The sequence below is a fragment of the Apteryx mantelli genome, chromosome 6, assembly GCF_036417845.1.
Source record: "Apteryx mantelli isolate bAptMan1 chromosome 6, bAptMan1.hap1, whole genome shotgun sequence".
Classification (NCBI taxonomy): Eukaryota; Metazoa; Chordata; class Aves; order Apterygiformes; family Apterygidae; genus Apteryx; species Apteryx mantelli.
The window spans coordinates 15448234-15716206 of record NC_089983.1 but is presented as its reverse complement, the minus strand read 5'-3'; the positions used below and the strand labels follow the sequence as shown (position 1 = coordinate 15716206).

The 267973-nt window shown below is 44.5% G+C and overlaps 1 protein-coding gene across 1 annotated transcript; it reads right to left on the bottom strand.

Moving 5' to 3' along the window:
* Window positions 1-71892: 71892 nt before the first annotated feature.
* On the bottom strand, window positions 71893-209126 carry SATB2 (SATB homeobox 2). The gene is made up of 11 exons (XM_067298507.1): window positions 209109-209126; window positions 208500-208718; window positions 188529-188705; window positions 149783-149909; window positions 147527-147650; window positions 142611-142713; window positions 128888-129360; window positions 112086-112298; window positions 107071-107226; window positions 95763-95960; window positions 71893-72362 (listed from the first exon to the last, which is right to left on the bottom strand). The coding sequence occupies exons 2-11, from the start codon at window positions 208666-208668 to the stop codon at window positions 71907-71909; spliced, it is 2196 nt and encodes a 731-aa protein (XP_067154608.1). The 5' UTR covers window positions 208669-208718; window positions 209109-209126; the 3' UTR covers window positions 71893-71906.
* Window positions 209127-267973: the final 58847 nt, after the last annotated feature.

Genomic DNA, 267973 nt, shown 5'->3' with positions numbered 1-267973 from the left:
GATTTGCATACATCATCTTAGACACATTCACTCTAGTGCTGGAGAGAGCAGCATTACTACCAGGTAAAGACCTGCACTGGTTACTTTTAATGCTGTAGCCCACTACGCAACCTCCCTGGGTCCTCTTTCAGTATTAAAATATTGCCAATATCTTCCTTCATCTGAACAGCTGCCCTGAAACGTTTCAGCTTTCATTTGTTCAACCTGGCAATTTTTGGTCCTCTTGTTCTACGTATCTGCTATTCCTGCTATGTCCCCTTTTGCCATCTGCAGAAGGCTGACTCACACACACAGAGCTTTCTCCCCCTCCAGGTGCTAGCGCAAGCCATAGGATGACTTCAGATTAATTTCCTGACTGAGAGCATTTTGGGGCTTCTCTTCTGCAATCAAAAGCCATTCTCCTGGCAGAAGAGAGAGCTTGAATTAGACAGAGGAGAAAATATCTCTGTTTAAAAAGCCTTGGTTTAATCTCATCTTGCTACAGCCTTCATCATCTGTACACCTCTCAGGCTTCTCAAAACACAGCTCTGGGACATCTTGAGTCCAGAAATCAGGCCACCCTCATTTTCACACAGCTGTAACAAGCCCACAGCATCCACCTGCTAACGACAGCCAGCAAACAGGAATACCCAGGAGCCCTACACACCCGCTGGCAGAGAGCAGCAAGCCAGCTCTGTCTCTCCACTGGAGCTTCCCATGCTTAGAAATACTCCAGTCCAGTTGAGGAAGCACATGGCAAGCAGAGAGGATACTAAACACTGGCTTGTCTAAAGCATAAAGAAATTTTAAGGTTAAAACATCTAGCTTTTGTTAATTTGTTTCTTGGTTTTGAGAGAAAGGGGCTAAAAAAATAGCCTCATCTACACTAGTTTGTTGAGGAATCTAAATTAGATCTGGGCATTAGCCAAGATCAGCCATTAGAGAGCACTACACTTCCTTGTCCTTGTCTGCATGTGTTGGGGAGAGGAAGGCCCAAACAGGCCTGGCATTGTGTAGAAACTCCCTGTGCCCATGTTCTCCTTGTGAGCCTCGAGGGTTCCCATCCGAGCAGAGCATCTGTCCCAGGTAAGGCAGCACTGGGCAGCTTAAAATTAAGTAGAATATAGTGGCACCTGCTCTACCCCTCAACACACAGGAGCTTTTTTTCAGCCTCGTTTGCCTGGAACACCCAGACTGAAGAAGCAGCCCTGACACTAGCAGAGTGGGGACCAGATGCCTCACACCTAGCTCCTGTTTCTTACATGGTTTCTTTGCATTTTCAGGCTTAGATAAGAAAGGCTCTGGAAAGGCAGCACAAAAAAAACTGTTTGCAACTGCTATATGCAGGGAGGGAAGAGGCCAGGAGACTCAAGCCTCTACTACATCTGATGAACCACTCCTGTGTCCAAATCACTGCCTCTATTTTTTTCTAAGAGGACTCCTTTCTTATGCCTCCCCTTATAGAAAGCTATTAGCATGTAGTTCCTCCTCTAACTCAGAGAAGCTTTCCAGGTTCTCCAACCTCATTCAGAGCACAAGAAAAACAGGGCTTCTCCTCCTTTCCCAAAGGAGCACAACTGAAACCACAGCAGACAAGAGAGACAAAAATAAATAAATAACAACCAACCTCTTCCAGATCTTCCAGACTAAGGCAAGAATTCTTACCTCATGAAGAGTAGATGCCACTTCTCTGTACTATGCTCCAAACAGACTGCTTCTCTCCTACCTAATTTCTAGGAGGCTACAGCCAGCCTCTTTGCAGTCAATTTAAAAGTTCACAGGTGCTAAAAAAAATAAGTAGCAAAGCATTTTGGGTATCTTGGTGTGGCAAAGCCCTGAAGTAGAGGGGAGGATTAACTTCAGGCAGAAGCTCAGAGGAGGTGAGATGCTTTAATTAGCTGAAGCTTAACAAAAACCCCAAAATAGCAGCTCAAAAATGTTTTTTAAAATCTCAAATATAAGGAAAATAAACCACATTCACCCTTGCTTCAAGTTGAAACCTACTTTCTGTTATGATTCCAGATGCTGATAGCAAATTCTAGAATAATGTAGAAATTTTCAGTTTGAAACAAAAAGCTAATAAAAATGTTCATTTCTGTCTTAATTAAACTTGTTTAGACAAAGCTGAATGGTCAACAAAATGATGGATTTTGCTCAAAAAGCTATTCTGCCTGCTAGGAATTTGTGGTGAAAAGATGTGAAGAGACTATGCATTCTGAAAGGAAGAATATTCCATTTTACATAATAATGAGGGAAATACACTGCTGGGTTACAAACATAGGTGTTTTAAATAACTGAGGTTAATAAAGCCTTTCTGGGGACTTCTTCCATTGCCTTGTTCTGACTCCACAGGGCAGGACAGGTGAAGAAATAACAGAGTTGTGCACAAAAGGCTTTCGGTCTTTAACCTTCCCCTGAGAGATTTTGAATTGAGCTAGCAAAGGCTTCAGGCTAAGCTGTATCCCAGGGCTTTTCTGCAGGATAGCCAGGGAAAACTATTTATTCAGTGAGTCCAATTTTAGAAGATGTGGCTTGCATTGTCATTTCTAGGCAAATTGCTCACATCTCTGAGCTCAGATTCATGCTACAAATGTATTTAGAGACCTGAGATGATATATCTAGCAGCATTTTTACTGGCACTACCTACCTTACAGAGTGGATGGGCAGGGCAATGGCCCTCATTACATCCTCCTCAGCATCCTGTGAGCAGCTTAGATGGGAAGGACACCTAACCCATGGAGATTCATCCAGCAGCAGCCAGATCATTGTGTCATCTCCCTAACCCATCTACCCATAACAAAAACTACCGCTTAGGAGCTGTATCTGAAGCTCAGACCAAAATGTTTTAGTTCCCTCATATGTAAGTGGAATAAGAATACCTTCAGGCCATGCTTTTGCACTCACACAAGCATTTTTCACCAGAAGTTCTTAAAATCGGTAGGGTTCCTTAAATGTATTCTGTAGAAACAGTCCTGCTCTTATTATCACAGACACTGTATGCATGTTTCTCATGCAGTACAGAATAGTTTCAGCTATGCACAGTTCACAGTCTAAATACACAAATCAGACAAATCAAGACATGCAACCAGGAGAGAAAGGTGAAATGTCTTGACCAAAATTAGTGATGGAATAAAAACATTTCCACTCTCAGTCTCCAGCACCCTTTGCTGGATCACGCTACTGCAGCTTTAATTACTCCAGACAGTTTTAATAAAGCTACATTGATTGGAAGATGATGATTCTTTTGGGCCCCTCACATTAATCTTAGCAGGACTTATGGCCTTTTGAAAGAGTTCTGTTCCCTCCTTTGGGTTAAAAACAGAGGAAATGGTTCTTCAAAGGTGGAAGCCATAACTGACAAGGAGGATTGCTCCCTAGATATCTCTAGTTCTCTACCTCCTTTATTTAGATCTTAGTGTCAGCAGACTTAGGGTGTAGTCAAATACTGAAATTGAGGAAAACAGTTTCCCAGTGTGCTGCTTTAGTTCAGATAAATAACATAATCCCATGCCACTTAAGGTAAAAAAGCCAGAGCCTCCTTATCCATAGCATGGTGTTTAGCCACACAATACTCATGAGAGCCAAATTGAATTACATGAGGCTGTGTTGATCTTCATCTGATAGCAGTGTGGCATCCCTACTGATGTGGGGTGCTTAATATTTGAAATTATACCAATGAGAAAAACAGGAGAAAAATGTCCCAAATCTTGAAAAGTAGAATGGGAAATGCTTCTCATAACCTATGTGCTGAAAAAAATAAATTGTTTTAAGAGGACTAAAAGTATTTGAGAATTTAGTCAAGCTGAGCAACTTTGTCAAAAAAGGAGAAAAGTATTGTGAACGTCAAAAGTTTTCAGCTTTTAGTTTTGAAACACCATTTTCCTTTAAAGACAGACCTTTGAAAGAGATTAACTAAAAAGGGGCAAATAGCCAAAATGCAACAAAATCCTAGAACAGTGGGCATGAAAAACTTTTTGGACTGAATTATCTGAGCTCTAATTGAACCACAGGGGTCCCAAAAGGAAAAAGTCCACCATGGGCCATCTAGGGTAGTTAGCAGGCCACTCCGTACTACAGACTTGCGGAGTCAGGCTCACCTCCAGGTGAATGGCTCCCACTGCACACTGAGGAGGACTGTCCCTCTCCATGGGCTTCCCCAGCTTCCCGCAGCCGTGCCAGCAGCACAAAGCAGACACAGCGTTGGCCTGGAAGTAGAACAGCACAGTGTGAGTCGGGAGAGCCCATCTCGGGTGCAATCAGCTCCTGCTGTGAGAAGAAACGTACCTTTTTTCTTGGGTAGATTGTCCCCTCCCTGAAATGGTTTGGGACCTGTTTATTTGCCTTTATGGCAAAAGGGCACAACTTGAAGAGGCGTCAGATTCCTCAGTGCACTCACTCACCACGTCCTTTGGGCCTTGCTCTCAAACCTATTCAAGCTAGGTGGCCCCCCATGGGTGCCCGCAGGTTATGGGCCAGGCTGAGGCCAGATGCAGCAACCTCCGCAGTATGCTGCTAAGCTTGTCTTTCTGTCCAGGCACTGGAGCAGCAAGAGATAAATATGAATTTCCTCTGGTAAAAGATTATAAAAAACTCATCTAAATCAGGATCAGAACTGCTGAAAGATTTTTTTCACCAGGGGAGGGGAAATATGAAAAAAAAAACAGAAAATGTTTAAATTTAAGAGATCCCAAATGTATTTTTCAACTTGTTACGTAACCTGTCAGTGAGTCTGGGGTGGTGGTGTCCCCACGCAAACTAAAATGACTGCCAGGGGCCATGGACAGAGGCGGGGGAAAGAGCCACTTGCAAACCTCATTCCTCAGCACCTAGCCAAAAAGTGCAGGGGTCTCAAGAGGAGGGCAGTCATGCAAGCTGTTGGGAACAGATCTGTCTACCAGTGTAACTGGTTCCTAGCAAAACCTGGCAGAACTGTTGAAGTCCCACAAACTGTTTCAGATCTGTTGAATCAGCCTTTACCAATGAAATAAGATGTTGTGCTGGGTAATCTTTCACCAGCTCTAGCCTCATGATACAGCTAATCAGATGGTGGGGTGGTTGTTATTACCACAGGCAATTACATCTGCTATATTACACAGGGAATACAGTACAAACTAGTAGGATGAGCTCTGCAGACTTTGTCCTGTATGTTGTTATACACCTGGAGTGCTAACACATCTAACGCACGAGTACTTCAGTAGCGGGATAACACCAATTCCTGCAGAGAGATTGCGGGCAGAGATCCCACAAGTTTTGCCTTAAGAAGAACTGATTAGGGATGCCAAGTTTTGTCCTTGTGTAAATTTACAGTTGGTGGCATTTCCACTGTAAGTGCCATTGTCAAGATTTTAGGATTGGATTGCAAAAAAAAAATTCATTTGACTGAAACTTGCCATTCAACTTCTCATCATCAGAGTAAAATACCATACTGTACCAAGAATGAAAAGAGAGAGAGAGAGAGAGAGAAAACAACAACATTTAGCAGGTTTTAAAATTATGCAGATATTTTTAATGGCTTTGGAGTATTCAGACACTCACTCATATGTCAGAAAACAGATTTGATTTATAGGAATGACATTTGGCAGAGCAATTAATCCATACTATGTTCTAATCATGTTTGGTACTAGGAGAGGAAAAAAAAGTCAAACTTAGGTTTAAAGCTGACTGTGCCAGGAATTATTTTCAAAGAAGGCTCAGAAGGGTTTTTAGTAAGCTCAAGGACAAAATCTGGTCTTTTATTCCTTTCCCACTCCACCACCCAGCACGTGAACGAAGACTGCATCCCATTTTCTAATTGAAACTCAAAAATTAAATTCCCTGCTGACGGTGAAATGGAAATCTGGACCTCTTTGGTTACAAAGCAGACAAATCCTCCTTCCCAAACTGTTCCTCAGCCCTAATGAGACTGTCTCAAAGAAATCTTGGGAAGGAAACTAAAGATGGTTCCTCAAAAAAATACTAGGTCTCATCAAACAGACCAGGGATTTGCCTGTGTGAGTGCCCTTTGGTCTGATTTGGGGTAGATCCCTTGTTCTTCCTGAAATGAGTCTTTCAGTTGTCTCCATTTTGTTCCAATGTATGCAGCCTCAGCGTTTCCTGAGATGGCAATGCTCAGCTTCCACCTGGCCCTGCTTAGGTCTCTGACTCCCCGCCACTGGAGCATTTGCACTTCGCCACGGGGCCTCTCGTGCCACAGAGTGCACTGCCGCTGCTCCAGCTGCCGTGGGGCTCTTCCGCTCCAGCAGAGGGAGGCCCAAGCCCTAGGCCTCATCTTCCTCCCTGATGCAGAGCCGGGACTGGTGCAGAGCAGGACCTTGTTGTCTCAGGCCCTTGGGACCTGGAGTCCCCCGAAGGGTGTTCTGCTGAGACTTGACAAGCTCACCTGAAAGGCACAGCCGGACGGTTCACTTAGTCAGCAGCTCTTCTGCCTGTCCCGGCTCCTCCAGGTACGCCTTTGGCTGCTGACACCTTTCTTATACTGCCTGGAGTGACGGCTGGGGTGATTTCGTATAAACGTGAGCCTTGTTTCTTTTATTCCCATTTGAATCTCTGACACTGAATTCTGCAGGGAGGAAAAACAACCCCATAGTTATATTCTGGTTTGACAGATAGGACCATTAAGAAAAGCTTCTCTGACAACCTCATTATGGAGTACAAGCGCAAACACTACGTGGTAGCATTTCATTTACAGTCTTTACAGAAACTGTGAGTTAGCTCATAGCCCATGCCTTACATAGCACTAGTCCTAGTTTGCTGGGAGAAATCTCTCTTAAAGCCTATTTTGTCTCAGATCTCTCCGAATTTAAGCTGACAGCTGTTCCCCAACACACCAATGTTAGATCTGTGCTTGGGTTCATACAGCAGACTGCTCTCTACTAGTGGTTGGGCATTCATCAGCAAATCATAAAAATTTAACACTTCATTTGATTTTTCTGGGTTTTTTTAATTATCATTTTAAAGCCAGACCTTCCTGCACCAGACTCTGTTACCTCTCCTTCACATCCCATCTCCAGAAACTCCTGCTTAATTTGTTCACAGCTGAAAACATATTCCTCTACCCTCCTTCCAGAATAGCTCTAAAAGAGTCAAGGTTACACTTTTAATATAAATAAGTAATTATTTTAGCAGCTTGGTTTTAACACCTGCTATGAAGATTGCAAAACCACTTGCACTTTACCTATAACTTAATTTTCTCACACTCATAACTCTCAGAAAATATTTGCCTCCAGGCTTAACAACTTCCATATTCTTTTCTGTCTGAAGATGTATCATTAAATATTATTACTACTGGAGGTATGTTTAGGCAATGTCTTTCAGCCGTACTTGAATTAAAGGGAGAAAGAAGAAAAATTCTGACCAGATGCACTATTTTTGGATGACAGCTACAAAAAAACAGCTGGCCTGAGCTAGCCTCTGCTGAAAATTATACCTTGAGGAAACAGTAAGGTAAGAGAGAAAAGTTCAAAGACATTGAGAAGTCACTTTGGGTCTGGTGTAGGAGCCACTGGCTCCTTCTCTAGCTGTGTAACAAGGTTGCACCCTTCCATAAGTTTGTGCCAGCTTCCTGCACCATTTGTACCAACCCAGCAAGTCGGAGATAGTGCTTGGGGCAGTCCGCACAGTGGGGACAGTAGCTCTTTCAATGAAAGTGATGTACTCCAGCATCCATCAAAAATCAAAGCAAAGCAAAGCAAAAACAAAAACAGTGGGAACTGGAGGAAAAGAATCACAGGTACAACCATCGATCCTGTGACTTACAGTCCTCTCCACAAACATGGCAGCTCCCTGCAATGATTTTTCCTCATTTCCCTAAGCACATACTATCTCTGCAACGAATGTGTTCTGTTGCAGCGCGGCAGATGGGCAGGGGGGAAGCTGAATGGAGCGGTTAGAGGGGAACCTCTCCACCCTCAACACCTTTGAACTCAGCACAGCCTTTTCCTCGAAGGAGCTCTACGTGGACAAAACCTCTGATTTACAGGGACTCCCAGAGGAGTTAATGGGGAGTTGCCCTCCAAAGCACACATATGAGCTTCATCACTGGCATATCTGAGCACTTCATCCATTTTACTTTGATTAATTTATCCTCAAAACTCTCCTGAGATGTCTTATCCCCTCTGGGCTGGGAAGAGGCTGTTGCAGGTTGAAGCTGGGGCCCAGCTCCTCCGGCCAACTGAGGGTCAGGAGGGCCCATGCGCGCCCCATGGCTGTGCTCTCTGGCATGGGGACCACAGTCTCCTCCCTGCAGAGAGCTGATGGTTTGTTTCTGATCAGAATGAAACAGAACGTAAAATTCCTGAATTGCCCCACAATTCCCGCATTGGTCTTTCTATTGGAAAAAATTCTGCCAGTTCAAATTTTGTAGCCCGAGTGTCCAGGGCAGTCCTGTGCTGTGCTTTACCCCAGTTCCAGCATCCGGACTTTATTTAAGCAGTGACTTTGATCTCAGTGCAGAGCTGCAACTTGCTCTGCTTTCACTACGTGAAGCCTGCTGGTGGATGGGTTACCCAAGACATTAATTCACAGATGACTTTTCATGCAAATTGTCTGACCAAAAAAAGACACAAAATAAAATTAGGGAATGATAACCAAATGTGGAATTTCAAGTTCCCTGCATTTTCCAGGAGAGCATGTCGGGCTCTTACACTCCCACACAGCTTTTCAGATAAAATTGGAGCAGATAAAGATCCCAAATCAAGCACTCTTGCATGTGCAAATATTTTGAGGCCTGATTCAGTGTACAGCTTAATTTAAACATTATTAGGCCATAGCAAGTATGCTTTTACCTGAACTTGGAGTCTGATTTAAGCATTTTCACATATAACATGATATTTTGCTATGAAAGCTTTCAGTTATAGCTGTATGAAGCTTTATTTTAGATTTAATAATAATTGGTGCTTTTCCCCTCCACTGACAGAAAGAGTCCGTATCTGAGGAGTCATTATTTCTCATAGAGGTACATGAAACTGAAAGCATTTCAAGTTTGACGCCACAACTACTCACTGTCACCTTGGTATCTGCCGCTGCCAGTTATTCCCTGCACAAAGTCTTTGTCGGAGCACTTACACTTTTGCTGGAAGGCTTTCAAGTTCTCTTTGCGAGTTGAAATCCACATCACACACTCGCATACATGCGTGCACACATACTGCTTTAAATATCATAAACAAATGATACCACAAGCCCTTTCAAAGTGTCTTAAAGAGCTGTTCTCTTTCATAGGATAGTTTATGTGGATTTTTCTGAGGAAGCCTTACGAATTTTTTTTTTTTTTTTTCTTTTGTAATATTAGCAGATAGGTATTTCCTCAGTGTCTGAATTTTCAAATCTGGAGTGTGGATTCTTCAATAGATGTGGCATCATGTGGATATTCTCTCCTGTTTTTAGAACTCAAGTTGCTATAACAACACACCGCATCTGTTCAACAAGTACCTAAGTGTCTTTTTTTTTCCTTTTGGGTCTCCTATTCTTCTGAAGTCAAGTGCTTTGCTTTGGTTTCTATTTAAGAAGCTAGCTCATTCTCCAGTGTCTATATGCAGCACAAAATCTGTGCTGAAAAGATCACAACCCATGGAGAGTATTCAGCAGACTGGAACGTGTTCAGGGCTGGGCCCAGCTCCTGCTGAAGTGAAAAGTCACCAGTTCCCAGTATGGGTCTGAAATTCAGTGCCATGGAGCAGTGCACATGGAAACAGGGGCTTTCTCTGTCAAATGCAGATGATGGACACTATCAGCCACTCATTAGCAGAACATGAATCAACAGATGGAAAATCTGGCCTTGCTTATAACTGGGTCTGTATAATTATTTTGTTTCTTCCTTATTGCCCACTTTCCCCTCCTCTAGAAAAAAAATTGATCTTTGATGAAATGGATTTTCTCCACGAGGAAAAAAAAGAGAGAGAGACAGAGAATTTTTCATTCATACCAGAGCAGCACTGCCACATGGGACCTGTGGTTTGGATATCCCATCCCCCTCCATGGGTTAGCTGCCTCGATTTCATCCTTCATGATTCAGCGCACCTTGTGAAAAGAAGAGCTACGTCATCACTGGAGTCCCTGGCTGTGGTGAATCTTGGAAGGTGTAGCCCAACGACCGAGTCCTACACACAGAGGAGTATGGGAACTTAGTTATGGTTCCCATGAAGTACACAGGATGCTGAATGGCAATATTTCTGTTTTCAAAACAGTTTTCAAAAATGCTTAGGATTTTCTATGCATATAAGTTGTTTCCACAAAAAAAAAAAAAAAAAAAAAGCTTTTCACAAACATTTTCACTTTCATATCAGCCCAGCTCCAAAATATGGCCACTGTCAGTCAGCTGATAACAGTGCTGGGCATACTCAGGTTTGTCCAACCCCCATAGTAATGACTTGTCAGTAACCAGGGAGATGACATTTCTTGGAGGCTTCAGGCCATGGATGCTGAGTCTCTCAAAAGCAAAGGAGTATCACTCACAGCAATATGCAAAGTGACCCACTTCCATATGTAATGCTGTGCACTGAAGTACAAGCTGCCCTCTTCTCTACACCTCAGCATCCTCCACCCTGATCCAAGCACATCCCTGAATTTACTTCTCTAAACCAAGGCACTGCTGAGGGATGAGCTCAGAGCTGGGGACAAGGAGATGAGGCTTGCTGTGGGTAGGATTTGCAGGCTTTCTGCTGCGTGCCACATGAACTCTGCAGGAAGGTGGCACTGGGAAGCCAAGCTCCTTATTATGAGTGATGTATCAGGTCTGCTCAGCCTTGACCACCTTCCAGTGCCTGCACACTGAATATTCAAGGTAAGAGTCCACAGGGACTAACACAGACAGTAGTGAGCAGGGCTGAAACACGCTGGTGGGAGACAGTGGCTCTCGGACCAGAAGAAGCAGTCCTGGAGACTGGAGATGGCTCAGAGCCATCCCAGGAAATGTGAGCGTGGAAAGCCTCCAGAGAGGTCTGTCCTCCCACAGTCTCTCCTTTCTCCTGTGCCACCTCTAGACCTAACATTTATCCTCACTTGCACCTAGATACAGAGCAACATCCAGATCTGCTAAGGAGAGGCCCATGTAGGCAAGGTGTCCTTCACCTTGCATAAGGACTTTCAGGGCCAACCCTAAGTAAAAGCCCTTATGAGGGGTAGGCAACCTGGTTTCCCATTTGTCTCAGGAAGCACAAGGTAATTTTCTCTGAAATCACACCTTTCTACTTCAAAGCTTCTGTGTATATTTGGTAACTTTTACATATGTCATTTCTGTACAACAGCCACAGCTCCCACCTGGAGTTTTGCAACATTGTCCACATGTTACCTTTCCTGCAGGATATAAATGTGTTACTGATACTATTTTTGCACCACAGAGAGAAAGCGAGAGGAAGAGAAAGCAGAAGGAATGAAGTTGCATGCCAACTGCCAAACTGTGGCTCACCTTGCACTGCAGAGAAAGAGAATGCAGAAGATTCACCTTTTCCCTTTACCTTGCAAACACACAGAGACAGGCTTTCTCACTGGGCCCAGGAGCCAACACCGGCCTGAGCTGCTGGCAGTCCTTTGCCAGTCAGGTTCCTGAGGGGACGTCTGAACTGCCCTCATCCTACCCCAAAGCAGGTAAAGCTGGCCTCTGACACTCGGCAGTGTCACATGGAGCATGCTGAGGGCTGTGACAGATCTCAGAGTGGGGCAGGAGAAACCCCAGGACAAGGCCACCTTGCAGTCAGTCAGAGGACCAGTTGCAGCCTCTTTTCACCACTCATCCTCCTGTGGTCCTCCTGAACTCATCTGCTTTCTGCCACAAGAAGCTTACAGGACAGCAGCTATCCAGCACACAGGACTCTCTTCCCAAGCCTCCAGCAGTCCTATTCTAACTGCACATGTTGCTGGGCAACACCGGTGCCTCTCAGCGCATGCAGGTTTTGCCCAGTGTGCAAACTCTGTGACTGTTTCCCCTTCCTCCCTCTCTCCTAGCAGAGCCTTGCAACAGTTGTGGTGCCCGCTTCAAACTGCCATGGTCCTGCTATGGCTTGAGAACACAGGTTGGGACCCAAAAGCAAAAGTGGTGTTGACTACAGAAGCAGAATACATGCCTTCATGTAATCTGCTGCTGTTCACACTTTTCCCTGACCTACTCCTCTTCCCTGCCTTCCCTGCCTCTCCCACTTCCCTGCCTCTCCCTCCCCTGCTCTTCACAAAGGCCATCTGCTGCCAGATGGCCTTCCCCAGTCTGAGCCCCAGAGTGCTCTACTTACTGTCTTGGCCACAGTCCCTTGTCTTCTCCAGGCATGAAGTAGGATCCAGAGTGACTTGCTGGGCTGCTACATCTGGGAAGGCGTATGCAGTAACTTCTTCTAGCCTATCCCCCGGACAGTTTATAATCTCACCTCATAAAGCAAGTATTGGAAACTGAGAGATTAGCAGCATGACATGCTATGGACAGGGCTGTTCCAGTCTCTTTCATGGCTCCCAAAACTTTGTGCCCTACTTGTACAACTGGGTACAGAGCAGCTTGGGGTGGGAGGCAGAAGCAAACTTCTATAATTCTTGTATTCTCCTGGAATTCCAGCCAGCTCCAGGCCAACCTGAGCAGCCTGTGGTGACTACAGGTCCCCAATGGGCCACTGCATCACCCCAGTCCTGAATCTACCTGGGGGCACCACAATACATGGCTGGCATAGCTTTGGCTGCCAAAGTGGACTGCTAAACCAAGAAGAGGTTCTCAGTGCATCTACCACCTAGACCACGTTATAGGCAGACACCCAAGGGACATGCCATTAGAAGTGGTAGCTTCTCATACAACAAGGACACGCCATTTCCCTACCATCTTCTTCCTCTTTTCTGCACTTCTCTTCCCCAGCAGTCTAACCTTCAGGCTGCAGGACTATGGGTATCTAGGTACAGCAGCCATGAAATACAGTCTAGTGGAAAATGCAGCCATAAACAAATACATTTTTCCTGCACACTTACTTGACTTGCAGTCTGGAAAATGCCAGTGTGATCAAAAGATAACATCTGAATATTTTAAATGGACAAATTTATTTCTATTCTGCTTTATCCAGGAGCTTTTCTTTCTTGTCTGTGGCAGGAAAGAGGCTATGTAGGCACCTGTTCATCCAGCAACTTTCTTTAAATCCCAGGATTAATTGAGTTCTATTCTGAACTCTGAGCAGCAGATAATCTAGCCATATTCAGATTTTATTGTAACTTAACACATGATCTGACCTATAGCCTTCATTCCTGAATTTAAGACATAAACAAATGAAATATTAGGTTTTCATTCATTGTAGACATGGCGGTTTTGATCATAAATGACTACTAAAGAACATGAAAAGTCCAGTAAATGTTGTTTTGAAATCTACCTTTCTAAATTTTAAACCAAACTTTAGTACTACATATTCGTCTCCATCCTGCCATAGTTTGAATCCAGACAAGCCTACCAATCTCGTGGTCATTTCTCTGCACTGACACTCAGAAATCCCAGATCTAAAATTACACTTGTCTTTTTTGGGGGTGAACTAAAATCCTGGTGAGAAACATCCTGGTCAGTCTGGCTGTCCTCTAATCTAGAATCCAAAACTGGGACTCCAGCCTATCCGTGGGGGCTTGCAGAGAGGTCACAGCAGATGCAGAGGAAGGTGCTCCACCCCCACCATCAGGCAAGATTACAAATTCCCACAAACACTGGATACCATTTTTAGCTCTTTGCAGTAGGGTTCTGTGGCATTACAACCTGGACTCTTCCATATGTGTAATCAGCATTGACAACTTGTTAAGGAATTCTTCTGCAGCCCAGCAAGGGGAACACAAGAAATTGCCTGCATTCCTTGGGAAGGTTGGGACCAAAGGCAGACCAAGAGATGCTTAAAAGTATTTTCATTAGGCAGCATTTCCAGCAGTACCACTAACATTGTTCAAAATGGAAAGCAATCCTCTTCCTGGCACCATTTCAGAAGATTTAAAATGCATCATTCTAATTACTGCCTGACAAATAATCCTGGAATGCTAGCTGGGAAGTGTGCAGTGCAGACAACAGATATATTATCATCACACTGGTATATTGAACTTTTTATGATGTCTAATATCTCTAGGTTATAAATGAGTGAAAGCATCCTTTGCCATTGACAGAGATACAGCCCTCTAGCACACAGACTGAAGGTTCAAACAATAGAGTGACATTTCACAAAGCCATAGACCCAAGGTCATTTTGTGGTGAAACAATCTCGAACAGCTGCCAAATCTGTCTTCTGACTACTCTTGATCATTTTGGATGGTGATTTCATTCGGTCTTTCCAGAAATTCATAGAATTACTCCACATTAAATTAACTCTTTCCAGGTCTCTTTTTGTTACAGATCAATTGCCTAGATCTCAGAAAGATCCGAGTTTCCTTTACAAAGCCCACACACAGATCCATCTCCGTTTCTAGCAGCTGAACTTAACTCAAATATTTTCAGAGATGTGAATAATTCATTATATTTTTCCCTCCCCAGGTTCCTGGCAACAACTGGAATCTCCATGTTCCAAAATACCAACAGGAACTTTGTCCTCCTAATATATACAACCCAGCTTTGGCAGTTCAGGAGATGCAGTGACTTCAATGGGCTTTGGATGTGAATACTTTGGCTGTTGTTTGAGGAAGCTCCCATGCCAACTTTTCTGAGCACTGCTTGTCACTAGCATGAGGTGCACTCAACATGCAGAGTTGACTTAAAGCCAAATCCTAAGAGAGTCCAAGTGAATGAGTGTGATTTGTATGTCAAGGGATCAAAAGAGAAGTTTCAAGTGGAAAGAGAACCATTAGGAGAGGTAAGAAAGTGAAGAGACAGATTTTAAACACCCCCCCCCCCAAATGTAGAGACATGCCTAATGAGATCATGAACTGAACTGAGTAATGTAACTGAAAATTTTGCTAGCTGCCATCTGTAAACACCTCTGGCAGTAACTGCTTATCAGCAAGGCTAGCAATGTGGACTGATTTCATGGTATTCGATTAACTTAAGCCCCCCCTCCTTTTTCTTCCCAAAGAAATAGCTTTTTGACATAAACATCTTTGTTTGGCATATCACAAGAAGATCTGCTGCTAATTATAATGCTGAACCCAGATGCTGGTGGAGGAAATTAATCTACGTCCTGTGTAGTTTGTTGGGCTTGTTTTAGTAGGTTTGCCAAATATTTAGTGAAACCTTCATATGACTTTTATTATCTGGAGATGGATATTAAAGGGCCAAATACTGTTCTCATTTGCACTGGTGTAAATCTAGACAACTCCATGAAGGAAAATAAATATAGTTACACCATCATGGATTTACATGAAGTTAGTCTAGATTTACAGTACTGTAAATCCACAGCAGTGGGATTGTGAAGCTAAATCACATATATTCCATCATCTAAACCTAGGCACTTCAATTAATAGCTGAAAAACAGTTTCTGTCATGTGCAAAATGCCAGTATTATACGTTTATTTTGCTACATTGGAATATAGAAATCATCTTTATTTTGCAAGTTGGCCTATAGAAAATACTTGTGGAATAAATGGCATTGAAATGGCTCCATTCAAAAATGTGAAAATGTTTCATTATAAAACAGTTCAGGCTATAAGCTGCCCCAGGAGCCAAAGAATCTCATCTCATTTTCTGACTTGTTTCATCTGAGTTTCCCACAACACAGCATACACATCACCAGCGGAGGAAGGTCACTGGTGGCAGAAGCAGTGTGTGCAGGCAGGATAACCCCAGCGAAGGACACAGGCCTTGGACACACGTGACATGGTGACCTGAAGTCCCAGACGCACCAGAGAAAAGGTCATGTTCTCTCAAAGCAAAATGTTTCAGTTCTGCTAGGAAAAATGGTCCAGCCAAACCAATAAGAAAATACATGGTTCATCTCATTCTGCAGAAAAATTGACTTCTTCTGTGTAGAAAACTTTGGGATTTACTTATCTCCCTCTTTCACCCAATTTTACAACATAATGTTTTCCTGTTGCAAAACTGGGAGGGGTTCCCACAGAGAAAATAAATGTATCCTGTGTCAATGTTTTCAGCTCTAAGCATTAAACTAAAAAGAAAAATGTTCTTTAAACCAAAAATCCCTGAAGTCAGTATTCCTCATGCAGAAGCAAATCTATGTTGTGAAAAGCACATTTTCCATGAGAAACAAAACTGACAGAAAATTTCCCACCCTGTGCTCAGAGAAAACTGAGTAAGCCAAAAGAGCATCCCTGTATACCAGTTGACATTTAAGGCAGTAGTATCATTTAAGCAATACAGGCCTAGAGACAGGAAATTTCCTAGGGAAAAAAAAAATCCTGCTGAGAGATGATAACCTCTGGTACAAAGAATGGCTGTTAACCCCAGCTGGTCATCATTTGCAGGAAATGCCATAGCCATCAACTGGGATAGTGATTTTAGAAAGAAAACAGATATTTATAAAGTAATAACATAAATTTTTAATTTAAATAGCTGATGTGGTTTCATCTATGGCATTTACAGTGCATCATTAATTCTTTTTACCCTGTTGGAAAGCTGCTTTTCAGAAAAGTACCAGGTCCTATGATTACGAGCCTCAAAACAGCCTTCTTGCTGTAAGAAGGGGTAGAGGAAAGGGAACTTTGCTGCGAGATCCCTGCCAGTAAGACACGATTTCCCGTTTCATGGAGCAGGCTAAACAGCCTAACTCGCAAGTTAAGAGATCCTCAGGGATCCTTGTAGATCCAAGCAATTTACAGGAGCCTGAGGCTAACTGTACAAACTGAACAAAGTCCAGTTCTCAGCCTGACAGTAATTCAGTGGGACAGATTTTAGCAAAACAAGTTCCCTTTTTCCTGCTGTGAAGCATGTGGAAGGCCTCCATGGTTTGTTCCTATTCCAGATAGAATAAGAAGCAGAAGAGAGAGTTCTCTTTTGAGGGGATCCTCTTTTATTGCAGATTTTAAGGCACTGCCACCAAATAAATTACTCTAGAACGTTTATTGTCTCTCTTACATCTTTGTGCTGTGCTATTCTCTGTGGAGCTGTTTTCCATCTGAATGTGCTCTGCCTTTTGCCCAGACTACGCAGGTTTACTTTCCAAGTGTCTTTTCCAAGCCAGGAGGGGCTGAAGTAATTTGCTACATTAGCAAGCAGGTTAAGTATCTTTCCATACAGCAGCAAATGCTTATCCTTTTTGACAGATTCGTCTGGAGCAACAGAGGGTACATTCACCTTTTATGTGGGTTTGGACAGCTCCAGCGCTTGTGTGCTCTTTTGGGCTAAAGCAAATACAACATAATTTGCCTTGCTGCAGCACAGTTCCAACTCAAGACAGAGTTTGGCAAAGCAAAGCAATGTTAATAAAGTAAGTGTGAAGAAAATCCAAATATCCATGATTTGCTCGGCAGCATCTTCCATACTCCCTTGGATATTACAGCAAAAATGGGAAGGAGTTCACCTTAAACTTCTACTCGCGCTATTCCACTAAAAGCCCAGCTACACATCACAGTTCCCCAGTGAGCACTGCCCAGAAACCAGAGTTCAACCTCACCTTCCAGAGTAAGAGCCTTCAAAGTAGCACCTCATGCTGCAGCAGTGTGAAGCTGCACGTTCCTCCCCACGCAGGGCTCCTAGGGACAGAGCTTTTGAGCAGCACACATCTGAGGAGAATGGTAAGAGCACAACCCAAAGTCTTCGGGTTCAAAGAGGAAGGAGTATGCTATTAAGTAAAGCAAACTGTACATCTGAAGCTGCCCCAAGGACTTCTGCATGTTAACGAAGAAGGTGAGCGCTGGCCCCTCTCGCTGTGGAAGAGAGGGGGCACCGCAGGCCAGGCCAGCGCTGGAGAGCAGCCCTCTACCTGTGCGGCTGCCTTGGAGCGAAAGAAGGCCGGGACAAACCTTGCCCAGCTCCCCCTGAAGGGACACGACCTGCAGTGCTGAAACGGGACGGGCAGCAGGCGCCGATGAGCCCAGACCGGCAGAATCTCCACGCTGGGCACCTTTCTGCTGCCCTGCAGCGCAGGAGTGCTCTGCCTTTGCTCCCCAAGAGAAACTGCAGGACCACACTAGCACAGTGCAAGACAAGCTTGCAATCCCTGTGGAGAAACTAGTTTTATTAGCTCAAGCTTGATGCCATGCTAATGCAGTCCTGAGGCTTTTTTCCTTTTTGGCTCATGTCTGCCTGCAATATACCATGTAAACACACCTGATATCAAAAATATACAGAGAGAACAAGCAAGAGAATTGGAAAGCCACCAGAAATAGTGCTGTCTTAACACTTGATCTGTCAGGAACTGGGATGCAATGTTGGACATACTCATGGAACAAAGACAACTGAAAAAGCTGGAGTCATACATACCAACATATTTCACCTCAATCATTTTACTGAAAGGAGACATTCCACATTCCCCAAAGCTATCCTTCATTTCCTGCCTTTCTGGCCCTCCTTTGCTGGTGCCTTAGCTGCTACAAGAGGTAGAGGCTGGGTGTCCACAGCCTCTGTCCCCTGTATGGGCTAACTTGCTAAACTAGACTACACCCCTCCTGACCCCACTGCTTTGTGGGTTCCCATGACGTGGCAGGACAGCTCAGCTGCAGGGCTCACAGCTGGAGAACTGTGTCATGGGAGGCACGGTCTGGCCAGAAAGCCATGCCATTAAAATACGCAGAGGAAGGGTATGAAGCACCTGACTGACAACTACTCCATCTGCTCAGTCAGCCAGATTAAGGATGAACCAAGCCAAAAACAACAGTTTCAGTTTTGTTCAACAAACTAAGACATACAAATTATGGTCATACTGATCTGAAACATTTAGATATTTCTAATGATAACCTTATAGAACTTATGTGAAGTCAACACTTTTTTCATTTGGCAGAAACTGCAACTTACCATTGTAAAAAACTTGTGAATGGAAAATTTCCAGCAGACGCTTTCTACCAAATAGTCCTACTTACCAAAGACTATTTTAAATTAAATGACTGATTTTCCAAGCTGTGTTAGAGACATTTTTAAATTTTTGCCTATCTGACTCACAACTACCTTTAATAACTAGGCATGAAAGATTTCCTAGATACTGAAAGTACCACGTATGACAAATGATGTAATTTACAGGAAGAGAAACAAAACTGAGTCCTACTGAAATTCTTGAAAAATTGTAGTGAACACCAGAACTGGGCCTTGGTTGTGGACAACATCCCCATTCAAGAGAATATGAAGCATCTGCATATGTCTCACTGTAAAGCAATGGGAAATAAGCACATGTTCAAAGTACCAGATCTGAAACTGATCTGAAGAGCTTCAGTAAAAAACAAAAAGAAATGGATTGCTCCCAAGTTTTGTCCGAGAAAGGTTTGCTATATCTGAGAGAGAAAAGGCAGATTCCCAAGTGCATTAGAGCATCTAAGGGTACAGAAAACCATCTTTGTGCTTTCCCTGTCCTTCAGTGAAGGAAGCCCCAGGCACAGAAGCCCTAGGCTAGTCTAATATACTCAAGAAAGGAGGCACTTTACAAACCAGTCCAGTTACTGGTCTGAAGAGAAAGAAATAGCTGGAGACCAGCACAACCTCTCCTTCTAAATTGCAACAGGATTTCCAGAGCCACAGAAATCGCAGCAGAAATGTGGTTGCCCTACATTTAAGAAATCGACTTCAGGTGGGCAACCTGTTCTGACAGATTTTGCATTAACGCGCCAAACTCTACTTGCTAACACTTCACATCAAAAAGCAGGTGCATGCATACATGTGCAAGTGGCAAATCAGGATTCCAAGCCCTGATCCAGTTGGAGCTAGATCCAGGGAAGCATGGGACACTGCCAGTGTTGGAACATGAGGCTTGGCTTCAGGAAGGATGGGAACCACTAGACTACACACTTCTTTGGCACAGGTGGAGCCCAATTCCAGAGATCTGGAAGACAACCAAGTACAGACAAGCCACTACAGCCGGCATTCAACAGAGCTTCATACGAGCATCCTCCCTTAACCTTTTTGCTTTACAATCATTTGCACAATGAAATGGCAGCAGCAAATTGTAACATACTGAGAAGTAATATTTTCAGAAATCAGCGTGATATACATTTCTGTAAAATTATTCTTCATAAATATATACCTCATGCAATTATTCCTGTGGTATACTTTTGACTGTCATTCAATCCACAGCGAATGCTGTCAGTGTAGTAAGCTAATAGAACTGAAATATTAACTAGGATTATTGATAGTGACCTGCATTTAGTCCATTATAATCTCTGCCTAGAGATTGTGGAGTTCATAATAGCTAGCAATAAAATATTTTGGTCCATAAAAAAGAAAGATAATCACTGCACGTAAACTTTGCCCAAAAACACTCAATGGCTTAAAATTTCTAACTCTACAATACTCTGCCCAACTAATGTGGTATTATTGTTTCATAAAGAGTTCCTTGCACTGTCCTTTTAGTTACAAATTATATTTTTTCAAGGACAACTTAATACAGAGTCATTTAAATTGCTAGCATTTATATCTCTAATAAACTGCAACCTGATAATCAGGGACTATAAAGGATTAATTTTTCTCTTACATTATCAAGAGCAGCCGTAAAAGTACAAAATCCACAGAACTGTATGTACGCTGTCCTAATGACAAACACTGGGCCCCATCCTCTTGGCCTGAGTAAAACTGAAAGACTGGAGCCCCTGAAAGAAAACACTAAATGGTAGTTCCCCTCAAATATTTACTCATACTTCCTCCTTTCTCAAATTAGATGCTAGGCTCCTGCTGCCTCTTTGTTTTCATGTGTATTGGGATTTCTTGCTTTAACTCTACTGCTGTTCCATATCAGTGGCAAAGACAGGCGCAGATATCACCCGCTGTCACATTTACACCAGGAAGGGACTGGGAGAAGAGCTGCTGCTTCTGTTTTACGAGAGCACTTTGGGCGTTGGCATGTACATACACAAATTGCCTGTTTTACTTCCTCCTCAAGAAATATTTTACTGACCTATTTATTATGTCTTCGTCTTCCTTAGGGTAACAGAAACACCCTGTTTGAATTCAGTTTTATACACAAATTCAGCAATAGCACAGGGAGTATGAGAACACAAGCATGGGCTCTCTGACTTTACCCTGTGCCCCAACTAGACCAGGGACCCTCTCCAAACACCGAGTGCTATGAACACAGCACTGGGTGGTTGGATGAAAACCTACCTGTGCAATTTGCTTTGTGCACCCCATTTCCACTTCCCATGGGGCTACCCTTGCACACCGTCAACCCCATCTTCCACACCTCTGTAAGTTTCTCCTTTCTCCTCCCTTTCTCAGGTGCCCTTTTCCCCTTCCCTTTCCCTTGGCTAAATTCAAGCCTTGAGATGAATTTATGAGAACAGGGAAATATCAGGAGGAAAAAATACCTTGGGGCAAAACGGAGCCAGAACAATTTTGTCTGCAAGCAAGGCATGTCCTCACCTTGGGCCAGGCATGCGCTCCTATTAATATGGAGCAAACACACTCACTGGCAGGGCATCTGTGGGGAGTGTGGGGCAGGCCACGGTGCTCCGTTCCGTGGGGATGGAGACAGCCTAACTCTGCTAGCAGACTCTCCTGGCCTTTCCCTTTTTTAAAGGACAGGCAAAAGAGGCCAATTTACAAGCAAATAAATGAATCCAAACAGAAACATAATTAGACTGTCCTTGCAACAATACAAAGAACAGCACAAACACAAGTCTTCAGTAATAAATGTCATTTTTGGTCTTGAACAGATTATAAGTGCTATGGAATTGAAAGTCAACATTTTCCTTCCATTCACTAGTTCATATTTTTGTTACAATGGAGCCCCTTTATATAGCTAATCACAGTCACCACATTCAACAGAGGGGACAAGCAAACTGGCTTGCGAGTCCTCAGCTCTGTGAGGTGGCGAGCTGAGCAAAGGATTTCAGGGAGGGGTTGGACCCGGTCAAGGCACATCAGGGACAGCAGCCATGGCTGTGATCCTGGGTACCTTCATTAATAAAACAGCTTGCAGAATCAAGAGCTCTGGGATCCACAGCCCTCTATGAAGCCAATATCTACAGACTCTTTCATTACAGTTCTTATTACCAATGGTGCTATCGTTCATCCACAGCAAAGCTGAGAGGCAATCTGTTTTTTCTTTGAATCATTTGACACCAATGTATCTCAACTCAGTCCTGATTTTCTCTGGCATCCAGAAAGTTACGGCAAGCTCAGCTCCATGTGGTACGTGCAGTTAAAGCAGATGGAAATCACTTCAGGATCGAAAGGACGGTGTTTGCTACCTGCTTACTCCAGCATGAGCAGCTACCCTCCTTCAGCCAGATACAGTGAAACAGTGATTCCAGCTAAAGGTCTTTAAAGGCCACTGGTCTGATCCATCCTGTTCCCTTGCCAATAAGGCCATCTATAAAATTTTCAGCAAGGGGCATTTACTGAAACCGATGAAATCAAAGATTCACTAAGGGCCCTATCAGATGTAAAAGACATTCTGCATGGTCCTGTAAAGGAGATTTCTGCAATAAGGTTAAAATAAGTGGCTGCCAAATATTTCAGAGGAATAATGTTTACAGATTGAGACTGATTCCCTACTCTCTGTTTGAGCTACAGCCAGAGTCAGTGCAAACCAAAGCAGAAACAGGTTCTGGGTTATTTTAAAATACTGCGTTGTTGAACCACTAATTAGGTGTGGTAAGTGGGTGGAAAAGCTGTTAGTAGCAAACAAATAATTTTGGCTACAGGGGAGTTAGGAACTCGGATCAGATAGACGAAAATGGAGAAAGGACATCAAGCACAACCAATCACATTAACTGGGTCAGAGTTTAGGAATGCACAGCCTTGTCATATCCTTTTAATTATAAGTGTAAGTTTAAGAATAAAAGATACAATTACAGCTGAAAAAACACACCTCACTTAAAGACCAAGTGAATATTTCTGTGTCTCTGCATCCTTCCAAGAGAAACATTTCTGAGGTGGAATATATACATAAAATACCATCAGAAACTCAATAGTCACGGTTTTTAAACTTTTGACCCATAGAGCATTCTCTTCCTAAGAATGTACTCTAGGTGTGAAGTGTCACTTTGTAAGCAAGCTATGATTTTACAAAGGTTGCACATCAAAGCAGAAGTATTCTCCAGTCAAACAAGTTTGCAGAGCTCCCCAGCTACAGTGAACCTGTCCACAAGTACAGCATCTCTCCGTGTGCCTTCAGAGATGGAACAAGCAACACAGCACAACATACACCCTCCGCCAAAAAGATCAGGTTCATGTCCAAGTCCTGGATCTCATTTCTGCTTTGCTTGCACTGGTATCAATAGGCACTAGTGAAAACTCCCCTTAACCCACAACTCGATTCCCTCTTTCCTGGGCGACCCAGGCAGATGTAACCTACAGGTTACCCGGCTCAAGTGGCATGGAGGAGTTTTCACAAGCCCTTCTGCTAGGAACCACAGCTTTGGGTCTTTAGCGCTATTTTGAACAGTTTCTTTTGATCCTCACAGTTTTGTAATTTTAAAGTCTGGCCTCAAGGGGGAGATGCCAGAGTTAAGGATCTTCATTGATCAGCATGTGCACATTCTAAAAGTGTTAAAATTCCAGTAATCCCAAGTTGTGTAGCCAAGAAAATCCTTCTCCTACAGTTTCCCTTAGCCTTTGAGCCTTGCATTCAGCGGCAACTCATAGTGACCTTCTGCCAGATGGAACTTGACCGTTGCCCCTGAAAGCTTTTACACCCTCATAAATCCAGATCAGTGAGCTTGTCCCAGTGAAACCCACAAGCCAAATCTGAAACCCATCCTTGTCAACAGGAGCCCAGTAGTTGACTGGATCAGATCTACACATCAAGCTCACACTTATCATGGGAATACAAAATAGTTTACAGGAACACGTCCTTCGTTTCTATCAATTTGCAGAGCATCTTTCCAGATGCAGCTAAAGAAATAATCTTCAGCTTGATTTTCCACTGTTTGAGTAAAAATATAGCTATCCAGTATCTCCTGTTTTCAGGAGCGCGGACGTCAGCCCAAACCTGTGTTAGCGGAATCAGTCCAAACTCCCCACTTCTTCCTGCAGCTGGTCCCCCATGGCACATTTGGCTTTCTCATCAGGATAAGCTTTGTGCCCTGCACTTTATGCCATATTCTGCAGGGCAACATATTTACAGTACAGTATTTACAAAACAGAAAGTATTTGCAGCATTCACTTCATCAGAGTGCTCACGTACTCCATATCGCTAACGACAGCTCATGCACCGCCAGGCTGATTTGAGGACTTTGAAATAATACAGAAGAGAGCCTTGGCTCAAGCTAAGATCAAAAGCCTAGAAACAGTGTTCAGACAAATTCACCAAAGCAGGGCTCATTAGGTCAGCAGTGCCTTGAGAGCATTACTGCATATAATTCTGGTACTGAACGTTAGAAGGAGCACAGACACGTGTGGTTGCTGGGTGTACGAGAAGGCGTCTGCCAGGCAACGAACCAGGGCCGACCAGTGGGTAGCAAGCAAAGCCACACACATCCTCAGGAGCTCTGGGTCCAAGCACAAGGTCGTTCCCCTGGGAGAATACATTCAAGACACAGTGTGGAGACCCAGCAAGTCAGCAGCCTAACTCAGGTGTCACAGCACTCGGGTGGGGTTTGGGGACAGAAAATTATCAGAGTAGAGACAGAGTTTGGTTCAAGTCTGACCTTATCCTTTTTCACAAGCTAGACTTTATCCTGTCCCTATTTACTATGGCAAAGACTCACTCCTTCCCTTCGAACTATGGCCACATTGAAAGCCCAGCTGTCAAATGCCCTTTACGAGTAAATTGGGGGGGGGGGGTTTCAAGCATCTTAAAGTTATGGGCATGTTATTTCTTCCTATACTTTTGCCTAGAGTCTCTTCTCCTTCACTGTAAGTCTATGTTCTGTGTCTTGTATTCTTACACACCTTTTCTCAGCTTTCCTATATACAAACCCTTCAAGTATTTGCTTATTTGTACTTTGAACCCTACCTGGCTTGCCTGGCTGGGAACATCGTATAAAAGCCTGATCATTATATCTAGCTCTGGCCTAACACACAATCTGGTGGGGAGGAGACTGGCAGGTAAATCAGGGGGTTGATATTCTGGTGCTCTTCCAGCAGCCCCCTGCAGAACTGACAGGCTCTCTCAGAACAAAACCAAAAGGCAAGGAGTCTGGGAGGGCAGCGGCACCGAGCATCGCTGGAGGGGCCCTCCTGCCCGCCCTTTGGCAGGGACGCTGGGAGTGGCGCCAAGCAGGGGAGGAAGGCTGGCCTGCTGGGAAGATCCCGTGCTCATCTCCCACTGGCCTGTCTGTACAGGTATGCTCGCAGCACCTCTGGCATGCTCCTGTGGTTCTGTCTCTTGGTGTCTAAATTCACATGGCGATGGCTGGGAAAGCAGCCGTGGAAAGGGAAATCTCAGTCTGGGATTGTTTGTCCATTCAAACTTTCCATAGATATTAATGGGACAGACGGAATAAGTGATTGGGCTCTTTATGGGTCTGATTCAGCTTCAACTGACTCAAACAGGAGCTTGAAAGTAATATATATAAGCAGTAAACTCTCTAACAGTAAAGAAGATTTCTAAAGCCACAGACAATTTGGTTGAACAAAGCCAAGCTACCAGACATTTGCAAAACCCTAAGCTCACCTAAAGACAGAGAGAACTCAAGAAAGTATCAAAAAGTTATACAGGGAAAGAGAGAAAATAAAATAAATTCCCCTAATGTACCACAGATATCAACCACCACACACTACCTACAAACCATATGTTTTTCCCATCTGTTCTGTTATCTTTGACTAAATTTATAGTATTTGGGCTATCAGAAGAATTGTCAAGCCTTAGCTGGGCAGGATTATAAAACCTAGGTGTTATTACACTTTAAAAGACATTTTCCCCTCCCCCTACCATGCTAGGCACAAGTTTATACGTTTCTCTTGCTGCCTCTTGGCGCTGGTACTACAGAGGATGCTCTACTTGTTCCCAGCTACAGAAAGCAGTAGGGCATCACCAGCCCCCTAATAAAAGAACAGTTCTTCTGTTTTTTCTCTCACCCTTTCCCCATTCCCCTCTGTATATAGGTCAGAGAGAGAGGCACGGGGGTGGAGGCTGCAAGGCCGTATCCTGCATCGCTGTGAATCAGCAAAGCTCCAAGTAAGTCAGCAGGGAGCTCCTCGTTCTCAGCAGCCGAGGACGGGCGGCCCAGGCGCAGGGTGCGAGGAGCTCCAGTTGAACTCTCCAGCTCCCGGGCCAGAATTTCAAATGTGAACCAGCAGGGGTTACAGATCAGTGAGCTCTCTGCTCACGCAAGTGGTAGCGTAGGAAAAGTGCCAGGACAGGAGTGCAATGGGGTGCTTCAAACCACAGGGGAAGTAGAAGTCTCCTTGGGAAGGAAATGATGAGGCCCCCATAAATGGCCGCATTATGAAATGCTAAAAGCACCCTTCCTCCCCCACCACCCAGCTGCATCTTAAGCCAAAGAGCACAGGGGGCTGGTATTACCCCCACATGAAGCCTTCTTCCTCAGAGGCATGCAACCTCCACTGAGAGATCAGAGAACTTTTAGGTGATCTAAGAAAAAGCATTTTAAACACAGGCTGGATGACTTACAGTCTACCCCTTCACTGGCAATCTACATCCAGCCTTTTGGGAGGAGCTCAGCATGCTGGATATTTAAATTCCTTGAAAACATAACCGTAGTACTCCAGGCCAAATTTCTAAGAGGTGGTCTCCGTTGTGTGCTCCCATCCATGGCACATTAGCTCTCTCCTGCATGTGCAGTGACAGTGCTTTTAAAACTGTGCACACACAGAGGGGAAACCACTTGGAAAAACCCAACTCTGACTGTCAAGTCAAATAACAGCCCTGTAAAATGAACCCTACCCCCTTCATGTGCGCAACTCTCCTGTTCACGTATTGCTTGCAGTAGCTGTCTACCTCTCAGCACCTCTGTCCTGAAAGTAGCATGACCTGCACAGCTCCAAAAGCCCCAGAGGAAGCCTGAAAATCAGTACAGCGGGGAAGATTCCAGTTTGTTTTTTCACTTGCAAAGGATTACAGTAAATGTAACGATTTTCTGCACAGAAGGTCTTTAAGGAGTGTGCAGAATTCCAATAGGTGTCTCATTAATGCCAAGTCACGGAGCAAATGGTGCCGCACTCCTGCTGTCTGGTCCACCTGCCTGATGCCAAGTGGTTTTCTCCAGCGTTGCTTCAACCTGCCGACTGCCAGGTGATGGTCTCCTGCTGCCCAGTCCCCTGCTGCGTAGCTGGGGTTGCCTCCAGGATGGGCTCTCATTTGCTTAAAGAGCTGATTTTTGAAATGTGCTAAAGCTCTGTGTTGATCCTTGGGAGAGTCCAGCTCCCATTTTACCCTTAAACAGCGCGTGCGGAAGACATGCTGGCAGAGCACCATCGCCCTTCTGGTTCCCTGGGCGGACGGCAGATTGCAATGCAATTTGCCTCTGAGTCCCTCTGCATTCATGGCTTTCACCTGTCGTAAGCAGCAGGCACTTCCAAGCCTGCCAGTGTCACGAAAGAGGCAGAGTTTTTCAGAAAGGAGCTAAAAGTGCTGCTTCACTCTGACAAATGTTGCTGCATAAAACAGAACTGTGGGTATCAATTCAAATTGTGTTGTGCAAAAAAAAATTATTTAAAAAAAGATTATTTTCAGTAAAGGCAAGGATTTGAATCAGGGGCTCCCATATACAGAAAAGTGGAAGCAGCCTACAGAGTCAGTCTCCTTCCTTTCCTTCTCCTAATATTCAAGCAAGTCTAGGGAAGGTATGACATATCAGCAAAATAAGGAGAGCCAAACACCCCGGAGTACCCTGGAGTGTGGTAATTAGGGTTTTCCCCCGGCAAGCAGGCAATGTGGGTGCAAATCCCACTTCTAGGCAGCAATTTCCTTGGCTTTTCTTACAAGCAGAGCTGTGTAAACAATGGAGTTTTTTGGTTCAGTGACTGAGCAGAAATAGTAAAAAATTCAATTTTACAATAAACCGGAGTAGATATTCTTGGAGTCCTCTTGATGAAAAAATGTTTATGGTTGTTTAACCCTTTCAAAAAATCATCTCAGCTTAAAAAAGTTAAGGAAACTTCTCTTTCAAAACATTGTCCATCCTTTTTTTCCAGATAGAATTGAAAAAATTATGTCAATTCATAAATTTGAGCTTGTAAATTTGAAGCATCGCTGAAGAAAAAGTGCCCAGCTATACGTTATAAATGCCCCAAAATGAAACACTTTAGAAAGTGCAAAGTAGCTTATTTTGATATAGGTATAGCTACATAGATATAATGTGAAATGTTACAACCCTTTTAGCCAAAACCATTTATCAAATTTTAGCCAAATTAAGTTAGCTTTGACTGCTCCAAAACTGCACTTTGGGGCAAATGAAATTGGTAAGGTAAAAATAATTCACACAGTTCTTCGGTCAGGTCATTTGTCTTTCAATGGCTCTCTATTCAAAATACTCAGTGAGTAACAAACATACTAAGTTTACAAATACTATTCTGTTCTTCAGGTCTTCCAAAAATCTAAACAACAGGTTTGGTCCCTTTTCTCCTACATATATCACCTGCAACAGCTGACCATTAGACCAAACCCCATCCTTCATAATGTCCGTGTAGGCCTGTCAAAGGGCCATCACATAGCGACAGAGCAATCTCCCAAGACAGGGAGAACTCTGCTCATCTTTGTCATCCCAAAGGAGGGTACAGAGGGTTAGAAAATACATCTTCACCATCGTGAAGTGAACAAATCAGACATGAAACTGGCAAACATGGATCCAGGAACCCTAAAATCCCATTTTGAAAGAGTCACTTTCAGAATGGAGCAGGCCAGTGAAGCTGCCCATGCTTGGAGGAAATCAAAGCTTTTATTTCCCAGTTAATCCAGGATTTCAGAAGTTCTTTTGTACATTAGACATGAAAGAGATCATTGTACAGGATAAGGAAAGCTCTAATCTCGCACAACTGCAAAAAGGCAGCCTGCAAAGCAGGATTTAGAAGCAGGCTCGACACTGCATTCAGTCATCTGCATTTTCAGGGGTGCACATACACATGTGCGCAGTGCACCCATGCGGACGCTCTCTCCCTCATTCACTCTCTCCGCTGGAAATCTGTTCCATCTTGTGATTACTGCCCTTATGTAAAGCAACGTGCTGCTGATGTTGCAAGGCAGGACAGTTGGTCTGTGATCAGCCAGTCAGCCAGAAAGAACATCTCCACCGGGGATGCACAGTTTTGCCTTTTCCCACATTGAATGGGGCATTAACTTCAAAGTCTATGATCCCTTAAATCTTTAACAATAATTAATAGGAGAAAGATGACTAATATTTGTGCTTGCCCTTAAACCTGCTTTTGGGGGGAGAGAATAAAAGCTCAAAGAAAGTGACACTTTGTGCAAGCAAAGTCAACAATATTAGTTATTCCTGAAATTGTTTGTCTTAATTCCAGTGTTAATGCTTTACTTGGCCTTGTGCTCCCAAGTGGATTGAATTTAGCACTTCGGTTCCTAGAGCATGAAATATTTCACTGCATAGGTTTCCTTGTGCTAACTAGAGCAACCCAAGAGCCACAGCAGTACCTGCCAGTTGCCACTGGCTATTGCAACCATGAGAAGCTGCTAAGGCCCAAGGAAGATTGGCTGACACCCTCCAGCCCCACACCACAGGTCTTGGGCTTGCTGCTTCCAGGGTGTCCCCCAGTGCTGGGGTAAGGGACTCTGCAGGGAACCAGCACACCAGATGGCCTGACACTTTCCTAGCCCAAGAGGGGGGAGTCGCATGTACTATTTCTAGGAGTTAACTTCACCATCGACCTCAGTGGGTCAATATTTCACTTCAGAAGATTTGTTTTCTTCAGACATAAGAAATGAGAAGGTATTTTTTCAGTCAAGATCAATGTATCCTTCTACTCTCCCCCATGAATTTGCAGTATGATTTTAGAGGACTCCACATTCATCTCATCTCCAAGGTGCCACCTCAGGAAAACTTGTTTAAAATTAGAAAGCTGTTCTTTCTATAGGCACATCAAGCAAAGGTCTGACAGGCAAAGCCAGATTTCTTCCATCCTGTGTGTAACAGCCCTACAAAGAGAGACTATACAGGTAGAAATGCCTCCAGTTTGGCAAATAATCACATTAAGTGTCAGGAAGAGACACACTCCCCACTATACAGCCAATGGAAAGAAAAGTGGTAAAAACTGACCATTTTCCTCAAATTCCACAACTTTCATTGCAAATGCACACAAGGCCGTGTTAAGATACCTCTGAGCTCACTAGATCCTGGAGTTGCTTTGTACATGCCAATACTCTAAGGCAGGTCAGCAAACCCCAAGCACTTCTAACTCTTGAGCCAGATTTGGTGGGCAGGGGGAATTTGCCGAAGTCCCCCACAGAGATCATGGGGAAATAGGCTGATAAAGGAATAACTATGGCCATGCAATGCCTCTCAAGAATGTGCAATGGTAAGGAGATGTCCCCATATACAGCTCTTCTGAGTGCTATGCACCAACAGCACAATCTAAAGCCACCCCAAAACAAGGGGTCTGGGCCAGAAAGTGCAGATCTGGCAATTACATTCCTCATCCCCTCTGTCCCCCATCCAGGCAAACTTGCTACAATATGCTTGAGAACAGGATGAATCAAATGGGATGAGCCTCAGGACCCTGAAAATGGCTAAGTAAGTAAGTCAACCCTGGAGTCTGGCCCAAATTTCAAGGACCTCAATTTCCTTTGGCATGTCAAAGCCCACAACATTCTCTGTTAATCTCGCTTTGTTTTAAACAGTGTTATGTCAGGCTGCCATTAAAAACTATTGAAATAACAGAGGGAAAGAAAATTCTCAGCAGACTTTGCCTGACCACTTCAGATTCCTACCAATCAATAAGGGAACAAAATTGACATGAAAAATTCATGTCCCTTATCTTGGGAGGGTTTGCTGTGAGGGCCTGATCCAAAGGCCACTAAAGTAAATGGGGGTCCTTGGATTCTTAACAAGTTTCAGATGCTCAGTCATTTCCATCAGTCATTTGCAGAAATGGGAATGAACTTCAAAGGGTTTGATGGAGAACTGAACTTCCAGGACTTTGGATCTGAACATCCTGGGACTTGCAGGTATGTTTTTAATCATCTGCAGATGCAGCCTGCGACGAAAGGAAACAGATCCCTAAATGTTCTGTATTTTGCAGACAGAAAGGTCAAAAAAAGTGTTTTGTTTGCAGGAGATGGTCAGCTCATTCTCCCACTGATTCTTATCAAACCCTCCCACAAGCCAGCTGCGAACCACAAAGACAGGAGCCAAACTACTGGAATTTAATGGGTCATTCTCCAAAATGTATTGGCTCATAAACATACACTGTGTTCTCATTCAGTGCTAATTTACTTTAACAATAAACTTATTGTGACTTGCATTCCCACTTCAAAGAGAGTTTTTATTTGGCAAAAGGGAGGGGCATAAGTGGGTGAGTTTTCCTCTGGTGAATAAAACAAAGATACAGTAAGGTGAAGAAAAAAATCTCAGTAATTATCCTCCATAGAATGTAAGGCTATAAAATAGCACTGCCTCAAATTATTTGCAGACATGTCCCCATTTGAGAGAAATAAAATCTTTCAGAGGATAACACACCTGTGCCATGGGTAATTGCCCTCACTTGCAAATTAGAACTGGCCCAACAGATGTTTATTCCACCACACACAGACAGCAAAAGCACTAGGAAAGGCTTTGCCTCTGCACAGAGTGGAAAACGATTAAACCCACCATGAACTGGTACAAATCAGCTTTGCCTTTACCTTTTCCTACAGCGGCTGCTTCAGAGCAGAGAGCTGACTGTCCGTTGACAGCCTGAGCTTACAGCACTCTGGTATTTTCGGTTCAGTACCAGGGGTTTTCACGCCAGATTTACAACCTCACAGAGCCCTGGCCCCCCAGCACGCCTGGCTGGGCCAGCCCAGCACGTCAGCACAGCCCCTGTGACTGCAACGCACTGAGGGACTGATCCCTAAAGGCACCTGAGGCCCATTGATTTCACTGGAGAGACAAACACATGAACGCTTGTGAGGAGCTGCCTCTAGAGTCATCTCTGTGTTGTTCAACTGTCCATAGCAAAAGCATCAGTTTTGCTTTCCTTTCTCTTCCTTAGTGGCCCAAAACTCCTCCTGCAGCACTATCGGATTCAATCCAGCCACTCCTGGAGTGCAACGTCTCCCCAGTGTTATCAAAGAGCCTACTCCAGAGGAGCAACCCAACAGAAGAGCTGTTTGCTGGATGTTGGAAGGGCCAAGGTCAGCCTAACTGCCACCCTGTTTGGCACAGCTGTCTGGAAAAATGCTGACTAAAACAGTTCTTCATGAAAAAAAAATCAATGTCATTTTGTCCAAACCAAAATGTTTGGGGAAGCATGTCAATTATGATAAAACTGCAATGGAGAAAAAAGTCTAAACATTCCTTTGCAATAATATCAAAACAGTTAATGTTATAGTAAATGTTTACATTAACTCTTTATAGCCATGCAGTTCACATTTAATATAACTATTATACTTAACGTTAAGTATAACAGAACAATTTCTAGGGAAATAATCAACATTTCCCTGAATTTGTTTCACATAAGATGTTGAGATTTTCATTTCTCATTTCAATAGCAAGTGAATTTTAATTTTTAAACATTTTGATATCCTGTTCATTAGAGACTCTGACCCCTCACCACCACCACTTCAAGTTCAGGGGAGTTCACTGGAAGCACTGGTTGCACCAGTCACTCGCACAGGAACATCCCACCAAACAGGTTATCACAGAGCGAAGCTGGCCAGTATCAGCACAGAGCAGTCATGCTTTTATGTCAGAGGGCTCAGCACATCACAGGTGAAGCGAAGAGCTGACAGTAACGGACCTACCACTGCCAGCCAACGCCTGCTCCTGGCACACCTCTCAGTGCTCAGGGTCTTCACAGGGGTACAGAGAAAGGTTTCCATGCAGTATCAGCAAACTGCTGCTCTGCCTTGGCCTGTTTTTCTGCCAAGCTCTGAGCTGCCTCAGCTGGAAAGCTAGCGTGCTCCTCCAGCTCCAAGAAGCCCTCCCAGGGTGCCACAGGGAACAGACACTGCAGGTGCCTCTGCCTCATCTCCCACAGTCTGGTCTTCTTGTTTCATGTCCATATCTTGCACTCCGGAAAATTTATTCCTAAAATTCATTGCCTCACTGAAATTACCCACAAGTCCGCTAAATGGCCTCTCATCATGTCTAGGCAGATGGGAGACTTGGGCTTGAGCACAATAATTCTTTTTCTATTAAGTCCCAGTGGTCAGACTGTCCCCAAAGATATTATTGGTCCATTCCACCTGCTGAACAGCCTCTGCAAATCTGCCTGTGATCTCCATCTTATATGTGGCACATACATTTACCTATGATATGTAAAGCAACCCCATTATAGCCAAGCACACTAGGAGACAGATCATTCAAAGCACCATTTTAAGTCACAGCCTCAGCAGCACGGCCCAAGGACCAGGAGTGTGGTGGCAGCTAGAAATATGCCACCTCAGAGGTTTGTTAGACCTAACATGCACGACATACACTTAATCTGCAGTTCATTTGCTGTGCTTGCTCTGCAGCTGAAGTGCCTATTTGCAAGCCTGAGCTCCTGAGGTAGAAATCTTCTTGCTGTGCACCAGTTATACAAATGCGTCATTAAAGAAGTCTGCCTGAAGAAAAGGTTTCAAAATTTTTACACAGCTGCTGTCTCCTACCTTTCTTTAGCATGACATTCATTTGAATATACATATATATGCATATATTCTTTGTCATCATTTAGCCGAGGGAGATACTTCTGGGGTTCTGTATCTGTTTCCAACCTTAATGGCAGACACACGTATAAGGATGCTTAATCAGAAGCACTAAAAGCATACTCAGAGTAAACACTTGAGAACTGGTCAGTGAAGCCAGCCACATTCTCTTTCCTAAGAGCCCATCATACTTTCCTCTTCTGCCTTGTCTTCTAGTCAAGTTCAAGCAATTCATTTTCTGAAATGCCAAGTGCATTTTCCTCTGCCACTCAAACCCACACCCACTCCCTGGTGTAACCAGCCTCATTTGCCAGTCAGAAATACTGTACTGGCTGGGTAGAAAAAGAGAAACTTGGTCACTTAACAGAGATATTGAGACACTGGGAACTGGAGCTCCAGCCAGGCTACTTGCTGCCTGGAGGCCATGGGAAAATGGCCAGCACACATACATGTGGCAGCAGCCCTAGGTACAAGGCACCTGGATGTGCAGCGCTCATTGTACAGGCATACCTTGGAGATATTGCGGGTTCAGATCCAGACCACCGCCATAAAGCCAATATCGCAATAAAGCGAGTCACATGAATTTTTTGGTTTCCCAGTGCACATAAAAGTTATGTTTACACTATCCTGTAGTCTATCAAGTGTGCAATAGCATTATGTCTAAAAAAACAATGTACATACCTCAATTAAAAAATACTTTATTGCTAAAAAATGCTAACCATCATCTGAGCCTTCAGCGAGCTGTAATCTTTTTGCTGATGGAGGGTCTTGCCTCGATGTTGATGGCTGCTGACTGATCAGGGTGGTGGTTGCCGAAGGGTGGGGTGGCTGTGGCAATTTCTCAAAATAAGATGGCAATGAAGTTTGCCGCATCGACTGATTCTTCCTTTCACGAAGGATTTCTCTGTAGCACGTGATGCTGTTTCACAGCATTTTACCCACAATAGAACTTCTTTCAAAATTGGAGTCAATCCTCTCAAACCCTGCCGCTGCTTTATCAACTAAGTTTATGTCATATTCTAAATCTTTTGTTGTCATTTCAACAACGTTCACGGCATCTTCACCAGGAGTAGATTCCGTCTCAAGAAACCACTTTCTTTGCTCATCCCTAAGAAGCAACTCCTCATCCGTTAAAGTTTTCTCATGAGATTGCAGCAATTCAGTCACATCTCCAGGTTCCATGTCTAATTCTAGTTCTCTTGCTATTTCCACCACATCTGCAGTTACTTCCTCCACTGAAGTCTTGAACCCCTCAAAGTCATCCGTGAGGGCTGGAATCAACTGCTTCCAAACTCCTGTTAATGCTGGTATTTTGACCTCCTCCCATGAATCACAAATGTTCTTAATGGCATCTAGAATGGTGAATCCTTTCCAGAAGGTTTTCAATTTACTCTGCCCAGATCCATCAGAGGAATCCCTATCTATGGCAGCTATAGCCTTACCAAATGTATTTCTTAAATAATAAGACTTGAAAGTCAAAACTACTCCTTGACACATGGGCTGCAGAATGGATGTTGTGTTAGCAGGCATGAAAACAACATTAATCTCATTGTACATCTCCATCAGAGCTCTTGGGTGACCAGGTGCATTGTCAACGAGCAGTAATATTTTGAAAGGAATCTTTTTTTCTGAGCAGTAGGTCTCAACAGTGGGCTTAAAACATTCAGTAAACCATGTTGTAAACAGAGGTGCTGTCATCCCGGCTTGGTTGTTCCATTTATAGAGCACAGGCAGAGGAGATTTAGCATAATTCTTAAGGGCCCTAGGATTTTCGAAATGGTAAATGAGCATTGGCTTCAACCAGCTGCAATAGCCCCGAACAAGAGAGTCAGCCTGTCCTTTGAAGCCAGGCATTGACTTCTCCTTTCTAGCAATGAAAGTCCTAGATGGTATCCTCTTCCGATAGAACGCTGTTTCGTCTACATTGAAAATCTGTTGTTTAGTGTAGCCACCTTCATCAATTATCTTAGCTACATCTTCTGGATAACTTGCTGCAGCTTCTACCTCAGCACTTGCTGCTTCGCCTTGCACTTTTATGTTATGGAGACTGCTTCTTTCCTTAAACCTCACGAACCAACCTCTGCTAGCTTCAAACTTTTCTTCTGCAGCTTCCTCACCTCTCTCAGCCTTCATAGAATTGAAGAGAGTCTGGGCCTTGCTCTGAATTAGGCTTTGGCTTAAGGAAATCTTGTGGCTGGTTTGATCTTCTATCCAGACCACTAAAACTTTCTCCATATCAGCAAGAAGGCTGTTTCACTTTCTTATTATTCATGTGTTCGTTGGAGTAGCACTTTGAATTTCCTTCAAGAACTCTTCCTTTGCATTCACAACTTGGCTAACTGCTTGGCGCAAGAGGCCGAGCTTTTGGCCTGTCTCGGCTTTCAACGTGCCTTCCTCGCTAAGCTTAATCGTTTCTAGCTTTCGATTTCAAGTGAGAGATGTGCAACTCTTCCTTCCACTGGAACATTTGGAGGCCATTGCAGTGTTATTAATTGGCCTAATTTCAATATTGTTGTGTCTCAGGGAACAGGGAGGCCAGAGGAGAGGGAGAGAGACAGGGGAATGGCCAGTCAGTGGAGTAGTCAGAACACACACAACATTTATTGATTAAGTTTGCCATCTTATATGGGCATGGCTTGTGGCGCCCCAAAACAATTACAATAGTAACATCAAAGATCACTGCTCACAGATCACCATAACAGATATAATAATAATGGAAAAGTTTGAAATATTGCGAGAACTACCAAAACGTGGCACAGGGACACAAAGTAAGCACATGCTGTTGGAAAAATGGCGCTGATAGACTTGCTCGATGCAGGGTTGCCACAAACCTTCAATTTGTAAGAAACGCAGTATCTGCGAAGCACAATAAAGCAAAGCGCAATAAAACGAGATATGCCTGTATGTGTACTGCAGAGCCTGTCTGCACATGCACAGCGTCTGACTCGGCCAGGGCCTGCTGGGGCTGTGCCCTGTGCATCACCTGCACTCACGCTTCCCTGCCAGCACATCCCAGTACAGATGATACAGAACTGGGAGGAGCGGTTAATAGACCAGATGGTTGTGCTGCCATTCAGAGGGACCTCAACAGGCTGGAGAGATGGGCCGACAGGAACCTAATGCAGTTCAACAAAGGGAAGTGCCAAGTCCTGCCCCTGGGGAGGAATAAACCCACACACCAAGACAGGCTGGGGCTGACTGGCTGGAGGGCAGCTTTGCTGCAAAGGCCCTGGGGGCCTGGTGGACACCAAGTTAAACATGTGGCAGCGGTGTGCCTTCATGGCAAAAAAAGCCAACAGCCTCCTGGGCTGCATTAGGCAGAGTGTTGCCAGCAGGGTGATGGAGGTGATCCTTTCCCTCTGTTCAGCACTGGTGAGGCCACATCTGGAGTGCTGTGTCCTGCTCTGTGCTCCCCAGAGGGACATGGACCTGCAGGAGCAAGTCCAGCAAAGGCCCACAAAGACGATTAAGGGACTAAAGCATCTCTCATATGAGGAAAGGCTGAGCAAGGTGGGACTGTTCAGCCTGGAAAAGAAAAGGTTCAGTGGGGATCTTATCAACGTGTATAAATAGCTGATGGGGGAGTAAAGAAGACAGAGCTAGACTCTTCTCAGTGGTGCCCAGTGACAGGACAAAAGTCAACGGGCACAAATTGAAACACAGGAAATTCTGTTTAAACATAAAAAAAAGCTTTTTTTACTCCAAGGGTGATCAAACACTGGAACAGGTGGCCAAGAGAGGTTGTGCAGTCTCTATCCTTGGAGATACTTAAAACTGTGGCCCCGAGCAACCAGCTCTAGCTGACCCCACTTTGAGCAGGGTGGTTGGATTAGGCGACCCCCAGAGGTCCCTTCCAACCTCTGCCATCGTGCAATTCTATGATGCTATAACCTAACAATTTTCTGCATCACAACAAAAATCAGCACAGGAGAAAAAGCTGAACAATCCAATAACTACATCCAAAGGAAGAAACTCTCTTCTTCCTATTTCATTCATACCCTGCTACTGCACCCTTTTGCAGAATACCCACCCATACTTAATACAATCAAAATCTGATGCATATCTATAAGCTGGACACAACTGGGAGTTTTGTCAAAATATTTTGGAGACTTGCAATATTTGTCAAGCATCGTATAGCATGAGCCGTAAGGTGAATGTGGGAGAATTTTAACTTGCATTTCTTTAAACCACACAGTTGTAAGTTGTCCCAGATGGAGGGGAAAAAATGCTGAAAAGAAGTCCAATGCACCCTGAAGAGCCAAAAATTAGAAGGGCAAACAGTCTAAACCAAGAGTGTTTTACTCTGAAATCTCATAATCTTTAAGACTCTCAATTTTGGTGGGCCTGAATTGTAGTTTTCCAAGAGCTAGATTTGAAATTTTTGGTATTATTACGTTATATATTATATGGAGAAGAGTTATCAACAATATAATGTAAAATAAGTAGTTTTCCCTTGTAACTATATATTTTTTTGTATTGTATAAAGTATACATTTTGTAAGATTCCAATTGGATTAGGAAATCTAGGACTTGAAGTAGGCTGAAAAAGATGTAGTTAACAGCCTAGTAGTTGCAGGATAATTTGAGCAGCTTCTTTTCTCCTCTCCACATCACAAAAGGACTGTGACTATATCGAAACCCCACAAATCTAATATCCTTAGAGGGGATTTCTGAGCAAACTGCATATATACAATGCTTTGGGGGATCCCAGTTCTGCTTTGGGCAAGCTGACTGAAGACTGACAACTACCTTTCCAAACCCTAATTTCCTTCCTTTTGTCTCTAGTGGAATTTTATTCAGGAGAGGAAAAAAATGTGTGCCTTTTGTTTTACCTGCCCTACTGCACAAACTTCTCTGTGCTACCCAAGACTCATTGGAGCATGACAACAAGAAGTCACACATAAGCAGTGGGGATGCAGAGGTATTTTAAGCAGTCAGGATGTCAATTTAGCACAAGAATTTGTCTGCCACAATCTACACTGACCATGAAATGACATAGCACGTGATTATTTTCCTTTCTAACTGCACCTCTTATTAATCATGACAAGCTACAAGGAAGTATGCCTTAATACATTAGATGTTATTATCCCAATTTTTATGTTTGCTTAGGAAGTTAGAAACAAACAAATTGAGATAAAGTTGGAAAAAATGTAGCATTTGAACTAATTCTCCAGCCTTGAAAAATCACATGTATGGTCCAATTGCTTCATTAGCAATGATGAGAAAACTGAGTTAACTTGGAATCACCATTCCCAGTTTTGCAGTTGGCAAAATAGATGCTACTGCATATTTAATGTGGTGGACTTGTGTAGCCCATGGATTACCTCCTAGCATCATGTCCCAGGCTCATCACAGGAACTGGGGCTGGCACTAGAAGCAGGAAGGGGGACCAGCTCCTAGATGAAATAGCTCCCTTCTCAAACAAGGTGCTCCAACAGGGAGTGAACAGTGTGGTCCCTTGGAACAGCTATACAACTGAGGTGTGTACCCCCAATCTTTGCCAGCTTCCCCACACAAACACCCCATGTCCTTTGTCTTCCTCCACTCACCACGCCCAGATTGCAGGAGCCGACATCATGTCACACTACACAGAAGTTTCTCCTGCACCACTGCGTGGTTATTTTGAGAAGTTCTTCAAGCAGATGGGCCTGCGCCCCATCTCCTTCCCCCATGAATATGCAGACTGCGTGGCTGCTCTCCTTCCCATCCAGAGAAAGAGACAGCTCTCTCACTAGGGAAAGGGGTTGCTCTTCATATTCTTGCGGGGGAAATGCTCACCAGCCCTGTTTCCTCAGTCAGTCTACAGCTCTGGAAGGGCCCTGACACTTCCTCAGTCCCTGCCTTCCTCTCTGCTGTCCCCTTTTTCATACTGGGCTTTTTCAGCTTTTGTGTAAAAGTGACAAATATTCCTCTTGGATGAAGTTCCCTAACCTGGCAAATGAAAAAGAGAAGGGGTAAAGCAGATGCTAGCGATACTTCTGCCAACACCCCAGACTGAAGACAACTGAGCATGAAATCAAGGGTCTTTACTAGGTAAGCAACAGCTTACTCCCTAACAGCTCCAATCCAGCTGACATGGACTTCTCCTTAGGAAGGAGGAAGAGAAGGCTATAGTCAGGTTACTCTGCTGCTATCTGTGCTGCCATGTTTTACTGCTGGTGTTAATTATGCTAAGCAGCCATAGTTGATAAGGGCACGTATACCCACGCTGCCATCTTTCCTTCAGCTGCAGCATAGAAAAGCCCAAGACACTCCATGCCTCAATTTCTCTGTAAATATAGCCTACCTGCAATAGCTCTCCCCTACGCCGTACTCATGACTGGAAGATGCAGAGATACTAGGTGGTGAGTGGTGCAGGATTACAGCAGTAACAAAGTCTACAGCTGACCCAAGAACTTCAGGGTAAAGGTATAAACCAAGAGCAGTCTTCACCACAGACAGACAGAATTAACTCACATGTTCAAAACTAATGATTATGTCTATGAAAAAATAGTTGTATTTGCAGAACTTTCCATTTTCTAACACCTATATTTTCTGATTTTCCCAAACTTTATCTAGTATTAACATCAGCACTATAACAAACGAGTGTTCTTTCTAGGGCAGATCCAGTAGCAAAGCCAAACTGTGGCTTTGCCATTTAAAGACAGGCTGTCTATAGGAAGAGTGGGGAGAGAGAAGAGATTATTATTGCACCATTCGGTGAACGTTCATTTGCTGCATCTGTAAACTGTGGCACACTATGTCAGAAGACATCCCCTGACAGCCTACCTGGTTCTTTCATGTCAAGTACGCAGCCTCCTAGTTAATGAGTTACTTAATAGCTCATAAAGCATCCCCTAAGCTCCCTGAAACTATAACTAGTCTCATGCAGCAAACTCAGCATTGATCGCACTTACAGGTGTTTTCTGTATCAAATGTAAAAAAGTAGAAGAGAGGCTGTTCCAAGGACAACAACCCTCCCCCCCCCCCAAAAAAATTCTTGTTACTGTTTGTTTTGTGACTAAAGAGGCATCCTGCCTCCATGTTATGGGACAAGCCTGTCCAAGCTACTCTTTTTTAGTCGCTAAAATAAGGAGAGAAGATAGAACTGTCTCATCAACCCGGAAAGTTTCAGCCCAAGCTTCATGACAGGCTACTTCCACCACACTGAACCAAGACACAGTTTCCCTTTCCCTGGCATTGGGCATAGCTCCTGTCAGAGAGCTCATCAGGTCCCACAGACCATGGCAGGAGGTGAGGACAGCAGAAGCTAAGCTTGGATTCCTCCGGATCAAAGGGCACAATCCATTGGCACCATAACCCCAGCTAAAGTGTCTGGATGGACTTTGAAATATGCCAGAAAATGTGAAAGTTTGCAAATTAACTTTTATGTTACATCCCACTCAGCTGGTGTAGAGTGCATTAAATGCTAGCATGGAGTGTGTCATAAAGTGTACTCTACGGAGGACATGCAGCATTAACATCTGTACTTACAGGGTCACTGGCAATAGCAAGTGGTTATCTAAGTGACTGATGACCTAGCACAAAGGTCGCTATTTCTTTTGTATTTTTGGCTATATCCTACTACTTATACATGAATTTCTTTTCTCATACACATATCCTCACAGAGAAATCTATTCAGCAGCAGAGTATCTGATCAATAGTAGAACATAGTGCAGCAATAAACTGTAAAAGAAATGAACAAATAAGAGGTTGAAACTATGCAGCATATACTCTTATGTAGTTATCATTCTATCCTAAAAGGTTTTATTCCAGAAAAGAGCAGATCTGATCTAAATGAATGTTTTGTGTGCAGTGACTTATGGATATGTAATGTATTTCTAAGCTAATATACCAAATAATGAATGAAATATAATGTACTTGTTGGGAAAAGGCTTTCCAAGCAGCTGTGATTTCAACAGTTACATTTATATTTATAAAATACTTCAAGAGTCTTGTAAAAACATTTCTTCCTGTTGCATCCTTGCTACATTTCATAGTTTCAGCTCTGCATGCAAAGCATGCATTACAAATGATATGTGCTTATAAGCAGGTAAATGGTATGTGAACATACGTTCACAGAACACGTGTGCTGTATTTATACATGCAGGTACACAGTTCTCAAAATTCAATGCTCTTTAACTTTCTGAAGATCAATGGGAAGTTTTAACATGGGAACTAGTGCCCCTTTCACCAATCATCTCTCTCCTCCCAGCTTTCTGGATGATTTGTTATCATTGGTTTTTATTATTTTTGCTGTCAAGCCATCGCATTCACACAGTTACGGTGGTATTAAGGTGGCTTCCACCCTTTTCCTTGTCTCCTTAGAGGACAAGCTACATTGACCCAAGAACCTTCAAAGCAGTATCACTTCACCCATGTTAATGGACATGGATGTGCTGCTCAAACTGCAGAGAAGGCCTCCAAGGCTAAACATTTCAGTACAATGCCAACGATGACATCATCACCCAGTGATCCTTTGCAACAACCTTATAAGCTTGGATTGGGCTGAGCAGATCTGGATGAATGCCAGCATGTGAGCAAGCACAGCTTTCCAAGAGCAAGCAGAGCACTGCTCTGCTGCAGGCTTGTGGGAGAGCAGCAGCCTGTGTCTCTGCAGACGTGGCCCAGGAGACTGAGTGCACCTGCTTGGAGAAGCACAGGCCCCTGGCACAGCTCCCAGGAGCCGCTTTTTGCTTCTTTTGGCTTCTACACAAGACCTTTTTACCACACAAACTTTTATGTTCATTTTGCCCCTGTGGAGACAAAGACAGTCTAGAGAAGAACTGGTTACTACCCTCCCACTCCACACCTATAGGTGCACGCCCTTAATAACCGCGTGAACCCAGGCCAAGCTGTGGCCATGTGCCAGGCCCACAGAGGCCACACTCCCCATCCTACTTGGTTGCAGAGTGGAAGGGGTAACTGAGCAGGACAAGGTCTGCAGAACCTCACAGTGCAGGATGATATTTGCCAAGGAAAGAAAGGCAGGTTGACTTTAAAAGCAACCGGATGCATTTACCAAGTTGACAAAACAGGAAGAAAGAACATGAAAATAAACTCATTTCTTTAAATCAAATTGCATTTGATCTGGAAATTATTAATATTTGAGACAACAAAGACAGACCCCCTGAATACCACTTGCTTAGAATCCCTCCTCAGAGCCAAACCACACTTTAAAGGACTTCATCTCGAAAGAACATTGCCGAATTGAAACAGAGCTACTACCATGAGTGGAGGGTTGTGGTGCCAAAAGATGTTAGACTGAACACGAACAGTATTTTCATTCTTTTGTATAGTCTATAAATATTAACAACTTGACACCCCATAATGAAAGCAAAATGCACTTAAGCACGGGCAGAAAAAACAAACTAGCCAACCATTCTTCTTGCAGGATTACAACTGGAAATGAGTTGTCGAGGTCAGAGTTTTCCAGCATCACTGTAGGTTGAGATTAACTCCATGGACATTGCAAGCGCACAACATGATACAAGAGGAGAATCTGACCTTGCTTGGTGGAAGAGGATTGCAAACACCCTGAAATGGCCACCCCATCCTTCCAGCCCTTCATTAGGTGGAACCAGCCAGCAAATCCTTTAATTTGCCCACTGGCTTTGGCCACTTTGCAAGGTCAAGAAGCAGAGGAGAGAGGTGCAGCACAGGACTGCGCTGTCTAGCAGATCTGCTGTGGACCCCATCCTGAAGCAACCCAGCACTCGCTGCAACCAAGAGGCACAGCATCACCCTCTCACATCCATCAGATGCACTGACAGAGCCTGGGGGTCCCACAACAAAGAAGAAACTTCGGTGGTGGGGCAAGGAAGTGGAGAGGAGAGCCCACTGGCCCGTTTGCTGTGGTACATTGCTTTTGTTCATACCAGTTCAGAATTTGGCTGCCGATTCTCACTTTGCTCATTTATCTAAAAGGAGGATTGATGTGATTTTATGAAAAAGCAAGCAATTGCACCCAATCTTATCATTTAGGCCAGAAAAGGGTTTTGTATTGTTCCCCTTGCCCAATACAAAAATAGGACATTATATTTAGGCAAGGACTTCCACCTACCCAGGACATTTAACTAAGAAGGAACACTAGCTGGGGGGGTAAGCAAAGGTAGACTCCAGCTGCTCTGCTTGGGTTTGACTTGAAACAACCACAAAGCTCAGGATGTTCTGAATTCTGGATTTTATTCCAAGCATCTCTCAACAAAACCCTTCTATATATCCTTGGAGAGAGCTGAGGAGGGTGGAAAATTGCCTCTCTGTGTGTGGAAAGTAGTGGGGAATAAAAATAGGGAAATACTTGTTTTAATTATTTCCCTCCCCACCCCCCCAGCCCAGCAAAGGCTTTTGCACACACTATCAGGAAAGAAACATTTATAAATATTTGGGTTATTGCCTAACAGCGTGTAAATCAGTTCTAGCACTGAGGAGAAGGGCACGAGTCACTAAAATACAGCTCCACTGTGTCTTGCTGCTCCTCTTTAATTAAAAAAAAAAAAAAAAAAAAAAAGCAGAGTATTGCTACAGTCACATTTACCAGCACCTTCACATATTTTCTTCCACCAATGTTAGAGCCAACTTCAGGAACTGAAGGGAGAATTAAAGGGGCAATGGTGCATCGGGCAATAAAAGTATTCCCCAGCCAATCACAGATATTTCAACTTTTGACTCCTTCAGTCTTTGCGAGTCCCCAAAGAGCCTTTTGAATGCCTGCCCTTTGCTTACCCCAGAGTTTCACTTACTGCCTCTAAGGCAGGAGTGAGCAAACCCCACTGAAGGGTCTGTGCACTGCGATGAATAATAGCTTGGCTCAAGGAAAGCACTTATTTAATGGTGAAGATATGCATGGGTGCTTTGCCTGCAAGCTCCTGCTGGTGGGTCCCGGCCTGAGCTGGGAGTTGTTACACTTCCACATCCTTCTTCAATGCAGGAGGAAGGCATTGTGGAGTTTGTTACTTAAACGGCTTCTTTGTGGTTTAATATATGAATAGGGAAGTCTTAGGTGCATTTCTCAACCTCATACTATGTGTTACAGAAACACCATGGAGACACAGTCCCAACCTCAAAGAAACACAGAAGAAAATATCCTGTTGTTTCTAACACTTGACAAAGTCTAACTGCTCAGGGAACCCTGCAAGCAGGTCTGTGGGGAAACATTCCAGCAAAAAGTCCCTAGAAATTATTTGGGGAACCAGTTACTGCTATCTTCTTGACTCTTTCTTCAGCATAACTTTGGAAACACTGACATTATCCATACTGTCAAATACAGCCCACAGGAGTGTCTTTTGTACAAGTCGCAGATCCTCCTAAAGGGAACCCAGCACTGCCTGAGAAGTCCCACAGTCTCCTGCTGAGACAAGTTGTATTTTAGTGCTCTGGTAAGTAAAAACTGTGGGTGTACCTCCCTCAAGGAAGAGTTACAGAGCTCTGCAATGCTCCTAATCTCTAAATTGTTTGAGTAATTTCATTTGACTTTGCTGATAAATCAGGAATGTCTTTTGCCGAATCATTTACTGATTGCCCATTTCATTACTTTTGAAGTATTCCCAGAAAGGTGAGGAAAGGACAGGGACATTTTGTTCTACACTGTCTCGCCCCATCTGCAACCCTTAAGACATTTGGTTTAAGGTCTTTTTCAATTTCCCTCTCCCAGGGAGAGAGGGCAATTGCTCTCTGCCTCTTGCTACCCACCAGTTTTCTACTCCCCCTGGAAATTGCTTTTGGAGGGCATGCTGGAGCTGCTGCCATAACAGTGCACAGAGGAGCAATAACCTTTGATAGAGGCAACTCACAACAGTGCATTCAGAAGAGGCACATAAACCACCCCTTGCACCATCTCCCTTTCAAAACACCTGCCACAACAAGGCTCTAAGCTCACCCAGGTGCCTGTACAAAATACTTTCAGCATTTAGCCAATTGTGGAACGTGCTTCAGCAGACCAATCTATATTAAAACGAAAGAGAAAGAAAGAGCTGTATAGCATTTTGCCAAGGTCATGGTTGTACGTTACTGCCCAGCCAGCGCATGTTGGGGTTCAGAGCTTCGCCTTAAACCCAGTCATGTGACACACTCATATACATTATATATAGAGATATGAGAGAGATGAAGGTGCAGGTTTAAGTTAGATCATTCCACAAATATAGGTTACTGAACAGCACCATCTGCCCACTGAGAAGGCAACAACCTTCAGGTGTGCAAGTAGGCAAGGGGAAGGCTGGAGCAGAGACGCAGGAACAAGCAGTTGTGTGCAAGTGAGGGGGAGGAAAGAGGACAGCCCTCTTAACCTGGCTCAGCAGCAGATGGGACTGACTTGTGTAACTGTTGCTAAAGCTTCGGTGAAGCAGAAGGGCAATTCCAGTGCTGTGGGTAGGATTAATGCCCCTGCAATCCCACCGCTGCCACCACCGAGCTTCACTCCTCAGGGACTTTCTGCAAGCTGTTGGGCCTAGACAAGCCTGGCATTTGCCCAAAAGTCTCTGGCAGCCCCATGAGCTGCCTGCTCTGTGACTGCTATAACATTTTACTGGGAACAAACGGAGGCCTGAAAGAGCGGAAAAGGAGGAAACAGTCCCTTATGCTTAGGAGAAAAAAACAAACAAACAAACAAAATCTCAGTCCAATTCATTGCCATCTGCTGACATACAAGTGGCCTGTCAGAAGGGCAAGCATTTAGAGGTCTCCTGGGACTGGCCACCCCCCAAACTTTGTCCCCCAGCCAGTGCTGCCCGACAGGAGTCCCCAGCACCACTTCATGAGCTTAAATCAAACATCTCGTTTGAGTTTGAAAGAGGCTCTTTGAAACATGCTAAAGCACAAGCTGAAAGTTTAAAGCTCCCAAGGCAACCACCTTGACTCTGACCAGGAAACTAAGATGGCAGCTGCTAAGGGAACACAGGCCCATGCTGGAGCAGGCAATCCCCTCTCTTGAACAGGGAAGCTGTGTCACGAGGGAGTCTATAAACACTCAGTGCATGGGCTTTGGTCTAGAGCAAAAGCCACGAGGGGATCTCCTTGGCTGTGCATGCAATGCTCTGCAGTACCAAGAGAGCACAGAAGAGTCGAAAGGTAACTGAAACTGGCACCAGTATGTTTTCCCGGTACTGGGGGATAAACAAAAGCTCTGTGATACTTGCTGCTCTCTATATGTCCATAGGCAATGCTGGAAAAAGCATTCCTAGCTAGCAGTTCCTAGATGACTGCCAGAAGACCTGACAGCAGCCTTTAGTTACCCGAAAGGAGCAGAAAGCAGCCCTGCTTTTCTGCAGACAGGGAGCTGATCATACCTTTTACTCCTTCTCTTCCCAGGATCTTTATGCTCTCACCCTTGGTGCAGCACTGGGAGCAGGCACACAGGCACACACGCAGTCTGGCCCGTATCGTGAGTAAATCAATGACATTGTCACATCCTTCAACCTACGTATTTTTGCTGATCCTTGTGTCATTAAACCTGGGTCATCTCTGCTGTCTGCTTAGTTGCAGATCTTGGCTGAGCACTCCCTTGGAAAACTAAGGATGACACATACCCAAATATTTGAAATTCAATGGACATTGGTCACTTAAGTCCCACAGGGCCCAGCTCAGGAGAACATTCCTAATTTCTATGCATGTTTGCCTTTATGCATGTGCTTAAGACTGTTGAATATCAGTAGGCTGTATTATCAGTGTCACTGAAAAGGATGCGTTAAACATGTTTCCCCTAAACAGACCTTAGACAACCTCAGGTTTTTTTTTGTTTTTTTTTTTAAGCCAAAGGTAAATCAAGCTTTTCAAAAAATTACAAAACCTTTTATATAGACATAGATTCAAATTATTCTGTTGAACCTTTTGATAAGTGCTAAAAGCAACACATTTTTAAAATGACAGTTTTGCTAGTTTAATTTAAAACAGTCATGAAAACAAAGGATTTAGCTGCACTGTAGTTAATGTTTCCAATAAAATTTTAAAAAAAGCCCTAGCTGTTTACATGTTTGATTCTCAGACTTTTCCTGGCCCCTTTTAGCAGTCCATACAATACATTGTTAAGTTAACACTTAATAACACCAGATTAATATATAACAGAGAGTTGGTGTATTGCAGCCTCATTTGCTCCATTTAGCAAGTTTTATTAAACTGTGCTTTTCTTCCTTAGAAGATTGTAAACATGCCAATGTTCACCTTTAAGAATGAAAGTCTAAAGTGCAAGTTAATATGGGCAAATTGCTTGGGAAGTATTTTGTGACCCTCAATTTGAAATCACATTAAAAGGACCTATTTTGCCAGTTGGGGGTCTGAGGCCAACTGGTGCATGAAGTAGAGGAGCACATTAGCTGGCCCCGCCAGGAGCCTGTGGAGCTCACCAAGAGCAGGACGGGTCCCACACCAACACAGCTGTCCACAAACAGAAATCAAAACATGTAATTGAAGAAATGGTAGCTGCAAACCTTGACTTTGTGAGGACCGTAGCTGTGCAAACCAGCAGTTCAGGGAACATGTCTCTAGTCAGCTTGTGACGTCTGGTGGACTTCATGAAATTCCTGTACCATGGAGCGCTCAGACCTTGGTGAAAACACCATGGACTGCCAAGGGCTATTACACACACCTGGCAGGCAATAGGCAAGTCTAAAATATAGATTAACATAATAACAACCTCTCCCTTCTCTGCATGGAAAGTGGGCAGGAGAAAACTCCAAAATAGGATTTGATGCAGGGACTTTGGAAAAGATCCCTGAAGGAGACCATGGCTCAGGCTTCTGGGGATGCACAAGAACATAGGAGGGAGGGACTTCCTTTTGTAACAGAAATGTCTTTGTTCAGCAGCAGCCCAAGGAGCTGTCCTGTGCCAGGAGCTAGGCACCCCACAGAACGACTTACTGCAGTGACCCAGGAGTATCTGTGCTGGAAGGTGGGCAGCAGCGCATCAGCCATCTGCACACAGGGCTGCTGTTCCCATGGCAGATAGGGCTAGACCTTATCAGCAAGTCAGACCTAGGGTTGTAGATGGGGTCTCAAACTCTCCATGGTTTGTTACTACCCTACTTAACCATCTCAGTCTGTGCGCTTTCCCCCATCCTCTCTCCAGACCAAAAAGGCGAATACTGCCACACCTGCAGCTCTCTGCCAAAGGTCTGAGCTGCACCGATGGCTACTGTGCTCCAGACCTGTCCCCCAGCTGGTGGGCTCACCCTCGAATCATGCCACAGCCAGCTACGACCACCTTGTTCCGAGTAAGCAAAGCTGTTCCCCCAGCTCAGTGGAAACTTTTTGCCAAACTAAACTGGGAAGGTTCCCAGAACTGCGGGTTCCCAGCTTTACATGGGTGCACAGGGGTAAAAGTAGTTTACACGTCAACACAATCTACACAGGAGTTTTCTCCTGGTAACTTGCCCATGTGCTCAGTCCCTAAGATTTAAAGCCTATGTTACAGGGACAGGAAAATGAACCCCCCAAACAAATGTAAGGAGAAAATACATTCTGACTAGTATATCGGCAGGAATATGTTTCTCTGCTAATACCTGGTGAAATATTTCCAAATATAATATATGAAAGAGCTATGAACAAAGTTACAGATATGCAGTAATGAAAAGGCAGAAATCTTGCCAGTGTGCTGCTGATGGTGCTGACAAACTCAGTGTACAGAGGGGGCTCTCAATTCCATTGGTTGGGTCCAAACTCTTTCAAAGGAGGTTTTTATTACAAAGTATTTCATGCCAAAGGTAGACCTTGAATTCGTATCTAATCTCCCACAGAATATAGGCATCCTCAGACATGAAGTTTAGTTCAGGTCCAGCTCTAATATGTATACATTTTTACCAGTTGTTCAAGGTATAATGTAATAAATTATAGCAATTCAGCAGCAATTGAGCATGCATTTTTACACAATTTTCTAATAAACACAAATGAGGAGATAATTTCTAGACACATCTTTTCTTTCTAAATCAGTAACATATTCGTGATACATTCTAAATGAGGTGAATTGATACAGCTGCAACGCTTCCAGAGCTCTGCTGCCTCGTCCTGAGGTTGAGTGGGAAGAACCCCAAACTTCCCTGTGTTAGGAATAAGAGCATGGAAAGCTGCTGTGCATTTTACTTCCAGGAGGCTGTATTATAATGCCGTGTGCAAGTGAGCATCCACCAGCATACAGGTACCCAAGTCACAGGAACATAGTACCTTTTAGGCCTGATGCTCCACCACCTAGTTATGCTTTGCAAGGATGGGTATGGGGGACATCAGCACCAGGCAGCTCAGTTCAGGGCAGATATCCAGGACCACTGGGGACCTGAAGCAGCACTGCCGCACTGGCAGGACTCCCTACGCAGGATAGTTAGTTCAGTTGAACGTGTTGGTCTACAAATGGCCTGGAGCTGATGCTACGGTGAGGGGCTGAGGCAGAGAGCAGTGCAGAAAGGAAGATGAGTATGAATATCATTAAAAGGGCACTTATAAAAGATCACAGTAATATCTCCAGAGTAAGTAGGCTTTTTTAAACTTATCATTAATTTCCTTAAATAAGATTATATACTTCAGGCAGTTAGGGACAAATCTGATGGAGAAAACCTCTCCATTTAACCAAGAATTTGTGCAAGCAAGTTAAACAATCTCAATTAGGCTGTGGAAATCTTTGCCACAGAATGCTGCAAAAACCAATAGTCTATATGGAGATCAGGAAGGGATCAAACAAACTTATGAAAGCTAATTCCATTTATAGGTACTAAACATAATGCTCTAGATACAACCTTCCTTTCAGAAAGTCCAGGGACTTCAGAAAGTCCAGCTATACCAAAGAAAGGATTGCCAGGAGAGCAGACTAGTTAGAGTCAGAGCTTACACACCCTGTTCTCCTCTCTGCCCAGTTTTGCTCCAATGTCATCACTACAGACAGTCTCATTTTTGGCTCTGGCTTCTCCTCCTATGAATTTAATAGAATTTGATTTCTTTCAAATTCTTCAAAATACTGCTTTTTGACAAACTTTAAAACTTAATCTTTTGCAACAGGCAAAAAAATGGGGGGAAGGGGACAGAGGAAAATGGTAATTCCAAAAGAAACAATTTTGAAAGTTTTTTAAATTAATGTTTTAGAAAACATGAAACCCCATTTTCTTTTAAGAAAGAAAGAAAATTCCCAAACACTTTTTATAGAAAAATTTTATATCCAAAGAATCTTTTATAAAATAAGATTTTCTTTTCAAATAAGAAAACAGCTTTTTGTCAACCATAAGTTATAAAATCTTGCGTGTAATGCAAGCCTTACAAGCACGTGAGAGGCAGTATCTGGCTAGGGGAACACACTTACCTAGTCTAACACAGACTGTGTCTTCCAGAACATGTTTCCAGACCCATAATAGCCCTGGTTACTAATCCCTCCTGAATACAAGCCTGCTGTAAATGAGCAGTCCAAACTAGAGCACCTCAAAGGATTTGTCAGGCTGAGATTCCCCTGGTGCACCCAGGTAAAGTTTAAGCCTTCTGCCCCTTTGCAGGAGGTACCAGTAAAAGTCACCTCTACTTCCCTATACATGCAGCATTTAGATTAAGATTTAGCCCTCTAGGAACCATTACGCACAGAGCATAACAATTTAACAGGGGTGCTGTAGATCCAATAAGACACTAGCCATATACAGTTTCAGAAAACATCTAAGTATAATATTGATATGGGGTGGCTCATAGAGCTGCAAAGTTGCAGAGACATTCTATAATCAATTGGCATTTAACATTACAGCTTGCTGGGCTAGAGGATCTCTATCAAATGCATAATTAGGAGCCTTAATTAAAGGGCTACCCAAGCTTCATAAAGAAATAAAGACAAAGGGCCTGCATCAACTGAAGAGAGATGAGGTTCATCACATTCTTATTACCCTCTGATACACGACCAGCAGTGGTCACATGCTAATTATAGGTCTCTTGCAACAGCACACTGGGCACTTTTCCAAACTGCTATCTCCACTGCAATCAGAGCCAAACCACAGCTTATCAGACTCTGCCTCTTAACCTCATCCCTGCTGGAGATGTTTCCACACCTTGTCCTCAGGTCTCAGAAGCTATATTTTAAACTTCAGGCACCTCATAAATCCTATAATAAGGTAGACCAATGAAGTTCTTGTTCTTCCTAGGTCCATGTGTTAAGGAACCACACACAAGGCAAATCTCCCCTTGTCTAGGCAAAATGTGCTAGGGTGACCTACCTCGGTAGTGCTCATATACTACACATCATCACGTTGTCCACAGCAACATCTGCATTTGGGGTGAGGGAAGCTGAAACCCAGATGGGTCACTTCCTAGGTCATGCCCCCAAAATATCTGTGCACTTGCTGTCACTCAGCTAGAAAACTATAGGGGCACCTGCACAACTTGAGGCTACAACATTCTGACAATTGCATGGAAAAGATTTGTGGGGAAGGGACAAAAAGGCAGGAGAAGCTGGAACAGCTGCAGGGGTCAGTGACAGGAGTGCTCCCTGACTAGAGGGGAAGGGGTAGGGAGACATAAGATTGACTTCCTTTAGTTTGAGCTCTGGTCCCTTCCTGGCTGATGCTCTCATGAAAAAGCTCCTTTTCAACCATACTATTAGCTGCTTGAGATATACTCCTTATGTTCCTTATTTCTCCCAACCCGTTTGTCCCTCTACAGCAAGACTATTCTCAATTCCATCATCCAGGTACCCAGTAAGGTCATATAAAAGAACAAAGGTAGAAATTTATCCTTCAGAGATTAACTCCAGATTTTTCACCATCTCTGTTCCGACTCTTGTCCTCATAGTTCTCCAAGGCTGGAAACTTAGAACCCTGCAAGCACCATATCCCTTTGCGCAAATGCTGTTCAGTCAGCTCTTCCCTGCAACGTTGCCAACTAAATAGCAGTTGCAGTACAGGGACAGAGGAGGAGTGTCTTACAGCTGACCAGGGGAAGACATGGGCTGTAGCACACCACTTGCTGGTAAGAAAAGCATAAAATAGCTGATAGAGGTGGAAGAGCATTGGAGAAGGCTGACCCTGTAGAGCAGTCTTTATGAGCTGAGCCCTGCTTGGAGAAAACCAGAGCACTGCTTGTTATGGCATCTTCAGGAAGGTGGCAAGACGTGGCAGTACCAGACTAGCAGCTAGCTGCAGTGGCCCTGCATGGCATTTCCCTTTCTCGTTTCTAAAACGACAACATTGCAGGCATAGGGCACAAGCAGTCTTTTTGTGCAGCCAAAAGGCTTGCTGTGTTTCATGAGTTAGAAGGGACTTTTGCACATTCCCTTGTATGAAATCAAACTAATTGCTGCTGAGCCTCCAGAGCAAACACAAAGTAATGGCTTTGAAGCTGTTTGTTGCTCTCTCCCACTCCCAAACCATAACAGTGTTTTTTGCTAACAGTGACAACTTAGCATGTTTTGAGGGGTATTTGCAGATATTGGATTGTTATCTCATATGAGCTCCAGGTGCTATCTGCTAGGAACTCTGAAGGTGCCTCTGAAAGCATTTTTGTTCAGTTTCCTTTCCAAACAGCAGAAATCCTAAATTCTCCATATTTGCGATTGCAGAGCATGTCAGAGAGAAAAAGCCTGAAGCCTGATGTAGAAGACAAATTTAATGATTCTTCATTTATTTACCTGTGTCAATACACAAATATAACCATCCAAGGTTTCTCTTTCTCTATTCATAATTTTCACCTCTGGTCCTTACAGCCCTAGGTACCTGTGAGCTGCTACTGAAAGGATCCATGAAAAATCCTCTTAGAAAAGCAAAAGATGTGAAATTTCAATAGGGACCCACAGCTTTACAGAAAAAGAAGACTAAAAGCCACTGCTCCATATTAATAATGGAGGGAGTAGAGCTTGGGTAACCAGGGGTCATATCACACATTGTTATGTACCCTAAACTTACTGTTTATGTTATAGATGCACTGAGGGCCTGTTCTGGGCACTGCACATTTGGAGGCCTATGGGCTTAAGTTTTAAGCAGTTGTTGAACAGAGTTAATCTTACTCTGGAGCTAAGAAAATGAATATAAGCAAGACTTTCAAATCAGAAATCCTTCACATGTTTATTATTACACGAGTCCTCCAGAATATTTTCTAGCAGAAGTATTTGGCACAGTGAAAAATTTCTAGTGTATTTGTTCAGTTTAAAAAAAAAAAAAAAAAGCTAAGATCGAAAGGCTAGTAATGCAGTCATATCCCAGAATATATCCCAAGACTCAGACAAACCAGTAGTGGGAGGACCGTTTATACTTAGCGACTAGGTTGTCAGCGTGAAAACCTCAAGTGGGTTGTAAATGCAGGGTTGACTGTCTTTGGTTTTTTTATATTTGCTGATTCAGCTCTGACGATCAAGGGATGTTGTTGTTCAATTTGACTAAGCAGACTAAATCAACTGATTTCATACTTATTCTTCAGTTCGATTTGCCTTATCTCAATTCATCTGGTTGATAAGTAGGCCTGGCAAGAAGCATTGGCACTTTCTTTATTAGCCGTCTTATCTAAAGACAATCGCTTTGGTCTTCAACACCCTTGAAACCAGACAGACTCAGGCGCATGCACACGCGCACCCTAAACTATGTCCATTAAAAACAGCAGGTCCCCTGTATGCCTTGCAAAGCCAGCAGTAAAGGCACTTGGTCCACAGGAAGGACTCATATGCTAGTATCAATTGCCCAATGCATTGCCAAGCAGATCAATCGCTACCTTTTTTGAAGTGTCTGTTAAGTGACAAAGCTTCACACCATGTTTTCCTTCCAATCCTGCTGTAGGCTGCATGTTGACCTTGCCCACAGTTCTTGGTGACTACTAATCAGAAGCAGCTCCTTTTCTTATTCCTTTCTCCACTTCCTTCAGGAAACTCTTAGGTGTTCCTGGTGCCATTTTCAGCAAGCCAGTTTATGGAATAGAGGGCTGAACATTTTTTTCCTCCCCCTTTTAAGTCTTTTGCTACTTTGAAAGTAAAAAAGATGTCATTTATGATTGCTTTTGAAGTATCTATTCCTAACTATAAGTGGTGGTACTTTCAAAGCACATTCAGCACTGGCCTTTTTTGTTTTCCCCACTCAATCAATGGCAAGACTTCCATTGACTCTAATGGAATTGAATTTGGTGAGCACTGTGATAGTCTCACTCAAAGTAGAGCAGTTAAGCAGTTGGATAAAGCCAGAAGTCTCCTGGACTTCAGAATTAAAAGCAACACAGAACTCTTCATTTTGCTCCTTTCCCTAGTTATTATCAGCATTGCCTGGATTTCCAAGATAGCATCTGCCTCTCCACAGCAAACAGACCTAGTCGGGGCTACAGAACTCAGACTCCTTGCCTGAGCCCTCCTGCTCTCTGCAGGCTCTCACCTTCCCATGCAGTATGAAAAAAAAAAAAAAAAAAATAGGGGCCTGTTTTGATAGGGACAAAATAGTTGTTCAAATAGCTCTGCTAATTTCACAAAGATGCGTGATAATGTTTCACATATGGTTCTGTGCCTTTTAATAACAGAAATTGAACGCACATTTCAAGACACAAGTTTTGTTGATATGCTGCTGATAGTCCAGGATAACTGTTTGCCTTTTGGTTTTAATTATTCTAAAGACAGCCCAGGGATCATTTACCCAGAGCTAATGGGTTCATGGGCTCTTTAAGAAGCAAGATAAGCCCACAGATGTGACAGTGAACAGCATGGGGGTCAGAGCTACCGCAGGGGCCTAGACTCTGGAGAATGGGGAGCTGGTAGGGAAGGGTTTATGCGGTGGCCTCAGGCCTTACAGTTATCACACAGCCATTAGGAGAGTTGTATTCAGTTTAAACATCCATATTGTCTCTGGAGGGGACTCTGATCTCGAGAGCGCAGGCTGTGGCCTCAAGAGCACACTCCTGGCTTCACAGCGGCACACAAGAGGATGAGGGGCTGCAGCCTGAACGGGGCTGGGCCTCTCGCACCAGAGCGCAAGCCCCAAGGGTCAGACTTGCTGCTCCTGTGTGGAGGGGCACTCGGAGGAGTCTGTTGCTTGTCCACAGCGGACATCCCCACCTATGCTGGCCACATGGAGACATGGCCAAAATACAAAAGGACGGCACTGCTGTTTTGCTGTTCCCATGCAGCTGCCTACCCTGCCAAAACCTCAAGCAAGCCCTGGGCTCATTTGAACGGAGATGGAAGCAGGGCAGCTGGAACAGGATAAGGGAACTGTGGCTATAACTGGTTACACCAGTTAAAAGTTGTAACACTTCAGCTGCTGAACCAGATTTTGGTTCCTATAACATCCTGTGCCAGGAACTAGACCAAGATGGTGACAATGCTGTGCCTTTGCCTGGATATTAAGTTTGGAAGGTTTTAAATTACATTAGGATATTTTAGGCTCAGCTGTCATTTTATAGTGATCTAACACAAAGTCAACACATAAAAAAGTTATTCCCAGATCATACAACTAAAAAGTGGGCAAGCATCTGGTTGCATTCTGTACAGGCTGTGTGAAATGATGTCAAACATTATTTCTTCTAGAGCACCTAAAGAGCTCTGCTTGTTAATCATTCTAACCTGTGGCTCATACTTCAAGGGTTAAACATAACTGATTCATTGTATAAGCTCTGGAAACATCCTGAAAGCAGAAGACTGCCTTCACTGATGTTCTGGATAAAATAGAGAATGCCAGAAGCCCTAGGAGGTAGGGGCCAACAGTATTTCAGGTTTTGGAGGCAGAAGCCAACAGTATTTCAGGTTTCAGAGTTAGCTACAGATTTAAAGTCTCTGAAGATGCCATGGGTTGATTTCCTTCACACAGAGAAAGTAGGAGACCAGTAACCTCACAGATGCAAACAGGACCACCCCTGTCAGGGGCAGAAGGAGAATCAGGCCTCCCAGCTGCAAAGGATCCTTTGCAGTTCACATGGACCTTCAGAAAGAGGGAGTCAGGTCCACCACATTAGAAGTTTCTCCTTCTTTACAAGAAACCCTACCAATTTTGCAGAGGTTTTCAGCCCATTATCACATTACAGGTAGACACTTGTCATAAAGCATTACATCTAAGCAAGGCTGACAGCATAACTGCGGGCTAGCTCCAGGCTTGGCAGTCTGTGCAGCACCTGCAGGCACAGGACCAGAGCGCACTCCATCAAGAGACAGGCTGGCGGAATCTGCTGTGAATCACTTTGAATTGCTGCCCTTAATTGACAGGGCACTCAAGACCTGGTCTGCTCTATAGACCAAAAACCCCAACACACAGAGTCTCTTGCCAGGAAGAGTCATCTTTTACTACCTACTCCTGCCTTAAGTCATCTCCTAAACAAACCCTTGCCTCTATGTCCCAAGCCAAGCTGCAAACTGCGCACCTCCTTTGGCTTCACGACTTTACAATTCTGACATCAGTCAGAACAACAAAGGACTTTCAGGCCCAAATTCTTACTTGTACTGTTTGGAAGCACCAAGGAACCCAAAGAGCCCAAGTGCCGAGCCTCTGCCCCCCAGTGCTGCCACTGGAGGATGTCAAGGGGCCAGAAAACAAAGGAGATTCCAGCCTTAGAGGCCCCTTAGCACTCTCAGGTTTTTAATTAAAGTTCCAGAAAAGTTTGCAGAAAAGATTAGGGAGCAACACTGAGAGCATGCTGGGGGGAGGCCAAGTCTCTTCTCTGCCACAGATGCAGTTCTGTTTGCTTCCTGATGAGAAGCCAGCCGAAATAAAAGCCATAAAGAGATCACATGGCTGAAGGAGTGGTTTCCATGACCAGACAAACCCTTTTTATTCCGTTAAGGTCTGCAGGGCCCAGTTCAAACACACAGCCCCCAACTGCAATAGCTGACTAGACTGACAGTAGCTTGCTCAGAGCAACATACCACACCCTGAGCCAGCTCTGCCTCCTTCACAGCATCCCCCAGGACTGGCCCCAACCTCTCTGGTGATCATCTGCCCTGCACGTTCATTTCAAGGGCCGATTTGTAAGAGGGACCACCAGCAACAAATGTCAAATCTGGTTTAGGACTTGGTTCGAAGGCATTTAGATAGAAGAATAATTGTGCAGGGATGTGGTTTACTCTGGAGAAATAAAGGCTGTGTTTAAATGTCTGGAATTCCTGGTGACTCTAATAATTGCAACCTCTGCCTCAATAAAATGCACAAATAATGTTATTGAAACATTTCCAATCAAAAGGTATTATTTTTGGTTTAAAACAGATGCAGCAGTTAGTATTTAAAAGGAAGACGTCTGGGCGGGCTTACCTCTATTTCAAGGGAATACAAAACTACTGGAACATTGGTTTAGTCCCTCTTTCTCTGTTTTTATAGCCTTCTTATTACAGCATTATGACCTTCATACAGTTCCTCCATTGCTTTTTCTAGCCAGCTGGAAAGCAGCTCTGTGACTGTGCACTGAAGAGGTTTCATTGTGTTCAGGTGTGTTTAAGAGCCTGACCTGGTAAGCCACCACATCCCGAGGGAAGCACCAACTCTGCAGAAGCTGAGCATCCTCAGCACCACACAGGCATAGGCTTTGCTCCAAGCACAGGTTATTTTATCATCCTGGCAAGTACCAGGAATGATTTAGGAACCTAAAAGCCCCCTAGCAATTGTGGCTTAGAGGGTCACAGGGCTAACATCGCATGACAGTGAGACGTAGGTTCTCCAAGACCATATTTTCAGTGGCATTTTGACACTTAGAGATGCAGACAGACACCTGCTAGTACCCGTTCAAAGGCATAAGCTGATGAAGTGCCCACCAGCAGCTTTAAGTGCTTAAATGCCAAGTGCCTTTATCACTTCCGAAAATGGAGCTCGGCATCCCCAGCACAGAGTTTTGCCTTGAGCTCTCTGCTGACCTGCACTGCTCACATGCCCCTCACAGGAGCTGCCAGAAATTCGGCCAGTGTTTCATGATTCATGTGCCTATAGAGTTAGCTATAATTAGCGTCTTCAGGTAAAACAATAACTGTATCATATTATTGCACTCCATTGGATGCAGTATCAGCACATATGGAAGACATTTATTACTATAAATATTCGGGCACTTGATAGTTATCCAAAAATATAAAATCAGGTTAATCATTCTATCCTACAATCCCTGGCAAGAGATTTAAACTCAGGTTTTTCTGGCTCAGCTTAAGGTTTTACATATATGATCACTTCTGCCAGCTGGCAGCACTAAGTTCTTAGGCTGAAGTAGTTCTTCAGCAGCCAAATCTATCTGCACAGTAATGTTACAGAACTTAGCTTTTTGCAAGCCATATATTACCTAAAGATATCTTGCTGTTGCACAGAGCTATGAAAGTTTATGTAGTACAGGTAGAAGAATTGCTTTTCTTTTCAGAGTTAATCATTAACATCTCTCAGGGAAATAAACAACTGAGACTATTGTCTTATTTCCAAAGGTTGCCCTAGGGCAAATGAAATACTAATTTCATTAGGCAGCATATATAATACAAGGACAGCTATACTGTCCTTGTATGTATAAAATTGTTTCCAAAAATAAATTGAAAGAGGAAGTCTTTAAAGAATGCACAGCTACCCATCAGAGTAAAGGCACAGGAGAACAAACTAACAAACCTCCCTTTTAAACACCACCCAGCAACATCAGCCCCAGTGGCTGTTTAATGTTCAGTAACACAGCACAGGTCCACCTTCCTTGGACTCATTAAGTCTCTCATAAACCAATAAAATGAGAGTGTCTGGCCATTTTACAGTCTTCTATTAGGTGCCACAAAAACAAAAGGGTCTAAACTTTCAGTCGCATTTCTTGTCATCACAAGGTCTGTGCATTTCTCCCTGGCCCTGCTCTTCCAGGGGAAGCTACTGGGGCTTCAGCGTATGCAAGACCAAAACTTGTGAAGCTACAGCAAACACAGGCCCACTGTCAGCTCCTGCAGTGGCCTCAGCCCACCATCATTGTTATGCATGAGATGAGGACACCTCTCAGATGCCGAATACTCAGCTCCCCAGCCAGATCAGCCATCATTTGAGCCTAGTCCCAGGACTGCATAACACACATGTTGCTGCTTGGTCAGCTCTGGGGACAGAGCAACTACTTTTGCAGGACAGAGCCAGAGCCAAAGAAGTACTGACAGATCAGCACCAGCTCAGCGCAGAGGCACCCCATGGGAGCTTCTGGAGTTGGGAAGCTGGCTCAGAGCCAGCCCAGGCTCTGCAGGACCCCCGCACAGCTAACACCTCCAGCAGGAGCCAAACTGCCTCCTTGCAGAGGCCCTGCGATGCATCTGTGCCCCAGTCTTCAGTACATCCCAGAGTGGATGTATTGCCCAGGTTATTGCATCACCCATTAGCTTATGGCAAACTGACTGAAACCAGAAAAGCTAACAGGATCTTGTTACAAAAGGGAATAAGAAAAGAGGACAGCAACTAGTAGCTAAACACAAAGCACAGCAATGCTAGTGTTTCTGGGATGGGAATTCCCCCAGCCACAAATTGCTGCTCAAGCTTTTGGCTTTAAAGAAAAATGAAATTATTTTTCCAAGAGGTGCTGACATCTCCAGGGAGTTAAACCTCACTGTACCACCACAGTACAGGCATCAAGGAGATAAAATGCACAATCCCTCAGCCATGTGCAAGAAGGCTCAGGCAGGTAGAGCAAGTACAAGGTTTCTGCAACATCTAACACAGGGACTTACGTTCCCACCCCTCACAGGCAAACCTCAGTAACTCAGATAACACATTCAAGGCAGTTCAAGTTCACCTCCCAGCCTTCCTCTACTCCACCCCTTACAGACTCCCCACCACCTCCTCACTTCATCTGTCAGGAAGCAGCCAGGCTCTTCATTCCTTGCCATAGCTGCTTCCAGGATGAACTCACTAGCCTTCTCCTTCACAAAGCCATCAGGATGGGTTAAGTAGCCCACCCTCCCCTGCAGGGAAGCTTGGTACCCTGGGTCAGCCAACACCCACAAGCTGCAGAGCTCCTTACCCAGGGGACCCCTGTAAAGCCAGCTCTTCCTCTCAGCAGGACACATACACCTCTCCTTCAGAGTCCTTCATCACCTGCCAGTACAGACAGCCCTCTTTACCCCTAGCACACCAGCAACAAGGCAGTCTCTAATAGACTCAGGCCCAGGGTCAGAGCCTGCCCATACACCCCCTCATGCACACCTTGAGGCTTTTAAGCAAATGCCCCCCCCCCCCCACTCCCAGCTGGGCCAGGCCCTAATGCTGAGCAAGCCCCTCTCAGAGCTGGTAGCTGCTACCACAGCTAGGGGCTGCTCCCCTGAAACAGCACCTTGCAGTTGAAGAAACTTGCCTCTCCCTGTGCAGCTTACCACTGTATTTTGGGCAACAGGGACAAAATAACCATGGCAGAACAAGGCAAGTTTCTTGGCTCAGTCAGGAAGGCTGGATCACCAGCTTGATGCTGCAGTGGTTGATATGTTCATTTACATGAACATATTGAGTACATACTATATTTCACCCATATACATATTTACAAGACAATATACTTTATTTATCCATAGAACCTTAACAAACATTGCATCAGAAAAAAAAACAATTTGAAGAGGGTGAGTGCCTGTTAATCATAAGCTAAAGGGGAAAGGAAAAATTTTAAGTGAGATATAAAGAGAGGAAGTGACTCAGTGGGTGGGAGGGAGGGGACAAGCGTTCCAGACAGATGGGACATGAATAACTTTTCCATCTCTCTCTCCCTCTCTCTCTCCCTTCTCTCCCAAGTCTTGCAGGAACTGCTGTGTTGAAATAGTCAGTCATTAACTATTTGATGAGGTTTTAAAATCTGAACTGAATTCTCTGAATGTAACCAACTATTATTACAGGGTCTGCATCATAGCAATGCAAGTGTTGGAGCCCTTTGGCAAGCCATAGCAGTGAAGGCAGGACTGAGCATTTACCATTCTCTGTAGGAAAAGCCACTAAATGGCGTCAGCTGTTTAGCTCTGCAGAGCCCTGGTAATGCTGAAGGAATCAGAGCAGTAGTGATTAGTGAGTTGGCAGACCAACCGTGACCAAGCAACAGGCCGTCCATAGGTGCAGCAAGGAAAACGTCTCACAGTTCAGGCTCTCCAGGTGTTGCTCAGCCCACAGGAGACCCAGGCCTTGGTACGTGCAGATCTATGGTCGTGCTGCAGGAAACGACTGCGATCCTCCAAAAAACCTCTCGTTTCGGCTCTCTCCCTGCAATCCAATTCCCAGGGCAGATCCTTCCACTACCTTTTCAGAAGGCCAGGGCACAGACAAAAATTGCCCTTTGGTGCCAGTCCAAGGGCAGGATTCAGGCCGTGAGCACTAATAAGTTCACACACTGCCTATGGGGGAACCTCTCTCACTCAGTCCACCTTATGCTGCAGAAACATGCTCTGGCTCTGAGAACATCTGAATGAAGCATTTCCCCTCCTGGATGCCAAAGGCTAATTGACCAGCACGAGACCTGCTGAACTTGGTGGAACTAGGGTAGATATAATCACTCAAGAGAGCCAATAACCAATTAACTGAATGGCTTTAGTAGTTTCGAGGTCTGCCTCTTTATTCAAGAGCAAAACAAAGATCAATTTCTTAATATGCTTTGTAATATCTGCTGTTCCTTCCCTCTCATTATTATTATTAGCATTGCAGCAATGTTCTGTGCATGTAATGAAAGAGTAAGACAAGGGCTGGAGCTGCCTGGGTGGTAGAGAATGAGTGGCAAAGTCTCCGGTCAAAGAAAGATCTAGGGATATATATATACACACACACATATATATATATATATATACATACATACACATATATATAAAACAGCAAGGCTGGACAAATCCTCCACAGCACAGGTCCATCAGGTCTTGAAGGGACTCTTACCACAAAGAGTCTACCACAGCTGGTCACTTTTTGCCTGTTCATCAGTATTTTCAGGACTGTTTGCACAAAGAAAAGCCAAAATTCCTCATTACATTCACCTGGTGTGGGAGTGTCAAGGCTTAGTCTGGCCTGCCTAGCTCCACCGTGATGGAGGGGGCTCACTCTGACCAGTGAGCTCTGCCAGTTGCTGATGGCAGGCAGAAGGTGATGGGAGCCTGCATGGATGGCAGCCCAGAGCCCAGCACCTTCACCGGCCCTGACATGGTGACAACACATGGCAGGGACAGTGCTAGCATTCACTCCCTTCCACCAGAGAGGACACCAACCCCTGGCAGAGGGCTGGGGCAGGTAGTGCCTTCATCTGCATGGCCACATCCAGCAGAGCCCTGAGAGATGTGCTCCTGAAATCCCAGCATTGCATTGCCCTGCAGTTCCCCTATGTGTTTTGCTTTTGAAATTGCAGCTTCCTACTCTCTCTGTAGCTGCGTCACCAACCAAAATTGTTTGCTCTTTCAGAAAGCCTCCAGCACTCTTTGCAGTCTTCTTTCTAGCAATAAAGCAAGAAATAACAGCGCATTGTACAAATCCCCTACACACACCCTCCAATTCCTCCTTTTCTCCTCCCCAAAAATCAGGGCCACTGGGAGATAATGATCTTGCCCATGAAGAAACAAACAGCATCATCTACATTTTCCACCATCTCCCACGTATACCCTGTCATGTTATCAGGCAGCCTTCTGGTGAAAGCGCAGGTTTCCCTTGTGACTGCATGACTCCACATGGCCCTCAAAAAGCCCCCTCCACAACAGCAGCAGTAAGGCTGCCTCCATTTCTCTCACGTGGGTTTTAACTGAGTGTTTTACCAGACTGCAAAACAAGCAAAACATAGCAAAAGAGGCCTCTGAAAGAGAAACAGGGAACTCTGAGGAAGAGGGTGACACTGGAAGCCCTTTTTTTGAAGGAGCCGTAGCTGGATAATTGTCCAAGACAGACTGGCTTGTTGACTTTCTTACAGCAAAAGGCAGAGGGCTGTTTAATTGATTTTAGCCTGTAACTAAACATATACTTCTTTCAATATAATGAACAGCAATGCTAGAATACTGCTCTCCTAATGTAAATTGATCCATTACAGATGAGTGTTTAGATCAATGCGTGATGTCCTGATTGGAAATAAAACTGTTTGCTCAAGATTGCTATAAAGACAAGAGGCACTGATAGATGATATTTATGTGACAAGGAACGGCGCTTAAAAAGGATATTGTCAAGACCATGTCCATCAATTATGGAGGCAACATTCACCAAAGAGTCACACACACATTTTTAAAGGCAACAAGAAAGAGGAAAGGATCCCAAGGCCTTGAGATAAAACACAAGGAGCTAAAATTGCAGAAGGGCCCATCAAAGGCTGAGAGCGCTTCGTAACCATATGCAGTGACAGCAGGATCCAGCCAGAGAAACAAAAACACCCACCACAATTTCATGTGCCAAATCCTCTGTGAGGCCTGAAGAAGCCCCCAAACCCTTGCAAAACTGTACCAGCAGACGCCTTTCATATCGCTCATTTCCAATGCTCCCTCGAGGCAACGCCAAGCGGCCAAGCTGTGGATGGTGGGTAAGGGTCTGTAAAACGTAAACACTTTAATGCACGAGGCCTACTTACAGCCGCTTCTCCCCACAGATGCGTCACCTCTCTGGTCTTTACTCTCCATTACAGTCGCGGCTCCACGGGGACTCGCTCCAGCCTGCGAAAAGCTGAGCTCTCGGCCAGTTGGAGCGACTGGATTTATTTCACTCTCAGCCCCTCTGTCCTGCTGGTTTCCCAGCATGGTGAAGGAAACCTACTGCCAGCCCCAAACAAGCTGGCACAAACAGGGCCGCCCGGCTGGGGAGGCCGGCGCCGCGGCTGAGTCACCTGACGGATGCTGCTTGTGTGTGTACTCTCAAACCCACGTTTTGTCACCTCCATGCATTCAGAGAAAAGTTACTGACTCCAGCTGCCTTCCAAGTTAGTCGTTATTAGCGCGTGTGTTTCTGTGACTCGTAGCTGTTTGCTGGGGTTGTTCATTACCTCACCGGCGCAGGGCGTTTCGTTTTCTCCCTGTGCGCCGGGGAAGTTTTCTCAGAGCCAGTGTATGGGATTGCCTTCGCCTGGGTTGCATTCACTCCTGGGCGGCTGCGAGCGCTTCCCTTCCTCTAGGCGCAGGGAAGGGCTTTGTCCATGGAGCGCTGCCAGGGGACCCGGCAGGGAAGTGGGGCAGAGCAGGCACCAGGTGCTCCCTCTGCAGGGGGACATGGCCGCTGCGGGTCACTGACATGGCTGCTGCAGGTCACTGACATGGCTTCCGTGGGACACTGACATGGCTGCCTCAGGACACTAACATGGCCGCCGCGGGTCACTGACATGGCCGCTGTGGGACACTGACATGGCTGCCTCAGGACACTAACATGGCCGCCGCAGGTCACTGACATGGCCGCCGCGGGAACACACCACAGTGCCTCAGCAGAGGGCCCGCCTCCCATGCCAACTCTCTCCCCGTCCCATTGGTTAGGGCACCAGGAGCCCAGCTCCCGATTGGCTGGGCCTGCATTCCGTCTCCCAGAGCGGCGGCTGAGGGGGGCAGTGCGGCAGCATGGCGGAGGGCCTGGCCGGCGGGTGCAGGTGCTGCAGGGCTGGCTCAGCACAGGCAGACCGTGGGCCTGAAGGCACTGCTGAGGGTCTGGCCTCTGCAGGGCCTGATGTTGTCCTTAAACGACCTCTGGAAATTCAGGAGCTAGGAGGCGCCACGCAGCAAAAGCTAGTGCAGAAGGCGGCGCGCGCGTGCGGCTGCTCGCACGCCTGGCGAAGCAGGGTGCTGGCGCAGGACGCGGCGAGGAGGACGAGGCCCGAGCTGGCGATGCCTCGCTTGCTGGCAGAGGGTGCAGCTGCTGTCTATGAATACGCTGGGCGACGGGTGGCTGGGGGTCAGGAGGGGATGCTGGGTGGGGAAAACGAGATGAAAGGACAATGTTGACACAGAACAAATGATGCTAAGTAGCTTGTGAAACCAGAACCATTCAGGCAATGAGATTCTGGAATACCCTTTAAATACAAATAGAGGAGAAAAATGGCTTTTAAATACAGACAGAGGCGTTTGTGAAGCCCATGGCTGGAGCCTGCGGCCGAGGACTGCAGTTTTGGGTCTCGTCGTATTCCACGTCCCTTGCAAGTCTCCCCTTCCCTTCAACGAGACCAATCTGCCGCTTCATGTCCTTCCTCGAGGGGCAGCACATGCCAACGCGTGGCTCGTGGCTCAGTGATGGGTGTCTGCGACACTACCTCTAGCGCTGTCTCATGCTGTCTCGCCAGGTCTGCGGTGCACAAAGCAGCACGGTCTGCGGAGAAGATTAAACAAAATGAAATAGAAAACAGCTCTTTGCAGAGCGGTTGCAGGCCTGTTTGGCCCTTTGGGGGTAATGCCACAGACCCACACACCCCTGCTCCTGCACAGGGCACACTCGTTCCTGGGGTTGCTCAGCAAGCCCAGATCTGGCTCGTTCTCCCAGCTTTCATCACAGCAGCTCTTAGCAGCAAAGAGCTGACCTTGGGCGCAGCTGGCTAAACCCTTTCACTCAGCCAGCTAAACTCCTAGAACGGGACCTGCTCCCAGCCCTGGCAATTCCAGCAGCATGAAGCACTTTTCACACATTGCCCCAGAACTGAAAAGGTTCTTGTTAGCAGAGAATTCATTAAAAAAAACATCTCCTGTCACTATCTTGATGTACTCTCAAAAGGAGCAAAAGGGGAAACTCTGCCATTAACGAAAGTAGAATTTTCCTTCCAATAGCCACAACCAGCACCAGTTGAGCACTAAAGCCCCAGGCAGGAAAATTCATCTTATCAGAACAGCCAGTTCAGAGGAGGAAAAGCGTCCTTCAGTACCTGGGGACTTTCACCCACGAGAGAAGAGTCTAATACTTACAAGGACTGGGAGTGAAAGCCAGACAAATTCCCATTAGAATATGTTACAAATTTAACAGGGAGGGAAACTGCTATTCAGACAAACTACTGAGGGCAATAGTAGGTTTTCCAGCTCTTGATGTCTTCAAATCAAGACCAGACCCTTCCGAAAGATAAGTTATGCCACTCATCTTCAGAGGAACTGGATGTAGCTCCTGAGCCATTACCCTGGGACAGACTGGCTGCCTCTTGCCATCAGCATGTGCTGCCTTGCATAGGGAGTGTGGGAGCCACTTTGCACCTCCCGGCAGCCACGGGACTGGTAGCGCAGCAAGCGCACGGCACGCACAGGACACCAGCGGAGACAGCAACACGTCCTCTGGCATAGCCAACCCAGCCGGAGGAGCAGCAGCTGCACCTCAGCTCACAGTCTCAGTACTCACCTCCCACCACTTTTACACCCCCAGCTTCAGTTAACCACTCCCACCAGCTGAACACGACCAGCATTTGGCCATCAGCAATCAAAAATCTGAGAAGAGGGAAAAGTCTGTAGGAATCGGTGCTTGAACTACTGCTGTCTCTCCCTCATCCGTGTCATCGTTTTGACGGAGGTAGGGCTGACTCACCCGCAGCACATGCCCGGGCTGCCAAGCTCCCCGCCATCTGCATCGCAGCCAGGGAGTGAGCGCGCGGGTTTCTTGCCACCGGAACGAGATGGAGCCTTCGCACTCCTGAATGGAGCAAAGGGAAAGGGGTCTTGGCAGGGGAGCCTGAGCTCCCATGCCCATAATACATCTCCTTATTCCTCCTCTTTCCACCGTTACTTCCACAAACTTATCCAGAGGTTTCGAGGGTGGCCCGCATTTGCCTCTACCTGTTGGCTTTGTCACATTTCCTATTCTCTGATACTCAGGCTGCCAGCATCTCTCCCCTGGCTGACTTGGCTTGTGTTATTTTGTGTTAAAACTGGTATGGTTTTTTAATGGCTATAAATAAGTTAAAGCTGCATCTTTAATTAATCACTGCACTTTATATTGTAAGTGGAGATTTTTTGTAATGACTCGTTTATGATTTTAGGATGCCATTTGCTCACTGTCAGACATATCTAGCTTTTATCCCTGCATGTTTAACAGGTTCAGGATAGAAAGAGAAATTCATCAATGAAGGATTTTAATCCATTTAGTCTAGAGCAAATAATTGGTTACTAAGTAAGTGGGAAGAGATTGAACAGATACTTTTATCTAAGCAACAATGAACTGCAAGCAATAGACAGTATGTTCATAATCTTAAAACGTTTTAAACTAATCTTAAATGTTTATTTTTCAGTCACACAGGTTTGAAATTGGAAATACATATGTCTGGAAGACTAAAACATGAGCAACAACATACAGCAGCAGCAGCACGTAAAGTATAGAGAAGTAGAAGCATTAATAGAAATATTTCTGCTGTAGCAGCTATTAAATGATTTTTTTTTTAAGGTTTGGAAGAAAAACCCATATGTTTATAGGATTTTTCCCCCCAATTAAAATGTGCGCACGAGTGTGTCTTTCTCTGTATTTAGAGACACATACATACACAGAGTGCATGTATAAACTTGTCTATCAGCAAAGTGAGGGCTGCTACTCCTTTTGTTTCCTGCCCCACCGGCAAGCAGAAAAGGGCACCCAACCCAGCACCGTTAGCATCTTCACCGCATCCCCGCCCGCGGGAGCAGCTCCGAAGGCCCCTTCCTGCCCTCTGCCGCCCCCCAAGCCCGCTCGGAGCGGTGGAACCCAAACCTGCCCTCCTGCCTTGTGCATCGGGACACGGCCAACAGTTCAGAACAGAAGTAGCTCTCTAACGCCAGGCTACGGATTTCCTGCATTACCTCTCTTGTGTCGTGCAAGGAGGCTGTATCTCTGAAGGTTGGTTAGATTGGTCTGTACCTGCTTATTATTCCCATGGCAGGGGGAAAGGGAACGCAGGACCCGCTCGGAGGTAAGTGCGAATAAAGCAACCATGCATTCCAGCCCAACCAAATGCTGTTCTGCACAGCCTCCAAGTGCTGCTACATTCGCTGAACAGACAGACGGACACTTGTTTTTATTTGGTCTCAGATTAAATTCAAGTGACAAGCAGGTAGCTGGATATCAAAAGATGTGGTTATTTTTCCCCCTTCCCTTATTTTCTCAAGGGAGTGCATGAATGTTTCATATAGGATGTAAAAGAGCAATGAAAAGAAGAGCTATTGTGTTGAAACTATAGAAAAATAATAAATAATTTTTAAAATTGCTCTATTTCAGTTCCTAGACAATTCAAGTCTGATGTGCAGTACATGATCTGTCTGTGAGGACTGAATCCAGGCACTCACCACTTCGTTAGCTTAAGAATTTTGAGCAATTTTTTCCATTTATCTGTATTCTCCCCAAAATCATTTCACACATTTCTCAGATACATCAATCCTTCTGGCATTCCTCTAGACACTCAGTAGGATGCCCTGCTATAAATATTGTAAAGCTTTTTATTATGTCCATTAACCATGGGCATGTGTGCTCCAAAAGTTTCCTGACACGCAGTCATTTGTGGCTTTTTAATTATAAACAGAAAAAATCTACCAGCAAAAGAAGACAGCAGACTGGAAGTGGATCTTTATGTGTGTGTTTTGAGCGTGTACCCCAACTGGCTGCACGGCACCCTCACCCTTGTCCCGATCCCCAAAGAGGCTCTGTGCGTGTGTATGCACATGTACATAAAAAGCCAGGAACACAATACATGAGTCTTGGGTGACAGAAGTTTGCCAATGGGCTTATGCAGATTTTTCAAACCCCAATAACACCATTCTGATCAACTCTTTTTCAATATGTAAACCTGACCTCCCCACTCCATTTTGTAGGCCTTGCTCCACTTGAACTCATCAGGAAAAAAAAGAAGGCCCAGTAAATTACTTGACAAATTAAGTCATATTTATTGAATGCGTTTTATTTCAACAACCAAAAAATTCTAACAGCCTAACAATGCACATAAGTTAAAAATTAATTATCACTTAGTGATAACAAAGATAAAGTTGATTTACATGGAAAAAAGAACATTTACAATATGTTAATCCGTATTCACATTGTTGATACCGCGATAAAACACAATTTGTTTTTTTATTTTTTATTTCACAAAAAAGGCGGAAAATTGTGCTTTGTTAAGAGGCACTACAAGAAAAGTTTCTTTCTCCAAATAGATATTATATGATGGATATTGAATAAATAGACATATATGCATTGTAATTCGCAAAGTTCTGGCAAGACCACAGGCTAAAATGCCCACAGATTCACTTAGAACCACTGCAAAATTGGCAGTGAAATTAAAAATAAAAAGGCAAGACTCAGCATTGAAAAAATACCTAATAAAATTTTTGGTTGAAGTGTAAAAGATACCAAATGTTGATGCCATCATCAGATGAACAATCTTACAAGAGCTTGGCAAAATTCAGTTTCCTTTCAAATGTATGGAGTGATTTCAGCAACAGGATAAGAAGACAGTTTTGAAAGAGTAGCTCTGAGAGAAACATAAAGCAGCAACCACTGAAATTCTGATTAAAGCTGCAGCATACTACAGAAATAAAGGATGAAGAGCAAAAGGGGCATAAGTAAGCAACCCACAATTATTTTGCAAAGGTATATGAAATTTATGCAGAGATACTCTTATGTTTCAAACATTAGTTTTGAAAAAATCCCTTAAAAACTCCAGAGGTTACTGAGCAGCTAGAATTAGCTTGTATTGCAACGTCTTCTCCCTGTATATTGTCTGTTCTGAGTAAATATCTACACGTAGAGGTTTGTTTTTTGTTTTTAACTCCTACCTTTTATACCTTTCAATATATAAATAGTATTAACAGTTATATTACATTGCCTGGTGTAGTAAACAGAAAATAACTTTCAAAGTGATATTGCATGAGGTCTTTGTCGAGGTTACATGAAAAGCCCATGTGGAAAAAACAAAAGAAAGAAAAACAGAAACCTTGTTGATATGGTTATGGCTGCAGTTTAAACAGGAGTCCGAATTCAATCCAGCTGCAATAGTAGCGAAGGTGAGGTCTTTTCTCGGAACTCATTGCACGGAAGTGAAAAGTAAACGCTACTTGGCGTCTCTTTCGACACGATGCCTCAAAACAGCTAGAAACTATAGTAGATTGCAGCTTTAGCGCTCATGCCATTGAAGAGTCAGTCAGCATTAGTTCTGCTTTATGTAACGTAGCCGCTACGCTAGGTCTCTGCGAAACCCTTCGGCAGCGAGGCGACCGCGCGCGCTGCCCCGCTCTCGCAGCCTGCAGCTGCGGGGCGGCAGAGGGCCCGAAAGCGCCCGTACCCGGGGCTGCCGTGCGCGGGACGCGGGCTCGGCCGGAGACCGGTGGCTGAAAACACCTCATTCCACTGGCACAAAACGCGTGACACAGAGGAAGCCCGAGGAGGACAGGAGTAAAGGGGAGGTGGGAAAGCAGGGTGAACGGGAAGTCAGCGAGGCGACCCTTCAGCTGCCAGCGCTTACCCAGGCAGTGTGGTTGGGAGTGTAGCGTTTTGTTTCCGAATGCAACTTTACATTTGTGTTTCTGTGTTTTTCACTTTAGTAAAAACAAAAAGCAACAACAAGAAGGAAGCTTATAAATTTTAAGATCTGAGACAGAGAACAGGTAAATAAAATCCACAGTAAAACGTGGTTCATAGTATGAATTCCATACATCAACTCTCAACACGTTATTTTTCTTCTCTTTCTATTAAGACCTCGGTAATGGACAAGTCTTCTATGCACTGAATTTCAGTTTTAGTCATTCTGAATCCCATGAAAATTCATCTGTTCACTACAGAAAGGAGAGTTTAGAGAATGCAACATGCTGTATCATTTTAAGTGTGCATTGTGTTTAAAGTACTTTAACTTACTAGTTTTCTTTTTAAGGTGCCCTGATTATTTTCTCTCTTTTTTTCCTCTTTTCTTTTTTTGGCAGTGTTGATTTACGTCTTTAAATACATACCTCAAAAATTACCCATCAAGTTGCCAGATAGGAAGCCATATAATAAAAAAAAATCAGGGATAAACATAGAAAATAAATAGGAATTCAAAAATAGTCACCACACCCTGAGAGCAGGCGGCAGTTTATCAAAAAGCCAAAGCAACTCATTGTGAAGTGGTTTTAATACATAAACAAGTCTCATCTGTAAAGAACTCATTTCACAGTCTATACTTCCAGGTTGTAAAGTTCTGTCCCATGCAATTTTAATATATATATATTTTATGTAAATATATATATATACACACACAAAGTTGTAAATTTTCCTTCATTGATATCATAGGACTTTTTCTTCCCATTTACTTGCTAGATGTCCCTTTCATAAGTGCAAGATTAATGAAGGCATAATCCTATGTGATTACAATGATTACTTCAGTCAAATGTGGGAAGTGTAACACTCAAGTGTCTGTGTCAAGGCGATGTTTGATTGGGCAATGCTGAACTCATTCGGTTTGCACATGGATCATGCGCATCAGAAACAAACAAACAAAAAGTAAAAAGAGGAAAACTTAAAAATAAAAACAGAAAATCCTTGGATCAATGTATTGCTTTCTGCGTTCCTATCCCACATTATCTCTGGTCGATGTCCGCTGGGGCTGCCTTGCTTTTGTCAGGGTTCTCCTCTTCAGGCTCCACTTTGTACATCTCCTCAGAGCCCTCCTCGCTGTCGTTCTCCTCTGACTCTGTCAGCAGCTCCTCATCCTTGTATTCTGCCACATCAACCACTGTTCCCAAATGCTCTTTTAGCTTCCCATGGTGCTTTACATGGTAACGCTGGTTCTGGAAGAATTTGATGATGGTGTGTTTGGGGAGATCCAGCTGAGCAGACAAGGTGTGAATGGCTTCCTGATCAGGGTAGAGACCTACATCGTGGATAAAGCTTTGAAGGATACCTAGAGCTTCCAAGGAGATCTTGGTACGGGATCTCGGCTTTTTGGCACAAGTGTCCTCAGCAGGCGGAGGTGGAGCCTCTTCTCTAGGTGGTGAATTCTCCTTTGCAGGCTGGGACTGCTGTCTGTGGAGGACCTACAGGATTAAACAGACACACGCTTCATGTACACGGTGACCCTCGGGGAAAAGAGCCCTCTTGATGCTCGAGATAAGAGGCAGTTGTGCAGGTCTCTACAGTGGGTCTACCTGACTTATGTGAAGAAAAGTACTACTTAATATTCATTTTCCGCTACCTTTCTTACCTATAGGACAGATGTCCCAGTAACCACAGATTGACAAGGGGAAAAAATAATATAAAAGGCAAACAATATAAAATAAATTTTAAAATATACAATCAATAATAAATACAAAATATAGATGATAAAAAGAAATATAAAATAGCCAAAATCAAAAGTGTTGTAGTCTAGTGGTCATGACAGCTGGCCAGTTGTCCCGTCTGGCGCAAGTCATCCTCCCGCTTTGCTCCTCTTCTTCCCCCTCCATGTCTCCTCTTGCTTTTTTAGGCTAGAGACTCTCCCACTGTTCCTGCAAGGTGCCTAGCACCATGAAAGCCTAATCACATGCGGGACTGTGAAGTGTTAGTTTATCACAAACACTGATTTGGCATTAAAATCCATCACAACTGCTTTATGGCAAAAAAGGAAATAATAGAAGTCCAGAGATTCAACAAATTTCCCTTCTATAAACAGTGACATCGTAGTCAATTCAGTTGCTTAGCAGAGCTGGCTTTAATGTATCTTTTGAACAGATTTCTTGGTATTACATCCGTATTAATGCCACTAGTTTAGCAGCTCTGAGTTCAAATAATTATATCCCTGCATTCTGAGAAAGCCTCTGGGCAAATACAGTTTTCAGTCGTGTAACAGATTTTCACTGGCAATATCTCCTTTTCGGCAAGTTTAAAGAAAGCATATGTAGCTCTTAATCTTCCTAACAGCCACTTAAAATGACTAAGAGAGGGCCTTGTGCATCCAGGGAAAAAAAAATACTTCCACTGCACTATTAGAAATACAGAGGAGCTACATATGCTTTCTTTAAAACGGAATCTATACAAGAGAGATTACCAGCAAAAATCCCCTACAGGATTGAAGGCTGTATTTGCCCAGAGGTTTCTTCAGATGCAGGGAAATAATTATTAGAACTCAAAGCTACAGAGCTAACAAAATCAATATGGATAAATATTTCCTTCTACAAGTAAGAGGAAATTCTGGCTCTTCACCCAAAGAAAAAAACATCTTTGCTGCACACTGTAACATCAAGAAAATCTGTAACATCAAGAAACGTTCAAACATTCAAACTCTCTAAATGGAAAAAATAAGAATAAATCCTGGAAGTTTGCTGAGAACTTGCACTGAGTTTTACACACACACACAGCCCCTAGTGAAATCCTACACTATTCAAGTTACTAATGTAAGCGGGAAATCCGCTGTGGAACATCACACTGTCAATGCATGCAACAAATAAAAGGGCTTTGTGTTGAAGAACCCTCTATTCATTTCCTTCATCAAATGGTGCTGTCGTAATAGTTCACATTGCTAGTGATCTATAGCAACAGTTTTTTAAAAGTAGCGTGAAACTGCACAACAATGGCCCACTACAAAAGTTTTGCCAAGGAGCCAAACCCAGAAGAGATTCTGTGAAAATGGCCCAACTCGCGAATGGAGGAACGGCTCACTGCTTGCACGTGTGCCTGACAGCAGGAGCGGGCACTCCGAGGCCAAAGCGGGACGACACTTTAAGGTGCTGCGTTGTGTCGGTCAAAGAGGCAGGGCATGGCGCTGGCTCCAGGGGTTTCTACTCTCACCGCCCGTGCGTGAGATGAGCAATGGCACACCTGCACGCCTGGGCAGGTCTGCAGAGTCGCGGCAAGAGTCGCTGGCGGGCAGCGGCACTGCAAATATGTTGCAGTGCCAATGGATTAATTTTCTTTTCAGGCATGTACGCAAACAGGGTGTCAAGGAAAAGGAGCTAGCAAAGGAGCTGGGGGAAAGGAGGAAACTCACATGGGAATGACAGATATTCTGCGTTATGACCATCTCTTCTAGTAAAAGAGCATAATGTTCCAATGCACCAAGTAACTCAGTTCCTCTTTGAGGATTTCTTTTTCATCCGTGGTTTGTTTCCAAAGAGAGGGACTGACATGTTCAAACAGAGTCTTTGTAAATGATGGGTCAGATCCTCACCTACCTCAGCAGGGAGCACACAAATGGGCAGAGCCGGGGACCCAGCCCAGCAAATGGGTAACGCAGCCTATACCTACGTATCTCCGCTGTCGTGCCCGTGGATCCTGTCTCCTGACACCGTAAGGCGCAGAACAACCAAAAAGAAAAGGATTTAACACCACAAATAAACTGCCAGTGAATTTACAGAAAGCGTCATAAGAAAAGCCTCAAGTAGCACTGCTAATCAGAATGCTGAGTTCAAGTAGCAGCTAACATAGATGGAAACACATCCAGAAAGGGTGCGAATTACTCAGTTCATTCTTGTTGGAGTTGGAAGTGGCTTTTTCTCCCTTTTCAGTTGACAAATAGCATGAGAAATGATCTGGCCTGAAAAATGTTACAAGACTTCTAATCAAATATCATGATGAAAAAAATCCAACAATACAGGATCAGCAGCAGTAAAATGTTTAATTTGAAGGAGATGAAGAGATGCCTACAGCATCTATAAAGCAATCAACCAAAGAGAGGGCTGAGAGCGTGAGGGAAAGAATAATTTTACTTAACCCTTCCTTTTCTGGAGTGATCTCTCCATCCTCTCCAGAAGAGAAAACACATAACCCTGGTATTATTAGTTTAAAATGTTAGAAATAGGCTGTATTTTATTTGACTTACTGTTTTCTTAAATAATACAAAAACCTAAAGCCACTGTTACATAAACATGAAACTCATAATTTCGTTGACTTCTAGGGGCTTGCTCTGGATTTCTAATGGTGTTAACAACACAATACTACCCACAGACACAGACACAGATGCATAAACATGTAGAATTTCCTCCAAATTTAGACTGTGATCAGTTTTGTATCTCCTTCTGATAATACAGGCTACTTAATACAAAAAGTATGCTTTTCTATGGGAAACAGACCAATGGTTGAGGTTCATGATTTGATATGAAATATAAATTCACTTTTTGCTAAACGTTTGCTTTTGAACTACATTTGTAAAACACACTTGTTTACTGGGGCAATTTGATCAGTTCATATCTGGCTCTGCTCACCATGTCCTTACAAAGGAAACTGTCCATTTGGGGCAGTTCCAGATTTTCAGGTTTTGGCGTCATTATTATGCTCCTAGATCTGCATGTAAAATTTCCAGTGACTTCACACACTGATCTGGCCAGCGCGCTACACGCTCTGTATTTTGGGTCAGTGCTGTTCTGCTTACCTAATGGAAAGCTGCAATGCCTGCTGATCCTGCTCATGGTTAAAGTACAAGCCACAGTACCGGTACAGGCGATGGCTCCAGTGCAGACCACCCCCCCAAATTACGGTCTGACCTACTGGTAAACACCATGTGCTTGGCGGGCTTCAGAGAGAAGGTATAAGAAGCACGGCCACATTCAGCTTGCCTTTCCCAAAGAAAGCTGGCTGGGTGCCTAGCAGGGTGCACGCGTGCTGCCTCCTTCGTGGCCACCTGCCTCACCTTCCCGCGAGCCCTTCCCGGCCCGGCCCGCAGGTGCCTTCCCCTCGGCCCGCTCAGCTGCCCAGCCCAACTCGCCCACCTGCCCCGTGCCTGGGGACTCCCCGCGGCCGTGCACCCTCGTGCTGCTGCAGCCCTCGGCCCTCCGCGGCCTGCCCCGCCGCTGCCCAGCCGTAGCTGGGATGGCCTCTTCTCCACACCAGCCGCCATCTGGAGCTGACTTCCTCTTCCCTCCCTCCCTCCTCACTGATTCTCCATCTACTTTCGAATCAAATGTGAAGATATAGATTTCCTTCCATGCCCACAGGACTTATTTTTTCCATCCCTTCAGGAGATTTCGTTTTTAAACGCTACAGGCATCATTACATTCTGACCGTTTCGGAAGAGAGTTGGTATGAAAGATGCTGCTTTAGGAAATTTCATTCAGATAGACTTTATCTTCACAGACGAACTCATTTTTTCAAACCTATTAACCAGTCCTGGTAGAAAACTTCCAAAAAAACTAATATGATGGAAGCTGACATTAAAAGATAAAGTGACTGGTCTTAAATCGCACTGTACTGAAATATGATTTGAAGGCCACAATGAAAACCAGCTGGAAGCCATGTGTAAAATATAATAGTACATGCCTACAGGGAAGGAAGTGAGATATTGAATGATTAAGTTTAGGAGAGTATATAATGTAGTGTATCATTACGGGAGTGATCAGGATTACTTGTAATAAGCTAAGGGTTTGTGGTCTTTCTAAAATCCAAGGCCAAGAACTATTGGGGGGAAGGGATCACCGCGCTGTTTGACGCGTATCCACTCCCCACGGCTCGGGACAATCCCGCATGAGAAAGCTGACTTAGGTGGACAGGGACAGACACGTTCCCACAGCAAAGAGAGGTGAGAAAACCCAAACTGAACGAACGTCTTGTAATTGCAGTCTGTGTCTGCGCTGTATTTAATTTTGGCTAGACTCACTATTCCACTGATGTTCATTTCCATTTCCACCCACTTCCTAGCTAGAACAAGACACATGAAAACGGTGAGTCGCTAAGGGGACCCAGGGAAGATGCTTGAACAGAGGAATACACATGCAGTCACGTGCACCAGCTGCCAGTGAGGTACAGGTTAACAACACTCGCTTTGTGAAAAGACACATTTTGTTGCCTGAACAGCTGTTGGAGCTGATTAGAAACAGGAACTGCATTTTGACATGAAAACCCCAAACTCTTTTGTTTTGCAGTGTGGTTCAGTCATACCCCTTCTAGCAGACAGGACTCATCAGGAGAGCTCCTTCTTTCTGACAGGTTTTGCTGGGATGATGAGGTGCCCCTTACTATCAGAAAAGCCAAAAATGTTCAACTCTTGGAAGGCAAGACTGTGCATTTGCAACGGACGCTGCCCTTGTCGAACAGATATTGCCTTCCTCTTCACAAGGACAGGGTGAGCGCTCACAAGCACTTAGCCTGGCCTGGGCTGCCCAGTACCAATTCTCATCACCCACACCCCCAAAGAGCAAAATTTAACAGATTGGCCTTCTCTTTTCCATGGTGGGAAGGGGTCTAACTTTTCCTCTTTCCTTCACATTTACATTACTCTCGTAACCAACCGCGACATTGCATCACGACGACTTTTATGCCAAGGAAAGCAAGGTTTTAGCCTGCTTAAGGACCCCAAAATAAAAGCACCCAGAGAGAATACCAGAGATTCCCAGAACAGTGGTTCAGTATATCTAACGCTCATTACTTGTTATATCCCTTACAAGCACTCAAGGCAAGTCAGCAGGATTTGCCACTGATTTGACTCAATGCAAAACCTGATCCAGGACGTGCTTCACCATGTGAGCAAGCCCTCTGGAAAAGCTCCTTCCCAATTCCTAGCTAAAGCCAAGCAGAAAAAAAACAAACAAACCAAAACAAGGTGTTCAGCTGCATTTTATGGAGACCTGAAATTTGCAGTGCTTCACCTTTGCAAGCCACGAGCTCTGGGGCAGCACTGTTGATGCCTATCTATCATTTTAGGGGATTACTCAAGAGACAGTCTCTGTCACCTTGCAAAGAAGCCTGATGCCTAGGAGGCTGTACTGCCTGTCTCTCTTAGAAGATCTTATATGAATGGTCTGTGGGAGATTATGTATTCAAACAAACAACTTTACACCCTGTACCACCAGTCTCTCGGTTCATATACAGCAATGTACAAGAACAAAACGGACCAAACCACTGCAGTAAACAAGGCTGCAGCCTAACAGCCTTCCAGTCTGGGGTCACACTGGCAAGAGCGTTAATTAGACAGAATCACTGAGCCAAGACACTTTACAGGCTTCCTAGGAATGTCTGTATGAGAAACTGTAGCAGAAGTTACAATTTGCACCTGTGTTCATTTTTTTCCTTTTAAAAAAGTGGTTTAGATTACTATTTTTTTTCCTTGAAAATATATATTCATTTAGATAAACATTGCAACACTAGTACCAGCCTGAAATGAAGTATTTTTGTTGGGCTCATTCTCACAGTGGCGATTTCACACCTTGACACCATAAAGCTGTGTTAAAGATTGTGGTTTAGTTTCCCTGCTTTTCTTGGATTATACAGTATCCTAAGGTCAAAACTCGGGAAAATCCAAAACTGTTATTAAAAAAGAAAAAGTATCTATGAAGTGATGACAAATTGCAGACTACAGGTGTTAGATTACATTTTGACTCCAGGCAGGTTTAATATACTTTAGTTTCCTTTTACAATTGCCCTTAGCAGGTACTGTTATCAGTAAGGGATTTAAAAAAATATATGGTACTCAATAAAAGAAGACCGTGTCAAAAGAAATCAATATGAGCGTGCAAAATGGTAGGAAGTCTGACATGGATAAATATGTTCACTTTCATCTAACTTCAGTCTGAGCTTCTTTTAATTTTGTAACTCAAATACTAGCAGCACATCTTGTGCATTTTTTATGTAGTTTAGTAATTGCTTCACAAGAGTAAACACCATTATTAGAGGTAACTATGGTACAAGTCTGTGGTAGCGTGCACCCCATCTCAGGCAAGGCAGACTAGATCTTTAAGAGCTGTTGGCTAGAACAAGTTGCAAGCCCGGAGCCCCGGGTCCTATCTAGCTGCAGAGACAGAGCAGTCAACCAGTAAAAACATCCCCCAAACATTCAGGCCTTTTCTCTCCCTGTTTGTCTGCTGCTGACCACCCCTGGAGACAGCATATTGGCGTGCACATATCCTAGGTCTGATCCTGCCTCAGCACCGACCTATGATTCGCTCTAGGAACTATGCAAAAAGGAGCATAAGAAGGACATGGAAAGAAAGGAAAGAGGTCCACAGGGAATCCAAAGTCAAAAACAAGTTTATTTTCCAGACTGGAATGTGAGCTGGTCAAAGCCATTCATTTCAACATCTTTTGAGCATACGTTCCTCATGCTTCTCTTTGCTTTACGGCAGTCGCGTTGCTTAAGGGCAGGAAATGGACAGCGATCAGAAAACATGGCAAAACCCTGAACAAACAGCCAGTTTCTGAAATAGTGCCTCAATCCTGCAATTCTTGTCCAGGACCAAACTGTCAAAACCAGCCAAAAGGAGAAAGAAAAGACAATAATTCTATTAATCTTAGCAGAAAATAAATAAAGATTAGGAAAAAGAAACTTTCAGCTGAGCATTGCATTTGCCATCACATCCAAAGTGATAAGCATAAAGCATTAGCAAAATGCAAATAATCTTGACTTAAGGTGGGGGGGAAGGTGTCTTCTCCCTCCACCCCCCTGCACACCGCTCCCATTAATGCTAACAGAAGCTTAGCATGCATCAAAGAGCAAATACACCACAAAACATTTTTAAGAGCTATCATCGCTGGAGATAAAATATAAATTACAGCCTGATTACAACACGCTGCTAAGAGGCTACATGTGCAACGTAGCTCACAATGACAACTGGAGATGACCAGATAACATTTGGACAGGGCTAAGGTTACTGTAAAACATCTGTGCATAGTAATCTTGTCTTGTCTTTTCTTTTAAGCAGTCGTGGAACTGCTGTCTGCGCAGTTGTTTGAAGGATGTTTACAAATCAGCTTGACAAAGAGAAAAAAAAATTCTGCCATCACTTGACCACAATCATGATCTTATTCTTCAGTAATGCGTGATTTATTTCCCTTTCCTGATCCCTCTTAATAGACAGCACGTGCCTACACAATAGCCACTATTTTGTCTGTATAATGTTAAAGAAATAAATCACCAAACTCTGACAATGCTGAGCAGTGTCCCGGTGTTTCCTGGGGTAACTGTTCGCTCTTGAACGCTAACTCAACTCTTCCCACAAAAGCGCAGGCACAACTTTCATTGCTGTGCAAGTGCCTGAGAACTGGCTGATTTTATGGGGTAGCATAAATGAACTCATGCTGATGAATGTTAGTGGATTAGCCCTGAATTTCCCATCTTTGGCTGGTTTAAGCCAGATTCTTAGGTTTACTGCAAAGTAATTGTGCGCAATAGCAAATACCCCTTTCTCAAGTATCTAGCTGCAGCCTGGGAGTGTTATAAACACAGGTGGAGCCACTCCGTACCTACTGCATGAGTACGCAACAGGCCGGACTCAGTCCGGCTTCTGCTGGCAGAAACCAGGGTGCTGGTGACAGGGAGGCCGCTGTGGCCAGGAAGCGTTGCACAACGCCGCCGCAGACTCTCTCCTGAAGGCAGCGGTGACGGATGGCTCCATTGTGTGGGGATGGGGCATGGCCAACGCAGCTGGCAGCGGGGCGGCTTCGGGCGTCTCCCTTGGTGGCAGCGCTCCGACGGCCCGGCAAGCCCTCTCGCCTCTAACCTGCAACGGCGAGGAAGCCTCCCCACGAGGGCGAAGGCAACAGCCCCATGAAGGTTCACGCTGCCCTTCTGCGCCGTGACGCGAGCTGGAGTCTCATCCAAATGGCATGGGCCTTTAACCATCTGCGCGTGCATCACGGGGCAGAAAACCGTTTGCTTAACACTCATCTTCTTCACAACAGGACCACGAGACTTGTGGACCTCTGGCTTGGCTCTTTGGTGCTTTCTCTTGCAGCCCGGCGTGCTACTGTGTGCAGAGTCCTGCTTGGCAGTTTCCAAACACAGCCCGAGTTTGGCTGGGGCTGCATGGAGGGTCTGTCAAAGATTTTGGGTTGACTCTGCTTTTCCCCGTTCCAACTCTGCTATTCCTAATGACGAGCTGGCAGGATGCCACAGGAACTAAGGAAGTAACAAAAGGCTTTTTTGGTTTGTTTTTTGCAGACAAAATACTTCAGGCATCCTCTATGTTTTCTTTTTTAATTAACACTACACATTTCCTTTTTTTCCTCCTTTTCACTCTAAAAATCAGAGGAGCATTTGCTTGTAGCCTGAGCAAGATCTTTACTGACAAGCTCCGACCTAGAGCAATGCTTAAGGTCAAGCTCTAAACCCCTAACTATGGTGGCACGAATGGCGCCACCATAATCATGTTGTTTTCCAGTTACACAGATCAGGAGTAGGCTCTGAATTATTTCAGGAAGGATATGTTTGGATTAGACACTGCATTCTGGGGTGGGGGACTGGGGAGGGGGGGTAATTATTTATCCCATCAAACTGTTTTAGGTCCTCACAGATGGCTATTTGGGGTTCCAGGAATACCCAACTGTACTGTTAATTTTTACAATGGGGGCAGTCAGAAGTCAGAAGAACCTGACTGTTATGGTTAGCGAAAATAGCAGATTTGTGCTGATAAAACACTACTCAGCATGTTTTTTGCTTTCTAGACGTAACCACCAATGTACTTAATAACAGGACTTGAGCAAACTATACTGTGTGAATCAAACACATAAAAGTATAAATATTCCTTTTTTTAGAAAGCAAGTCTTAAAAAGTGCATTATAATCAACTACCATGGTAAAAGGCAAAATATCCAGCATTACCACACACACAACTGGCATAATGTGCTTTATTATACCCTTAGCTTGGAACTGGGTAAATAAAAATCGAATGATCAAAGTACAGTCTGCCCCATAGATTAGGGCACTGAGGACAGGAGGCCTTGGGGAATTAGATTGGAAAAGCTTTGTCTTCCTGATTACACTCTTGAAAAGGTGGGCTCGTCTGGAAGACTGAGGAAGCTAGTCTGGCGTTATTGATCTTGACGTCTCACTGCTCTGACCTGTACCTCTTTTACAGATTACAGATGTTGGAAGCAAAAGGCTTTACAGCAAGTTCCCTACCTGCAACACCTGCATTTATACCCACAGTACTAGAAAATATGCAGTTGAGAAATAAAAGGTACTTTGTTAATTTTTTAATAAAATGTTTTAAGACAGGGTTGGATGCAATCAGCAGGGTGGTATTAGGACAAAACAGAACAAGAGACAGTGTGTTACGGCCCTGGGATCTGCCCCTAGCTTTGCCACTGCCCACTGTGGAGAGCTCTGCCAACCATCCAGCCCTCGGTCGACTGTACACACATAATCACAGGGATAAGATCAAACTTTATGCAAGTCTGCAGTTTGTGTAGGTCTGGATGTAAGGAGCCCGAGACTTTTGCTGGAAGTGCAAAACATTGTTCTTTGCTTCATTAAGATTAGAGTTGTGCGGCATTTTTCAAGAAAAATCTTCCTTTCGGTCAAAAATGCAGACTGACACCGAAGTGTTGCCTAAATAAAGTCTACTTTGCCAAGCAGTTTGTTTGTGAGGGTGAGGGGGAAATATTCTCACAAAGTTCAAGCAGTTGTTCAGGCATTTGTCATGAAACAGCATATGCTGGTTGTTTTTATTCAGGCCAACTTTTGCCCTTCAGATTCTTCCATTTTATTTTCTTCCAAAGCATTATGTTGCTCCAAACTGTCACAAGCTTTTTTTTTTTTTTTTTTTAGCTGCAAATAATAATTTAAAAAGCACCAACATATTTTTTGTTTCAATATTTCAGAAATGTCAGCAACCCCTTAATCTCAGTTCAAGCATTTACATAGCACTAAGCTGTGCCATCCAAGGTATGGACATTTATAGCCATATATCTACCTACTTACTTCATGGTCACATTTACAAAGGATTGTCCTGATGGGAGATCTGAAAGAATGAAATGTGATGTAGTTTATAAAAGGAACTGCATGTGAACCTTTGCTATCTCAAAATCCAATAAAGCTTATGATTTTTATTCCATGTGGGAGTCCTTTGGTCTATGTAATACTGATAACCAGCTTGGTCAGTAAGTCTGATAAAACCAGAGAGTACCTTAGAATATATTCTGGCCAGAAACATCTCGGAGTTAAGTATATGTGTTCCAGCTGATTGCCCAAGGGGAACAAATATATCCTGGGATTTCTTCCACGGTTCTGTTACATTTCACCATAATTTTGTTCTTTTCTCTCCAGAAAGAGCAAGTCAAAGCCGTCTCAAAACCTCACCTCTCCTCTCCCCTTGAACCCAGGAAATCGGCAGCCTACTTCAGTCAGGGTACTGGCCAGAACTTACCTGGATTCCAAATAGAGCAACACGGCCTTCCTAATCCTGACGTCATTTAAACAAGGAAAAATGAGGAATAACATTACTCCAAGTCAGCAGTGCTTCCCTGGTGCTCATCAGGCTATTAAAAAGGCATAAGCAGTTTGTTCTATGCAGATGGACAAAGACAACCACAGAAATGAATCAAACCAGGACAAAATTAGAGATTAAAAGTAATAATACTCCTTTCAGCAAGCCACAGTCTGAATGCATGTTAAGCGGCTAGAAGACACAATCAGAGCAAGATCTAGAGACAAGAAAATGTCTCCTGACTGCATGAAATGTAAATGAACCTAGTTCTGGTAGCGAAGCATTTCCGTCGCAGGGTAGCACTCACTGCCATCAAGAAATCCAAACCCGTTTGCTGCAAACAAGGCTTGCTGCGGCTGACCCTCCCTGCTCCCGCTTAGGCAAAACACACACGCTCCGAGTCAACAGTTGGAGGGAAAGGAAAAAAACCCCAAACACGGCAGACTTGCTAGAAGAGATTTCCATGTAGGCTTCCTCCCCGAACGAGCAGATGGTTTCCAGTTAGTCAGGGTCAGGGACTGCCCTTGTGGCTTCCTGCCTGCTTGCCTTTGTAGCTTATCTAGATCACATCAAGATACACAGTCCAAAAAAATTAGAATGGCTAAGTACAGAAATTAGGGAAACTAAATACCAGCAAGCTTGGTTTGCACTTGTACAGAGGAGCAGGAAAGTTGTTGTCCGTGGCTCATCCGTGCAGCGTGCTGGGTACGCTTGGGAGCGGTGCTGAGCCTCAGGGCCAGCGCCGCCCTGCAGAAGGCAGCGCAGTTATGCACCATGCCTGCAGGCCGCACAGGCACCCAAAAACGCCCCGCTGTATCCAAAACACTCTGGAAAACAGCTCAGCCCGGGCAGATTTCTTTAAAATGTCCCCGACCTCTGCTGGCAGCCCTGCCGCCTGCCCAGCTCCCCAGGCGGCCACGCGCCCGCCCCGCGGCGTGCGCCCCCGCGCTTCTCGCGGCTCCGGGCAGGTACTCGCGCTTGCAGTGCCGTGCACGGGAGCAGGGCGGAACACCCAACCGAGACCATACAGCGTCAGCTCCCATATGGAAAGGGCATTCTCAAATTAAACCCTGAAAACCAGATGAGTTTTGAACGAAGGACAGTTGCACTTAAAGGAAATCTCTGAGGTCAACCAGCAATTAACTGAAAGGTTCTGATTGAATACGCTATTGACTGCTCTCACATCAGACAGCTTCCTGTTTATTATACCTTATGGGCTGTCTAGGTGCCAAGACATTAAACTGTCAATAATCTATTAATACTAAACAGCTCCTCCCTCCTTACTGCCCCATGCAAATACTCGCGGGCTAAGAAACTGCAATGAAAAGATGCAAATTTTTAAAGGGAGATGGAAATGAGTTTTTTAGGATATTTCTTTGCTTGGTTCCAGCTTAAATGTACAGCAACATTCATAAACCATATAACATACTGCCTATAACTATATGGAAAAAATTGTGCTAAAAAAAACCAGACATGATTGAGACCATATCCTGAAATCTGGCTTTCTTTTCCAAGCCATCTTTAAACAGTCTAAGTTAAATTTAATTAACAATTTACAACAAGGAGAGAGAAGTTATTTAAAGAGAGGCCTATAGGTCCTTAACATTCAGTGTCTGGGAAACAGTTGAATATAAAAAAAAAAAAGTTTTAATGAATTTAATAGAGAAAAGCACTTTAATTAAATGCTGTCAAAGAGGATTGTATTAATGACTGCACACAAAGGAATTTAAAGCAAGCCAAGTATATTTAGCAAATAGGAAGTAGGCTTTCAGAGACTGCAACTATTTATGTTTCTGCCATTGCAATGCATCTAGGAGATCACGTTGCCAATTGAAAGCAGTTATGTTATTAGATATGATTTTATTTATTATGGACTATTAAAATTTCAAATGCTGTGGGGAATACATTTATTTCACTTCTAAAATGAAAGAACAAAGATATTTCCTGCTTGTTCAGTAAGAGAAAAATAGGAGAGGAAATAAATAATAAATAATAATAATAACTTAGCACTTAACTAGTGAAGTGTTGTCCAGACAGATCTTTTTATGGGGCCTGTTGAGTCTTGGCATTTTAGTGCGCCTGCTTCTTTCTGACACGACTGGGCAGATTCGCAGTTGTTATCACAGCACCGAAAGAAGAACAAGCTCTTACTCTTCGCAGGCGGAAACCCGTTGTATCCCATGGTAGCCCAATGGATTTCTGAGCTATCCTGCATGTTTCAAATCTAAAAAATTACCGAATCTCAAAAAAGTAAAAAGAAATCTAGGGTTGCCAAGCTTTTCTCAAGCAAGATTCAGAAGACCAGGGTTTTCCAAACCTAACCAAGAGATTTAGCCACACAGTTCTCATAAAAAACCGTAATAACCATCAGTTTACATCAAGCCTTTTTGCAGAACGTGCTCTCCTTCCTCAAAATCCATGTGACAGCGCTTGTGGCAGGAAGGAAGGGAGCACTTCATAATCCTCCCTGCCCACGTGCCTTGGATTTGAGTGCAACACACCAAATGGCCATGGCCTAATTAAAAAACCATAAAAGAATAATGCAGAGACCCCATAAATTTGAGAAAAAACAACTAGAAAATCCAAGGGTGTCAACATTATTTTGTATTATGATGGTACAAATAGCATAAAAATAAATTCGGTCCAAACTAGAAACCAAGGAATGTTTTTTTGACCAGAAATTAATGGGATGGCTGGGTCTATAACATTCAGGATATGTTCTGTGATTTACCACATCCTTTTTGCCATATGCGATCATAAGAGGTTGCTAATGATTTTGGATGTTTCAAACTTGTGAATGCTCCACCAGAGGCACTTTACACAGCTTGTATGCTTTTCTTCTGAACACCAAGTCACTTCTAAGTTAGGCACTGCCATTTGAGCTAGTCCCAAATTACTGATCAGTGGTTTTAAAATGCATTTATTTATATTTAAACACAGTTTTTACCTTCTAATTCAAAACATGAGGAAGTCAGTAGAAATGGGGGAAAAGATATTGGAAAGGAGGCAGAAGTTGGACATCTACTTCTTTTAACAGTGAGAGCAGCATCATAAATGGTGGTGTTTGATTTTCTAAATACATTATCTGATTTTTGTTTAAGTCTTTTATTAAAGTCATGTGTGATGTTTGTTCAGAACGTAGCCTTTGTTGTTCCACAGCTAGGGATCTTGCAAACAGCTTCGCTTTGTCTGTGCCAAGATATTTTGGAATATTCTTTGAAACACTGTAAGCATAGATGACTGTGAGAAAAAATATGTGCTACTGTACTTCTGGATACTTGATGTGTGAGAATAGTGCATACACACAAAAACATTTCCCGTTTCAATCTGTAATTCCTATAAAAGTCCATACAAACCTATAGCAACATACACAGCATACCAGCCCTGAATAAAGCAGTCCCTGCACGTTACAGGCTTTAGATATTTGCAACCATGTAGGAAAAAAAAAAATTTTAATAAATTTAAAAAAGCAGTCCACACCAATGAGTTGCTGAAAAGGCTGGCCCAGGGCCAGGAGACCGGGGGCTGATTTCCTCTTCCACCGTAGTCTAACTCTCAGCTTTGCCCCAAAAGTTGCATGGTTTCCTTGGGGGAAGCTGTGCAAAATGGCCAAAAGAGTAGTTCTCTCTCTTAGAGATCTTTGGGGACAAACAGCGCAACGTGTGCTGATAGCACAATACAATGCTGTTTCCTTCCCTGTGTAATATTTTTAAATGCCTAGCTGTACAGAAAGGCTGGCTGCTATGGTCCAGGACTCTAACTTTATTCTCAGGCTACTTATTGAAATCTCAGGATATCACAACCAGCAGCCTATGAACGTTTACAGCAGGGACTCGCACAGCTCTAAAGCATGATATTATCATTTATGTACAAGTGTGAGAATACTTAGAGAGAATATTAGGAAACTTTAAAATGAAATGACAAAGAGCAACGTTTTTAACGGGAAATATTTTCACACATAAGTGTAACGGAGGCTTCTCCAGTAGCTTTTCAGCCTTCAAGACTTGCCTACTGTTGGCTGGCGCAAGCTTCGCGTGTTATGTGAAATTAATGAGCTTTATTTAGCAATCTTGCCCTGGTCGTTTGCAGCATTTAGGAGAGGGCCAGGACTGGAAGAAAAGAGGGCTAAAACTGGTCAAGCCATGTGTAAGAGGCAAGAGGGTGAGATGCAGGGGCCAGAGCCACAGTGATGTAATTTGCAAAACAGACAACCCGTCAGAGCATCATTAAAGCAAAACACCACCCTGCCGAATATTGCAAAGTCTCTGCAGTACTGAATCTCCAAATTTAAACAGAACTCCTGCCCTAAGCATCCTGCCGCTTAAGCCAGGGCAGCGTGAGCAGAGTTGCTCTGGGACAGCGGTGCACAGACAGCTCCCTGGGGACAGCCTGACTCTGCCCTCCAACAGGGCAGCATTTCCTGCACGACAGCGCAGCTTTTTGGGCCCAGCGTTTTGCCTTTAGCCCCACTGGGGTGTCAGGAGCCTCGGGGTTTGCACCATACAAAGCAGGCAATGCAAAACACTAGCAGTGCTCCCTTACGTGAGTCCCACTTCATTGCTGACCCTGTTCTCCTAACCTGATCTTGAGAGCAGGTGCCACTGAGGCGGCCTTATGATTCCCGGGTCTGAACAAATACCAGAAGGTGCACGGTCTTCTGCGATACTGGGGACTGCTACAAGGGAGATGCCTTTGACATGGTTAAACTTTGCCACCTCTTAAAAAACAAAACTATCCAGTTTACATGATCTCCCATTTCTACGGTTAAATGGAATAATAATAAACTTAAATTAATTTCAGAACGGAAGCAGTTTTGCTTTAATTGCAGTATGGTCCCTGCTATCATTCTAAGGGGAGTCGCAGACTTGAAGTTAATAAAAATCAGCAGCACTCTGCAGCCACATTAGATACCCACGCTAAACAGAAACAGCTGAGAAGGCGCAGTAGGTAGGTTTGGCTGTAGCAGGCAAAGCTCAGTGGCTTTCCACTGCAATTGTAATAGCTATCAATCATAAGAAACGCTATCAGATGCCGCGGAGTCTAATATAAGGGGTTCATTGTCCGTTATCGCTCCTCGCGGGCTCTGTGCAGCGACCTGCAGGGCTCCCTGGGCCACCGCGCCGAGCCACCGCGGCCCGTCAGCAAAACGGCGCGCATCGAGCAGACCTGCTCGGAGCCTGCCCGCCCAAGGCCCCGGCGCGCCTTGCCCCTCTCCTGCCCCACGGCCTGGGCCGCCTGGGCCTGCCGCAGCCCCCCCCCGCAGCGCCCACGCGGGACGTCCGCACCGCGGGGGGGAAGGGCAGCTGGGCCAAGGCCCAGAGCAAGGCTTCGGGGGGACGACGCTCTGTGGCGGTGGGGACGGCGGGGAGCAGCGTACGCGCCCGCCGCCTCGCTGCCCCGCTGCTGCAGGGAAACCGCCGCCGGGCAGAAAGCGGCCGCCCGTGCTGTGCTCTGCCAGCGCCACCGCAGGAGCCTGTGGACGAACTGAACCCAAAGGCCTGCACGCCCCGAGGAGGCCCTAAGGGCAGGGAAGGATCCTAGCAGATGGACAGCCCCTTACCCCTGCCCAAAAACATACGCCCACGTGACAGAAATAACTGCAGAGTAAGTGGCATTTGCAATATATATTGCCTATAGGCAGAGTCCCCTCCTTCAACTTTAATACTGCACAGAAATAAAGGTGTCTATGTTACATAGTCTGAGATTCTTTTCAGTGAGTTTTGAATGCTTTAGATTGAAAGGAGATACTGAAATAGGCCGTTAGCACTTGAGTTTGAAGAGCGAGAGGATGGAAGCCCAGATAACAGCACAGTTGAGGAAGGTAGATATTCTCCACTCCCAAATTCACAGATGTAGTTTTGGCATACATTTTCCCCTGTAGCTCTAAAGCAAAGAGAAAATAAATACTCTGAGCACGGCCTGCTCAAATCCAAGCTCTGAGCTTTCTAAGAGTGGTCTGAACAAACCTGTGATACAAATATCTCAAAAAGTCTACCTGGGCTTCCTGGGCATGGCCTGCTTAACAACTTGATCCCCTCTATCTGAGCAGGCATCACATGCAATCCCCACATAAGGAGTTGGGGGAAACAAAGAGCAGCGAGTATCATTTCTGGTCTGTCTTTTGGGTGAGAAGGGCTGACTCAAAAGCAGAGATAAGAAGGTGCAGCCACTAAGAATCAGTCACAGGACAACCGCCCCCCCCCCCCCCAAGTTGTCTGGAAAAACAGTAAACACCAAGTCAAACAGAGAGCTGGCATAGTTTGGGAAAGTAGTTTTTGACAGTTTCCCAGACAACCCTATCCTGACTTACAGTATGCAAAATCCACTGCTGTACCCGCACGAATGCAGTGAAAACTCACTGTGCATATCATCCCATAGATCATTAAGCACGCTATGTTCCCCTATAGAATAACACAGCTTTGCTTCGCTCTTCATCTATGATTGCCCAAGTATTATTAATTATTTTTTGAGAAAAGAAACTTTAAGCCTGGGTTTCCTATCTGCATGCTACATATTGCATGACCCATGAACTCTAAGATATTGTTTAGAATCAGATAGTTCATTAGGAAGCATTACTGTGGTGTTCATCCCCTTCTTCATTACTTCCAGAAAGAAAATATGAAATTAGGGTTGGATTCATTGGATTGCCACTGTCACTTGCCTTGACCCATTTTTACTAGGGCTCCATGTTCTACTGTTTTATATTTCATTGTCATTTCTAAAACATTTGTTCCCTTCCATCCCTCACAAAATGACAAAATTAGTATTTCATTTACTTCTGTGCTATGTTATTTTCCGTATGTTTAAAGAGAGACCACAATGTTTGTAGTGAAGACACAATACAAAAGAGCTTTCCTACAGCTTTCTGCTATGCCTTCTTTTATTTACTAATGTTCCTCCCTGATTTATGATCTGTATTATTATAAATTGCCAGATTTGTCTAAATCAAAGCTTCTGAGAAAAAAAAATGGGTGGAGGGATGTCCTTTTTAAAAAGTGGCAAAAGTAAGTGTATTAGAAAGCATGTAAAAACCTGTTCCTTTAAAGTCAACATTTGACTGCTCTTAAATCAGTCTGTAAATCAGTCAGATCAGCAGCAGATCTATCTGACAGCTTATGAAGCATATGAAACGCAAGGTTTCCTTGCTCTCTGAATAGTAGGTACTTTGCTGCAGTGGTGTCTCATTGCTCTAGAGAGCTGGCTTATCCACCCTAACACTCCAGGGACAACAGCTTGATTCATCCTTCTCCCAACTGAGCCAGGTTTCTCTGCCCTAGCAATTAGCAACGAATTAGCACTATATTAAAGTGCCAGGCAAGACGGTGATTCTCTGGAGTGGTCACCTTGGACACAGCAGAGGAACAGTGGGAGAAGGGAGAGAAATTAGATTTATTGTGTCCCAGCATGTCTGTAACAACCACCAAATCTCTGGGTAGCAAAGGGAGCGTCTGTAGGCACTTCTCAACATTAACACTCCAGAAAGGCCGATGCCAGGAACTGTGGGAGTTAGCAAGGGACGGCAAGGAAGGCAAGTACCCTCATCTTTGAGGGGTAGGAAACTAAACGCACAACACACGAGGCTGCAACTGCATGCCCTTTGCATGCGGTTAGTCCAGCAGATCTGCAGAAGAGGAGCCAGGCGAGGCCAGATCAGAGGTCCACGCAGGATCCTGCATCTGACCATGGCTAATGGTGGGACAGGATGAGAACAGGACACACATAACGCTTTCCAGTACACTCTCCCATCCTCCATGAACCTGTGGCTCAGGCACTCCATAAGTCAGAGGTGGTGTCCTTACGGTATCCAGCTAGCTCTGTGACAAAGTCACAGGTCTTTTCCTTAGTCCCATAGCAGCACTTTGTGATTTCACCACACTGCACAAAACGGGAGGAGAAAGAGTCACCTTAATGCACACCTGAACTTCCTTAAAATCCCAGTGAGCTGCTGTGGTGAACTGAGACTGTGTGCACAGTATCATCTAGGTATAGGATGGACATGCTGCAACCAGTATGAGAAGGAAAAACAGTGCTCCAGCATGACCATATGGTCACACCCCATGTTGCCAGAGAGCATAGCCATGTCACAGAGCTCCACAGGGCGCAGATTTTATGACTCCTCAGCACAATAACAAATAAATCAAGTGTGCAGGGAAGAATTTCTTGTGCACTGAGCTTCCATTATAGACATTTTTCATTTCAGAAACAGGAAAATATTTAATTAAATGGGTTAATATATGGTTGACAGGGAAAATCTAATGGAAGAAAGAAAAAAAGAGAATGTTTCTTTTTAAAGCACTGAAGCTAAAACTAAACAGCAAGGTACAGAGCAGAGGGCAAGAACCTGCCAGAAGAGGAACAATAATCCCTTTAAACATCAAGAGCTAAACTCTTCAGCTAATCTACAGCACTGTAATAAGGGCCCCACTGCACACACCTTGCCATTACAGCACAGAAACCATAACCAGCCTTGGGGTGATTCCTGCACTGAAGGTGAGCTCAAATCCCATTAGCACCATGTAAACTACACAAATCCATCACAACAAAATCTTTGCCATTTCCAAGAAGCTGTCCTGGGGGAAAGGCTAAAACTTATGTATTCACTGTCTTTTGCCTGGTCGTGCCTCTTGTAATGGTAGGCAGGAGCTGCCTCTAAGTCTTTCAACCTGATGGAGGGTCAAGGGAAGCTCTGGCCAGCAGCATCAGGCAGCCCATGTTCAAGTTTTCCCCGTCTAACAGCTGGAGGAGCGGGAGACCAAGTCAAGGCTCAAATTCAGAGCACAACACAGCTTGGCTACTGCTCAAACCACCACTGCATCTCAAACATCAGACACAAATTATTGTACACATGTCGGATTTATCAGGGCAGAGATAAAGAAGGGGGCGGCGGAGAGAGAAACCAGAGGTATGAGGGACTCCTGCCTGCTTCAGTGTTTCCACACTGCACGTGTTGTTATTTACAGCACTGCTACTTGTATCTTCTTCAAAGGACCATCATCTTGACATCAAGGCTGAAGGTAAGGACTTGATTTACACTGCACTTTTCACTAGCAAAGGCTGCAAAGCGAAGTAGGTCAGTGACTGCAGCTCTTGGATGTTTCCACCCCCTGCTAAAATGCAGTCAGGCACCACAGCAGACATCCTGCGCCCGCCATGGCTTTGAGAAGGAAATGAGAGTTGCTTTCCCACTTGACACTACAGAGGGAATTTTAGATAGGCAGAATGTAATTACTCGGCCTGGATTTTGGCCAGGAGTTGGGGCCCAAGACCCCTACCCTTATGTACAGTGTCACAAAATCTCCAGTGACTGAAAGTGTGAGGGCCTCAGTTCTATGCCTCTCGCTGCTGTCATTGATTCTTCATGGCTAATTACCTAATGGTGACCCTTGCAGCAAAGCCAAAAAACAAACCTTGCTGCTTAAAACAATTCAAGTCCCAGCGACCGAATATTACACAAAAATTGCTTGGTGCAGGGTATCTATTGAAAGTAGGGAGCAGGTGGACACCAAGCCTTCTGGGGCTTGCACTGGTAGCGTGCCACTCAGAAACCTACTGGGGTTTTTGGATGGGCAAACATAGCTCTAAAATGCAGCACCCCCAAAACACAAGCCTACTGTATCAAATGTATACCACAGTCTCCAGAGTTTTGCTATATGTAGTTGCCAGCCACTTCCATTTATTTTTCTTCATTTTTCATATTTTGACTGTAATAAATAATTAATCCATGGCTTTGTAACTTGCTGACAAATACAAATGCATCACATTGCCATGCAGTGTAACATGTCACTCAGAAGAGACAACCTGCACTATGCAGAAAAGTGATGTGCAGAAGACTTTGGAAAGTAGGCTAATCATCAAGGTCACCAACAAGAGCTCAGGGAAGCATTTTCTTCAAATTGTCCCTTAGAGGATCTTTCTACTTGGTGTGGGCACTAGAACTGGGTTAATGAGTTTAAACCTATACAAGCCTAGTGGTCTTCCCACGTCAGCCTGGTCCTTTACCCTTCTGTAGCTCCTTGCCTCCAAGACGTCACAAACTTTTTGGGGGCATGGAAGCCCAAACTTGCAATTATAACTATTTAGAGCATTTCTTCTATTTTGCAGCTTTGAGAATCTAAACTCCAGGAAATGCATTTTTTCTTCCAGGCGAAGACTGAGGATAGAATGCAAGGAGGAAGTCAGCAGCAGAAGAGACAAAGGAGACCAAATAAGGCAATAATTAATCTGGGTGAGACAAAGATGTTTCAGGAGGAGCAGAACTAACAGAAAAGAAAGAACTCTCCTTTGGAAAAAGGTGTCTAGATCATTGGCAGAAATACTAGCAGCAGAAGAACAAGAGCTGAGACAAAGAATACAGGCTGAATGCCAGGGTTCAGAATAAGAGGAAGGAGTGCAAAGCTGTGCACAAAGCAATGCAAGCTGTGACCAAACAATAATGGGGAGAGCAAAGGTAGGAGAAGGAACTACGAGAATATCAGAGAGGAACGCAGCATGGACGAACTCAGTGGAGACCAGTCACGCAATGGGATCAAGAGAATTACGCAAAGAACCAATGACAATCCAAAAGGACATTCAGCTGTGGAAGGCATTGCCTCTGCTTTTTAGCTTGAACAATGTATCTCCCCTCTCAATCTTTCAGTCTCTGTTCCTCAAGTTCTCCTGAGGTTAAAGAACTGTCATATTACCATCCTCCCTACGTCTTTGTTGTTGGCATTTATCAATTCTCCTTTTCTGCAGACTTTTCAAGGTCCAGTCACCATCCTTTCCTAATGTCTTCCTTCCACAGTGGCCTTTCTGCATGAAATGCCAACTCTGCATTCTTCCATAAGACTTCCCTACTTTCCAACCCATTCTCAAGGAGTACCGCCAAAGAATGCTTGCTAACTAAATAGCGTTTACTTAAACAAAGCAAAAGAAAAAAACTTTTGCAGGACCTGGAGCCACTGCACTGTTCCCAGAGGCAGCCCAACTGTCTGCTTCTTTGGATTGTTCCTCCCACTACTGGCCTACTCCCTTCTTCTACTGTTCTCTAGTCTCACTGACTTCACCACAGCTTTCATCAGCTCAAAGACCTTTACAGTTAGAATGGCACTGTTCATGTGGTTAATTTTTACAACAACACCTAATGTAGGGTCTTCAGACCAACAGCTGCTCTAGTGTTTCAGGCTGTGACCAAAATATAAATAACACTTCATGATCTTTCTTTCGACCACAGAACCAGGAAACTCTGTTTTAAATTATGGGCTCACAAAAAATGAAGAGTGAAGAAAGGATCTCTAAGTTTCCCACTCCAGCTCTCATTTCAGACAAGTTCTGAGCCTCTTCTGACCACCAGTAGATATTTTGTTTTGTGACATGTATCACTAGTTATTAGGGATACACGTAAGGCTGATTTTCTCTTATGACTAAATCTGGAATTGCAAAGATGAAAAGTCTTGCAGTATTTTCTCTTCATTTTCCCCATGCATATTTGTATCTATTTATTTCTCGTTCTCATTTGTATCTATTTAATTCTCATTAAGACCTGAGACAGGGATAAAACAAAGGTGTTGAAATCAAAAATTCATCCTTGTCACAAAAGTCCTACAGACGAGCAAAATACTACTTGAGGAGGCTGTGAAATGAAGGCTTGTTCCCTACAGAGTACTCACCATGGTCACTTTAGAAGTATGTCAAGCTTCAACGAATACATCAAAAATATTTTCCATGTTTCACTCTTCAAAACACCTGTGTTACCCACGCATAGACTAACTACCCTTCCTACACTCCTACCTCTCCTAAAGCACCTACCTTTCTTCTCTTTCTAACCAAAGAGAAACTATGGGTTATAGTTGCCTGTTGGCCGCAGTTTGAGAATGAGTATCAGGAGTCCTTAGGTTCTGTGAAAAAGAACTAGTGACCAACCTTCCACTCCTGGTCTGTTTTCCTAACTAAATGTACACTTCTCTTTCTGTTGCTGAGGGACACATTTGTACTCTTATAATGTTGGCAGCTTTGGATAGTTAAATTGAGTTTCAGCCACAACACAACTACTGACACTAGGGGAGCTCCATAATACAACTACTGCTGACCCTTCTGTTACCAGTTGTGTAGATTATACATCCCCTTTTTTGAGCCACCAACACAGACTTGCACACACTCACACACATGCTGCAACGTACACACAGTAAGCTCAGCACTTGACAGTACTGGCTTGCAGGCAGCCCTAGGGATAGATTAAAATTGGTGTGTCTCGACCTGTAAATCACAGGGAAGCTAGAACCAGTTGCTTGTTTCTACCTCTGACAGCTGTTCCTGCACAAAGACTCATTGAGAAGGGAGTTAGCGCTCTGACCTGCACGGGCTCAGGAGTAAGCTGGACAACATGCTGCATACGCTCACTGTGGTGATGTCTGGACTCTTCCTCATAGATCACATCCCTCTCGTGCTGGGGAAGGTTCAGGAAGCGGCGAATGGTGCAGAGGTTCTCCCAAAGGGTGCGGTTTTCCGGACTTGGGTTTTCTTTCCAGCGAAGCAGCTCACACAGCCAGCCCTGCAACAGTAGGGTCAGCACAGTTAATTCACTGAGCACTGAGGAACCAGATGTGAGTGGAAGGTCAGCTAGACTTAAGCAAAGCTCTGTGCTGCAAGTTTTGTTGGTTTGATCTCATGCAGAAACCCCTCCTATCCTCAGCTGCTCTTTTGTCTCAACAAATTCATGATGCTATTTATATTTTCTGCAAGTTGAAGAAACAGAAACCATCAGCAGTGCTTGACGGGAACCAGGAAGCGCAGCATCTTGCCCACTGTCCTAATCATACCATGTATAGAAGGTTCAGTTATAAGCACTTTTTCTGTAGAAAACTAGAAATGAAATGAAGGTGCATCTTCATTTTTCACATTTTAGAGCCCCTTTATTTCTTCATCTGACCAAAAGAAAGGTAGATGCAATCCTTGACACTTGCTAACAACCCTCATGCCAAGGGCTGCAGTCCCAGGACCAGAAATTCAACCACTACTGAAAATGTTTGGAAGAAAACACTATTGAGTACACCCCTCTGATCTGCTGTTGCTACCCTAATTTTGAACCCCACTAAAACCTGACAGCTTTAAATAGTCAAATGGCCACTTAACAGGGAAGATGCAATCTTACAGAAAAGGAATTCTCTAGTATTTAACAGGAAAGAAGCAAACAGGGCTCTGCAGAAGTTACTTTACAGATCAAGAAAGACAGGTATTAGGAGAAGATAATTTTAAGCCCAACCACAGATTGCAATAATAGTTGACTTTACTCTTGCTATATTGTTTTATAGGTTAGTTTGAAATGCCATCAAAAAGTTACAACTTTATTAAATCCCATAGGACCTCTCCATAGGGGCTGAGAGCTCAGACCCCTGGAGAAGGAAGTGCCAGCACTTCGGGAAAACCGCTATAAAACACAAAGCCAAGCAGAGAGCAAAATGGCAATAGCTGTTAATGTGAGAAACGGTGCCATGTGTGTTGAGCTCATGTGTCCATGACCTGGGTCCCCAGCAGGCTGCGGCTGCATGGGAGGGCAGGCGAGCCCAGGTTGTGGCAGCAGGCGGGCGGCCCCTGCTCGGCGCTGGGGACCGCGATTCCCTTCTCCTGCCTGGGAGCGAGGAGACGCGATGCAAATGACAGAACATGAGAAGATAATACTGAGGATGCTGTCAACGCGGCTTACTGACTCCTGTCAAAATATTTTACCTAGTAGCTTTATAACCCATCATTTTCAAGCTACAACTCAGCATTTTGACACCATTTTGACAGGCACCTTACTATACCTAAAAGATAGCTTGATCAATGTTAAAAATGTACAGTATAAGGAGTAGCCAAAACTGTATTTTTCTGAACAGCGACTACGGCAAGCTGAACAGACAGGTTCATTATAGGCCCATGTGGGTTTTTTGGGGATTGCTTTTTTTGTATAACAACTTGTAAGCCATTGACAACTTCTAACACGCACTATAAACCCCGTATATAATATCATAAGCTGTTGTTTGTCTTACTCTCTACTGTGACTTCTGCCTTTACCCCCCCCCCCAAAAAAAAGGCAAGATTTGATTATCTCTGCTGCATCAGCCAAGACAGCAACACCAGCTGTTCTCATTGTGCAGCCTCTTCCTCGCGGCCTACATGTTAATAACCTGATCATTCCATTTTCTCCTTCGACTGCCGGCTGCAGCACAGCGAAGAGACAAAAACCCAGGCCCATCTGCAGCAGCTGTAGGCACTGAACTGTGAAGCCACTAGGGATTTATAAACTAATCTGTAACACAACACTGCCTTGTTTTTACAAGTGAGAGGCCACATTTGTGCAGACCTGATCTTTTCTTGCAATAAACTAGGAGGGCTGGGGCGGGGGGGGGGGAGGGGACAAGGATGAAAACAAGATACCTAATCATTTACTTAGGAAAAAAAAATCTATATTATATTTTCAAAGTATTTTGACAGGTATTTGGGTAATCTCTCAGCCCAGTGATGTCTGAATTTTAATTTGGTTTGACCACATCTCTTGCCCTCAGTTCTCTTTTCTTTCCCTCTCCCCAGAAATCCCCCCAAACTTCGTCTCTTTTAGAGAAAAGACAGAAAAAAATCTCCCGGCCCCACAGTGTTTTCTCAGGGGTTTCTCCATACAAAGGAAATAATTTTTGAAATGGAAAATAAACCATCTGTGGAAAAAATAAGCTCCTGTTTCTGCCTGCTTTTCACTGATCTAAGTCTCCAACTGAACTCTTTCAAACATTTCAGGCAGGTACATTTAACGTCTCCCACAGGATGCTGCAGCCTGAAGACCAATCGTTTCACAGAAAATACACCCAAACCCCGCACCCGCTGGCGCCGGGTTCCCGAGCGGGGCAGGTCCACGAGAAGGTGACCCGCGGCACTCTCCCAAGGGCTGCGGAGCCGCGCGGTGCCCCGGCACCAGCGGAGCTGCCGCGGCTCAGCGGTGCCATCCCCACCTCTGAAACTCGGACTAGCGAGCCCGACGCTGCCTGCTGCATTTTGATTTATCTGTACCGTTATAATCAGCACTCATTACAATCACTTAGAGCAACACTACAGGCCTCATTATGGACTACGCACTCTCTGCCATTAGTCTTTAAGAAGGATAGCGCTCAATTTGCCTGGCAACATGCGAGGTCCTGACCTTGGAGCTATTAGGGAAAAGATTAGACTGCAGTGTGACCATGTGTGCAGACATGAGCAAACCAAATTAATTTCTGGCGAAGGGAGGCACCAGGCAAAGACCCCGTCATCCTGAGGACACCTGAGAACTTCTCGATTCCCCAAAGGAGATAAGCTAATGGCACGTTTAAAGGAGCCTGGTTCTGAAGGTGAAGCACATCCATGGTATTTAGAGAGATATTAATCCAGTTTCCCCACAAAGTATTTGCTTGGCTGATCAGATTAAGGGATCTAGCCTTCAACAGCACACCCCCACCACAGCAGGCCCCAAGAAATCTGTGATACTTCACAGCCTCAGACATATTGCACCATGTGTACCCAGCTGCTACAATAATTAGCTTATGAATGTATCAGCTGGTTCTGTGATTTTTATAAATAATAACTAACCTACAGAGCAGAAAGATTTTCATGAGCCTAATATTAGCAAGAAATTGCAAGGTGCGCCTAACTCTGAATTGTCATTGTGCTAAATGCCCTGTCTTCGCTCACGTTTTATGTCACTGGATCTCCCCCAATGCCATTTATAAATATTTATTTTTGCATCAGCAATGGCAATGTATTTGTGGCAGCTTTCTTCACAACAGCTATCATTCACTCACCCCCACACATACACATACGTACCCACTGTGTGCATGTGTACACTTGTCTGCATCAAATCTGTCCTTTCACTGCTCTCTTCCTATCCTTCCTTTTTATTTATTCAAGAATTCATTCTCTGACCCATCCATTCAAGACCATATCTATCCATCTATGGGGCTGCTTATTAGGTGATGGCTTTGGCTAATACGTGAGAAAACATAGCGCTGCAGCTTAGTCACACATTCTTTATGATTGCAAGTAACTGCCTTCCCCATGTACAGATGAAAAGTCTGCAGTGGATTTTTTTAATTATTTATTTAAATAATCTTAGCACGCCATCCAAGAAAGTTTTGCAGTACCAGGCAAAAAAAAAAAAAAGTGTAAATGTCAAATAAAACAGTGACAGATGACAGTATTCTCTATTGAATAGCACCGTTTCTTCGTGCATGTTCAATGAGAACTCATGAATTATTAATACACAAATCTCCTTTTTCTGTTAAAAATCTCAACTTGGGTTTTTTTGGTTGCAAATTTTTTTATTTTCTTTTATTTATTTCTTTGGGTCTGTGTATGTTACACAGAGCTTTCCAGGAGAATTATTTCGTTTAAGAAATGCTAAAATAAAGAAATTCTTGGAGCTACAGCAATTCACAGTGAATTTTCATCTATAGCTAGATTTATTGGCATGAAGAAGGAAAAGCAAAGAAGGAGATGCTATCCCATCACCTTTTCCCTCGCTCATCCACAACACCTGAGCTCATTTCGCTACAAGTAAACCCAACTTCTGTGAACATATTATAAAAATCTAGCAAATAACACATCCTTCCCAAGATCCATGATACCTCGTGTTTCTGATCCTGCCGCCCTGCGTACCACAAGTCTCACTCCTGAGCACAGATGGCCCCGGGTGACTGCCACAGAGTTAGCAGGAGCGTTTGGGGCACGTCAGTGTCACCACGGGTGGCAGAATCAGGCCCGTAATGCTAGCCTTTACAGCTCTTCAATGGGAATGTCTTCCATTAAAAACAAGAGGATGAAAAACAGCACAATTAAAGGATGCTTTTGGCTCTCCAGTGAGGCACACCCAGTACTTGTGGTTACGAGGAATTCTGCTCAGAACTTCCTTCATTTCACCCCAAAACTTGTATAGGCTTTGAGAACACAGCCTATTTTAGCTCATTAAAGAGAACTGCAGAGAAGTGCTGGCCTCTATTTTTGTTGTTCTCATGAGACAAGATAAACATTTTCTAAGCATTTTATTTGATAAAACAAATAATATCATATTAATGTCCTATTTTTAACCTCTCTCTCTGCCTCCTAATCAAATACATTTCCACATAGCTAAGCAAACAACAACAAAAATCTGCAGGAAGCCAGCCATTCCCATTGTGCTTTTATGCTGTTAAAGAAACAGTGTGCCTACTACACTAAAGCACGAGCCTTGGCACCCCCAGACCCTCTGGAGGGACATGTAGCTGGGGCAGCACTTGCAGAAGTGAAAGGGTCACAGGATGAAGGATAAGGTTCTTTTTAGCTGCTTGACCCTTTCACTTTTGCAAGACTTACCCTAGACCAGGGGAGGCTGCTCTGGCAGCCCAAGTTATTAGACTACAGTAAGGTCAGGTTTTCCAATGCTAGAAGAAGGTAAGTGCAGCATCCTGACCCCCCAAACGGCTTCCTGCAGATGGTGCTCCACCTGTAGTCAACTAAGGACCATATTTCTGATTAAATGATGAGAAAGCGTGTGGGAAGAGTTCAGGCTAAGTTATGTCGGGCCTACAAGCCTGCACTTACACTTTGAGCAGTGTCTCTACTGAAAGCCATCACAGAAAGAGGCAGTTGGATGCCCACGGTAACATGATCACACCAACCTGCCTACTTGCACTGGATTGCAAGACACTTCCAGCATGGGTAAAACCATAATCAAACTGACCTTGTGCTTCCCTGCATTCATACTGAAATTAATAATAATAATAATAATAATAATAATAATAATAATAGTTAGTTTTCTGTGCTGACATTTCCTAGGGTCTCCAGTGAAAGTATGAGTAGGCAAACGAAGAGTTTTTAGTAAGAGTGATTCAGGAATAAATCTCAAAAATAAATGTAAAAGGCCATTTCCTCACCCACATCATCAGTGCAGAAAATGTCAACATATGTGACAAAAAGCAAAAAAAAGCAGCAATGATCAACGCAAGTCTTGAAAGATTGGGAAAGATGAGAGTGTTGCCCAGGGAAAGCTGTCTGTCTAGGTGGGACCACCAAAGTCCTCTGAACAAACTTTCCCAGCCACTCTCCCCTCCACTCAGTTCGGGACTCTCTGCAGTGCGAAATGAGCCAGATAATATTCAGCTCTTGTTCCTTAGTCGCCAAACTCTCTTCCCATGAATCCAATAAGTGTCTATTAAAATAAATAAAACCCCTAATGATTCAAGATAACCTAATCAAGAAAGCTGAAATGGATAAAAGACTAACTGTAATGGAGAGTTCTGTCATGGCTTCAATGAATCCTTGATGAGGGCCGGGGGAGGGGGACTGAACCTGAGAAGCTTTACATGGAGTGTTTTGTTACGGTTCAAGGTTAATCATTCAAAAGCCTGAATTTTCTGAAATGCTTGGTATTTCTCCGCCTCCGAAAACTTAAGGCAAAATGCAAAGCCCTTTCATTAGAGCCAGTTTCTCACTAGCTTTACAAAACAAGAAACAATACGATAAATGAACGAAGTACATGAGTCCTGACAAGCCTTCAGTTCCTGGGAACACCAAGTTTGCTTACACCTCCTGCCCTTAGACACAAAGATCCTGGGCACTGAACATATTTCCAGCATGTGGAGTTCAAACAAGCAGCGCATGAGGCCGGGGAGGACATGCAGGCTCTGGGTCACAGCAAGCCACCTGCCTTCCCCTCCCAGCTCGGCCAAACACTCCCCAGGCGAAGACCCGGCTCCACAACTCTCCCTGCTGCGCTGAGCTGCTGGGAGAGGCTGATGCATCACTGCAGCCGCTGTCGTGGACGGCGGTCGAGTCATGAGTGTATGCAGAGGTCCGTAAAGGAGTTCATGCCTGAAGGCACTTCTAAGAAATTTTAACTTTAGTCCGGGGGAGAAATGCCCTTCTGTATGTCCAGTATACATAACAAGAAAATGAAAATATCAGTACAGCAGATAGGCGCCAGCTGTAGAGATTCACAAGCACTGTACAGGCCCTCAGATGCTACAGTGATAGAAAACGCACCGTATGCAGATGCTATATATGCTATGCACCTTCAGGGCCAGATGCGTCTTTCTAGCTGCTGTTCATCTTCACTGGAAGCTAATTATTTTAAAGGCACAGAAAATATCTAATATAAATTAAAAGGGGGAGAGAAGACGTCCCACCATGTTAAATAAGTGAGTATCAACTGGAAAGAGAGCGAAGGACAAGAAGGACAGAAGAAGGTGTTTGCAGAGCTCCCCTGCACTGCCAGTGCTCTCGTGGCAGAGCGCCTGCAGGGGGATAAGGGCAGTCAGACTGCGGGTTCCCACTACGGGGCTAACACTCACCCCCTGTGCCGGAGAACAGGGTCCCAAGGGAACCCGGCAATGGGGCAGGGTTTCAATGTGGAAAGGAGAAGTCGCAGCAAAGGTGAGGAATTGCCACACAGCTGCAATGATTTCCACCCACAGTCCAGGGTTTCTCTAAACTCATCACCTGAAGGGCTTTTGTGCTCCCCTCCGGTCCAGTTTATTTTGTATTTGTTTATTTTCAAACAGGGCAAAGATATGAACCGGAAACTGCGCTTTGCAGCTTAATGTTTTCTCAAATGTTGCTCAGTGGGGCCTCTCTTGCTTTACTGTGGTGTAACTGGAACAAATTCCAGTCCCTTGAGGAAGAGTTTCAGTTTAAAGGGTTCATTTTTTGTTTTCACCAAACTGGTCATGTTGGAGGTCAAAGCCATCCATCTGCCTTGGCCTGGGGCAGATCCCCAGCAGCACATGCCCTGCTTCACCATGCTGCCCCGTCCCTGTTAAGGGGAGACTCTTGCCCTGAGAGAACTGTGGGAAGTTTGGTCTCCCATGTCCATGCAGTCGCTGCCTTCCCTCAGACTGTCAACAAGGGCTCCAGTCAGCTATGCCCGCTATTTATTTTGATAGTGACTAACTGTTTATTATGAACAGAATTATATTCCTAAACTCATTTCACATAGACTAAGAAAAACTGTCTGCTGAGCACAGCAGAGCCTCTCCTAGGGCTCTCACTCGCAGAGGTCAGAGGAGTGATGCTGCTGCACAGTGTTATGGCAGCACTGGCACAGGGACACGGAGAAGTGGTGTTCCTAACACCAAACCATATAGCTGTTGCAGGACTCGATTCAGAAGTCAGCTTTCCTGGCAGACAGTTCAGACCTGTGGCAACCCGAGGTAGAAGTCTCTGCCCCCACTGTCCAGCTGTGGAGGCATGCAGGCCACCTGAACCTCTCTGAAATGGCATGCTGGGAAGCCATTTCGTTGTGAGTCAAATTCAACCATGACAGCCTGAAGCGCAGATTGAAGGTCAAACCCCAGTGTTCCCACCACACTCAGAAACACCTCAAGGTGATAAGTTAGGGCCCTGGATTTTGCCATTTAAGGCACAAAGGGCATGACCAAGAGGCATCTCCAAAGAAGCAGCATGGTATCCAGTGGGTACATCACTAACAGCTGGCAACTAAAGTAAGATAAGAACTCCCAGTCTGGAGGCTGAGCTTGGAGGGCGCTGAGGACCCTCAGGTCCTGCTGCCTTCCACAAGACAAACAGATGCACAGCACTTCACAAAAAAGACTAAAAATACCTGGATTTGAGTTGCAAAGGATTAAATAAGCGTTAATGAAAATAAGTGACAAACAAGTCAAAGTCTAAAATTAATGACTTGAGACTTCTATGAAGGTTGATTCCCTTAAAGGAGTCTCACCATACTACCTTGGTACCTTTGTGAGGCCCTGTTCCTCACATTTATCCTGACTTGTGAGCTCTGCAAATTATATCCTCGGTTTCTAACAGCTCCCCTACCTTTTAGTTGCTGAACTGAGAACGTGCCTTGACTTAAGAATAAAGACGGCTACTTGGTAAATTAGAGGTCCATTAACTCCACCAGTAGATGATGCCACTTGCAATAACTGCTCTCAGTGGGTACCACTCTTCCTGTACGAAGGTAGAAGATGAAATGAGGCCTCCATTGGCTCTGGATGCTCTCTTGGGTACATGACACACAGCCCTGTGTATAAAATGTCAAAACAGCCCTGTCGGAGATTCACTGGCTGCTGAAACTGTGAAGATCTCACAGCAATGTGGATTGCTGTTGACAGAACAGCAGCGCCCAACATAACACATGCCTTGTTAGCAAACTGGAAGCCTCTCAGTAGTCTGGGGTGAGGGAATAATAGAGGAAGCCAACGCAACGCAAGCCAGGCCTGTGGAGAACAGCAAGTGAACGAACCTTGGCGCAGAGTCCAAACAAACTCTCAGAGTAGCTCTTTTTCCCCTCTTTCAAACTCTATCTCTTCTACAGATATGGGCAGAGTTTTCAAGAGCACTCCCCGCCATGTAACTCGACTGCTGAGATCAGCAGCATCTTCATGGGAAGTGTCCAGGACCGGCACAACTGGTCTGCACAAAGCACTGTGAAAGCTCCACCACTAGTTTTTAAGCAAACTAGACCTATGGTGCTATGCTGGACATGCCGCCAGGCCATAGGAAGAGGGGTCTCTCTCCTAGACGTGCAGTTGTGCCCATGCTTTTGGCACTCCCTCTGGCCACGGCTCTCATGGGTGCCCCCGGCAAGGAAGGCGTGGGTGTGCGGAGGGGCATCAGGTCAGGGAGGAGGCTGAGAACTGCTGCGGGCCGTGACTACGGCCTCTCTGTCCCTGCCTTCCTGTGCCCCCATAAACCACTTTCATGCTCCAGCAGAGAGCTATGACATCTCAGCATGGTGAATGCTGGGTCATCCCAGGGAGCCAGTATTGCCTTGGCAGGGCTGTGAAACAAAGAAACATCAGCCTCAGAAACGCTTCTTTATTCACTGCTGCTGAGGAACCAAAACCTCTATGTACAGTAACTTTGCTTTAATCAATAACATTTGTGGATCCTGCTCTCAACCTTTTGCATCCAGCTTTCAGAATCTGCCCTGTTCTGTCTTTTTCCATGTGAAAGACTACAGACCATATTTTTGTTTTGGTGCTGGTGTGCAATGCTGCCAGAGAAGCGCACTCTGGCTGGCGCAGACTGAAGCTGGTGAGCCACCCAAATTATTGTTGGGTGGTTCAGTCCCTCTCTATTTCAAGAAGCCTCTGGGTATAATGACAGGAAGCTCGCAGCAATTTTAAGCCAAACCTCAGAGAGGCTGGCATTCAGTCTGTGCTAAACACTCCTGATTAAAAGCTGTCCAGTCCAGATTCTGGGTGGAACTTTGATATCTGCATGGAGTAAAGAATAAGGGGCACGTTTGCAAAATCAATTGTGCAGTTTTTATATTTACTGCACGTTTACCACATATGTCATTTATTACACAGTGGAAAACCGTTAAATGCACAGTAGTTGTGCCAAGTGGCATTATGCTTTTAACAGCTTTATTCGTTTAACAGCTCCAGTTCTCATTACATTTTGCCATGTGGTACATGAGATTTTTATGCATTTAACAGTTTAAGAGGGTTCCATGGTATTTTCCTTTTATGTATTTCATACTGTGCCTGAGATTTTGTTGGGGGGTAGAGGGATGGTGAACTGTAGCCCCTGTACTCTGACAAGAGAAAGCAAAAGGCAAAGAAAAATAATGATCAAACGGGGAAGGAAAAATGAATCAGACCTGCACGAGCCAGGACACGAATACCTATAACCAGGACAAGGCTCTCCTATGTGCACTGATAGCCTTTGATGCTTTGTTTATATGCCTTTCAAGTTCTTATTTAACATCCATTTAAATGACTACAATATTGTTTTCCTGTATGAAGGAAAATAAAAATATGCATATGCATCTAGATACTTCTATACCCCTCTCTCTCATTCTCACAAACACATTTGTGCGTGCATATTGATGCCACCTCCTAGCACAACTGAGTAATTTTCATCCAGGATCAGAAACAGCTCTTTTCACACAGAGTAAACAATTCCTTCCAATAGTCTCCAGTCCATTTGCTGCCCTTCCTACAAAAAATTCTGTCTGTCCTTTCCACAAAATCCCTTCTGGTACATTATATTTTTTTAAAGAGTTGGATGAAAATTTTAAATTAATGGATTCTCTGCAAGAATTTCACCCTGGCTTAGGTTTGCCCATATATATTTTTTATACCAAAGGTGAAAACTAATCCAGGAGAACTCACTGCAATGCTCTCTTTTTTTTTTCTTTTTTTTTAAACTGATTGAGCCTGATGTAAATTATTTACACGGCCATACTGTATGCAGCATATACAATGTGCAAAAAAAGAAAAAAAAGGAAACATCTTCCTAACACTGCCTAGGATGCAGTTTCCCATTGCCTTCCCTCAGTTACTCACTTAAGAAAACAATTTCTTTACCTACCATCATTTTGGAAGGTTCCTGTCCCATTAACAGAGGTGTGAGCTATATATCAAAAGTGTGAAAAGACATATGCCCATTTGTACAAAAGGGGGAAAAAACTGGCTGTGAAATGGTCCAATTCCCATCCTATTTTAAACAGGAAAAGGAAACCATTTAAGGAGGCAAAAGCCAAAAACATGACAGGTTCCCCAGAGATGAAGATTACTATTATTGTAGGAACAGATGTATTTTTATTGGTGGGAGGAGGAGATGGGTGTAATTCCAGCCCCAGAGTTTGCTTTAAAAACAAAACGAAAAAAAACAAAAAGCCCCGCAACCACGAAATCCCCTCTACCACTCACCTGACTTTTATTGGCAGCCACTTTGGCAAACAGAGCTTGAGATACCTTGGCCCTTTTCATCTCCTGTTGGATCTCGTCATAAATGGCAGCTGTGATGTTGACGTTGGCGCCGTCTGCCTTAATGGGGAGGTCTGTTGTTGGTGTCGAGGTTTTGGCCTACCAAGAGACCATGAAAATAATAATTAAAAAAGTGCTGCTTTCAGCCCAGCCATCTGTGCAGAAATTATCAAAGGATTTCAGTCAGCTGATGCCAAACTGCATTAGCTACAGAGGGACACTTCCTGTCCATTATTCTAATCAGGTTAATTGTGATTGGAAATAATTGCAGTGCATTCCTATAGGACATGCGAGGCCCTGTCAACTCTCCCCCTCTCCCTCTCCCAGCATGTTTATTGAACAGCTCGAGCCCCGGATAGGTAGCTGGGGCATGCGGCTGCAGGCAGCCGCTGAAGTTTGCTCTGCCAGCTACCTACTATGGCATATGCCCTGGCCTCTGCCTTCTTCTCCCCGTGCTGGAAGTGGCCTGCACCTCCGAGGAAGAGCCAATTCTCCCAGAAAAAATGAGTAAATGGGTAGAGGTCTCTAAATAATAAATTATTACTCAATTTAATGCACTCCCTCAAGTCTCCCTCATCCTTTATTAAAACTATACGTATGTCATTTGAGTATGTATGGTTTCCTAGCCTTATCATCATTATGCTAGCCAGACAGTCACCTAATTTCACCTAGGAAATCAGTGGAAATGAAAAAAAAAAATCATTTCATAAAGCTGGGCTTTGGCATGCCTTTGATGTGCTGCCCTCATTCTCCTAAACTCATATTGAGATTTTGTGTATTCCGCTGCACTCCTTTTAATTGAATGATTTCCCATCAGCTTCTGTGACAAATGAAGGACAATAACGGCCGTTGCCAGTGCTTTCCCCAGGCTGGACTACCCCTGTAAGGCTTGTATCCATACAATTCAGCAGGCTGCTGCAAGATTTTTACTTTAAAGCCCCTCAGGCAGGGCCGCTCTCCGAATTCACTGCCAGGCGGCAGGGTGCGGGCCGCGGGCCCTTCCACCGGCCTTGGGCGGGCGGCACCTCACTAATCCCCCTCCCCAGCGCCTTTAGGGGAAATATATAGGTTACAGATACAAAATGCCTGTTTTCTCTTAAGGCATAAAGATCTTAAGGAACAAAACACCCTAAGTGGCAAAGCTCACACGTCCAGACAGATCCAAATCTCCCATAAACCCTGGTGACGTTCAGATATTTGGCCCAATTATAAACCTTTTCAGTTGGCCCCTGTTTTTGTACCAGAGTTTAAGGCTGATATAGTACATCTAAGGTCAATTTTTAACTGGGCAGACGTGCCCAAATGCCTCTTTGGTAATGGGAAGGTTAACTAGGCAAAACCAAACCCTCTGAACTTCCCCTTTTCTTTTGCTATCCTACCAAATCTTCCTGTCTGTAACATCCCTGTTGTACCAAAGCCCACGTTAATAATCGAGCCAAAATCCAGTCAGTACACCAATCTAGACTAATCGTTGTGCCTCTGGCTTCCAGACAAAGCTTGAAGAGCCATGTGTCTTCTCTCCTTTCTGAAGCCCTGTCTAGATGGCACCTGCCCAGACTGGCCGCACACAACCCACGTAGCCGTACGGCAGTGGTGCCAAAGCCGAGCTAGGACGCCCCAGCCCTCAGCAGCAGCCACCACCGCCCCGGCTGCAAGCCACTGCTGGCTCGATCCCTGCCAGCTCCCAGGCAGCACGGCTGTCACCGCAGGAGCCACCTCCAAAGGGCCTAAGATCCTTCTGCTCTGCTGAGGACAGTGGCCCGCGTTCATGCAGGGAGCGGGGCAGACCAGAGCCTCCTGGGCCCCTCGGCAGCCCAGGGGCCAGACTCACCACCGACCACCGCGCCTGAGCGCGCGAGCGAGTACGGCCTGATGGAGGGACTGACAGAGCCGCTGGGCTCCCAGATTCAGTCTACACAGACAAGGAGAGTTAGGGGAACTGGGGGCAGGCTGAAGAAAACAGCATGGAGATCCTGGGAAGGAAGCGGACCGTGCAAGCCCGTCACGGTCCATGGAGAACGGAGCTTACCTCTCCCAAGGCACCACAGTGCTTGAAAGGGGATGACAAAGCCCTCCCGCCCGACGGAGCCTGTGGCTGGGGCAGCCGGTGGGACCCCATCGGCCTCAGGGCCCAAGGGCAGGGGCTGGATTCAGAGAGGAGCAAGATCAGCACAGGAAAGGAAGTTTTCAACTGCAGCTGTCCTGCGTGGGTCTCCTGCCCTGTCAGCTCCATAACCGAAAGTCAGAAACGAGCCAGCACTGGACACCCTGAAAGCTGGGCCGTTTTTTATTTAATTACCAAAATAAATAGGCAGAGCAAGTATCAAACGGAAGTATCACAGGCACCAAAATAAAGTATTTAATACTAGGTGCCTAGATTTAAAACAAGTCTTGATAGTAACAAGAATTGAAATGTCTTATTGCAAATTGTAAAAAAATAAATAAATAAAAAATAATAAAGGTAGTGTTTGTAATCCTAGTGCAAGAGCTCTGAAATCCCACAAGTTGCTGCTGGTTTTCCACAGAGGGGAGAGAACGGGCTACATGTACGCAATAACCTTTAAAAGCTCAGAATTTTTTCCCCAAAGCACTCAAATCCTTTTGCTAGATTAATCTGCCACTCTCATCTTCATGTAGGTCCTGAACCATGTCTGACTGTACTTAGGAAATACCCCACAAGGGGGTTTCAGGCCTGGTTGAGTTATAGAGACAAGGGTTCCTCCTCCTGCCTACCTTCGCGGCTGCCCCAGCACCAGCATTTACAGTGGTATATGCCAATACTCTCTCATTTTACCCAGTGCACTAAAAAATCATTCCCGGAAGTATTGCCTCAAGAGATTGGTATCTATGGAAACCATGTTTCAAAATGCCATTAAATCAACTTCTCCAGCACTGTAACATAATTCTTGAAAGGACAGTACAGTTCCTCCTTTCAGTTACCGCTGCTACCTCCAAAGCACCTCGCTCCCTGCTGTTTAACCTCTCTGCTCCGGGAGGCAATGCTCCTGGGAATCACTGCACTAACATGAAGACGGTATTTGTCTTATCGCAACTAATACCAGGCATATGGGGAAGCAAAGTAGCTGTGCCGCCTGCCTCCGAGCTGGGAAGCAGCCTCATTTGCAGAGGTGTCCAAGTTGTCAAAACAGCACCTGTGCTGACTGGTGCTGGCCCTCCGAGGACCGGGGGATGTTATCCGGTGGGCGCAAGGCGAGCACCAGGTACACAAAGATTTGTGCGAAGCTTTTGCTCGCTAAAAATCTCCCGATATTCTACTGGATTCCTCAAGCCAAAATAAGGCAAAAAGGGCTTGCTTTACACTTTTAGAGTACGGTTTTCTAGTAGTACTTAGCTCTTTAAAAGGAAGGCAAAATTTCCATTTTTTTAAAGCTGCAGGCTAGGATATGGGAAAAATGTCTTATTTGAACAGAGGAAAGAGATGGAGCAACAGATCAGACTCTTACTCTCACTGCACTGCATCTAACTACTCCATTTCCTTCTGTTACTTGATTCTAGTTGTGAAATCTATCATGCTAAATATCAGTATGAATAAGATAATCCTTTCATGAATTAATATAAATGCAGAAAATATGGCTACACTACTCAAAATAGTTCTTTTTATAAAATTTATATTTCCATGGAAAGGTAACTAAAAAAGATAAGAGCTACACAACAATGAGTTTCATATGTAATAATAACTCAGTGTCAATTTTGGGTTGGCAAGAAACACTAGAAAACAGCCTTCAGTGAAAACAATTTTTTACATCATGTATAGTCGTGAAGCATACACAAATGCCAGCATTAAACTAAGCAAGCTCAATAGTTTCTACAAAACCAACACACCTTCCTTAAGGATAATCACTTTGCATTTAAAACTATCCCCCCCAAGACGCTTATTTATTTTTAGCAGCTGTGGCTACAGAATTCAATATGAAAAGTGCTCAGTACTATTATAAGCACAGCTAACACATGCACAGCCCAAGCTAGCGCTCAGAGGCTTTGTAGGCTACAAGACTGTGAAGGCACCAAAGCAGGAGAGTTATACAGGCCCACTTACTGAGGAAGCTCAGTACCAAGCAAAGTGCTAGAACTGAGCTCTCGGGTCTGGGCAGTTAGAAATTTCAAACTCGAGTTAGGGAAATGTCATGACAAGAGTTGACCATAACCTCTGTGCAAGCACCCTCTCTCTTTTTTCAGAGTACACATCTGGGACTGCATTCAGCCTGGTAAAAGGGGGAACACACCATAACAGCGTAGTGTGTGGATGTTCTCTCTTAGTGCAAAGGAACAACCTATCCAGGGACGTGGGTGGCAACAGCATGTTAATAAACACATGCAGTTAAGTCAATGAGATGACAGCTGGTTTGGAACTGTAAACCATCATCTTCCTTCTCAACACCCTGCCCATCTCTACTTTCTGTACTTCAAATAATTACTAATGTAAACCTTTAAATCAAGGACTGTGATTTCCTAGGCACAAAACAGAGCACCCTGATTTCTAATTCACTTTGGACTCCTGTTCACCACATGCTTTTTACTGCAACATATGTGAACACCTTCATCTGCCCAGAAATTTTCTCGGTGTTTTACGGAATGTAATGGACACAGACTGCTTGAGACAAAAAGTTATGTAAATGGTCTTTCCATGATACATCTGGTAACAGCCATATAACAGGCATATATCACCAGCCTGCGTGTGCAGCCCACGTGCATTCTTTCACGTACTGTCACAAGCATTCTTTTCTGCATTTATGGTATTGGTCAAAGCTAGAGTCGTCACGATGTCTTGTTGAAATTCCCCAAACACCTCTTAACAGCCACTCCAAAATCTTACAGAAGAATTTCCACAACACATCCAGGCAAGAAGAGCAGCAGAGAGGGAAGTGCCGAGAAGAACCCTTTACCCACACTAATCCACAGGATGTCATGACAACAGGTAAAGAGGGATTGCATCTTACCTGGGGGGTTCTGGAGGAGCTCGGGCTGCTGGCTGCTGAAGACACCATGCTCACATTGGGGTTCATACTTCTCTCTCTCTCGTCCTGATATATACGATCCCGCTCTGAGTCAGGCAGGTTGAGGAAATTCTGCATTGCCCTTAAGTTTACCAGGAGGGATTGCGAAGCTGTCCTAGGGTCTTCTTCCTTACGCAGGATCTCCGACAGCAAGCCCTGGTTCAAAAAATTAAAAAAAAAAAAAAGTCATGTGTTGTTGGTTTTTTTTCATTTGTTTGGTGTAACCAGCTGGGTTGCAATACTGAGAACTGACATCAGAATCTCATGGGCTTTCCCAGAGGGTATATTTTGTAAGAAAGTGTTTGTCTTCTGGGGGCTGGGGTCTATTTTGGGACTGTCCTATTCTGGCACTGTAATAACCATCTGAGCATGGCGACACTGGATATGAAGGTAGGTGCACTGGGGAGAAGAAACTGCAGTTACCACCAGGTGTTTGCTGCAAATATTTTAGGAGCTGTTAGATCTCCCTCTCTCTCTCGCTCTCTCTTTACTTGAAGCTGGGAACACTTGGCAGTCCTGTTCTTCTTCGACAAATCTGCCAAGGTTGGTAAATTTAGTTTCGACATTTAAACAGCGCAAGAGGTTTATAAAGAAAGAACGTTTCACTATGTTTTGATGTTACAGTCCGTTCATTTTGGTTTGGACAGTCATTTCTGAGAGGAGAAAACTGCAGCAAATCATAAAGCCTTAGAATCTACTTTTAGGGATTTAACCCATTCATGTCTCATTAAAAATACCACAGGTCTCACACTGTGACAACAAATGAACACTATGCTCATCCAGTTTTTAGAAAAGCCATTATGCCAGGAGGCAACCAGCACAGCCAAGGGCACTTCCAAAACACCAGTGAAAATGGTATTGAGAGGCTTACATCAAACGATGGGATTAAACTCGTGCGTAAGTGTAAGCACGTGACGGTTCCACAGTGGCACAGCAGTCAAAGGCACCTTGTAAAACCAGGATCAGGGCCCGCAGTGATCACGAGAGTACAGCGCATTCACCAGCTGCTCTGAGGAACCACCCTGCATCTGCCCCTTTACAAACGCGCATGTTGCTCCACAAGGTGGTAACGGGAGCTTCCTGAACAACGTACGTTTAAATGTACTGGTGTACAAAGAAGCAGAAAGGGATCATTTCGGCCCACCCAGACTATATGCAACACACCGCAGGGCACGGCAGCCGGAGGGTCGGTGCTTTAAAAGGCTGCTCTGCCTGTGTATTGCCCAGAGCAGTCAGGTCCCTCGGTGTTTCTGCCTGCCACGCCGCAGTGCACGTTCTCCGCCACGAACGCTGCGCAGAGCGGCAGCCGGCTCGGCGGCTCCTGGGCCCGGGAAGCTTGCCCGAACGCACCGTGAGCGGAGCGCCAGCGCTCGGCCTGCCGGGGCAAGGGACCCTGCCGTGGCCCACGCGCCATTCGGTGCCAGCTCGTGACATGAACATTTTGCACAGTTACTTTACAGTCACGACCAAGGCAAGCTGCGTTACAACTACAGTCAAGCCTTACTCCTTACTTGTAAGAAAATATTACTTAGAAAACAACCACATAGTCAAAACCCTTAAATATTTAGTCTTAGCTTATTTCTTCCATATCAGAGAGTCTCCCAACAAGCCTTACTAAAACATTGGCGGGACAGTTGACCAATGACCAAATGCAAACATTTTTAGTATTTATTGATCTTATTTACCAAACAGCCTAACAAAAACAACAGACTGGCAAACAACATATCTGTATCTGACTTCATCTGCTATCTGCTACTAAACACATACATTAAAACACATACATGAGAGCTCTACGTTGGCAGTGTTTATGCCGTAAGCGCTCAAAAGAAGCTCCATAGACAACTGGTGGCCCCTGAAGGCAGGTAGCGTACAGCTCCTTGTTCTCAGCCTGTAATCCACAGGACCAAGCTAAGAGACTCCCAATTATATGTTTGTGTGATTGTCAGTGGTTACCAGAAGGCCTGGAAGCGGGGCGGAGCTGCAGGGGGGCGCGCGAGCAGCAGCGGGAGGGAAGAGCTCTGGGAGAAGAGGAGGCCAGTGAAACAGGCCCACGCGGTGAAAGGTCTGAAGGGCGCCCGAGCCTGGACAGCCCCGTGCTTCCTGCTGCCTCCTTCTGCATGAGGGCAGAAGCACATGCTTGTACCTGGCTTATTCCTCGGTTTACCACACCGCAGAGAAGCTGGGGACATTTTGGAAAGCTTTCCAGAGTTTGCCAGACTCACAGGCTGAGGGACGTTAACTAAAGAAGGACAGCACAGAAGCCTGAACCCATCGCTTGTACTTCAACCTTTCCAAGATCGATACAGCATATCCCTATTATAATCTTCTCTTGAAGTCAATGGAATATTCTCCAAAGGCAATAAAAAATGAAGTATCAGTTCCACAGATTCTCCAAATTCTTAATTTTCTGGTTCTTTTAAGGGATTTTTTAAAGAAAAATATGACTTCCAAAACAAATCATGGGTTTGCATTGACAAAAAGGAACCTGAAGGCTACTGGAGTTGACTCTAAGACAGCTTTTTCTCCCCCCATCTCAACTTGGCTAAATTTATGGTCTAATTTCCAAAATGGAGAGCAGAAATATATGTGAAAGCACGCCAGCAATTACTTTTCAGTGCGGTCACTGACTCCGTATGTAAACGGGGGGCTCCCAGGTACAAGCAGCTTGGCCGTGGCACGAAGGGGTACAATCCCACGGCCCAGCCCGAGATATCCAACCCCTGTGCTCGAAGGCACTGATTAATGAACAGGAATGGCTTGTGGTGGGATAGAAACAGCGGTTTTGGACCCGAGCGGTCTGCCCCTTCCTCCTCTGCGGGTCTCAGCTCCGCAGCAGGGACGCAGCGGCATTTCCCCTCGCGGCTGCACCGCCGCGCTGCACAACGCGGCGCGTTACGGTAAGCCACGCCGGTTCAGCGGGCTGGGCTATGAGCAGCAGCAACGGGACAACAGCTTCACAAGCAGCCGAGGGAGCCTGCAACAGGAAAAAGCGACTCGATACGGCCACACCAGTACCCCCGCGGGGCAGCGGGGGCCCTCAGGCAGCAGGTCAGCCCCACAGACCTCCTGCTCCAGCCAGGGATAAGCAAGCCGAAAGCCTGCTGCAGAGAGCGGTATGCTGCGGCTCCTGCACAAGACCGAGCACCCCGGCAGCCTAAGAGCCGTGTAAACAGCAGGACAGATAACGAGAAAACTGACTCAGAGGGAAAAATCTCGTGTCCTCCTGCAACCAACAGCACTGGTAAACAGCAGTGGCAAGATAGCCGAGTGACAGGATAGCACAATAAAATAAAGGATCTGGAGAGCAGTAACATTTACAATAATATAATTCTGAGCTACTGAAGTATACACAAACTAACCAGTGAGCAACATTATAAAAAATAAAGTGATATTAAATAATCTGTTCAGCCTTTTTGTCACCTGCAACAAATTAGGCTTTCAATATGCAAAACATCTTCCTTCCAGAAAAACAAATGATCATGATTTCATTTAATTGTAATTTAATGAGGCATAATTTATTTTTTAAAGTGATATACACCAGGTGTGTAGCGAGGAAACTGGCCCAGCCAGACAATCCCTACTGTTTCTATTTTTGAGAAAACCCTAAAGCCAGCCAAGGACTGTTTTCATTTCTGCAAATTATGTTTCTGCTGGAGGGGGTGAGGGAAGAAAACCCACAGCATTCATACATTTGTTATAAAATTCCATTGGCTAAATTAGCTCATTCCAACTTACATACATCTCACATATTTAAAAAAAAATTGGCAGTTTGCAGAGTAACTAACTCTGCAAACCTAAAAGAAGATCCTCAGGGACTAGAGAGTCTCAAACTGATTTTAAATGACCAAACAGATCATCTGTACTGAACACATTTTAGGATAAGTAGCTTGATAATATTTTTGTTTCTTTTTCCACTCTTGTGCATCATTTTTAAGCCAGTTACTGAAGAGGCAGCTGATGAAAAGTTTAATGGTAACGTGGGCCCTGCTGACAAGCTAGGTGTGCACAGCCAGGAGCCGAGGGCTCTGCTCAGGCAGTTCAGTTTACACTTGGAACTTGCTCCATTTCTTGAATTACACGCTGCATCCATAATAGACTTAAAAAATAATAATAATAATAACCAGAGGTGGAGAAAGGAGCACATGTTCAATCAAAATAAAAAAGTCTTTGGAGGCTATTTAAAGTAGGAGGAATTTTGACAGCGTTTTTTTCAAGCTAGCTGTAATCTAGTCCTTCAAAAACAAGCCAGCAAACAAAGCCACTGTCTTGGGGGTTTGCTTTGCACTTGTTCTGTGAACCCCGTTTGTGAACTCACTTCTTTATTACCTACAGGATTTCCAGGACAAACAAACCAAACCTCAAGGGCAAGGAACCTTTTAAAGCAACTTCTGAAAGATGATACACTACAATGTAGAGCAAATGTTACTCAGACTGGCACCTAAATCCAAAGGACCTACTAACTAAGCCTTGAGGCCAGCACAAAGGCTTGACCCAAAGCCCACAGAAGGCAAGCGAAGCCTTTCTGTCTTCTTCCCAAAGGGTTTTGGATCAGGCTTGTAAGGGAGATCTTAGGGGGCAGCAGACCGCGCCAGTGACTGAAAGAAGGACAGTTTTGCAACCAAAGCGTTTCAAAAGCAATCTGGATTGAGGTGAGGAGGTCATGCTGGAGTGCAGCCCAGACTCTGATGTACTGGGGACAGAGGACGATGAGGGACATCAGGCAGCAGGAGACCTCTTGTGAGCACTGACCAGGACCTCACATGCTTCCAAGTTCAGTGATCGAGATCAGAGCTGAGCTCCTCCGGTACAGACCAGAGCAATGCCTCTACGGGAACAGGCAGAACCTTCTAAGGTTAAAAAGGTTCAAAGCAGGCTTTTGGACAATCAAAACACTGGCCGAAGCAAAAACTTGAATAAACCCAACTAATTTGCTAAACCTCAGTTTTTATGTTCTATACAAGGAGGTTACATATATATGAAGAACTAAAAGAGTATAAATACTTTTTTCATACTTTCATACTTTCGGTTTATTTGTGCCTCTCCATAATTCAGCTGTTGCCAAAAGCAACAGAGAAAATGCTGAAATACTAGAAAAATATTGCTCCTGTAGTACTTAAAGCCCAAATAGAAGTACTCATAATTCACAGTCTCAAGAGACAAACTGTTCTGCTTCCCATCAGGTATAGATGAGAGTCAGATCAGAATCAGGAAATGTGGGTATTTATTCAGATTCAAAATCTCAAAGACCAGTGATGTAAACCTATCCCTCCTCAGCATCCCCATCCAGCATGGAGGGCCTATTTCCAGCACAGGAAGGTAGCAGGTAGGGAACCACTGGTTAGCTGCTCATTCGTAATGAACTACACTGAAATCTTACCTTCAGCATACAACAGCAAACTTGATTTTGTCAGGCCAAAATAATTGCTTTAATTTAAAATTGACTGTTCCTTGCAACCCAAAAGGTCAGCCAGTGAAGCTTTGCAGCAGAAGCACTAACTTCCAGCTCTTCAAGGAAATAAAGCAATTCTACCTGCTGTATTTTTTCTCATGCCAAGGCAGGCCTTCACCTGACATCTGTACTCCTCCCTACATTTAATCTGGGTCCCAATTTTAACATCCTCAATATTGTCTTCTGGCCTGAACAAGATGCATTCAATAACTTTAAAAAGACTTCTCTTTGCCCCTATATATACAGCACTCAGCAAGAATCCATATACGAGATACTTGCAAGATTCTTAGGACTCAAGCTCATTTTCAGATGTTCATTGCTTTCCTTTCCTTGCATCTCTTCCTAATTCTAGCTAGGATATGAAGCAGAAGTGTTGGAAATCTCTTAGCAATGCCTATCTTGGCAATGTATCCGGTTCAATTTTGCTGAGCAAAATTGGTTTAGATAATCAGTGGAAATTTTTGTGTGGATAGCCAAACCAAGCACCTTAACATTCATCCAGTCACAGTTTCCATTATGCAGAACTGTGTTTTCATCCTGCTCCCCGAACAACTCTTTCTGTCTCAACGGGCAAAACTTCTGATGCCACGTTGCTGTCAGTTCATATGAACTTCAGAACCCAGAGGACTTAAACTGGTTTCACATCAGTGTAAATGGGAGACCAGTTGTTTCCTAGTTCCTTTCAGAGCAGCTGAACATATCAGTCTCTCACTCAAATTAAAAACTCCTGATCCCTAGATTCACTGCCTACAGCTGGAGTATGAGCTTCGTTCTTAAACTCATTTAACTAATGCTAAAATACATACATCTCAGGAGAGAGCTGCTTAGGCATGAAGCATTTAGAGGCTGATTTGAATAAAACTTATACAGGGTGCAACAATGACAATTTGATTTTTATTATTAAAAATGAAGTGCTTAAATCCTCAAAGAAAATGCCTTTATCACATTAGTTTAATAAAGCCTCTTTTTTATTATGGTATCTCTTCTTATTAAGGAAGACAGGATGTGCATGTGGAGCAGAATGTGGATGCATGGGGAAAAGGAGGCACAGAAAGACCGACCACCTGCAACCACCAAGTGCCACCATTCATCTGACATGCATGTCAAACCTTTACACTGAAATATGCCAGGAAACGAGCAAGACGCACAGCTCGTGCCCGCTCTGTGTATCTGTGCATCCGTGTGCACGGCTCAGCTCCCCTGTGCATCAGCTGAGCAGGCAGCAGCCGCCTCCTACAAACACACATTCTGAATGCCTGACTCACATGCTACTTAAGATCTTTTCATTCAGCCTATTGAATACAATTAAGTTAATTGAAACTGAAATTTTGGGCAGTGCAAAACCCACTGTTGGAACAAATATCCCATGTACCAAAAATCTGCAATTTATTAAATTAAGCACTTCCCTTACAGACTGCCTTCTTTCCTGTGAGTACAACAGAACGCTGCTTGTGCCACATTACACACAAGAATAAAACAAGCAGGCAGCATGAAAGGGTTTCATGCAATAAGAGAGAGTTTTCTATGGGGAAAAAAAAAACAACAAAAAATCCCCCAAAAAACAAAACCAGAACCCTTGCTAATTGAAAGTCTGTGCACAATGGTGCAGACACCATAGCGATGAATGCAGTATGAATGTCTCACTAGACACTAGGCAGAGGATTAAAGCCGCTTGCCTTCCTCTCACTTAAGGCACAGGGGAAATTATTCGCAAAAGGAATTCTGTCCAGGATTTGTCTCACAAGCAGGTAAAAGTATAAGAGTTATCTACACAAAACATGTTTATAATCTGAAAAGGCCTGTTAATGGATCCAGTTCTGCACCCACTTCAGTTTGGGGGAATTTTGCCAAAGAAAGCAGAGAGAAAGCAAATGAAGTGTCACCACCCACTGCACTCCTTGCCTTCCCCCAAAGCCGTTCCTTGGAGCTTCCTTGCCGACCACGCTCCTTCTGCCCTCTCAGGGCCCCAGACCCCGCATAACTGACCCGCGACACCATGGAGAGCTCGGGAAGCGTCAGCCCCCCGTTCCTAGATGTGGGAGCCTGGACCAGCCCAGAGTCATGCCAGAAGCCAAGGCACCATCCAGAAACGATTCTATGTACCCCTGCGCCTCAACCCACTCCTGTCATCCTTCCCCCAGGGCACGGCAGCATCCCTCAAACAAGGCAGACCAGCCTGTTTTATTTCCTTCACAAACTGCACTACATCCGAGGCTGGTGAAGCAGGATTTCATCCTCCCTGGGCTGTAACTTCCTTTTTCCCCAAAAGCCACAGTTAGGCAGCAGCCAAGCAGGCAGGAGCCCAGCTGGGTAAGCACTGCCTTCATATCCACGTGCTGGAAAGCCAGTTCTCCTCACTCAGTGCTACAGAGCTTCTAAAAGGGGGAGGGAGGAGTTTTCTTCGGGAAGAGACAGTTATAAAGCAGCCTGAACATGCCTGGTTTTTTTCCCCCAGCTCTCTTTGTATCTGGCACCACAACTGTTTCATTCAAAAAGCCTCAGGTTCACGGATATTTCCAGTTTCTGAGGCTGTTCAGTAAAACAAGCACTGGCCACTCGCCCAAACATTTTACTAGTTTTGGCTACTATGTCAAAACATTGGCAAAAAAAAAGGTGCTTTAAAAAAAAAAGATATAAACAGAAAACATTCATTCAGTCTATAGACTTTTCAGTCCACTCTGGGCACTCCCAAGGGGGAGAAAGGCAGTGACTGCTCTGGTGATTCGGACTGCCTGGACTCCTATGAACAGCCTGGCCAAACTTCCTGACCGCACCTCTGTTTCCTCTGTAGCAAAGAGCAGCAAAGGGAGAGTAAGTTCAATTTGGTTACACAAAACAGGATTCAAATGACCTGCTTTACAGCTAGGGATTCTGAAGATTATGGATCACTTCAGCAGCTCCAGATTTGCTAGAAAACTTTCCAGAGAAGGGCAAGGTAAATCCAAGAGATCATGTTCAAGCATTTCCTTTAAAATAGTCCTTTCTTACTGCTGTTACCATCCTACCTGCCTGTTTCTCAACACATTACAACCTGTGATACAGCAAGCTTTGGTTACTATACCGTTTTGGTTGCAACCTGCATGCTGTAGTCGGAAACATTATAGTGCAAGATGGAGAAGGTACAAGCACTCTCTGCCATGAGGATGGCCAAAACTCATGTGTGCATCCTCCTCCAGGAGGAAATCCATAGTCTTAGGACCAGCTTAGGCCAGCAGCCCTCTTGTCATGCCTCCCATTTTGCAATAGCTCTGCCGGCCAACCCAAAGAGAGCTCATGCTTTTGAAGAGTCTACTGGTCGTCTCCCCTGCACCTATGTTCTAGTTGGTCCACACCTGGAAGTTATTCCTGATTCCAGCCACTCAGTCCAGTGCTCTATTTGAACCATCATTTCTGATAAGTGAAGAAACAGTGGATTTACAGTATGAATTAGACTTTTCCTTGCTTATCTCCCAGGATTTGAATGGCTTTATATAGCCAAAAAGTGCTGAAGTCTTAGAGAAAGCAAAGCTTACACAAACACCTGTTCTAATAACTTTTCCTTACAGCTTGGCTGCATGTAGCATGCTTTATGAAGAAGCTCTTCATTTTAAAGCAAAGATAACAGGTATGACCATGTAACTCTCCAGTCTTTGACAGGCCTCATGCAATTCTCTGCCTTCCATTCAAAGGGTCTCTACCTTTCATTCAAACCCAGGCACACTTTTGCATGCAGTTTTTAAGACACAAAGCCAGACGAGGATGCCTAGCTTTCCAGGAGCGAGCCGTTAGTTCACAGCAACCGTCCCAACAAAGGGAACAAACTGTCTGCAAACAAAATACATCAGGGAGCCCACAAATTTCCAATTTATGGGTTGCAGGCCAGCAGAGCCACAAAAGGGAACCAAGGCCGAGAATCTCAGCCATGAAGAACTGGAGCACACAGAAACTATGCAACTACAAGAGTGAGGAACTGAACCTCTTGCCACAGCAACATTGCTGAATGCCTTAGTCAGAGCAAGCTTTCCCCACTGCCTGGATCCACCCTTCATCTTTGCCTATCCGAGCCAGTGGGCCACCAGGTTACCTTGGCGGGAGGGCAACGGTGGCCAGCTAAGCGTAGGGCTGGGCATATAGACATCCCTTGTGTTCTGTCTCTCTGCCGGCATCCTAACACTTCCTAGCACGGCTACCGGAACACAGTGGAATGGCCCCACTTCCAGTCCTCTGGCTACAGTGCTCTGATAAAAGTGTCACAACCTTACTGACAAATTTTAATAGCAACTCAGTGAAGTCCTCAAAAGAGGACCACAGCTGCAGTTAAAAACTGCAGCACTGCCAGCATCCACAAGAGAAAGGGAGGTTACAGCAAGCCCCAGAGGTGCCTTTCCAATGGGCAAACTCCATTCTCCCCACTGCTGTAACACAGGCTTAGACAAATATGATGGGGTGATCAACTATATTAAGTATTTTGAAGGTTATACAGGAATTTCTTACTTGTTGGAAACGGCATCAATAACTATATTCTCTCCATGGGTCTAAAAACTCTCTTCTAGCTGTCCTGTTTGCTGAATAACAAGCATTTGGATTCTGCAGCAAGGAGAATTAAAACTGTGATTCTGATTCTCATAAAATAAAAAGGAGGCACAGAGGTTAGCCCAAGGCCTTTACTAAAAATCAGTCTCAAATACACTTTGAGGGTTTTTGAAACCCACAGAATCACAGAATCGCTGAGGTTGGAAGGGACCTCTGGAGATCATCTAGTCCAACCCCCCTGCTCAAGCAGGGGCACCTAGAGCACATTGCACAGGATTGCATCCAGGCGCGTTTTGAATATCTCCAGAGAAGGAGACTCCACAACCTCTCTGGGCAACCTCTTCCAGTGCTCTGTCACCCTCACTGTGAAGAAGTTTTTCCTCATGTTCAGATGGAAGTGTCTGTGTTTCAGTTTGTGCCCGTTGCCTCGCGTCCTGTCGCTCGGCACCACTGAAAAGAGTCTGGTCCCATCCTCTCGACACCCTCCCTTCAGATACTTGTACACGTTGATAAGATCTCCTCTCAGCCTTCTCTTCTCCAAGCTAAACAGGCCCAGCTCTCTCAGCCTTTCCTCATAAGAGAGATGCTCCAGTCCCCTAATCATCTTTGTGGCCCTTCGCTGGACTTGCTCCAGTAGTGCCACATCCCTCTTGTACTGGGGAGCCCAGAACTGGACGCAGTACTCCAGATGGGGCCTCACCAGGGCTGAGTAGAGGGGGAGAATCACCTCCCTCGACCTGCTGGCAACACTCTTCCTGATGCACCCCACGATACCGTTGGCCATCTTGGCCACAAGGGCACATTGCTGCCTCATGCTTAACTTGGTGTTCACCAGCACTCCCAGGTCCTTCTCAGCAGAGCTGCTTTCCAGCAGGTCAACCCCCAACCTGGACTGGTGCAGGGGGTTATTCCTCCCTAGGTGCAGGACCCTGCACTTCCCCCTGTTGAACTTCATGAGGTTCCTCTCTGCCCACCTCTCCAGCCTGTCCAGATCTCTCTGAATGGCAGCACAGCCCTCTGGCGTATCAGCCACTCCTCCCAGTTTTGTATCATCAGCAAACTTGCTGAGGGTGCACTCTGTGCCTTCATCCAGGTCCTTGATGAAGAAGTTGAACAAGACTGGACCCAGTACTGACCCCTGGGGGACACCGCTAGCTACAGGCCTCCAACTAGACTCTGTGCCACTGATCACAACTCTCTGAGCTCTGCCATTCAGCCAGTTCTCAATCCACCTCACTGTCCACTCATCTAACCCACACTTCCTGAGCTTGTCTATGAGGATGCTATGGGAGACAGTGTCAAAAGCCTTGCTGAAGTCTAGGTAGACAGCATCCACTGCTCTCCCCTCATCTACCCAGCCAGTCATTCCATCATAGAAGGCTATCAGATTGGTTAGGCATGATTTCCCCTTGGTGAAGCCATGCTGACTACTCCTGATCACCTTCTTGTCCTCCACATGCGTGGAGATGGCTTCCAGGATGAGCTGCTCCATCACCTTTCCAGGGATGGAGGTGAGGCTGACTGGCCTGTAGTTCCCTGGGTCCTCCTTCTTGCCCTTTTTGAAGACTGCGGTGACATTGGCTTTCTTCCAGTCCTCGGGCACCTCTCCTGTTCTCCATGACCTTTCAAAGATGATGGAGACTGGCTTAGCAATAATGTCCGCCAGCTCCCTCAGCACTCATGGGTGCATCCCATCAGGGCCCATGGATTTGTGGGTGTCAAGTTTGCTTAAATGATCTCTAACCCACTCCTCCTCCACCAAGGGAAAGTCTTCCTCTCTCCAGACTTTCTCTCTTGCCTCCAGGGTCTGGGGTTCCTGAGGGCTGGCCTGACCAGTAAAGACTGAAGCAAAGAAGGCATTCAGTAACTCTGCCTTCTCTGCATCCTTCGTCACCAGGGCACCCACCCCATTCAGCAAAGGGCCCACATTTTCCCTAGTCTTCCTCTTACTGCTGATGTATTTGAAGAAGCCCTTCTTGCTGTCCTTGACATCTCTAGCCAGATTTAATTCCAAACGGGCCTTAGCCTTCCTCGTTGCATCCCTGCATACTCTGACAACATTCCTATATTCCTCCCAAGTGGCCTGTCCCCCTTTCCACTTTCTGTAGACTTCCTTCTTCTGGTTGAGTTTTGCCAGGAGCTCCTTGCTCATCCATGCAGGTCTCCTGCCTCCTTTGCTTGACTTCCTACTCATAGGGATGCACCGCTCTTGAGCCTGGAGGAAGTGATGTTTGAATATTAACCAACTCTCTTGAACACTCCTTCCTTCTAGGGCCCTCACCCATGGGATTCCTCCAAGTAGGTCCCTGAAGAAGCCAAAGTTTGCTCTCCTGAAGTCCAGGGTTGCGATCCTACTTGGTGCCCTGCTGCCTCCTCGCAGGATCCTGAACTCCACCATCTCATGGTCACTGCAGCCAAGGCAGCCCAGTTTCAAACAAACCTTAAAATGTTCATTCTGGGACTTTCCGTTTAAAAGTAGCTCAAGCCAAATACACTGTGCAGCGCTCCTGCTGCAGAGCTGGTACCAAACCGCCTGTCAGTATTTAGTCAGTCACCATTGCAGAGGGGTACATCGGTAGGAGCCCTGAACCGATTTGTTTCACACACAAACAGTGCAACCACAGGCATAAGCAAATATTGCTGTCTTACGCTATGAAATTCCAGCTTTTAGAGGAAGATGCAGATGTTTCACATATCACGCAACTTCATCTCTCCTTCTTCTGACCCTGCTCCCTTCCTGCATCCCCCTTCCCACACACACACGCATGCATACGTGTCGGCCATTTGTTCCGACGGATTTAGCCTAGTTTGGATCAAAGCTTCCTCTACTTCATTTAACAGATTTGCTCAGATGGAAGGTCTCAGGGGAGAAATAATGTTTGTAAGAGGGGGGTTTTCAGCATTGAGTATGTAGGTCATTGGACTTTAAAATAAATTAGAGAATAGTTTATCTATTAAACAAGCCTCACAGTACATATTTCATGAAGCTATACTTAATTATAGGCTAATGTGCACTACACAGCTACCATGAAGAAAGATTAAGCAGTGGCCCATAATGCAGTGATTAATACAATTATTAGCTGGCTGGCATGCAGCATCTATTATTTGGTACCATCATGAGAAATAACAGACCTCTAGTTTTTGAGGTTGGCACTTCCTGCAAAATGCAACAAACCCAAACATTTTCAGACAGAAATGCAAGTGTCTCCGCACTTCCTGGGGACAGGATCCTCGGGAGGCAGCAGGGGAAATGCAAGGAGGTGAGAGCAGACTTCAGACTCCACTTCAGGTGCTTTTTATGTTGCTTCTCCACTGTGGACTTTTGGGAACATCCCACATCTTCTGCTGTGCAGTGCAAGGCTGACTGTATCCAAGCACCTCTTATTATTACTTGGGACAACAGTCTCTGACCCAAAGGGAGACTGATATGAAATTAATTTTGGAATTAAAAACTGAGGAGAGCAAGGCATAAATATGTACCTACATTCTTTTGCTACACTGATGGCTCCTAGGGAAATGATGCACTGTACATAAAATCCATATTAAGGCCCTGTAGTCTAATGGAATGCAGCTCTGAGATGCCATTAATCTTTTACAGATGTTAAAGACTTGCTTGTTCTGGTATCACTGTCATGGACTGTACAGTACCTGACATCACTTATGATGGAAAGCTAAAAGTAGATTATTTCTTTTCTTTTGTATAAAATTACATTTGTCTGATATTTTATCATGAGGCAATCAAAAATAGGGAAGGGTTTTTTTTAACGAAAAGCTAGAAAAGTTAGTGCCACCTAAGATACATATCAGTAGAAGGACAGGAGGACTGACAAAGTAGGTGATATTACTACCCTGAACTACAGACTTCATTTTGTACACTGAACTCTAGTGTAAAATTGTCTGAGGACGGATCATTGCATCACATTTCCAGGTGAAGTCCTGCCCACTAAAGGTGCCTGACACCTTCTTGAAGGACATTACCTCAGCATGTCCATCCAGTGCAGCTTAGCTCCGTGCTCCTGATCGGTGGGCTCAATCTGAGCCAGTACATGCATGGGAAAGCACAGCGCCATCCAAGAAGCAGTACAGTGCTCTCCACAGGGCTACAAAAGATAACCGCCTGCCACCGGCTTGGTCAGTGCTATTTTGGAGGTTACTGTCTCACCCTATACTGTGCAGTGTGGGCATGTCCTGAGAAACCATCAAAATTTCAGTCTGAAGCCACCAAACTTTTCTTTCAGCTGCCACTGCCTCCATCACTCTTGAGGATGTCTGCAGGCAGAACACATATGACTAAAATAGATTTGGCATTTCTCCAGGGAAGCATGCAGGAGAAGGAGATGGATACTCGGCTGGAGTCTCAGGCATTGACGGTGAAATCTAAGGCAGCTGGATAGCATTATGCCATTTCCCAGATAAGAGGTCTGAAACTCAGAGTGTGTCCTGGAGAGCTTCTGAATTACACTCTATGCAGACCCAGCTGGCTTCCAAGAAGACGGGATTCAGCCTCTGGTCTCTGGTCTACTCTCAACAGAGGGGTAATATTTGAAATTGTTACTCTAAGAACAAATCTACTCTACTATCAGGTTAGGTACACAAGAAATGTGCCCACAACAGGACATTGTAGCAATTATCTTCCATGCTACTGTACCAATGTATTTCGTTAACACGTAGATTTTCAAGTGTTTAAACATTCAGTATTAAAAAGGTTCAGAAACAGTTTTCTGTATCTTGAATAAAATCGTAGCTGTATTTGCCCTCTTTTCTACAGAACTGGAATGCAGAGATGATCAAAGAGATGTGAAAGCTGGTTTGAATGATGAATGCTTTTGGAGAGATAGCTCAGCCAAGATGTCAGTTTTGGTGCACATTACTCTTTGAAGAACCTGGAATTCAGTGAAACTTGGTGTCCTAAGTCATATGGGGGGTTGCAAATGCTGTCAGGTGTGACTGGCCCACAGTCACTCTGCCAGGAGCCACTGAAGTTGGGAAGAAAGCACATTTCACTCAAAGCCCTGTTCAGTGTCCTAAAACCACGGGAGCTATGCCAGAACACCACAGGAAAGTAAAGAAACATACTGCAGCTGATTTAGTCCAGATTTTGGATTATCTATCGAGAATGTGGAACAATCTCTATCGTGGATGCTGTTAAACACCACACACAGAGCAATGCTGTGTTGCTGCTAGAGAAAGGCCCGAGTGGTCTCCCTCGTATGCCTGCCTTTTCACTGCCGTCCTGCACAGGCGATATGCAGCTCAGTCAGTGATATGCAAGGCTTGGATTTTCCTAGATCTGCAGAATCAAAACCTTGCCTCCTTTTAAATGCTATAGCAGAACTGTCGATTTAACATACAAGTTGTAAGACAGCTTTTTCATTTAGGGATCAGCTTTTGGTTTATTAGCAGACTTGAGTACTACCAACCCAGCTCTCCAATCTGGCTAAAGCAGGGCTTTATGTTCAGTGACAGTGGCAGAACCCTCACCGGCAACATTACTGCTGACCTCCTGCTCAAGTTCAGAATATGTCATTCTGTCAATACCATCTACCTTGATTATAGCAGGCTTTATATACAACAGGTTATGATCCCAGAGGGATGAAAAGCTTTTCCAAATTAAAAGCAGCATTTTAAAGAGGAAATACTCATACATTCCTATGTAGTTTTCATTTGATATCCTCAAGGCTAACCCCAGAACTCGAAGTCATGTTGATTGAAAATGAATGTTTTTTCTGAGTGCAGCCATCTTATGAATTTAATGGAAGAAGGGAAGTAATAAAAATGTGCTCCATACTTTAATTAGTTCCCTCATAACATGGCATTTCCAAAATGGTAGTGCCAAAGAAAATCATTAATCCAGGAGAACAGGCAAAAGCACTGTATGGAGCAAGGGACAGACCTGCAGGAGACATATACGCACGTGGCCCTTGTTTTTTCTTGTTGGTAAAGCTTACCTCAAAGATCAACTCTGACTGCACAAAAGAAATTTGTAGCAATATTTAAATATGAAACCACTTTCCACTCCTTTAGCCTTATTACAGAGTACCATGGACTAGAGATCATGCTTTGTATGCTTTGAATGGTATCTGGCAGCAGGATAAATGTAAACGGCCTCCCTTTCTGAACATGCGCTCACCTGGGTATCCAGGTGCTAGACTGAAGCTGATACTATCTTTTGATTATTTCAACATCGCAATTTCATTATTTGAGTGAGAAAAACTCTGTCAAATGTATGAAAGCAAACATGATCTGCTGCAAATGGCAGACACCTTTCCAGCAGTCAGTCAATTCTTACACAGTCAGCTGGCACCAAGACAGTCTTTCAGTCTATGGACACTTTTCTTATGCGCTTCTTGGGGCAGTAGCCTCTGGCACCAGCCTTGGCATCAACAGTAGATAGCATGGAAGGAACTGAGGAAGTGGCAGAAGCCCAAAGACCCCTCTGACTCCCCCAGTCTCTTGTCACCTCTTCCCGGCCATGAGGTAGGAGCAGACGTGGAAGTTTATAGCCAGGAAGAGGAACTGAGGGAAGAGCTCACACAAGCAGAACTACCTCTAGAGAACAAAGCTCAGGTAACAGCACTGGGGTGACCAAATGCAAACAAACTGCTGTCCCAGGAAGAAACTGTCTTGTTCAATTCAAACAAAGAGACTGGGAGAAAGAAAGGGAGGGTGATCTGACCTATTTCCATGGCCCATCTCCTGCCTTGATCTGCAACAACCATAGAGCCCATAAGAGTCACAACTTTGCCCCCTCAGCTCTGCTTGGTTATAGAATAGAAATCAATACCTGTGTGCGGTTGAATGCTACTCTTGCAAAGACAGCTTGAGACACACTGGCTCTCTTCAGCTCATCTCTAACTTGCTGGTAAATATCTGGAGACACTTCCACCGATGAATTCGATGGCTCCGGTTTGACAGCTCGAGGGATGGGTGGATGATTCAAGAACTGTTGGTTGATAGCTTGAGGGTGCTGGTGAGCCAATAGCCGGCTGACGGCAATCTGTTGGTTTATCAGATGGGCCATCGCTATCTGCTGCCTTACCAGTTGCGGACTGAGCTGAGGAGACAGGAGCCCCGGGTTTATCATTGTCTGCATCGTTGGCACTTGGTTTCGGATTGGAGTGCTGTGGTGAATTTGGCCATGAGGAGATTGTTCGCTAGTTTTTCCCAAGGTTGCCAGCTGGTTGATATTTGGTAAGTGCATGGGACGTTGACCAAGAACACAATAGTCTGAAAGGTTTTCTCTTTCCACTCTTTCCACTGTTAAAAGAGAAAAATTAGTTTGCTGTCATTTCAGTCTGCACTTACAAGAGGGCTGTTAGCCTAAGGATTACTGCAGGTGACTGTACACAACAGCACACCCACTTTAGTTTGCAAATCTGCACTTGCGTAAGAGCTCCACAAAAAACATAAGCAAAAGCAGCACAGAGGAAGAACAAGTAATCAACAGTCTTTTGCACAGGTTTCGCCCACTGCGTAGGAAGCCTCCTTATCAAACAGGTAGCAGGTTCCCTCTCCAGCCTCATTTCCTAAAGTAACAAGCTCAGACATTTCTGCTCATACTGTCGCTAACTTTTGAACCTGCTGTCAAACTGAATGAACTCTCAAAAGGAGGTGAATGGGAAAGAAACCCAAATTAGTATCCAAACAAATCCAATGGAAACTAGATCCTTCCTTGTGCAGCTCATGGATCAACTTCTCATTACAAACTCAGCAACTATATCTTTTTCCCACATAAACTACCCTGCATTCTGTGTGGATAAAGTTATTTGGTAACATCAATTCACCTGAACGCTCTACAGCAGAATCAAGCCCCTTGTGTGAAGCATGCTACAAAACCATGTCTGCCCCCAATTCACACATGAAAAGATTTTAGAGCAATGGTTTTTCTTTTTTTTTCTTTTTTTTGGGGGGGGGGAGGGTAGGAGGGGGAGGAGGTAAGGTGGGCAGGGGGAAGGATACAATGCTCTTGCGTTCTGTGCCTTCACCTCACCTTTCCATTAATATCCAAAGCCTCACCACTATGAGTCTGTCATATCAACTTTACAGAATACAGATTTTGACAACATCCTATTCACTGATTTATGGTGCCCTTTTTTCATGGCTTCACACTCTTCCAAAAACCTTTGTTTAGCACAACAAAGACCCATGACTCTTAAGTGACAACATCCTGTAAGAAATGAAACTCTACAAACCAAATATATATCCTGTAATTACATATGTAGATACATGTTGTCCCTTTTGAGTATCTTACATCAGCAATGCCACAGTATCTTTTCATGTAAGTGCAAAAGTAAGTAAACATACTACAAAACTACATTTCCTGCAAAAGTAATATTTGAAACAGGAAATGAAGTTTAAAAAGTACAGAAATAAAACTATCACTTAGATAACTGTAAGTAAGCAGAAGTCGCTGTAGACGAGGTTGCAGATTCCACGAGCTTTGCGACATGCACTTGGCAGGCAGTGACACAGGGATCTGACAGAAAGTGTTGGGGGACCCAGTATCTCGCAACTAGGAGACTACTGCCTCATCCCACCCTTGTTTTCAGCAGAGAACAAGCTAGGATTTATTTTATGAATGTCATAATACTATGACAACTCGTGTAATGATTAACAACTGTACAAGGCTTTGAACCCTTTTTTAAAACTTAATCTGTATAAAACTTTGAAGCTTTACACAGCTAATACTCAGGACGACAGTTTACTGAGGACCTTCTCTGTTTCCTTCTCAATAGAGCAGAGAGCTCTTTTCACCTTCACAGCTAATCCCAGAAGACGAGGGCTGAATTCTCACTGGGGAGAGCGCCGTGGCCTGAACACCCACAAGCACACACAGCTGCTTTACAGCTGTCGCTGCACAACATCAAATGAGTACTGAAGTCTACATGTAGGTGAATAGTGCCCAGGATTTTTTTTCTTTTTATGAAAATTCTTATTTTTTGTATGAAATTTTAATTCCCTCTTCCTGTTCTTTGGAAGAAAAATAATCCAGAAAATCTTTAGCCTTCAATAAAATAATTGCTTTTAAAAAGCTAAACCGAAACCTTTTAAAATAAAAATAAAAAATTTAAAACCTTCTAAATAAAAATTAAACATTTCTTAAAATTGCTATTTTTCCACAAAAGCCAAAGTTTCAACCCTACTAATTTTCCACGGTGTTTACTTGCGCAGTGTGCTTCAACGACATAGTTTTGACCCATCTCACGCAATACACAAACACTACTGCAAACAAACGGCCCTTTCTGACACACGACTCGCAGCCTGCTCAGCAGATAGCACCATATTTCAATTTGCTGAAAACCCCTATCAACGGGCCTCCCCGAAAGGGCCGTTCTCTGGCTTTAGGACAGACATGAAATCAATCTGTGCTATGAAACATGAGTGGTGTTAATGGCAGGGACGGAGCTGCCACGCTATTCAAGGGCCCGCACGGCCACGGGGAGGGCGAGACGGCAGCCGGCGACGTGCTCTTCCCAGCGCCGTGCCCGAGCCGGCCGCCCCAGCCCCTCGGCGGGAGGCCTCCACCTGAGCAATGCTGTTAAACTCACCCAATTGCCAGCAAAACCAAATGTAATTACTCCAAAGGTGCAGGAGCTACTCAACAATCAGGAATTAATCTGACACAAATAAAATAAAGAAGTTGTGCAGTATACTTGAAATAATTAGAGTATTATGCTAAAAGCAAATACAATAACAGATACTTTCAGTCTTCACTTGCACCCCTGGAAATCTAGAGGCCTTACACCAGGAGTTTCAGGAGAGCTGAAATAATCTCTGAACTATTTTGTAGTTTAAGAAATTCACAGAGAATAAGTCACTGAAACCAGCAAATTACTACTTGTTAGAACACAAAAACAGTAACCAAGTGTTTTTGAAAACTTGGTGAGAAATAAATATAAATAAAATTAACTTTCTGGGCTGAACCACATTTGCCAAGTTTCCACCCACTCCTGACTTCAGTGCCAAGTTATAAACCCCTATAAAAATAAAGTTGAAGATGCAAAGGCTGCCAAGCTGTTAATCTCTGCAGTGCTACTTGGAATTACAATAACACGGAGACATCACCTGACTTGCTTCCATAGGTGTATTTTTCCCTTATTATCAGTTTCCTTTCTCCACCATATTAGACTATGCAGCCCTGCATATATTCCCAATAAACAAACCAGATTCTAGTCACTTCAACCACTTCAATAATAAAAAGTTACCATTAACAGTTACGCTGGATGGAAAAAATGTGCATTACTCAACTCCTCAGACTCTCCCCTTCTCTAGCACCACTACCCATATCAGATTCCCTGTTGTTCTTCACAAACTAGGAATTGGTGGGGCGCTGTGGGGCCCGGACAGAGGCAGTCCTGCAGGAAGGCTGCGATGGAGACTGGCACTGGGGAGAAAGGCCAGCTGCCCCGGCAATGCTCTGAGAAAAAAGGCATGCAGGAACCACAAAGTTGCTGCGACACCGATGTTCTGCCCCAGATCTTCTTGAGACATGGCTCTCTTGATGTGCATCCTCCATTTTTCCTGTTCCTTCCCCATTACAGTCTTACTCTTGTCCCTCCCATCTTTACTATTGCTCCACTCAACTGGAGACGCCTTTACAGCATCCATAAAGGCAGGAGCTGGCTGGTACCTGAATATATCGGACACAGCAGCTGTGAAGGCAGAGCAGCAGGAACGTAAGCAGGGAAGAAAGGGCTCCATGAGCTTGTGCCGTCTGTGTTCAAGTCCTGCTGACAAACCTCCTCTGCTAGTGATGCCTGGGCTAGGTGAGCAAAAGCTGCTCCAGAAGGCTGTTACCCACCTCCCATCAGCGGTGCGGCCACAGCAGTAGACTTGGAAACGTTCCCTCTTGCCCCCCGTGTCATGCTGCTTGGTCATATGATTCTCCAGCTCTTTGCTCAAAGAGCTCTTGCAAGCCAAAGCACAACACAGCCCCTCCGTGTTTCACAGCCCCCTCCCAAAGCCATGCGACACGTCAGCGGAGGCTAGGTGTCAGCGTCTGGACAACAGGTACTGCGCCCAAGGCCAGTGAGCAGCACGCCAGGATGCTGTCTGTCCTTCACCGGCCTACAACCCCCTCCAACATGTCACTACCTCTACAAGATGGTCAGAGACCGACATAATCGCCAGAATGAGAGCAGCAAATTGTCATATTTCGATGCTCCTTTCTCTTATAATGATTACCACGTGTGTCAATGTATTTCAACTTCATACTGAGCTAGAAACTTCCTGGATACAGCACAAAAGCAATCCAAAGCACTCTTCCCCTGTGTGATGCTCTTAACCTCTACCCAAATCTTCCTTGCACAGTCAAATAGCTGACGCAGTCCACAGCACAATAGCTTGGGGTGGTCCGCATGCAACTTTCCATTTGAAATAAAACCAGCTCAAGAGATTTAAAAAAAGATTTATTTCTCCACCTTCCCTTCCCCTCACCCTTTATTTTCACTGAGTTGTTAATAGAAACATTCTGACAAACAGCCTGTGGGGTATTTCGGGCTTATGAACGGCACTGAACTGACTGACAGCACTGGAAACCAAATTCCTTAGTGCACACAAGAATGGGTATCGCAGGGAGAGCAAGAACTTAACATGTCTCCTTGTGCTGCACCGCAACGGTGACATAGGGGACCCTTCAGCACCCAGGACCCAGCAAGTCCCGAGCTTTTCAGTCCCCCAGGCATACACAGGCTCGTTGCCCCCAACGGAGTAGGAAGAGGCTGGTAAAGGAACATTTTGTAATTCGTTACTTGCCTGCAGAATTGCCATGTTTCAATTGTGACAGGATGTCACCACCCCAGGATTGTGCTCCAGCACAACGGCTTCAGAGCTTGCTGCTTTGTTTTATTTATTATTTAAAACCTGGTGATCATAAAAGCCATTACTAGCAGTGGTAATGGCCAAACAGAGCTAGCTCGGGTCAGCACAGAGAGCGCTCTGCTTGTGAAGTTTCGCATGCCTTGCGCTAACCTTGGGCCACAAAGAATCCACCATTTCTGGTGGCTTAGCACCATCCTGCTCACTGGAGCAAGGCTCGAACCTTGGGGCTCTGCTTGGGGGAAGAAGCGCTCCCCAACTCGACACCACCCTCCGTCTCAGGGAGGCAGGGCTGCTGCAGTACACCAAGAGAGTGCCCTCTCGCTCATGCTACATAATTATAAGCTACCACTTTGCAAATAACAGAACCACTCCAGAGCACAGGAGGTGCTTTTAAAGTGGTAATTCTGTATCTTTTCATCTATAATTAGGATAATTACTTATTTCTTTTAATCACAGCCCACTTAACCACTTCAGTGCAAGGGGCTGGTCTGAGGAGTCTCATTTTCATTCAACATCTAATCTTCATATTTACCCAAAGTCGTTCATTGACTTCACTTACTGTCTGATCTCTGGCTGGGCCATTTATTCTTACGGTCAGGACTGGAGAAAATGCAGGTTGACTGGAGGGGCAGACCTGATAATAAATTGTAATTTTTAAGACCTTTCTTTGACTCGACTTCTGCAGCAGGGCTAATGACCTCAAAATAGCTATAGACCATATTCAGAAATTGTTTGCCTGCTGGCTGTGGGTAGCAAAGGCCTTTATCCAAGCCTAATGGAAAATAGACAGGAAAGGCAATTGTCTGTTTTTGGTTGTGTTGAAAATTTCAGTTCCCACCAACGCACAAGTCACTATTTTTGTATTTGGAAGAACCATCATTAAAAGTGGATCTTTGATCAGCATCAGTGCCAGGTGAAGCGAGTAGAGTGAACTAAAATTCTTTATCTTTGTGCAGCTGAGCCTCCCCTGGTCTCTTCCTAAAGACTAAATCCAATTTGTCCCTTGGGGCACAGAGATGCTAATGTGTTTTCTGTCACTTCCACTTAAACATAGTAAGCCATAGTCTTCCAGTGGGCTGACCCTGAACCTTCATTGCTGCCAAAACTGCTTGTCAGAAGAATTTAGCCCATCTTATTTTTAGATTATTTTGGGGCTACCGTAGAGGATAAAGAGGGCCCACAGTAGTATGAACTCAGTACTTCATAACCATGTTAACATCACTTGTAAACAGGACATGCCAGGTCCACATGGCGGAGAAAGGTGTTACACAGAAGATACTTTAGTGACCACCGTGGTTTAATGTATAAATACTGGTCATGTAAAATGGAAAAGGAGAAGCAGGACAAACATTACTCAGAACTGTCTTACAGGAACACAGAAAGTGCTGGTTTAGATGGACTGATGGTCTCATCTGGTATAATAATATCTCCCTCCCTGTCAAACTACTGTGACAGATGTCTGTCCTGCTATTTAAGTACTAACCTTCTGTGGGCGCCTCAAGAGGCAGATGCAAATCTACCGGAATACCCCAGTCAATTGTGCAATCCCTCTTGGAGATAAGTACAGATCTCTTCCTGACTCATAACATCAGAGATGATGAAAGGAATGAGACAGAAGACAAACATCATTAAGAAAGACATATAAACCCTTCAGATGCTTGGAGTGAACAGAACTCAGTTGCGTTCTCAGGGACAGAATCAATTATGTACTCTGTGAAATCCACATGATCAGAGACAGTCGCATTAACAGCTTTCACGCCAGGAAAGCTTATATCCAACTTCAGGTTTTCCTCCCTTTCCAGTCTAATTTCCACTACTGCTTACTTTCTCAAAAGTTCTCTCCTTTTGAGCTCTCATGTTCTTATTTGGCCTCACAAAAAAATACTTTTTAAATATGAAGAAAATTCATTTTGCAATTTTGGAGATTAAAAAAGAAATGTGTGGGTTTTTGTCTTATTGTTTTTTATAAAATGAAGATTGTTCTTTACTCACTAAGAATTCAGGAGTGACTGGACAGACCTCCCAGCCTTGGTGCACAACTGGTCCTCACTGGGAGAAGCATCTTGCTATACTTGGAACAGAAGACATTTTAAAACCCTAAAGTTGAGTGAGTGACATTATTTGAGCAGGCTCAGTCAGCATCTCTTAATTAAAATAGAATAAAATCAAGCAGTCATAAAAACCTTCTGCATGGCAGGGACAACATACAGGGGACAAACGACTAGGCAGTTTCTCTACAGAAAGGCTTTCCACCTTCACTAGACTGGACTTAGACTTCACTAGACCTCACTTAGTCCCTAAGGCAGTAATGGCTGCAGCTCTGGCCACACGCACACGCAGGACATGGTATTCGGCTAATCAGACATACCTTTCTGCCATGATATATGTACCATAGGAGTGAGAGCCAAAATAGCCAAAGGACAGGAAAGACACTCCGCAAAGCTGAAATTCATGCACACATTTACTTTAGATAAAAATTAAGTTTAAAGAAAAAAAAGGATGTTTTCATTCTCTTTACACAGGGGAATAGCCAAGAGGGCCACATTTACCCAAAGCTCCTGGAACACATTGCAGTGGGTAAATTGTTTCTTAACAATACACGTGCGCAAATCCCCCAAACTGGCACTTAACATCAGGGACTAGACTGAACTATGAAATTTAAATGTGAGTGTGGAAAAGAGTAGACAGGGGTCTATAATTCTTGCTAAAGCTTGACAGCTCTAAGCTTATATTTAAAGAGGGAGATTCGACATTTTCGCATGACCAATGCAAATCAATGAACTACTGTCCTCATAAAGCAGCACAGCAGTCCGTGGCCTGGAAGGATGCCTCTGAGTCAGAGATGGTCTTCAGGTCCTGCATGTCTTCTAAATTCTGAAAATATTGCCTGCGAATGAAGTTATTTTCTTTTTTTTTTTTTTTTTTAAGAAAGTGAGGAAAGTCCTATTTTAGTGCAATAAATAGACAGTCAGGAGTATAAAAGTAAGCAAAGGAAAAATTATAGTAGTGTCAAGAGCCACACAGCTGACCTAAATGATCCTATCTGGTTTAGTGCCAGAGCCACAACTAATACTCAAACAAGACAAGAAATTATCTCTTCTTAAATAACCTAACATCTCTGCTTCAACAGGTTAATCAAAAAGGCTCATGGCCAAGATATATATATACACCTATATATACATACATATACACTTATATAAAATCTATTTACATAAAAACTCATGTATGTATGTACATATGCATGTATGAATAACTAGGATATTTTTAAAAGTCAAAAACATTGCTTGGGAAAGAGCTCATGGGTCTTTTCATGAGGCTTCCACATCTGCGAGGAACAATTCAAAACAATTCAAAACTGTTCATCAAAGCACATAACGAAAATTTTCACCAGACTCACACTGGCATTATCACCATGACGGAATTGTAGGTTCTCTCAGCCTGGGAATAACAAAGCTGGGAACCCTTCAGAATCCTGTTTCTAACCTCTCTCAACCTATAATGGCCTCTAAAACACATTATAAGAAAAACAGATTGCTCTGTCTATCCGTTATGGGAAGTAAGCAAACATACTTTCAAGAATAAAACAGCACACAACAACAAATCAGTGATATTGGAAAAATCAAAGAGCAGCCAAAGCAGATTCTCATTTTAAGGAAGCTATAAAAGCTCTTTCCTACAGAAGCTAGTTCCTGATCTATTGAAATAGAAATAACCAAGCCCTCCTCCTTTAGACTGAAAAGACTCATCATTCCACAAAAACTCTGAGACAGCCACAGTCTCAAAACTCACATCCACAGAAAAGCTATATTTTGACAGTCACTGATGGCAGGAGCAAAGATGAAATGTCCTTATTTCCCAGACAAACAAAATATGTCTTTTTATTTTTAAGTTCACAATGTATTTATTTCTCCCTTCTCCCTTCCTAACCTCCTCCACCAAGCTAAGCTGTGTCGTCAGGCAAAAAGAAAAGATTCACACCAGGGAAGAGTTTCAGTTGTGAAAGAATTTTGATATAGTGATAGTCCTTTTGATAAAAATAGAAAGCATGTCACTTGGGAAGTGAAATAGCTATTGAGAAAAAGAGAGAGCTAAAAAATAACCAAAATGCTACGAACCCAAGATGTTGGGCAGTGAGCAAGTCACTGGTACAAGTTTGACCCCCAGACAATAATTTGAATTGCCTGCAAAAGTTCTGGAATACTTCTCGCCACAGATATATATTTGGGCATATAGTTATCTACAAGGTCTTGTTTTTATTTGCACATCTATTTGTTAGTCAAATTAAGAACCAATGCAGGTCTTTTAAACAAGCCCAAGCATGAAGCTTGACAGGGCTTGGCTTCATTGCAGCTGATGCTGGCTTAGTGGTTGTGCCTGGTCACGGCACTCCCCTCCTCAGGGCCTCAGTGCCTCCATCCCTAACACGGAGGCAACGAGAATGGAAAACGCTTTCTCTCAAGGACATTGAACCAACTTTGTGCAAAAATGAACCGACTTGGAGAGAGCTCTCCTGCTGGATCCTGACGCAGGCTTTACAACACTGACAGAAGATCACTTCTTCAGAATAAAGATCACACTTTCACATCATTTCCTTCCCAGAAGGTTAAATCAATTATTTAGATTCTGAATTTCAACAGTGCTAACCACCTTCTCCCAGCTCCCGCGCATTGCATCTCTGGAGAGACCAGTCGTGTGGTTCTCGGCCGGTGAGGAGCATCCCAGCAGGACAGGGCAGGAGAAAGGTAGCTTGAGAACTGCTGAACTAACTCATCTCTGTACAACTATCATCAGAGCATCAAATATGCAACCTTTAGTAAAAAGGTGGAACTGTGATTCTTCTTTCAAGTAGGTTTAAACACACTTAAACTCTGTCACGTATGCAACAAATTACCAAAAGGCCTCGCATCCCTCAAAAAAGAAGAAAAAAATTAAAAACAGAGTTTAAAAAGGCTTCACATAGTAATATTAAATTCATTCATGCTGCATATTTTGAACAAAACTACCATACAGACGAGATGGCTTAATCACCACCCAAACGATTACGCAGGTCCGTGGGGGAAAGAGAAAGTTCACAGAAGAACCGTAAGCTTCTCATTTCCTAACCATTGTACATTTTCCATCGGAACTGTGTTAACGTAAGCTCTCTTTCAAATATATATGTGTATCCCAAGGAGACCGGAGAAAGCGGACATGCCATTACAAATTCACTCGTGTCCTCACAGATATACCACTTGATAGGCTCCAAGCCAGGAGGAGACCGAAAAGCCTCCGTGCTCACACTGGTGAATTCCTGAATCTGTTTGTGTACGAACTCTCGTGCCACTGAGTAAACTGTGAATGTCTTAAAACCTTAAGGGGCTAGGGCGGGGTGGGAGAAAAAATTTGAGCAGAATTCTATTCTAGCATGGTCTTGACACAAGACAAAATTACCATGCTGAGCTGAACTAACTGAAAACTTTTTTTAAATTACAAGCATAATAGTTTAGCTGTCTTTTCGGTGAGTTCAACAGAATGCACACTGAGAATGTTTACTTGAGATTTCATACAATTCCTTTTGTATATAGCTTTTACATCTGTTGCTAATGATATCAAATTATTGATTGTTCACTTTCTTATATTTATTTAAACATTAACTATATACTCTGCAACCTGATGCTTTTCGCTTTTTTTCCAGAGAATTTTTTATTTTTGCATGGCTTCAGTTGTAATTACTTTGATCTTCCAGAGCGTACAATTATTTTACTGTTTATTTATTTCTATGAGAAAGGAAAAAAGTTTGACCTAGGAGATCTATATGTGGCAATTTGTAACAGAATCACATAGCTTATGTTTAGAAAATCATGGTTTTGATTAAGAAGCAACCATTTAGTTCCCACTGTTTTATTAAAACAGACATTAGCAGATAATAGGAAACACATTTAACACTGTAGGCTGCATTTAGTTTGCAACGTCAATAAAGCTATTTTGAAGCCCCTTCCTATTTTGCATTTACCACAGCTCGTGTGAATTGTTTTTTGCTTTTACTTTCTAATAACCAGCTCTAAACTTAAACCTGAACATGGGTGCTGGTCCCAAAGACTCTAAATTACAGTTCTACCCAATCTATCCAGATTACGATCCCAGAAGTGAACTGCTGCATCATCCATCCACCTTTATGAAAAACATAACACTATTCTTCATTAAAAAGGGATGTGTGACGACTGAAGCATAGAACCCAATTCACTGATTTTGCATATTAAATGAGCTGTCCTGTAGCAATATTTGGCTATGGAACAGAAGCAAAATAACAAGAAAAAGAAGGTGCCAAGAAATTAAAACCACCCAAAGAAGTGCAGAAGGCTTCCTGTGGCAGGGGGTTTAGATTACTGCCCTGAAGTCCCATGGCTGTTTATTCTCTATGCACCAATGTACCTGCCGTAGCTTCTTTGTTTTCTCTCCCACTCATATGGTTGATGAATCAACACTACTTGAACTGCTTTATAGCAGCTTGTGTTTACTTCACACATACCTTAACCTTCCTTTTTCTCCTCCTACTAACACACACATACACTTCCAAACAGCAACGACTGGCTGTGTCTCTTTGAATAGCACATATACAGAGTTATCTGGCAAACTCTTCAGGTTTGGATCCTTGACCTCTTGATTGAGGTCTCATTCTGCTTTTACTGCACTTAGTAAGTGCACAGTTAAATTGTTAAGTAAAAAAAGTAAGAGCTTAAAGAATTCAATGCTCTAAGAATGGAAGAAAGTGGAAGACAGCAGTGTGCTACAAACACTCAGCAGCTGTAGTGGCATCTCCACAGTTAAGAACAGCACAGTTAAGGGCTCCCAGCGCCTCTGCAGCTGGCATTACACCCTTGCCCAGTTTGGAAAAAAAAACCAAAATTGCCTCTCTTCTCCTAGAACAGCAGGCATAAGCAAACGGCGATGACCTTGAAGCTGTTTGATTCTTTTGATTGTTTTTTAACCAAGAGGATATGTTAGAGCTTTTTGAATAAAATTCTTTTATTAAGAGATACCATTTAGAGAAAAGAAACACTTTTGAGTCACACAATGGCAATTTAGAGAGAGAAGAAACTATCCAGTTCATTTGGCCCAAAGGTAATTGTGTACTAGAATATCCAGTCAACATTTTTACCTCAAGTCTAAATAATTTTAACAGGCGAAGAGCAACACCTCAGCTTCCTCATGTACATTATCACCCCACTTCTGCCTGAACAATCTTCCTTCTAGCCACAAACAATTTTACCATAAAACATTCTCATTTTCACAGTGAAAACCCAATCACTGCCCAGCGCAGGCCTGCGAGTCGCCCAGGCAGGTGCCACCCCTGCGGGCAGCCGCTCCGAAGCTCCCACGAGCCAGACCCGCAGCAGAGGACAGCCAGGGCTCCCTGGCATCTTTTATGCCATTTTGTTTCCTGCGTCCCTCCCTCGAGAAGCAGGCTCTTCACGCACTGCCATGCAGATTGCCAGTCTGTCCTACAGAAGCTAAACAAGCAACCTTTCATGTCTCATGTATCCCAGCTTTTTAAGAGAGCAGGACTGCAGACTGTTTTTGAAAGACGCTAATCTTCACGTGACTAAAAATACAACAGCTTCTCAAGCAGGACAGGACATTGCCGTATCTCTGCTTAATGCTTGTGAATCCTGGTATGATTTTCCTGGATGCTGAAAGGATCACAGGCAGAAAGGACAAAAATAGCTAATGCCTCTTTTAGACATCAAATCTTCCCTTCAGTGGTGTAACAGCGAGACAGACTAGGAAAAAAACTGTCGTATGGTAAAGCTAATTTCCAAGGGCAATGGGCATTTGGGGAGAGGAAAGGCATGCACAGAGGAGCCAACTGGTATTGCAGAACTCACTAGAGAAAATCTGGACTATGCCAAAACTTCTGCTCAAAGCACATGTTTTCAAACAAAAATCTACCAAAATAATGGTCCAGTATACACTCAAGCCCCTTCCCAAAGGAAAAGATGAATAAAAGAACAAAGTAAACATGATGGATGCTTGTCACATCACTTCATGCACTACTGGAAGGTGAGCAGACATTTCAGTGGCGAGAGCAGCATGCAGAACTTGCACAGAATAATTTTACTGCCTCAGGCATTCACTGCTAACCAACTAATACAACCCCATTGTAAAAATAATACAAACAATGGGCTGTTTTCATCTGAACCCTCAGCGGGTGCAGCAACATGTATTTAGCAACTTCTCCTAACAACCAGGTATTAAACACTCCACCGGTAGCCAGATGCCCCATGACAGCACATGGCAGGAATGCCTCGACACTTTGCAGTATTCCAAACAGAGAGCACAGGGGCACATTACTTTGGAAGAAGTTTTTTAGCTTTCATGAATAAAATACAACTAAGGTAATTTACATAGCAATTTAAGTCCTGAGCTACTTTATTTTCCAAAATGTTTTAACTTAATTCAAAACACAGTTCATCTTTCAGCACAACTAAATGGGATATTACAAGCATGTTTGAAGTGGTCTGCGTTTTCACACGAGCCTTGATTGTAAAGTATCAAATTTAATTTCATATGTGCTGTGACTGTGCCCTCTTTGCAGACACATTCACTAATATCATTAGAGCTTATTAGCACTTTTACTTAAAGCAAATAATCTCAAACTGTCAGCAGAAGTTCAAGAACTTGGAAAGTAACAAAAAACATCAATTTACCTTTAATCTTCTTGTACTTTTTGTACCATCTCCCAAACTCCTGGCACTTGGTTGCTGACACATTGGCATAGTATGTGCTATTTACAATGGACGAAATCATACTCTGAAAATAAAGAAAGAAATACAAAAGTGTTTTAAAATAACTTGCACAATTAGAAATCTTCCAGGGAAAGCGAACAATAATGCAAGTGCACACTGATCATCTATTTGTGACTTTAGAACTAAAAGCAGTGTCTGATGAGTACACAAAATGAATTTTATTCTCCATTTTATACCCCCTGGCATAATTACTCCGGTTCACTAATAAAGCAAAAAGGATGCAGTGTGAACCTAGACTGAGGCCTACAGCTCAGGTGGGTTTTTCTTCCACTGTAATTTGTACTTGTGCTATCACCAAACCTGGACTTTCGTTGCACAACAACAGGCAGAGTTGTGCTGGGGAACACACGCTCACAGCACCCGAGCGAGCACAGGCGTGATTTAGGGACCACATCCTAAAGGTAAGATTAGATGCTTCAGCATGCATAATCCAAATAACGCTTTTCAGATGTCTCTGTTCTGCTTCCAAATGTAGCAAGGCCGCACAGCCAAGAACAGGAGAACATCCGTGCTACTCACTGCAGAACAACAGTTAGGCAAATGAGTTAAATTAATGTAATTTATAGAAACGTGTGATTAGCACTTGTGTGAAAAATCACCCAAAAGAGAAATTAACAGCGCTATTCAGTGAAGGGAACTACACATACTACACTACAGAGCAACCAAAAACTGCAACACAGCTCGACAAGGCTGAAATTTCACTTGCTTAACTACCGACCCCCTCTCTGCTCTTTGTGGCTTCCCTGTGAGCAACTCTTGCACACGCCAAGGGAAGCAGAGAGGAGCAGAGCTACTTTGCAGCACCTGATACCGATATAAATGATACTTTATAACTGGGATGCTTCTGCCCACAGGGTGAGAAAGAGTCTGGTTACTGGTAGTTTTTCCTTTCTTTTTTTTTCCTCCCTTTGTCCATTCTATAGAGGAAAGGATCTTTTTAACCACAGTTTGCTTTCCTTTTCCCCCCCTTAACTCTTCCAGGGCCAAATCACTCCCAGCAGGCGTACAAATTCAAGCACAGAAATACAGTCTAACACCATGAAGACATGGGAGCCACTGCACCTTCTCCAGAAACGACACTTCTCTTACGCCCGCCTTCCTCACGTACATCGAAGCTCAGAAACACAGTGGCACGTCGCAGGACCTTTCCGCGCAGTGGCCGAGCCGTGAGAGTTGGCGTGACCTCCCGCCGGGAGCGGGCTGCTCACCGCAGGTTCAAGCTCTGGCCCACAGGCTTCTGCAGGCTCTTGTGCAAAAGGGGATCTTAGCCATTTCGGTAAAGCTACAAGGCTTACGCACTGGCTTACTCAATTTTCACAATGCTTTAAAAACAAAAACATCCCCTCCCTCTTCCAGATCTATCCAGCCTTCTACCCGGAGCACTGCAATATCACAGGACTCCAGCTGTTTCTGAACTCATGAGTTTTGTGGACTTGAAAAAAATGTGAGCAAAACTGACTTTAGAGGGACTTCTTATGACAACTGGAGGGCACAGACTAGTTTCAAAACATAATTTCACTTTCAGTAAAGAGGTGGTTCTGCCTTTTCACTTTAACTTTTCTACTTGAATGCTGCTATGGTGCACTGCAGTAGATTCTGAAAGCTATGAAGTAAGAGCCTTTCTAAGGGGCCACTTTAATTTCTAAAACTGAGATTCAATTTTCTAATTAAAATCAATATTTTGAGACATAAACCTAGCATTGTGGTAGTCAGCAACAATTCCTTCCCCATAAATCCTCCCTTGTTCTCAGTCACTTTACCAAGCAATGGTATTCTGAAAGCACGGCAGTGATAGCCTCTGCTGAAGAAAAATTTTGTACAAAGTTGAGCTGAGATAACTTGTGTTTTCTAGCATCCTTTCAGTTAAATTTCCTCCACTTAGGCAGGGTGGAAAAAATGTTTAGCTCTGTGTATACAACAATTTCATTTTTCCATTATTTTTTTCCCAAATCCACTAGCTCTACAAAATATTGACATTAGTGAAATTGGGGGCCTATTAAATATCACAGACTAAATTAACCCATTAACCTTTATTTGAGAAAGCAAAGTTTAAACTAAATAGTAAACTGAAATAGAAATTTCCACTGCTGGTGAAAAATCCTAGGACAGATTCTCTTCAACTGCTTGACAAGAGACAGAGCTGGGGAAAAATCTGTAACAACTTTCAAACTACAAAGAAAAATATTCCTCACTATTAAACTGAAAGGAATCCCAGGGGCATTTCTGTTAGAAGTCTTGATAAGTCTCCAGAAAGGAAATACCCCTTCGGAAGAGACTGGCAAGAAAAACCATTGAGTAGTTGTAAATTTCTAAATAACGTACATTTTTCCCAGGAAAATATGTAAGGAAGGAATAGATTATACCGAGTTGCAGATATGTTTGCCATGCGTGTGGCCATGACAGCCACATGGATGAAAGCTGCCTACACCAGCACCTGAGGAATATCCACATAAAGAAAATCCAGTGCAGTAAGTTCAAGAAGAAAAATATGGGGCATGCTCTTACCCCAAGAAATCTTGCTCCAACAAGGAGACAAAACACATGGGCAATGTTGAGATGAGTTATACAACACACAGGAAAGACAGAGATCTCTATGCAAAGATGGAAATGCCGAAGTAATTGGATTTCCTTCCACCATGCACACTCCCCCCATCCACCAGCCACCCCCAGCTTGGTTAACTGGGATTTATTTGTTTGAACAGCAGCCTTATGCTAAGGGCAGCTAAGCTGCAGCCACATAATACACCTAGTAGAAAAAACAGAACAATTTTAAATCAAAGTGAATGATTACATTTCCCATTAGTGGCAATCAGAGTGCCCATCTGGGCTGCAGGGAGAGCTCCTGCACCGAGAGCAGACGCTGGAGCGCGGGCGCTGCCCCTCTCCACTTCTGCACTTGATGCACTGCGAACACATTAATAAACAGCAGCATTTACTCTGCAGTTCAACTCCTACGAGACCACTCTGTAATTTGCTGCTGTCAATAATATATTAACCACAAGGGGGTTGTAATGACATTTCACATTTGGCACGATATTTTTTTTAAAACTGATTTGGGAGAAGGAATTGTATTAGAGGCATATTCAGATGATGGTAATAGACAGCTCCTATACAACCTTCCATTGTATCTTTTGCATTTTGTGAGCCAAAACAGAAGAGACTGAAACTTTTTACAGCAATAACAATGATAATAATAGAAGCTGCATTCTTACAGTCCTGGTTCAGGAGTTAGTCACCACTCAGCAAATGTCACTTGTACTTGTGCTTGAAAGTAATAAGCAAGTGCAATTTTCTACAGAAGGATGTCCCTTCAGCTTTGTCCACTAAATAACTACTGGGTCAAGGATTCTTGCTCCTACAGACCTGCCATCAGTAATCTTGCCAATATACGTTTCAGACTGAGGTTATGGAAGGAGGAAACCAAGTGCCGCATTTCCACCTGGCAGCTTTGGAACCGAAGGGGGGAAGGGGGCCTAGACACAAATGAACGTCTGCATATGAAATGATTCATAGTGTAGTTACACTGGATATTGAAGAAGACCGGGCAGAGACAGCCACATGCTGCAATCATCATTAGCTGACCAGATTCAACAGATAATTCTATTTACAGAAATTACACTTAAACTGTGTGAAAAGAAAATATTTTCTTGTTTAACACACCTATGCTCTGTGCATATCTAAAGCCACCAGTATTCCTTCAGTAAATAAGGCAAGTAAATAAAGCTTTTCCTTACATGGCCTTTCCATTCCTACTAGTTCTGCAGACCCAACATGATTAAGGAAGATGACAAATATTTTCTGCTGGAAAGTGATTCCTACCAATTGCAAAGACCTAAATTCTGCTCTGCATCACACCTATGCAGCCCTGTGCCTTCCCTGCAGTTGTAATTGTAAAACAGCATGACAAATTTGCCCTGGTTACACCTAGAAAAATTTCTCTGCTTCACGGAGTCTTTGGATCATGCACTGCAATGCAAGACAGGCAGCAACAGGAGAACAAATTTTGAATATGGGCCAGCAAACGCAAAGGATTTTTAGCAATTGGGGTTACTGAGATTTGGGTTTTTAAAAGACAGAATAGACAGATTAACCTAAGATTCTACCAGAGTTTTGAAAGGCAACAGATTTCTTGCTCCTAGCAAAGTTACTGGCTCTGGGTGCTGAAGCATTTGGGTTTTGAGAGAGGCAAAGAGGCCCCAGTCATAAAAATTTCATGAATCTCTTGTTATGAGAATCTGAAGTACAAATAGAGCTCATGATATTGGTAGGAAGCTGTTCATGTCTTTGATACGACATCACTGCCATTTATAAAGAAGTCATGAAGAATGAGACTGAGTTTTTGTTCTTTTTTAAACATAATTACATATACATTTTTGTCACTTTTCTCTTGAAATTGGGGCACCTTGGTTGCAAATGCATACATTTTACCATAGTTGGAGACTGATAAGAGCTACCCATGGGTTATAGCGGGGGAGGCACGCCTCTGCCGGTGGGAGGAAGCCACTGAAATTTTGCATTTTAGTATCTTCAATGCTATTGCAAAAGGTGTAGATAAAGGTCTAGATGAAGAATTTACATCCCTCTGACCAGCAGGACAAAAATCAACCAACTCATTCATAATTTTCAACTGGCGACCCACAAATAAAACACAGTACAAACACACTCTTTTTCTTATTAATTAGCATTTCTCCTTTCTAAAAAAAACAAGAAAAGAGTTCAATATTTCTGGAATTGTTTAGACTAAGCACTTTACTGAACAAATATGAACTCTGGATCTTGTAAATGTGGCCTTCCCTAAGCCTGGTAAAAACACTGACCTGGGAGAGAGGGCATTCTTTGGCTAGTGTGCTCTGATTCATCTCTTTGAGCAGTTCCTTTAAGGCATTGCGAACTGTGGCATGGTTCCACTGCTCTGCTGGCAAGTCTTCCAACTTTGAACAACTGTTAAAACAGAAAGCAAAAAGTAGATAGAAACATTACCTGCGCAGATACTTACTCCTTGTATACAAGAGCCCCAGACCTCTGAGCAACCAACACTGCTCTAGAGTTCCCTGATCAGCCAGTCCTTCAAGGTGTTTCTCTCCTCTTCCCCCTTCCCACCAAACCTGACTCCCAGGAGACAGGTAGTTCAACCAAAAGAATGACAGTACACACCAGGAATAGCAGCTAATCCTACTAACAGTGTTATACGTGTGCATAACCATTTCCTCTGGGGCCTGGTAGAGAGCAAAGAAGCTCTCCGTAAAGCAGGCCACAGAAATGACTGGAGAAAGACATCCTCTCCAGACAGAGAAAGGTAATTGGGCTGGTATAGAAAAATAAATATACACGCTGCATGAACAAAATCACTAAACAGTAAGGACCCTCATTGTGTGGAGGCAAGGCTTTGAGCAGTAGGTCTGAAAAATTAATTTGATTTTATACAGGTTCTTACACTGCCCTCATCACTAAAGTATCTGAGAGCCTTTCAGAAATGCATTAAGCCATATGCCCAACATCTGTCCCACGCAGTTCATTTTCACTTTCATTCTACAAGAATTGCACAGGCAGTGAAGCCTTCGTCTTCATGTGACGCGTGCTTCTTTTAATTTAACAGGCTCATGGTCTGTGTCTACATACCTGGGGACAGACCCAAGAAGCACACCAAAAGGGTGGGGAAAGCTTGTTATTGTCATTCATGCTAGAGAGATTGAATGCACACTCTCCTATCAACCTCTGAGGTAGGTCTGCTTTCTGCCTATGCAGGTTTTACCCTCCGAGTTGAAAGTTCAGCTGTGCTTGAGGAGTTCAAGTAGTCAATGATCATCTTTATCTCAAAGCTTCAGGCTATCTTTTATTTACACTGCAGCCAGCACTTTGAAGATAAAGAATGAGACCTTGATCTTGGGCTGATACCCTCTGGTAATACAGAAGTGACAATAGGCTAGACGGTCTCCTGGTAGCTCATGTGTCTGAGGACATGAGTTACTGCACTCCAGTTTTGTAGAGGCTACAGGCTCTAGAGGCTCATACACATGCTGCAATGGTTTACTCTAACTGAGAGATGATAACAGTATATAAAACCAAGGCCTGTTAGCAGGAACTGCAAACCTTAAACACTATCAGAGATAACAGGAAAGAAATGTTGCTCTTTGGGAGGTTAGCATCAGCGAGGCACCAACTACTTCCAAACTGACCTGAACAGTTGGTGGGTAAGCATCTGCCACCAAAGGACACTGACACTCTTCCAAATAGACCTCTGTCTTGTTCAGCCTGAGCTTCAGGGAACCATGGGCAAATTATTGTAGGCTGTCTGTTATTTTTGCCTCTCTGCCCTGACATGTCCTGGGCATAGAACTACAGCAGACTGCGCAATATGTGCTCACCAGCACTCCTGGGGTTCCCAGTGGCTGCCCACTGCTCCCTACACACAGATCAGTAACTATCTCAGACCTCTTTCAAAGGCCGGTAAAGAGAAAGGACAAAAAAAGGTGCACAGAGGGGGGAATAGGGCAGCTTCATGTAAAAGTATCAGGAGCTTTTGCTTTGCTGATCAGAACTAGCAATCAGGGAAGGGAAATATTTTCAAGAGGCCAAATGGAGCTGCAGTAAAAGATCCCTGCCTCGTTTTCTTGCCTTTCTGCTGGAAAGACCACTGGAGACAAAAGGAAAGTCAATAAACTCCCCTCCTCCCCCATTGCAGCAACCAGCAGCAAAAAAACATGGATTCTCACAAGGCAACCCCTGGAAAAAGGCAGGATATTTCTTTTTCAGATACAGTAAGACCTGGAAGACCCATTAAATTAAGGACTGTGGAAAGGTCTGCTTTTAAAGGCCTCAGATCTTTACTCCATTGTTTGAGTTCCCACCCCTCTCCTCTCTGCTACCATACTGCTACTTCCAAAAACATATAAAATCAGTTGGACCATGCACCAAAAAGTAGCCAGATGACCAACCATTCTCTTCATTTTTCTTTTCATTTCATCAAAAGCCCAGAAATTAATGAAAACAGGATGTGCTAATCTCTGTAGTAATGCTGTGATCGACGAAGCAGCTCAGAGAATAGAGAAGGACAGATGTTCAGAAACACCCACCTTTGTAATTGGATTTTCAATGTCACAACATGATAGACATCTTGTAGCATGTCGGCTACTGTCGCATCTGGTGCATCAGTCACATAACTGAGAGGGAGGGGATTCCACCTTCCAAGCTTTATTATTCCTGAAGAGAAAACACAAAAAAAACACTTCATATTTTATCAGCTGTTTACTAAACCCTTTGATAAGTTTGTCTGTTCAGGGCATTCAAGACCTGTCTTGAGATTTATTGCAATCTTGCTGGAAAAGATGTTTTATGCTGACTCTTGAAGCAAACCACAGAGAAGAGTAAGAATAGTAAATTCCTAGCAGAGAGCTGCTGACATATTCCTGGTTCTTAAATTACTCTGAAGAAGCACAGGATGCTTCCTCCCTTCACCTCTTTCCTCATCCCACTAAAGCCTGGTTTTCTAAGTTAGAATGAGCTTTAAATACTCTGCAGTCCTGATTTTGTAGCCTTCAAAACTTTTCAGTAAATAAACGCATTGTTTTTGACTTGAACAACAAAATTTCTATGTGTAGGTCTCAGCACATAATTATAATTGAACCATGGTATGATTCCCAGTGTGAATGGTACTGGGAACCCATGAAGGAGGTAGAGTTCATTCCCAGCTACAAGTTGTACTAGGCAGATGGTTGCTTTTCTTTGCAAAGAACAACTGCAAGTTGATCACAGATCCAAAAAATTCGGAAGGGCGGGAAGAGTGTTGAAGTCCGTTTTTCACTTCTGCTCCTTCTTTATTAGGGATCGTAACCTTTTCTGGATGGGCACAGAGACTCTAAACTTGGATGGTAAACTATTTGGTGCAGAGGTATTATTTATGTTTAGACACTTGCCCAGGGCCCACTCACACCAGAAACAATGACTAATACCCAGGAATGACTTCCAGCAAGACACCAAACACAGAAAGCCACAGTGCTGCCTTACATGGGAACAAAGCAGCACGGCTCCGTTCCGCACAACTGCAGCTACTGCTCGTGCTCCCTCCTCCGCTGTGCTCCCTCGCCCCTCTCTTCTGCTCACGTCACTCTTCTTGATGCAGCCCTTCAAGACACCCATCACCTTTTCTCCCATTTCAGCAGACGCCATTTGAGGTTTGCTCACATACTCTTTGGACTTACCAAAGACTGCCTGCAAACTCTACCGCCAAAAATACACCATTACGTGAGAAACACCACTTCCTCTGTAATAACACGACCTCCAAAAAACCTCTTTTGGCATCTGGAAGGATGCTGTGAGGCCAGGAAACTTCAACCCTCTCCCCTCACTTTCTGCTCCCAGTGCTTCCCCAACACTGGATTTAACCAAACTGAAATTAATGGCAAAGATCTTTTATACTAAGCTCCCGCACATCATCATAAAATAATGCCACTGAAACAGCAAAACAACAGCTCCTTGCATGGGGACAATGACAGGACATAATACTAATGAGCACATGAAATATCTGCTATGGAATATTTTTTCTCATTCCTACATGGGTTGAGGAGGAGATAATTTTAGTACAACTCCTTTTCTGTAGCGCTTCAATATTTGCATTTGCCAGTGACATATTGATCTACAAGGTATCCCATCACCACATACAGAGAGAAGCTGGAAGAGACCTAGTGCATCTTCAGTAGTACAAAGTCTCAGTGTAACACGCTGGTACAGACAGGCTAAGATTTCAAGAGCAGATTAGAAAGCTTCTGGCAAGGGGAGATCTTGTCCAAACGAAACAAAAAGTTACTAAGTGTTGCTTGATATCCAATGCTTGAAAATGGGACATAAACAGAACAAAAACATTTAAATGATGCACTGTTTCAGTATTAAGATTTAACAATCTGGTGCTGAATATGCTGCAGTATAAATAGTGCCTGGACTCAGATCCAGTAGAGTAACACACAGCACTCATTCACAGCACCGTATGTCTCCAGAGCTGGCTCCTCGAGTCATATTCCACTTGCCAAGAAAAGCTGTTTTTCTTAAGGGGATAGTTTACTTAATGTTATCTCTGGTGACAACAAGAAATGCATATAGTACAGCATATATTAGTCATGAAATGAGCATCAAGGGTCCACTGAGTGAAATACATGCTGGGAAAACACAGTTTAGCTGCTGACTTCCTTCACCCTCTTCTGCTATATAATAATTTAAAGCAAAATCACCTAAAAATCCAGAAATCCATACCAGCTTCACAGAACCCTTGACTTCCTATGTTTAACCATGCCAAGTTTTCATATAATTGAAAAAATAAGCATCATATGTGCCCCATAAGTCACATCTAAATTGGTAATATTTTACAAGAGGTTTTATTTTTTGTTGAATTAAAGAAGGCACTCGGAGAGCACACCATCTGCAACGGCTTGGTCCTGGCAATGCTGGTGATAGGCAAAGAGACAGTAGAGGTCACTGAAGTCAGCAAACCTGCCCCCAAACTAAAAAAGTTTAAAGAAAAACCACAGTGCAGCGCATCATGGGAAATGCTATGCAAATTGCTTTACAGGAAATGTCTGCTACTACTGGAAGTTAGGTAGATTTTTTTTTAATCCTCCTCTATAACTGGAGAGGAAATTGTTTTGGCTGGATTTAGACAAACACAGGTGTTACCATAATGCTCTGTGCCTCTGCACGTTAACACCTGCTGCGAGTCCTTTACTCTGTGTTACAGCACTGCTGATGCACGCTATTTTTTCAGCCGGTGTGATATGACGTGTGAAATTTTTTTTCCAGAGCACATTGAGCTGGTCCAAACGATAGCCAGAAGCCATGGTTTCCATCCAGCTCCTCAGCAGACTTCGCAGGTGGTTTGTCTGATGGCACCGACACTGTATTTAAGGCAAATCTTGGGCTGCATTTGGGAAGATGATGCCAGCTTGTTGAGCAAATTTATTCTCAGCGTACTAGTAGACTTGTCTCTGAATAACTCCTCAGTAAAATTTGAGTGAACCAAAACATTCCCCCTGAAAAGGTCCTCTTCTCATCTAGTACTGGGTGTTTCTAATGCAATGGCGATGTGCAGAGGAGAACACCCTGGTAGCAGGGAGTCCCTTCCACATGCATGTGTTTTACAGCTCTTCTCACTGACTCCAAACAGTGCAGCTTGGGCCTTTAGCGAAATCACTTTAACTGACCTGACTGAGCTTTTATTCTGTCACAACCTGAGACTTTGGAGTGGAGCTAAGAATAAGCAAGGGCACTGCCTGTGTTATTAATGAAGCTATTACTGCTCCAAGAACATCGCTCCTCTTTCGGCTCCAGAGCTTCTCAATACCGTATGGAGATAAAACACAGCAGATGAGACTGCTCAAGAAATCTGCAAGCACATCCTTCATGAATTCACAAAACTCTTCTGTCAATGAGTCTAGTTCTCTTACATTTATCAATGATCCTTTGGGACTTTTTTTTTTTTTTTTTGGTAAAGAGTTGTTTGGAGGGAAAGTTCAACAGATTTCAAACCTTGCACAGACTGAAGAAATGCTCATACACTAGAACGGCTCTCAACAACTTATCTGGAAATGGTTGAATGTAGCCAACTAGTCAATCAAAAGCAATAAACACCAAATAGTTTTCTCAAAAGAAAGTCTTTCAAAACCTATTTTAAAAAAGATTCTCTATCCACGTTGGCTGCTGGCTCTTGTATGTCACGTCCTTCTACAGACAAGTCTTTTATTAAGCTTGAGCTTCAGCAATGTTTCCATCTGTCATTAAAGAAATGCTTATTACTGCTTGCTTTATCAAAATCAAGATAGGAAAGAAGATGAAAGACAGCGTAACCTAGTTTTAAATTTGCAAAATTCCCTTTACGCAGAAGAATGCCAGAAAACAGTAGTGGCAAACTTCTGTGAGCTCACTGTCAAATTCATACATAAAAAACATTGCAATTCACTCTTGTCGTTCCACTCAAGCCAATGATTTGCCATCCTGCCATAAGTGCTTTCAACTTAGCTTCATTTATAATGTAGCTCCTTTGGAGAAGAGAATGACAACTGAGCAAGCTGGAGCATAACAATATATTGAACAAAAAGCTTGACCAGCTACATCTTGGCTGACCTACATACCTAGCAGAACTCGTCACAGGATCTTTACCGACCTTCAGTTTTAAAGGTACCAGCTGAAAGAATGATGCATACAAAGCACTGACAGTATTCCTGGGACTTCATGCTGCTGAGATGTGAACTTCTGAACGGACGTAAGGTTGGGGCTAAAGCAGACTTCTAGAATAGCTGCGTTAATCAGGAACATTAAAAAAAATAAAATAAAAAGGCAAAAAGGCAAAAAGCTGCTTTCCCAAATAACCCAGATAATCTGGAACACCCTTTTCAATATTACATAGCTTATATTGTTCCAGGAAATGAATTACTTACGGGCTAAAGGTCTCATTTGTCTTTCCAATCTGAAAGATAGCCATACGGTAGAGTACAGTAGTTCTAAGAACGCCATTTCTGGGATTTAAAATAATATACGTCATAGTCTATGACACGTATTGGACATAAACAGAACGAGGTCCAGGTCCTGCACCCCCCCAGTCACATGTACAGTTAATTTTTTTCTGGATAGTCCCACAGGAGTTACTGGAGCATCTCATGAAAGCCTGGATACATCAATACATCACCATTGTAAAATCAAACTCTTAAAATGGAGCATCTTCGAGGTTCCTCTTTTGCAGCTAAATGGAACAAACAGGACCAGAACATGCTTTGCACCATTACTAGCTTCCTTACAAACCACTCCTTGCCCTCCACCATGGTTAGATTCCTGATTTCACCTTTCAGAAATTTTGAGTGTACCTGAATTACAGCTTCAGTGGATATCTGTAGGTAGGTCACAAGGGATTAATGCAACTTACCTAAAATGTTTATTGGCTAGGGCTAAAATTAGTCACAGGATCAAATCAAGGACATTTTGGATGTTCACATTAGCATCCTCATCCTCACCTCAACATTTTTCTGGAGACAGCTACAAAACAAATCATCAGTAATACTTGCCCAAATATGTACAGAGTGGGGAAAGAGAAGGAATTCTGTGTTATATGGCTAAAGAGGAAAAGCAGGATTGCAAAGGATACTCCTTCTTTACTAAGCATTATTAAGCAAAGAGTGCTTGTCAGAGCTAACCAGGCAACCCAGCTGAACCCATGATGCAAAACATGAAAAACTCGCATTTTCCACAGCATAAGCAAATGTAACCTGCTAAGACTCATATGGGGGTGAGGTGTTAAAGCAGACGTTTGCTCTCCTTGTGGATTGACAGACGCAGTCGGGATGGGAACTGGAGACCTGCTAAGCTCGTTTCTTACACTACAGCTCCATGTTCGTGAACGCGGGGTGGGCACCGTTCCAGACTGCGCGGCAGCACAAACCACATCCAGCTCCAGCAAGGACACATGCCTGGGAAGTCAGACACAGCAGACTACGCCGTGTTACATGAGCTTCAGAAAGGCTGAGGGGACAGGCAGTGCCCCAGCCAGCGCAAGCTCTCCTGGGCCAACGCACCCCTCCAAAATGCTTGGAGCAGGTCTGAACTGGCAGAGGTACGCTGGGCCCGAGCTGTGCCTCGGGCAGCCACGGCCGTTCCCGGCCCGAACGAGGGGTCCTAGAGCGCGGTGTCCTGCTGCAGGGCCGCAGCCTGCAGGTGTGCGAGGGCCCGCGGGCGGCCGCCGAACAACAGAAGCGCCGCTGGCTGCAGCGCCGCAAGTGCAAGCAAACCGTTTCGTTTAAGCGTTTCGCTTCCCAACAGCAATTCTTACCGGCACAACGGAAACTCACGGAAACTACAGACTAGCATTAATACCCCGACACTTCTGATTCATTTTACAACTCCAAATGAAAGACCTCAATGAAACACTCAATAAAAACCCTGCTCCCAGGATAACCAAGCCATTTATCTATCCGCCACCGCTGACAGGGCCCCTCACAAGACGGCAGGCTCTTGTGACGGTGATTGCATCTGTTTATCCTCTTCAGAGGCGTCTTGGCCCTAAGCTAGAGCGTGTAATTCTCCTTTGTTCAGCTGTGCTTTGTTACCGAAATTAAAAACTGCCTGTCCCATATCATAAGTACATAGAATTATTCATCCATAAATCAGTTTGCAGGAAATCACTACCCCGCAGTATACAATAACTCAGCCTGTGTTTCTAACCTGTGCCCCGGCTGTGGTACATCATCAAACTGTAACAACATAAAGGCATAATTTGTAGTTATTATTATTAAGCCAGCAAAGGGAAGGACTTTTCAAGCAGAAAGGAGGAAAAAGCAACAGGGCCAACTTAAAAAAAAAAAAAGAAAAGATTGCATTAATTTTGGTATTATATTATTGAGCTGCTTTTTCAAGCTCCTATGGCAATTTTAAAAATATTATACTGCTTTTGCCCCTCATTATAAGGGTGACCATGATATTCTATTGAATTTCAATCAGTGACATATTGGGGTAAGAATAGATAGAAAAAATAATCAGCATAATCCTCCTTTGCACTTCTAAAGTGCCTTTCATCAGAGGATCCCAAAGCACTTTAAAAACATTAATTAATTAAGCCTCATAACATCCCTGTGAGGTAGACTGTATTATGCCAATTGACGTATCGGCGATTTAGGGATTGAGAGCACAGAACGAACATAATCCTATGTTTATGCCAATACAAAAGCATCCCCCTCCTTCCTCATTTCAGATCATAATAAACAATTCAGTGAGAGAGCAGGAATAACTACGCGATTACGCTGCGATGTGCACACCCCGAGATCAAGAGGACGCGCAGGCTCCCGCCCCGGCTCGCGCTCGGCTGCTGCTCAGGCTCGCGCAGCCCGGGGCCGGCAGCAAGGGGTGGCCGTCGCCCGAGGGAAGGCAGGGCGCAGCCCCCGGCGCCCTGGCCGCCTGCCCTGCGGCGGCCGCGCTTCTCCGCTCTTGTTTTTAAAATGGCATCGTAAACTGTAGGCGCAAAAGGTATTTTACAGAACAAAATCCTACGGCGCAGCCTTGCATCTATGAATCGGTCAGTTTAAATACTCATGTGTAACTTTTCTGGCTTGCAAATCTGCATCAGCATGCATATTTTACTACAGATATGATTATACATGAAAATATTGATACAAATGTTGATGTGAGTAACTGTCAATAGAAAGACTTGGCATTATAAGGCGTAATTGCTGAACTTTAGTGTACTTTCACAGATGCAAATTGCTTTGATATATGGAGTTTGGTTTGAGTTTTTAAATTTTTGAGTGCTAATGTTGCCCATTCCTTTCCTCCAGTATGACTACACTCAACTATTTGACTTAAATAACACACCAAACAGTTTGATGCCTTATAATTCCATATATCAGGTTTACATTTTACTCTATAAAGATTGTGCCTCATGTAATAGATGCTGCTTCACATTTGGGAAATGTTATGCGAGGACCCTGACTTTTATTAGATTAATTTAATATAAGCACTAAGTTACTAGACTAAATTAATAAAGATCTTCTTAAAAAAAAAAAAAGAGGGAGAGAGAGAGAGAACAGAATGAACCCACAAATTAAATAAAATTTTCTAAAGCTTGTTATTTTGGAAGTCTTTATTTAATTTTCCAAACCCCCATTCTGTTTGAAAAACAGGCAAAAATTGGTAGGGATACAGAAAAAAAAAAAGGTTGATGTTATTTACTTCAGGGGATTATTTTTTAAACTATACGATAGAACACAAATATGACAAATACATACAAGGATGAAGAAGCAAAAGAGGGATGAAAAATTAAAAAAATTTTTTTTGACATTTTTCTGTGTGATTTTTAAAATTATTTTCTCCCACCGAGGAAACACACCTTTAACCCTGCATAACATCTCCCTTTTGGCATTTTGGGGTAAGTCTGCACTTACTTTGGACAGCAAAAAGAAAAGCCTGAATAGAGGGCTGAACGTTTTTTCCCCCCTTTCTTTTGTCTTAGATTTTGTCTTAGAAAGGAAACTACTCCTCTAAGCACCACTTCCACGGCATAAAAGCTAAGCCTTCTCGGACACCAAAAAGCCCCGGTGCCAAGGACGTTAAGCAGCTCCTCAGAGCTGCCCCTCGCAACGCGGCCACCTCGGAGCCCAGCTTCGCCCTCCCAGACGCCGGGGCTACTTTCCTCAGCAGCGCTTTTCAGCAGCCCCGAGGCTCGAGGGTCACAGCGCGCTCTCCCGCACCGCCACGATGCCCAGCGAAAGCCCATGGCAGAGCCTCTCCCCGTGGTCTGCCTTTCGGGCAACCTCTCCCTCCCGAGAAGACCCTTCACAGCTCCGTCCTGGGAGAGCTTCCCTGGCTCCCCGGGAGCGAAGGTGCCTCCCCCAGGAGCAGGGGCTGCCGAATGCCTTCGGAAAGCCAGACTGGGGGCCCGGCTCAGCCTAGGCCTGGCTCACAGAGTTTCCTTAGCTGCTCTCACGCACGAGGCTCGCCTTGCCGCCTCAAAACCGCTGCTCTTCCTTCGGCGTTGGAACAGCATTTACCTCTCTCTGAGTCCCAGGCTCCTTGGCAAAACACTGGCTTCTCTGCCTCTCCCTGGCCCGGCACCAGGACCACAGCTCCCATCGATACTTTAGTCCCTCCCAGAGAGCCAAGACAGACGGACACTGCTAGCTGGGACCTAAAACGTGCCTGCACCTCAGCTTTACAGGCTGACAACTGCGGCTTTAGACTATTTGCCTCAGTTAGTAAAAAACACGAACACCAGTGTATTTAACAGAGGTATTTTTCTCCAGTGCACAATATGTTTCTTTAACAGCCACAAATGATCCCTGAATTCTGGCCTCACTGACTGCATTGCCACCTCATGACCTGCAAGGGACTGTGCATGTACAACAGGCCAGAGCTCTGCCCAAACCTTTGCGCGTCCCAACCTTCATCGCTGGCTTCCTGGCAGCATAACGCCAATGACGCTACCTGCTCCCTGGCACGGCTACCACGGCCATCCCAAGCTGGGACAACAAGGCATCTGGGCAGACGCCTTTGAGACCACCTCTGGTTCTGCCACTCCAGAAGTTTTTCTTGGATTTTATATTGTGGTGTTTTAGAAGGAGGAAGAGAGGAAGAGGCAAAGGATTTTTTCCTTCTTTGGGGAAAAACATATATTCATTTTTTAAAAACATGCAAGTGCCCCAAACTCTCTCAATTCTCCCAGCTCCAATGCTTGCCTACAAGCTTCACATGGAAAGATAGCCCACTGAGCAGGAAAAAAGCACAGTAACATAGCGTTGCAACTGAATACATAAAACATGCTTTAGAGGTTATAAAAAAGCATTGCTAATAGGACATTGTAGAGGCTAATAGGCTTAGAATTCAGCCTACAAACATTGTTTGGCCTTGTATGAATCTGAATATCCTGCCTACTCACAGTAACACGACTACAGAGAGCAGAAAAAGCCTGGCTTAGATTGCAGGCATACGGTAGCCAACTATCTTTGTGTTGAGTCAACTACAAGTAGATTTGAAAATTCATGGGTCTCAGGTCCAAAGAAAAATAAGGACACACAGCATGCAATGTTGCACAAATAAACCCTTAAACTGAACGTAGATTTGTAGTTTGGTCTATGCAGCTTAACAGCTTAATCGCTTTAGCTTAACATAAAGTAGGTTTGTGTCTTTCTGGGATATCCTTAGTATAAAGACTACCGAAATCACTTTTCACTAAATGATTATTTTTGGCCTGACTTTTGTCTTTTCTTTTCTCCCACCACACATTCAGTGCTTAAGTTCCGGGGGGGAGGGGGGGGGGGGGGGAAAAGACGTGAACAACTAAAGAACTGTTAGAGTATCTAACTAGCAAGGTAGAAAAGCATAAATAGCTGAGGAGAGGGGAAGAAGATTTTTGTTGAAATCCCCAAACACTGATTGCTTCCACTAATTCAACACAAATGCAATATGTGAAGATACAGCTGCTGTTACCTCTGCAATCTGACTCAGAATTTCTTTGCTCTCTGTAGCTGTGTTATTGTGAGTAACAGCATATCCAGATTCGTACAAGGCCAAACAATGCCCGTAGGTTAATTCTATTAATATCTTTAATGACATTTAGTTAAGAACTAGATCCACCATGAAACACTTAAACTAGGTAAGACTTGTATTCTAGTATTCTTACGCTAAAAATTATTAATGGGAAGCAGGGTTACATATATATAATTATAGAAATACATATATATATATTCATATACATACATACATTTATAAATGTATCCAATACACCAAAGACTGAGGGTTTGTCAATCTTCAGACCTAGGCCTTCTTCATAGCTCACACAGGAGTAAAAATCAAGAGAGCAAACCTTACCCTTCCTTTACAAATCAATCTAATAGAGAGAGACAGAGATGGTATTTTAAGGCTGCAGTACTTCTTTTCAAAATACATTTAAACAACCCTATTGCCAGAAATTCAGTGTTCCTAATTTGGGCAGCATTGTAAATTCAGGCATATGACACTATATTCAGGACAATTTTTTTCCATCACTGAGTCCCACTTCAATCAATAACCTGATTCTCAGGTTCCTCATCTCCCTCTTTTCTTCCAAGGAAAAGCGAAACACTTCTGAATTTCTGACAAGTCTAAATAAAGCTTTGCTGGTTACTGAACTATGCTATGTTTCCTATCAACAGAAAACAAAAGGAAAAAAAAGACTGTAGCTCACCACTAGTGGAGATGACTCAGAGCAAGCAGGAACTGTTACCAGACTCAGAAAAAACAATTCCCTCTTGTGATGAGGATGGGCCCACATTATGCTGTGATGAACCCAGATTTGTTTTCTTAGCCCACATCTTCCTAGAACTGAGCCTATTTCCTTACAAAGCCACCAGATCTGTTGCGGACCCTTCACATTAGTCAGTTTGTGAACGAAAGACTGGAAGACAGAAAGAAAAGACTTTTTAATTTGAATGATAAATTTGTGTGCACATTGGGAAGAGTGGGAAGAGCTATTCACCATTCGGATCTGGAGGTTTTGCAGCACATGCAAGTCATGCTTCGATGCATTTCCAGAAACTTACTGCTTAATTTAAACAGCAACTAAGATTCTCATGTGATCAGAGGATTTAAGAGCTGGGGACTTTAAGGGACACCGTCAGACACTCCAAGACTCAATGAAATCTCAAGCACTGGCAGCACTGCAAATGCTCTCATGAGATGGTGGAGAGCTCTTGTACATCCTGAGATCCAACGTACCGGAAGCAGCTCCCAGTGTGTCTCACAACCCACCGAGCCAGCAGGCAATGCACCAGCGCTCTCAGGCCTCTTTATTCTGTAGCATGGCAGGCACCTCAAGAGTCAGGTCATCACAACAGCCACAATGATGGTTCTTCCAGAACAAGAAACTGTTCATTAACACCACCATTCCTGCACTAAACCAATTTCTGTACCACTACTGTACTCCTCCAGAGCTCAGGGGAAGTGCTCTCACCACTTCTTTCTCTTTCCAGAACTATCACAGAGTCACAGAACAGTTGGGACCGGCAGGGACCTCTGGAGATCATCTGGTCCAACCCCCCTGCTCAAGCAGGGTCAGCTACAGCAGGTTGCCCAGGACCATGTCCCATTGGGGTTTGAATATCTCCAGGGGTGGAGACTCCACAGCCCCTCTGGGCAACCTGTCCCAGTGTTCAACCACCCTCACAGTGAAGAAGTGTTTTCTTACACTGAAGTGGCATTTCTGTGTTTCAGTTTGTGCCCATTGCCTCTCATCATCTCACTGGGCACCTCTGAGAAGAGTCTGGCTCTGTCTTCTTTTTTCACTCCCATCAGATACTTACACACATGGATAAGATCCCCCTGAGCTTTCACTTCTCCAGACTGAACAGTCCCAGCTCTCTCAACCTCTCCTCACACGAGAGATGCTTCAGTCCTTTAACCATCTTTGTGGGCCTTTGCTGGACTCACTCCTGCAGGTCCATGTCCCTCTGGGGAGCGCAGAGCAGGACACAGCACTCCAGATGTGGCCTCACCAGTGCTGAGCAGAGGGGAAGGATCACCTCCCTCAACCTGCTGGCAACACTCTGCCTAATGCAGCCCAGGAGGTTGTTTGTCTTCTTTGCCACAAGGGCATACCGCTGGTTCATGTTCAATTTGTCGTCCACCAGGATCCCCAGCTCCCCACTAGAGCTCATGTTCAAATGCAAAGAGCTGAGCTCCACCATCAATATATTTCAAAAAAAAAAAAGGGGGGGTGGGGAGAGAAGGCTGTCATTTCCAGTCATCTCCCAAAGCCTTAGACAGTTTGGGCCCAAAAATGCACAGCTTTTAAGTGGAAAGGGAATCCAGGAGCCTGACCACAGTTTGGGGGGACATCCTTAAATAAAGATACACCTGGATGGTGTCTTATTCATAAAACAGTACCAGTACTTGAAAATCCCTGGAATCCAGCAAAGATTCCATTTCACCATACAGCACAACTTATACTGCTGCCAATGATTTCTATGTATCACAAATACACAATAACTGACTGGGGGCTTCAACTAAAAACATCACAGTAAAGGGGATAAGAAGATATAAATAACAATACTTCCCAAAGTCTTATGTAGGAAGATAAAGACACTGCATGCACATATATTCCAGAAAGAATAGGTAGAATACATCCCTCCAAGGAAGCTTAAGAATCTAAATGTAATCTCCTCACCCATACAAGGAACCAGAGTAAACCTCAGCACTGAGAGACAACTACACGCACAGCAATCACCAGGCAAAGAGGGGCTTTGGGAGGTTAGCATTTTCACAAACTGATTGATTTCAAAGGTCACCCTGGAGGAAAAGCCTCAATCTGGTTTCTGCCGACACCGCCATTTCCCACAGCCAATAACTATTCCTGCTCTTGGCACTCACTCAGGTGGTGGGATGTGGGTTGCACTGTGGGTATCTGCATCTTAATGAAAGTCTATTTTACTCCCCAAAAGTCTGTTGATCGTCTGGAGACTAAATATTATTGGTTGTTTCCTAGTGCAGGTCTTAAGCCAGGCATAAACTGCAAAGAGACAGGGTTTTTTTGAATGAGTAGAAACTCGTTCCAATTATCCCAAAATTCTGAGATGCCTAAAATAATGCAGACATGAAAACTAGTTGAAATTAGTTTTTCGTAGTTTCTAATCAGTAAAAAAAAAAAAAAAAAAAAAAGGCACATGTGGAGTGAGGTGGTGCAGCAGCACACTCGTCACATGGGCTGCTCCAGCATTTCTTTGGGTTCATCACTCTCTCAGAAGAAGCAGCTCTTCATTTATTTGAACTTTTCTGTCTGCCTTTTTGATTGGCAGCACTCTAGGTCAAAGGACCAAATACATATCATAATGCATGTCCCCAAATCTTACTGATAAGGAGAAATCCACTGAATCAAAAATATCCTCCTTTTTCTATTTCAGATTTGAATTTATGGGGAATAGAAATGCAATCAGATTACCTCCATCAGCATTAAAACAGCTCTTATGTTTTCCAGATGATGGCCTTGGTATACAGTTTATCACAGGATAACTAATTTGCAGAGCTCCTTATGCAATAAGGGTCCCAGTCAATGTGACTGGGCACCATTGTGGTGTAAATGTAAAAGGTCCACACCATTAAAACCATAATCTAGGAGAATAATTTTTAAGTATTAAATAAGTGGATAAATTATCAATGAATCTATAAGATTTAATGGAAAAATGCTTTTCTTTAGCTACACTGTTCTAGACTAAATATGTTGCTGACAAGACATTTGAGAAGATGTTCAACCAAATCTTGCTGAAATCAAGTTCCATCCAATCTTCACAGACAGCAATAATTTTTATTGTTGGTGGCCCAAAATCTCTCTTACCTCCTTTACCTACTACAAGGTGAAATGGTTTTCATCACTTGTCCAAAGAAGAGAACTGGAGATCTGAATCTAGAGGTCTAAGTCTTTTTTTATTATCTGTAGGAAATAGAGAACAGGCAACAACTGTTCACGCACTGCTGCCATTAAGCCTCAAACACCTACACAAAGACCTGCATTAACAGCAAAGGTACAACAGCTTCTCTAAATGTTTGCCCCCTCATCTGGGAATGTTGAAAGAACAGTGTTAATTCACAAAAACCAAGGTGACAGTTTGTAATTGAGATGCTCCATCTTTAGGCTCTGCTAACATAAGCTCTTCCCAAACAGCCATGAAATGAAGATACCAGTTCCAAGATGCTAACGACTTGAGCTAACTTTTATCCAGGTATGTAGTACACAGAAGGAGTCATATTCCATTGCCCATATTTTGTGCCACCTTGCGTCATATGTAAATAAGATGAATGTCATGTCTGAAATATCTTTTGAGTAACTTAGAGAGGGAAAATATTAGCAAATGCAACAAAATGCCATGACTCAGACTGTAGAAAGATCTTGTTAGAATCACAAAATTATGCTATTATCATGACTGAGATGTTTTCTGCCAGTAGGGGAAAGAAAATTTGCACTGCTAAATCTCACTAGAGACAGATAAATTCGATGGGTTGGTGGCCAAGAATGATGCATAGTCTCCCTAGGCCTCGGTGAGATAGCAGAACCCTCTACTAACAACTACCCCAGCTAAAATATTTTCTCAACCTTGTTGCCAATCCCCTAGGCCTTTTTCTGTACAAACCAAGCAGCTTTCATTGTTTGCTTACAAACAAATTAACAGGTTTAATTTCCTGCTAAAACAGAGCCCAGATTCATCACAGTCGATCAGATGAGGTTCTTAATGAGGTCCTCATGACCCTCGATGAGGCTGCACCCCAGCTCCTGCAGCGAGCAGCTCAGCTGGCCAGCTCCACTCACCCCCAGCACATGCTGCATCATTTTCACCTTCCTCTTCCCACCCACACCAAAACCCTCCTGTCTCAGAGCGCTGGCCAGCTACCCCCGAGGTCAACAGGAATAAATCTCCAAACCACAAACCTCTAATATCCCCTCCTCCTACCCCCCAGGCAATGACTTGCACTCTGTTTAGCTTGAGTCATGACTTTCCTTCCCACCATGCATGCTATCCAAACTTAAAAACAGGAGGAAGAGGAGTTTGCTAGAGGCTGCGGTGGGTCTGGCCTCCTGGCTCGGGAGGGATGCCAGCGCCACGAGAGCTGCCTCTGGCAGTGCCAAGGTAGCTGGCACCCATGCCCACTCGCTCAGCCGCTGCCGAGCAGAGCGACTCGGAAAACATGAAGGTGCAGCTGCCAGGACACATGGAAGCTACCCTTGTAGATGAGAAGGGACCACCACAGGCAGCCCTGACGCGCTCTACAGGTGGCATTTGCACCTCCAGGTTAGCTTTCTCCGCTGGGCACACACGGGCTACACGTTCGACTGGCAGCCTGCACAGAGCCATCTCTCCTTGCAGCCGCAGAGAAACAAGTACTTCATTTTTCCACTAACGTAACCCACTTTAATTTATTGCCATAGCAAACATTTTTTGCATATAGTCTCCTCTCGGTCAGTTTTCAGGTATACATTATTAAATATTTGATGGAATAACTATTTCTACATAACATTTAAAATACCTTTTTAGGGGCTGCAAATATTATATACAGCCACGTAATGGATGAGAACAGAGCAGTCATTTTAAAGCTTGCTTCACTTACTGGTTTTCACAGCAAAAGTAGCAAAGTATTTGTAGGCAGCTGATACAATAAAATCCAAAGTGAATTTAAATTAAAAGGAAGAAATAAAACACTTTAAAGAACTAACATTTTTCCCCCTTCCTGTATATAAATGTATTTGTACCAACTCTGGACACAGTACAGATGACATAGGCAGGCAACACGTTCATATAACTGAGATATGAAAAGTGCAAAAAGAAAAAAAAAAACTTGAAAATTACACGGAAATTCTTCAGTTCTTTCTCCTAGTAATGCCAGCAAGTCCTTTGTATTTTGTCTTGGGGTTTGATCATTAGTAACTATTCTTTGATGATATTTAGTTGAGAAGCCTTCAACTATACAAAGTTGGCAAAATTTTCTATTGCAGAAAATTACCTTTAATCCGTTTGTTCCTCAAATCACCACCAAAAGGACACTTTTTTTCCCCCTGAATGTTCCCTCTGTAACACAGACCAATAAACTGTGTAAATAAAAGATATTTTGCTTCAGCGGATAAAAATCAGGGGGAAGAAAAGAGCAGGGGGAATCAGTTCACAGAACTCACACTTGCATAACTGTTTTTGATTAAATGAAAGACAAATCAACTGATCATTTCCTGGCAGATGAAGCATCACTAACAGAATTGTTTTTATTATTATTATTTTGCCCTATCCTTCCTGCCTTCCACTCTATCCCCTTTTCTATTTAAAAGTTTGCTTTTAAATCAGATTAATTTTGAAGGAGAAATCCTGTCTCAAAATGAAAAAAGTTGAAACATTTCAACAGGAAAATATAAAAACTGGATCACCTCAAAGCAACATAGTTTTAAATCCTATTCCCCCTGCTTCCCCTGCTGTTTAACCTTCTCTCCCAGAAACACTCTTCACGGCCTTGGATGAAGCTTTATTCCTGTGCGTGCTGCCTCCCGCCGCCCCACGCGGACGGCTCTGCTGTCGCGGCAGCAGCGCAGCCCTGGCGGGTGACGTTCCCAGGTGAGGGTTTGGCCTCCGCAGATCCAACTTCAGCCCTCGCCACATTGCTAACGAGACAACTGCAGCCCAACATGAGGTTAATTGTCAGAAGCAATAATCTAAATTAAACTGGCCAACATTCAAGTAAAGGTACCATTTAAAATATCCTTTTCAAATGAAAGCAATCTCAGGAGTTTATTTGCCTACTCAACACAGAATTTCAGGTTTTAAAAAAACCCTTCCTCTTCCCCCCTAAGGAACCAAAGTAATTATTTTTAATACAGTGACATATGTTAGACAAAAATATTAAGGAGGGGGCTTCATTCCACCCCAAGTCTCCAAGGAATTTTCCCTTATGTGATCACACATCTGAGCTCAGATCTTAACCCAAGCAATGAAGATTTTTTGGAATAAGGGCTATTAGCTGATGAGAAATCCTCTCACAAACAAGGCTGAAACATGGAAGGTCTAACATGGTGCTCCAAATATTGAGAGGTATAATTAAAGCAATAGGAAAAAAAGCAGAGTACACAAAAACCTTTGAGAAATGGCTCAAGTCAACGCAAAGCTCACTTGGTTTTGGCTGGTACTTTGGGCTCACAACAGCCTCAGCCTGCCAAAAGAAATACAACCACCCGGTTCTTCCTGACGCTTTCACCCAGGGAGGGACCTGCTCCCGTGCTTTCCCCTACTATAATAATGACCTGTCTGCTAGGATTTGATTAGGGTTCATATCACAGCCTGCCTTTGAAACAATTACTATTTTGTTAATTGTGAGAAGAAAAGGACTTAAGTGGCACCTTGGACTGACACAATAACCAATAGCTTCCAGATAATTGTCACGTGCTGTAATTAAGATAATGCACATTATTTAGGAGAAAAGTTTAAAAATATCTTGGGGGAGAGCAGTTCAGGATATAACTCCACACAGGGAATCTGTGTAATTTTGGTTGTAACCACAGAGGAAAAATGCAGAATTTACAATATAAATTATTCACTTGCCATGCAAACTTAGTATGAAAAAGTGTATTCATTTAATAGGGATGATTGTTATAGGTGCAGTTACAGTGTTTTATGTGTAAGTTTACCCATAAGGAATGACAGCAATGTTCACAGAATAGTAGTTCTCAATTAACCTTTTTTATAATTTTAAAATTATTTGATTCCCTCGTCATTTTTATCAAGACACGAAAAGCTGGTAAGTGGACACAAAGCTGCATTTCAATGCATTCAGTACATATATATACCTAATCTCTGCGCTAGTGACAATCAGAATACCTGGGTATTCAAAACTCCTGAATTTTAGCCTCGAACATGAGATCATTTTAACAGAGGTAATACAGTGAAAAAACTCTCAAGTAAGTAATGATAAACATAAGAATAAACAAACGTTCTACAACAGAATACTAGGAAAACCAGTGGATTCAAGAAAGAATATTAAATGAGAAAAATCTTGGCTTGGCCTTTAATGAGATTCCTCAAGAAGTGCCTTTCTTTCTGCAACAGAGTTGAACTCTTGAATCACTGCAAATGCCTTAGACTAAGAGGCAGCTGGCAAACACAGCGGCATGAAAAGCATCTTGAACTAGACTTGGCCAGTTCCAGATGAGGATGCTGACTTAGGCTAGTTACAAACATTTTTACATTTCTCTCTCTTTTTTTTCTTTATTCCCATTTGAGAAGTTGCTGGTCCCTCTCCCAGAAATACCCGAGCAATCCATAATGCAAAAGCTTTGTACATATTACATTCCCTGGATGCACCGGCCAGTTGACTGCCTGCTCAGAAATGTAAGGTGGATGTACAAAATGACACTCTCAATGCACTAAAATGAACCCAGCAAGTTTGACGGAAGCATGTACTTGCTTTTACTCACCAGCACGACCAACTACATGAAGTTACACCAGCAGCACCAGCCAAAGATGACTTGTTGAAGACAAACAGGCAGTGGCAACACTGAGAAGGAGACTCAGACTTTCTGAGCCTTGATCTAGTCTGAGCCTGGGCTACAGCTACGCTCCTGCTGCCCAGTTCTTCACGTGCAAACAAAAGCAAACAGCCGATGAACAACTCATATGACCAACGATATTGGCACAATCAAAGCAGAGACACTGATCTGCACCCACATGCACGCAATGAGAGCTTGGCTTTACCACTGTGCAGATTAACTGAGCAAAGACGAAAGAAGCTTGGAGAGCACCGAGCGTCTGCCCCACCTAAAGTATGGACTTCACTCACTGGATCAACTGAGTGGGGCTCTTCATAGCCCAGAATAACATATTTACAAACCCCATCGTTCACTTCTCCTCATATGTAGTGATTTGATCTCTTTCTCCTTTTAAATATGAATTTCTCTTTCAGATGTACGAAGCGGGCATTTTAGTCCTCATTCCTCCCCAAACTTTATCAAAGAGCCATAACATAAGCCCACTTAAAAATGTAAGGAAATACTCTAATGAATAACTGCTACAGATGTAAGGATACAGAACTGCCTGTTTTCAGCATTAAGAGCCAAAAACATTTCTGAGCAGCTTTTCTAATTGGATTAAAATTATGCTAGGCAGCATCCAGTTTTTCAGTTCTGTTTCTGAAGTGTGCTCTTCACCCTTTTACTGGAGATCTAAAGGAGGACACAACTGCAGCAAGGTTAGAAGTATAAGTATTTAGTCTGGAGATAGGGGGAAAAAATAAGACGAACGACATAAAACAGCTTTGAGTTTTTCTTTTTCTTGCAAGTGAAGGAATTTACCATAGAGATCTCCTACCTGCCTGACACTTTGCACCTCCAACAGTCAATGAGCAAAACACACATTAAAAGCTGTAGCATTTCTATTTGGAAGAAACCTAACGTTTCCTGTCCCTGTTAAGAGACACTGATCCCAGCTGGGTAAGTTATCAAGCAGCTACTTGGGCCAGCTTGGTTAGGTTTTAGTTATTTACCTCCATCAATTTAAGCTCAACTGTAAATACTTACCCAGTCTTCCCAGCGCATTCACAACTAAGGTGTGCAGGATGCTGACAACCTTTGCAGGGTCAAGCTGCTGTTTACCACTAGTTAGAATCAAATAAAAGTAGAAAGACAGATTTGGAAAATCTAAAACACTTCCAAAGAATTACACTCTGCTCCAAGGCCTAACACTGTAATGGGCTCTCTCAGGAATAGCTATTTCCCTGGCAAGATAGTGCAATAATGCAATTACTGACATTTAATTAATTTATATTCTCAAAATCTGTCTCCTTATAATTTCTAAGTATTTCGCTTTAACATCAAGACAGGATTTTCTGCCCCAGTTTGCCATAGCAACCCCTGCAACAAATGGCAGTGTCTATAAAAAGGGGGGACTCTGTCTAAGCAGGCAGGCCCTGCGTGGTACGGTTTGTTTTAAAGCAGGTCAGAGCGCAACGGACCCTTTCTACTGTGTGGGATTGAACACCAAGTAATTGCACCTCAGCGGCTGCCAAGCTCCTCTGCAAAATCAAATGACACTGCTGCTAAGTCTGGATGTAATTACAGATATAAAAGGATGGCTGCAAAAGTTTGCTTGTATCTTCCTCTCCCTTCATCCTTTACTATAGTATTTGCCATACAGCTGTTAACGTCCTGCACAAGAAACATGCAGCAGGCTCAACGCTTCCTTTCAATTTTTGGATAGTTAGTACACGGCGATGGCTGCAAAAGCAAGCTCACCACTGAAGAATGAGACCTTTGTGTGCCGCTCTCCCCTGCCTGCCCTCGCAGCCCCCGGCAAGGGCTCTAGCCAGAAGCCCTGACCTCCGGCCCGCCACGGACACTCAGTGGGGCTAAGGGCAATCCCCGCTCCTCCTGGCTCATGCAGCTTCTTGAGCCGTTCGAAGCAATCATTACCAACTCAGCTACATTTTGTGGTCATATTATAAAATGAATCATTGTTCAACAGTCCAAGATTGCTAAATCCATTTTATGTGTGGTTTAGAGTAGAGTCACTGGCTGCTCAGACCCCTCCGCGCTGTATTCCCTCCAGTTTAGTCACAGTAGGGAAAACGCTCGTCCTTGGCACTAACCCCAATTTTGGATGGTGCAACGGAGCCCAGTTTGGCCTCTAGTGCTTGTTCTCACAAGCTCCCCAAGAGCTAGCCAAGATTTTTTCAGCCACTTCCTTCTGAAGAGATTTTACCTCAGAGAGTCTCTAGCTTTTGTGCAGTCTCAACATAACGAATTCTGGGAATTCAAGCATCTACCACTCCTTTTTAGGTGCTCAGATTACACCCGCCAAAGTGCAGCTTCGCACTGCATGCTCCTATACATACAACTTCTCGTTTAAGAGAGTCTGTAGAATATTTTATGCTGGGATTTGGTAGCAGTGAATGAATGCTCCATTATTCGCCCTGGTGGTACAGCAGTGGTCGCTCTGAAGTTTTACAGTGCAGCGCATTGCTAGAATGACATCATATGACATCAGAAACCTCCACGATTTCTAAAGCCTGATGAATTTTCCTACATAACCACCTTGTTAATAAATGAAAGAAAAAGTGAATCAAAGAAAAATCTTGTGCATTTAGGCACTATATAAAAGTCTACAGACAGGTACTAACCACCTTTATGCTTTAAAAACAAAACTCTTTAAGTTCCAAAGCAAAGCAACCACCATCTTGATTCAGGGAACCCTACCTCTACATGACAACCTCATATAGAGAGCTTCTCTATGAAAATATATGGATCTTAATTTCAAATAATATTTCTAACAAGTTCTCTGGGAATAAAAAGGTACTGTATTTCCACTGTTACATGCAAGTGTTTATGATATTTCAACCACAAATAGTCCAAAAATTAACAAATATTTTCCCCTTCTTCTAAAACCTCCCTGCATACACACACACATTAGGCAAACTAAAGACCAAAATCTCAATCCTTGCCAAAAAAGTGGATGTAATTTGCCATCCTTTCACATCCGAACACACACACACACACACGCACGCACAACTAAAACAACACCATTAGCCTACTGTAAGAATCGTAACCTCAGGCTTCATGTGCTCCCTACTTTCTCCAGCTTTCTCCTTCCTGCACTCTTAAGAAAAGTACTTGAAAACAGGTCAAACCTTATGTATATTAACGCAAACATGCCTCCCCACTTTGGATCTATGAGCTGCCGCACTTCTATCCTCTGAGGACACAGGTACTCTTCCTCCGTGACTCTGCAGAGGTAGGAGGTTCCTATGGGCAAGTTCTATCTCCTTGTCCCAACCTCTGCACCTCAGGTTTTCACATAAGCAAGCAAGAACCTAAACCCATCCTTGCAGGGTCTATAATAATAAAAAAAAAAACTAAGGATCTATGAAGATCATTAAACAAAAATATCCTGCAGATTGATGACTTTTATATAAGTGAAAGTGTTCCACAGTAAAATGGCTTTGGCCTATCCCTCAGGGAGCTAAGCAGCTCACTCCAAAATATCTGCATTGAGTTTACTTTTTCATATTAGGACAGGGCTGAAAAATTGCCTGGATAGAACACCCCAAACTAGCTCTCTGCAAAGAATCAACAGTAGTTGATGAGCCTATAGATAAACATATCTGCAGCTGTGCTACCTATGCTGCAATCAACTTGCCTCCCAATAGATTATTTACTTCTTCATATAAAACAAGTTTGAAATGTAGCTTGAGATATGTCTAGAAATAAAAATCATGTTTCAACCTCTGCCCTCAATTGCTTCAGTGGAAATCCAAAACTCCACGGAGTTCAGAAGCATTTGACTTTATTTACATTGCTGTAACTTAAAACACAGCACTGATTTTGGATTCCACACCACGCAGCTGGCTGCCTATTTAATTTTTGCATTTCACTCATGCTGCACAGTGAGACAAAACCTCTTAGTTACATTTTTTGGCCTTAGTACACTAGTACAACACTACTGCCTTTAAGTTTCCACTGTTGCAGAGAATAGTCAACTCAGAGGTATGCACCTTAGGTTTTAAGAGCTCAGGACACTACCTGTCCTATTACTTGCTTTCAATTCTGTTCTTAACCTTTTCTCCTAAAGAAGCAAAACCCCAAATGAAATTGTCAGCCTAGACTCCTCCCTGTTCACAAAAACATTTTCATGGTGTGCAGTTTCCTCTCTGGCATCTCTCCTCCTTTCCCATCTCCACGCTGTCTGAGTAGTCAGTTTGTCATAGGACGTTTAAAGAAAAGCACTGCTTTTTCATAACCCTCGCTAAACTATGTTAGTGCCCTTAAGTGACTTTCAGCCCCAGTTTCTGTCAATCCCTATGATGTTCTGCCAGAGCATCAGTAAGATGCACAATAGTGTATACAGTTTTAGGGAAATGTCTCATCTGCTATTTTTGCAAGTTCAAATTGCTCTACTGCTGATCGTAGGAATGGGATAATAAGGTATTACTCAGTAATGAAATCCTCTTTTTTTTCTGGGCAGAATTAGAAAACGTATGAGCAGTCCTATAACATTCAGCGGTTTGCTGAGTATGTCTATGGTCCAGCCACATGCCATAGTGTATATATAGTCTTACAAGTTTATAACGTGCTGAGGTTTCTGCTTAATTTAAGACTGCTACTGGTTTCTGATACCTAGATTCTCTCGTTTTCCCCCATTTCCACACATCCCTGCCTGGCACTCAATGCCAAAGGCTCAGAATTAGCCAGTGGGTCACAGGAGTCCCCAGCCATGTTTAAAACCAACACAGACACCTACACAGTCACCTACCACATGTCTGCACACCCGCAGAGCAGCAGGTTTCGGATAGTAATACCATATCCTAAAGTTATCAACCAGCTTCTCTTTCTGTTCTCAGCAAATTAAAATATTTGGATTCTTTTCCTATTCTATGTTTTTGTACCAAAGATGGGATCATGCTCCCTGTGAAATCCCCTCAGATTTTAAATCTTTAAAGATTAAATTTGTAAAGAAAAGCTGAAGGCCCCCCCCACTCCTGCCAATCAAGAGCCCCAGAACTATGGGAAAGAAGCATGAGAATGGCAAGAATTAGCAATGCTAGGTACTATACTCCTACACAGGGTTAATTTTGCTCCACAATAGGATGCAGAAGCCTGTCCCACCCATCAGATGAGCTACTATACTTCTGTTAGAGTTCTGGCACCTCCTTCTGTAAAAATGTAGCCCGGTTTCTGTAAAACATGTTATATAAAAGACTTTATCCAACAAGCACTAAAACAATGGGGCTTTTGCTTCTAAATTTATACTTATTGCTCCTTATGTCAGATGGCATCTTCTTCCCCCTAAATACTAAAGCATGCAACTAGCTGGATGTAAGAAGACTTGCAGTAGGTGTATGAGATCAGGGGAAACCATGACCAACCTTCCTCTATAGAGAAGTTGCTACAACACAAAACCTGACTCAATGGGCCAATGATCCAAGCCAAAATTACAACATGCTCCGTGTCTCCGCCTATAAAGCTACAAACTGCACCTCACAAGCTGCTGTGGGAAAATAACCGCACATCTTGTAAAAGACAAGTGCCATGCAGATAGAGGAAGTTATTTTATCATAAGTCAATTACATTTTATATCTAAGAGCATGGGGACTAGGGGCTGCCTATCTAGTATAGGACACGTATGCTACAGCTACATTGCTACGAATGAAAATTTAGCTACACATCTTGTCATACAGCACATGGGTGGTTTTAGTAGTCCTGAATACAGCTCAATTAGCAGCAGCTTGCATCCGTACCCAGTTCCTGGATACACGGCCAGATAAAATCTAGACAAAATGCTAAGCACTCAAAGGAAAACAAAGTACACACTGTCTATTAATTGCATGGGAGTTAGCACTGCCATCATGTAATCCTTGGTGAAAACATGATTTTTTTTTTTAATTTATTGCGATCTGTTAAAAGTCATTCCGTTTAAACAGCATTGCACAATTTCCAGACAACTGAATCTGTGAAAAAAGCCTTATGGCTTTGTGTCAGGTCTTTCCACATTATTATGGTGCAAAGGCTACATAAATTTATCTCCTTCTAATTCGGGATTTTTTAAAATATCAAGACAGTGGGTTTTTTTTTTCCATCTGCAGCTAAGATTTCTGCACCTCCCTCAAATTTACATGCAAAAACAGAATTTATTCAGAAGATGCACACATATAAAGAGAAGAACTCAGCAAAAGCCATGAAGATGTTTTGATGGTAATTTTGTTCTGTAACAGCCTCTCCTTCCACAAAATACCACAAGGTATCACCGTGCTACTTCACCACTACAGCTGTATCTGGGCCTTCATCCCACCTTGGCTTCAGCAAGAAGGGGAAGGCAGAGAGCAAGACAGGGGAGTTGCGGTATCTCCGTGAGACGGCACAGGTTTTCACTGCAGCGCCAGAATCAAACTGCCATCCCTCCCAGAGGCAGGAAATTACTATCACAAATGGCTTAGAAACACTTACTCTCTGGGCTGTATCTCTTTTTTTGCTCTCTCCCTCCCCACCTTCCTGTCTGTAGACACTCAAAACTGTGAAATACAGGAATTTTTTGTAAAATGAAGTTTTACTACAGAGCTAGAGAAAGGCAAGATAGAAATATCTGGTGTTTTATGGTAATAAAAATATTCTTTAACCTTATTATTCAAAGCACTTCTGACTCCTGGCATGAACATTTTTTAAAAGTTTAATCCACATTTCACCCTAAATATTGCAGTTTTCCTCTCATATCACTCAAACAGACCACAGAAGCACTCTAGAGAAAATTCTTTACTAGTTGCTTTTATAAAGTCAAATACTAGAGGCCTTTTGGCCCCTTTCTAAAAAATTATCATCACATACATACACTGGGATTTAGACAATTTGGCACTGTTATTTTAGTATCTGGGAATAACAATCAGCTTAACAGAAGCAGCTTTATATCAGCAAACTTCATAATAAAAGTAGTTTTGGATAAATAAAAAAAGTCTCTGATTATACAATACCAAACTAATCCATCTGATAACTTTATTAATTCAATCCCAGTGAGGTTAGTAGAGAATGGATTTGTGCCTTTATGAACAATATACTTGCACCAAATCTAAAGAATTTAATAGGGACTAACCTAATCCAATTAAACAGAAACCCAGTAACATTCTAACCGCCTTGACATAAACACCTATACAGTTCAATACAGAAGTGTAAATTTACTATAAGCCATTTTTAACTTTTCATAACAGGATAAAACTCCACGGAGAGCAGTTACAACAGACAAACCTTTAACGACGGTCACTTTCTGCTGAATTCTGCTGTAAGGGTAACATGCAACTCCGAAAGAATACGCCACTTCTGACTAGGAAATGCCCGGCTGTTTCAGAAGGAGAATACACACGGATTGTATTTGCGAGGCGGGAAGGCGCAAAGCGAGTGAGATGCCGTGATTTGCCCAAGACTCCCCAGAAGTCACGGGGAGGGCGGTGTGCCCCCCCCGAGCGCCCCAGGGTACAGGGCTCCGCTGGCTGGCGCGCCAGCCGATACCCACCGCCAGGACAGCGTCCTATACCCCAGCCGGGCTTCCCGCTACCCATCGGGCTTTCAGTGACTCACCCGCGTGCGCAAATCTAGACTGTGGCATCATTCAGATAATTGGAAACTACCATTTTTGATGGAGCAGGTCAGGTCTTCCTAAGGTAAAACACTCACTGAAATCAACAGGTCTTTCTCCAGAGAGCAAAATAAAAATTCTATGTTTGATCCAAGAAGCAGATTTCACTGTCCCTATGAATGCATGCAAAACACAGCTGCTTTGAACAGATTTACCCCATTCCACATAGGGTTTTATTTTATGGGTGGGGCTGTTTTTTGTTGATTTGGGTTTCTTCGTTTCTTGGCAATTAGCTGTAAAACACCTTAAGAGGCATTGCATGAATGACTGCTCTACAAAGCGCAGTTTGTATCTTATTGTAAAATATTCAGACACTCAACCCAAACAAATGGTGTCTGTAATAAAAATACTGCCATATATCTTCATTTGTACTAGAACAAATCAGTTTTATTTGTTCATTCTGTGTTTTAGTGTCATAGGTCTCTTAGAAAAGATAATTTATAATTCTTCATGCAATTAGATATGAAATTAAGCCATCTTACTCTGCAAAAGAATTTATAATAAAGAGACCAGGTTCAACCAGTTCCACTGAAAATATTTTGATAGCGTCAAAAAAGACAGCATAAAAATCTTTAGTGTTTTAACAAATTAACACATGCCTTTTGGGTAAAGTACTGTACATGCTGTTAATCTTTTAATTAGGTTCTCAATTTCACATACACATTTATGGTAGGGGGGATTTTTAGTGATCAGAAAATGCAAATACACGGTGTTGCTATGCTGTTTAAGCAGATATGTCAGGAAAAAAAGAATTAGCATGTGCAGCACTCTATTTAAAAGCATTGTGGTAATACTGATTCATGTTTGTGAATATTACCAACAGGATACCAATCCTCACTCTTTTGAGCAAACAAGTAAAGCTACCTTGAGAAAAAGACTTGTTCTCCACGCTCAAGCCACAGAAAAAATAAAGTTTATGTTAGTAACACATGTAGTTTTTAAACCCATCATGAATACTTAAAAGTATGTAATTGATGCTATCTATATAAATGGATACATAAATAGTGATGCTGGAAATATAGTCTGTGGTAGCATTTCACAAAATGCCAATTTTCTCATGCTGAGCACTGTACAATTCTGCCTAAACATCTCCTTCCAGGATCTTGAAAAGATTTAATATTATCTATAGCTCATTATTTGATATATTCTTTTCCTCAAGCATTTGGTTGATCCTCAGTTTCAGCTCAAGATAAACACTTTCCCCCCCCCCAAGAGACTATTTCATAGATTCTATAGCTGGTACTGAAAAAACCTACTCCGAAAGGCAGACAAATTGCCGTCAGTTAACGAGCCCTGTGCCAAGGGACATTTTTAGCACGGACTTGTCACTGTGAAAATAAGAACTATCTACTAGCTATCCCACATAATGATTTTTGTTAGAAAAAGGAAAAAGGCCAAAATGTGGCTACGCAGCAAATATATTATAAAAACAAAATATGAAAGCAATTTAGCTAAGAATCCTGCCTGGCACCCGCATCCTCCTCCCAGCTCGCTTGTCGGAATTTAACTCCTTCTCGGCAACTGCAGAAACACCCAGGTGAACCTGAAGATGCTGCACGTGCAGAACTGGGGAGTGAAAAGGGAATAAAATACAGACCCTGGATCCCAGAATTACTATGGCTTTATTGGTTAATTGACACCTACTTCATCCTAGATGAATTATATTTTTCTTTTGGAATAAAGTTGAAAGTTAAAATCACCTGCAAGTACCCAGGGAAAAAAACCCTAACCTCATCTCATTCAACTTGATGTACTGTCTTTTTCAATCGCACCTGTGTAAACACATTTTTTTGAGTTGCCGGGATAAACCAAAGGCCTTCGCCGGCCCAGAGAAGGACAGAGCACAGGAGCGGCTCTCCCTGGCTCGCCGAGCGGCTCCGCGCAGACGGACACAGGCGCCCAGCCGCCCTCAGCCAGAGCCTGGACGAGGACCCAGGCCGGGACTCTCCAGGCGAGTTTCCAGGGACCAGGCTAGCAGGCGAAAGGAGGTCACCGGCGGCACCGCCGCCTTTTGCTCATCCCGTTCCATTCTGCCGATTCAGCCATTTAATCTCGCGCCGACCTCTGACGGCAAGAGACAGGCTGCCCCTGCAAAATTCAGCCGGTGTGAAAAGATGCGGGCACCAAACACCGCTGCCGATTTGACGTTCGTTTATACTCTGGTAAAGCCAGGGGGGACTAAAGCCAGGTCTCTTCTAAAATGCTCATTTTTTTGGTAGTGAGAAACACCCTGAATTGAACCTTTGCTGCCAGTGCCAGAAGGACGGTTCCTAAGGAGACAGTCAGAGGCACGGGGCAGGGGCCCAGGGCGTTTGCCCCCTTGTTTTTTAACAGCGAACACTTCCCATTCGTGCCCTTTACGTTTTCTGCCCCTGCTTTGTCAGGGCAGCCTGGTCTCCGTGGGCGGCTCACGCGTGTGGCTGCCGGGGAGCGAGAAGCCCTCCTCGCACCCCGAGCCTGAGGGGGCCCGGCCAGCAGAGCCGCTCTCCACGCGCCCAGCCCAGCTCTCTCCCCCGCGCCGCGAAACCCGCGCGGGGCCCGCTGCCGCCGCTGCCGCCGCGCGCGCCCGGCGCAGGCCGGCCAGCAAAGCGCGCTGCTCTGTGCCCGACAGCCCCCCCGCCACAAACACTGCGCGGGGCGACCTAGCCCAAGGCAGACCGCAGGGCCCAGAAGGTGCAACGCGCTCCGCAAGAGCGCAGGGCGGTTTGGGGCGAGCCCTGCCTCTGCCGGGCTGAAGGCAAGAGGCCGCTGGCGGCGGGGAAGCAGCTGGGGCAAAGCAGCCTGCAGCTGCGGCCAAAGGAAGCCCCTCCTGTCGCAGGGGCTGGAGAGCAGGGACTGGAAAAAATCTCCGCAGACAAGAATGTTTAAGAAGGAAAATACAAAAAAGTCCCCCTAACTGTGTGAAACGGCACCCGGCTTCACTCTCCTCAGCTACTACTGCCTGCTGTAAGTGTATTTAACTTGCTAGCTAACAGGCTGCTAAATGGACCTCACGTTCCTTCTCTGGACAGAGGATGACCTAGTCTAACCTAATTTATTCCCATCTTTTAAACACAGCACTGCTTCGTTATCAGATTCGTGCAAGAAAAACACAACAATATATTATTTTAAATTAAAATTACTAAACACCATTTCCCAACTTTCCTCAAAAATACCAGTGGTTCACAGGCTTGTGGGCTTAGCTGAGAGGTTGGGAAGGGGGCCAACATCGTCAGAATTTATTACAAGCTGGTCTCAGTTTTTAATTGAGTACACACAGGCCTTTTGGAGTGAACTTGATTTTTATTTTACCCCAAATTACTATAAGGGTTGTTGTGACTGAAAAAAAGCCTGTGGCTCAATTTCCCCAGCATTTCTTCATTAGTTTATAAAACTGGAAGGATATGTGAAAAAATTTCCTTAGATAGTGTGAAACTTGAGGAAACTTCTGTCCTGCACAGTTATCTCTTTGCACGTAGCCTGCAGCACGCGCAGGGGGAATGGAAAGCGTTAAAGAATACAACCCTCATAAAACAGGAGCACAGATTTGCTGTTATGGCCTTAGCAATATTTCTAAGAAAGAAAGGGGGGCAGGGGGAATGTAATGCTTTCTATCTGTAACATAGTATGAGTTTTATCAGTTACTAGCATGGAACAAACAAATGATAAAGCGCTCCACTGCAACAACTTTGGGAGTCGTTAGAGCCCTCAAAGCAGTCATCAAAACACAACGCATTTCAAAGCACTTGGTGGAAAACGCTCGTGTTCGATGTGGCAGCCCGAGCCGGCTCCGGCCGCTCGGCTCTCTCCTCTTTTCATCCCTGCCTCCTCTCGCGATTGCGAGCCGTGTTGTGCTCAGTCACAAACCGCAAATGGGACGGAAAGCAGCCGCCAGAAGTGCTGAGCTGTTCAGGCCTACGTTTGGTTACTCTCCTTTAAGCTGTTCAAACACTAATAAATTACCCATTTACTTATACTACCCAGATGTTTGCCATCTAGAAAAATAGATTATTATTTGTAGAAGGTTTTGTTCCATCACGAGAATCCTGTAAATAATATATTGGGATCAGAAAGCCAATACCACATGGCAACTTTTACACACATCAGCACTGGGGGGGGGAGGAGAAAAGTCAGAGACACCCTTACTGATCGCTATTGAAAAGTTAAGAATTCTCATAACGGGCATATCAGCTGTATGCTCACGCTGTTAGGATAATGAGGTTACTTAAAATAATGCTATACATGGAGGATCAGGGTGACAAACAACCTGAAAGTTTGGTTATTCATTAATTGGATTTTAATCTTTTGTTTATATACACTCACATACACACACATACACATGTATATAAATCTATATAAATATGACATTCTAACCCTTTTTTATATGTCATATTTTCCACAAAATTTTTGTAAACCCTGCAAATATAAGCACCCTTAATCCCTATCTTTCATTTTTATTTTTTACACAAGATTTCTTAAGAGTTTCAAGCAATGTTTAGAGAGAACTTTAAGGCTTTAATCGAAATGGTTTGAGATGCTGAGCTTTTAACACCAGTGTCTTTCAAAACTTGTGTCCATTAGGCACTGAAATGCCTGTTTAAAAAAAAAAAAAAGAAGAGGTTTTCAGCATTCTCAAATTCTGACTTTCTCTCCTGGTTCCTGTGATTGACTTTCACTTACAGTTGTCATGAAGTTTTGTAGGATAGACAAAACAGTAATTTGCCAGTAAATGCCTGTATAGAGGGAGGGAAATAAATATTTGAGAGGCAGTCAGCCCCCTTTCTTTAAACAACAGTGACAAAGACAAAGGCTACAACTCGGGCAAGGTCCGATTCAAGGAGGAGTTGCTTATAAGGGACACTTCCACTTGGATGACTGGATGTGGCTGGGAGAAACCCAGTCAGCTTAACCCCAGTCAAAGGTGTCACTAACTTTCTCATCAGACTTTATCGCAAGATGTCCATTAGAGTTGTACCCCCAACATATATTACTGTAAAATTATTTGATTTGGGCCTCTGACAACTTTGCCTGTGAAACTGGAGAGAGGAAAAGAGAGGGACTGTTCCAAATAGACACAAGGTGGGCAAAAGGGATTATTGGTGACGAAGGATACAGAGAAGGCAGAGTTACTGAATGCCTTCTTTGCTTCAGTCTTTACTGCTCAGGCCAGCCCTCAGGAACCCCAGACCCTGGAGGCAAGAGAGAAAGTCTGGAGAGAGGAAGACTTTCCCTTGGTGGAGGAGGAGTGGGTTAGAGATCATTTAAGCAAACTTGACACCCACAAATCCATGGGCCCTGATGGGATGCACCCACGAGTGCTGAGGGAACTGGCGGACATTATTGCTAAGCCAGTCTCCATCATCTTTGAAAGGTCATGGAGAACAGGAGAGATGCCCGAGGACTGGAAGAAAGCCAATGTCACCCCAGTCTTCAAAAAGGCCAAGAAGGAGGACCCAGGGAACTACAGGCCAGTCAGCCTCACCTCCATCCCTGGAAAGGTGATGGAGCAGCTCATCCTGGAAGCCATCTCCACGCATGTGGAGGACAAGAAGGTGATCAGGAGTAGTCAGCATGGCTTCACCAAGGGGAAATCATGCCTAACCAATCTGATAGCCTTCTCTGATGGAATGACCGGCTGGGTAGGTGAGGGGAGAGCAGTGGATGCTGTCTACCTAGACTTCAGCAAGGCTTTTGACACTGTCTCCCATAGCATCCTCATAGACAAGCTCAGGAAGTGTGGGTTAGATGAGTGGACAGTGAGGTGGATTGAGAACTGGCTGAATGGCAGAGCTCAGAGAGTTGTGATCAGTGGCACAGAGTCTAGTTGGCGGCCTGTAGCTAGCGGTGTCCCCCAGGGGTCAGTACTGGGTCCAGTCTTGTTCAACTTCTTCATCAAGGACCTGGATGAAGGCACAGAGTGCACCCTCAGCAAGTTTGCTGATGATACAAAACTGGGAGGAGTGGCTGATACACCAGAGGGCTGTGCTGCCATTCAGAGGGACCTGGACAGGCTGGAGAGGTGGGCAGAGAGGAACCTCATGAAGTTCAACAGAGGGAAGTGCAGGGTCCTGCACCTGGGGAGGAATAACCCCATGCACCAGTACAGGTTGGGGGTTGACCTGCTGGAAAGCAGCTCTGCTGAGAAGGACCTGGGAGTGCTGGTGGACACCAAGTTAAGCATGAGGCAGCAATGTGCCCTTGTGGCCAAGAAGGCCAATGGGATCCTGGGGTGCATCGGGAAGAGTGTTGCCAGCAGGTCGAGGGAGGTGATCCTCCCCCTCTACTCAGCCCTGGTGAGGCCACATCTGGAGTACTGTGTATTCCAGTTCTAGGCTCCCCAGTACAAGAGGGATGTGGCACTACTGGAGCAAGTCCAGCGAAGGGCCACAAAGATGATTAGGGGACTGGAGCACCTCTCTTATGAGGAAAGGCTGAGAGAGCTGGGCCTGTTTAGCTTGGAGAAGAGAAGGCTGAGAGGAGATCTTATCAACGTGTACAAGTATCTGAAGGGAGGGTGTCGAGAGGATGGGACCAGACTCTTTTCAGTGGTGCCGAGCGACAGGACGCGAGGCAACGGGCACAAACTGAAACACAGACACTTCCATCTGAACATGAGGAAAAACTTTTTCACTGTGAGGGTGACAGAGCACTGGAACAGGTTGCCCAGAGAGGTGGTGGAGTCTCCTTCTCTGGAGATATTCAAAACGCGCCTGGATGCAATCCTGTGCAATGTGCTCTAGGTGCCCCTGCTTGAGCAGGGGGGTTGGACTAGGTGATCTCCAGAGGTCCCTTCCAACCTCAGCGATTCTGTGATTCTGTGATTAAAGGTAAGGAGCTGTTAGCTACACATGGAATAAGACTGCGCAGCTGAGAAGAGCTCAAGAATAGGTCTGCTCTGGTCTTTTTTCTTTCTTTCTTTTTTTTTTTTTTTAAGATTCATTAGTTTAGAAGGGTGACTATAGTCTACAGCAAAAGAGTTTGAGCAGAGAGAAATATGGCAGCTCTGAATGGAACTGATTTGTACTGGTCACTGCAAAGCTGTGGGATGAGTTAGTAAGATTTACAAAATTGGAGGAGCAAACATGCTGTAAAAGCAACATCAACAGCAAGTCACATGGACTGACAACGTACCGGTCTCAGCTAACAGTTATCTTTATACAGATGAAAGAAAAAAGTAGCAGCAAACAGTGACAGAGCTAGGAAATGATCCAACATTTAGTTTACTGATTGATGTACTGTCTTGTTATTCATGTCATTATATTGCCAATGTGTCTTCTATTAGTTAAAGTCAACATAATACTGACTAGACGACGTTTGATCACGTGAACAGGGAGCCATGGCCCAGATGTGCAAAGGACACTGGGCATTTGGCTGAGGAGTCAGAAGATCCCAGCACACCTGTAATTTACTGCACGTTGTTCACAGGAGACACCTGACCCAAGGTTTCCTCTCATTCTGCCCGTGCAGCTCCCTTGCACTTGTGTTAAAGAATAAGATCTCTGGTCTTCCCAGCTGCAGCATACTTAGCTCAGTATCATCGCTGTACACATCAAGCACAGGTTAGCAGGGTTTCACTACATTTTTACTGTACCTTTCTTGATATAGAAATACAAAACGAGCTTGCGTGTGTTCAATACAGCCCCCAGCTGGTATGTTTTGCCTTCACCTGATATTCAGTTGGAAGCTATTGCAGGCCCACAGACAGCACAGCTGGGAATGTTTCACAGGATCTTGCCCTACTAATCTCCTGCTCAGGTTCTTCTAATTGCCCCAGAGCCCTATCCCCTCAGACCAACTTAGGCAAATCCATTCCCTCACTGGTATTTACACCTTTCAAAACTTTGTACACAGGGTTTTAATCCTGCAAGTGGCAAGACAGTCATAGTGGTCTTGCAAAGGCTAGCCAGAGCAGAGGAGCTCAGCATCCAGCCTGCCACTCTCACACAGGGCACACTGGGGGTTTGCACTGATTTGCTAAATGTCAACATACCAAGCAGAGCTGGTCCTTGCTTTGAAACACTACTTAATGCAGGCAACAACGCAAGAGGCATCCAACTAACAGCAGAGAGCAGGGCTGAGCTCACGTACTTACACCACTGAGAAAGATGAACACCTTGTCACTAACACGCCTACCGTCTGGGCCGTGAGGGCCGAGGTACTCCATCAGCTACTCTGTCCAGGCGTTGGCACAGCAGCAACACAAGTCTCCTTTTCCTCTCTCCAGTTGTGCAAGGCTGATAGGGCCAAAGATGTCTGACCTCAGCTGGCTAAGTCACCATCCCCCCCACCACACACACAGCATCGCTCTCCTCCATGACCAGCTCTTGCAACTCTATGTGATGGGACAAAATACTCTGCTCTTTTCTACTTCCCATCCTTGCCTTACGCCTTGAACACCTTTCCTAATGTGTCTCCACTTCCAGCCTCCTGCTCCTCCCAGCCCCCCAGAGCAGCATGAAGAAGGGTCTCCAAGGCACTGAAACTTCTTGCAGCGGGTCTGCTCGCAGGCAGCACATTAAGAACCAGGAGTGGGCCATCTCTTCAGTGACAGAGGTGGGAAAGAGCCGATGTTTCTCTCGCCCTGTGTTAACTTCCCTCTGCTTTCTCAGCCCTCCTTCTGCTCCCCGTGGCACCCCAGCACCACTTCGTTTTGCTGTACTTCCCTTTCCTTGGTGCTCTCCCCAGCCCCTGCTCAGCCACGTACTTGCTACGGGTTTTGCTCCCAAGAGCTAGGATCAGCACTAGTAACATCACACGGCAGAATTACAGCCACAATGCCAATGCGCGAAACGGGCGCCCCAGGCAACCATTTGCCAATGCCTGGCTAAAGCTACAAAACAGGTACACCACGAACCACAGTCAGGGCAGGTACCCCGCACCACCCGCCAACACAGCTAGCACGACCACCACGAAGGAGAAAGCAAACTCCATTTCGAGGACCCACTCAGCTTCATGAGCTTTTACAGACAACGTACACCAGTTCTGCGTACACTCACGACAATTAACACACAATTGGTCAAAAGAAAAAAATACATACACATACCCACAAGAAATCACACTATTTTCTCTTTCATATGGATTTCAAGAAATTAGCAGAATTTGCCCAAAGTGTCAACCTAGCTCTACTGTTCCTCCACCCCACAGTGAGGAGGAGGGAGCTGGCTCTCACTGAAGGTCCCAGAGCTGCAGGACTGCACCCAAAGCACTCCAGATCCCCACTACTCTCACACTTTCTAGTTCGGAAAGACTGCCTGCCGGGGCCTCCAGTCCCAGCATTTAGCGCTGTATGTCATAGCCTCTACCAGTTCCCCCTTTTGCACAGCCAGAAACCTCCCCGCCAAAAAAAAAAAAAAAAAAAAGAGAGAGAGAGAGAGAGAGAGAGAGAGAGAGAGAGAGAAAGCATCAGGGCATGCAAGGTTTATTAAACTACCCACAAAACAGGTGCCCTTTTAAAGCATGACTCTTTTTCTCTCAGGAAGGCACATGTAGCAGGTTCCCTACTGTCAGGTGTAAACTCAAGTGATGAAAGAAAAAATACATAAATGTTTATTAAACCTTTGTTGCCATTCACACCACCAACTTTCACACGCCAGTGCCAAGCTGTTAACGAATTCCCATTCTGTTCCAGAAGACTTTTCACAGCTCCTGTCAGAAAAGGGAAGCTTCACAAGGGCAGTGCTTGCTGGATAAGTCTCCTCTCTCGCCACCGTCAACAAAAAATGTTCGCAGCTGTTTGTGGAATAAAAGCGTCCTGCCCAAGTTGTGTGGGAATAAAGAGCTTCTTCCAGTGAGGCACGGGGCCACCTTCACGTATACCTCCTAATACTTATTTTTGTCAAGATTTTTCATGCTAAGACCCGCCACTGCTCCGCGCCAGGTTTGCTTTTGGCGCCGGGGCTCTGCCTACCAGGCGCACTGCCGCACCGTGATGGAGAGCGCGAGGTGGGGGCCCTGCACACAAGTCCTACGCCGCCTGCTAAAGCCTCCGCCGCTCTGCACAAGTGCCACAGCGAAGCATGGCAAAGGTGGGGGGAAATGACAGAGCTCTTCTCCCTGCTGTTGCGATCCCTCTTCCTCACAGCCAGCTCTTTTATCTGCTACTGGAGATGCTGCTCTAAAAGGAAGGTTCAAAGGCAAGAGGAGGTTTCCCAGAAGAGGCAGTGAACATTGCTACTCCTAGCTGAGAGTCATCCAAAGCAAGGAGGGGTGGGGGGAAATAAACATTTCCCAACTCAAAAAGGTGACAATTATTCCACTCTACATTACTGCTTAAACAGCATTTATAACATAAAAGCTTTGACAAGCTCACATTTACTTTGTCCCTAGAGGGCATGAGGACACCTACTCATGTCAGTATTCTGCAGAGCATGTTGCTCAAAGCTTTACTGTTTTGAAAAATGAATCTGAGGATCTTCAGCTTCTCATGTGGATACTAACTCAGCTGATCATAAGGCATAAAAGAGAACTAAGTGACTGTTTATCAATGTATATTGATAAATGAAATCCATCCCAAGCATTTGAACACAAGCAGACTTCTCCTATAACCAGGAAAGACAAAGCAAATAGCTTTATTTTCCTCTTTTTAAAATCAGCAAACTGTACCTAAATAAATCCTTATATCAACAATTTATCAGTATGCTTTTGTCAACCCTGGGTAAAAGATTATAGCCCAATATTTGATAAATTATCTTGTGAACCTAAGCAATCTCAGAGATCTGTCAGCACTCTGTCTCTGCCTGTATCTCGTCTCCCAGCTTTCAGGCAGCTAGCACAGCAGCAGCCTGTTACAGAGCATGCTGCATACATCAGCTTCATCTCTTAAAACCAGCATGCCCTACAGGCCTTGCCCAGGGGGAACAAAAGAACTTTGGAGAACTTGTCCTTCAGTGTGAAGGTAAATAAACTGACCCAATAAGAGATCTGGTAGCTGATAGATCTTGAAACTATTTTCTGTCATTTCTAAACTGTTTCCTACTGCAAAGTAACTGCTGCCTTAAGGAGAAAAATGCCAGTCTTTTCTTTTAAAATAATTAAACAATTAGAGATTCACCTTCTATTTTCTAGATGAGGTCTTTGAGCAACACACCAAGCAATAGACGGGTATCTGAACCTGCTTATTTGTAGTCTGTAGTTCAAAAACGCAGTGGCTGTTTCCTCCTTGCACAGTGACTAATTTCCTACGTGAGTCAATCTGTCTCTCCTCCTTGGTATTCTCACAACGGAGAGATGCTGCAGAAGCGAGGTTCCCCCCAGTGAGATGCTCAGCCAGTGTGGATCACTGCACTGAATGGCATGCCTCCTCGGAGCAGGTTTCTTGCGAAGCCCATTCCCCTTCAGAAGTGCCAAGAATCAAATCTTGGCCACCTAATGCAGTGTGTTCCACATGTTAGCTCACAACGTGTTGAGCAACCGTGTTAACTGAGATGGATAGTGCTGTCAAACAGGAAGCTGGCTCACCAGGATGGAAAGAGAGGGATACGCTGACCTTTTACATTCAGAAAAAAGTGTCCCTAAAACAGCATGAAATTTTTTGTATTAAAAATAAAACTACCTTCTCGCCTAGCTTTTATTATCTTGTTTTGTAACTAAACACATTGGAGCTGTGCACAAATTTTGCCTGTATGCCGATCCTGAGCCTCTCTCACAGAGCAGAGAGACTGACAGAGGAAATGAATCATTATCACCCTGTTTGGAACGAAGTTTGTACAAAAAACACTGCGCTATTAACCACTGCCTAGAATTCCTGGATTCAACACTACTGCTGCTCCCTCCAGTTGTGCGTTCAGCTTCCTAGGAATATGAAATAACTAAAGACAGCAGATAAAAATCCAAATCCCCAAGCAGAGCTACCGTTAAACTACTCAAAAAATGCACCAGTTTTATTGATGACATAGAGATGAAACTGAAATGTACAGACTTCTCATCCAAAAAGTAAGCAATCAAATAATCTGTTCAGTATAAGAAACCCCCCTGAAATGTAGTTTGTTTCAGAAAGATTTCTCCCACCTCTCCCCTTCTTGCCTTCAGTTTTTTTTTTCAAGCTGATATTTTCGATAGAGAGAGGAAAGTTTTGTTCATTTTAAGGTTTCACTGCTGCTGGAGAATCACCTCCAAGTGCAAGGCACTGTAGAGTCCACAAAGGGCTTTGCAGCAGTGTAAGTCAAAACAAGGAAATCAGTCTGCACATTTAGCATTAAAACTATCCGTCATAAAGGCAAACATTTATATGCATATATATGAGTATATATATAAAGAGAGCTTGTATGTATATAGTCTATATATAAAAAGTACCATTTTAAATATGGAAAGATTGTAATCTGTACAGAAAGATTGTATGCTGTTCAATATGGCCCTGCTGCAAGAAGAAATAGCAGATACCCCCTAGCTATACACCTAGAGGTTCCACCGGGCTCTTCTGCGATGATTTTGGCAAGGCAGTAGCCTGCCTCATGATACAGAACAAATGTGTCACAAATTTGCTGACTGATCATTGTCGCCATATTTCACACTTCAGCAAGATCCAGCTAATGCTTTCTAGGCAGGCTAACAAGGTAGGGGTTGTTGTATACCTGGTTTAAGATTAAGCAATCAATACGACTGATCTAAACGCTTCCCAGATTTGCCACCAGTTTTCTTGCTTTGTCCTTGCACAGCACAATCTCAGGTGCTCTCTTCTGCCAGTGCAGAGAAGAGGGAAAAGAACATTATTGAATACCTTGTGCTTGAGCTGCAGAACTGTGGGAATACCCCAGAGCCAGGAGCGCTGTCTCCACCAGCTGGCTAAAGAGCACATCTTTGCGAACCAGAACGAACTCAGCATGCTCTTCTCGATTATCGTATTCAAGAGAGGCATCTGACTGCTCCACCACACAAAAGACGGGAATCATCAAACCTAGATGAGAAAAAGATTCAAAAAAACCTCAGTAAGAAAGGAACAAGAAGTGTGTCATACATCTCTGATTACAATTGTAAATTAAAACACCTCCTAGAAGGCTTATTTTAGTGGAGATCTGCCTTTCTTCCCTGTGGGATAGCTTTTGTTTTCTTTCCAAGGGAAATACTGAAGTCTCATCACTTGACTCATTTAAAAACCACACTAATAGCTCCAGAGAATACAGCTCAGGAGCAAAATCACAGTCAGCATGAGGACAAACAAAATTTCCTAACAAGACCTTTTCAACATTTCAGAAGTTTTCTACAGTTCCATGAATTTCCCTGTTCTTTCAGGTCAGGGCTTCCCCACATTCAGTCATACGAAAACCTGACACACACAAACACCCCTTCTGCTTCTCTCTGCACAGCGAATGTTACGGAGGTATCAGCAGAGGCTAGTCCCATATGTAGTTCCTGGGGCGGGGGAGGATGGGGTTATTTGCCCATTTCCAGGCCATAGCCACTCTCCTCACTGTGCAAGGAATATACTTTTGCATAGATTTTGCTGAAAGCAATGATAACCTTGTGTTGCTGGCAGCTGACGGTCCTGCTGACCCAGGGAGGCTAGTGGCTGCTCTCCCACGTATGTATGAAGAGAGTGAGAACAGCTCTCTTAGAAAGAGGATCACGGATGAGAACAGAGCAGTCCCCAGAGAGGAACCACAAAAGTGAAAAACTCCGGGGGTGGTCTGGATTCAATTTTGTTCTGTTTTATTTTAAATTTACTTCTGTGGTTTCAGGATCAAGTTGATCTATGGCGACAAATTGCGGGGCATAAACTAAAGGGATTCAACCTTAAAGGCAGTACAGAAACAAGCCAGTTTGCTGGAGCAGGCCTCTAAGTGCGCGTGTGAAGGGAAAATGGAACACACGGAAAACCTGCCGGCACAAAATTTTCATTTCCATCACCTGCTATAGGCCATGTTTTAGCAGTTCTTCCTCTGCCAACCCCCAATTATCTCCAGTAACAGAAATTCATTAATCGGTTACATACAACTTGTTAGTCCCTAGGTATGCTAGGAAATAGGGGGGGGCAAAGTCAAATCTCAGTGTAAAGCTTTCCCCCATATGCACTGTCTAGGGCATGTAATACTGCCAGAAAGTTTACCTCTCACTCCTGCACTTTGAAATTAAATATAACCACTTCTAAAAGATAACAACTATGCAGAATAATTGACTAAATTTCTGTAAGGCCAGACACAAATCACTGTATTCCTGGACTGGGCACTTCTTTATGGGAAAAAGAGGAGAAAACCACATTTCAGTTCTCTTTCTGTACAAAGTCTGTTAACTAACTTGAAGATCTTCTACTCTCAGCAGCTTCAATACCTACAAGCAAACAGTTCGGTATCCTTTCAGAGGAGGCACCCTGCCTGAAACAGATGCAGTCACACTAGTAACAACTGCTAAGGAACTTAAATCCTCCTCTCTTGAGTTTGCAGAGACTAGATTTACTTTAAAATTCCTTTTCAGACACACAACTCTCCCTCAGTGATGTATCTGGCACGGAGCGGCTCCCGGCTGGCACCGTAACCGCGCACCAGCAGCAGCAGGTATGAGCCTCCAGACCCAGTTGACACGTTTCAGTTCTTTACTTAGAGCACGCACTGAACCACCATGTAAGTAGGTTATGGCATCATACTGATGCCGCTCCCTTTTCGCTGTTTGATTCTGGGCTAAACTGATGCATTTTGCAAGTTCAAGCAGCCAAATTCTAACACCTTCAAGAATATGCAGTGAAAGAAAATCTCTGGGTGCTTTCCTGGAAAGACAGTGTGAAGCTGCTCCTGTTCCCACTGAAGTCAGTGACAAAATCCCTATCCCCTTCCAAGATAAAAAATTAATCCTATTTGTCCATATACCACTTAACTAGTTAAAATGAAATTTAACCCCTGTAATGACAAACTGTTGCCGTCCAACATACAGCTTGTCACAGCACTTTTGATGGGGCTATTAATGTCTCAACAAAAGATTAAGACAATTGGCCAAATGCTGAGGCTGCTCCTGCTTGTGTAAATGACATTTTGGCAAGACAGCGTAAGTGGGTGAGCGCAAGCTGACGACGGGGTGCCGCAACACCTCTTACCCTCCTGCTGGATGCTTCTCCTGCGACAGAACTGCCTTTCCACCTTTTCAGCACAGAAGTTGCACCTATTCTCCACACAGTTTATGCCATTATTTAGTGTCTTGGTACAAAAAGCATCTCAAATGCTAGAACTGAGGTCATTCATGATTTCATTTTGTGGATGGCACGAAGGACTTGCAGGACCCTTGCCTGTAATGACTTTCTAAATGGTCCCTTCCTGCTGCTCATGCTTGCAGGGCCTCTGCTCCAGAAACAGTTTTTGCAAGAACATCTCTGAGCTCAGTGACGCAGCACAGGTGATGATAAGCTGCTATTAGTACCTTAAAAACAGAGAGCAAAGGGCAGGTTACAACATCTGCCATTACTAACACACTCAGATGCCTCTCGCTATAGCTTCTGGAATCTCAATACCAAACCTCCTTCACTACGAACAACAGTAATCCAACTTCTTTAAAATTAAATCTCACTCCAAGGAAGTTCCATCTGCTTTGCCCTCTATTACGCATTGGAGAGAGTAAAGCTATAATTTATTCAAGAGATTTATTACCTCAAACTTCCCTGTTTCATGACGTTATCTGAAAATAAATTAACATTCTTTCAGTACATTAAAATTCAGAAGAAAAAAAAACACATGCAGCCAAAAGCCAACGCAGTTTTCACACACTGATATACACAGCGTCTTGCTCCTAGATACATGTATTACACCTCCACCTCACTACAGGGACCTTACAGAAGAGCAATGCAAGTTAGTCAGTGCTCACTGTCATTCCAGTCAGAGAATTTACAGCAATACTCAGAGAGCAGGAGCCCAAGTATCGCTAATGAAGTCCTGCAGGCAGTGCTACAGCAGCACAAGCCAAGCCTGACCCATAAATCCTGAAACTCCTCAGCTCTTTCCCTAACGCCTCATCAGCCAGAACGACTGTCCTCCTCTCTCTCCCATGCATATACCCACAAAAGTGCCTAGGTCCCCCACAACGTCTGTGCATTTGCTGTCCCAGTTTCAGAGAGATGCTTCAAGGAATGCTGCTGTAGAGCTCATGGTAGAAGACATACAGCACTGCTTTTCACACACGGAGAAAAGGGGTAGTTTGAGGGCTAAAAAAAGACACATTTTGTTTCCTTAAAGGCTGGACACAATGCTGAAATGCACACAAAACATTAATAAAGATCACAAACTATCCAAAAGACTTTCTCCATGTTGCTAATTTATTTCACTGACTTATAAAAGCAGCTCAGTGCTTTTGAAAATGCCTTGACTCCACGTAGTGAGCATCTTCACAAAATGTTAGGGGAATATAAAACAAGATCCACAGAAAAGCTTTTATAGGAACACCTATACACAGCAAGGGCTCCTCATATTCCATGGAATAGAACAGGGACAAACCGTTATGACTCTTCCTCAGAAGAACAGACTGGTTAGTGGTGACCGGTATCTTTGTGTAACATGTATTTTTAAAGCAAATCCGGGATGGGACTTAAGCTCCACTGTTGCTTTCAGGAAAAAAAATGCTACGTACAGAGAAGGCTTTGTAAACATAGTTGCATTTTTGCTGAGACTCTTCTGAGAAGCAGAAAAATTAAGGAGAAATTAAATAGATACCCAAGAGACCTGTGTCCAAATACACATTTTCTCCTCCTTGCCCAGTCCACGCTATAGTTTTATTCTGCTGGGCAGCGATTCATTCTTAAAAACAAGGGAAAAAGGAAACAAATATTTCATTCGAGAAGTGAAAACTCTGTCCACTCCTCTGCATAAAGCATTCAAAAACTTGAAGCCAATTAAAAGAATTATCAAACTCAAGCAATGCAGCTCCCTGAACGATGTTTTTGGCTGAAAGATTTACAAGTAAAAGTTGCAAATTTCTAATGACCAACTAGAAGGAGAAGACAGGGCAGATATTTAAGAAGTCCTGTACTATTTCTTTTGTTCATTTTCAAATGATACTTTGCCCAGGGTGTGCTTTAAAGCACATAATTAATCTGAAACTATCGGCACTGAACTTCTTTGCGTTATCCACTTCCACATTAGCATCATAGACTTGGCACCTAAAATCAAAAAAGAAGGGATACAGAAAGCTGAGGAAGAGGCTAACCAGCATCACAGCCAGCCACCTCTCCAGCCCATTAAATAGGAAGCAGGGCTTGTTTGTCCTAATAAGTAGAATATGAAGATCAACCAATGAAAAGAGGCACCAATAAAATTTGTGTCTTTTTAGATTAAAATCTCTTTCCATCAGCACAAGTTTTGAGCCCCGTCTAGGTGTTATTTAATTTAATCTAATTTGAACAATTTCCAAACATCAGCTTGATTAATTTCAACAGCATGGTGTTATGGAAAGATTTACTGTACAGGGGCTGTCTAGCAGGGAATTAATAAAGAAGCCAGTTCTTAGCCCTGAGTAACATGAGGCTTTAAGACTTCCCAGATTTCTAGTGGGAATACTTCATAGCACAAGCATGTTTTCTTCTGGGAGTGAAACCCACCAAAATTATTAAAAACTGAGATCAAATGGTGGTGTCAAACCCAAAGGAAATCATTCTAGAGTGGAGAGATTTTTATCAAATGAAGAAAGTGAAAAATAAAGTTTCTGTTGTTGCTGTTGTGCTTTGGGTTTTTGGTTGTTTTTTTTTTTTTTGTTTTGGGTTGTTTTTTTTTTTAAACAGCACACACGAACACACACACACACACACACACACACCCCAAGTAGTCTCTCACAGACAAAGCAATCTCTATGGTGGCAAGTTCAGAAACAAGGGCATTTATCTGACAGTTCATAAACCACTGAAAACTCTTCATTACTGTACGCAGAAAACATTTTCCCTAGCAGAGACTGTATCATGGGTCATTCTGTAAGCTACTCTTTGCCAATGCAGGGGAAAAAAAACCCTCAAGTCTAGGAAAAGCAAACAGAATCCACAAATGCTTATTCCCACACACACCTTCATGTCCTATGTGGAAAAAAAAAAAAGGCAAAAAAAGAAATAATCAAACCAGCAGAGGAAGCTAAGATGACTAACAAACAAATCTAGCTGCTGAAAGCAGACATTACTCCCCATCTCTGACTGTCTAATGCATCTTAGATTGCACTTGATCTGCGAGCAGCCTCAATCCTGAACGCCTTCAGAACACAGAGTAACCAGCCACTTCACGGGACTTGCGAGCTTGCGACTCTCACCCGGCGACAGAGGCTGCGCAGCTCCATCTGCAAAGCGTGGGGCATCTTAAGGAAATTATCTGGATGAAGATTCCCCAGAGTTAACGACAAAACATGCTTACACAACCAACAGTAGCCATGGGAAGCAATCAAACTACAAACACTCCCTAAATCCACTGGGCTTCTGTTTTTCGATTTAGGTGAAAGCACTTCATTCAGCAAAGGCAGCGACGGGAAAGCAGTCCATTTACGTTGTTTAAAGTCACGTTCACTTTCTGTCTGCGCTACAACAGAGCTGACCTTAACTATACCAATTTGCTCTTTAACTCTCTTCCCTTTTCTTTTAAACAAATGTGAAAACTGAACCTAAACTGAGAAAGCTGTTTTAAAAGGGATAAATCAACATCCACTCAGCACAAGAGAGGTTTGCCAGTTCTCCTCACGTCTTGCACCTCTAACTGAAAAGGCAGAAAAGGATTAAGTTCGACAGCTCTCGGTTCTTCAGGAATACCTGAACTTCTGCATCAGAGACATCCATCCCACATCCTAGTGCTACATAAATCCATCATTTCTCTCTGAAAAGCAGAACACCAAAACCAACAACAAATAAGTGGAGCTTCAGGAGGCCAGTGCAGTGCAAACTGCAAATTCTGAAGCGATCGGCAATGAAAACCTAGTGCATACGCTAACCATCAGGAGATAGCTACTCAAGGCTCTGCTAGCTGAACAAACATGATGAGAGGGGATAAATGTATAATGGAAAAGATCAATGGCATCCCAAAAAACTTTTTTCTGAGAGGAGGGAAACCAACAAGTATTTGAAAAAAAACAGTTGTTCTGCTCTCAGCACCACTTTTATTTAAATCAAAGCACAGCTCTAGCTAGTGGTGGTGTGAGCTCTTACCCCAAAAACCCTGCAGAGTCCAATTAAGGACTGTGAATACGGGGCACATAATGACAGGCTGAATAGACAGGACCACACTGTCGTTCTCCTCCATGGTGCCACACACACAGCACTGTTCATGCCCACGAAGGATCACCTTGAAACAAGTTCTAGGTTCAGCTCGTGTCTGTGCAGGTTCGTGGAGAGGTAGATGAGCCAGCTCAGACACTTCCGCAGGTGTTAGCTGTGTCCTTTCACACCCACTGTCAAGCTCCCCATAACTTTTAAATATAATTAACTGAGACAGAATATAAGCTGTTGGCACATAGCTTGCTTACAATAAACTCTTGGTCTGGGGAAATGGACTGTGTTTCAGCCTTTTATGTACAAGCACCAACTTACAACAGGCTCGTTATGAGGCTGCAAATTCATTCACTGTAAATCTTTTTTACTGGGGACTGTGCAGCTGTTTGTCACTAACCACTGGGAACCGTTGACAGGAGGCCGGGGGAAATCTCTACGGCAAATATAGGAGACTGTATCAGGATCATCACAACTGTGCAATCTTATCCAAAAAAAAAAGAAAAAAACCCAACTAATTACAGCAAAAAAGGTTTTGTTTAAAAATAAGAATCTTACTTTCTGCTAACCCATTGGTCTCCAACTTGTTTTAGACAAAATGCAAGATATCTGATTTTGTACACAGCCAGCAATGTGATGCTGTTAAACTCCTTCTCTTCAAGGGTTTATAAGCCTGTTGCAAATTATGTGTTCCAGGATGCAATTTGGTAAAGAAGGTTTCAGGCCACAGATGATTTTAATACAATGTTTGCCAAAGAAATAAACAAAAAAAAATCATGTTAAGTAATATTACATTGTAATAGATTTCTTAGGAGGACCAGAGGAAATAAAGTAAGGATGATACCTTTCTCCTCCTCCTCAGTTATTTTTTCTGGCTCTGAATATTCAATAAATCTATAGGCAGGAAATGCATTTCTACATATTATATTTTAGCCAATGGTGAATGCAAACCACAAGATATTATTTACATCCTTCTTCAGCTTCCAGACCTTTCTGTGGCTTCAGTCTCCCAACCATCACCACTATCCCAGATCTCAGGAAATTTTATAAAGAAGTCACCAAGGTCCTTGCAGATGTCCCCTGCTCCTGACAGCTAACTAGCCAGATTCCTTCTAACTGAAATACTGCTTAACCCTTTCACAGGAAATATTCCAGGCCGCTAGCCCACCGCAGAAACATATTATTAAGCTCATAATTTCATTTGATAACACTCGAGTTTCTCAAAATACAATGTAAAAGAAAAGCAAAATTCAGAGCGTGGGCTCAGCCTAACAAAAACGAGAAATAAGGAGGTATAGGAAGTATCTGCCTCCAACGTACTCCCGCCGGCGGCACGTCTGCGAGAGAAGTGCTGCTCCTGGGAGATGAGGCCTTTTGTTTGGGAAACTGGGTCAACTGCTTCCGATAACTAACTCCTTTCACTAAACTAGTTACGCTAATTCAGCCGAAACTTTGAATCTGTCACGCTGGTTGGGTTGAAAGGGCAGGAAAGAGAGCGGCCGCTTGAATCCGAGCGCAGGGCTTCGTGCACATGCTTCTCCTCGCTGGGGGCCGGCAGCAGCAACGGAAGAGGAGACTAAAGCGCCTCCGGCTCTCCCCCGAAGCCACCTAAACGCATGGAAAGCGAGCGGGATAACCCAGACCTCAAAATACGGCTCGAAGGGAGCCCGGGACAGAAGGAAGCGCACACAGCCCTCGCCGCTGCTCTGGCTGAACGCATTGCTTCTGCCGCCAGCCAAACCCCCGCAAACACGCCAAAGTGCCTGCGGCAGTACGGTCCCATGCATACACCCAGGACCGTACACAGCCCTTCCAATGCACATTAAAAGGCAAACGTGAAGATACTATAGCTACATTTTCTGAAATAAAACAGTTGAGTTACTTCAACTTGTTCCCCAGCTAAAAAAAAGAAGAAGAAAAAATACCCCACAGCAGTACTTTACAATATGAACTAATGGAAAATATACTAAGATTTCACTCAAAACCAGTGAAGGAAACCCTTTCAAATTAAACCAGTATTTAGAAAAAAAGTCATCTTAAGCCATTAATTTCTTATAAGTTTTAGGTTTTGGTTTCTGTAACCTAAAAACAAGTTTAGGGTTCGGGAGGGTTTTTTGGTTTGGGGGATTGCTTTTTGTTGTTTTTTTCTTAACTACATAACAAAAATTGCCTAAGGGGCTAAGATTCTCTACGCCAAATTCCACCCAGAATTAATTTTAATGATCAACATTTTAAAGCCCTGAAGACAGGAACCACTAATAAGCCCTTAACTTTGGTGGTGCTAGCAGATGCCACCATATTATGTAATTTTTAAAGCAAAAACCATCTTCTAGCAAAAGCATTTTAATGAAAGTTCTATTAACTAGTCTCCTGGTACTGGAATAAGTCCCCGGAATGTAACAGAAAAGTTTTCTTCGTTGGTTTGAGGTTTTATTTCTGGAGAAGAGCTGCACACCACACTCGGGCCTGTCTGGGGATCTCCATTGGGACCCACCAGAAAGCTCTTTTCCCCTTGATGTCCATTCCTCTGCGAGCCACCCCCGGCAAGAAAAGGCAGAAACAGTGTCACCCCTCCTTCATGTTACCAGATAAACAGCTTACTGAGGGTCTGAAATACCTCATACAGCTACATCTCTCTGTTCAAGCCCAACTGTAGGCTCCAGCTGCAAGATGAGCTAAATAGATCCGTAATCTTTGCCTCTTTCCCTTATGGCCTTTAGATGCTGGCTGCATTAGAGAACCTCATTTCTAAGCTACAGTGTTAACAGATATGGCAGAACTGGTTATGGGTATAAGTTAGCAGAAAGTACAAGGTAGGACAAACCATATCAAATGTTGTCTCAGAATAACGTAATTAAACTCAGTGGTTATGGATGGAGCCTGTTATGCTTTCAGCAAGGGTTCAGCTACTCTTATGGCAGTATAATTAATAATAGATTTTTTTTTTCTAGTATAAAGGGACCACAGAAATCTCCCTCACATCTTCAGGAAAAATGAACGGAGGAGAGAACCCACAACCGAGAGCAGGAGCTATCTGGTCATTCCCTTCTCTAGAAAGCATCAAGCTTCCTCCACTGCATACACAAAAAGATTCTAGAAAGCCTGCACTCATGACCTACCACACTCCAGACCAGGAACTGGCACCTGGGTTTGACCTTAATTCACAACTTCAATTCTCCCCATTCTCTCAAATTCCTCTCTTTTTCAAGGGGAGACGATAAAGAGAGTGGAGGAAGTATTCTACCTTTTCACAAAGAAGGGGTCACACATTTGCCAGCTACCCATTTAAAACATTACTCTTCTAGGAACATTCATTTTTATCAGCCAGCTGGTCATATTAATCCAAGTTTTCAATAACTGTCACATCTTAACCAAAGAAGTCATGAGGTCTATCTAGGAACAAGAGTTAAGAGGTACCTTCTGCTTCTCAAGCATGCACAGTACACTTACTTTGTTCAGCCAGTGAGGTATATTTTGGGGGAGAGAGTGGAAAGAACCCTGTAAGGCAGCTCTGCTGTCCATGGATTCACTTGCTAAGAGTCAACAATCCTTGCTTTTGGGGCTCTGCAGGCTGAACTGCTACAGCACTGTATACCCAGAGCTACCCTGGAGAATCAGATACTTCAGCTAGTGCAAAATGCATGTGCTTGCTTGCTTGCTTGCTTAGAGGTGTTAGCCAAAGAAAGCAGATTACATCTGTTCTCCAAAGGCTGAACTGGCTCCCAGTTCACTTCCGGATGCCATTCCAAATGTTGATTTATAAAGCTGTATGGTACATGACTGGAGCCAAGGCTACCGTAGAGAAGATCTCTCTTTCCACATACTGTACAGCTGAAAGGACAGTTTGCTTACAGCTCTAGGACTCAGCTCTTGAGGAACTGGAGAGCCGGGTTCCCTCAGCCTAGGTAGGGCCTTGGATTGGAATTAGGTCCTTTTACAAGGGCAACACAGCTTAAGTTTGCCACACAGCACAGAGCCTTTCTGTCTATAAAGTTTTAGTCAGAAGACTGAGATGGCAACATAGATAAACAGTCACAGAAGAGTCTGTCCTGGGTACTGCTGGTTTACGAGACTGAGTACTTTTATTGGTACACAAGTCCACAGTTTTAGAGAGGGGAAAAATTGGAATAAAGCACAGTAGAAATTTTCCCCTAAAGTAGCACGGCACTTTATTTTGAAAGGAGTAAGAAGTCTTCCTTACCACTTCCCACCTGTTCACAGGTTGCCTAGAGTCCCCACCTTGGAGAAACCCAAACCCTGACGAGTCATGGTGCTAGGTCATGCTCTAGGTGACCCTGCTTGAGCAGGGGGGGTTGGACCAGACGATCTCCAGAGGTCCCTGCCAAGCCCAACTGCTCCATGCCTCTGTGAAAGCATTCTCTGAACTTGCCTCTTTGGCAGGTCAGTATGACACTATGATCATATTAGTATAATAAGGGAGGCTCAAACTAATGGCAGAAACATTACATTCATTATTAAGCCAAACCCAAGCACTCAGATAATGCGTAGCATGAGCTTTACTGTCAAAGCAATACACCTACTTACTGCATATTTGCTCATAACAGCCCGTGTGAAGTCTACCATCCAGACTTTTAGCTAAAGCAACAACAACAAAAAAAAAAAGCCCACACTTCTGTTACTCTGCATTTTCTCCAAGTCTAAAAATTGGTAGTGTATGACAGGTCCACCTCATTTTTCTTAATGATGTTTTTATTATTCTTTCACTCAATTAAAGCAGAAATGGATATTGCATCTTCTGACTGTATAATTGTTATTGTAATCTGTTTTCGATCACTGCTTGGGAAATGGGTCCAAAACAACATAAACTATCCACAGCCTCAGAATACAAGTCATTTTCTTTTACTACGATACTTAAAGAGACATCTATCATGTTGCTCTGCTAGCATGTTCGTATTATGGCAAAAAAGTTATTTGTAAGTTGGGAAAAGACATTATGAAAAGCACCTTTTACTCCAAAGTATTGTATAACTCATAATTTATAACTGCATTTCTTAATAACCATTCAAAAAAATAAGGCTGGAAATTGTGCACATCTAATTTTAATATATAAATAATGGAAACACATATAAACCAAAATATGCTCAAAATATGAATTTATATTACTTTGGATAAATAGTCTGGTTATAGTTTTGAAAATGACATGCTTCATTTCCAATATATGCCCGTCAGCTAAATTTATGACAAAACACTCTCCGTGAGTTTAGATTACTAGGATGGTTTTTTATTTAAGTTTCCTCACTTATCTGAAGTTTCAGTCCAAATATAGACAAAGTCAGCAACTTCTAGAGAGCAAAGTGTAGGCGATACACAAGTAAAGAAAGCGTAATCCAGTCACTTTTCAACATTATACAAATATAAATAGAACATCTTTAAAAAGATAAAAAAAGAGAGAGAGAAAGAAAGAGAAAGAAGGTAACCTTGTGGTTATAGGCAGGGATACAAATCATGTTTCTGGTGCAAGAAACTGTCCCTCAACATTTCTTGCCAGATTTAGTACTTTTTAAAAGGTTTACTGTTGGTAGAGCGTCTTTGCATCTCAGCGCTTGTCTTTACGGAAGAAATAAGAAGGGAGCATATTTAAGTGGGAGCCATTTCTACTGCACTTTGAAAATGCAGTGGGTGTACGGTTATCTCATGAGGTGCCTCAGCTTCATATAAAATACAGTCTGACAGGTTATTTTTATTAAGCTTCTTCTGAGCCTTTTTACCTTGCTGGCTTTGCTACTAACAACTTACGGCTGTGCTCAGACTGTTTAATACTGTATGTCCATCTGATACAGGGGCACCAGTTAAAGCGAAACAACTAACGAGGTTTAAATGATTAGCCAGGTATCTTTCTATGCTTAAATTCTTCTCTAGAGCTGTCTCATTTTTCAAGCTCTTTCTGTTCCCTTAGAAATTTCATAAAGCTTATGACAGTCCTATCTTTTTCCTAACATTTCTGCACGTAACACCAATAATCATTTAGCATTTGACAGGAAATTTAAAATCTGTCTTGAATTCAGACATGCAATCTCTCCCCTCGCATCCAGATTAAGATACAAGCAATGCAGTGCTCACACTCAGTCTTTTATGCAATCCTGTACATTCCTCGTGTAGCCTTGTTGCAAGTAGAAAAGCTTCCTGGAAGATTTTACGTAAGTCTTCATATACTGGCAACACCAGTGTTCACATCTACCTTAAAAATCAGAGTAACAATTACACTTAAGAAGAAAAAAAAGGGGGGGGGGAATAGCCTTTCAAACGTTACTCGTAAGGATTTCATAACATCAGCAGCACTAAATATAAATATACTGCTAATAGACAAATGCTGGCACCCTGGTATATTTGTAAATAGGATTAATTTAGCTTTGATGAATGCACTTAAGATAACGCCTTCAAATCTTTGGGGGATACTACCAGAGCTTCTACAGGTATTTAAAAGGGAAAAAAAGCATTACAATACTAGTTTCTGCTAAAAAAATTCTTTGTAGTGAAGGAAATAAAATTGGAAAACAGGATTAAATATTTTCCCCTTATTAATATTTGGATCAATGCAAATGAAGACAAGAGACAAAGTACACATAACAGCAGCAAAGGATGCCTCTGTACAAAGTGAGGAACTTCTTAAAAAAAAGTAATTGTGGTTGTCGACCTGCAGCCATATGGACACCGTTCCTTGCTGTCAGAGAGCGCATCCTGCATTAAAGCAGTCAACACTTTGTGAACGGCCAGGAGACCCTCAGCTAAAGGGGCTAACAGTTCTTCGCAAATTATGTAAGAAAACGCAGCTTCTGTCTTTTGCACCACTGTTCAATTTAAACTCATTTGTACGTAACCAAAGAAGATGCGACGCTGATCAGCTTTCTGCAACAAGCACCAAGCTTGTTGGGGGACAAGGCTTTTAGCACGGCTAGAAGCTAGAAAATATTCCTAAAAGTCATCAGATACTCAGCTGGCTTTTGTCTGTTGCGACTTCCCTTCTTAAATCAGCCTTAGAGACACCTATCGTCATGCGGCTCAGTGCATCTGACCCAGCACATTTGATACAGCAGGAACAAGTTACCGTAAGACAATTTTTTCAAAGATAAAAAAGACATCGATTCATCATTCAACACACCGGTCTGTTCTCAAAAACGACTCTGCGCTCCCGAAGGAGAACGCGCGTGTTCGGTGGTTACGGGGAGGCCGAAGCAGGCACGGGTTATCCTTGGCAAACCCCGACTGCCTCGATTCAACGGGGAGCCGGCAATACTCAATACCTTGAAAAACTGGGCCTTTAATCCTAAAACACAGCAATAGCTACTGATTTAACTGTATTGGGATGGGAGGCAGGAATTAAAGGGCTAATTTATCTATGCTTCACAATTTGGGATTAGAAATAAAATATTCCTAAGTTTTACCAATTTTCAGTTATTTCAAAAAGTTGAAAATAAGATTAAAAAGGGGGGGGGGGGGTTGTTCAGTCACCAAAATAAGAGTTTTCCTTAGCAAGTCACACAGATGTTCTGCAAATACAAATACATGACTGCAGTAAAACAGTCTTCATTTTACAGCACCATAGATGTCACACTGCATTACCATCTTCCGTGTCAATGTGAGTGGCAAAAAACCTTACTGGTCCAAGTATTTAAGCTCCAAAACATTTTTGCGGCCCTTTTCTCACTCATTCCACAGAGACAACTTTAAGAAAAAAAGTAATAAATGTATGCGACTTCAAAAATAAATATTCAGACTACTGTCTCTGTCAACAGCATTAAAGTCAAAAAACACATTTTCAAGGTATTTTAAGGTAACTGATATCATCTGAAAATCTGTGCTGCAAACTAGAAACTTTAGGTATGACATAGTTGCCTGTTCACCCGATGACTTTATTACAATTCCATGATGCTAGTTTTCTTCTACTTTTAAATCTGGGTAAAACATTCAGCACAGTAAAATAACTTAAACAGAATATCCAAGCACCCTAAAACTAAGTATTTAGGAAAGAAATCTTTAAATCTCACCTTTAAGTATTTATTCATAACAATAAAAATTAAATACTGCTTTTCTTCCTTAGATGATGTTTGAATTCTTCATCTAAATTCTGGGCGAGAAAGATGTGGCTATTTAATCTCTTGAAAGCAGGTTTCCTCACTGGCATCTTTACAGTTTTTAATACGATTTTGCCATTTTCTTTAGGCATAAAAACAATTCTGGGGAGTCATTGCCGGACTCACCCTAACAGGAGCTCTCAAATAAATGTCCTATAAATAATCGACAGTAAATCTACTCTGTTCTGTCCCAGGGAAACTAAAAAAAGGCAGGACCCAAATTATAAAGGGGGAAAAAAAAGAATTAACACTGATTTTTTTCAAAGATGTTGGTTTCTTCTCTTTCCTTTGGTTCACGATGAGCATAACAGCATCTAGTAACTACCGTGGCCGCACGTATGGGGCGGAGGAGGAAGCGGGGAGATGACTCTAAATACTGAGGAACTGTTGCGGGGAGAAATAAAATAAAATCTTTTTACAGCTGATCTTAAACCTTGAATTCAAAATTGTCAGTGGCTTTTTGCAGATGCAACTTAGAGTTCCAAAATTACTCTAAACATCAAATTACGCCTAGGTCATTGAATGGGTGGATACCCTATATTCTGTTTAATGCGTATGTTCAATTGCATATATATTGTAACCAACTGTGTCTTTATTTTAATAACAGGCCAAGCACTGAAAACACATAAAGAAAGGCTATTTTTCTACCTCAGCAAAAATACAGATGATACACTACATGACCCTCCAGGAGTGACTGTTCTGTTTATTCTATTTACATGACATAATCTGATTGGAAAAGGCAAAAAAAAAAATCAGCAAAAAAACCCCAGAAACTTATTTTTAACCATCAGTCATGGAAAAAAAAAATCAGAGCCTTGCTCCTCTTACTGTTCAAGTTAGATTAAAGGTCTCTTCCTCATTACGTATCAGAAACGCATAAAATCCAAGAATTTACATTTCTTTGTAATTCCTACTGAATTATATCAAAATAAAAGGCATCATTTTCCAACTATTCTGCAACAGATAAAACATAAAATATATTCACATACTGCCAGTTCCTGAACTAACAAGGATTTGTGGCTCTCATAACTTCTGTATCTTGATATGCTCAGCTCTTTAAATGCCTACATACCTCTTTCGGGCAGCAAGAAGATATTCCTCCTCTAGATAGGAAGGCTGTCTAAAACTTAACCTTTCACTTCACTCAGTTCATAAGGACAACTGAAGCACGCCTCCTTACTGCTCTCGGGATCTCACTCGGGGCTTAACTTTACCTAGCAGTTTACAATACAGGAGCAAATTTGCTCAAGCTGTTTGCATCAGGCTGTCTGAAAGCGCATTTCCCTCTTCTCCAGCAAGGTACTTCAAATCCTTGAAAAAGATACAAAAGGTAAGAAAAACCTATGAGACTTTTGCAGAAGTAGCTACAACCCATTTTGACAAAGAGCTCTTTAGCTACCCTCAGTCGGCATTTTGGTCGCCTCCGAGAGATATGAAAAGGGATTTCTGAGGCACACCTGAGGAGACGGCGCGACGCGGGAACTGCAAAGGGCTTACGGCAATTAGCGGCAGCAGTCTCAAGCCGCTGCATCAATATTTCTGCTACATCTGACTTCATACAAGCACATTAACCACAGCCGCACATTAATGTGCTGATCACACTATTTAGCTTGAATTGTCTGAAAGTTTTCTCCGCCGTTAATATTTTGTAAAGTAAACCACATATTTTAACAGTTAAATTAATGAGAATTTGCTGCTGTCAGACTGTGTCAAACTCATCTAACCAACAAATTTTATGCAATCATTTCCTAACCAGATTTTGAATGTGTTATTTTGCTATATTTCAGTTCTACATTTCTAGTTCAGCAAAACCAAACTTCACCACAGCTCATTCAGTCCACTGGCATTTTAAGTTGCATTCAGGCACTTTGGACGCTTATTTTCTGTGTTCTTCAAAACAAATGCACACAAATTGATGCACATCCACTTACGCACAAACAGGTTCACGAGTTTTAATCAACAATTTTTTAAATATAAGTTTCCTAGCCATTAATCATCCTTTTTTTTTTTTTTTAATCCTTATGGAGTGAATTACTGAGAGGAGACGCCAATTCTAGTAAGTGAATGTTACCCAACAGGGATATAAAGCTGTCAACACCATAGAGCTCTTGCTTGCTCTAAACTCTCTCCCAGGCTTCATATGTTTTTTAAAGAGATATTAGCTTTTTTTTTCCCAGGGACCTTCTATAAAACCTGCCACTCTCGAACATCTGAGCACTCATGCTTTACTAAACACAAATTTTAAAAACAGACTGTTTAAATAACTGCTGAAATGTTTCAGAAAGCACTGGGCTAGTCAGAGCAAAACAAAATTGGACTCTTACACATTGGACTGACGCTAACAGCATTATAAATAGTACCTAAACTTTTAAATCCTCTATTAAATGCACTTAAGACCCTGTTTATCTTTTTTGTGACCTTCACTAGTTTATTATGGCTGCCGTAATGGCCCTTTGAATTAAGTATATTCAGTTTAGGACCCAAAAAAAAAAAAAAAAGAGAGAGAGAGTCATAAGCCAAAATTTCTCATGAGAACAATTGATTTTCTGTCTGCACTACAAAAGCTTATTATAATACATTTTTTCTCATAAATCTCTCATAAATCTAGAGAGAAAGCTAAAAACATCTAGATCACTATAATATTTCCCTATTTCTCAGGGAAGTCAAGGTAAAAATAATTGTAGCAAACACTATGATTATAAAACTTGTTACTAAAGGTCCTCAGTTTCGTCCTAGCACCGGCTACTTGAGACTTATTTCTCTGTGTTCAGGGATTCTGTTCAGAAACACCCAGTATTATACCACAAATGTACATAATAGGTAGGAAGAAATCTCAGCATTCACATATCTAAGGCCCAAAATGAGATTAAAAAAAAAGAACTGCTAGCATCTGGCTGTCTTTGGTTTCAAATCTTTAAATACACTTCAGAGAATTTTTAAAAAATCATAACTAAATGGTCTCTAGCAAAGGATTTCATTTTTTTTCCTGAATGAAATTCACATTCTATAACTATTAGCACTTCTTTTAAGCTTAAAAAGTAAGTATCAACTCAAAGACTGCCAACTAAAGTCTCAGATGTCATTTCACTACACCACATCTTTCAATAGTTTCCTTTTCATTAAGTATTGTGAACAGCACTGGAAGAGCCTTTATTAATATTTAACTGAAGAGAACTTTTATGCTAATTTGCCAATATAGTAAAAGTATTTCCACAAAAGTTTATAGATGCATTTCACAGTTTAAGTGAAAAAAATCACTAACATAGCAGCGTTCACTGCAAATATACAAACGTCTAGAAATACCCAGAAACAGTGTGACTTGCGTTCAGAAAAAGATCACTTGGTCACACAGGTTCTTAAACATTAAACTTTAAAAAGAGCAGAGGAAAAAATATCTGGAAATTAGCTACGTTGATTTATCCTGAGAGCATTTCCAGGAGGAAAAAAAAATGAAATCAATTTTAAACAGCACCATTATCTTATTAAAAAAATCTGCCTTAACCAATTTAGTATTGAGTATTATAGAACTCAGATAAATATTCAGACAAGAATAATTCTCTTCTTGCTTTCAGTATCAATAAGGAGTAATGAATAAACTTTATTATGAATAGCCTAAAACCAAAGAGATTCAGACTTTTTAAAAAACACCAGCTAGGAAAAAAAAAAAAATACTCCTGCTTTTCCAAAACCTCCACATTTTTACACTCCAGTCTACACTAACCTTATAAAAGAGCCAGAGAGTAATGAATGCAAGCGTAAGCCTTTAAAAGTTTGCTTTCAGAAACAAGAGCCTTTGCCATAACTGCAAGAAATCTTCTGTACCTTAACAGGCCAGATTCAATCTGAACCACCAATGTAATTACAAAAGCCTGTGAATTTCTTTTGGCTAAGCACAGCTACGATTAGAAAGCAACACGCATATTCCAAAACATTCAGCAACATTCCTTAAAGTACATTTCAATAACTCTTTAAAGAAAAAGACTTTAGCTCCAGTTCTAACCTTTTCTTCAAAATCAAGCAGCTATAATGCCTTAGTCTCTACAAAGGCACCCCAAACTGCAGATATTACTATTTTAGCACTTTCTGTAAAATTAACTAATTGATTTTTACAATTATGCCATAAATTATTTTTCTATTAATTTATAAATGGAATAGTACTGAAAGTCTTTCATTGCAAAGCTGCTTCTTCCTTTTCCTTACATTAGAAGAACACAGATAAGAGGTTTAAAAAAAACAGACAGTCATCCAAAAAACATAAAAGACAAGTGAGATCTCTTACCCTTCATTAGGTAAATAAATGAATCCTATATTTTTTAAATAAAATAAAACAAAATCTGCAGACCCTTAGCAAACTTCAGCAATTAGAAAGCCTATTGAGCCAAACAGGTCTAAAACAAGCATCTAATGGTAAAATCGCTAAATAAACCTCACGTAATAGAGAGTCATGTGACGACCATATCAAAGTATCTCTTGAAATGTCATTTACACAAACTCTTTGTGTATAAACAGCTACATTTGTGTATTACCACTGAGCACATTTTTAAACGCAAATACAGGAGATGTTCTTTAAAAAAGGTAAAGATATTTGTGGCCTTCCTGGCATTAGCTTGCTCATAACATCAAGTTAATTTCAAGATTTTAAAATATATTTTTCCAAATCTGAAGCTACACTGTACTAAACACGACAGCATCAGCGTTAAGATGAAAAAAGAAGGAATTTAGGTGAAGTCACCGAAAAGTTTAGCTACTTGGAAGAAAAAAAAAGGTAACCACATGTATCACTGGAAACATGCTCTAACTACACAAAATCGACGAGCAACTGGATAGTGAAGTACGTATGAACGTTAAAGCATTGCAGAGAATCGCATGAACGCTGCCAAACTAGCGCTCAGCAATTTTGCTGAAAGAGCTAAACGTTAACCTCGCCCGTGCCTTGCCCTGCCCTCTTTCACAAAGAGGCAACTGCTACTAAGTGTTATTAACAGCAAGGAAAACGCCATGAACGTGAACATACGTGCTGCCCCTTTTCCACCCAGGAGTCCCCGCTCCGAGTCCTGGCAATACGCGTTACAAACGCAATTCCTTGCACCTGAACCGCTGCCTGCGGCCCGGTGCCTGGTACCCCGGCCAGCAGCAGAGCCGCCCCGGCGGCAGCGCCGGGCGAGCGCTGCCCTGCCCGGCCCTGCCCTGCCCTGCCCTGCCCTGCCCTGCCCGGCCCGGCCCGGCCCGGCCCGGCCGCAGCCCCCGCAGCGCTGGGCCCAGCCCCGCGACCCCGCGGCCTCGGCAGCTCGCCGCCTTCCCGCGGCGGCGCGGCCCGGCCCGGCTCGGCCCGGCTCGGCTCGGCACGGCCCGGCACGGCCCTGCGGCGCCGCCGCCGCGCACGGCCGCCGCTGCCCCCGGCCCCGCTCCGCACCGCGCCGCGCCGCGCCGCCGGAGCGCGGGCGCACGTTACCTCCCACGGGCTTGGTGACGGCGCCGTTGGGCCTCCCGCGGGTGCCCATGGGGCTGCCGTTCTGCTCCAGCCGGGCCACCTTGCCGGGGGGGGCCCCCTTGACGTCGGGGCTGCCGCTGCCTCTGTCGGGGCTGTCCCGCAGGCAGGGGCTCTCGCTCCTCCGCTCCATGCTCGGCGACGCGGCTCCCGCTGGCAGCTCGCAGTAGAAGGAGCAGGGACCTAGGGCGAGAGCAACACGGCGCGCTCAGCCGCGGCGCCGGCCCCGCTCCCGCCGCCGGCCCCGCGGCCACAGCGAGCGGCCGCCGCCGCGGCCCGACGGGCGCGGCGCTGCCGGGGCGCGGGTCCCGCCCGGCCCGGCCCGGCCCGGCGGGGCAGGCAGCGCTGCGCCCCGGCCCCCGCGGGGCGGGCAGCCCACCCGCCGCCGCGGCCACGTGCTGCGCCCCGCGCCGGCCCGGCCCGGCCGGCCCGCTCCCCCGCCGGCGGGGCAGAGGCTGCCGGCCGCGCCGCGCCGGGCCCCCCCGCGCCCGCCAGCTGTGCAGCGGCCAAACGAGCCGGCTGCCGGCGGCGAAGCCTGCAGCGAGCGGCCCCGGGAGCGGCCGCCGTACTTACTGCTTATAGTCTGTCTGTAAGTTGGCTGAGTTGGGCTCTGTCCATGGATCAAAAGTAGAGAATCCAGGGTGGAAAGTTTTCTTGTTTCCTCCTTGCACGTCGCCTTCTTCCCTTCCACTCCTTCCCGCCACCCCCAGCCCCCTTCTTGCCCTCGTCCTGGGGCGCCGGGGCCGCGCCGAGGCGGCTGCCCGCGCTGCGCTGCGCTGCGCTGCGCGGGGCGGCGGGGCCGGAGCCCCTTCCCGGCGGTGCCGGGCGGCGAGCGGCGCGGAGCGGCGCGGAGCGGGAGGTGCGGGCGAGGGGGCGGGGAGCCGCGGGGCTGCCGGCTCCGGCGCGGAGGAGAGGGGCGAGGGAGACGACTTCTCACACCTTCAGCAGAGAAAATCGATACCGGGGAAGACAGGGGCGGAGAGGAGGAGGCAGCGCCGCTCCCGCAGAGGCCGCTCTCCCGGGCTCCGCGGCGGCGGCGGGTGCCTGGCGGCGCGGGGAAGCGGCGGCGGCGGCGGCGGCCCCCGATGTGTCACTTTCAATCTCTCCCTCCTCTGCCAGCAACAGCAGCAGCAGGAGGGACTCGCCACAGAGAGCGGAGAAATGATTATTAGTTGCGTTGAGTCATCAAGGCAAAGTGAGTCCTTTTTGGGGTTGTCCTTGGTTTCGGATTTGGTGTGTGCGCGCGTGTGTGTGTGTGTCTGCCTGTCTGTCTGCGCGGCTTTCCCGTCCCAGGGCTGTGCATCCCAAACATCGCCACCCCTCCTCGCCTCCGACAGCCCTCCCCCTCCCCGCCCCCCCGCAAAAATAAAGTCTCGGTGTTATCTGGGGATCGGGCGCAGACGGGAGCGCAGCAGCCCACCTCCTCCCCCTTCCCAGCCTGCAGCCCCGGCCGCCGCCGCTCCGGCCGGCACCGCCACACGCCAGGGTGGGAGGCGAGACCCACCTGGCAGGAAATTAAACCCCAATAAATAAATAACACAGCTCGCACCCGCACGCGGAGAGCGAGCGCGGCGCGGCGCCGGCGGCAGAGGGAAGGGAGGCTGGTGGGGAGGGGGAAGCGCGGCGGGACGCAGCGGGGCTGCCGGCGACAGCAGAGCCGGGGCAGAAGGGCGCGCGGACGGGGCAGCCGGGCTGGGGGAGGGCCGAGGGGGAAGGAGAGGAGGAGGAGCCGGGAGAAGAAGGGAAAGAAAGAGGGGGGGAAAAAAACGGAGGGGTTGCCGGAGTTGGGGAGACGGGACCGACCGGGGAGGAGCAAAGCCGCCACCGGCATCCAGTCCAGGCAGCCGGGTCGGGGCGACGCAGCCGGTGCGGCCCCGCCGCCTCCTGCCGCCCGACGAGCCGCGCCGGCGCCGGCCCCGGGCGCGGGGGGACCCTGCCGCTGCCTCTCCCCGCGGGGCCGAGGCGGCACTAACTTTTCGCGGCGCGGCGGGGGGGCGCCCCGAGGGCCGGTCCCGCTTCGCCCGGGGCGTCGAGAGCCGCCGGGCGGCCCGGCCCGGCCCAGGCAGGGCCCCGCTGCCGCCGCCGCGCCCGGCTCCAGGCGGTTGCCGGGCTGGCTCTGAATAATTGATGGCGGGGCCGGGAGGAGGCGAGAGGCGGGCGGGGAAGAGCTGCTGCTGCTGCCGGTGCTGCTGAATTATTTAATAGCGGAGCCGCGGGCAGGGCATCACGGCGCGGGGAGCGGCGCGGAGCGGGACCCGGCCGGGGCTGCCGCCCGCCGGTCCCGCCGGGGGCGGGATCGGGATCGGGCCCCGGCAGAGGACGGGCCGGGGCTGCCGGCGAGCGCCTCCCCCTCGGGTGCAAGGTGCAGCCGCGCCGCGCCCCGGGGACCAGCCCCGCGCCGCGCCTCGGCGCCGCCGCTGCCCGCCCTGCCCCGGCGGCCGACCGGGGCCCGCCGGGCCGAGCCGGGCCGGGCCGAGCCGGGGGAAGCGGGGCCCGCAGCGCCCCCTGCCCGCCCCCGCCGCCCCGGGGGTGCCGGGGACGGAGCCGGAGCCCCGCGCTGCCGCGCCCGCCCGTCCCCGCCCGGGACCGGCCTCCCGGCGGCGGCGCGAGCCCCGTTAAGGTGGTCCGCGGAGATGGCGGCGGCGCGGGCGGCGGGCGGGCGGGGCGCGGCGGGCGGCGGCCGCCGGCGGGCCGGGGCGCCCCCCCCCCGCGGCCGCGCGCGCCCGCCGGGCGCTGCCCCGCGCCGCCGCCCTCCCCGCGCCGCCGCCGCCGAGCCCCCTTAAGATGTCTGTCGCTTACGGTGGCGCCGGAGGGCCAAAAAGAGGGGGCCGTGAGAAAAAGCGGAGCCCCCCGCGCCGCCGCCGCTGCCCGGGCCCCGACCGCGCGGCACCGCCTCGCCGCGGGGGCAGCGCGGGGCGCGCCGCGCCTCGCCTCGCCTCGCCGCGGGCAGCGGCCCCGGGGCGGCAGGCAGCGGCCCCGGGGCGGCGGGAGCAGCCCCGCGCCGCGGGAGCAGCGACAGCCGCGGGCGGCCGTCGGGCCTGGGCAGCCCCGGCGGGTCCCTCGGGAGGCGCCCGGGCGGGACAAGCGGCGGCGGCCACGGGCCCGGCGCCGCGGCTCCCTGCCCGGGACCCCCCCCGGGGCGGGCGGCAGCGGGCGCGGGCTGAGCCCCTCCGCCGCCGCCGCGGCTGCGAGCCCCGGGCGCCGCCCGCAGCGGCCGCGCTGCCCTCCCGCCGAGCGGCGGGGCCCCGGCTGGGGGACGCGGTGCCGGGAGACGCGGCGGATCCGCGGCCAGGGTAAGAGAAACTCGCCTCGCCCCGACCCCCGCGGCCCCGCCGCCGCCGCTCCCTCGCCCGCCGGGGCAGCGGCGGCGCGAGGTGCCGGTCCCGTCTGCGGCTGGACCTCGGGGCCCCCGGAGAGGCGGCGCGGCGGAGCGGCAAGCGGAGCCGCCGGCCGCGCAGGCTGCTCGCAGGGGGGACGCGCGCTGCGGAGGGGGCAGCGCGCAGGCTGCGCTCCGCCAGCCGCCTCGCCCGTTTGCTCTTCTGAAAAGAAGCCTGGAAGTTCGAAGAACTCACGTTTCGCTTTTTTTAATAACCCAATTTAACTTTTTCTTTTTCTTAATCTCATAAAGCTCTGCAGCAGGTCATGGTGGAAGTTAAAATATTCCACCAGCTATTGAATAAGTGAATAATGTTTTATTCTTACCTTTGATGTTGAACTACGAATTCCCGCGGATCAATGGCCAGAAAGTTAGAAGAATTGGCGATTTAGGACTTCAGTACTTCTGGAAAAAAAATGCCAATGGTTTAGCCAGGATCTTCCCTGTCTGATTCGTTACTATTATTATATCTGATGATGTGGATGGATGGAGAGATTCAATCCAAGCCCATTAATGAGCTATTTTATAAACACCACCGTCTGAAGATCTTCATTTACATTTTGTCAATGATCCTTTCCTTAACAGCAGAGACGTGTGGCAACAGCACGATTACAGGACTTTAGTAAAGCTCCTGTAAGAGTACAACTGGCTTGTTAATCGATTAATATTTTATTAGGTGTAAATATTTTATAAAGTTTTTAGGAAAATATCGATTCTAAATTATTAAACTAGTCAGAAGGGCATCTGAATAATGCATACAATTAAATACATTTAAATATATATGTAGCAATTGCTTTATTTGCAATGAATCCTCTGCACTATTATCTTTTTTCTCTGGTAGTTTGTTTTTGATTTGCGCATTCTCTGGAATCTTACGATCGCCAGATACATGTTTATTCCTGTATTTATAAACTGAACGCTTATATAAAATACTCTAACTTTATTTTAATTTTAAAATCATGAGCGGTAATCATTTGAAAATCGCGACACAGAAGCAAAGGGTTTGTTAGTAAAACTGAAGGAAAACTGAACCGATTGCGTATAAATTTTGCTGGTTGGTAACTTCTGTTTTGTAAACATCATTTAATTTAGAGAGATTTTATGATACATGATGCTTATTTTTCTTTTACATATTTCTTCCCAATAAAAGTCTTTTTTTTCTGTTTCAAATTACAAATGCTTTTTTACAGTGCATTATTTTCACGTTGTCCTTATTTCTACTGGAAAAAAAGGCGATTATTTCCCATCGCTTTCCCTCATCCGTTCTCAATCTCGCTATAAAAAGAACGGTGTCTTTTTTATTATTATTAATAATAACCTCTTTTTCTTCCTCTAACGCGAACGCCAGTGCGAGGATTTCCTGCTCTCGCGTACTGTGGTGAGAGCAGGCGCGGACGCGCTCCGAGCCCCCAGCGCTCCCCGTTACTGGAGTTTACGGATGCCTCAAGTGGTTGATTGCCAAAGAATTTTTCGGAACAAAACAAACAAAAATGCCTCCTTGGAAAGGTTTGTTTTCCATTAACTATCCCTTTAAAGCCGAAACGCACTGAAGCGATGGCCGCTCCGTTCCCGCACGGGCTTGCGGAGCGGAGGGCTGCGGCGCCGAGCGCTCCCGCGCCTCCTCCGCGGCGGGCGGTGCGCGGCCGCCGGCCGGCCGGGCCCCTGCTGCCCCGCGCAGCCAGACGCGGCCCTGCAGCGGCTCCCTCTCCCCTCGCCCCGCCGTTTCCCCTTTCCTCTCGGGGGCTCGGGCCGAGCTGCCCGGATCCCCGCGGCTTCCGCGGGGCCCGGCAGCGCGGGCAGCCCGGCTGGGCCCCCCCCCGAGGCGCGGCAGCGCCCCGCGGCCGCCGCGCTGCTGAGCCCGGCGGCGCCCGGCCCGCCGCCCGCGGGGGCGCCGCCTCGAAGCGCGGAGGCCCGGGGTCCCCGCGGGGCCGCGGCTGCAGCAGGCAGCGCCGGGGCACCGGGGCAGGCGGGCAGCGCCGGGCGGCGGCCGCACACGAGGGCCGGGGCGCCCCTGCCCTGCGCGGCCAGGGCTCCCTCCCTCCCAGGGACCGCCACCGCGGCTGCGACCTGAGCCGCCCGGGGCCGGGGCCGGGGCCGGGGCCGGGGCCCGGGCCGGGGCCGGGCCAGGCCGGGGCGTCCCGCACCACGCGGCGCGGCCCGCTCCCACCTTCCCCTTCGCACAGCGCCATCGCGCGGGCGGCCGCGGCGCCGCAGCCCGGCCCGGCGGCGCGGGGCGGCCGGGCAGAGCGCGCCGCCCCTGCGGCGGGGCCCGCCGCCCCGCTGCCCCTGCCCCGCTGCCCCGCCGCCCCGCCGCGCCACCCGCCGTCGGGGCTCCGCACCGGCCCGGCCCGCGGCAGGTATTCCCCAGCCAGGAGGCGACTGCGGGCGGCAGAGGCCAGGGCAGGCGAGGCGACACAAGGCATCTCGGAGCGGGCAGCGTGCGGGGCCTGGCCGCCTGCACGGCTGCACTTTTCCCCACTCTTCCCGCAGGCCTGGAGAGGTGCTGAGCAGCCGAGGAGCTGGCTCCCCCCAGCTCCTCGCCGGATCTGCCCCTCCAGCTAGCTCCCGTTGTCAGGGATGTGCCGTCTAACCCTGGCGCTGCAGGAGCCGCTCCGCGCTACCAAAAGCCCTCGCTCGGCGCCAGGTTTGGGAGGTGAAGCTAAAACGAAAGCTCTCTGCGTGCAGGGCTCATCCCTGATGCCAGCGGCGAGCCGAGCCCGGCCGCGCCAGGAGCGCTTCCAGGGGGGAGCCCCGGCCGCAGCCCGCAGCCTGGCAGGACGGGCTCCCCGGCGGCACGCTGCGCCTCGCCGCCCGCAGCCCGCAGCCCGGGCCGGGCCGGGGAGCGCCGGCCGCCGCCGCCCGCCCGGCGCGTCGCCGCCGCCCCGCGCCCCGCGCCCCTCGCCCCGCGGGTGCCGGCGGAGGCGGGCGCCGGCGGCTCTGCCTCCCCTGCGCGCTGCGAGCCGCCTCCAGCCCCAGCCGGGGTCCCCACGGCTCCTCGCTACTGCACCATTAAAAAGCAAAAAAAGCGCCCTTAAGGCGCCCGAGCTCCGAATAAATGATCTCGGGAGGAAATATCTCTGCAGACCCTACCGTCACCCTGCGCCTTCCTCTCACTGGTTTTATTAATAAGTCGTTCGCTGCTGAAGTTAATTGCTTAGAGAAGGAGCTGCGGACTAAAGAGAGGAAATCTCTACAGCCAGCAATACACAGGGGAAGGGAAGGAGTCGGCCGGGGCTGTTGTTATACTGTATTTGGGTGCCCAGAAGAGCACAGCCCGGGCCGGGCCGGGGCGGCTCTGCGCGGAGGCAGCCGACCCGGCACCGCTCGGCCACGGGACGCGTCGCGCGGGCTGAGCCGCACGGTGCCGAGGTCCCGCCGCGCTCCCTGCCTCCCTGCCTCCCCGTGGCTCGCCCCTGCGATCCGCAGCATCCCGTTGTTTCTCACTCTCGGCTCCAGCTCTCGCTCCTGTCTATTCCCCTGGCCGCGGGTTTGCGTTTCCCCGCAATCACACGCCTGCACTGCGAGCCGCAAGGGATTTCCTGCGTGCGATTTCACACTCATCGACCCGCCTCACCTTAACAGATTTGCGAGACGCTTCGGGTTTGTACGGATTTTCTAAAATAAATCTGTTTAGTTTTTAAAACTATCAAGAGCAGAGAGCACAAACCGAACTGCCTGTGCCCTGCGGCTCTTCTTCAAATTAGCAGCTCATAGCTAGAAATGAAGGAAGAGCTTCGCCGCCTTCCTTGCGACCAAAGCAAACTCCCGGGATCCGAGAAAGAAGCCACTAACAAGTACGGAGCCGAGCCCCGCCACCCGAGCCCCGGCTGCGGCTGCTCCTCCGCCCCAGCCCGAGGCTGCTCCAGCGCCGTCTGCCTGGGGCCGGACGGCGCTCCCAGCTCCCACCCCCGAGGTGGCCGTGCCAAGCTGCGCTGCGCTGCGCTGCGCTGCGGAAATGAGTGTCTTTTCTCTTGCCCACTGCCCGAGTTACAGCATGAACGAATACGGGCGGGAGCTGCAGAGGTGAACTGCCCGCCTGAGCGCGGAAACAAGCCCGACATCTGCATTTTCAGCCCCAAGGCGTTTGCAAGGCAAGGGGTGCCAGGGGCAGGGAGGCTCCGCGCCGAGCCAGCTCTCCCCTGAAACCGCTCCACTGCTCGAGGTGGGGGCGAGAGACGGCGGAGCTCGGCAGGACGGTTCGGGTGTGCAGCGCTCAGAACTTGTACCCCGAGGCATGAATCGTTTTAATTGCAACGATTTACGTAAATTAGCAAGATATCACATCCCCCCCCGGCTCCGACCCGAAAGCACAGAGCATCACCCGCCCACGTTGGACACCACCGCCTCCCAGGCTCTCTCCAAGTTCCTGCGGCCGGCAAAGACCAAAAAATGAGCGTACGAAAAACAGCGAAGGAGAGAGGACAGATGCCACTTGCAAACGCCGTCCCCAGGAACTCCCCCCCCAGCAGCGCTCTCCCCGAGCCCCGCCGCACCTCGGCACTGATTTCCGGGGACGGCGCGGTCATTACAGACTGAATGCTGTGCAGAAGAGAGTGCCGTTTTTCTCCTAAATCCAAACTTTGCGTCTAATAGACAGTCCGAACCTTTTACACAAACCGCCCCACATAAATTAAACGACCAGCAAATGACTATTCAGAACCTTCCGTTTTATAGCACACGGCAACAACCAGATCGAGTTCCCAGCGATTCCTTCGCAAACTCCTTCCCCGTACCCAGCAAAATGGTGCTCAGGGATCGGAGCCCTACGAGGGACTGGACGGGCTGGTTTCAGTGCCGGCCCCCACCTTCCAGCCCTTGCTCCCAAAGGCGCCGCTGAAGTCTCGGGCAGGTCAGTGTGTAACAGAGCTGCACCCAGCTGGGAGCTGGGGTGCCAGTGCTGGAAGGATCCGGCTGAAGGTTTATAGTTTGCCGTGCAAATAATGAAGTCCGCGGGTCTGCCCAGAGAAAGCGGGCAGACACAGCAGGGGTTTTCGAGTGAAGATAAACAGAGGTTTTATTGAACTGTAAAGGCTAAAACCATCGTTGAACAGATCGAGGAAACGCACCCAAATACACAAGAGCAGCAAACATCCCACAGCCCAACTTCAGCAATTACCAGGCAGCTCAGTGCCGCCCGGCCGCGCACCCGCCAGCGCCGCGCACCGCGCTGCCCCTGTCGCAATCCCCGCAGCTGCAAAGCTGCAAGCGGAGGACCCGATAATGCTCAGTCTTTTTAGGCTTTCGCAAGCCCCGCACGGGCACCACGGGAGCTAAGCAGGGAGCTCTCTGCAGAGGACGCACTACGGGGTACCGGAGCAGGAAGAGGCCAAATCCCGTCCCTTTTCCTCTTGCAAACAACCCCTTCGTCTTTTCCCGCGGCCTCAGAACTTTGCCTTTCCAGATGCACAGACACTTGTAAAGAGCTCCCGGGGCCAGGGCTGCTCCTTGGCCGGCGAAGGAAGCCCCCGGGCCCGGGGCTGCCTGTCCGCTCCCAGCGGGTTCAGCGGAGGCCGAAAGCCCCGGAGCGCCGCGCTGGCCGGGCGGCCGCGGCTGCCCTGCGCCGTGCACGGAGCTCCCGGAGCGGGGAACAAGGCCTGCCAGGCACCGGCTGGGCAGCGGGGGGCCGGGGGCTCCCCGGAGCCTGCCCGTGCTCGCCTCCCGCCGCGTCCCCGCCGCGCCCTGCCCGCGCCTCGGCGGCTCTTCTCACGGCTCCGTATTTGAACCCCGCACTGGCCCCCATCGCCCCCCCGCGAAAGCCCGGCTTAGGGTGGCACGAGCAGCGGGGCGGGACAGGCGAGGCCCCGGCGCGGGCAGCCCTTCCCCAGGCCGCGGCCGGGGTTGCGCTGCCGGGGCAGCGGCGCAGCGCGGCCCCGAGAGGGAGCGGCCAAGCGCTGAGGGCCCCGCGGCGGCGCCGCCGGCGTGCGCGGGCGCGGACGGAGGCGGCCCCGCGGCGGGGCCCCGCGGCGCAGGGGGCTGAGCGCGCCGCGCCGCGCCGGCAGCCTGCGCCCGGGGCCGGGGCCGGGGCCGGGGCCGGCTCGGCCGGGCGGAGGGCAGCGCCGCGCTGCTGGCGCCCAGGGCTGCAGCGTGGCAGCCCGCAGCGCGGGCGCAGCCGCCGCCTCGCCTCGCCTCCCCCGCGGAGCCTCCGTGGAGCCGTGCCCGCGGGCACCACACACCCGTGTCAGGCGGCGTGCGCGACTGCTGCCCAAAGTCGCACTTTCTGCCCGCTCGAGCGTTTCTCCCGGTGTGCGGCACCGCCAGCCCTGCGGCTGGTTCCGCTCTCCCCTCTGCAGGGGACGGCGCGCTGAGGCACAGCCAGCCGGCACTCATGACAAATTTCAGGTTTGTAAGGGGACCGTTTAGCGGTATTCGCCGTTTGAAATCACATTACAAAACAAGACCAGACGCAGTGCTCGTCTGCTGTCTGTCACGAATCGCTCCAACTAAATCAGGCTCTAACAAGCGAGTTTGTCCCCAGCGGGGATGGCGGCTCTCGCTTACTCGGCTGCGCTTCTGCCCCGGGAACTGCCCCTCCGGGGGGACAAGATTATTTCCTTCCTGACCAGTGTCTGGCTGGACCCGACGCAGCGACCGCCCGCGGCCCAGCGAGCGCCTCGGGGCTGCGGCGCAATCCGCGCTGCTGCTCCCTGCGGGGCTGCGCGCCCGGCGCCCCGCGCAGCGCCGCGCAGCGCCCCGCGCCGCGCAGCCTTGCCCACTCTCCCAGCGACCAAACGCTCCGAGATCTCTGCGCTTTGTCAGCACGCTGCAGTATTTGACATTCACAATTACCTGTAAATACTCCGACCGTTTTGTATACGAGACACGTTTTTAGTCTTAAGTCTGGTAAGTCTCATCCGAGAGACAAACTGTAACACTACCGCAACTTTATTTCGGGAGGCTGCAAAATTAGCGCTGCGCTCGCAGAACTGAACGGCATTCCTCCCCCGGCTCGGGACCGAGAGAAACGCGCTCTAACTACCCCTTTCCCCTCCCCGTCCCCTAAAACGCAACAACTACAAACGTAAATAAAACGCTAATATTAAAGAGAGATTTCAAATTATGACAGAGATGCCTATTATCAAATCATCCTATCGGAAAGAACAAATCGTTTCACACAACGGTAGATTGCGTGCCAGATTTTCTAACATATTTGCAACCGCAGTTTAAAAAAAAAGCATGAGATCTGAGCTGGTCACTATTAATTAAACTCCTAGATTTCATAGTCGGTCTCTGTACTTTTTACTTCAACCTTTCCCTTCCCTACCCATCACATCGTAAAAATTAGCAGCGTGGAAATTACCTGTCTGCTTCTTTGTGCCTCCTTCAAGTAAAGAAGGTAAAAGTCACTTCACCTATTAGCTTGTATAAGTAATAAAGAGGTGGTAACTTGGAGCTACCACATTTTGAAGACTGTGTCACATGCTTTAGCATAAATAAGGGTGTTATAGCCCTAGCGATTACTGGATCAATTCATGTGTGCAACAACTTGTGGCGCCTTCAGTTCTTTGCAGGTATTTATTCTGTCCCGGGGGTAGCCCTGCACGCCGCGCCGCGCTAATAGGGACACGAACAACCACGGTCCCGCCGTCCTGCGGCGTCTCGGCCGTGGGGACTGGGGGGAAAGGCGCTTTGCAGCGCCTGGACCCTCTGGGTCACCTGTCCTGAACCAGCTCCGACAGGATTTCCCCGACTGCAGCGGAGCGCCGGGACACGTCCCGCCGCCGCGAGGACCGCAGCGCGGCGAGGCAGCGGCGCCCCGGGCACGCACTTGGTTCACCCAGAGAGGGTCGTGGCGTGCGGCTTCACCGTCACCGCCAGCAGCAGGGAGGAATCTGCCCAACTTTGTTAAAGTTTTGCAGCTTTTTGTGATCCGCTTGTTAGAGACCTTGCTCAAACGCCGACCGTGCTGCCGGTCAGCTCCGCGAGCTTTTGAGAAAGCTGCCTCGATGCGAGTCAGAGGACGCGTTTGGTAACCGAGCGTGTGCGCGCAGCCGTGAGATGAGCGCACACAGCGGAGGGCACTTCACGCCCCGGCGGGTCTATGCTGCCCCCTTCTCAAGCCCTCCGGTTGCTCCGGCCCCCCGCCCGCCCCGCCATGGGCCTCTCCCGTCCGGGCCAGGGGAGCAGAGTCGGCTCCGCGCAAGCCCGGCAGCGCGGCGCGGAGCGATGCTCTCCGCGGGGCTGCCCGCGGGCGGGACACTGCTGCGCGTACGCGGTGGGTGCCCTCGCAGCCTTCCTGCTGTCACTGCCCGCGGCCCTGCCTGGGCGCTGCAGCGGGTAGGAAGGGGACACGGACCCCCGTCGGGTACCCGCCTGGCGGGGGCGGCCGTCAGGAGCCTGCTGCCCGACTCAGTGGGAGCCGAGCTCCGACTGCTTGGCAAGGGGACAGGACGGATCTGCTCCTGCCACCGCGGGAGGGAAGTGACAGCGCGATCCGGCCCTTGATACTTGCAACCTGGGCGACTCTCAGAGCCACCGGCGCGGCAGCGCAGCGCGGTGGCCGCGGGAGCCGGGCGAGGGCAGGGCGGCAGGTGCCCCGCCGCCGGCCCCGAGGCAGCCGCGGCTTGGGGCGACCCCCGCGCCCCCGGTGCCGGCGGCGGCCCTCCGCCCGCCCTTCGAGGCGGCCGCGACCGCAGTCATCCCTCGGGCAAGGGGGCACGGGGAGCGGGAGGCCCCGTCCCAGCCCGCTGCACCTCGCCCGTCCCCTCTGTGGCTGCTCCCGGCGCTGCCCGCAGCAGGACGCCGAGCGCAGCACCGGCAGGCGGGCAGCCCGGTTCTGCCAAGCGCCCGGGCCCGGGGCCTCCCCCCCCAGCGCCCTTCCCCGGGCACGATGCTCCCCGGTCGCCTCCCCGTCGTATTCGCGCAGCCCCGCCGCCACTATCAGAGCGTGTCAGTTCCCCCTGCGAAGGCCGATCCTACGCTGCAGGCAGCGTAGCTAACCCCCTCCTTCCACTTGCCCTCAGCCTCGTTATTCCCCCCCCTCCCGAGTCCCCCTGGCAGGTTCGGGTGGTATTCTGCACGCCTGCAAATGGAGGGTCTTCTCCCAGTTTTTCAGCGCTGGGTGTTTTTCTCCGATCTGCAGGGATTTGCAGTTGCACCAGCTGGAGAAGGGGGGTGTAAGGGGGGCTGCACGGCCAGTCTGGCTTCAGGAAGGATGCAGGCACTGATACCTTTGCTACGCAAACCGCCCGGGCCCGCTGCTTCTCGCCCCTACGGCTGCGCCCTCCCCACGGCGGAGCTGGCCGGGCGCTGCGGGGCGCGGAGCTCCGGCGCGGTGCCCGAGGGGCTCCAGGCCGCGGGCAGCGCCGAGCACGCCGCGGGGCCCCACGCCGGCGGCCCTGCCGCTCGCCGGCGGCCCCGGAGCTGCCGATGCCGCCGAGGACGGGAGCCGAGCGCCCTGCGAGCCCCTCCCGGCACATCCGCCTCTGGAGTGAGCGCGGACAAACAAATATGCGCAGACCAGCCGCAGGCGTACGAATAAAACCAGACCTCGCTGCGGCTTCCCCCGCACGCAGGCGGCCCGCCGGCCCGCGCCTCTGGCCTCCGGGCTCGGCGGGGAGCCGCGGGGCCCTGCAGGGTTCGGCCGCGGCCAGCCGCGGCCCCGGGGCGCGGGGAGCCGGGCGCGGCGGGGCAGGAGGAAGAGAACCAGATAAATCACTTTCTCAATTTCCACCTAGGTTATATGGCCCTGCTTTTACGAGCCTGCCCGGCAGCCTGTGCACACAGATTTACACCGCTTCGGAAAGCTCCGACAGTAAAAGCCAACGGACTCCCCGGGCCCGCCCGCCCCCATAAAGCGGGCGCGGCGGCCGGGCGCAGCTCGGCACCGCGCGGGGGCTGCGCGCCCCGGGCCGCGGCGCGCTGCTCCCTCCTCCGCGCACCTCCCCTCTTCCACCAACAGCCATTGCTTTGATTACGGCCTTGGATGTCTTTCAGCTTGGAAAAAGAAAGAAAGGAGAGGAAGTCTGAGGTCTATTTTTATTCATATATTTTCGATTAAGACAATTAAGGAACCCGCACAATGCAGCAGGCCCTCCCTTTTAACAATTTCCTCATTTCTGCCAAGACAGTTTACTCACTGCGGCTAAAACGGGCTTCCTGATCCCTTCACAAAAATTAGAAACAACAGCTAATAAAGCAGCAAAATATGAGGTAGGCTTCATGGGAAACTAGGCATGGAAAGTAACTGTGCAACTGCCAGGCTGCATTTCTCTTTCATTTGTTTATGACTGACGGATAATGCACAACTCATTTCCCCACATTCCTAAAGATTAGGGCCTGATCCTAGGCCTAGGCTGCAGCTGGCCATCTCCACGGACACGTACAGCAGGATAAGGCCCTGAACTGGCAGGGGAGAGACTTTTCTCTCGCGGATGGCAGCAGGGGCCACTGGTAGCTCACAGACACCCCCCCCCCAGCGATCCTGTACAATCAAGGATCCCCTGGCAAGGCACTGGAGGGGCTGAGAAGGCCTAGGCTAACCCCCCTCCCAGAGGCCTCCTTGGAATAAGACTTCTGTATTTTTTGAATCTGCATGTGCAAAAAGGGTAGAACATACAAAGCGATATATTGATTTGAAATCTGTTGGTGATTCACAGTGTCATCAAGAAAAGCTATGCCAGCACCAGGACACTTTTCCTTTTGAGATCCTTCTCACCAATGCCTGTAAACAGTGCCAGCAATGCAGTGTGGGGGTTTGTTTTGGTTTTTCTTTCAATACAGTTTCCTATAAACCAACTCTTTGGCAGCAGTGATACATTCACATCTCCCTGGAAAAACGTCGAGCTGAAGCCACGGGGCAGAAGCGAACCGGGGCCTTGGGCAGTTCTCATAGAGGGGAGGGAGCTCAGTGGCAGCAGCAAGCTTTTGCCGGTGCCGTGCAGTCGGCAGACGGGTGGAGAAGGGCAATGTTGTTAGAACTCTCTGAGTGACCTGCCTCAGGAAAAGCCGCAAGGCAAACTCATCTTAATAGACAGCAGGGAACCCACGCAGGAGGAGAGACCGGGAAGCCTGTATCAACGCTCCGCCTGCAGGGAAAAAACTTCTTGCCATAACTCACAGCCAGGCACCAGACACGAACCAACGGGAAAGCACACGTCCCTATTCTTGGTGCAAAAAGAAGGAGTTGATTATTTGTGATAATACGAGATACCAGAGGATTGGCCCTCCGTGTAATTGTATTCAGGGCCCTATTTCAGTATCACTGACTTACGCCCTCCATAAATAAATTCCCAACACAGTCTTAGTGGCAAAAAGACTACTTTTCATTTCTTGCCTTAAACAACAGTTAAAGCACAGTATTAAGCAGTTTGCTCCTCTTCCTCTCAGCAGCTGCTTTTCAGCGAGGGCTGAAGTGACCACTGTGAATAATTTGTCTTTGGGTCGAGGTCGTGCTCTCGTGTAGGTCTGCACACAGCATTCTCTTTGAAGCCAGCAGGATTCCTGGGCAGGGAGAGCTAAGGGATTGTGCCACAAGTCCGTAAAGCAATCTGGGATGTTTTAGAATGAGAAATCATTATAAGATCTGAAGTTACTGTCCTGATACGGTCTTTTTATAAACGTTAAAAAAATTATTGGTACCATAGCATGCTCTTCTCTTTATACTCTCATGAGATCTCTGCTAGAAATAGTGCCAGCATTTCCTAAAAGTTCTTGGGATGTAACTACTTTTCTGCAGTTTCTATTGTGCTCGCTCTTGCTCCTAGAAGAGTTGTTCGAAGATGCATTTGGTTTTCCTTACTGCTTTGTAAAACTTTTTTTTTTGTTTTGTTTTGTTTTGTTTTACAATTAAAAATAGCTTGCCCTTTAAAGAGAACATCTTTTCAAAATACTAGACTGAGCACAAGCAGGGGAAACAATCTTTGGAAAAAAATGGCTTTGGACAAGTTTTGAATTTCAGACATAGTCTTTGTTTATATTTGACTGACAAAATGCCTCTCAAATATTCCTTGAAAGGTGATTACATTAGGCAGGGGCTATTTTAGCAATTTCACATCTCACAGCACTATTGTATACAGGGATCTGTCCACCCCCTTCCCTCACCACAGTCACAGTTCCCTGGGCTTTTATTCAGTTATCTTTCATCACTTCTAAATTCATGCAGTCTTTTTCTTTTCCTGCAAATTAAAATCAACCTTTTCTGCACCACCAAGTCTTTTCTAGCACTTCTGGTGGGCTGCAGAATCACTTTTGGCCTGCTGGTGATGTTCTGGATGCAGGTTTGTTAAAATACTTTGCTTAGAGCTGGGCAGGAAATGTTTTTTATGTTTAACAAAATTTTCAGGATACCAAAAAGCAACTGCCATTTCAAATCATGATAAAAAGTTGAAATTTTGAATGTTTCATGAACTTTTAAAGGGGGTAAGGGCAATCTAATTTGGGTTTTGACTCCTTTCTGAACAGCATGTCCTTCCTTCTCCATTCTGTTTTTGCTGCTGTTTAGGCGCAGAGAAAGCCCATCCCACAAGGGCACTGCACAGCCATGGCAAAGCGGCACTTCTAATTATTCCTACCATCAGCTCCAGTGGTGGAAGCATCCATAACTATTCCAGTCCCGAAGTGCCTTGAAAGCTCTCCCTGCTACTTTCTGTGCAGTCTCAATAGCACCACGTTCTGATGCTCCACTACACCGGTGCACGTCCACCGCATCCACATCTGTGGATGCAAATGAAAGTTTTAAATACTTTCTTGTATTTTGATATATATTTAGCAGGCCAAATTCTGGGCCACCTAGCACTCTGTCTCCATCAGTACCAAACAGTCCTAGGAAGGCTTCTGGACCCCAGAACCCGACAGTCTGTGCTGGTAAAGTTTTAGAGCAACTCCTGGCATGGTTTTGGCCCAAGCCCACTGGCACCCTCTGAACCAGCTCCTGGGCATGGCTCAAGTGTTAGCCCGGGGACAGTTTGACCCCACTAGGCAGTGCACATGGGCCACCCGTTTTCTTGGTGGGCAAGACAGTTTAATAGTATGGATACAGCCTGCTCTGGGCACGTTAGCCTCAGTGAAAGAACAGCCTGGGACCCTTCTGATAGACCAGTACAGACATTGCTTTGGTCAGTCCTGGGTGAGTAAGGGGGAGTAGCATGGGCTCAACATCAGCTCAGACTTTTGAGCTCCAGGTTCCTGCACAGTGCTGTAAAAATGCATGTGGTACAGTCTAAAGCATATAAACCAGCTGAAGATGGACAAAAATGGCCATTCACTGTCGCTGTTATGTGTCCGTACAGTTTTATCAGAGCAAAAGAAATCAGAATTTTGTTCTGTATTGTGCTATTAATATTGAACTCTCGAAGTCTGTATGACATCTGTCCCTTCCCAGGTAGAGCAGCCTGGCAATCTATGGTGTAGCAACATTGCAGTGAAAACATATCTACTAACATATCTACTTTAATGTTTTGGGCCAGGCAAGAACACAGGTAAAACCCTAAAACATCTCCTTCTCGTCAAACAGACAAGAAGAAAGTTTCCTTGGTCATCAAGCCTCAATCCTTGCTCTCACCATTCAGGTAATTCCTGACAACCATGTAATCAAATCCTTTTCGTAAAATGATTCATTCTAAAATTAGTTTAGATTTTTGATCTATTATTTCTCCTGGAGACCATTTTAAAATCTCATTCTTTTAAAGGCAAACTCCTACTCCAATTCAAATCAATGATAAAACTTCCATTTGTCTTCCATAGCATCAGGATTTCATCCCAAGTTTTCAGACACTGCCACCCTAATAGAAGAAATCAGTACAGCTCCATTAAAATAAATGGAAGAATAATGCTTAGTATTTGATGTTATATGCTTCACAGTCATTTTCACAGTCATTTTCCCCATGAGTATAAAGAGCTGCTAATGAAATTAGCTCAATTACAACACTGATCAGAACTTAGCTAAAAAAAAAAAAAAATCACAGGGCAAAAAGCCATAACTATTACAACTATTAATTGGAGTGGTATTCGGGCTTGGAAACACACTCAAGATCTGCTTTTGAACGCTCAGCTTTTTAGACAGACTCCAGAGAAGGCAGCTTTCTGTCTGTGCCTTAGCTTTTGCTCTTCACGTTTTTAGTGGTGACAGTAAGTCAATGTTTGCGTAGAGAACAGAAAGGAGAAGAAACTGTTGGTGGAAAGAGAAACTGCACTGACTCTGACAACACGGTAAAGCGCAGCAGATCAGAGACAGGCAGTTATACACGATGTGTGATGGGGGCACAGTTTTCTAATTGCGCTTCCAGTGTCCAAAAGCAAAGGCTGGCATAAGAGACAGATTAGTGAGCCTTTTCAGGGCCTGAACCCAAATGCTGAAGGAACTTTGAAAAGTTCATATCCAGTGGACATATATTAGTAACCTGCAGTCTCACTTATTCCCCATGTTTTATGGCCCATTGAAAGATTTTCAGAATTTGGTGGGGAGAGTGTGGAAACAGGAAGTTATTTGTTCTGCTGCTAACAGATAAAAACTCTCTGATCCTTAAAAGCAGGCAGATCCTCAGTAAAGAAAAAGGATTTGCAATGGACCAGAAACAGTACATATAAGACGCATTTTTCCTTCCAAGATTGTTAAAGCAAATGACATGCATTCTTGCACACATAGGTCTGGACCTGTTTCTCCACCATCCAGCACAAACCACTGAAGACAGTAACCTTGCAGCAGCTGAAATCCAGCCCCATGAAATCAAGAATGACCCAGGCTCTGCAGTGAAGAGCTGTATCTGCCCCCACAATGAGAGCCAGCGTGGTCTGGGAACAATTTTGCCGGATGTGGGTTTAGGTTTAGTAGGGTCGAAGCTACATAACAAATAACAGAACTTGACAAATGGCAACACTACATCCCACAGGATAATTTCCACATGAGCAATTACTTATTCTTACTTTCTTATTAATGTCTGGTGGAGCTCAAGACTCATTAGCTCCTGTTTTAAGGAGGTGTCCTAATGGTTAGCACACAGGCTGGCTACTCAAAAGCTTGGGCTACAGACTTGGTTTTGCTCCCATTCTCTCAGTCTATAGAGGGATCTCTTGGGTGGGATTTCCAGAAGCACATTATTGACTAGGAGAGCAAGTCTGATTAATCTACCAGACTCATCCTCTCAAGTCACCCAAGCAGAGCTGAGAACCTCTCCCTCTCAAGTCATCTCATATTTTCCCCATCTATAAAAGGAAACAAATCTGACCTGCTTCACAATGTTAGAGAGATTTTTAAGGACATGTCTGCTGACATTTGTAAAGTCTTTTAACACTGAAGTCACCGGGGCAGCTCTTGCCCCTTCTGAGTGAGGAGCCAAGAGCCTACAGAGCTGTCACGTTTCCCTTCCGCAGGAAGGCAGGCTTGAGACAGCCCACAAGGACCCTCCCCGCTCCCCAGCTTCTCCCCCCCTCTGTGCGCTGAGAAGCGAGGCAAGGAGCTGAGGCACTGCCCAAGGCCGCGCAGCCAGACACTGGCAGATTCCCTGGCATTCCCGATTCCCAGTGCTGTGCATTCATCCAGACTGGGCTGCTTTCCAAGCTGGGAAAATATTTCCAAAATGAAAGACAGAATTCAGACCCTCAGATTTTCATTTGGTTTTGGATGATCTGCAAACTTCCCAAATTTCAAATCATTTTGAACTGTCTGTTGGGACACAAATATTTTGATTACACTTTTTGTAGGTCTCTTTTAATAGTAACATCTAGAAATTCCTTAGGAAGAATAGTATGAGCTTATTATCTCCTCTTTCACACATTTAAAATACTTTAAAACTTCATTTGGCTCATCACCTGGTCTGAATCAATAATCAACTCAATGTGGGAAAGAAGCTTCAGAAACAGGGCTGAATCTTAAACGTACAAAAATCAATGGCAAAAGTCCCATTTTTACAGTTGCATCAGGATTAGGTTTTCTGTACTGTTACACAAGTAATGAAGAGCTAAAATGTACTAATCCTTTGGCATTCAGTTATCATTTTATGGACCAATTTACTGAAGCTTTAACCACAATAAACACAGTTATAGGTATTCCCTTTTCTACATGGACAGGCACATCTACTGCTGTGTTCCTTCCTTCCTTTCTTCCTTCTTTCCTCTGGGTCAAAAGCTCCAAAAACCCCAAAGAGATTGTCAATGCAACAAAAATGAACAATCAGATAATCCTGACCAGATTCAAACAACTTGTCATAAAATAAGGGGCTCTACACAGTGAAGAAACTCCAGCATGTTTACCAGGATCTAAAGCAACATGAGTAACGTTTAGCTGCGAACAAAGTCAGAGAGCCTGGAGCAGCGCAGGAGCCAAGCCTGGGATCCAGTGGTTTAGGACAGCCTAGATGACTTGAGGTTAAGAAGAAAACAAGACTTGCAGAGGGTGACTCTTTGACAGACATGCAGAACTTTCTTCTCCTAGAATATTCTGTAGGATAATAAATGAAGGCAGGCAGCTACAGTTCGGACAGAGCTGCCTTGCTGAGGTACCCGCCTTGAAGACATTGTCCTTTCTCATTTACGTGCAACCCACCAAGCTACACTTCTTGGACAAACTCATCAGCATTTGCCAGTTTCCAGCGATGTTCACCTTGACTTTAGATAGATGCATTGCTTTTGGTGGGCTATTCTTTCGCAAATCCAGCTGCCTGAGGGTTTAGAGACATTCAGTTTAAACAGGTGGCTGTAATTAATTATTCAAGATGACTTTTAGGAATTTGGGTTTTTTTTCTACTGACCATGCAGTACCAGTAAGCACTGTACAAAAATAAGGCAACTGCATGCTGTTTGGGGTATTTCTGATTAAAAAAATATGCTCTAGCTCATTGTAATGTTTCTGTAGGCTGGCATTCTTTGTGAGAAATTTATTTCTCAAAACTGTTTTGGTTTTATGTTAGTTGTATATTTTAAGAACAATGTCCACTAAAACGGTCTCATGTGAAAAATGGAAATCTACTTACCTCAAGAAAGTGAAACCATAAGTGTATTTAATTTCTAATTTCACATGAACTGCATACCACATTTCTCTCTCACCTCCCTTACATTCTCAGTGCATCTTTAGCCAGTACTTGGTTGCTAGTGGAAAAAGTTCAGAATGGTCAGCCAAGAGAATTATGCAGCCATCAAAAACTAATTAGTGACAGGCAGCAGATGAGGATGCTATGAAGTACTGTTCTGACAAGCAACAGCACGAAAAACTTGGAAGAGGACCAGGAGCTAAAATATACATACAAAAACCCTGATTCAGCATACACTGTATTCTTGAACTTGCAAACTAGTAGGCTGAATCTAACATTTGGTTTAAGAATTTATTGAAGAGAGGGAAGCCAGTGAGCTGCTGTGAGGGGGTCAGGAGCCCTCAGGAAATTCCTTCTGTAGATAGAAACTTTATGGGGCAGTAAAGGGACTGCTGCACTACCTGCCTTTTTCCCATTTCCCTCCTGGCACAGGAGGATGCAGGGACAAAGACCCTTCCATTCTAGACACAACTGTTTCTTCACAACGTTTTCCAAGCAACACTTCATTTTGGTATCACATTTTTTCATTTAAAATGTAATCCAATTCAAAAAAATGGCTTAAAGATGAGGTCAATAGTTCAAATGAAACAAAATATTTACCTTTGACCTCAATGGAATATATTAGGTTAATCTTCTGCAAAATCCTATTTTATTTTATTAATTGTCACCAAAAAAAAATTAAACCTGAACTGATTCTTTCCCTGGATTTTTTTCCTGACTTACAAAATTTATAATTTATTATTGTCAGGAAGCAGCAAGGGTTGGCCAAGGCTGAGCTTAAATGGAGTCCCTGGGCCCGTGGGCAGGGGGTGTGGGTGGAGGCGCCGGGTGAGGCTGCTCGGGTCCATTAAGGTGCATTCTCTTAGTGCATTCAGGGCCCTGACAGTCACTCACCAAGCCCTATGCTGTGGAAAGAAATCAAGGAGCAAAACTGAATTTTTGGTGTTCCAGAAGCAATGTGTACTTTCCCACTCATCCAGTGCCTTAGACTAATGCAATGTTTTGAGGCGAGATGCAGAGCACATGCACATATGTGTATTTTGCTTGGGTGGCAAGATGCCGTGTGATCTATCTTCAGCCACAACGGTTATAACTCTAAACTGAAAGCCTTTCTCTGGTAATGAGAGGGCCGGAACTTCACTGTAATAGATAAAATTTGTAAATGCTGGGGAGTCTGAACCAGACTCTGTCGACAGTGCATGATGCTCACTATAGCACTGATAGTCTGAGAAGAAATCCCAGTCTCACTAAACCCATGCAAGATTTGCTGCTGCTTGCAGTGGAGCCAGGATCTGGCCTCGGGCAGAAGCAAAACTGCAGAGGTTACAATATATGCTCTTCCACTCCAGCTCCCAGGAAAAAGACCTGAATGGCAGAAGTATTATAATTTATTGATACGCAACTTGCACAGACCTTATAATCTCAAATGATAGCAGAGTGCTTTCCTACTTGTTAAACCCTCTTTGAGGAGCTTTTTCAAACACTGCTCAAACTCATTCTTTCCTGAGTAAAATGTGATGTCAGAGTATGAACTCTGAACAGCAAGAACAGCACTGCTCTTTTCAGATACACTGAACACATACCCAAGCTTCAGCTGGCAAAATCTCATCACTGTTACAAAGCAAACTTTTCCTGAGCCTGTGCAAGTAAGCTTCTTTAGTCACCCGAAAAGTTGTGATTATTGGTTTCTTTAAACAGAAAAACAAATATTTCTGAAAAATTATCTAAAAGAACAGATTAGGAATCTGCTCTGTCACAGGACACAGGGTTACATAACATAAGGACTGTGGGATAATTAAAAGAAAAATCAATAGAAATAGATTTAATGTACTGTGGAAACTACTTGGACAACATAATTTCACCTTTCATTTTTCCTTTTGTAAGATGGAAAAAAGCCTTGCACATTTTGCTGGCTAGCACCTGACAACAGATTTACCAAGGGAAAACAAGGCTTTTGTCCTTGCTGAGCACCAGTCAGCTTGGGACACGCCTGTGTGTCGCGCGAGGTGGCCGTGGCTGCAGTCGTGTCCCTCTCCCTCTCCCCCCCTCCATTTGGATGGTTTTGTGCTCCTCCCGGAACAGCTGCTCAATTGTTAATTGTAAGGCTACCTCTAGCCGCCTTTGAAAGAACGTGATGAACCCTGACAGGTGGCTCTTGCGCACTTGTATTTTGAGGAAAACAAAAGCTAGGTCTTACAAATGCTCTGAGAAACCAATATTCCTCTGTTGCAAACAGGAACTGGGGGAACTGAGTCAACTAACAATTTTAAAGAGTAGCTGAATGTCCTTGTCTCATTGCCATACACCCCCTTCAGTTCATAGATGTAAATGCCATTGACAGCAATGTCCTCTGGAGTACCAGTACAGCAGAATTAGGTGGTCATTGAAACAGATGACTTTTCCAGTCCCTTTTCACAGTTTTTTTGAAGTCAGCATCTGTTCTCCCATGTGCACATACATATAAAGGCCGCTAAGTCTAATGGTCTCTCTAGGCATGTTTCTATGATGGCACTGGAGAAGACCCTTTCTTTAGAGAAAAGGACATCAAGATCTCAAGCAGCAAACCTTCTCTTGCTTTCAGGTGCCTTGAACTGCTGCAGTGATGTGACACAGACTGACAGCTGGCTTAGCTGGCACATCGTACTCCTTCACAGGTGAAAAGATAATGGCTTGAAAGAGAGAATGAAGCCCACAATTTGCAAAGCCCCTTTGGGTCCTTTCAATACATTCTGTACATTATTTGTACATGTGTGTTTGTGAGTGAAAAGAGGGAGACTGGACTAGGAGAGGAACAGAACAAGCAGGAATATAATTAAACCTAAAAACTAATAAGAAGAAAGATCTATAGGAAGGTAATATCACCTTGTGTTTTTGCAAGTTATTTTTGAGTACTGTATAAAATCAGTGAGAATTTGATTGTGGTATTCACAGTTGTGATACTAATCACTGGGCTCAGTTACAACATAAATCTGGCCTCAGGTTTATATTGATTGAACATCTATTCAATCAATAAGAAACATAACCCATTCCTTTATTTCATCTAGTCCCACAGTCTGTCGTCCCCTACATTACATCTGATTTGGAAGTTAAGCACTGCAGTTTATCCAAGAAGGGCTTAATGCACAAAGAAATATGTAGCTCTGTCTCCTCCTCTGCACTGTGAGCTGAGTCCACTGGTGCTGCTGTACCAAGCAGCAGGGACAGAGGCTGAGTGAGAAATCCCTCAGGTAGAGCTCACGGGCAGCATTTCGCTCCAGGCCGAAACCTGCAGTGAAAGGGGGTGGAGGACACAGGCGACCGGTGAGGAATATTTGCATGGTGGCAGTCACTCATAGTCTGTGATTCTTCCTGGTCTTGGGACCAAGAATTCATGACCTGGGCTGCTTTTGATCGGATGGCGAGGCTCTGGGTTTGAGCCCCAACATACCCCAGCATATAGAAAAGGCTTTTTATCCGACTGTGCTACTAGAGTATTTGATTTTTAACCTTCACTCCCATACACTCCCAATGCTTCGTTGTCCTCCTTATTTTACCAAAGTTCTAGGGTTTTTTAACAGCCTGATTCCTTGAGACCACCATCCCCGCCTTTAATCCTGCAACACAAATCACAAGGTTGATGCTAACACCTGAGGACATGACAGGGCTGGGACAGGGCAGGCGCAGGTTTCGACTGAAAGGTGGGGTTCAGGTAGAAGGCAGACATACCCTTTTCTAACTGCCAGCAGTTTCCCAAGGAAACCTTCCTAAAAGCAAGTGAAAAGAAAGTAGTAAATTAAGTCTTCAGAAATATTAGTTTGACACCTGCCAGGCAGTACCTATATATATTATTAACAAAGCCGGTCCCAGAATTTTCATCAGTTTAAGAACTGTTTTCCTCAGCCTTTTACAGATAAAACTATCCATTAAAACAAATAGCCCAGGAACATCATGCAGGAGTGTGTTCCAGAGGTTAATTCCACTTTTCCTTCAAAATATTTTCTTTTGTTAGTTTTACATACATCTCAAATTCCATCAACTGTTCCTTTGATTCTGGAAAATGCAATGGAGCAAATAAGACACACAAGTAGCATCTGGGTTTCCTTTTAGAGCTCAGACACATGGGGCATCTCCCTATAAAAACAAACAGGGGAACGCTGCGGAGCTGGTTTTTATGGGAGCACTGCCTAGATAGCACTGCTGAAGCCCGACATTTTACATCACAATAACACGAACGTACTCTAGAGGAAGGTATTTTAGAGACTGCTGCTGACTCTGCCCTGGAATGTCTGTGCGTAGCAAAGCAAACGATTGCCCGAGGGGATTTTCCCACTGCTCATAAAAAATGTCACAGCCTAGCCTTGTCCCATCTGTACTGTGCTTTCTCAGGGCAACATCAGTGCAACCCATTTGGAGAAATCAATGCTGTAAATACTGATGTTTGAAATTACACAGAATAGTGGTGATTTTTTTTTTCCATTTAAAATGTTAAGAAATGAACATATTAAAAGCAGAGCACACACAAAGTGCTGCTTTACCTGCAAAAAGTAGCAGGGCCAGGTCTGTGAAATGGCAGATTCAATCCTTTCTTTGAAGTGAAAGGTTGAAGAAAACAGAGAATCAACAGGAGAGCTGATGTGTGAAAAGCAGGATCAAACCCCACAGTCCAGGAGCTTTCCACTGGAATTGTTACCTCTAACTTGGCTCTACCCTGCCTGTAGCTCAAGCACATAGGATCCCTGCTGGGCTAAGGGAGACCTGAGGTACTTCTAGCAATGGTGGCCTAGGATGCGGCAGGGTCCAAGCATGTTTGGTCCACCTATATGTGTGCCCCATGGTCCCTCCCTCCCCAAACCCTCTGCATCTAAAGTGTATGAGCAAATAAGCTGGGGCCTGTGATGTGTCCTGAGGGGCCTCAGACTCTTTATTTCCAGAAAACTCTGGAGCATTGAGGCCTCTTCTAAGAAGAGGCTGTAAGGTATGGATGCTAACTAAACATATTTTAAAACGAGAAAAACCTCAAAACTGTATGGCGCTCCCAGGGTGACACACGAGAGGCCAAAGTCCTCCCCAGGCCTGCCTCTAGAGACCAGGTCACTTATACTGGGATGCTAGAGGAGGACTCGGGGAGCTCTTGTCCTGACAGCACCTCCCAAATCTGGACTATCTATCATCTAAAGTGCTCCACCCACATGCAACCCGCAAGGCAGCATGCAGCACAGCTTTTTCCCCTGTAGCCTTTCACCAGCCCTGCATGCATGCTGGGCCTCTTGAAAAACTCCACGGCGCACTGCAGCTTTCTCATTTTTAATGGCATCAACATAGTGAGCCAACCATGCACACAGCCATCACTGGGACAGCCCACTAGAACATGTTCATTATTCTAATATCTGCAATTAAAGGTTTGTTATGACTGCACGGTGACTGCCAAGAAGTTTTGAGAGGTGGCAAGACCAAGGCAATAGTCCCAGGTCAAAGGATCTGGAAGGCAGACTATGAAGGACTCTCTGTTTTATAATACCCTTTGGCTTACCTCCTTTCACTCTCTGCTTCCCATACAAAATAACACTATCCATGAGTCTCCACACACTCATCCCTTCAGAAATTTCCAGTGAGCTTCTCTGAACATTTCCTCATTGTTGTGCTCATCTAGATATGAGATAGAGTAAGTGGCATGTGACATTCAAAATGAGCTTGTGCTTTTCACAAATTAAAGATAAGCCTGTTCCTATTGCCCCAATTCATGCTGTCAATAGACATTTTATAAATGGGCAAATCTGAACACTCTTGTCTCGGCTCTGCGCAGATGTGGATCTCAAAGATACAACTTTTTGATCCAGCAGTTTAAAGCCTAGGGGAATACAGAGACCATTATACACACCCTTTAATTTTGGGGGCCCTTTCTATACAGTCTGAAATCCGTATTTGTCTCTCACTTTGTGCACAAGAGGATGGTACTCCCTGTAGGAACAGAAAATGGACAGAACTGGAAACAATGGCTGCTGACAAGCACACTATCATTACAGGCATTTACGTGCTGAGTACCAAATTGATAGTACCTTCATTTGTAACTTTTGCTCATCTGTTCACTATTATTAAATGAGCTCAGAAACCAGACGAGATTTGAGAGTGACAGAGGGTAATTACACACTTTAGGAGAAGATATTCTTCATCATGGGTTTAGAACATAACAACCTATTCAAAAAAAACAGCAGAAAGAATGTGGGTATTTCAATTCAGCTACGCTGCTGACCTCTGAGAACAGACTTCATTAAAAAATCTACTTTTGAGACTGATTCCAACTAAATGTACAAATATTGCAAACACTACAAAAAGTCTTTCTCTTAAATACTTACTCTGGCTTAATGTAGCTGGTATGGAAAATCCTGTATTTAAATAAGGAATTTGTGTTGTTGACCAACAATCTTAACATTTTTTAATTTTGCTGAGTAATTTAATTATTTACTCTTACAAGATCTGCACAGGAATTTGTCTAGTTTAGCTGTGAAATGACTTATCAAAAAGCTAAATTTATAATAACACTGAAGTCAACCCTGGAAAATGGGTATATCTAGGATGAGGATCAGCAACAATCATTGAGAAAGGTGTTGGGCAGAACTAGCAAGCTGTCCTACACAGTTTTAGCTGGAATTACTAGCTCCAGCTTAATGAGGAAGGCGTCAGAAACTACTCCTTTAGGAAAAATGCAGCATATTGTTATCTTCGGTCCTGTCCAGTGAGGTCCCTCCAGCAGCAACTAGATCTGCTATCCACTCACCTTTGGTTTAAGGTTTCTGTTTCATATGTGGAGCAAAGTTTTACTCCTCACACTAACCCTATGTTTCCATACAGCCACAGAGAACTATCATCATCTGGCTATTTCCTTCTGATACAGAGGTTTGGTCATTTGTCTGCTTCACACAACATGCCTGCAGCCTAGCCAAAAGTCATGGGAAAATATATGTCATTCTGCCTCCTGAAAAGCTACCAAGAAAGTACAGGAGCCCTTGGCCAAGGATAATTTCACTTAATGTTTTGTGCTATCCTGGGAAAAAGCTTATTGCTTTTGTCTCAGTGCATGGTGTGGCTGCAAAAGCAGCATACTGCAGTCGTACAGCATGAAAGGTACCAACATTTGCCTCACAACAGAAGGAGAAGAGAAGCCAGACTGAACAGCAACATCAGCGTCCTAAACTGACTCATCAGCATCCCCAGACGATCGTCATTTCATAACTCTCAATTACTGCATGCAGTAAGCCTAATAAAAGACATCATTGTTTTCTGTATAAACCCGCACTACCCCCATTTCATATGACACAAGACTGTATTACTAAGCCTGTCATAAGCAGAAATCTTGATACGGTACCAAGAACCAGGGGAAAATGGTACCTGTCTGCCTGGCAGAGATATTTAGCACCTGTCATTTAACAGTCGTTTTCAATATGTGCAGGGTCTAAAAAGCTAATGCTATGATGTTTTGAGTTCAAGGATTAATCAGAGCCATCCAAAGCTACAAAACCCATCTCTGACTGTTTTTGAAGCAGACATGAAAAACTGAATATTTCCAAACGGGAAGGGAGTTCCGGGAGGGCTCGTGATCAGTATATGGGTGCATGTACACACAAGTTAACTCTATGTTCCCATTTTCAGAGTGAGGCCGAAAGGACTGTGTTTTTGGTCTTTTCCTGGTATTGCTAATACACTGCAAATGGAATAGTTCATCTTTTCCTATCTTCTCATCTTCAGAACCCTCTAACCCAACCTGATACTGGTGGCAAACTAACTTAATTAGATGGTGTATATGTATTTCTGGATCAAGATAAAGAAAAATGTTAAAAGCATTTATTGCATTGAAATTTTTTATGCCAATTTTCTGCTAAAAAGGAGAGATCCAAAAGGTCAGGGCTTTTGCAGTACAGAGTTAGTGGTATATTAGTTACAGTAATTCAGCCTGAAAATTCCGGGAGAAACAAATACAATGGAATGCCATGAATTACAGGAGGAGACCACAGCTTTAATCAGCTCTTGGGAAAAGAAAAACATGCATTTGGTTATTGACAGTTGATAAACTGAATTATGAGGTTTGAAGAAACTAGGACAAAGGAGGAGTTTCTAGGAGTTTTTTTCCTTAAGTAAACTAACTTTTGTTTTCTTACTTTTTGCCAATTGCAGAGAATTTATTTTCTATTTACTGTACTGATACACTTTCAAAACTGTTACTGCTGTTCCTGGCCCTCAGGTTTTCCAGACCCTCACTGGACTGTAAAGGCAGAGCTGGGAAAAGTATGTTTCTAAATAATGTCTTCAAATAAAATCCAGGAAGCAGAGGAGAGATTCTGAGAGAGATATGACTGGTTCTCTTTGCCTGTACAGTGAAACTGTAACAATTAGACAAAGCTCTTAAAATCCACTCTTTAAAGCTTGACTGAAGACTTTAAGACAACGTATTCAAGGCTAACAAATAGATTTGCTTCTAAATCAGCTTACTGTGTCCATTTTCAGGAGCCACCAATTTCCACAGTTCCACAGTGGGGGAACTTGCCACTGAGCACTTCTCCTTGTACAAAATTCTGCTCCAAAAGTTAAATTGTATTCCAAAATGATGATCAGCTATGTGTATGCCCATTCCTCTTCCTTCTTCACATCATCATCATCATCATATTAAGCAAAAACAAAGTAACCACCAAAAACGCAAGCAATGCACTAATTAATGTCCCATTTGAGTCTGCATAGAGTCTGAAACAAGAGCTTGGAGCAGTATGAAGTGCCCTATTCATCTCCAAGGTTTGATTATTCTGCAGCTCTAAAGTTGGCATGTTAATGCTACATTACATTGCTGCTGATTATAATAAATAATTCTGCAAAGTTGAACAACCTCCTATGACTCTCCAGGTTGAAATCTGAGAAGTCTAAAACTAGACAGCAACCAAAACCACCCTTTGTAAAAGGCTTTTTTTAATTTCATGATTTTCAAGCCAAACTAGTCATTAATTTTTCTTTCTGAGCTTGGTAATATTTCTGAATGTTTCAGCAACAGTGCCTTGGACTAGAAACTCACACACAATACCAGAAGACTAATGCCTGAAAGTCAGAAAGTGAAATAAATTAGGAACTAAGATCAAATGTAGAAACAGCACAAAGAGATGAAATGATGAAAAACAAAGTCAGTTTGACCATTTTCAGTTGTTATCATCCCATAGTAATTAATACCATAGGAGAGGCATTCTTGTTCTAAATAAGATTTCTTTTCTTGACATTGCCTTGCAAAATACCCGTGTATGACAGCTGTCAGATCTTCTCCTTTTTAGGTAACACTGCCACAATCTCCTATCAAGTAATTGCCCTCACAAGCAGGTATGGGAATTACACAGGACAAAGAGTTTTGCTGTGTTCCTTTTTAAGCCGTTTGAGTCAGAGGTTAAAGAAATCACTGCTCCAGAGGCTCTTAAACATGTCATTGTCATAATATAAAAACTGACTTACTAACTTAGATTATTTGGAAAGTTAAGTGCTTGTGTTATTGCAAATTAAACTAATTAGTATCATTTCCTGACAGCTGCAGTGAGCGATAGCAATTCCATGATTTTTTCTTCAGCCGCTCATATGGGATGAAAAGAAGAGTGGAGACAGCTTTGTGATTTAATGGAATGGGATCAGTTTATCATAGTAAGGGCACATTGCTCCATTCTTTGCACAGCTCTGCTGCTTCCTCTGCTCCCTCCCAGTTCATCAGCTATTATTGCACTATTAACTTATTACATGGAAGCCAGGGGTAGACAGATGGAAGTTGTTGGAAACTTTGCAAATAGCCAGACAGAAAACTGTGGTGGAATTTGTTTGCAGTACTTTCCCCTTTTGAAATTGTTGCAATTATGTTCACCATCCTTTTAACCAAAATTGTAGCTGCCAGTAGAAGATACAAGAACTCATTTCCATACCACAACTGGTTTAATTGTTATAAAGGCAGCTTCGCAAACTAGCACTGATTGGAGTCTCTAGCATATATGAATAATTGCATAAAAGCGGAAAGTTACAGTATGCAATTGGCAGGCATTTAGCAAATCACTCACATTTATCAAGTGTGGAAAATGTGTACCAATCATGGTGGTAAAACCATCATGCTTACTTGTACCCAGAATTTCCATCAGATTATGTGAGGAACAATAGCAGACAGTCCCAACAAACCGTTATAAAATGTCATACTGAAAACTAAAGGTAATCTGATCAGTAAGGAAAAGTCTAAGATTTCTTTAGATGAGCCAGAATGAAACAGAACTCTTGTCCATCTCCCACTTCACAGAAGCCCACACAAATGGATGAAATTACTCTGAATTCAATTATTCTGGAATTCTAACTTTCTAGAGACCATTGGGTTGCGCTTGAACTTTTTCATTAGATCACTTTGGTCAGATTCGTGCTCTTCTTATATTACTAAACTGGCTCCAAAGGTTTGCTTTATCTTGGAGTCATTGGAATAGACTGTAGCTTTGTGGTCCACAGACTGGATTAATGTTTTCAGCTACTAATTAATTGCTGATCACCAGCATGGAAATTGAATTATCCATAATCGTATTAAAATATGGTTTTTTGCTCCCCTCCTCCCTGGCTCATTCAGCTCAGAAAGTCTTGATGGAAAGTAAGGTATATTTTTGAGACCATACCAATACTTTAGTAAAAAACTAAAAGAGTCAAATGAAAGAATCCTCTTCCTCATTGCTGAGCAGAAACTAATGCATAGTGCCATCCATCCAATGTCTCAGTATGGTCTCTGCTACCACAGGATCAAGCACCTTCCATTTTTTACTTATGTTTTTTCACAATACTCCACAAAACTGGGAAATGCTCTTGTTTCTAATGATCATTTGTCAAAAGAAGAAGTAAAGAACAAAAAGACTTAGACTCCCCAAAGGCAGCACTGGAAATGTGTGGTTAAATAGGGAATTAAACCTGCTTCTTCCACGTACCAGATTTGTATGTGTAACCACATCATTTTTCATGTCTATAAACCAGATGGCAGTAGCAGACAAATTCCATCAAGGGGGAACTGGCTGAGGATCTGTTCTTCCAGTCCCTGGTTGCTGGTTTCAGGCTCCTTACACATTCTGAACCAGCAAGCATCCTCTATGGGCCATAAGGGAAACATCTCCTTCTGATCATCTTAGCACTTCAAGGCATTATTTGTCCATTAGGACTGACTTCTATCATCCATTTTTTCCTCATGTTTTACCAGGGTCAAGCTCCACACTACAGCTCAGCCAATCTAGCAGCTAACCGCTGCTGAAGGGGAAAGATGCTGCTGCCCCTACACCCGCCTGGCTCCTCTCTGCCACCGCTCCTGACCACAGAGCCCTCTCTCCTCCTTGGCCAAGGCCCCTTTGGTGGACTCCTTGGTGAGCTAATTCACACTGCTGACTTGGCAGATTTGGCAGATTCACTGTTTCTTCACAAAATACATTTCCATTTGCTCCCTCACACTATCCAATCCTTCACTTGAGACATGTTCATTGCCTTGAGATCTGATGCCTTGGGGTCTCCAAGAAGTTGAACAGTTGGTGAAAATCTTTGAGGAACTCTGAAACTTTGTTTCAAGTCCTGCTCTGCTGACCTCTGAAATGGTCCCACTGCAACCTGGAGAGCAGATTTAGCAATACTGGCCAGCACACAAATAAACCTTCTGCAATGGAAGCAAAATCATTTACTACTCTGCCCAGCAGGGAGTGTCAGAGGAGTCAGCCAATTCCTTCTTGGTTCAATTTTTTTTTTTTTTGGTCAATGGAAATTCCCCCCTCAGTGATTTTGTGTGCAAAAATAGATCACATCTTTTAGAAACACCTCGCATGTCTTCAAGTTTACTTTCAAATTGGCAGTCTTAAGTTTATCACAGGCCATTTGGAAACGGATCAGTTTTGGTACAAAAAATTTGAACATGCCCCAGGATAGCTCTAGGTTTAACAAATGTCTATGTATAATAAAATTATAACAAACTCGCTCAATAGCCAAACTCCCATTACTGTTGTATAACTGCCCAGATCTAAACAAAAACTTGAAGCAGGGAAGGGGAAGGGAAGAGCCAATCTTTGGACTTTTAAACTCCCCCCCCGGCCTCACTCTAAGCATCATTTCCAGAATGATGTGGCTACTTTTTTCCATACTGCCAACTTTGAACTAATCTGCCTTCCTTAATTTTAGTATTATATCCAGTTTTCTTTCTTTTCCAAATATATTATAACTGCACTAATGATGCTGCAATGTTATGAGCTACTTTACATTTTTCTTTACCTTTCTTAATATGCATGCAGCACAAAGGTTCATAGATTTCAGCTTTCATGCTCTGCAGCTCCTACCCCTTCCTCCAGTGCTCAGGTTTTGGAGGTGCACAGCTGGAAGGAAGGATGCAAGTTCTGTGGAAACTCCTGCAGTAGCCTTGGCCATCTCTGCATCTTTGATGCTTCTCCGCAGGTCCAAATATAACTGAATTTCTAGAACTTTATGCCAATTTTTGCTAAAAGTCCCTCTCAGCTTATATTCCTCTGACTATTCAGGAGGCAGCTCCTCCTTGGTCTCTGATGCACCTGACTAATTCAAATGGCTGGCTGGATCCAAAATACACACAAAGAGCTTGTACCAGATCAAAGTACCAAATCAGAATCTTTTTTCTGAAGTTAGGCTTTACAGCATCATCAGCTAGGCCACTCTAGCATGTGAGAGAAACGCCCTGCTCTCATTCATTGTCTTAGTCATTCATTAGAGGATGTGATTTTGAACTAAATGAAGTCAGTCTTGCATGGAAATTCCCCCTGAAGGACAAAAAACTCCTGCAGTAACTCACTCAGATACTCCCAGACTCCTTTTTCCAGAGCTCTTTAGGGGTGAGAAGCTGTTACAAATGGCTGATTTACCCAAGTCTTCTGATGGGTCTTTGACCTGTGATTTGAATTCAGGCCTTGAATTTCTTTTCAGGAAAAAGTCCAAGATCCAGCACTTCCTGCAACTTGCTTCTGTGCATATGTTCCAAGCCGGTGAAAAAGCTTTCCTCGCCCACCAGCATGGCTTCTGAGCCCTGGCACGTCACGCCCTGCTCCCCTCGCCATCCCAACGGAGAGCACTCCTCTTGAGATCCCCAGTCGGCCCGGGCTCTTTGTGGCTGCAGACCTAGAACAGATTTCATTCCTTTTGTAGGTCACTATAGCTCTTTTGAGAAACCTCCAGAGGCTGTTTTTTTTCCCTTTGCGGAGCCTCCATATCTTATTCAGGATCTTATTCTAAATTCCTTCTGAGAAGTCACTTATGCTTTAGATTCTGTTTTAATTCTTTTGGCCATGTTTGAGTTCTACAAGCACCCATCTTGTCTCGGTTCAACCAAATACTGGTCCCACCTGGATCTGAGAAACTGGATCCCACTTTGAAAACCAGGATCAGCCTTTTCTTTTGCAAGCTGGTCCAACTTTAGGGCGCTATGTGTTGTTTCCCTAGCCAGGTATGTCTTTAATGCAATCTTGCTTATTTATGAAGAATTTACAATGAACCAAGGGGGAATCAGACTGCAGGAAATAGTTTTCTTGCTCATAGCTGCAAACATCTTTCAGGGGTCATTTGGCCACTAAAGCACTTTCACTCAAGAAACAACCAACACATGTGTCTAGACCACCCTAGTTTCCTTTCTCTCACTTTCTTTTGTCCTGTTTTCCTCACAGAGAGTTGGACAAATACTGTACATCCTGGGGATTTCTCATTTTGCAAAAATAGATAAAGACAGAGCAAGCAGGGCAGTCTGTGCCAGGGCCCCTGTTACGATAAGAGGCTAAGGAGTACCCTGACTTGTGATGTTACACCAGATCTTAATACATAGATGGCTCCACTGAAAATTTCCTTGGGCCACAGGAACCTTTAATAATGGGACTGATTAAAAATATCAGTGCTTTTCTTCTGAAGAGCTTGATGGGGATTAAAGAAGACAATAAACAATAACATTAAAGTTTTTCTAAGATAGTACAGTTCTCTGCCTAAACGCTTCAGGTAACTTGAAAAATACCTGCTTCTTTCCTTTAAGAGTTAAGGGATTGGTTCAACTGAGGCAAAAGCATTACAGATAAAACAGCTACACCTACTGTGGAAGCTTTCGGGATGAGTCTCAAAAATGAGAGGACTCTTGGAAACGTTTCTTAATGCAGCTCTGATGCTATTTCATAATCTCTATCACTTTGTATGGCTAGTGACAGAGGAGTTTAGTCAGAGATGCACTGAAGGTAAAGACAAGTAAACAGACTATAGTTATTTCTACTAGGGGCAATATGCACACTTTGAGATGCACCAAATGGGAGAGGCTACTCACTTTAAAATTTACATTTATTTCATTGAGTTGGCCAGCTATGGACAGTAGAAAGAATCAGTGCATAGTAGAAATATTTTAAGTTAATTATTTTAACTGAATATCCAAGGTCTTTAGACAACTCCTCTTTAAGAAAAATGGTATGACTTAAAAAAAGAGATTATAGAAAACGTGCAGTGTTAGATTCCCCCGATTGTATATTGTCATCTAACAAAGCTCTTTCACTGTGAAGCCCTTGCTCACCTTGTCAGCCAGAACAAAACCTATCTTATCTCCCAAGTAACCAGAAACAATACTCAGCCTTGGAGAAACCAAAGGTTTAATATTAGAGATGGGCAAGGGTTAATTACAGCTGTGCTTCAAGACTTATTCCCACTTCTGAGGAAACTTCTATGGCAAGTGAATAATTATTTAAGCAAAAGGGAGAAATTATTCAGAGCAGGTGGCTGAAAAGCGGGAGGATGCTGCTGTACGTAAGCTAGGATGGATTTTCTAAGACTTCTTCTATCACCTGTCATCACAGCATAAGTTATAATCTGGTCCCCAGGAATGTGATTCTAGTTTAGTCTTCATATCATCAAACTTTACTCAAGGTGAACTGACACATCCCTGCAGTGATTATTAGGGCACTGTCAGCAGCAGGGACTTTGCCCACAAGCTATCTCATGAACAGAAGAGTGCCAACAGCTTGGAAGGTTGAGCAAGAACCTCCTGCTGTAGACAGGGCCTACACAAATCTGGCATTTTGCTCTCCGTCTCCTTGTGCATCCTCAGAATTGTGCCTGTAGGTCCAATTTGTTTTACTGCTCTACCAACTGGTGAGAAGTTAGCTACCAGGGCAAATCAGGGTGTATTTTTGTGCAATTAGTAAATTCATCTCAGTGTCTCCAGACACCAGATAGAAAGTTAACATCAGAGTCAACTGAGTCATTACTGATATAATTTTGGTACAATACCTTTAAAATGTGTCCCAGAAGAAGGAATAGTCCAATTCAGTTTCAGTCCAACTTTTTTTATACAGCTATAGCTCATATCATATTGGGTGTCTTGAGCTGTTGTAAGCTTTAAAAAACAAGTCATATTTCTATTTGATATATCATGGAAGATCATTCAGTGAGAATCTCTAGCTTTCAAAACTGACTAGTGATTTTGAGTATGTGATCTGATATATCTGAAAGAGGACTGACTTTAGTAAGCAGTGAGTATCTATCATTTGAGACTCAAGCTTGTTTAAAACATTTCAGGGTAGTCTTTTCCAACATTTTCCCAAAAGTTCCTGAAGATTAGTGACTTGGGATCCTAGATGGAGACAAGCACTAAAAACATATAATAATTATCACTGGTTCCTGAGAATATTTAGACAGAGAAATTCTTCTTGGGCTTTTTGAGGGGCATAATCTCAAGACTGTGTTCTCAAGATGATTGAAGAAGCAAGTTCGGGTGAACACCATGTTTCTTTACTGTTTGGAAAAAAATAAACAGAATTGGATTTCCTTACCAGAAGCACACTGCCATTTCTGTATTATAAGATAAATTAAACTAAAGAAGTCAGCTATTGACTTCTCAGGTTACAAGGGTTACCACAATAACAAAACAAAGCTCACACTGCTGATCTATTCCAGGGGTTATGGCCAGTCCTGTCTGGAATGATAGCTGCAGCAGAACCCACACAGTGTAGTAGGGGTACATTTCTTAAAAAAAATGTTGCTCTGCAGAACTTGTCATGATCCAAAGGCAGACATCCCTGAGACATATAGTTCCCTAGTGACAAACATTGTCTATTATTCAATTAACACATCCTTAAACCGAGAAGACAGCCCCTTGGCAAGAGGCATTTGCATTGTGTAGTTAAACAGATAAAATAGTTGCTTGCCTTGTTACACAAAAATACTCAGCAGAAAAAGTGCGTTCACCTCCCAGCTGACAGCTTCTCTACACCAGGGTGATACACAAGCATCGACAGCGCTGAATGCTCCACACCAATGTGGAACAGGATGTGCAGTGGCATGACACAACTGTGGACAAGTTTGCACTTCTGCATTACTACACAAGCCATCTACTCTTCCTCAGCTTTCCCACCAGCAGTCAACGCTGCACCTTCAGGGAGCTAGTTGGATTTTGCCAGAGACCTTACTCTGACCTGAGTGAAGAGCACTTGTCAAAAGCTCATCTAACACGGCCAGCCTGGTACTCCTCCCTTTCACTGCCAAGATCAGAGCTCATCACAACAGCTTAATCCAACACTGTTAGCACCCACTAAAAATGTGTATCAACATTCAAAGAAAGAAAGAAAGAAAGAGAAAAAAAGAAAGTCACAGTAGTGAAGTCACTGCCTGTTAGTCATCCCAGTCAGTAATTGAGAAACAATAAGAAAACACTTGACCAGAGAATTACAGTGTGGTTGTCTGATCCTCAGCGAGCACCCCAGTGCCAAAGATTCTCTTAGCATCTGTCTGGCAGTGCACTCACAATCCCTTTCAGGAAAATATATTTCTGTTATGTGCCACATAAATCTTCCTTTCTGAAAGATCTTCATCTAACCTCCTTGATCCCAGGCAAGAATAGGTCTTTCTCATTCACTTCTTGTTCCTTATGCCCTAATTATATGCACTGGAGAAAACAGGCTCTGCGATTTACTGCTTGGAGGGTGAACACTGTGAAGTAGGCAAGCCTCGGTCCAAACACAGCCCGTGGCTTCCACGCAGTGCCGCAGGGAGGTCCTGCTCTCTGCTGGGCTCCAAGCTTCAGCACTGACATGGGCGAGTCAGCTTGGTAGCAATAGGTTGGCTTTTGTTTGGACATTGCAGGTATGCAGACTAGTACTCAGGGGCTACAAGCTTAGACTCAGTATCTTACACCTATTTTTCAGCCTCAGGGTAAGGAGCCACTCCTGCAGACATCCTTTCAAACCATGGTATTGCTCTCTCTCCCCTCCAGCTCCCTCTTCCACTCTCCTCTCTCAGGTGAAGTGGGAGATGTTGGTGTGTCAGAGCAAAATCTCCACAGTCCCCCTGCCCTGCCCACCTTCTTTACTTCTTCTCAGTCTCCATACGGCTGCCAACAGCAGACAGCCTTCCTGGCTGGGCTGGGCTGGGGTTTGTAACACTTTCCTTCACTGGGAAACCGAACGCTCTAAGAAACTGAGGCAACTGCAGTGAACCTAAAACTACATATGAACATGTCCTTCAATCCATCACACCTTCTCTCATATGTATTTACACATTGGGATTACTTCCTATTTTATCTTAACTGCATAACCACTTCCTAAAGTTTCTAAAACATTTCACAGCAAGCCAGCTTGTGTCTTGTTAATTTAAATGAACAAGTAATGCTAAAATTCCACCCACCGCCAATCTCTACTTTCTTACTAGCTGGCTTGTGCCTAGAACACAAAAGGGCACAGATTCTGGAGACCTTGGTTCCTCCATGTTGCTCTAATTGCTCTCCTCTCTAACCCAGTGGACTGAAAATGTGAACTTGTATTAATCTGTCCTCTTGCATGGGGACGACAGTATATAAAGATTCTGGACTAAATAGCAAGGTCTGCTTTTCTTAAAGGGTAGACACAGGGGTTTTTGCAGAGAGGAGATCAGGTCCTAGTTATCCTCATTATCAGTGAATATATGTGTAGTTCTAAACATGTTAACCATTGGTTTAGGCACACCAAACCTGAAGGGCTACTTCTCCTAATCAAATAAATCTTCTGTTTTCTACTTCATTAATCCACGTCCCTTGCTTTAACAAGCCACTATTAAGCCAAATGCAAGAACTTCTATAGTTACTTCACAATAAAGTGTTTTGTTTAGAACCTCTAAAAAATAAATACATATGCTATTTTATTTAGGAAATTTGGTTTTGCACACATATTTTTCCCATACATGCCACTCTTTGGAATGTGAATGCTTCTGCACAGAGGCCACCTTTCAATGTTACACTTAACCAAAAGTTCAGAGAATCAAAAATCTTGATGTTCCAATGAGTGATTTCTGATCCTGTTCCTCCTGCTGATCAGGCAGGATTCATGAACCAGTTGTATTCATAGTGTCACAAGACAGCAGAAAGAGCAGTGACAGCTAATACAGGAGAAATTCAATTTATTTTGAAACTGGTTAGGTATAAGATAGCATGTTTCTTCACACTACTCTATGCACCTCACTAAGTTGGTAGGGAAGTCATGTTGTTAATGAAATCGTTGATTTAAGAAATTACAGCTTATTTTTAGAACAATAATAGTAATAATAACCAAAACACACTATTAACAACATGCAATCGTGCAAACTGTGAACAAAATGATGCTAGTCTTGCATTAGTGAGACTTAACTCCTACTACAGTTTGCTCTCTTTTGCAGCAGAAAGCACTTTTTGTATCTTACTGCTTCAGTATGGCACTCTGCCTTAGGCACATAGAGCCCAGGCCAGCAAGCAGCGTTTCTGCTGCTGCAGCACACTGCAGTTAGGTAGTGCAGCAGCAGCATGTATTGTAATGCAGATTACTGTGATTTGCCACTGTGCGATTCACAGATATGATTGCATCTCATTTCAGAACTACTTAGAACCGTCTGCTCCTTTGTACTCATTCAAAAGCCACGCAGTGACAGTCAAAGGACTGCTGCCTTTGCCACCTAAAATGTAAAAGGAAGCCAGCCTGTATCTCAGCAGTAACTTCCCTCTTTGTGCCCCAAATTCAGTAGCCCACCTGCTCTGGTGTGCATAGCAGTGCCTTTATTCTTCTGCAGATAAGATGAGCACTGAGGGGGGTTGTTTTAATACAAGTGTCCATTCTCTCCCATTCCCCTTTGGGCAGTTCCAGGTTCTCAGGCTCTCTGCCTCCTGCCAGTTCTGTAACAATACAGACTTCTAGGAAGTATAAGAAATCCCCTGGCAACTTGAAAGGCCTTGGAGTCTGTGTCTAACTTTTTTCTTTATTCTTAAATTTAAATAATAGGACAGTTGTATTTCCCAGGCACCATTATTACCTGTGTAACAGCAATGACAACCATATGGTCCAGCTGAGACGAGGTTCCCTTCTACTGAATACTTTGTTTCCCCATAGGAAGAGGCAATCCCTGCTGTCAAACCTCCCAACCTAAAAACTTAAGACAGATAGAAGTAGTCTTATCGTTGGACCTTTTTTAGGGGGGAACAGAGATCTTAAGTGATTTGCCCAGGTCACCTAGGAATTCTGCAGCAGAGGAAAGAATTGAACACAGGTCTCCTGAGTCCCAGCCCAGCAACTTAATCACAATGCTTTTCTTCTGTTCTAGTGACCAAAAAGCAGTTAAGCCAGCAAGTCTTCTGTTATCTTTGTTCAAATTGACCAAACTACTTATTTAAGGATATATATTTTCTGGTGGCTGAAATATCATTTCTGGGGACCTCTCTGCATTTTCTACTGTAGACTTTTAACCATTTTTTTGCCAACAGTGGTGGGATTTACCCCTCTCTAGAACAGCACAGGGCTCAGTCCCAGGAATCCTTGGATCTCTGACTGCTGTTTTAAAGGCTGTGTGCAGGATCCTCCACTCCCACCCCATCAACCAGAGCCCTGCAGGAGTCTGTGGCCTCCCTGGCTTGACAGCTTATTGCTGCCAAGGGGGAGGAAATGTTGTGTGCAGGTTTGTCTGTTCTCTCATGCAAGCCCCTCACCAAGAGAAGGCTCTTTAGGAAGTGGGAGGGAGGAAAGGTTGCTGCAGAAGATGCAGAGAACAGCACCATCCCACTAATGATACTTCTAAAGATAGCACTGCTTGAAACAATGAAGACAGACACGATAACAACCATGACCACTCCTTTCCTTCTCCCAGAACATCCTGCCCTGGGAATACACGAGTCACCTGGATAAGTGTCAGGTCTGCACTCGTGTTGCAGGTAGTGCTGAAACACATACACTAGTAGTTACTATGATATATAATTTCTTCTTATTTTATAATGAACAAGAAGCGATCATCTAAAAATTGGACCAAGCAGGCCAAAACTTCCAAGACTAAGAGTTTCTTGTACCACTGTCAACTAGAGTCAGGCCTACTTAGTGACATGTCGGTCACAATCCTCAAGTCTTGGCATACTGATAAAGACCTGCATGCTGATTATAAAAATCTACAGGCTAGATAATCCAGTCAAGGAACAGGTATGCATTTAAGTTAGCCCAGCTTCCATCCAGTAGAGGACAGCTGTGCAGACATGGCAACGTGTGAGTCATCCACATGCACTACAAGTACTATAACAAGCAACGTGATGCCTACAGTTCAAAGCAGTACATGCTCCTTGGTGAAGAGTGTATGTCTGAGACCTCCAGCCTGATTGTTACAGTTTTTATTGCTTTTTGGCCACCATCATGAAGCAACAACCTCCAGTGTTTCCATCCAACCGGAAACAGTGCAGTTTCCTCTCCACATCAAGAGTCCTCTAATATTAGGGCCTTGCATAATAGGACATCAACTGCTATCCCAGAACTACTAAAAAGCAAACCAAAAACAAAAAACAAAGCCTCCTCATAATTACATGACTGCAAATATTTTGGTCCCACATGTCAAATAAGCTTAGTTTTGACACAGACTTCTAAAGTTTCTGCTGACTTGGCAATCAACACCCCTTTCTCATAAGCTTCTTAATATCCTAAAATTACACAGCTGAGAAGTGAGAAATGATTTGATGAGGGAGGATGGATTAATTCATCTCACATATCTATTTAAGGAAATGACAGGAATAAAATAATTTAAAGCTAAAGTTCTTTGGATGTCTTTCTTCTGAAAGACTCTTTGTATCAAATGCTATGAATTCGGTTTTGTCTAAAAAGCTATTCCCTGACACTAGTGAGGCTTTTGCAATGTGGCAATGGCAGTGAGTAACATATAATAACTTGTGGTGAACTGTCATGAACATTTAATTTGATGCTAAACACATTTCCGGCAAAGAGAAGGCAGAGATATTTTCTAGGTGTTAAAGTACTTTTGTATCACTGAATTGATATCACCAGTGTCCCATGTTTTCCAGTAGGAGGCTGCAGTATCTGCAGCAAATGAAATTTATTTTTATTGTGTTTTTTTGGCACTTTCTAGAGGCCTCACATTCAGCTAATAGCTCTAACACAAGTCTACAATCCCAGAGGCAGATTGGATGCAAAGAGAACATTGCTCTTCTTCCCAGAGAGCGACCAGAGATCTGTCAGACCAGTTAGGGGCAATGCAAGAAACTTTCCAGCAACCCACTGAGATTTTTATTTTTCTGTAGCCTTTTAACTGTCTGGCAGGGATGGGAAACTCTTGCTTGCATCAGCTCTGATGAGGGCTGGCCCATCCCAGGGCCTGTGACGACTGCTCCGAGATCCTGAGAAGACCACAGCTTCACATGCAGGCCATGTGCACTGGCAGCAGCGGTCTCCACTCCATTCAGATGTTTTAATTTGCCACTCTCAAAGCAGATGTATCAGAACTAGCGAACTTAGGAGGTGACCACACTTATCTCCCCAAGGGACCAACTGCACAAGGAATTTGATGGGCAACCCCTTGCTTCTGCTATTGCAGCAGAAAACATGGCAGAGATGTTTCCTCACCTCTTTACAGTGGCTGTTATCATCACCCTTTAGGCAGCCACATAGTACTCTCTCCTGATCATCTTTGCAGTATGATTAAAAATGTGAGGATTTTGTCTTAACATAGAAAGAAACCCACACACAAAGGCTCTAAATTAAGGCATCTAGGACCTATGTTCATTACATACCACATAATAAGAGAAATAATCCTCTTCTGAATTGTTAGTTTCTATCTACAATAACACTGATGTTACCAGTTCATAAAGCATTTTGGAAAAGTGCAATGAACAAGCAAAGTGCTGTATATTTGTACCCACATATCCAGTTGAGATGCCCAGGTATGCAAAGTGCCATAATCATTTTTTTTCCACCTCTCATCTGTTGCATCCTTGAAATATGGTCAAGCTTGTCCAAGGACTGAGGCAGAAATATAGTATGCATGAGGTATGTTCTATAGAAATATACATTCTTATTTCTATATGGAAGTACAATTTTTCATGCAATTAAAAATAACATTTACCATATTTTCACATGTATACCTGCACCTCAACTAATCTATGCAAATTCAGAGGAACCCTTAAGTAAATTTCCTTCCCATCTTACTTCCATATGTATGGAGTCCACATTGCCACAAAATTAGAAGCAAGGGGGATTTAAACACAAGTACAGTTTTCTAAATGTCTTGCATGGCAGGTGTGTTGCAGCATGCATTTGTGTTCTAAATAATCTGGGATGGCACATTCCCTAGTGTTCCCCAGCTCTTTCCTAGCCGTGCATCTCGTTTCTCACTGAAATAAGACTTGTGGAACGTCAATGCATGATGCATGCTCATGCCTGTCTTGATACAGAATCACGAGAGCAAAGAAATGTACACTGACCTAGGAGCTGGGAAGTGCTGCAGCAACCCATAAGTTAGACAGCACAGTATATTTAAGCTACACTGGCAAACATGAAGCAGCACTACAGAAATTTTTTTTTTCCCCAAACTTCACCCTAAAGCCAGATGTCCAAAGTGCTGAGTTATAGGTGCAGCAGCTGACCAACATGGAGAAAATGCACAAATAAGTTGGATCCGATTTTGAGCACTCTCTGAGCACACTTTAAATATTTATAGTTCATGAGTATATTCCTGTTCTTAAGCCAAGCACAGGTAGGAGTGTTACCCAGACTACTGCTACCAAGAGAGTGGCAGATCCTTGATGGATTCAAATCTTCCTATACAGCTCCATTCAGGAAGGTGGCTGAGGTAGTTGCAGGAAGGCATACAAGACCAGCAGTCCTACTGGACCTGTAAAAGGTGTGTTGTTCGCAAGCGCAGGGGGCTCAGGAGCTCTCAGAATTTTGAACTTCCCCAGATTCCTCCGCCAGATCTCCAGAATCTGGGATTGGCCCTGACGCTACTGGCTTCTACTTGCAGAAAAAATAAAAATACGCATCTCTTCTGAAAACGTCCCTGTTAATTTTCTACATATTAATATCCGTAAAGTCTACATCATTCAGTGAGTAACATCAAACCAAGGTGCTATTCCTGTGCTTTGTTGGCATTAGTCAAGCACTATAGCCTCATGTTTGTGTCTTACGTCAAAAATACTCCTTCATCGTGGTTTTGTTGGGTTAACATCAGGTTCTCTTTCTTTAACAGTAAAGAAAATTGGAAGGGAAATGCACAGATCACTTGGAGGTGGGAGGTGGGGGAATGCACACCATTATTAGCCTCAATAAGAGAAGAATGCACTGACTGAGAAGACTTTTGGTCAGTTGTGAGCAATGCGTTCCTAATTCTGGCACTATTAGCCTATTCTCCCCCCTAAGGAGACCTCTGTCACTGAACTGTTTAAAACAGCACTGCACACAGTCCTTGAGAACACACTGCATGGACCTGAGAAAGAGAGAAGATCTAATAATCCATTTTACTTTAGGACCCTAGAAGCACAAATCTGTTTGGATTGTTTGCAGCTGCTATCATCCCTGAAAACAGAATATATGAGAACAAGGAATTTGATTTGATACTGACATAGGGATCAGCATAAATCCATTCACAAAGCCCTCCACCTCTCCCCATTCAGGACTTCTGGAAAGGTGTCATGGCTGTGAAAGCTAGCAGAGCCATAATCACTGATGTGATACACATGAGGAATAATGTTTACAGGTGATAAGCTCTGCATACAGTGTTGCCTGCTCACTTCCCACGATGCGCTCCCTCTTTAACCATCCCTGCTTCAACCAGGATTACCCTGAGCAATAGGAGTTCAGGTAGGTTTGGAAAGTGCTCTTTGCCTGTCACACCACCTACTGCATTTGCTATCCCAGAGCAAAGCTTTACCTTTTTGTCCCTGTTGAACTTCTCAAAGCTATGCCACAGTAGATCAAGCAAAAGTTTTACAAGGGAAGTTTCTGAAGTGATTTTGGGGTGGCTTATCTGAAACATTTTAAATCGGTCTAGGTTTCTTCAGGCACTTCAAATTAGGCATACATCCTGTGACACCCAAAACCACCCCATATCCTTCATGCTGTGAATTCACCTACCTCAGATATCTACATGTCATCTTGGATAGAACAGGGAAATTATTTCAAATATTCAAATATTAAAAATAAATGTTCACGCTGACATAACAAGTTGAATAGTCAGTTATAGAAAGCAACCAGTAACAACAGAAGGGTAGGAAAAACCCAGCCATTTATGTGACTATAGCCAGTTATCCTAAGCACACGTTTGGCTGGCAGTCTGGAAAATGCAGCATTTAAATGCCAATATTTGCACTTGACGCTACACTATATGCACAAATCCTTTAACATGACACAAGGCTTGAGTAAGAATTCTACATCCATAAAGATATTAATGCTAAAACACAGATGTCCCAGCAGGTTTTTTTTTAAGAAATGGAAACTGAGTTACTGATGTGTTATTGGGGTTTTATATAAGCGGCTACATTATGGGAAAGTGTTCAGTTAAAGTTTCACTTAAAAAATGCACTTTTGTGAAGGAGAAATCATCCAGATATACAAACTACTTATTATATGCTTGTAAGTCACTTTGATTATCACACGTGTGGCTGCTGAGGCTACTAATGACGAAATGACGAAATAAAGACTTGCTCCCTGTACAGAGAAATAGAAAAAGCTCAAATAAGGAAACATATTTTTTTTTGTATTACATGAAAAATCAATTTTTGCATATCATATGATTTTCACTGCCATTTTAAACTTTTTTTAGGGGAAACCAAAGCTGCCAGTTTATTTTCCTTTTTTACTGTGAAAAAGTTTTGATATTACATACTCACTTGCTGTTTTAGAAAAAAAAAAGATTTTTCATTGCCTTAAAACCACGTCTCTTTGGTAAAAAATAGAGACATTTAACAGAAACTGAAAATTCTCATTGAGAAAAAAAGTGTCTATGCCACATTTAAAAATCTTTTGATAGGAAACTGTTGGCCAACTCTACTCTCAGAAGCTTCTCAGCCTATTATTGGTGAAGAATTTCTCTCTGAGAGCCATTAGTGAATGGCAGTGTGCTTTACGGCCTGAAGAGCTCATCTCAGCAGTAATCCCACCTCAAGCTGAGCACTTCAGCAGTAAAAGATTGTTTCAGTGCTTCTAATGTGTTTTCCCTCAGTGCATTCCAAGAGCACTGGGGCAAGTGGAGCTGTGCAATAAACTGAAAGACTATTTACCTGTAGAACTGAAGCTAGCTCTTAATAAGAGCAGTTTTTAAAATTCCTCTTTAGAAGAGGAGTGAATCCTTTTCTAGGACAAGACATGCCATAGCCTGATTCATGCATCTGGCACATTACTTCATATAATAGAGAAGAGACCATCGTATTAGACTGTGCTAGTAAATACCCTTTGAGTACAGAGCCTGGCTATTTGGCTCAAACCTCAGACATTTCATAGCTTTGCAGCCTCTCTCCTGCTCCATGACACTATGTGCCAGACACAAGGGATGGTGGGTGTCTGTGAGCTGCTAACTAACTCTGCTTTGCCCATGGGTGCGTGGCATTCTGCTGCGTGCCTGCATGAAAAACCCATCCGAACTACATGGAAGTGTGAGGTGGGAGTCAACTGCTGTGAGTCTGCTTCTTGATGTGTGTGACTTAATGTATGCTAACACCCTTCATAGAGAAAATGGAGGGTAACTCACGTTGCACTGTCTGATTACAGCAACTATTGGCATATTCAGACTAGCTCTAACTTCCCTAATCTACTGATAACGACTGCAATGAATCTGCAATAGGACACACTTCAACAGTTAATCTGTGGAGAAACATCCTCTCCCCCAGTGCACCCCAGTTGCTTAAACACTGCCCTTTGCTGGAGGTTAGTGCCTCCCTCAAACCTGCCATTGGAGCTGCTCAGGCAGCTGCTCCCTAGCCTGCCTAAATCCATCTAAACCAATCCCCTCCACTGGACTGAAATGGGCTCCACGTTGTTCCCACAGCAGTCCACCAGGAGCTCCAGCAGGGAGAGCATCTCCACCAGAGGAGCACTGAGGAGCAGCCGTGCCGCCTGTGGCCCACAGGGCCGCCTATGGCCCACAGGACCTCCACCACCCTCGCGGCAGGCTCAGCAAAGGGGATGTTTCCATGGGAAGGGCCGGACGGTTGCAGCCTGTGCTGAAGGGCAAGTCCCCTCCCATGCACTGCCGTCCCTACCAGCCTGGTAAGATCAAAGCTAGCTGGGGCATTTTGACACATTCTACATGTTCTGCCCCCCAAGGTAGCCAGTGACTTTCTCTTTTCTTTACCTATTTTTTGTAATCACATAACTTACTTCATCCCAGTGGTGAATGTGTTGTTGCCTTTGTTTCCCTTGCAAGCAACACGAAACTGGAAAAGCAAAATTCTGATTGTTACCAACTGATTCTACCTTCCCTCCAAACACGGAAACCACTGCAAAGGGGTTGCTGCTTCTGCGAATGAAAATATGCTTATTGCATAAGGGGTATCAAAGAAAATGGCTGCCTGCATTATCTTTGCATAAATATTCCCACTACCTCATGATTCTGTGCCAAACTGAGTCTCTTTCTCTCTAAAATCTCTTTCTCTCTAAAACCAAATTAAAGCATCCTCACTGGATGGCATGATTTCTTGGTGGTTTTTATATCCAGACACAGGAAAATTAAGTTATGTGCCTTTTAGTCAGAAAGTCTTGTTTCAGGTTCAACAAAACTGGGAAGTGATTAATCCTCTTCTAAAATATTCCAGGTGAGAACTGACATGTAAAAAAATCCTCAAACCGTTACTCTTCAGTGAGGTAGCTCACTGTATAACTGGATGAAACTACACATGGGTCAGTACATAAAGCAACTAGATTTTTCAGCAATAAAGGAGAAGTCTGTTAATAAAGGATAAAAGAAAGAAGTTTAAACTTGTCAGCATATGTGCATCCTGAAGATAAGGCAGAAGCAGATGCACTTTGAAACACATGATATTTTAGTGAACTCTGCAGTTGGTTTAAGAGAGAAGAAAACACCCATTGACAGGCCCGTTCGTAGAGGCCAGGGCTACACACAGTAACCTTGAGGAACATAGGCCTTGAATCCAGAGAATCCTCTTCTTGAGCTCTATATAACACCCCCTTTTTGAAGAACTCTTTCAAGTACAACTCCAGCAACGGGATCTACATTTAGTGCAGAAAGAACCTATGCATGCCTACCATTCTCTGTTTGCCAACAACAAAATGAAAAGTGCAGGTCAACAGAGCAGCAGGAGGGAGGTCATTGCCACACAGACCTCTCAGTACGCCTGCCTGTGGCTACCTAGGCACCAGCTGGAATTCCTGAGCTTCCTCTGTCGCCCAGCGCGAGGGGTGTATTTGCAGCTGACGAGGCAATGCTCCTGATCCTCAGGGCCAGCCTTGCTACAGCTACACAACACTGCATTGTGCCATGTAGACATAACTCAAGTTTCTTGTAAGGCAACCTCAGTCCTAGATGGAGTTGTGACGATTGCATTTCATCCACCATACTTCTCACAACAATCTAATTATGAAGAAGAAACTTAATGAGACTCCAAAATTACTAAGACTGAAACACACCTCAGATGTACAGTTTTAATACTTGTTCTCAGTCAGCTACCATTGCCTCAGCACTACGCAGTAGCATGCTCTCATGCATGATCCAGTCACCCCTGGTCAGTAAGAAAGTTCAGCCAGGCTAATCAGGGAAACTGGGATTAGAAAGCAGACTGCCAACTGTATGCTGAAAATATTCCTCACCTTGCCAAAGGCCCTGTATACACATTCTGCAAGAAAGAACAGATCTTTTAGAAAGATCTTAATAGAAAGAAATTCTCAACAACACTGTCTTTTTTGTATGTATGTAGAGTATATTAATCTGTAATCTGAATCTGTTAGAAGTGCATAATTAAAGTAAACCTCTAATTTTTTTTTTAAAGAAAGAAAAGAAGAAAGAAAACACTAACAGTTTGTGTTTCAAGCTTTGATATTTGCTTGTCATTCTGCTGTACTTAATGATAGCTTTACAAAGAAATGCAGTTACTGTCTTATGTGGGGAGGCATACCTGTGGCTGAAAAAGTGCTGCAAAAATTGCAAAGAGAGCTTTGATAATTTAAAACCTCAACATTTTCACCCCAGTTTTTACAGCCAATTCATTAGTCAAAAGTCATGTTTTCTGCTGCTTATATTTCATTCCATATCCTCTGATTTAATGTTTTAGTTCTGTGCTGAGTATCATTTAGTGTGATGAAAAGTAGCAGAGATACAACTAAGGTTGCAATACTATGTGAAGTTTAATTACTTCAACTCATTCCATTAGGGGGTTCTTCAATCAAAACACTGGTTAGGTTGTATTGCATTGCTGTTATATTTCTAGCTCTCTTCTAACCTTTCTCCCAGTCAGGCCTTCTTCACTCTGTAGGTGTCTTTATCAAAGGCAAACTTTCTAACAAAACAAATCACTTTCCTAGCAGCGCATCAAAGTTTCCTTGGGATACAGAATTATGGAGTTTAAGAAAACTCCTGTTTAGCAACTCACAAAGACTTTTTCCCAACACTGAACAGTCCCTCAAGCTCCCCAAACCAAGCTCTCACTCCTTGCATGGCCAACCAGCTGAAAAAGCTGCTGCTGTCTGTACTCTCGCCTTCATTTACAGCCTCTTTCATATCTATCCAAGGGGTGTGCATCGTTCAGCTGAGGTTCAGACACAGCTTGTTCTATTGATTCCATTTCACCACAGACTTTTTTCTTATGGGAGCTAAAGAAAAGGCAGAATTCCAGCTTTTAAGACTTGGGAAGAAGGACTCCAAATGATTTAACACCTGATCCAGTCCCACTGCAGACCCTGGGAATTCTTCCTCTTGATTTTAGTAGGTTTTCAGCTGAGCTCTCAATCTACTTCCTGATAAAGCCAATGGATTATGAGTTATATTACCCTCCATTACTTCAGTATTTGAGGCTTAGTGATAGAAAACAGGCAGTAAGGCCAAAACCTTCAATCATAACACTCCTTTTAAGAGGGAGAGCTGAAAGCTGGTCATGAGTGTCTTGATTTTGGCTGTATTTCTAATGTCATTGTTTTGTTGTTGCTGTGGCTGTTGTGTTTCCTATCAGACTGCCCTTTGATTTTACGCGTATCAGTGGTGAACTAGCTTCCCTGTGTTCTGTGTTTTACTCAGATGTATGTTGAGAGCTTTTACAACTTGACTCAACAGACAAGGTTCTCTGGTCTCCAACAAAGGCTTCTTTCCTCCACTGTGTTAGTTACTAAAGTTAAATAGATACTGAAAAACCAAACAAAACATTTCAAGGGCTCTGTTTTTTTCTCTTGGTTTCTGTGTAATCATTTTATTCATTCCACAATTATAGCCTTTCAGGCTGGCCAAGACTTGGATGTTTTATATAAGGAGCAAACCAAATCCTCTGCTGCTTTTATTTTAAAACCTTGCCTTTCAGCCCTTATTCACATGCCATAACGTAGTAAGTAGCAAAACAGAAACCCCAACTTTCCCTTGCCTCCCCCTGTCCCCACCACAAACTCTGCGTATTACCTCGATGTTCTTCCTTGACTGCCAGTCAGCGAGGAAATACCCTCCCTCCTCACTGGCGCTATGAGGGAGTACTGTGCTCATCCAGTGCTTTTTCATTCAAACCCTGGTGACCAGTGGGGAAGGGTTAAAATATCTGTTCCACACAGGCCAAGGCAGGGTAACCACACAAGCACTGCAGAGCCACCCTGGGGCAGAGTTTTATTCCCCCTCTCAGGATCTGCTTAAGCTTCTGTATGTGGTGAGTAGAGCCAGGCCACATAAGTCTGGCCAGCTTCCATGCCACGGAGACTCTCAGGCAGTGATCTGACTCTCAGACAACAAGGGTGATTGAGGCAGCCTCTCCTACGCGCACAGCATGCACTAGAATATGGTGGGTTGCTGAGTTAGTTTAGTCACAGTCCCTGGAGTATCTGGTCACACTAATAACCTGTATGGAGACCTCAAAAGATGTTTCCAATATTCTGCCACATCTTTCTGTTACTGCTTAAGATACAGTGTTTCCTAAACACTCCAAATGTGGCCAACTTGCCACAGCTGGAGGGTTAGCTGCTCTCCTGAAAACTGCCACCTCTGTATATGAACGGAGGGAGGCCTTCGTCAGATGTCCTAAGAATTGATTATTTTAAGATAGGGCTAGGGCTGCAAATAACTCTGGGAGAGGGTCCTTCAAAGGAAACACCACTTCGCGGATCCTGGCTACAAAACTCAGGGTAGAGAATTTTGCAGAGAAAATAGACGGATTTTAGAAAATGTGCATGAAGGGTGCTGTACAGGGGATAGACTGACAAATGGGGAAGGAAAGAGGTATTCGTTTTCCTTTCATGCTGCTACATTATCTCCAGAATGTTTCTCATTTCCAACCTAAAGTGGGGGATTTTGGTCAGGGCACCAGTGCTGATCCCTGGTGGTTACTCCCATGGGAGAGAGCAGTTGGCACAGGCCAAACCATCTGCAAGGGAAAAGAAAGCAGGGCAAGAATTTAGTGCCTGGACTAAGGAGAGGGGGAAACTGGAGCTCCCTCTCTCTCCTGTTACTTGTAGGGACCTGCTAAAAATTGCCTGTTTACATTTTTTTGGCATAACCCTTAACCACATTTCTTTCCTCAGTTAAGTAGAAACTGATGCAACAGAAATCCAGTTGGAAGATCCCACGATAACCCTTCAGTTGTGTACCCCTTTTGCCTACTCCAGTGTGAGGGGCATGACTCCTTCTCCATCACAGGGAGCTATGAGCTTAGCACTGAACACTGCTGCTGTTAAAGTGACTTTGTCTTCTCTGGGATAACAGCAGTCAAATCCCCCTGTCTCCCTTCTTTACAATCAGGAGCTGCTCTTGAGCCCTGAGCTTTTAAATATGAAGTATATATGACCAAACCTCACTGTTTACTGTATGGGGTGTTTTGGCCAACTTGGCTTCCCTGAACAAGAAGAAATGAAAGGCCAAATATGACCATTAATAATCATCAGGATGCTGTATTTCATTTCTATATACAATTACAACTATTTCCTGGAAAAAATAATTGGAGAGGGAATCCCAGCATCAGTTCTGCACAGCCTCCACACTAAGGAGCCCACAAACTGCCGGCCCATCTTCAGGCAGTCTGTCATGCTTTCCAGATGTCATTTGTGACAGCTTAAGTTCAGAGAAAAATACAGCTGCAGTACCAGCTCAGCACTTTAACCTAGTACCTGACTGCAGGAAAGAGCCACACATATTATGCTTCCATAAGCAAAGCACACGTCTTGTCTTAAGTCTGCACATCTTCTGGAGATTACATCCAGAGGCTGGGATTGCGATATGAAATATTTTAATATAGAATCACTGCAGCATGATCCACAATGTGATTAGCACAGCACAGCCTCAGTCGGGATATTATGGCTTAGATTATTCCTATTAGTTTCCAACTGATCTTGGAACACAACTATTACATCTGATTTTAATGAAACTTTAGACTTCGTTGTTTTCAGTCAGCTAATGAAATAGTTGAACCTTCCCATGACTTGCTGTAATTATAACAAAGGCTGTGCATTATCACGAACAATGCTAACCTCTTTACAACATGTAAAATTAATCCTCCAGGACTTGTGTACCGATATGTTTGGAAATGTAAACTGAGGAGTGAAAAGAAATCCAATGCTACTCTGGTGAAACATGAACCTACCTGGCACAGAGGCTTTCACACAGTAACTTCTGGCACAGCCTCTTGGTTATATGTAACTTTATGTTAACAGGAAAAGTCACTTTAAAGTCTGTTTTGTTCATGAAAGCCTCAAGCACATACAGAGTTTAATCACATTTAGAAGATCAGTTTAAAGCACTTGTGAAAAAACAGAAGTGCATTATAAAAGAATATTTCAAGGTGGAGACATCACCATGGCCTTGAAAGTAGTTTCTTGGTTTCAACAAGTGAAGGAAAGTTTGCATTTACAAGAGCTTTTCCAAAGACTCTGGCCAGACACAGTACATTCAAGACTGAAAATGATTTCCATTGGGTGGCTTGTTTGCTGGCTTCTGTGAAACAGCCTGGTGGTCCCAGGACAGTTCTTACTGGACTAATGTTCTTCACACAAAAGCCACGACCGTAATTGGCATTAACTGTAATTGGCATTAACTGTTCCCCACTTTGGCAGCCTCATCTGAGAAACCAAAAACCAAATACACCATGTGGGCTGAATTGCCCATGATGGCCCCTCCACTTCAGCGCTGAGGGCATACCGAGGGTAAGGAGTTGCATATGTCTGTGGAGGGAGGTAGAGAACAGAAATTTCTTCTGTTGTCCAGTATCCTGAGAGACTAAAGGGCTAGCGAGTGACAAGCACTCAAGGGACAGAGCACTACCAGATCCTCTTCAGAGAAAAGGTGCATTTTAGTGGTGGGCCCTCTATACAGGAAACCTGAGGTCTGTTCCTCTCTCTGCCACTGAGCTGCAGGATGGTCCTGGTCATACCAGTATCTCTGTGACTCCTAGCACACATACGTCTGTTTTCAAATAACATCTCTCTTGCAAAGCATTTGAGATCCATAGCTGAAAAGGGCTATTTAAATCTGGCAAACTCTAGTACAGGGTTTCTCAAACTTTGTAAATCTTTTTAACTTCTTAGTGGGAAAAAACAAGCATCATCCTGTACAAAGTTGCCCTATTTATAACCCGATACAATTCTGAGTGGGTTTACGCCTTACTTCCATTTAGCCCTGTTCTGTCAGTTCCTTGCTTGCGGGCAAGGGTATATGTGCAGGCAATTTAATTTTTTAAACTTCTAGAGACCACCAAGGGTCCACAGTCCAAAGGCTGATAAGCACTGACCTATTAATAAGATCCTCACTGACAGAAAGAGCCAAGAGTGAATGAGGCTGAACTGGGTTTGCTCTTGCCAAAGCTTGCAGCTATATTGTTTGTGGCTGCACCAGTGGCTGATACTCACTGCTAACAATGGCTCATTTATACAGAAAGCAAACCCTAACCATGGAAAAGCAACCTAATTTGCCTTGAAGTATTTTAAAACCAAAGTCACTTTCCCCTTCCCAGCAGGTAGAGATAGCGAGTAACTGCACGGTTCCAGCAACACCACAAAAATAGTACAAGCCCATTGGGTCAAAAAATATTTCCCTCTTAACTACAGCATTGAAGACATTGTGGGTGTTTTTCTTTTCAAATCCCCTGGCTGACCTTGGCTCAATAAAGGCAAACAGCATCTTCTGAACTCATAGAACAATGATTTTATTTGCAAAGGGAAACAAGTAATAGGATGCATGCACCCCCTTGCCCCAAAATTTATGCTGAAAATTTCTGTGTTTTACCTATCGCATGGGCAGCACACCTACATAGTCATCTCACTGCCTACAGCATATGCATCAAAGCTGCTCATACACAGACAGCAGAGTACAAATGATACTGGGGCAGACCCACAGCCAGCAGGACAGTCAAAGCACCATTGATTTCAATGGAGTTGCAGTTTACAGCAGCTGAGCAGCTGCCTAATTATTTCTAAATGTGAAGTGGCAAGTGATCTTGGGAACACAGTGGGAAAGAGCACACTCCTTCTCTTAAGCCCTCTCTAGTCCACATTATATTTGCTCTCTGTTACTTTTAGCTGTGCAGAGAAGTCTGCAGGATCAAGATCTCAAGGGTGGCTGCTACACATGGGTGTTCACAGGCGGGCTCCATGCTAGCACAGGCGCAGGTCCATTGGTGGGACTTAGGCCTGTGTCAGTGGAATTTTGACTCTGGATTTTTGAGGGTTTCCAGTGTAAACAAACAGGCTGTACTCTCAGTTCCCTTTCCACCTTGATAAACAGTTATATATCAGTATTTAGTATGATTTTGACCACAGTCTTACAAATAACTACATCCTTTCACTCAAAAAAAAAATCCTTACAATACGATTCAACAACAGCAGGCTAAGGACTACTTCTTCCAAAGAATTATGAATATTCGCAGTACATACAGAAAGCAAGGAGAGTTTCATGCATCTTTCCATCAGAAGTTGAAATACATGGCTTTGGTCAGCTTACCTTCTTCATACCCCAAACCATCCAACTACTGTTTGTGAATCTAGCTTGAAACCTTTCCGTCTTGCCTGCCTTGTATTTTCATGCAGACACACATACACACTAACACCTCAGGCACCCAGTCTGAATTACTAATTTCAGAGGCAAGCTAACAATCTTTTGTCATTATTTATTTGCACGGCCATGTCACCAAGGATCCCAAAGGACGGGATCACTGTTGTGCTAGGCTTTGCACAAGCACAGAACAAAATAATAACCCACTTGAAAGAATTTCCAGGATGTAGCTATAGACTTTTCTAAATGTCACAAGCTCAAAAGCTCACAAGAAGCAGAGACAATTACTGACCAGTCAGTTACCAGTGAAGTACTTAAGCCAGACTCCTTAGATTTCCATAGACGAAAACTTGTGGTTGTCTTTTAATGTCAGTTAACTCCTTTTTAACTCGCAGTCACCAACACAAAACTAAATGCCATGCTGGACACCCTTTCACTGATGCAGTCCCTTTCCCGCTATGTCATTCCATTTGGCAACATGAATTTGATCTGGAATAGACCATGTCCCTCCAGTGTTAAAATTTTATTAACAAAAGTATGGAAATTTCAAGTGTCATAAAGAGAAAGGAAAAGGGGTAAGAGATAAGAAGAAAAGAATTTGGGGGTGAAAACAGACAGTTAGGAAATAATCCTCTACAGGGGATAGAGGACTATATGCAAAAAAGCCAACAACTTGTAAATATGGTTGAGCTACCAGCACACAGGATTTCCTCATCATCTCAAAAATTCAAGTTCATACTGTCCCTTCCCTGGATTTCGAGGGCATTATGTTCCTCAACATTAATAAGACAACCAGTCATTTCACTGTTATGCAATATACTCATTCTCTCTCTCCATAAATAGGATAGAAGCACTTTTGTTCAAATTTTCCATATAGTCACCTTTGGGCTGAGGTCTGCTATGGAAGAAAATAAAATTTTCAGGGTAGAAGTCTCTCAAACTTTAAAGTCCCTAAAAACAGGGATGCACAATGAGACTTGGGTAACTTCACTACAGCTACTGCAACAGTTCCAGCTATAATACCATTTCAGATTGTAAATGAAAATGCCATTTACTCTTTGGAACCTCCCAAATGGTATCACTGAAAATGGTTCCAAATCTATTCCACAATGTTGCTGATCTACTCACCAACTTAAAAGAGCTCCAGACTTAAACTAAAGCAGCAGGCCTACAATCTTAAGATTTATGATAACAGTCTGCTCTTCAAACCAATATGGTACATATAGGATGTATAATGTGTGCTGCAGAATAACAACTTCATGCCCCTATTAATAGGGAAGGAAATAGAAATAACAAGCTTATGACTTGGCCTTTCATAAGACAACATTTCCCTTTCAGGAGTAGAAAGTTGCCTTCTTTTTCCTCTTCTGACCTATTTTGTGGTACTTTATCCTGATAAATAAAAATATAGAAATAAAAACGCTAGTTTATAAAAAAAAGAAATAAATTTCTTTCATAAAACTAGTGAAAAAGGGCAAACCTCTCATGACATCCTGCAGTCACTGGTATGTTCAGAGCTACGTAGTTATAGATATTTACAGAGTGAGCTCTGGGGCAGTCATCAGGTTTTCTTCTCTGTTTTTCTAATGCCCAGCACATCTGAGGCTTGCTCTCTGTAGCGTCTATATGTATATGTAGCTTCTACCATACCATACATCATAAATAATAATGACTGATGCTTCCTTTCAGTGATGATAGCCAACAATTTCTGCTTCTGATTACAAGCTGTCATGTGGCTATGAAGTTCGGCTTTTGCAAAGGATATCTTCCCATACACAAGACAAAGCAACATAAGGCTGCTATTCTTTACATGTTCTTGGGGCTCACTTTTCTCTAGCCAGCTAGGTATAAGCCACTTAAAATTTGTTTAAAACATCTTAAATCACCTTCTGTCACTTTGATGTACAAAATGAATCAAAACACTATAAAAAAACCTTGCACCATAAGAGCTCTACTTCTTTTTGACTTCCCTGGTGACACGATGAGCGGAACAGCAGTAGTACTCCCATGTGAAGGAAGGTTTCCGACTGCATAAATGGTACTGCTGAGGGCTGCAGGGAGTGAACTCTTCTCTCCTACTGTCTTCCTCAAGAGCCTGACATGTGCTTGTTCAAGGGAAATTCTCCTTGTTCTTTACTGGTCAGTCCTACACCTCAGCAAGTAATCACAAAATCACAGAATGGTTGGGGTTGGAAGGGACCTCTGGATATCATCTAGTCCAGCTTCACTGCTCTAAGGAGGGCCAACTACAGCAGCTTGCCCAGGACCTTGTCCTGAGATGGAAATACCATCTCTTCTTCTATGGCTAGTAAAAAGCTACCAAGATTCCAGTACAAAGAAGACTTCAGGAGTCTTTCTTTAAGCTTAAGTTCTCTTTATGAATCTGTGAGGTGGCTATGCTTCTGAACTGGCAGTCTGCTGTAGGCAAATACTGTGATGTCCACCCCGAATATTGCAAACACTGCTGATAATATGAACTGTGCCCAAGCCATTAGCAAGAAACCAATGAATCTCCTTACTCTTAAGACCATGAGAGATATAGGAGTCAAGTGGATAAAGCTGAGCACTCAGAAGCCTGTTGATTAGTGTTCCACTCTCAGCTCATATCAAGTTACTTGAAATATGTGTTTTTCTGTAAAGTGTTTTGAGATCTCACGGATACAACAGTCCTCAGTCCCATTCAGACCCACACTAATTCACAGCAGGCCATGAAGTGCTTTTAAAACTGCATTGCATCCCAGAAAACATGATGCATGTGCCATTTTTTAACTATGCTTATTATCAGATTACACAAAATAACATTCACAGAAAATTACATTTCGTAAATTAATTCAGCATAAACGATGCAAAGCTGCTCAGAAAGATAATTCCTAAACAAAGCTACAGCTATTATAGTCCAAAAAGCCAATCTAGCCCACCTCAAGATAGCATTAAAATAAATCCAGAAAAGTTCTGTTATCATGAATGACGATGCTTTTTTCATACCCAGTCTATTTGCTTGTATCTTATTAGGCTGTTTCACCGAAGACCTATTAAAGTGTTAAAACACCAAAATTTAATATCACTTGGGAGACTCATAACTAACAGGTGACACCCTTATGCTGCATCCACTGATGCGAACTGACCTCTAAGTGAATAGACTAGCGACATAAGAAGAAAGAAGTTGTAGTCAAAAATATACTACCATCTACTATAAACACAAAAGTTACCATTAACAAGATTAAGAATTTCATTTAATAATGACTAGATACAATTATAATGGTTATGCTAACTTCCTTTATCAACCAACGCTTGCTTTTTGAAAACAATTTGAAAGGAATCTCTATTCCTCACATTTTCAATAACTACAGATGGATGACTCCATACAGCTAAGCCACCTCTTAAGCCAGCAGTCATGGGAAGGATCTGACTAGGTCCCTTACAGCAGAAACTTTTCTTTGGCTAGCTAGAGAGTTTTTTCCTTTAGTTCTTAGGCATTTCCTTGAGTACTATTAAAGCACAGCAGCCAGTATTGAAAGAAAGTTTGAGAGACCCTATGCTTGTAACTGGATTTTCAAGAGACAGGGAAGTTTGACTTTTCTGAGGAATTAAACAGTAAAAGAGGCTGATTTCAGAGTTTAAGCAAGCAGCCTACAAAAATATGTAGTGAGATACTGAACAGAAATATAATCACGTCTTGTGAACCGCAGAGTGCTTCCTTGTGAATTTTTACTGGCTTCTTGTGAAATAGGGAGAGATGGAAAGCTACTTCCAACCTGTGTCTAACCTTCCTGTTACTTTGAACATGCTCATGCACAGCCTCAAGCTGGAACTTACTAAGTTGAGAAAATTATTTGAATTTTGCCTCCTGGGAAATGTAACTGAGTGACGAACAGACAGTTTTCCAAAGACCCCTCTTTGACTGAGAATGGCCCAATTAAAAAAATATTTTTATAAAAGGTCCCTCATGGTCATTTCTCCTGATAGGCATGCCCTAATTCTGATAGCAGTACCACGTTCATGCTGAGAGAGAACAGGAGGCCAGAATATTGCATGTCTGGCGACACAGCAGAGGATGAAGTCTTTACCCATACGAGATGTAACCTTTAGAGATAAATAGATACTGTAGTTGTGAAATGAAAGCACACAAGACAAGTTTCCAGGGTTCTCTGATGCCAGTTTCAGTTCCTATGGAGCAGTTTTGCCACAGGCATTGATCCTAACTGAAACCAGAGCAGGCAATCCTTCTTTCTGTAGTGCATGCAGTTTCATACACATAGCACTCACCTCTCCCGTGCCATCCACAGCAGGAACTAGCAATGACACTGCACATCTTCCCAAGATCAAATGCTTGGCAAATACATATTAAAAAAAAAGAATTTGGAAGATTTTGTAAAATGAATCAACCATAAATATATTAAAAAGAATCTGACAGCCTACTTGCTCTGTTTGAATTACAGGAAGATTAAATGCAATTTTTTTTCCAAGTTGGGAGAATTTCCAATGGGAAATGATGGGTGGCCTGGTTAAATAATCACAGAAGTGTTTTTAGCAGCTGTTTGTATTAGCATATACTTGAAAAAGCTGGAGCTAGTCATCAGCTTTAGCCAAGAAATATTAGTATTCGATTGCACGTTAATAGATAACTTTGTCAGGCTAAGGGAGCTGAGAAGCACATTATACCATTTCCAGGGTAAGAACAAGTTCATCATGCTAGA

Bases quoted from the DNA above. Each gene is read 5' to 3' on its own strand.
- SATB2 (XM_067298507.1), bottom strand. From the start codon at position 208,668: ATGGAGCGGAGGAGCGAGAGCCCCTGCCTGCGGGACAGCCCCGACAGA. The intron at 95,961-107,070 runs GTGAGTGGTAGA...CTACTGTTGCAG, and splicing joins TGGCTGCCAATAAAAGTCAG to GGCTGGCTGTGTGAGCTGCT. The intron at 72,363-95,762 runs GTCAGAGCGCTA...TTAATCCTGTAG, and splicing joins TTACTCCTGAGCCCGTGCAG to GTCCTCCACAGACAGCAGTC.